The following is a 280,000-nucleotide window of genomic DNA, read 5'->3' on the forward strand; positions in this document are numbered from 1 at the left end:
AGTTGGGTAGTGCAGAGCAAACGAAGTCCCCGATCAGCTTCTTGAAGCATTTGCTCACGATGGGGGTCAGGGCTACAGGTGGCCAGTCGTTCAATGAGGAGATGGTGGAGGACTGTGTTATGATAGTTTTATAGTTCTCTGTTCATAGCGTAGCTTTCTAGTTTCCCCAGCTTTTTGGGTAGTGCTTAGAGTTTCTTGTTTTGTTTCACTATATTCATGTATTCTTCTGGGGAAAAAAGCTGCACTTTAGTTTAACCTTCCGTTTCCGAGCCCTGCATTTGGGTCCTTCATTCTGCCTGCCATACAGCAAACATCGTGACAGCGTGGGTTTTCTCCAAGTACTCCAGCTTCCTCCTGCATTCCAAAGACTTGCTGATGTTTCTAAATTGCCCATAGGTGCGAATGATTGTCTGTCCTCTGTATTAGCCCTCTCTGGATACCTGTCCAGAGTGTACCCCACCTCTCACCCTATGGTAGCTAGGATCGGCTAAAGTACCCCAACAACCCTGAATTGTGGAAGAGGATGAATGGATAATTAGCATGTGTGGCCACCCCTGATTCAGACCCTGTACATGTTTTATGCTATGGTATATACATGCATATTCACACTGTTTTTTTTAAGTGAGATTCATTGTGAATTGTCAACACCGGTGTGGCCTGTGATGATGCATTAAATGTCTATGGGGGAAAAAATTTGCAACAATTTAGCAAGAATTTAAACTGTGATTTCAAAGTGTTTGCATTTCCTCTCATCACCATCAAGTTTAATTACACATTGGCAGCTTAACACTAAATGCACGTTCTAACTTGTGTAAGTTAATCTGAATCATTTATGCTTATGCACACACCATCGCTAGAAAGTACAGGACTGGGACTAAATGAATAAACAAGTCTTCATCTATACAATACTGGTTAAAAGTTTTAGAAGTTTTTTATTAAGTTAAGTTATTTATTTCAGTTAAATTATTGGAATCGGTTCACTGCAAAAGCAGTTTGAATCAAATGAATAGCTTGAAATGGTACGAAGGTAATTGGTAAACTGCCAGAGGTTAAAAAAAGGTGGGTTATCCAAAACTGAAAAATAATGAACATTGCAGAATTGTACAAAAGGCCTTTTTCAGGAAACACAAAATGGGTTCCCTGAAAAAAAATTTTTTTTAGAGCTGTTCTGCATCAATAGAGGTTGATCAAGCCTTGAAAGCTGGTGCTACTAATTTCTACAAGTGTTTCAACTTTTCTGCATGTGCTTTTTTGCATGTGTCTTTATGAAAGTGTTGGAACCCACTGTGGTACCATCCCCTCGTCAGCATCGGTTCAACAGTATTGTACCACAGAAAGTAGTGTGTTGGTCCAAAAAAGGGTGAGAAAAAGGCAATAAACAATGGAAGAGAGACAGACCACCATAACACTTAAAAATGTAGGTCTTTCCTATGGAGAAAATACAAAGAAAGTCATGGTGTCCGTGAGTACAATTTTCTGCACCATCAAAATGCAGTCAGAAACTGGGGCAAACTCTGACAGAAAGAGGTCTGGCAGATCCAAAGCCACAACTGAGTCAAAGGACAAGTTTCTGAGCGTTAAGAGCTTCCGTGATAGGCAGCTCACAGGACACCAGCTTCAAGCACAGCTTAATAGTGGTCGAAGTAAGCAAGTCTCAGATTTGACAGGACAAGTTGCAGTAAGATAGCCATTGCTAATATATCAGAACAAGACAAAGAGGCTTCCCTGTGCCATGAAACACCACTAAAGACTAAAAGAAAGTATTATGGACTGATGAATCAAAATCTGAAATCTTCGGTTCATCACGCAGGATCCTTGTACGCCGTCGAGTAAGCAAAAGGATGGTTCCACAGTGTGTGGCATCAACTGTCAAACCTGGAGGAGGAAGTATGATGGTTTGGGGCTGTTTTGCTGGATCCAGGGCCGGTGACTGGTACAGAGTGAGAGGCACCCTGAACCAAAACGGCTACCAAAGCATTCTACAGTGTCATGCAATACCCTCTGTGATGCATCTAGTTGGTCAGGGGTTCAACCTGCAGCAAGATAATGACCCAAAAACATAAGTCCGAACTATGTGAGAACTACCTCAGGAAAAAAAGAACATAATGGTATGCTTGAAAACATGGAGTGACCAGCACTGTCTCCAGATTTAAACCCCATCAAGCTGGTTTGGGATGAACTGGACAAAATAGTGAAAGCAAAGCAACCGACAAGTGCAACACATTTATGGGAAAACTTTCTGAAGAATATTTGACTTCTATTGTAGAAAGAATGCCACGGGTGTGTTCAGCTGGTATATCTGCCAAAGGTGGCTACTTTGATGAGTCAAAAGTTTAGTATACATTTTTTTTTTACTATGCATTCATTTCAGAGTGCATTGAGATATTAAACTTCATAATTTTCAACAAAAATGTTAAAATTGAGGCATTCTAACACTTTTGACTGGTGGTGTATATATTTATCATGCATACACATGTTATAAATTCCTTTTTTTTAACTTCATCGGGTTGGTACAGTTGTTGCACTTCAAGTGTATGACAGTTAAAAGCTACACTTTAGGTATTAAGAGTGGCTCATGGTAAAAGTAGCCATTGATTTTACCTGAATCCTTGAATCTCTTTCTTCCTAATTATCTTGGTTCTAACCACATTACTTTCACCTTCCTCTCTCTTCCTCAATCTGTTGTCGAGACTGCTGTCCCTCCTCTTGCACTTTTCCACGGCTGGTGCTAGCAACAGCAACCTCCTGTGATTACAAGTGAGTGACTACAAGACTCTTGCATTTGTCATTGGTTGATTTACGAGTGAAAATGAAACCTAACAGGCAGGTTATATACAAAAAGGTTGACAGCATGGAGACATTTACTCAGAAAAAGGAAAATAATGGCATGCCAAAGCCTGCTTACACCTCCAACACATCGTTTTTACTTGTAATCCCTGTGGTGCATTTATGTTGCAGATGCCCAAAGTTGTGTTTATAATAGATAATTCTACCTAGCTCTACAAAATAAGCTATGGAGTCCCGCAAGGGACATGGGAGAAAAAAAAATTAAGACGGACTTTTGCGAGATCTTGCAAAACAAACTCGGGATCTCGCAAAAGTTTTAGCCGCATTCTTCGGAGGCCGCCAGCTCAAAGCCGACCGGGAGGTCGAGGCAAGATGTGCCGGGAGAGCGGTGTTCCCCCCGGCTGTAGTAGGTCTTGACCTTAATTTTATTTTAAATTGTAATTACAATGTTGAGAAACTCCCTGTAAAGCTTTCATCCTTCCATAAGCAGGTCCTCTTAGCGTGGACCCTCATTTATAAACACAACTTCTCACCTCACAAATACCTTATCTGGAACAACAGAGATATTTTATATAAAAATAAATCACTTTTCCTGGAAACTTGGATCCAAAATGGGATCCTATTGGTGGCTCAGCTGGTTAGTAAAGAGGGACAACTACTTACTTACGACGACTTTATTGCACTATATAATTTTCCAATCAGTGTTCAGGAATTCTCAATGGTGCTTGGTGCCATACCCTCAGGGACTTTAATGTTATATAAAAACACTGACAGCTCAATATCTACCTCAGTCACTCTCCCTGATCCAGCTGAGTCACCAATAGGAAAAATCTGCTTTTCACAGGAACTTGGTAACAGCAATAAGAGAATACGTAGTTTATTCCAAGAAGATATCGTCTCTCTCCCATATATAATATCTTATTGGAACCGCTTTGTTCCAGATATCAAGTGGAAGACAGTCTGGATGGTCCCCCATAAATATTTGATTGTAAATAAGGTGAAAGAAGTCTCATTTAAAATTCTACATAAATGTTATCCAGCCAGTCACTACATGGTAAAATTTAAAAGGGACATAAATACTAATTGTACTTTCTGTGGGGATCATCCAGAAACTGTGACACATCTTTTTTGGTACTGTTCTTTTACACAGAGATTCTGGAAGGAATTTAGCAGGTTTGTTATTGTCCATATTTTAAGGGAGTTTTCTTTACGATGGGAAAATGTTTTATTCTGTTTCTTTAAGTTCTCCAAGAAGTATGATAAATGTTTTTTTATGATAAATTTGTTAATACTTTTAGCTAAATTTTTTATCCATAAATGTAAGTTTACTAACAAAACACCATATTTCTGTCATTATTTTAAGGATGTGGAAATGTACATACAATCAATATCAGACTCCACCAACAAAAAGGCTCTCAAAACAATATATGTATGTGAATTTTTGCGTGTATTCTTATAATTGTTACCTTTTTCTTTTACCCTTGGCTTTTTGTGTTCATGTTCTGTTGTTTTGTATACTTCATCTGTTCGTATGTTGTATACTCATTGTTTGTTAAATTAAAAAAAAAAAAAAAAAAAGTAGGTCTTGACCTCCCGTCAGCTTCGAGATGGTGGGTGTCAGACATCTCCGAAAACATCGGAGCACTTTTGCAAATATGTTATGTCTTGTAAACCGAGCAGATATTTGACGTTTACACAGCTACATTCACGCCTCAAAATATCTTAAAAGTTTGTCTGTGAAGGTTCTCAGTCATCCAGGTCATCGTAGTCAAAGGAGCTTGCAAAGAAAAGCGTCTGGACTTCTTTAAGTTTACTTGAAGACGTTTCACCTCTCATCCGAGAAGCTTCTTCAGTTCTAAGGTCAAATGGTGGAGAGTCCCAGATATAAACCTAGTGGGAGTATCCCCCCACAGAGGGACAAAAGGACCCCCTGATGATCTTCTAATCGCCTGAGCCAAGGTGTGAAACTGGGTGTGGGTCCCAATCAGCCAGAGTTTCGGGTGTGTTCATTGTGAAACCTGGCCCCACCTTATCATGCGAATTCCTGAGGTCAGATGGCCCAGGATGTGAGTGGGCGTTAAGGCGTCTGGGAAGGGATCTCAAAACTGGATTATAGATGGCAGAGAGTTGGTGTCGTAAACCCCCGCCTCTGTTCAAAGATGGTCGCTCACAGTGGACATAGATGGCTTCTTTCACTCCTCTTTCAAACCATCTGTCCTCTCTGTCCAAAATGTGAACATTGGCATCCTCGAAAGAGTGTCCTTTATCCTTAAGATGCAGATGGACTGCTGAGTCTTGTCCTGTGGAGGTGGCTCTTCTGTGTTGTGCCATGCGCTTGTGAAGTGGCTGTTTGGTCTCTCCAATGTAGAGGTCTGGGCATTCCTCGCTGCACTGTACAGCATACACCACATTGTTAAGTCTGTGTTTTGGCGTTTTGTCTTTCGGGTGAACCAGTTTTTGTCTGAGCGTGTTGCTGGGTCTGAAATGCACCGGGATGTCATGCTTGGAGAAAACTCTCCTAAGTTTTTCTGATACACCGGCTACATAGGGGATGACAATGTTGTTGCGTCTGTCCTTCTTATCCTCCCTCGTTGGTGTCTGGTCTTCTTTTCTGTGCCTCTTTGCTGACTTTAAGAACGCCCATTTAGGATAGCCGCACGTTTTGAGTGCTTCCTTTACATGTGTGTGTGTTCCTTCTTTTTTCCTTCAGGCTTAGAGGGAACATGTTCTGCCCGGTGGTGTAGGGTCCTAATTACTCCAAGTTTGTGTTCCAAAGGGTGATGGGAGTCAAAGAGGAGGTACTGGTCCGTGTGTGTGGGCTTCCGGTAAACTTCGATGTTGAGTTTGCCGTTCTCTTCAATGTGCACAGCGCAGTCCAGGAAAGGCAAACAGTTGTCCTTTGTGTCTTCCCTGGTGAACTTGATGTTTTTATCCACAGCGTTAATGTGCGCAGTGAAGGATTCCACTTAAAAGTTTATTTTGTGGCCCAGAAAGAGTAATATTACAACTAAGTAGCTGCCGCCATTGTTGGAATTCAACTTTTGCGAGATCCCGAGTTTATTTTGCGAGATCTCGCAAAAGTTCATCGTAATTTTTTTCTCCCATGGCCCTTGCGGGGCTCCGTAATAAGGCGAACATAATCAGACTAACATTTTTATCTTTTCAATCTCAGCAGCTCAGCAGATTTCACCAAACATAAACGTTTAACATTTAGATAAGTAAATGTAGCTACTGTGCCTCTATTGTGTAGAGACTGAAAACGTGAAAAATAACAATAAGGTCTGACCCTGTCAGAGTAAGATGTAAGAAAGGCAGGACAAGACAGGAAGATTTTGTTTTTTTCAAAGATAACTGCACTGTATAAACTGGACAGAAATTTTCCTTAAAGTCCTATTTATTTTTTTAATCAAATATTGGAACTGTATATTATATACTGCAGAGTTTTGTTTTTGTGAAACTTCCTGCAAAACAAACTGTAGTATAATAATAATTGTGTAATAAAAAGGTTGGGGTGCACATGGTTAGTATTAGGCTGCATTAAGGGTAGCATTCATGTATTTAAGAGGATGATGCTGATAAAATTTACTTGCCAAATTTGACATTTTATACTAGCTTTATAACATGTAGGCATGAGACATCTGCTCATGTCATGTTGAATTCAGTTGGCCAAATCCACAAAGAGCAGCGTCACAGGTCAGCTGACCACAATTTGTACACATTTTAATATATAGTGGAGTTCACAATACATATTAATATGCAACTTATTTCGAAGGGATATTTTTCCCTCACATACACCTGCTATATTCTCCTTTAACCCCTACATGTAACCTTTTCATTTTCGGATTAAGAGTATTTATTCATGACCCTAAACTAAACACCAATAATACGAGGTGTAATTTCTTTTTAATTGACACTAAGATTGTCTGGATTTAGGTAAGTCAGTTTAAATAATAAATATTATATCAAGATCATAGACTCACATTCAGAATAAGTCCTACATGATATATATTATTATACCTGATATCTTTTAGATTTAGATTAATCATAATAAATAATGACAATCTCTTGCCCATGTGCTTTTTTTTTAAAGGTCAGATACAATGAACTGCTTGTTGTACCAGAGCAAATGTTAATTGTGTCAACAAAACCTTTCCCAAAAAACATGTCAAAGTAGACAATGTTTGGTTTTCGTATGTTATAGCAGCACATGCACTGTTGTCTTTGCATGGTTTAATGATAACAGAAACTCTTGGTCTGACTCAAAGCAAATAGATCAGCTGGCTTTAACTCAGAAAATTTAGTCAAGCAGAAACGTCCACACGGAAGTGCCAGAAACGCAGATCCTGGAAAGGCTGTTTGACATTGACTCCAAAGTGGAGAAACTAAATCCCACAGACTCCTATGGTGAAATGCCCACATTAACAATTAAAATGCATGTCTACAGCTTTTGAACAGTAACAACTATACGATGGGTGAATTCATTGATTTGGAAACTGTTCAAGCTTAAAGTTAGAGGCAAGGCTGCTTTGATTGCCAGGTGTAGCTGTAGCCAGTCTTGCGCACCAGGCCCCATCTCTACTAATTTCTTTCACTGAACTGGACCAGAGATGCTACAATGTGAAGACGTGGTACTGTTAGAAATCTGGGTTTAAATACTTGGGAGATTTGTGTAACAGCAAAGATGGTGAAAGGCCAAATAAAATAATAATAATAATAATAATTTTAAAAGTTTCTTTTAGTGGTTTTCATTAGATTTGACCAGTGACTTAGTTTTTATGACCCAGTGACAGTTTAAATTAAAGCCAAATAACTTCCAAATAAGTAATAAATATATGTGCCTAAAATTATACAGTGATGAGAGACCGATAAAAAGAGATGGTTACATTTTCACATTGGTGATTTAAGAATTACATTTCTTTAAATCACAAAATCATTTAAAACTTGCATTATGCATTTAGCAAGGTTGCCTTTTGCTTTAGAGGTTAGGTTTTCTTTAAAGTACTGTAGTCAAAAACAGACGTAGTAAAACATTTAAGTGCTAACACATCCCAACAGATTATCTGTTATTGATTTATTATTATTTAACATCGAGTATGAAACTCTACTGGGGGAACATTTAGGCATACATTTTACAGTATCTCGCACAGAGTTTTATCACATTACTGCTAAGTCTCTAATTTTAAACTTGTGCTGCAATCTGACACACTACCGTCTTAGTGACAGTTGAAAGCGCCAGACAGGTTTTAGAGGATGATAAAAGGTGTTGGAACTTAAATAGTAATATATCTTTGTGGATTAAGTGTGCAGCTGTCCTAGTGACCAAAACTGCTTCAGTGTAATCATTTGTCCTCCCTGAATAAACACAGTGCGTGCTGCTTTTGAGAACTTAATCTTCCTTCCTTGTTCTTACTGCCAGCTCATATTTGTCCTTGGAGGAGCTCTCACCTGAGTATTTGTTTGACAACATTCAAATTACCTTGGCATTTTCAGTTTGTACTCCAGAACCCCAGATGAAGTACTGAGTAAACAGACTTTAGCAAATACAATTCATGCTTAGTGTGGTTGGATGAGAAACCGGTTACATGAGCATCCAAAGCAGCTAGAGCCTCCAAAAATCCCCAAAACATTTACTTAACTGAGTTCTCCATTTAAACACAGGTTTGTGTGTGTGTGTGTGTGTGTGTGTGTGTGTGTGTGTGTGAACACTATTTATTAACATATTTCAGCACTTAGTTGTGTGTTTATTTTAGCTTTTCATTTAGTTATTTATACTGCATTGTGTTTAGTAGCATATTGCATATACTGAGACTGAAACTAGTTATCATTACAAATAGCTGAATGACAATAAAGCTGAGTCTGAAAATTGGCTAACATCACTGTAGTTTCCACCCAGAGTACAAAGACATGTGATTGACTGGTGATGCTAAACTGACTGTAGTTGTGAGCGTGTGAGTGTGTAGTTGTCTATTTCTGTGTTTTAGACTGGTTATGGGCTGGTGTACCCCTGGCTTTTACCCAGTTTTGGCTGGGAATGGTTTCCAGCCTGGTTGAACAAGCAGCAAAGAAAATGGACTGATGGAAGGAAAAAGAAATCTTATAGCATTTGACAGTTATTTGTGCCGTGTTCTTGTATACCCAGCAGAGGGTGTTCATTATGTACAAGTTGCTAAATGGACTGGCCTACTCTGCTGGCTCCTAATATATATGTGAAAAAAGAAAGCTGTAAAGTCTTTGCAATTGCTTCAGCTTATTCTAAAACCCCAAACAACCCTGAAGCTCCCAAACAGACACAAAACATAGGATGAACTATTCCGGAATTCAGTTTTTCTTAAGCATTCATCATTATTATTTACACAATTTGCTTATGGATTATTAAGGTATTCTGGTTGTTTTAGTAACCTATTCAAAAGTTATACTAATTTGCATTGCAGAGGTGTGTTGCTATATTTGATTGATTTACAAATTAAAGCACAAATCTTAAAGTGCTTCTTCACTTATTTTTTATGTTTACTACCTATTAAATCATTGTAACTAGTCTACAGTTTATTCACTCATCTGCATGCAGTGAAGCCGTTAAATATAAGAAGCTGAAAATATTGTGTCTTTTTTCAGATAAAAATTGTATATAAATCTAGAATACTTTCATAATAATAATTTCAAATTGATCTGATGTGATCAATAAAGGACTGAAGTGATAGAATGTTTGCATCCAAGATTTTTAAATACATTTAATTAAATTCTGAAAACAAAAAGCATTCGTGTTTCCAACTACATAAGTGGACTGGCTGTGGTAAAATAGCAAAGTTAGCCATGTCTTTGGTATGTTGTCAAAGCAGAATTCAAAGTAATAGAAACTCTGGCTCTCACATAATTCTAGCGTCTTTTTTCATGCTGTATAATTGCTTTGAAATAAACACCAACTGTATCACTGAAGCTTAACAATCTGTAACTCAATCACATCTATGTGGCCAACAATCTTCACTCACATCCAAGTAGATGAGCAACATTATTGCTGAATTCTTTTCTGTTTCATTCTTATACTTACTAATATTGTAACAGCTTGTTTCACCCCTACCACTTTTCAAATACTCCACGCGTTTAGTGATTTTGTATCTATATCTACAGTCCATAAGCACATCTCCACTCTTTCCTATTTTTACTTATTACTGCTTCACCAAGAACAGTCAAAATGCAGACTCTCCTGGTCTTTTTATTTCAAAATTTCACCCTGCCAACTTTATTGTATATTTAAAAAAACAGCTGGCTAAACTTTAATGTTATTGTGGAGAATAAGACACTACATTTAGGGTTTGTGTGATGTAAATGTAAACACAAAATAAATGTTTAGATTTTGTTTTACTAGAAAAAAAGAAGATGGAAGAGATGAGACATGAACTGAGTTGCAAGTTCTTTTTTATTTTGATTAGCAGATAAATACTCAAACTACAATAGCAATTACTTTGTAAGATATATAATGATTTTTAAGAAAATATGGGAAGAAACATTTAAATGTCACATCTGTGAAGAGACGGACTGTTTCATCACAGCAGTGTGAAGCTTCTCTTCCTGCGAACATGATGTCCAGCTGTGGTGCAGTCCGTCTTGGTACACCCACACTGTTCCACATACATGTATGTGTAGGGGACCGTGTCTCCATTCAGGCAGACCAGGTCAACAGTGCGATTGCTGAAGTTTATCTCCTTACAGCATGAGCAGGAATGCTCCACAGCTGCTGCTGCTTCAGAGTACCTAAAGATAGCAGGGGACAGGATTATTAATTTAGTCAAAGTGTAAAATAACACTTTTTGTAACTTTCCAGGGAACCATATAACATTAAGGTTATCCTTACATGGTGTAAGTGTTGCAGGATCCTTCACAATATGGCATATCTACCTCCTGGGAGGACTGACAACCGTTGAATGTAATATGGGTTTTCATGGACATTAACTTGCATCCCTTCTCCTTCTCCACACCTTTTACAAAAAAAGATGTTGAGTTAGTTTCTTTTATTTCTATTTAATGTAAATCCATCCATCCATACTGTTCCGCTTATCCAGATGTCATAGGCTGAAAGGCAGGTACATCCTGGACAGGTCGACACTCTGTCGACTCCGTCATATGGCTAACACCGACAGACAGCAATTCACAGTTAAATTCACACTTATGTGGAATTTAGAATCAACAGTTAACCTAACTCCACTAAGTGCATGTCTCTGGACTATTGGAGGAAGACACAGTACCCGGAGAGAACCCATGCAGGCATTAGGGGAACATGCAAACTCCACACAGAAAGACCCTGGCTAGCTGCTGGATTCAAAACAAGTCCCTTCCGGCTGTGAGGCAACAATATTAACCACCACGCCACTGTGCTGCCTCTGATTAAAATATTATATATCAAAATGTTATACTCACAAATTTTGCAACAGCCGTTTGCTGCAGTTTGAATTGTTTCCTAATGAGGAAAATATACAACATTAACAAAATTTGTTTCGTTTCATTTCATTTCAGACAGATACAGTCAATCAATCAAGATTATTTTTTAAAAGCATACTTACAGGTTGGCAGTTGCTCTCTTGGAAGGGTGGGCAGACAGTCTGTGAATGACTTGGTGTTAAAGTCTCACCATTCTTAACACAGGTGTAATGTTCACACTTATTCTCCGATGGTGACCAGGTTTCTCCTGGCTAGAAAGCAGTGAGACAGATGTATACACAAACCCACACAAACTTAGTAGTATTTATTTAAACACACAAATAAGCACTTATTGGTGGTTGGCTTAGATGAATTAACACATGAAGTTACAACCAGCTTACAGTCAAAAGGTGTTTGGTTCCATTAATGTTGACAACACAGTGTTTCTGTACACACTTCCCGCAGCATTCATCTGAATCACTTTCCACATATCCATATCCCTGTGAGACACCGAGAGCGACGTTAGCTTGTGAAGCCCAATCTAGCAAGTGACACACTAAAGCCACCAAAGGAAAACAAACTGGGATGTATGGTGTAAGTGAAGATGACGGCTTTATTGTCTCTTACCAGTTCACAGTGTTCTTTGCATTGTTGAAACACACAAATTATTTTTAATAGACCAGATATGGGGTCAATCTGATTGGCACAGGTACAATCCTGACATGCAATCACAGGAACTGAAGAACCAGGCTGACAAATAAAGAGAAAAGGTCATACATAATTATTCCATCATTAACCTCCTTGGACCTGGCGTCCACATATGTGGACATCACATTTTGGGTTATTTAGACCAAAATACTGAATTTTGCTCTGCAAGGGCCTGATATCCACTTACGAGGACATTATACTGCTACTGTTCTATCAAAATTTTAAACGAATATGCTCATATGTGGCTCTCATTTTTCTTAAAAACAAAAATAAGGCAAAAAAAAAAAAATCTGTTAATTCTTTGTTTTTACATTCATCAGGCCCCAATATGTCCAAATATCAAAGAGAAACTAACAATGCATGCAGTGAAAGAGTTCGGGTCTTAGGAGGTTAAAGGTACAAAGGTGAGAAATGACAAGTCATCTGCTTCTTATTTACCTGATATTCAGTTTCTCTGTGTACACAAACTCTTTTAGGTTCTAGGAAAGAGTTGGACAAAGACGAGGTGAATTGCATGAAAGTACACACACACACATATATATATATATATATATATATATATATATATAGAGAGAGAGAGAGAGAGAGAGAGATAGATAGATAGATAGATAGATAGATAGATAGATAGATAGATAGATAGATAGATTCAAACTGTTTGAATGAGATTACCACATGTATGTTCTGCACAGCATTTTCCATCAGGGACACTGACAACTGGCTTATATCCAATTGGACAATTCATATTGGTGACTGGGCAGGTGTTAGGTTGACATTCTGCAGAGATGATGGCACAGTGAGATACTACCAAAATCAAATAACATTCTGGAAAAATTTAAAGTGCTTTGATACTATATGTCTTACGGCAAACATAGGTAGAACAGCAGGGGTCTGATGGACTGGTCTGGTTGACAAGGACAAACCCAGGAGCAGAGCAGTCTGTAGTGGCTGACGGTGGAGGGCACACCTTAGGCTTGCAAGTCACAGTCTTCGTAGATTCTTCACAGATGCAGTCCTGGCATTTGTACTCAAATCTTTCATTGAACTGAAAGAATAAACCACAACTTATATTATTTTCTCCTGTAAGTAAACAATAAAGAATAGAATTTCTGAAAAAAAAAAAAAGAGGAAGAAGAAGATCACCTCACGAGGAATGCCCTCAGGATCAAGACATCCTGTTGGAAAATAAAAAAGTCACTAAAACTATATCATATACTTAGGTCAGTAGTAGTAAACTGAAAATATTACAAAAAGTAATTACCACATTTTTCAACACATATTCCAGACTCCTGGTTGAAGAGTTTCATTCCATCAGGACAAAAGCAGCCCTCAGTAGTGTAGTTCATAGTTGGTCCACTTGGACTGTAAAATAAGTTACGTTGGAACAGCAGTTAAATTCATTCAGTTAAGTTGATAGACAGTGTCACTTTTACTTATTGCCACTGTAAACATTTATATTTTGCCACATTTTGTTATTATCATAGTGCCTAGAAATGTTTTTGCATAGTTTTGCAGAAACTTACTCGTCTTGACAGGTTGGCTGTTCTGCAGGACCACAAGGCTTGTAAACTTTGCCTAATGGGCATTCACCAGCTGATGATGAAGAAAAGAACTTCATTGTTTTGTACTTTGATTTTTATATACATGCTGACAAAGTGTCACTTGTGATTCCAACCATTTCAAAACATTTACAAAATGATGAGGGGTTGCTTACTGCACAGTGTGGTGTGGTTCCTCCAGTAAATGCAAACTCCAGCCTGAGCACAGGCTGCAGCATAAGTCTGTAAACTTGTGCACTCCACTGTTGGATTTGAAACGTGACAGCTATCAAAAACACAACCTCTGTAGAAATTTTCTGGAGAGACAAATGGATGGCACTCTGCAAAGAGACTGTTTTAACAAAAGACACAAAAATTAATGTATTTTGTTTTAAGTGCAAACTGTTAATAGTACAGGAATAAACTTTTGGGACAGATCAGATCATGCTTACCTAGTTTTAAGTAGGTCACACATGGAGTCTGGTTTGCATGGAACTAAGGTAGGTGGTGGTTCAGGTGCACTGGTAGGTAGTGCGGGTGGTGTTGGGCAGTTGGGCTGGTAAAGGTCTTCAACAGGCCAATAGTCAGCCATCACTGCACAGCTTTCCACCAGCTTACCTCCAGGCAACATGCAGTCATCAGCCTGATTATTGTTGCACGTTCCTGACAATAGTAATTAAACAGTTAATATTGCAGTACAACCTCAAAGTAAGGGTTAAGAAATATGGCCATTTTAGTGAACATTCTCACCACAATGTCCCTGTGTGTTTTTGCCAAAGTACTGGAATGGAAGGGTTACACTGAAGCCAGTTATTCCAAATGTAACAACCACTTTTAGACGAGGAATCTCTAAAATCAGGTTAATGCCTGAATTCATGATCTTAACACCTTGTTGAGAATAAGGTAGGTTCAAACTTTCTCCATTTTTCAGTGCCTACAAAAGAATAATTGCACCATATGTAAAAAATATACTATGAAATAATCTATCTTGGTTATTTTGCAGAAAAATACAATAAAATATTGGCAATCATATATGCATAAATTTACCTCCAACTGTGCAGCTCCAATAAGATTATGATTAATGAGTGTGATGACTTGTGATACATATGATACTGTTATCGATCGTGGACAAGAAACATCTTCAGTTGGATCACAAAAGACATTGTCAATATAAATCTCCAGGTTATGTATCGGTAAGATCTCTTTCATCAAAACATAAGTACAGTTTCCTTGATAACTGTAGTAAAGTCCATCAAATGTGATGTAATGTGGATCTCCCCACCCTTCACATACACCTTAAAAGAAAGAAAAAAAATTTAATGGAGGGGAAAAAACATGAATGGAACAAATGTTTTTTACTCACAAAATAACTTACAGTCGCAAGTATAATATTGACAGCAGTAGTACTCGTCATATACCAGAACTGGTTTCTTTCCATTCGTGCAAGTTATGTTTTGAAGAGGTGGACATTCATATGGAATAATTTCTATTGTGTTGTTCTCTATGCATCTGGCCATGGTGCAGTTGCACAAATAGAAGGTCTCATTTTGCTTGAAGAAAATAGCACAAATAAAAATAGTAAGGGTATTTTAAGATGTTTTTTTGCCAAACACCTATGAGTTCATTAAGCTATAACCTATAAGTTAATTACTGAAAAAGTGAAAACAGTCAAAATCTCATTAAATACAAAGTTATTGAAATTTTTTTTTATGTGTAATGGGTCTTACTGAGACACCCCAATCAGGGCAGTCTGGTGGAGGAGGAGATGTAGTTGTAGTAGGAGGTGTGGCTGTAGATGTTGTAGTAGGAGGTGTAGCTGTGGTAGTTGGAGGCGTTGGTGTAGTTGTAGTAGGAGGAGTGGTTGTTGTTGGAGGAGTTGTAGTCGTAGTTGTTGTAGTAGGAGGTATAGTTGTGGTAGTTGGAGGCGTTGGTGTAGTTGTAGTAGGAGGAGTGGTTGTTGTAGTAGGAGGAGTGGTTGTTGTTGTAGGAGGTGTAGTCGTAGTTGTTGTAGTAGGAGGTGTTGGTGTAGTTGTTGTAGGAGGAGTGGTTGTTGTTGTAGGAGGTGTTGGTGTAGTTGTTGTAGGAGGAGTGGTTGTTGTTGTAGGAGGTGTAGTCGTAGTTGTTGTAGTAGGAGGTGTTGGTGTTGGTGTAGTTGTAGTAGTAGGAGTGGTTGTAGTTGTAGGAGGTGTAGTTGTAGTAGGAGGAGTGGTTGTTGTTGTAGGAGGTGTAGTCGTAGTTGTTGTAGTAGGAGGTGTTGGTGTAGTTGTAGTAGGAGGAGGAGTTGTAGTTGTAGGAGGTGTAGTTGTAGTTGTTGTAGTAGGAGAAGTAGTTGTAGGAGGTGTGGTTGTAGTTGTTGTAGTAGGAGGTGTAGTTGTGGTTGTTGTAGTAGGAGGTGTTGGTGTAGTTGTTGTAGGAGGAGTGGTTGTTGTTGTAGGAGGTGTTGGTGTAGTTGTTGTAGGAGGAGTGGTTGTTGTTGTAGGAGGAGTGGTTGTAGTTGTAGGAGGTGTAGTCGTAGTAGGAGGAGTGGTTGTTGTTGTAGGAGGTGTAGTCGTAGTTGTTGTAGTAGGAGGTGTTGGTGTAGTTGTTGTAGGAGGAGTGGTTGTTGTTGTAGGAGGTGTAGTCGTAGTTGTTGTAGTAGGAGGTGCTGGTGTTGGTGTAGTTGTAGTAGTAGGAGTGGTTGTAGTTGTAGGAGGTGTAGTTGTAGTAGGAGGAGTGGTTGTTGTTGTAGGAGGTGTAGTCGTAGTTGTTGTAGTAGGAGGTGTTGGTGTAGTTGTAGTAGGAGGAGGAGTTGTAGTTGTAGGAGGTGTAGTTGTAGTTGTTGTAGTAGGAGAAGTAGTTGTAGTTGTAGGAGGTGTGGTTGTAGTTGTTGTAGTAGGAGGTGTAGTTGTGGTTGTTGTAGTAGGAGGTGTAGTTGTGGTTGTTGTTGTAGGAGGTGTAGTCGTAGTTGTTGTAGTAGGAGGTGTTGGTGTAGTTGTAGTAGGAGGAGGAGTTGTAGTTGTAGGAGGTGTAGTTGTAGTTGTTGTAGTAGGAGAAGTAGTTGTAGTTGTAGGAGGTGTGGTTGTAGTTGTTGTAGTAGGAGGTGTAGTTGTGGTTGTTGTAGTAGGAGGTGTAGTTGTGGTTGTTGTAGTAGGAGGTGTTGGTGTAGTTGTTGTAGGAGGAGTGGTTGTTGTTGTAGGAGGTGTTGGTGTAGTTGTTGTAGGAGGAGTGGTTGTTGTTGTAGGAGGAGTAGTTGTAGTTGTAGGAGGTGTAGTCGTAGTTGTTGTAGTAGGAGGTGTAGTTGTGGTTGTTGTAGTAGGAGGCGTTGGTGTAGTTGTAGTAGGAGGAGTGGTTGTTGTAGTAGGAGGTGTAGTCGTAGTTGTGGTAGTCGGAGGTGTTGGTGTAGTTGTAGTAGGAGGAGTAGTTGTCGTAGTAGGAGGTGTAGTTGTAGTTGTTGTAGTAGGAGGAGTGGTTGTAGTTGTAGGAGGTGTAGTTGTAGTTGTAGTAGGAGAAGTAGTTGTAGTTGTAGGAGGTGTAGTTGTGGTTGTTGTAGTAGGAGGTGTTGGTGTAGTTGTTGTAGGAGGTGTTGGTGTAGTTGTTGTAGGAGGAGTGGTTGTTGTTGTAGGAGGAGTAGTTGTAGTTGTAGGAGGTGTAGTCGTAGTTGTTGTAGTAGGAGGTGTAGTTGTGGTAGTTGGAGGCGTTGGTGTAGTTGTAGTAGGAGGAGTGGTTGTTGTTGTAGGAGATGTAGTCGTAGTTGTTGTAGTAGGAGGAGTGGTTGTAGTTGTAGTAGTAGGAGTGGTTGTAGTTGTAGGAGGTGTAGTTGTAGGAGGTGTAGTTGTAGTTGTTGTAGTAGGAGAAGTAGTTGTAGTTGTAGGAGGTGTGGTTGTAGTTGTTGTAGTAGGAGGTGTAGTTGTGGTTGTTGTAGTAGGAGGTGTTGGTGTAGTTGTTGTAGGAGGAGTGGTTGTTGTTGTAGGAGGAGTAGTTGTAGTTGTAGGAGGTGTAGTCGTAGTTGTTGTAGTAGGAGTTGTAGTTGTGGTACTTGGAGGCGTTGGTGTAGTTGTAGTAGGAGGAGTGGTTGTTGTTGTAGGAGGTGTAGTCGTAGTTGTGGTAGTCGGAGGTGTTGGTGTAGTTGTAGTAGGAGGAGTAGTTGTCGTAGTAGGAGGTGTAGTTGTAGTTGTTGTAGTAGGAGGAGTGGTTGTAGTTGTAGGAGGAGTAGTTGTAGTTGTAGGAGGTGTAGTCGTAGTTGTAGTAGGAGGTGTAGTTGTGGTTGTTGTAGTAGGAGGTGTTGGTGTAGTTGTTGTAGGAGGAGTGGTTGTTGTTGTAGGAGGATTAGTTGTAGTTGTAGGAGGTGTAGTCGTAGTTGTTGTAGTAGGAGGTGTAGTTGTGGTAGTTGGAGGCGTTGGTGTAGTTGTAGTAGGAGGAGTGGTTGTTATTGTAGGAGGTGTAGTCGTAGTTGTGGTAGTCGGAGGTGTTGGTGTAGTTGTAGTAGGAGGAGTAGTTGTCGTAGTAGGAGGTGTAGTTGTAGTTGTTGTAGTAGGAGGAGTGGTTGTAGTTGTAGTAGTAGGAGTGGTTGTAGTTGTAGGAGGTGTAGTTGTAGTTGTAGGAGGTGTAGTTGTAGTTGTTGTAGTAGGAGAAGTAGTTGTAGTTGTAGGAGGTGTGGTTGTAGTTGTTGTAGTAGGAGGTGTAGTTGTGGTTGTTGTAGTAGGAGGTGTTGGTGTAGTTGTTGTAGGAGGAGTGGTTGTTGTAGTAGGAGGAGTGGTTGTTGTTGTAGGAGGTGTAGTCGTAGTTGTGGTAGTCGGAGGTGTTGGTGTAGTTGTAGTAGGAGGAGTAGTTGTCGTAGTAGGAGGAGTAGTTGTTGTAGTAGGAGGAGTGGTTGTAGTTGTAGGAGGTGTAGTTGTTGTAGTGGGAGGTGTAGTTGTGGTAGTCGGAGGTGTGGTTGTAGTTGTTGTAGGAGGAGTGGTTGTTGTTGTAGGAGGTGTAGTTGTAGTTGTAGGAGGTGTAGTCGTAGTTGTAGTAGGAGGTGTAGTTGTAGTTGTTGTAGTAGGAGGAGTGGTTATTGTTGTAGGAGGTGTAGTTGTTGTAGTGGGAGGTGTAGTTGTGGTAGTCGGAGGTGTGGTTGTAGTTGTTGTAGGAGGAGTGGTTGTTGTTGTAGGAGGCGTGGTTGTTGTTGTAGGAGGAGTAGTTGTAGTTGTAGGAGGTGTAGTCGTAGTTGTTGTAGTAGGAGGTGTAGTTGTGGTAGTTGGAGGTGTTGGTGTAGTTGTAGTAGGAGGAGTGGTTGTTGTTGTAGGAGGAGTAGTTGTAGTTGTTGTAGTAGGAGGTGTTGGTGTAGTTGTGGTAGTCGGAGGAGTGGTTGTTGTTGTAGGAGGAGGAGTTGTAGTTGTTGTAGGAGGAGTGGTTGTAGTAGTGGTAGTTGGAGGTGTGGTTGTAGTTGTAGTGGAAGTTGTAGTTGTGGTAGTCGGAGGTGTGGTTGTAGTTGTTGTAGGAGGAGTGGTTGTAGTAGTAGGAGGTGTAGTTGTGGTTGTAGGAGGTGTAGTTGTGGTTGTCGGAGGTGTGGTTGTAGTTGTAGTGGGAGGAGTGGTTGTAGTAGTAGGAGGTGTAGTTGTGGTTGTCGGAGGTGTGGTTGTAGTTGTTGTAGGAGGAGTGGTTGTAGTAGTAGGAGGTGTCGTTGTGGTTGTCGGAGGAGTGGTTGTAGTAGTAGGAGGTGTAGTTGTGGTTGTCGGAGGTGTGGTTGTAGTTGTTGTAGTAGGAGTGGTTGTAGTTGTAGGAGGTGTAGTTGTAGTTGTTGTAGGAGGAGTGGTTGTAGTAGTGGTAGTCGGAGGTGTGGTTGTAGTTGTAGGAGGTGTAGTTGTGGTTGTCGGAGGTGTGGTTGTAGTTGTTGTAGGAGGAGTGGTTGTAGTAGTAGGAGGTGTAGTTGTGGTAGTCGGAGGTGTTGATGTAGTCGTGGTACTAGGAGATGTGGTTGTTGAACATATCTTACAACAATATACCCTTATCTCATAGTCATAGCACTTTCTTGGAGGTCTGGTCTGATCCTCTACTCTACATATTAAACCAGTGTCCTGATCACAACTAACAACTTGGCCAGTTTCAGTCACAAAGTCATCAAAGGTTTTGTCCGGGTATAGTACCGCTCTACACTCAATGTCTTGAATATCTTCACATATTTGAAGACCGCTATCCGTGATGTTTTTGTATGTTTCCCAATCACTTTTGTCCGTTGGATCATCCACATCATACCAGTCTGACCACGCACATGTGGTACTTGGAATGCAAGTAGTCAATGATATTGTGGTTGTACTTGTGGTTGTTGGAGGTGTAGGTGTAGTTGTAGTAGGAGGAGTAGTTGTAGGAGGTGTAGTCGTAGTTGTCGTAGTAGGAGGTGTAGTTGTAGTTGTTGTAGTAGGAGTGGTTGTAGTTGTAGTAGTAGGAGTGGTTGTAGTAGTAGGAGTGGTTGTAGTTGTAGGAGGTGTAGTTGTAGTCGGAGGAGTAGTTGTAGTTGTAGGAGGTGTAGTTGTAGTTGTTGTAGTAGGAGAAGTAGTTGTAGTTGTAGGAGGTGTGGTTGTAGTTGTTGTAGTAGGAGGTGTAGTTGTGGTTGTTGTAGTAGGAGGCGTTGGTGTAGTTGTAGTAGGAGGAGTGGTTGTTGTTGTAGGAGGTGTAGTCGTAGTTGTGGTAGTCGGAGGTGTTGGTGTAGTTGTTGTAGTAGGAGTGGTTGTAGTTGTAGTAGTAGGAGTGGTTGTAGTTGTAGGAGTGGTTGTAGTTGTAGGAGGTGTAGTTGTAGTAGGAGGAGTAGTTGTAGGAGGTGTAGTCGTAGTTGTCGTAGTAGGAGGTGTAGTTGTAGTTGTTGTAGTAGGAGTGGTTGTAGTTGTAGTAGTAGGAGTGGTTGTAGTTGTAGGAGGTGTAGTTGTAGTAGGAGGAGTAGTTGTAGTTGTTGTAGTAGGAGAAGTAGTTGTAGTTGTAGGAGGTGTGGTTGTAGTTGTTGTAGTAGGAGGTGTAGTTGTGGTTGTTGTAGTAGGAGGCGTTGGTGTAGTTGTAGTAGGAGGAGTGGTTGTTGTTGTAGGAGGTGTAGTCGTAGTTGTGGTAGTCGGAGGTGTTGGTGTAGTTGTAGTAGGAGGAGGAGTTGTCGTAGTAGGAGGTGTAGTTGTAGTTGTTGTAGTAGGAGGAGTGGTTGTAGTTGTAGGAGGAGTAGTTGTTGTAGTGGGAGGAGTGGTTGTAGTTGTAGGAGGTGTAGTTGTTGTAGTGGGAGGTGTAGTTGTGGTAGTCGGAGGTGTAGTTGTAGTTGTTGTAGTAGGAGGAGTGGTTATTGTTGTAGGAGGTGTAGTTGTTGTAGTGGGAGGTGTAGTTGTGGTAGTCGGAGGTGTGGTTGTAGTTGTTGTAGGAGGAGTGGTTGTTGTTGTAGGAGGCGTGGTTGTTGTTGTAGGAGGAGTAGTTGTAGTAGGTGTAGTCGTAGTTGTTGTAGTAGGTGTAGTTGTGGTAGTTGGAGGTATTGTCGTAGTTGGCTCACATACATCCACACATGTTTTGTTTTTCTCATCAAATATGGGCTTATCTTCTGGGCATACAGGGTAACAGCCTGTACAAAAGGATATCGCATAATAATCGTAATTAATATTTCTGAATGGCACATTTATCTGATTCAAGGTAATACAAACTGACACGACCTCCTACCTTCCAGGGTGGGTATCGGATTCAAACATACACCTTCTGGATTCAAACAGGTCTTGTAGCACGGAGAGTGGCAAGGGTTATAGTGCCACGTGCATATAAATGGGTCGTTGTAGTAATCACAATAGACAGCTAGGAGAAAAAGATACAAATTATACCATTTACTTACATGATTAAAATGTTGACTGAAATATATGAAATTTCAATTTATAATGTGAATGCAGTTCAAACTCCACTCTCACATTAAAATTTAATAAGGTTATTGAAAATATTTTGGAATTTCTGTCTGATTGCACTAAAATAAAAAGATTGCAATGAGATTATTTATTTGATTTTGGAAATAAGTAACCCTGACTATAATATACACTGAGTTTAAATTGAAGTGAATGTGTTACATATGCAAGTGTTATAAACTGACGCAAATATTGTCTGCAGTATATTTGATGTTAGATTACATAAGTAATAAGTCTTTACTTATTACAGATGCAAAATGTGTTTCCTTTCACTTTTCCACATATTATTTTTGTTGTGATTATCGTTAATCACATTTGACCTACACTCAGTATTTAAGAATGATCCCACTACAATTGCATATCCTTTTCAATAGAGCCCAACATGTTATATTACAGGATTTTTTTAAGCTAACACAAACCAAACACAGACTCTGGAACAATCACTTTGCCACATCCATTTTCTTTTGCATTTAACACTTAGAAATGTGTTGTCCGGAGAGGGGAGCAGATTAATAATCTCAAAAACAACAAAATAATCTATTTATCAAATTTAATACATACATTTTATAAAGATACACACAGTTTACACTGTTTAATTAATGGTCTGACTATGTTTGTAAAAATGAGAAAATTCAGTTTCAGATGCTTTATAAGCTTGCAAAAGCACGTGTCCACTTTTGTCCCTATTGGTTATTGAGTGTAGCTTGATACAGAAAAGATCAAGTTTATTAATTAATAATAATAAAGTAAAAAATACAAAAAATGATGGGGTATGTTTACTGAGCAGATTGATATATAGATCTCTGTAGTTGCAAACACCAGGCTCACAAGAATTTAAAGCCCCAAAGACAAAGTCATGTGTCAGAAAAGGTGGGGGGAAAAACAAACTGTTACTCACGACAGATCTCTGGAGTTCTCCATGCAATGCAAACATCATGCTCATTGCAAGCCTGAGCGTAAGCTGCAACTGCTGTGCAGAAACATTCACAGTCTCCTCCAGTGTCGCAGGCACATGAGTCTTTTATGCAGTTTTCATAAAATGGAAAAGGGCTAACCTGAACAGTGGTGCAAATTTGATGATGATTTTATTTTAGAGCATTGTTTTAGATTTGCGTGAATGTGAACAAGTTACAAATTCTCATTACCTTTTTGTGGCATTCTTTAAATGTTTTTCCAATTATGATGCTACACATCAATTTTGCCCACTGATGTCGACCGGGTGTTACTGCGCATGGATCAATGTTCACCTCCGCATCTGGACAAGAGCTAGACACTTTCCAGCTGTTTGCAAACTCAAGTAGATTGCTCACCACCAGCTGACCCTGTGTGGTGTAGTCATTCTGTCCATCACCATCGAAATTACCACACAGGCCACACACCTCTCCCTGTGCAATTAAACAAAAGAGTCAATCGAGCAATGTGAGATCTTAATACATATAATGTAGTGATTTACATTTATCATAATTTCATTAATATATTAGGCTCCTCTAGGAATTTTCTTTCTTTTGTAGAAATGATTCTGTTAATTTTTTCAATATGAGGTATTGAAAACCAGAAGTATGTGGTCAGACAAAAAGGGTACACTGCATTAAAATAGTAAAACTTTAATGCAAGAATTTAATGTAACAGTTACTGTGACTCACGCTGTGCGTTGGTTCAAGCAGGATCCGAACAGCTGTTTTACGATCCCACAGCACTGCCATCCCGATCTCAGATTCTACAACCACATACAAGCCAACGTTCCTTATCTTGTACTCGATCTGAGGTCCATGTCCCAGATCATCCTCTTCAACTCTTCCCCTTGATAGTTTAATTTCATTTCTCTGTAATGAAGGAAAGGAAATTTCTGTTGGTTCAATTGCAATGCTGAAAATATATTTACTTAGATTTACTATTGATGGCATAAGAAAGCTTTGATATTGTTTATAAGTGATCTTACCCCCAGTTGAATTCTGACTTTTTTAGAGCAGGTGGTGCCCGTAGAGCCACAAGGTACATTTTCAGTGATAACTCCAAAGCTGTTGTGCACCGTTTTATTGCCACAGTTGTTCTGTTAAAAAAAAAGAAAAAAAAAAGGTTAAACTTTGTGTTTTTTGGGGGCTAAAGTAGACGATAACAGGAACAAGATTATGCACTTACATGTTATATATTGACTAACTGCCTTTGAATCTTTATGTAATGACTTTTGGAGACACAGTGTAGGTAATTCTTAACTGTGTCTCAAATCTTTGCACTTAGAAAAAAAGATTTTCCTTATCCCTGATCCAGATATTATTTACAATATAAGGCATTTGCTCCTTGCAATTTCACCTATGAGTTCTAAGTAAGTAATTGTATTTGGTAAACAAAATATACAGTGTGAATGGCATGTAACTTTTTTTTTTTTTTTTTTTTTTTTTTTACAAAGGAAATTAGAGTTGCATAACTGACTTTACTCCTAATTGTTCAGAGTTTATTTTTATGAGAAACTTTGGATGAGGACATGACAAGGTCAATTTAGGTGACAGTTGTGCTTTGGATGATTTTGGCATACATTATTTACCTTTACAGCAATATAGCCACACTGTCCTTGAAATGCATATGTTTTCTGATCAAATGTGGTGTAGTGACCACTTCCATAAATAATGCAAGTTCCTGGACATTTTTTCTCAGAGCATGTCCATTTTCCACTTTGGCAGGTACTAAATGTATCAAAAAAAAGTAAATACAGTACAATTTGAATACTGTGAGAAAAACATGCCATATATATCACATACTGTTTATTACTCTACAAGTATTAATTAGAAAACATGTAAAGTAAAAATTAAAAATTAGAAAACTATTAACTAAAAAATAAAATAAGATCCTACCAGGTGTTGCACTGATTAGGTATTTGTGTCCCGGAGACATAGAGATGGCCATCATGTTTGCATGGACAGTCACTTTCTTTCACACAGAAACCTTTACCATCATCAAGGAGGCCACTGGGACACCGACAACCAGATTCACACTCTGTGGCATCCTGGGAGGATAGAAAGACCACATTGATAAAAAAAAAAAAAAAAATTAAATTAAAAATAATATTTATTAGATATTGTTTTTTCAGATTTGGAGGTGTATCAAAAACAACTCACACAATCATCATTGTCCAGATTTAAACAAGTTCGAGCACACTGCACTCCAACAACTCCTGCGCTTGCAGTGGAGCAGTTGAAGTATTCTTTTGGAGAAGGACAAGCTGTAGAAACTGTAGGAAAAAAAGTACAAATTCCTTTAATATACTGTATATTGTCTTAAAAAAACTCTCTCATTGAAGAAGAAAAAAAACTGACTTGACATGCGGGTTCTCCCAGAATGGCAATGAAGAACTCCGTTGGTGCATATGCTAGAAAAAGTCACCAAAATTATAAAGATACAACACAAAAAGCCAAGTCTGTGTAAATCCATCATACTACATGTATTACGGTCCTGTTTAATCCTTAGTTTAGGATGTTTCATTTGAAATCCTGAAGTGACTCACCAGCGCTCGTTGTTGGTGCTGATGGACTTGCCTGACTTTACGTAGACTTCATTATGGTAACAGGGACACTTTGCTACTGGGACACAGATGCCGTTGTCATCTAGGTAGTGACCCTCAGCGCAGGAACAGCCATCCACAGGCAAGAAATCAGAGGTGCAGCTCTGCTGCTTTAAGCTCAATGATCTGCAAGTCAGCTGGCATCTCTGATTTTTGTAAGAGAAGGTCTGAGATGCTGGGCAGTTCTTGGTGTATTTTTCTGTTTTACAGAAAATATGATAATGATTACCTCATAGTTCTGGACTAACTAATAAAAAAGAACACGCTCATCAAACTTCATTACTGAGCTGTTTCAGATACACTTACCGCACACATTCTCTCTCCAGTCTGTCAAGAACACTCCCTTTGATGCACAAGCTCTTGTGTAGGAGGAGAAAACAGCACACAGGCAGTCCTCGCTCTTCTCACAGTTACAGCTAGCATAAGTACATCGCTGTAGAAAACAGTGAACACATTTTTATTGTATTACAGTCCCACTGTATTTAGTTAAAGAAACACAGATAGATTGTGTTGTACCTTGTTGTAAATCTCAGGATCCACAACAGAATGGCACTCTGCAAAGGTGCTATTTGGCTGTCGTAGCAAGGCGCACCAGTGATTGGCATACTTTTCTATAAGTAGATGAGTAAAAATGTCATTTCTTGCTTATATTTCTTGCTTGTTTATATATGCTGCAATTAGTGCCTGGAAAATCAGTTTCAAGCAAATGATAGCAATTAAAGAAATAAACTTCCTTCCATCCATCCATCCATTCTCTTCCACTTATCCTTGTCAGGGTCGCGGGGTGGGTGGGAGGCAGGGTACACCCTGGACACACCGTGGACACGTTGCCAGTGTGTCACAGGGCTAACACATAGAGGATAGACAACCATTCACACTCACATCCACACCTATGACCAATTTATAGTTACTAATTAATCCAAACCCACTAAACAAATAGGTGGAGTTCAGAAAAAACATAAACGTGGACAATAAAATAAGGAATAAGAAATAAACTTGATGGACAAAAACACTTTCCAGTTTACCATTTTCCACGCTGAAAGAACAAGGATCATCGAGTCTGTCTTCTCTGTCTTGGCATATATGGCTAGCCTTCCAGGAGTTACTAAAAGCTGCTGCACTTCCCTCCACAATTCCCTGACGAGTGTTCATGTCATCAGACAGGACCATGTTGTAGTTCCCACATAAACCTAAAAATTACAGATTCTTAATGAAGAAATTATCATGAAATGCAAATAAGAATGCTAAAGAAAAAAGTATATGAAACCAAATTATTTTCAATGGCTTGCTAGTTGGGTGGTATTCAGAGTGGGACAATCCTGAGATCATCCCTGGTCACATAAAACACAATTTCTCTATTATGTTCTTTGGCTACCTCAGTGTCTACTTTTCACTGAACCTTCAAGATAGCCTTTTTATTTTGGCATACCAGTTAGCTGCCCACACCATCTTAGCTGGTTCCTTTTCATCTGAAGAAGCTAACAGTCTATTACGAGCGCCCTCATTATTTTTTAAATTTCTTGCCGTAGCTCTAAGAGTGGGCGAGGCCATTTATTACAACCTTTTAGCCAAAAGGTTGTAATAAGGTTGTTAGCAGTGTTTAATTAAAAAAAAAACATATGAATCACTGAAGTCAACATAATCTGCTGGTGTTTCATTTGTTTAAGCTGCAAATGGCAAAGTTTGTTTCGAAATGCACAGATACATCAAAATCATGTAATCATCTTCAACAGACAGCATTCTTTAAGTCTTGCAATAAATAGTTACTTAATAAATGCATACTAGCCCTCGTGATATAATGCTTTAAGACTAATGTAAAACTTACCACGTGTCTTTTCTCTGTAGCTCTGCTCCAGGCTGACATAGACTTGCATGAGAGGCACATGTTGGATCTGAATTTGCAAACCAAAACTGGTCTGGAGGATGATGTGAAAGGACGAAGCGTGGAATATACTGATATCCCCTGTGAATGAAGAGATACACAAAAATCAGTTTGGCTAAGTTCTTACGTCTCAGCATAAATGAAAGTAACATCTTAAATCGAAAGTTCCTTATTTTCTGACCAACCTGAGAAGTACGGCAAACTGATGCTCTGCATATTCTGCTTTACTGCGCCATCAGCAGTGAATGTTAACACCTGAATAAAAACAGAATTGATAATTAAAATGTTGCAGCTGTCAGTATCTATTTAAAGCACGAGCCCGGTATTAAACTCACATTGTTTCTGTCATTGTTCAGCAGGATTTTGATGGTCTTCAGACAGGTGTCATACTCTTGGTGTGCACATGGTACCAGTTTGATCAGAATGGTAAACTTAGGGCTTGCATCATCCTGAAATACACATAATGTAAGCAAAAGAAAAAAATGTAGCCTAATCCAATATATTTTTACTTACATGTGCCCAACACAGTATTGTCTAAAATTAGACTGTACTGTACTAAGGCTCATTTACCTTTCTTTCCACCTTGGCCAGGGTGTAGTAACAGTCTCCGTGGAAGGTGAAGTCTTTCCCATCAAAGGTGGTTACATGTGAACCTTCTTCAACCGCACACGTAGAAGGTGTTGAAAGACTTTCACAAGCCCATCGACCCTCAAAACATGTGCTGAAAAACAAACAAATTCATTAAGATAACAAAATATGCAGACACATTGTAAAAAATTACATTCTGGTAGCATTATGAACATTACCATTCCTCTCGCTCCTGTCTGTAAACTTCACCAGATTCATAGATTTTTCCATGCTTGCACTGGCATTCAGACTGAGCAATACACCCCCTCATGGAAATGTCATCGAACACAGTTCCTGAAATGGAAGGTTGGCATATGAAGGTAACATCCCATGAAAAGAAAAGCTTTAACAGGTGTGTAGAAAGAAACTTATTTGACAAGCGCGCTAACCAGGAGGACAGAAGCAGCCGTCCATTTTGTGGTCCTCACAGAATGAGCTTGTGTCTTGATGCGTGCAGGTATCCACACAAGGGGATCCACTCTCTTCATAAACCATGTTGAATGGGCACTGTTTGGCTGTGAAGAAAGTGGGAATTTACGTAAAGTGTCTAAACATCAACTTGTTGAAGTTTTTCACTTGAGTGTAAAATCAGCAGATTTTTTTGTGCACTTATTTTACTTCTGACATTTGCCAAATTTCACCATATACTTGGCTCAGGTGATTTCAGTGTTTTGGTACTCTCTCTACTGCTTAATATATAAAATACAAAAAGAAAAAGAAAAAGAAAGAAAAAACAAAACTTTACCACAGAACTCAGAAGTCCTCCAGTTGGGAGGCTCCCCTCCTGCATGGGAACACTGTCGAGAGAACTCAGAGAGTGTGCTGCAGACACAAAAGTCATCTGAATGGTTGGTACAGCCACACATGTCCTGCACACAGGCCTGAATGTAAGGCTCGGGGTCAATCAGTTTGGTACAGGAGCTCCAGGTTTCTGCATGCAGCATCTCTTCACAGGTGTTTTGCTAAACGACAGTAAACACATGCACAATTATTTAATGCAAACAAAAAAAAAGATCAGATCTCTTTCGTTAAACCTGGCTAAAGTAGGTAACAAAACTCACAAACTCTTTGCATGACTCTGGCACATTCATAGCTTCCTGTGAGACATCTTCCTCTTCATATGGGTCCTCACAATCATCATTTGGACGATGGACTTTATGTATGTTGCCAAACTCAATGGGGCTGATTTTCCGACCTTTTGCATACAATTACATTAGTAGGGTCACGCAATAGCCAGCATATTGAAGATTTAAAAAATTAATGAATGATGAACAGCTTTTACCATCAAGGAGGAACTCGTTGTAGACTGAAACACCGTTAAAATCTCCACAAAGTCCACAAGTGCGGTTAGTGTAATCATTATCAATTTCCACCTTAAATATGGAGTAAAGGGTTAGAAAAAGTTTTAGAAACCAGACATGAGATGTTTAAGATATTAAAATATATAATATGACAAAATAAAATGAAATGAATGCATCAAAGTTGCCACATTTAAGGACTTTACATGTATGCAAGGACAATAGTAACCACTGTAACTATTGTTGTAGTGAACCAGGTAATCGGCAATTCAACTTGAGGACAATGTATTTATTTAAATGCCACACAGACCAAAATATAAAAGTATGGCTAAGTACTTCTGGAGGTTGGGCTGTTAGACATTAATAAAAGAAATGTGTTTAAAATAATGTCCTATTGGATCTGTCTATTTTAAGGATTTACCATGACTGCATCATCAAGGTTCCACATGACAATGATGCCAACTTTGGACTGGAGCTTGATGTAGACTGCATTTCTTTCCACTTGTACTCCGGCCTCGTAGTGTGGCAGTTTGACACTGAGAAGAAAGATAATATCTTTTTAACAATTATAATTCATTTATATCTATAATTAACATTTTATAAGAAGCATCTCTGTAATGAATAAAGTCTTTTGCATTATAAATCACTCTGTGAACTTCAACTGTTCACTCATATTGCCATACTTAAGAGTACTGTCTGGAAGTCTGGGTTAATGTATAAAAAGCTTAAATTCAGTCATTATCTGAACTTCAGGAAAAGCAACTACAATCATTAAATGAAGCCGGATTCAGCAACCACACTAACATTTTATTTTTGGAGTCAACAAATCTTGAAATTCATGGAACTCATAAAATATAAATCTTTAACAACAGTTCAAACTTTTTGCATTTCCATTTGTCTACTAAAATTGTGAAACAGTTTTCCAGTGGACCTACAGCAATGTTCAAGCATTTTTCAGTTCAAATAAATTTTTCGAAACCTGCTTTTGAAGAATGTGAAATTAATGAAATTGATGACTGATAATAATAATAATGATAATAATTTATACGTTATTGATCCCCATGGGGAAATTCCTATCTGCATTTAACTATTTCACTCTAATTATATTAATTTATTGTGTTTTTTATGAGTGTATACAAGTGCTGAGGGGAAGTGTGTGTAATGATGAACATGGTCAATCAATCAATCAATGAATCAGAGATTAATAAGCATGTGGATATTTCTTCCTACTCCATTTCAGACTTGATGATGATTTAGTGGTTAATTCATGTCATTAGGAATGTGTGTATGTATTGGTTTTATATATCTGAGATAAAAGATTATCATTGTCATCATAATTCTATCAGAGTTGCTTTTTTTTTTTTTTTTTTTAACTTACGGCAGGTCGTTTACAGTGACCACATCCTTGCTGAGGTGAAATGCAAAATCGGTGATGGTGACCACCACATAACTGACTGTCGGGTTTCCATCGTTTTCATTCCTCTTCATGTGCACAGAGAACTCTGGGAAGGTGTCATGGCAGTCGGAGACCAGGTTGTATTCACACATGCCAGGAAACTGGTACACATCACCATCGAATGTCTTGAAGTGCTCCCTGCCCCATGTGCTACAGATGCTGCTCACATGGTTGCGGACTGGAGAAACATTCACGTAAATAAAAGATGAATATTGGTGGAAGTATTATAAATGTTGTGTTCATATATGCATAAATGAAGAAGATACATTTATTTAAATAATTGAGGTTTAAAAGCAGACCAAAATTATTTGAGTCTTACCCAATCTGGCTTGGATCTCAGTGACATGGGCTATAGTCAAAGCAAGGAAGCACAACCCCACCGAACTCCCCCTCATTGTTGCCACTGTGGACTTGATGTTCCCTGAGTGGGTAATGCAGAGAGTGGTTCTTGACTACCTTTTATATTGAGATCAGACTTTTTTTTTTCTCACAGCTTCTTCCTGTGTAAGACGTGAAGATTTATTGCTAGTCGTGGCAAACGTGCTGGATGGCTGTCCAACACCCTTCACAAATCCCATATAACTTATTATTACATCCTTCCTCTTGATTGAACAAGTATGTTTGCACTTGAATATATCTTCATTTCAAGACAACAGAGGCAGCAATAAAACAGTTTTATTGACAAAATGCTCCTCTGTTCTAAATCTATTGTTTCATAAGGATCCAATAATTATAATTTATTAAAAACAGAAATGAAAAGGGGAAAATGAGACACTGGGATGTCAAATTTCTTACAAACCTGCCAAGGAAGTAAAGATCTCATGAGTGACTATGACCATGCAGGTATCACCTAACATAATATGAAATCTACATGAGATGCTTTAAGCAAAGCTTATGCCAACTTGTCTACCATCTGCTTTACATTTGATAAGATCATTGACAAACATCCTGCAATACTCGGGAGCTTGCTCATGTATTCATGTTCTACTCAAAAGCCATTAAGCAGCAGGATTTGATTCCTTTATTTGCTTTAACATAGCAGCTCATTTTTGAGAATGCTGCAAATTCACAAGCAGAAAGGAACTTTAAACCGAGGAAAGAAAAGTCTCAATTTGATCGGGGGTGTTTTACACATTACATACACAATTGACCAATGTATGTCTTTAACTAATTTTCATCAGTTTACTCATATATCCCTGTAGGGCTGCATTCTTAGCCCCCTACTGTATGCCCTATATATCTATGACTGAACACCAACCCAACCAATGTCATCGTTAAGTATACCAATGTCACCACCGCTATTGGGCTCATCTCTGATGAAGATGAGACAGCGTACAGGGCAGAGGTTGAGAATTGATAACCTGAAACTGAACCTCCCTCATACAAAAGAACTCAGATATTAGTACTTTAGGTTTGGGACCCATCAGAAGGCCCATCAGCGGCCACACTTCCTCTGCATCCAGAGGAAGAATAAACTCGACCTGAAGCTGCTACTGGCCTACTACCGCTCCTCAGTGGAGAGCGGGTTCTCCTACTGCCTGGATGTTTTCTATTCAGGGACCACGAAAAATCATTCACTGTACTTTTCCACCACTGAAGGGCATCGCCAGATCGTCCTGTCTCAGGAAAATCAGACCTATCACAGGTGACCCCTTGCACCCCGCCTGCTTGACCCGCTGTCCTCTGGTCGGCGCCTCAGGTCAATCAGGTCCCACACCTCCAAACGCATAAACTTCTTCCCCTGAGCCAGTGTCATGGTCCTGGGTCGTGTGACCCAGTGCTTTGAGTTTCCTTGTATTTTGATATTGATTGTGTATGTTTAGTTCTTTTGGTAGTAGCTTCCAGGTTACTTAGTTTACTTCTTTGTTTATTAGATCCCTTTATGTCATCACCCCTGTGTTAAGTATTCCCTGCTGGTTTGTGTCATGTCTATGTCTCTCCATATTTCCTGTTTTATGTTGAAATGTCTTGTGTTTCTTTGTACAATGTGTTTAGTTTTACTCTCTCCTGTGATGTCATTATGTTTCTTTCTAGTCAGCTGTTTCCTCATGTGTCTCCACTTTCTCTGATCACCTCATGTGTGTATTTAGTCTTTGTGTTGTCAATCAATCTTTGTCAGGATGTCTATTTTCCTCCATGCTCGTCACAGCATTCATAATGTCAGAGCTTTCATATTGTCTCATAGCTTCACAGTTCTGTCATAGTTATCTTGTTTTAATTTTCCTAGTTTAGCTTACAAGGTTAGTTGTCATTCCTCTTTCGCCCTTGCTTTTATTTTTTACCCCTGTCATCAGCCCTAATAAAGTCTCGCCTTTTGTTTGAATTCAACTCCGTTCTCCTGTATCTGCATTTTGGGTCCATAAGATACCGGCTGCTGACTTTTGGACTGTCAACAAACACTATCCCCCCACACCCCATCCCTGTCCACCCACCCACCAATCTAAGCCATGATCTGAGGAACCCTTATCACTCAGGCCACTCACACATGGACTATACTCAGACCAAGTCCAATGCACTACTTTCAAGCAATTTGCAACCTATCCTCTATTATGCGTTTTCCTCTTATTTGTTTATAATCCTCTTGTTTGATATTTATTCTTGCTGCAATACTATTTATAGCTTTAGTCCATGCACAGATGGTGTGGAACACCCACAATTTTATTGTGCATGTGCAATAACAATAAAAATCTATTTTATTTTATTTTGTTCTATATGTCTAAACATTACAATGTTTGAAATTCCCCTCCGCGAATCGCTACCTTGTCATGGTGGAGTGGTTTGTGTGTCCCAGGGATCCCAGGGGCTATGTTGTCCGGGGGCTTTTGCCCCCTGGTAGGGTCTCCCATGGCAAACTGGTTCTGGGTGAGGGACCAAACAAAGGGCGATTCAGAAGACCCTTATGAGAATATCACAGACGGAACAGATTTTTCGTAATATTTGAAATATATAAATTCAACTAAAATCCTACAAAACAATAAATGCTACCATAAAATCAAGACATTCTCATTTGACAATAAAATATATTTTAAAACATATCATAAAATTATATTACTTACGCAAAGTTAATATTTGGTAGTGCAGTAAGAGTGCGTAAGGCGCTGTCTAAATTGCTACTTCCTCATGAATTGCACAGGATGTGCAAATAAACTCACAGGTCTAGATCCTTGGTGACTATCATTGCCGACTTGCAGCGTCATGTTTACATGCACGAGGTCTGGTGGCATGTTAGGCTTCAAATTTTTTAACTCTCACACATAGTTTGGACAGTAGTTTTGATTTTTACTTTTAGAACATACTGAGCTACTTTCATCACCTTCTGCAAAATTCTACCAAACACCTGTATTTTGGTCACAGCTTACTAAATATTTGTATGGGATAAATCATCAACACCTTAGTGAGAGGAAAACTAAACATCAAATGCAGCTTTAAAGGTGCTTCTTCAAAACAGATTTTAAGAAATGTACATTTCAAACTGCTTTAAGTGTACAAATATGGCTCCATGTTGAGTCAATGTGAAAGTCAGAGTTCAGATTTTTGCATTTTTGTGTCACAAGTACTATATAAGATAGATAAGTTAAACCTTTATTAGTCCCACACATGAGACATTTTTTGGTTACGGCAGAAAGTGGACAGTACAAGTTAAGAGAATTAAAAGTTAATAGAATAGAGTAAGATAAAATAGAATAAGATAAAATTTAATAATATACTATACGAAAATAGAATAAAATACTTTGCTATATCAGGGAAATTGCATCTATCTATCTATAGATACAGATATAGATATATTAATTAGGTTTTTTTTTTGCTTTTTTTCCCTTTTTGCCTCTCCTTTCTGGTACAGTAGCAATCAAAATTACCCCCTCCCTGGACCCAGCTTCCCTGCTGATGCCAGTGGGCACCCCCGTTTCCCATAATCAACCAAGAGCAGGGGCCCTAGGCCCATCCAGACTGGGTCCCAGCAGCAGCACTGCCAAGACCCACAGAGCACGGGGCAGCCCACCTGACCACACCACACCAGCAAAACTACACCCACCCCAACATGTGGTGGCTCAGGTGGTAGAGCAGATCAGCTACTGATCGGAAGGTTGGTGGTTCGAACCTTGGCTTTCCCAGTCTGCCAAATATCCTTGGGCAAGATACTAACCCCAAGTTGCCCTCCGATGCGTTCATCAGAGTGTGAATGTAGTTTAGTTTGCACTTGAGTTTAGAAGTGCTTGGAATGGGTGGGTGTGAATGGGTGAATGAGGCATGTTGTATAGAGCGCTTTGAGTACTCCGGGAGAGTAGAAAAGCACTATATTAGAATAAGTCCATTTACCAACATTCAGTCAACTCCTAGAATGTTGTCTAGGAAATAACAGCTCAATGTGGTGGGTTTGTTCCATACAGTACAGATGACAGGTATTAGAGAAAGCAAATCTGTCAGGGATAAACCAAGTTTGATCCTGTCAAATTAAAGTGCCCCCAAATTTATTAAGACGTGAAGACAAGATGATTTTTTTAATTAACAGACTAATTGGTGGGGTCTCTGTCCTTCTTAGGAAGAAGACAAACATGGGCATCATACACACAATCAGAAAAAGAGTACCATGCAATGGAGCAGTTCACCATCCTGAGTAAAATTGGAGCAATTATATCAACATGGGCTTTACAAATGTCACAGTTCTGTGTCTGTGGGCTCCATGTTTTTCTGTTTGCATCAGTTATCTTTGATTTCATGATGCGTCTTTCCTAGTCTCTTGGTTTTTGATTTCTCTCTCTAGTATTCCCAGCTTAGCATTTCTTGTGTTCTAATTCTGAGGTTGTGATTCTGTGCTCCTTCTATTTAGTGAACAGTCATCCCTACCGCTGTGTTCCCTTTGTTCTCTGTCAGCTGTATCCCTTAGTCAAGTCTGCGTCTGTTATGTGTTCTGTTTTACTTTGAAAGTCATTATCGAAATAAAATTTAATTTAATTTAATTCTTTCAAATAGATGCAAGTAAAACACATCAAAAAAATAAATAAAATCAAAAATTCAGCGCCACTAATTCCTGTTGCTCATAAATATATTTTCACCTGTTTAAAAATGTGAACACTGGCATCCTTGAAAGAGTGACCTTTGTTCTTTAGATGCAGATGGACAGCCGAGTCTTGTCCCATGGAGGTGGCCATTCTATGTTGTTCCATGCGCTTTGAAGTGTCTGTTTGGTCTCTCCAATGTAGAGGTCTGGGTATTCCTCACTACACTGTACAGCATACACTACATTGTTAAGTTTGTGTTTTGAGTTTTGTCTTTGGGATGAACCCGTTTTTGTCTGAGTATGTTGCTGGGTTTTGAAGTACATCACTTTTTCGTACTGGCATCACTCTTTTGAGGATGCCAGTGTTCACATTTTGGACAGAGAAGACAGATGGTTTGAAAGAGGAGTGAAAGAAGCCATCTATGTCCACTGTGAACAACCATCTTTAAAAAGAGGTGGTGGCTTACAACACCAACTGTCTGCCATCTATAATCCAGTTCTGAGATACCTTCCCAGAGGCCTTAACGCCCACTCACATGCTGGGCCATTTGACCTCAGGAAATCACATGATCGGGTGGGGTTAGGTTTCACAATGAGCTCATCCGAAACCTGATTGCTGATTGTGATATACACCCATTTTCACACCTTGGCTCTTGTGATTAGGTAGAGAATCATTAGGAGGTCCATTGTTCCTGTTGGGGGTACATTCCCACAGGGCTTAAATCTGGGACTCTCCACAATTTAAAGAAGCTTCTCCTTACAATACAAAGGACTGGCATAAGAGCAGTAAAAACTGAGTTAACAACAACAAAATTGAACCATACCCAGAAAAAAAGAAAGGCCACAAAAAGAACAAGAAATGTGATATATTTTTATACATATTGATTGATTGATTGATATTGATTGATATACCTTTATTAGTCCCACAAGGGGAAATTTCATAAGGCTGCCGACCTATTGCACGCAATGGCGGCGCCATCTTACCCTCCCACCATACATACATTACACAAAACATCACATGGGGAAGACAGGTCAGAGAGGTATAACAATGGAAAATGCACCACATGAGGAAAGATAAGGAGAAAAAAAATAACTCCCCCCAGACTGAGCTCCAACAGGGAGATCAGTTTGAGAACAGAAAAAAACACCTCTGCACATAGCACATGAAAAAAACTCTTAATACACCAAAGAAACACATGACAAGCAACAGTGGTGGGCAAAGGGTGAGAGACAGCCGAATTAGTACATCCGGGCCTGCGTGCGCTGGTCTCCTTGATCCCCGTCAGCATCGGAAGGGAATAAGCGTCGAAGGCGTTTGGAAAGGGAGGGGAGATGAGTGTGTGCATATCAGTGTATATGTATGTGTGTGCGTGTCCAGAGTTCAGCTGAGACAGTGTCCTTTGCCCCTGCTAAGGCTAAGTAAACAGTCTTCCAGCCAACCCAGGTGGCCTTGCATGGAATGGGAAGGAACAGACTAAACACAGTCGTTATCAGGGTGTTGTTGGTCAGCTCCAGCCTTGCAGCTGGCGCCAAAGGGGTATCCACATAAGTGATGGTGGTTTTTACTTTAGTCCGAACAGCTCATATGAATTTCAAAGCAGTTCTACAGTCCAACACTGGTCTCTCAATCTCCCGTTGGAGAGCCGGGAGCTTCGCCATACTTGCGTTCTGTGATGTTGTCATTTCTTGTGCTCAAGGAGCCGATTTCTGAGAACTCACGGCAGTGTGCCTCCCCGAGATGTCATCCAATTTGCGCCCAGAGATGTTATTCTGGGCTAGCCCTTCCAAGATGTATCCAGTCTGCAGTCAGAGATCTTATTCTGAGTATTCACAGCAGCCGTAGCCTTTCCAAGATCTTATCCGTGCTGCACTCAATGAGCCCATTTTGAGAAACTCACGCCTCTCCCATCGTTCCAATCCCAGCGGGCAGCCTTGTGGGGGGTTTGAACAGCCGGTTCCGCTTTCTTAATTCTTCGACAAGTCAGGGCCAAGCCAGCTCCGATCCGCCAGAACCCTGTTACCATGGTTCCGAATAGGTAGATATCTTCAGCAGTCAGGCTCACCCGAGCCCAAACTTCTCGTTGAGAAAGGGGTGTCAATTGCATTTAGGGACCAGTTGATCCAATCCATAATTCCTCTTTTAGGTTTTAGAGAACAGACTGTGAGAGAGTGTTCCAGGGAAAAGTAATACAAAAAACACGAGACTAGACAAGGACATAAGAGGCTAAGCAGGGAAGCTAAGGGAGAGGAGGAATAGAGGAGAAAAGTGCGACCGCCTTCGTCAAGAGCAAGAGCAGGATAATATTGTCTAAAGGACAGCAAAACAGTCCATTATCAAAACAATTTCTCGCAGATATTTCATAGTTCAGATTTTACAGGGCTAAGCTGACTGACAGATCCACTTACCATTTTGCAATCCAGTCTTTAAGTCTAACGTCATGAGCTGTTTCCAGGTCCAAACTCCACTTCCGGTCACGAAGTAAAATGAACACTGCTACATTACTGAGTGTTACAAACTCTGTTTGAGAGAGCTGCAGATTATTTCAAGGTAAACATTAATATGGATATTGGACAATAGCTGGTGGGAAATACAGGGTCTTTGCCTGGTTTTAGCAGGAGACTAAAAATGTCACGCCAGGATGGCGCTGAGGATGGCAGCCTCAGTACTGCGCTCTCTTGCAGTTTTCCCTGTTTTTGTTAATTTTCTGCGCGTTTGGTCACTCATACCAAATTCAGTTTGTGTGGTTGGTTCAGCAGTTGATCTCTGGAGAGATCTGCAGTCATCTCAAAATAGTTCTTATCTTTTTTTCATAAACTCTGAAAGTTTTTCTAACATTTTAGTCAGTTAGTCCACCACCCTTTGTTTAGCTCTCAGGGAAAACAAAGGGTGGTGGAGTCTGCTTCTACATTAATGAAGGTTGGTGTACTGATGTCACAGTGTTACAGAAATACTGCAGCCCAAACCTGGAAACTTTTTTCAGCAACTGCAAACTGTTTTATTCACCGCGGGAGTTTTCTTCCTTCATGCTGGTTGGAGTTTATATCCCTACTCAGGCCAATGCAAACAAGGTGAGTTGGCTGACCACCCTGGAAAGAAAATTCCCAGATTCCTTTACAGTTGTCCTTGTGGGTTTTAATAGTGTAAATCTAAACTACGAACTTGATTAATATAGACAGCATATAGACTGCCCCACCAGGGACAACATCACACTGGACCACTGTTACGCCACTTTAAAAAGTGTCTATCGCTCTTTTCCCGGGCAGCTTTGGGACATTCTGATCACTGCCTGGTCTAGCTTATTCCAGGTAATAGGCAAAAACTCAAACTTGCAAAGCCTGTTGTCAAAACTGTGAAGTAGTGGACTAACGTAGCAAAGCAGGAACTGCAGGACTGTTTTGACTGTACTGATTGGACTGTTTTTGAAGCTACATCTGGATGGACTGACGGAAACTGTGGCATCATATATTTTGTGAAGATGTGTGTGTGCCAACCAAGACCTTTTGCACATACAACAACAATAAACCATGGTTCACTCCTAAACTCCAACATCTTCGTAAGGCCAAGGAGGACGCCTACAGAAGCGGTAACATTTTTTAAAATGATGATTCCAGACTAGCTTTGGCTTTTTAATGTTGGTTAAACAAAACTGAAAAAAATAAATAAATAAATAGTGACTTTTTGAACTCTTGGAACTTCTGATAGACATAAACATTCTGTTTTGGTTACTGAATTTATCTGAAGCTGATTTTATCAGCTGGATATTAAATTCTCTGTACCCACCTGTCCCATTGATGAAGAGCAAGTTCATTCAAATGCTGTTTTGGCAACACTCACCACTTCTGTAAGGATGATATGCGTTTTTGAAGTACAAGACAAACTGTGAAGTGTAATCAATTCCCTTTTTTTCTGACTATGTAGTACAGACAACAAAACTGCAAATGACAGAAAAGCATAGCGACAATATCTGTGTATGGACTGCCTGTGTTCCCAAGCACTTTGATTTCAGAGAAGGGTAGGCAGTAGAAATGCATAATCTGTAAAAAAAAAAAAAAAAAAAAAAAAAATGTAGCAATGCTTTCTAATTAACTACATATGTTATTAAATCCAGTGTGAAATCCTGGGCTACAATCTTGATTATTCAAGAAAATTTGAAATCTGATAACAAGTTTAAACAGATCAGATGTAGATCATCTGTATGTTACATTATGGCAAGGTCCTTTGAAAAAAGATAACTTGTGAAAAGAACAACTAGTAAACCTTTTGGAAGCTAATCAAGCAGACTAGGACTTATTGTTACAAGATGATTTTTATAGGCCATGTTTCACACATCAGCTTATAGAATTAGTAAACAGGATCTTATCATTAACTTTCAATCACTGTTTTCTCAACCATACAAACATTAATGGACCTTTCACCCTAAAATCAAATTTACGCATTTTTCTTCTCGCCAGGTGAACTATTCATTAATCCAGATTGTTTTAGTGTGAGTTGCCTAATTTTAGAGATATTGACCGTAGAAGCCTACCTTTCTGTTGATTCCAATGGAACTTAATGCTTAGTAGCAATGTATTTATGTATTTTTGGACAGTGGAGAAGGAAATGTGATGTGAGGGGCCTGACAGTGTGATTGGATATAAAATTACTGGTGTCCCCATCAGCTGACCTGTTTTTCATGGGTTCCTTAGCTGTTATACCACAAGGCAAGCACCATCCAGTTTCATTATATTTATAAGAAAGAAAGACATCTCTACAGCTAATATCTCCCCAAACTGGGCAACTCACACCAAAATAATCTTGATGGATAAACAGCAGGCCAAAGGAAAATGTGTGTCACGGCGGGGTACGCCGGTGTGTTGAGAGAACATACCCAAAAGCAGACAATGAGAGAGAGGACGCTGAACTTTAAACAAAAGCGAGCCTTTATTCGGGCTGATGGCAGGAGTAAAAGCATAAGCTAAGGCAAAAACAATGACAATGTGTACAGCTGATTTCAATGTGAGCTGTCCCTTTAACACTAACCTCAAACCTGGTTTCAACAGAAGTGAAATATGCAGTCATTTTCAAAGTATTTTAAACAATAAACATTCCTTTTGAAATCTGAGGTAACATACAACTAAGCCATCAGAAAATTAAATTGACGACTGCTCACTGAATGAATGCATCAAATGCTTCAATGACAAATTTTTAAAAAAGCCAGAATTTATGAACGCAAGTATAATAATACATGTAACAATTTCAGCTGTAACAATTACTACACCCATCAAGTTCAAATGATGTCCATTTCAAAGTAATTGCTGGAAAGGACATTGTCGAACTCGGTGCGAAATTCAGGATAAGAACTGTAAGTGCATGATACTTCAAGGGTGGCTCCACAGGTATGAGCAACAGGCCTTCTGTTGAGCCCAGTTTCAGCATTAAAGCAAACCAAAATTTTGTCAACACAGATGACAAAAGATCCAGTGCAGAAGCGCAGGATTTCTTCAGGGTTTTTTTCATCATCGTTTTTTACATAGCGTTGAAGACTACTGTGACTACTCTTTGGAACTCTACTGGTCAGATCAACTACTCTTTTGCCTGTGGCCTTCTTTGTCTCATACAGAAACAACACACTTTCCTTGTCTGACAGTTTCAGCTGCAGACATATGCCATGGGTGTGGAGAAGCAATCCATTATATACTTTGACTCTTGGAGAATGGCCTTATGAGCCATTGTTTCAATGGCAGGCTGCATGTTGTTCTTAGGTGGTAGGAAGTGAGAACCCATCCTTGTAAAAAGGTCAAGCAGGTCTTCTTCATCATTTTCATCCATTGTGCCCTGGAGAGCCTTCTCAACAGCCGATCTCTCAACAGGAGGGAGATAGTTGAGAAACGACGTCAAGGTTATTATCGTTAACGAAAACTAACGAAATAACGAAAACTAGAAGTGAAAAAACATTTTCATTAACTGAAATAAAAACAAAAAAAGGAAAACTAACTAAAACTGTAATGAGTGTTCACAAAACTAACTAAAATTAACTGAATTTATAGCAAAAATGTGTTTAGTTTTCATTGATGTGTGCGTGTCATACAATAGTCAAGGGTGAAAATGAAGTTTAGTTTCCAGATTTTTTTTCTTGCTGTGTCTCATTATGCCAGCAGGTGGCAAGTACGTTAGTCGAGTCGTCTGTGTTGTAGTGATGGGATTTCCGGCTCTTTTTAGAGATCCGGCTCTTTCGGTTCGGCTCACTAAAAAGAGCCGGCTCACTAAAAAGAGCCGGCTCTTTCGGCTCCGAACCGGCTCTTCAGGTTGTTTTGTTGCTTTAATTAATTTATTATTAACAATAATATAAAATTATGCACAAAAGGAATTACTAATGTAAAAAAAAGTGGTTTTATTTATATATGTTTATATATAAATATATGCGGTGGCCCCTAGAGACAAAACACGTACAAACTTCAAAACACATTTCTAGCATGAACTGAACTTCCAAAGCAGTGCTACTAGATCACTTAAATTACACAATTGAAAGCATGTGTGTATTGTTTGTGTATTTATACACAGGCACTCATATATATTCAAATAATTAAAAAAAAAAAGTTCATTTACCTGTTACTACCACACACCAAATCCGGTCGTTGGTACTTGCTGGCTTGTGTAGCCACAAGATAACAAAAGCTCAACACTGCGCCATAGCATCCTGGAGCACTTCTGTTGTCTTTTGTACGTGTTTTGAGTTTTTATGTGCTTCTGAGTTTTTATGTGCTTCGGAGTTTGTACGTGTTTTTACGTGTTTTGGAGTTTTTACGTGTTTTGGAGTTTGTACGTGTTTTTACGTGTTTTGGAGTTTGTACATGCTTCAGAGTTCGTATGTGATTTGAAGTTTGTATGTGCTTTGTCTCTAGGGGCCACCGTAAATATACTTTTATTTATTCACTCCACATAAAATGTAATAAATAAATCATATAATACAAAAATCAACTATTCACATTTCAACTTTTAACTATTTGAATTTTCAGCTTTTTCCTTTTACAAATTTAAAGTGAAAACAACACAAAACACTGCAAACCACAACACAATTAAATATAAATTAAAATATGAAAACAAAAAGAACATGCATATTCTCTGTCATATGGACCTGCATGAATAAACTTTCTGAATCCTTTATCATCTGCAACCGAAAATAGTTGTGGATGATTACTATACCTTTCTAATGTGACGTTGTTGCCCCTGGCTCTCTTTCTCTCTCTGGCTCTGTTCCTGTGCTACTGAGTGTAACTACCGCCCCTCCCCCCCTCTGCCCAGCGTAAAGCACAAGACTGGCGTGCAGAGTGAAGCGGAAAAAAAGTGCGAGAGAGAGGGTGAGAGAAAGAAAAAAAAAAAAACCCCACATGACGGCTCGCGTCGTTCACGTCAAAGAGTCGGCTCTAAGAGCCATTTCGTTCGCGAACGACCCATCACTACTGTGTTGCTGCTCCGTCCACGCGCAGAATCATGTCAGGAAAGGTCGGGAGAAAGCGCCAGAGTCCAATTTGGGATTACTTTGAATATGACTGTGTTTTGGATAAAGCAAGTGTCTTGTAGTGGAAAGAGACAAATTATGAGGGACATTTCTAAAGGAAAAAAAAATCCCACAAACCTTAAAGTGCACTTGAAAAGCTCACACAAGAAGGCTAACCTAGCTTACCTTGAGAAGGTAAGGGAGCACACTCAACCCTCATCCCCAGAAACAGACGCTAACCCCAGGCAAGGCAGCGTGATGCATCCCGAGACAACAGGACGGGGATATCTACATAACTGTGTGAGTCAATTGCCTTCAAAAAGTTTATCAATTCACTTGAACCAAAATTACGAACACCCGGTGCTGCAAGAGTTAATAGTCTCATTGGGGCCAAGATATACATTTTATAGTTGCCTGATATCAATGGTTGTTCATCTGCCTTTATTTATTTATTTATTTATTTAAAGAACCCATAGGTGGGAATGTGAGTTGTCTGTTTCTGCGTGTTAGCCCTGCGACAGACAGGCGACCTGTCCAGGGTGCAGGGTATGGTAGCTGGAATAGCAACATACCCAAGGATAAGCAGAAGAGAATGACTGATATGATGAAACTGGGATTTTGTTACACTTAATTTTTGCAAACACAACTAAAACTATAACTGAAACTAATCAAAACTAAACTGAAACTAAGGATTTTCAAAAAAATAAAAACTAAACTAGCAAACAATTGGTAAAAACTAATTAAAACTGATATAAAATTGAAAATCTGAAGTCAAAACTAAATAAAAATAAAAACTAATGAAAATTGCAAAACTATTAAAACCCTGAACGACGTAATCATGATGTCTACATCAACTGAGTCCATTCCATGGATGCAAGCTAAAATGAAAGCCTTTGGCAGCCTCACTGGAAAGACACCATGGTCTAGTAAGCCTTTCACCTGTATCTGCCCAACTGCTTGCCATTCAGCATCACAAAAGGTTGGCCTCAGCCTTGGAACTCGTTCGGTTTCACCTTCACGCTGTTCCAAAATTTGCTCCCAAAATGCAGTGTAAACCTCCCTTGACACTCCAGCATCATCAACAGCATTTTCATTTACAAAGTTCATCTTTAAAGTCACATTCGTTATGCTACTGTCCATAAATACAGCCAAAAGATCATCAACAACCTTTGTCCTGTGAATTGACACACGGGGCTCTGTGAACTTCCTGAAGTCGATGGGGAAAGATGGTTGCTTTAATCAAAAGGCAAACCTTGTGCGATGAAATTCAGTCCATGGTCCTGGGTACAAGACAAAACATGCACATTCCATAAGAAATGTAAATACATTATATAGATTCCAAAATATCAATGTTCTGAATATGTTTGAAATTTATTTGTCTAATTTTAGTTGTCTCTCCATTCCCAAACCATGGTTTCACTAACAATTTATATATAACATTACCGTTTTGGCCTGATGGAGTTCCTCCTATGCCTCACAGAAAATTATACAAGTGTTCTTTACATGCTGAGTATGAGAAGACTCACTTCTGTGCAAAACAGGTAGAGAACACAATAGTGACACCAAAATAATGTGTCAGTACTGTGTTATGTAAATAATTTGATTTCAAGACTAAATTTCCTGTTTAATCTTATCTTAATTTTAAACACCAGAATTGTCTCTCAACTGAAAATATCCTTTTAATTCAAATGGACCCACAAACTGCCATATTCTCAGAAAATGGCGTGCAAATTTGGCATCTCTACAGTATGTAAAGATAGGTGTTCATGGTTGCCTGAATTGATCCATCTTACCTGTGCAATCTGGGGTTCTTCCTCGTGTATGGACTGCATATGTGGTGTGAGCAAGCCATTAGCTGAAGACAATGGGAGCAGAAAACCATCCATAGGTAATCCATTTAGGTCAGCATTCTGAAGGAGGAAGTACTGCATTAATTGACAGCAGACACCTTAAACCTTCAAGTTTATGAGACTCTTCTTCAATCTTCTACCTTAGCCTATTCAAAATCATGAATGTTCTTAAAAAGTCTGCAAAATATGTCAGTAGATTTTAAGAAATTATTTTGAGCCTACATGTCTCACTTATAAGTGTAAAAGGACGTATTACAGTGGAATTCCACAGGTTTTTATCAGATCTTGTTTTGCTTCTTACTACTTAAAATGTTTTATTATTGCTGCAACAAAATCAAGCTTAAAAAAACCCCCAAGAGATTAATTCTGATTAATAGAACAGTACTGTAGGTTATTTCATTTGAGATTCCAAAGAGTAATAGTACAGAAAATATCAGTCATGGTTAAATTTTGTCAAAGCAGGAATGCATGATCAACTTTTTTAAAATCAGAACTATGCAAGTTATTGAATTTGTCATGTTTTCAGCTGTGTGGCAGGCAGGAATTGGACCCAAACGCAAACTCACAGGGGATAAACTCAAAAAGCACAGCTTTATTGCTGGAAAAACAGCTCACAAGTTATAGAAAACTAAACTGGGAAAAACTAAATATAAAGCTCACCAGAAAACACAGGGAGAATCACACACAGTCATGAGGGAGAACGCGACACAGAACTGAGGGAGACACCGACGTAAATCCACAGAGGGTTAACGAGGGAAGTGGGAGCACACGGGGAACACAGCTGACACAGATAATCGTAACGAGACAGGGCAGGAGTGAACACAACATGCCCAACATACTGACGAGAGACTGTCAAAGTAATACAGGAAGTACACAGAGGTTCAGACAGGAGGAGAGAGAGAGAGAGCACAGACATAACGGGCTGGGGAAAACATTGAATGAAACACAAGGAGGGGAGACGAGGGCTCGCAGATACAGAGGGGCACACAGGGGGTAAAAGTCACAAGGGGAAATCAAAATAAGGAACAACTTAACAGAGCAACCCAGGAACCGTGGCCTAAATGAAGAACAAAATACAAGAATACATGAAAACTAAGAATGCTGGGCCAACATGGCCCAGGATCATGACAGAATTTGAGTATAAATACATTTCCATATTTTGTAACACTTACATAAGTATCTAAACCACCTCACCCACAACTGTCCATGGTCTTACCTGTGTGAGATCCTCACTGTTGACATAATTCAGGGTTATCACGACTGTGTCATCACCATCTGCTCTGACGAGGTCCTCTTCAGGATTCCATGTAACTGTATCATCTATGTCTGGAAGACGAACTTCTAAATCTTCTGGAAGTTTGTGCTGGGATTCTAGTTGGGAGGATTCCTTAGGAACTCTACTGGTCAGATCAATAATTTCAGAGCAGTGGTCAGGGAAATCATGATCACTTGAGTCAGTCTGCTGCCGCTGTCCCATGACAGTGTTTTTAATGTCTGTTGGGGTTGAATGCATATGATGTGATTTTCCCGGACTTTGTGTTGTCACTGCCTCACAGAGTGATTTCAGTTTTTTTGGTTTAGTTCTTGTTTTAGCAGCCAATCATTTACCATATGTTAATGAATACAAAGCTGTAAGTCTTTCACAGATGTATTAAACGTACCTTACCACACAAGTCAACAACAAATTCCTGGAATAATTTCATCCTACAGAAGTGCAAGTGATGTAGATGTAAATAAAGCACTTGGATAAGACAACTCTTTCTTGCCGTTCCACAGTCATACCTAGTACAATAGCACAACGAAATTAGAACATGTCCCACTTCACAAATGAAATTAGGATTCGGGGTTTGGAACCCTTTTTTTGCTGTAGAGATGTGATTACTGCACCCCTGTGCATTTTCAGAGCAGTTATTCTAAATATTTGCAAGGCTGCCAAACACATTGCTTTATATAACTATTGATAGAAAATAGTTATAAAAATAATAATCTTCCAGGTGTGTCAGAGTAGTACGGAGCCCTGCAAGGGACATGGGAGAAAAAAAAAATAAGATGAACTTTTGCGAGATCTCTCAAAAGATCCCGCCACTTTTTGAAAACTAGAAACTCGATTTCATTAATAGCATCTTTGTGTTTTCTTGTTGTTTCTGTTCCATGAGTAGGTTTCCTCCCGGTGCTCCAAAAGCATGCATGGTAAATAAATGGTGATTGTAAATTGGCCTTGGAATCTTTCCAAATGTACACTGGGACAGAGTCCAGCCCTGCATAATACTGAATTCAACACTTGCTGTCACGGCAAGGTGTGTTTAACTACAGGACCCAGAAGAGGTACTGCGGTTTTCTGCAAAAAAAAAAAACAAAAAAAAACGAGCCATTATTTGGACTGATGGCAGCAACAAACATGAAAACTATTAAAAAAAAACTGTGACAACTATAGTGAGCATGACAGATGACCTGACAATGGACAAGGAAGATAGAGGACTTAAATACACACACACACAGGAGGTGACCAGGGGAAGTGGGAACGCATGGGGAAATAGCTGACTGAAATAAACATAATGATGCCACGGGGAAAGTGAGACTCAACACAATGACAAGAACACACCAGACTCTTTCAAAATAAACCGGAAATATGGAGACAGACCTAAAACACATGACAGACTAGACAAGAAACAAAAACAGAGAAACCAAGGAAACAGGTGACAAATAATGAAAAACCTAAACTCAAATCCTAAAACATGAACTTATAACCAAAAACCTAACATAAGAGACTCAAAAATACAAAATAAAACTCAAAACGCTGGTACAGAGACCCAGCCTGTGACACTTGGTTAAAAAATGGCTGGATGGACGCCCATTAGGCCTTCAAACACAACTCCCACTCTGAGAGCTTAATCTTTAACTTTCCCTGTTTATAACATATTCATCTAATAATACGAATGCTAATAAAAAATGAACTTGAGATTAATTTAATAAACTATGCTCTAGTTCAGTGAAATGAGCTGTTAACAATGCAGTATAACATACAGGCTAGAGCTTACTTAGAACGAGCCCCAGACAGAGTTATTGCTTCCTTGGTCTTGCATGTTATATTTGAATTATCATATATTTGAATTATCATATTATAACTTTTAAATGTATTTCAAGTCTTCTGTTGTACTTTATTTCAATCCAACATGGAAAAGAAAAAAATAAAGTGAATAAAACAAAAATAAAAAAATCATCTCTGCAAAGAAAATTGTGGGACAGTGATCATATCTTGATATCCAGAATTGCGAATGAAATTATAATATGTTCAACCACACAGCTCCAGTGAAGATTTTTTGTTTTCGCAATATTTAAAATATCTAAATCCAACTAAACTCCTACAAAACAATAAATGCTACCATAAAATCAAGACATTCTCATTTGACAATAAAATAGATTTTAAAACATATCATAAAATTATATTACTTACTTAAAGTTAATATTTGGTAGTGCAGTAAGAGTGTGTAAGGCACTATCTAAATTGCTTGTGGCTCATGAATTGCACAGGATGTGCAAATAAACTGACTGGTCTACATCCTTGGTGACCACCATTGCCGACGTGTTGTATCACGTTTGCATGATACTGTATGAGCTCTGGTGGCCTCTTAAGCTGCAAATTTTTCAACTCTCACACACAGTCTGGACAGTAGGTTTGTGTTTGCTTTTAGAACACATTCGGCTACGTTTAACACCTTCTACCAAATTCTACCAAACATCTGGCTTTTGGGCCCAGCTTACCAAATAATTGTATGGGATAAAAGATCAGTAGCTTGGTGAGAGAAAAACTAAAGATGGGCAGCTTCAGAGATGCCCAAAGAATGATTATGATGATTTACGTTCACTATTAAATTTCTACTGTCCAAAAATCACAGATGTCCTGTGATGTATTTTGTTTCTTCTTAACAACAAATTTCAAGAAATGTGCATTTTTACAAACTGCTTTAAATTTACAAATTTGCCTACATGCAAAAGTCAAAGAGTTTTTGAGCATTGTGCGTCACAAGTACAAGTATAAGCAGTTGTATAGTCATCAATTACTGAAGCTGGTGCAGTCATTCCTCTGGTGAGCAGGGATGTAACCAGGCTATCTGTGATTAGATGTATCTACAGATAAACAAGTTTAATCAAATGTTATTTTGCACGCAAAGCTCTTCTTAGTGCAAACAGGGCTTTGAACCACTCCCAAGTGAGGACAGCTGCATGATGAGAAGTCTTTTGCTATTCCTGTCTAAGAGTATACATTGTGCTGATTCAGGGAGGACAGTACACGCATCAAATTATTCCAAGACAATTTTGATTAGAGGTGGGTCCCTGTTGACATAATACTATTTAACATTAGATACTTGTTTCAACACTGCTTAAACCAATAAAATAAAGTCCTTAAGCAACTTAAGCACGCTCTTAAGATATGAGTCAAATTTTGTAATATATTTGAGATTATAAAGATACATTTATAGATTAAAACATTTTTTAATCTATAAATTATACATTTGTATTGCTTATATAGTTTGGTGTACTATGGAAAAAATAAAAAATATAGTATTAAAAACTTTTTTTTTAAAGTTTCCATTGTAATGCATGTGGAGCTTCGCTTCTCTCACATGTGGACACGTAGTTCCGTCTGCGCACTGCAGATGGCGTTATTTATTTGCGGGTGGCAGGAAGCTTGGTCCTGGTTTCACGCATGCGCAGATACCCACTAGTACTAAATGGAGGCTGTTTGAAACAACCGAGCGGCTTGCTGTGGTGGAAAAGTTAAAAGCATCCGATGATATTGCCTTTAATTACCTGCTAATAACGGTAGTCAAGAGCGGTCAGTATGGGTGAGTTAAAAAGTGTGCGTCTGCCCGCGAAAGTTAGATAGAAATCCACCATTAATAACTAATTATAGCTGTTAGCTTAACCAATGAACGTGAAATGGACAACATTTAGTATTTATAAGCACCACCTTTACCTTTTACTGGGTGTGCCTTTGTTGTTTCTTGATATTTAGCGTTTCAATATTTAGCATGACACTGAAATGATACAACAAGATTTACTGTAATCTGTTTAAGCTTTGTGTGGTGAACTATAAACTGTATTCAAACCCTGCCACGGTATATTTAACGTTACGTTAACGACAAAGTGCCAGGAGGGATGGCTGCCTTTTCCTTGTCCGGATAAATACCTGTAAAATTAAGGTATGCCGTCATTCTAATGCTCCGAGCATGTCAAGCGCAGTGGCTGTCGCGTATGTGGCACACTTTAAAACAACAACTCATAAAAACAAGTTCAAGTTAAAATGCGATTCATTGCAAACGTCTAATGTAAAAGGCAAACGTAAACAAAAGCACGATTATAACGAAAAGGAAAGGTAAAGTAAACAAGTGAAATAAAAACCTAAAACTTAAAAGAGTAAATAAGAAAAACCTTGACTGTGCACTTGGGGGAAAAAAAATCTATGAGGCTTGACAACACAACAGTCAAGCAGGCTATAACAGAGAAATCCCAGCCACTTTGGGTTTTTAGGTGTGGTTTGGGAGCTGAATATGAGGACATATATGGAGATAATCGATCTCTAATATATCATCCAGCTGATCCTTAAAGGGCTCTCAAAAATTATTAAAATGTATTGGTTACCAAATTCTTGAGCCATCCTGGCCATATTTTGCTTCCAAGGAGAAAGGGTTTAGTCCAGTCTTTGTACCTGACTATTTTCTGAGAAATATTTTCCTTGTTTGTTTCTTTGTTTGTTAAGTCACTTAACACTTGACCTATCAATCACCCAAACAACAACAAAAAAAGATAACTGACTCAAAATCCAGCAATGGCCTGAAACAGACCTGAGAGATGCGGCTATTACAACTTACATCTATAAATATATTGTTTCATGCATTGTTCAAAACACTAGACTTAAGGAGCACGACGCCCAGCCGAAGACACTTCAAACAAGTTGAGTTGTTGCGTTCACATTATGAGTGTTGGGCCGAAGTTTTGGAGGAAATCTGCAATGTAGCATGCTGCACTGCAACAACAAGCCGAACAACGCATCTCTGTATGAGCTTAATGGCACACTTGATCCGAGACTGGACACTCTGTAGTCAATATTTGCAGACAAGCTAGTTTTCTAACAATCATAAAGGAGCAGTAATGATAGCTGAGGAAGCTCTTGCGTGACTGGGGTCAGCTAATGTGTGTCACAACGGGATAATGCCATGTAAGGCCCATATTTAATTCATTTTTAATTATTTAATTTAAATGTAAAAATATAAATAGTAGTTTCGATGTGGTGATAATATAAACTATTCCCTCATTTTTACGGAAAATGCACTATATTGTTATATGCATTGCTATCGGGATAAGAAATGATTTGTATCAGGATTTTTAACATTTTGTTTGTGTCACACAGTCTTATTGCAATCAAGAATGACTGGAATTGGATTAACGTGTGTACAGGGAATTATAGTATTTTATATAAGAGGTAATACAAGCATGGATAATTATTTATAAGTTTTTTGTAGCTGGTAAATGCAAGGAAGTAGCTATTAAAACACCAAGCTTTTTAACTACAGTTGTACATATGCGGATAGAGGATCAAGTGCTTTTGTTAGGGTATTAACAGAAGTAAGGGGTAAAATGACTTAGATTTTGCTGCCATTTATTGATGTAAAATGTTTCAATCTGAAGAGATCTGAATAATCACTGAGCCTTCACATCAAGTGCTACGGAGAAGTTTGTAGAAATCAGAAACACCAAAATATTGGCTGATAATCTCCTTCATCATTCCTGTAATGCGTTCCTTGGTTTATTTCCTCAGATGGTGGCGCTGATGGTGCTGGGCAAGTGGAGAAAGAGAGCTCATCCCCTCCAGCTGAAACACAGTCTCCTATCATGGACCGTAACCCATCACCACCCCCAGACGCAGCAGATGGAGCGGAGGACGAAGATGTGGATGCCATTGGAGACACTGTTTACAGCAAGCACTGGCTTTTTAGCACCCTGACTCATCTCATCCATGTAGGCAGGCTGCTGGTGTAAACTGAAGTGATAAATATTGCACGTTTCATTCAGCACTTAAGTCATGCATCGGTTTGTTGGTTTGGTAGGTGAAAGTGTGCAGTGTTACAGCAGCATTTGCTGATGTCTGTAAAATTGTCTTGCAGATGGTCACAGAGCATTCAGAAGAGCGCTGTGAAGGTCCAATGCAGCTATCTGATGATGAGGAGGAAGACTTGTGCAGAGTGTGGGATATGGCGATGGATAAGGTAGACTTTCTCTTCTGTGTTCCAAAGACCACACACTGTTTGTTTTCCTTGTTAAAGGAGAATAGTTTCATTTGAACAAGTGGCATTGAGGTAAGTATACTGCCCAGTAGAACAGAGAAATCAATCACTCGTTAAAGAAAAATTGAAAAATAACAATAGAATTTGCATTTCTGCAGGTAAACTTCCCAAATACCAAATGATGTTAAAGCTTAAAATATTGCTCTGTCACACATGATGCATACAGCTTGTGTCCTGTTCAATGGCGATCGTGGCTCAAGAGTTGGCAGTTCGTCTTGTAATCGGAAGGTTGCCGGTTGGAGCCCCGGCTCCGACAGTCTCGGTCGTTGTGTCCTTGGGCAAGACACTTCACCGGTTGCCTACTGGTGGTGGTCAGAGGGCCCGGTGGCACCAGTGTCTGGCAGCCTCGCCTCTGTCAGTGCGCCCCAGGGCAGCTGTGGCTACAATGTAGCTTGCCATCACCAGTGTGTGAATGGGTAAATGACAGAATGTAGTGTAAAGCGCTTTGGGGTCCTTAGGGACTAAGTAAAGCGCTATACAAATACAGGCCATGTTACCATGATTATATTGATCACAATCATGGAAGGAGTGGCTCCCACATTATGAAGGTGTGGCTGGGGACTTCCTGTAACCATTATGCTAACATCAGTTATATTACGATGATGTTTTCACAGTTTTCATACTTTTTATTGTCAATGGTTATTATGTGACCTGTGAATTGTGACAGATCGTAAGGAAGATCCACTAATACGTCTTTGCTGTTCTGGTTATCATTTCAAGATGTTTACTTTTAGTTTTTATTTGTGTCAATGCTAGCTTTACTAATTATTATATGGAGGGTGTGTGTAAGGGTGAGATATGAGAATGGGTTTTACAATAAAATAAAATACTTTGAGAAGGCAGCTGACTTGTAGTCATGTCAGTGTATAGTACTGTGCAAAAGTCTTGAGCCAACCCTCATTTTTTTTATATTTTGCTTGGAAAATGAGAAATAGGTGCACAGATTAAGTGAAACAACTGCAAATATACACAGAAATGGACTATAAAAGGCAAAAACAGATTTTGTATAATTCTGAAAGCCAACCATCTGGGATAACTGCCTTTATTTTTCAACATAGTCTGAACTCTCTTAGGCAGCTTTTTTGTCGTTTCTATAATTAGGCTTCAGGAATAGTTCTCCAGACAATCAAAGCACAAATTTTTGATGTCTGTTTCCTGTTAGTCCATGACTGAAAGTGTTCCATTGTGTCTTTATCTACCTAGGTATAATTTCACTGCACTGGTGATGGTATTTCATGGTGGCTTTAAGTCTGATGGTTACTTTTCTGTGTTTATAATTCCATCAGTTTTGACAAGATCCTCAGCACCACTGGCTGAAGTGCAGCACCAAACGATGACAGAAGCTACACTTGATGAAAAATCAGCTAATGTTCAAATAAAAACTTTGAAAACCAGAAAGTCTGGAGAATTGTTGCTCAACACCACTTAAAACAATTACAAGAAGGTTGGCTTGCTGGAAGCAAAACATAACAAAATGAGGGTTGATTCAAGACTTTTGCACAGTGTAGTATGAATCTCAGGAAACAGGCAGGTTATATTGACATATCTACAAAGACTAAAACTACAGACATGTCATTTGTATTTTTTACTGCAAGTAGTTTTGTCAACAAACTCAAGTTGGTTTTATCACACCTTGTTTTGGTATGAGTTATTACAACCAAGTTTATAATAGCTATCTTTTTTGCATTTAAAGAATTTAATTACAAAGCAGTGCAAATAAAGCTGGTTTCTACCTGCCTGGCTTTCACATGGTCTGCAGTTAAAAGTGATTAATTAAATGTTTATATATTTACTAACTGAATATTTATTTACCACCTGTTTGTAGGATGTGGCTGGTTTTCTGCAGGAATTTAAAGCTGCAGATATTCTTCTAGGAGTGATTGCCAAATCACGTTGTCCACGACTTACAGTGAGTGAAATCCTTTTTTTACGCATACTTTCTCTACCAGAATAAATCCTGAAAAATAAATTTTTTTTCTAATACATTTCTGATACAATGCTTTCTTTTTTTTCCTCTAGGAAATTAGTGTGGGAATCCTTGGGAATATTTCGTGTTTTCCTGAAACTTGTATGACTTTGAGCCAAAATGAGGACTTGGGGTGGGTAAAAAAAAAAAAAAAAAAAAAAAAAGTTCTTTGATAGATGTTGTGCATCAGGGGTGGGGAACTCCAGGCCTCAAGGGCCAGTGTCCTTCAAGTTTTAGGTGTGTCTTTTATCCAACACAGCGGATTCAAATGTTTAAATTATCTCCTCAACAAGTTCTCCAGATGTCTGGTAATGACCTAATGGTTTGATTCCGGTTTGTTGACCCAGGGTGATATCCAAAACCTGCAGGACACTGGCCCTTGAGGCCCAGAGCTCCCTACCTATCTTGTACATGAATGGGTTTCAATCTACTCTTTGTGTCCACAGGTCTGTGCTGCTGCTGCTTCTGGGAGATACAGATCCTCCAACACTGCTGGAAACAAGCAGGTGAGATTTGCATTTTATGTAGACGTGTGAAATAGAGAAACGGAACGAGAAATATTCATATTTCCTCATGATGTTTGCAGATTGCTGCTGACCTGTCTTTCTCAGAAAGATGTCTGTTCACTGTGGCTTCAGCGAATACGACAGCACACATCTGTGCGCTCCAGTCTCTGTTTCATCATGTGCAGCTCCACCAATAGTATTTATTTTTATTCTGTTTAATTCCAGTTTTAGTCCATTTCTCCAGTAATAACCTGGTTACTTGTATTGTTTGACACTGCAAGTCCCTGTGACGCTTATAATTATTGTTGACATGAGTGTGTTGTAAACTTACCATTATAAGTATATACTGAATGTGTTTACAGCGGATCTGCTTGAGAAGGTGGGAGAACTAGTTGACAAATTGTTTGACCTTGATGAAGAGTTAATGAAGAGTTGGATCACAGCTCAGCCTGATGAGGAGCAGGGGGATGATGGTGAAAGCCATCTGGAGATGACCTCATGTCTTCTTGAAGCAGCCAAGCAGCTCAGGTGGGAATCTGAATCTGTTTTATGAAGTATTTGTATTACTGTTTTTGATGACATATATCATTTAACCAGGCTCTTACTGCAGAGTTAAACTAAATACAATGTACTTGTGAAATTAAAGGTGAGGTTGATTGTCAAGAATCCACAGTATTAAATTGTTTTCACAGATCAGAGAGTCCGAATGGCCTAGAGGTTTACCTTCATATCCTCCAGTTACTTACCACTATAGATGAGGGGATTCAGGTTTTTGGTGAGGCATTTCAGTACTGAAAGGTCTTTATTGAAATGTTGTACTTAAACCATTATCAGATAACAATAGAGAAGCGGTTGCCTTTTAAAATTAGACTTTGTGTATTTCTTCTAGCTGCTTCTGATGGACCGGGGAAATCTGTGTGGGAGTTTGTCTGTGATGTCATGTGTGAGGACCTCTGCCAGCCAAATGATCTTCCAGTTGTACTGCATGAACAGAAAAGCATTCTGGTCCAAGCACTTGCTGTGCTGCAGGCTCTTTATAAATGTCACGATGAGTGGTGCAGCAAAAGTGACACAAGTAAGTTTTCATAAAGCTACACTGATGTTTAGCTGCACAGAGAATGTTGCAGATAATAATAAGTCCTCTTGATAGCCATACAGGAAGTGAAGAAAGCAGATTTTGTGGTCACCCCATTGTTTGAATAATTAGTTTAAACGAATGTTGCTGTATATCACGGTATGATTTTTAGTGCCATCCTAAAATTTGACTTGTCTGTCTGTTAAGCTGTTGTCATATTGAGGCCTAAAACACCACCAGAGGTCACCAGTGTTCCCAAACATTCAGCTGAGCTCATTAAGCTGTGAACAGGACTGCAAACAGTAAACAAAGACTAAACTGTGTGGAAGTGTTTGGGCTTTAGTCTCTTTGAAAAGGATGACCCATCTGTGCAGTTTCAGTTTTTTGGGTGATGAATGAATATAAACATTATTTTGTTTTTTTAATTTGCTGCGTTTTTGGTTGAATACCTCTAGGTTTGCCTCTCATTGGGAGCATCTTGCGGGTATGCCAGTACCAAAATGAGTGCAAAGACGGCAGTGCAAACAAAGAAGATGAAAAAGATGAGCACCTCGAGACCGTTGCAGAGATCACAGCAGAGTTTTTGGCTGACCTCTTCATTCACATTCAGAAGGTAATATTTAAGGAATTTATTTTGCTCACTTTTGTGGGCCAGATCATTTTAATCAGCAGCCAGTAAAAACCAAGGTTTGGATATGGATTTTTTTCCCCCCATTTTAGGACACAGTTGCAGATTTGGTGAAGAAAGTTTACCTCACAGAGAAAACCTGCCTCGCAGCTGCTGCCACTTTACTTCCCAAGTTTAAGAATTCAGTAAGTGCTCCTTCTAAATGGTTCATTTACAATGAGACACGTACATGTGAACAGATACCGTTCAAAGGAGTTTAGGCCGTGTTAAGTTAACTGAGGTTTCATTTGCACAAACACAACAAACTGTTTGTTGTTTTGTCAGAAATAGCAGGACAATTTGTTAAATATTTTAACACAGACTTATTGCTTTTACTTGAGAAGGACAAACTCATGTTACAGAGTTACAGTCAGATTTTTAAGACCTGGAGTCCTTGTAGGTATGTTACAGTGAGTCACAGTTCATCATGAAATCCTAAAACCTTCCGATTAAAATTCAAATTTATATTATTTTGAAAAGATTTACTGAGAAAAAAGATTGATTCATAGCAAAATGAACAATGACATTCTTCACTGGGTATAAAAAGCAAATGCTCAGAATTTCTAATACTTTAACACCTTTGGGGGGTTTTCAAGATAGAATACTACTATACTATTTAAAAAACATCACATAATACTTGTCCAGATGTTGCAATACATGTAAACTGTAGGCAGAAATTGTTGACCTGTAATGCTATTAATACAGCAAAAGACTTATTTTAGAGGTCGTGTCAGATCAGGATGTGTGATGGACTGCTGCCATACTCCCACAGCTCCTGTGGAAAATAAACATTATGTTTCCACCCTGCCCTTCCTCCTCTTGTGCAGTTTCAGCACCTGCAGACCGTGTTGTCAGAGGCTGATCCCCAGTTGGCAGATGTGATAAGGACACAGTGTCCCGTCTGAAGCACCCTGCAGATCAGTGTTCAGCACTCATTCAGACTCTCACCTCTGCTTTTTATAGCAGCCAGTATTTCCTCTCCAAAGATCCTGCTTCAAAACGAGCTATTTGCATTTCCACTGGAAGGACAACATCACGAATGGCAAACTGTCATGTATTTGAATATTATAAGCTACTTTTAAGCTAAGTCTGGAAAATTAAAGTTGTTTTTTTTAAGCCTTTTTTAAGAATACTATTTTTGTATTTAATTACAGACAGTGTTTAATTAAAAGTAATTTGTCTTTAAGCCTTTTTTAGTTCTTTTCATGTAGAAATTGCAAAAAAACAGCTGAATAATCTGCAATGAGGAATTCAAGTCATTATTAATACTACGTTCTGATTCCAGACTCTTTAGGAATAAAGTATTTTTCTTAACATTCAACTTCAGTCAACACAATTTAGAGCTTTTAAGACAGCCAACTGGCACTAAAATTTAATAATGTCAAACCACAATTTTAAGTGTTTTTTTATATAAGGTAGTAGTTATATATTTGGTTATAAGTAAATGAACTCACTTTGGTTATTTAAATGCTTCTGACTGTTTCTTTTTTCTTTCCTTGTGTCTGTCAGGCACACACACAGGAGAAAATATCTTCTCACAGGCTGAGACAAGAAATTTCTAACCAAACATTAACAAAGCTGTATGCTTACTTCTAAAATACTTCAAAATGCACTCTTAAATACTCTAAAAGTATGTATATTTGATTAAATCTAGATTTTTATCTAATTAAATTTAAAAAATATATAAATATTTATTTAAGATAAAACTGAGCTAAGTATATGGGCTCACCTTTTTAAGCATATGAGTAATGATGCTAATGCTGATGACAACATCAAGTGTTTACCAGAGGGTGACAGTCACTCTTGTAAGGACAATAAAATTAGATGAAAGGCTTGAGCCTGGCAACAATGAACTCATTTGGTTTCCAAATACCCCATTTCGCCCACTCATGGAGAAGAGCAGGAAACCTGCGCATTTCCAGCAAAGCTCAGGAAGGCTCTGTGAATATAGCAGCTTTTTAATTAAAGCTTGGATTGATGTGAACGCTCTTTCTAATGGAAATCCCGAGTGTACGTGAGACAGATCGCCCTGTGAGGGGGAGAAAAAACAGAACAAAACATGTGTTTGAGCGTCAGCTACACCCATGATCCACGTAGGTTGAGGTAACCAGTGTCTTGATCTAGACGTCATGACCTGTTTGTGCTGTAAATGGCTAGAGTGTAATCGCGCTTGGCCTGTCAAGCTTGCTTGTAGCCATTGACTTGCACTGTGCTCGCTACTCTGTCTCGGAGCCTCGCTTCCAGGCGTGTCATGTCACTGAGATCAGGGTGAAGCCCAGATGTTTCCTGCTGCCCTGCCAAACCTTATTGTCGGTCTGCCAGTCCTTCATGTAGAGTTGATATGATCTGACTCCGTGAACACAACACAGCAGGCTGTTCGCTGCGTGGATGGCATATTATACACATCACTGGCACTGAGGCATGTCAGATTTGTCTGAGCCTGATGTTGGATGTCAGTGATTTCTTTGTTTTTTGCCCACAAATGTGTTGGTCTTTTAAATGACATAACATTTTCCCTCACACTGAATTTTGGATTAACCTTAAGGTCACATCCTGTGAAAGGGCTTTTATAAAGCACTGACATAAAACACTGACATGGAAATGTTCTCTTTGAGAGACTGAGGAGTTAATAAAAGTCTCTTCTACACCAAGAAACAGACATTAAACTTTAAATTGAGGGACCGCATCAATGAAATTAGAAGACTATTTAAGATTAAAAGGAATTTGTCAAAATCAGCAGACGTTTAATTTTTATGATTTTGTGACTTGATCTTTCAATGTGCTTTAAGTGCATTTTCTAAAGCCAGGGTTATCATAATTGAGCTGTCACAAGTGTGCAGAATGGCCCCAACACTGTTCTAGCGGTTGTTGCTGGGGGAGGATGAGCGATAATGAAGGGATGAAGAATGCGTGTGCAGTGTCACGTCCCCATCCTTTGATTCCAAGGCCCGTCCTATTCAGATCCGCCTGGTTAAGGCGTGTTAATAAAGACGCGTGATGCTAGTGGGTGCAATCAAAGCCCCCTTCAGTTCATTTCCTGAGTTCCCTGGCTTTCTATCTCTTGTCAACAGATTGACAATGAGAATGTTCCCCTCACGTTATCCCTGGATATCAAAGCCTCTGACCTTTCCTGCTCGCAAAAAAGTGATGTGGCTACGACGATATTTGCGTTTGCCTTAACTGCCTTTTGTGCTTCTTTAATAAAGTTATCAAGGAAGGATATTGTAATGATAAAATACACAGCATGGGCGCTACTTAGCAGCTCAATCTCTTACAGAGAGGTGGAAAGGTTGTGAATCACCAAATAAATTAATTCAATTATAATGATATAATAATTATAAATTAAGAATAATGAATTAATCTGTGTTTCATATTAGTTTGACATCAGCCTATGAGAGTTATATTTGCTTGCCTTGATCTGGACGTCATCATTAGAGTGTAATCACACTCGGCTTATATGAAGGCAAATGATTTCATAAAATAAATTAGTATCACATAAGTAAATTAATTCATATATTTTTGTTTTTTCAAGAAGTGCTGTGTTAAAAAAAAAAAACCAACTTTATATTTTTCCTTGAATTATGTTTTAAGCTGCTTGTATTGGTGAATCTGTTACATTGAGGGATGCAATACTGCCATTGCCATCACTTTAACTAATTGTATTTTTTACATGATCTGATATGACACCAGAATAAACAGAACATGCGGAACATGTTCAGTGATGCTCTATCATTTTTTTGCATCACGTCCAACTCGTCTGTTTTGAATGCAGCAGGTGTTTATGGGTGCAGCTCTAGCCGGTTCTTGTGTACACTGACGCCTCTCACCAAGTGGCATATGTTGCTGTTTGTTCTGCATTGAAAGAAATGGAGCTAATTAAAGAGAAGCAGCCCTGTCACAGGAAGTGTACGCAAGCTGACCATTCACTGCTCTGATTAGTTAGTTGTTGAAACAGACCTCAGGATTAGGTGAAAGACTGGAATTCTATTGATGAAGTGCTATTAGAAGACCTTGGATATTTGGAAATTCAAACACTGGTCTTATAATCAGCTGCTGGGAAGGGAGCACAGATATCCCATCCCACTGGTAACGTTCATCTTCCTACAATATGAAAAGAAACATTCACTCAAATGATTTCATTTATACCCACTCGTGTATCTGAGCTTTCCTATGAAATGCAAGTCCTCACTATTGATATACCATTAAAAGAAATTTGGTGTGGCTGAGTTTGTTCAATAAAACACATTAAACGAATTCCAATAATGTCTTTATTAATAACTTTTATTATTGAGGAAGAATAATCAGTACTTTACTTGAACTGAAGCCTGTCAAATTACAAAATTGCTAAATAAATGAATAAATACATACATATAAATACAAATCACTCGATTCATTAATAAATAAAGTTTAAAAAAAATACAAAATCACACAATTAACTAATCAAATTACTGTGATATTAAATAAAAGCCTTAATTGTAAGGGCAAATTCCCCTTCTTTTTTTCTAACTCTACAAAATCTGTACGTGTCCAGTGTGAATGGTTACATATGTATTTATAATTTATAATTACATCGTATATAACACAGCATAGCAGGCAGTTGATATAATCTTTATATCAGCATATAAATGCTAGCACATAATAGCACACCAAAATAGTTACATTCAGTCTGTATTTAAGCTCCTTATTAGATCTTGATTAATCATGATCTTTTATGATAAATAAGTGTTTCTTATCTCCAAAAGTTGATTCTGTTCATCTGGATGTAGCGTTATGAGTTTCTCCCACAAAACGCTACGTCCAGATGAACAGAATCAACTTTTGGAGAATTACTTTCCTGGATGATTGAGAATGCATCAAGAAGTGTTTCTTATCTTTCTTATTGCATCCCAAACAAACAGGCATGTTTGATCATGTTTTTTTCAGCCTTTACTTCTTTACTGTGTAGTTTTTGCTGTGCTGCGTATGTGCAGCTGTTGTTGGTGTATACTGATCATGTGAGTGAAAATGTAAACCTTGTATTTCTAAACTAGGGAAGGACTCAGTGCATCAAAAGGTGGCATCTGCCCTGCTGAAGTATCATTGAGCAAAACCTCCTGCACTGTGACCCCTGACCTCTCCTTGGAGAGTGCACCATGAATGCTCATTGTTATTGTAGTGAGTTAGTGTTGTTCTTTTTCCAAACACTCTGTGAGATATAGTAAGTTCTAATACACATAATGCGCGTGTTAGCCATAGCCATGGGTGAGATTAGCCAGAGAGATCTCTTGCAGCTTGATGCTCAGACGCTGTGAATAAATCCCTCTGATTAAAGGGAACAGAACTGGGACAGACTGGCTACCATGCAGCTTTAACGCGCTCAGTCACGTCTGTCACAAACCACAGGAATAAGAGTGTGTACAGTGACTTATGTGCTGCGTTTTCCTTTGAAACTTAAAAAAACAACTGTGCTTGCCCGATGAGCCTAACAGGCCTTTTAGAGAATCCCATGGCTGGTTTCTTCTAAAGTAGGTTATGTTTCTGTAATCGGATGTGTTAATGTGTTGAGTAGTCTCATTATCTTACTCTAGAAGAGCATGAAAAGCCTCATCAAAAGCTGGAAGAAATCTGTTTTGAGTCTAAGAGTATTTGAGTTCAAGAAAAAACGAGTATAAGTAGATGTATTTCTGTAACTATACCAAAAATTGCACATTTAACTTGAAACTTTAGAAGGTTTGTGTGATGAGTGTGTTCACAAAAGAGGTTTTGCACAATTTTCATGATATAATTTCCAATAATATAACTATTATACTTCAGCTGGACAACAGGGTTTCAGATTGATGTTTATTATTAGCTATATTGTTGCACTGTAGCATTTCATCTTAATTATCAAGAGACTACTGTTCACATAAGAGAGGTGAGTCATCAGGCGAACGAACTAGAATGAGCCATCTTATTCATGCTGCACTCGCTGACCCTTGTTGGCTTAAAGCATCTCAGTGCATCTTGAGTCAATTCCCCTCTGAGTGGTAAAGCAGAAACGGCACGAGCCACTTGTCATTGTTAATAAGAGTTTAGATTTTTGTTTAAACGTGATTTAAAAGAAAATTATATTCCCAGCATAAGACAGGAGGGGACAGATAAACCGATGCTTTTTAAACTGGATCCAACATGAACTCTAATAGCCTCTGACACGCATTAAACAAAGGGGAGCTGGTCCTGGAGCTGTCAAGATGCAAGGACATCAAAGACATAGACAGGGCCTGTGCAGCATAAAAGTGAGATCTGTGGAAATTATATTATGAGGGAATTTGGATGTGCTCTGTGTGCAACACCGTCTTACTTGATTCTTGAAAGGTACCGTTCGTTAGAGAGCCCTGAACAATACTGACACACTGTTCATTAGGCTGCTTTCCTCTCCTCGTGCTCAAGAGGCAAGACACAATACTTTGCAGAGGAAAAAAAATGTTCCATCTATTAACATTTCTCTAGTGGCCACAATACCTGCCAGAGCACTCTTTATTGCTTTACACAGCAACAGTCTTCTTAATAACCTTCAACATATTGTGGTGTAAATAAAGAGCCTCTGGATTACAAAGACTTTTATCAGAGGTCTAAACTGCATCATATGGAGACTGATTTATTCTTAAAAAATGATCTGCGCTGATTCCTTCATATTTGATGACATGTTGGATCAGTTTAGTTTTTTTCTAGCAGTCCACCAAACTGACAAAATGTAAAAAAGAACAGACAAACACAGACATATACAAATATATATAGTGTGTTTTTTTAGGTTTTGTTTTTTCTTCCTATTGCTAATAAGTACTATTATTATGTTCTTAAAATTAGGATTGAGGAAATTGGAAAATTTAACTTCTAACTTATCACAAATCCTTAGGTTTAAAAAGCTGGGTATCTGGACTTAAACGGTTAACTGACATTTTTATTTCATCTCCCTAAATAAACAACAGAGTTCCTGTTTCAGTGCTTCTTACCATTATGTAATTTAATAAAATTCTGATTTGTTTATGTTCAGCCTGTGTTTTGTTACCCAGGCTGTGCATATTGTGTTTGCACAGTGAAGCAGAAATGTTCACCTTCTACATGGAAGCAATAAGGAGCTTAAGCTAACAGTAAGGTAAACATGTTTACGCGTTCTTTGCTACAAACTTTATGGCCACATCACATCAGTGCAAGTCTTAAGAGGCTGTCAGGTGAAGACTTCTAGCTCCAGCTCTATCTTACACAACATCTGAGGAGGAAGTTCCCTTCATTGCCCGCTTGGGTTGTGTAAAGCATCTGTCCATGTCACGAGTGACACAGCCCAGGACCACCTGAGACAAACAGCATGTGCATTAGCCACATGGATCATCACATTAGATCAGCGAGCAGCTAAAAGAGCTTGCTAAGAGCCAGAGACATTTCACCCGTCCTATGTGTAAGGTGACTAAAGCTTAAGAGTAAGCAGTGGTGTTATCTGTTTAAAGTAATGAGGTCTCTCGCATCCAGCGCCGCTTCACCTTGATTCTGTCTGTAGAGGCCTCTGAAGCTCTCTCTGCTTTGCTGTCTTGATCCCATTTAAAAAGGTGCATTGTGTTAAAGAATGGAAAACATGCAGATTATGTCTGTTATGTGCCAGAACTTAGAGGAGCTTATGGTGCGGGATTTCGAAGGGGGGGCATGTTTGGATCACTGGAAGGAAGGCTGGTGGGCTACTTAAATCTTAAACCTCAATCTTTTCTTTGTCTCAGGGTGTCAGCAAGCAATAAGAATGACCTCTGTGTACCAATCTAACATGAGTTCACATTTAACATATTTAGTAATAGCTAAATAATTCAAACATTAAAAGAGAGAGAGAGCAAAGCTTCCTAATAGGCGTGAAACGTGATTGGTATTCTCCTGGTAAAATCTGATTTCGTGACTGATCGGGCCTTTAGGTGAATTAAAAAGACACCCCTTTCCCCTAATGATGTGGGCGGTGCTGCTGCTCCTTTTCCATTTGCTGCTTTGGGTGAGCTTATTGCCTCCTCCCTATTTCTCAATGCGGTTAAATAGCACGGCGCGCCACTCCACTGGGTAGACACCCCACTTTGCAAAGAGGAAAGCCAACTAAATAAAAAGGCCTGAAAGGAAGAAAAAAACAAAACAATAACAGCAGCACTTTAACATGTACTCAAACAAAATCGAAGGACCACGTAGAGGAAGATCATTTGACTCTATGAACCTCGGCTTCGAAGAAAAACTGCTGAACAATGAGGTAAGAACTTCACAGAAAGAGAAGAAGAAGGAAGGTTTTATTATTCTATCTTAAAGAAACCCCTTTATCTTCGATCAAATCAATAGAAACAAACAAGATGAAGAACTTTTGCTTTGTTTTGTTTTTAAGTGACTTTTTGGACAGTGGTGGGGAGATCGGTGCGGGTCATCTTATCGAATAAGCTTTCACTTTGTCGTCAGCGCAGATTAATTTAAGCCGTTTTGTTATACCGTAATTTACGTCAAAGAGTTAAGAGGGTTAAAGAAAGAGAGACATCTGAATTTGGTATGATAAAAGACACTTCAGTGCTCATGCTGAGCACCATTCGCAGACAGAGGAGATAAAAGATAAACCGATCAACCTGCAGTATGTGATGTCTCCAAGCACATGCAAGGGGAAAATAGAAAACGCTGACAGGTACTCCAGGACAATATCGCAGCTGCTTTAGACATGGAGATAAAACGAAAAACACACATGTTTAAACTGGAGTAAAAAAAAAATCAACGACGTTTAAGGCAGATTTTACAGCGGAACACGTTACTAAATCCTATTAAAGTAAAAGCTGGACAAATTATACCCCCATGCATGCAAATGTGATCACACCTGTTTTAAAAAAAATCTAACATTTTTTATGTTTCTCGTTTATACCCCTGGATTAAAAAAAAAAATCGTATTTATTTCACAACTATAAAAAGTAAAGTATTTGATGAGGGGAAGCGATGTTCTCCCACTTAACGGCCTAAAAAACGTGCGCGCTGTAGTGATTAAGCGCTTCCCTAACGTGTGGCGAGATTTCAGAGTGGAGGGGAGCTAATAATAGGCTTCCCCGCTCTCCAAATGAGATTGCTGTAAGGCGATTCTTTGAGACAGAGACAAGTTCATCTTCGTTAAACCGAGACGCAAGACGTTGACCTCGGGCAGCGTCCTGATCCAGACTCCATGCACTAATGCTTTCAGGGATACTACCGGCAAGGGCTCACCGAAAACTGGTGTGCCGCGCGGTCTACACCATGTATGAAGGGCGAAATGTGGTAGGAAATAATTTAACTGAATTTAATTGTCTCACGTGAGGGGCGTGATCCTTTTAATCCCGTCTAAACGTTGGACTTTGGCATTATGTGTCTATTGTTTGATGACAGATTCTAAAGTTTTTTGGGGGGAGCGGGGGTTAAGTGTTTTTTTTTTTTTTAAATGTCTCAATAAGCAGTATCCTACAGGTAGAGTAAAGGAGAAGACTTTGGAGTCAATCAAAACAGATTAGTTATTCTGTGCTGTTGGCATCTTAACAGCCTCGCTGCTAAAATCTGAGGCAGGATTAAAATAATTTTCCCCTGGCGTGTGCAGCGCGCACAGGCACGCGTCAACGTGAGAGCGCTATCCGAGGTGCTGAACTGGACAAAGAAGTTGGTCAGCCTTAATCTGAGCGCTGCCTGTGCGCATGCACTGCACTTCCATTACTCATTTTTTACACCAGCGATGTCAAGAAAAAGCCAATGATTCCCTTTAGAGTAACAAATATACCTGCCAGTGTATGTTTTAAAGACTGACTGACTGTCTGCAACTCTTTATATTTATAGGATTATTATTGTTGTTATTTAGGATGGTTTTATAGTCTTAAGTAATTAGAAGCTCTGCATCAATTCTGTGGATAAGTGCAATATGTAGACTTAATTATTATTTTAAAGCCAATTTAGATTGGCTAGCAAAAGTTCATTTGCTCCACTGTTTGTTCTCCCTATTATACACAACTGAATCTCTGTCTTTGTTGATCATTTTCAGATAAACAAGTCAACCTTCACCAAAATTGAAGAAAACAACGAAAAGAAGAATTCATCAGAGAAAGGGAGAGCGACAATCATCTTTTCCTTGAAGAATGAAGTTGGAGGGCTTGTAAAGGCACTCAAACTCTTCCAGGTACATCTCCCAAACCCTGCTCCTTTTTACAGAATGACTTGATTGCGACACATTTTTAGCTTTGAAATGAATAAAGAATTCTTTTGTTCTATTCTCGCAGGAAAACCACGTGAACCTTGTACACATTGAGTCCAGGAAATCCAAAAGACGCAACTCTGAGTTTGAAATTTTTGTGGACTGTGACAGCAACCACGAGCAACTGAATGAAATCATCCAGCTGCTGCGGAAGCATGTGAATGTGGTGGATATGGAGCCTCCAGATAACTCCTGTCTACGCGAGGAAGGTGAGAAAGTAGTGAGTGAATACACTCCAGATGCTGAATTAAAGGTACAACATTAAATTTGAACACCTTTTTTCTTCTGTTCTCAGATATGTATGAAGTACCCTGGTTCCCAAAGAAGATTTCAGACTTGGATAAGTGTGCTAACCGAGTCCTGATGTATGGATCTGAACTGGATGCTGACCATCCGGTACATTATCAACCCGCTGCCTCACTTCAGCAAACAAAACCAAACTCTCTTAAAATGAAGAATTTTTATATTTTTACGTTTCTCTTTATCAGGGTTTCAAGGACAATGTCTATCGGAAAAGGCGAAAGTATTTTGCAGATCTTGCCATGGCCTACAAACAGTAAGTTTTGATCTATTTAAATGTCTATTGTATTTTTAAAAAATCATGATTCTTATGGAGTTTTTTCTGTCTTTTTCCAGTGGAGATCCCATTCCTCGTATTGAGTTTACACAGGAGGAAGTGAAGACTTGGGGTGTTGTGTACAGGGAGCTCAACAAGCTGTACCCCACCCACGCCTGCCGGGAATACTTGAAGAACTTGCCACTGCTGTCCAAATATTGTGAATGTCGGGAGGACAACATCCCTCAGCTGGAAGATGTGTCACGCTTCCTCAGGGGTAAATTATCAATTTTGATTAAAATATTCCTTTGATTTAAATCATTTTGTTCACTTTTAACGGTGCAATCACTCAATGCAATATATTTTCACTATCTTTCTAGAACGTACTGGATTTACCATCAGGCCTGTGGCAGGTTACCTGTCCCCCCGTGACTTTCTTGCTGGTTTGGCATTCCGCGTTTTCCACTGCACCCAGTACGTGCGGCACAGCTCCGACCCCTTGTACACCCCTGAACCGTGAGTACTAGCCAACACTATATCTAAATATGTAATCTAAATGTTAATTCTGGTTTTAATATTTGGTTTTCTTTTATTATTAAGGGACACATGCCATGAGCTGCTGGGCCACGTCCCGCTGCTGGCAGAGCCCAGCTTTGCTCAGTTTTCTCAGGAGATTGGTCTCGCTTCACTTGGAGCCTCCGATGATTCAGTTCAAAAACTGGCCACTGTAAGAGTCACTGCTGCAATCTAATTTTCAAACAATATTTATGAAGATATTTCTTTTTCAAAATCCAACAAGGTCGTCCTAATTGCTTGTGTTCTTCTGGGTTGCAGTGCTATTTCTTCACTGTGGAGTTTGGTCTATGCAAACAAGAGGGGCAGCTGCGAGCTTATGGAGCTGGACTTCTGTCATCTATCAGTGAGCTCAAGGTAAAGACATCCAAACAGGATGGTAGGATGGTACAGTGGGCACCTTTACCCAAAGAGCTTTAAAAACACAGACAGAATAGTCTTTTTACGTTACAAACTTGATCATATTCCACCTTAGGACACATAATAAATAATCTTTTTTTGTTGAGAAAATATAGATGCACATTTATTAAATGATCAAGTTGTGTTTTCAACATCTCCACTGTGTCTCTCTCTGACAGCATGCGCTCTCTGGTAATGCAAGGATAATGCCTTTCGACCCCAAAATTACATCCAAGCAGGAATGCATCATCACAACGTTTCAGGATGTCTACTTTGTGTCAGACAGCTTTGAGGAGGCCAAAGTCAAAATGAGGTGAGCTTAATTGTAAAGACTGTGTTGTAAAGACTACAACACTCAGCATTTAACTTATACATTATAATATATAGGTCGACCCAGCAAGAATAGCTGTAAGCTTTTTAAGCTAAACTGCTGATAGCATATTATTTAATACTATGTTCATTTCAGGGAGTTTGCCAAGACCATCAAGCGTCCCTTCACGGTTCGATACAACCCCTACACCCAGAGTGTGGACGTGCTAAAAGACACTCCCAGCATCAACAGTGTGGTGGAGGAGCTGCGACACGAGCTTGACATCGTCGGTGACGCACTCAGCCGGCTGAACAAACACCTGGGTGTCTGACTGCACACAGTTCACATGGAGTTACACTGACAGTCTGTCATCCCCGGCACTGCTGTAGAGACGTTGCTTGTGTGTTGTCCTTTGCCAGTAACATGAATGTGCATCGTTTTTTTTGCAAAAATGTTCTGTCGTCTCCACTGCATGGTTTATATAGCTTACACAATTTACAGGTGCACTAGGTATGTTTAGACACTAACTTTAAGATATTTGACAAACCCAAAGAGCTGCTTAATCTGAGGTACTATTTGGCTTCTATATTCCAAACAGTTTATGTGCTTTGATGGTACTTCAGTTCACTTTTGAAACACTTCCAGCTGTTACAGACACCTCCAATTGTTATTTCTGCTTTTGTATATGATTGTGTGAGTTTTCTTTTCTTTTTTTGTAAATCATTTCATTCTTCTTCTTCATGTTTAATACTCCTCTCTTCAGTGAAATGTTTAAAATGTACCTTCTTTGTATTTGTCTTTTGGTGTGTGTGTGTGTAATATTCCTTTTTTGCGTGCTGTTGAGGGAAATTATGAAAGTGACACCTTTAACTAACTGTTCTTATAAGAATGCTCTTGTGATTGATTATGATCGATTTGACCCATGTCAGCAATTACTTTACAGTGATGATTTTTAATACTTCCTCTTGAATTGAATTGAATTGTAGAACTCCAGAAATCAAGACATTATTTTTCTACTGTAAAGAAATATAGAAATTAGAACTAGGTTATGAATCAAACAAAAAAAAATTGAATAAAAAAGTCATCTGTGTGTTTATAGCATGCCAAAACAGTTGTTTAATTGTTGATTTATTACTTTTATTAGTCCTTGTGGATGTAACTTTGTTATTGAACCCTGAGGATGCTGCTGCTGTTGATGATAGAGATGCAAGATGATGGCAGCGAAGACTCTGAAAGTGATTATAACAATTATTTTGAGGCTGGAGTTTGCAAAATCTCAATAAAGTGTTGTAGAAAAAAATATGCCTTTGATCTGAGAGCCAGGACGCTTATTGCCTAATGAAAAAGTCCAACTGGGAACAGAACTTTCCAAGATAGGTAGCAGAAAAATCCATAATGACTCTTAAACGCATTTCGTGGACACGTAAATGGCGTCATACAATTTCATTTTTATTATGTTGTTATTATTATATTATATTTATATTATTTATTTATACTTTGAGGATCTGATGAATGAAGAAAATGAGAAAGAGAGTTAGTGAATCTGGAAGTACAAAGGATTATTAAGGAGAAAGAGGATGAAGACTGGAAAGGTGCTAGGTCCAGATGATAAACGTGGAGATAAAGCACATGCCAGGGTGCAAATAGAGGAACCGCACCAGAGAAATATGTGAGGGTGGTGCAGGACATCTATGAGGACAGCAAGACAGTGGTGAGGTGGGGGTGGGATAACATCAGAGACTAGCCCTTGTTGTTTTCAGTGGTTGGTGGGCAGACTGACAGAGGTCAGGCAGGAGTCTCTGTGGACAATGATGTTTGCAGACAGCAGTATGATTTGTAGTGAGAGTAGAGCAGGTGGAAGAGAGCCTGGAGAGATGGAGGTATGCTCTGGGGAGAAGAGGAATTAAAGTCACTAGAAGGAAGACAGAATAAATATGTGTGAACAGTGAAGATGCCAGGAGGAGAGGCAGCAAAGGTGGATGAGTTTGAATATCTGAGGTCAGTAATCCAACAGACAGCAGAAAACTTACTTTACTGCCCAGCTTAAGAAATTGGTCTGATTTAACACATCAAAACTATAGCTTCAAGAAATTACACACATAATGGTAGCTTATATTTAAAAGGTGAATAAAATTAAAACTTAGGCAGCAGCATAATAGTGCTGCCCAGATTATTCTAAATTTGTCACCTGAAGAATTTGATCATTTAGCATTGAAGTCGTTTTTTTCTGAAGCTGTAGTCTCTTCTGCAGTGGCGTTACAATCGATACTGAAATATCGATTCCTCCGATACCAGACATTTATAATCTAGAATTGATTCTGATATTAAAATATCAACATTTTAGTAATTTGAGGTAAATTTGTAGTTTATGATTAACAAGAACACATTGGAGCGTAACTGTATTATTGGGATCCTAGGAACTACTTCCACTACTTCCACCTCCTGTCGTGGTGATATTTGAAATACGGCTGTATAAATGCATCAGGGATTATGTGTGTTTACTCTCTCAGTCAGTGATAATGGGTGATAGTAAGGCGAGTCACGTGTGGAACTATTTCAGCTCCACAAACAGCCGAAACGTGGTTTGGCAAAACCACAAACCTTGTCAAACACAAACAAGTTAATCATAACACAGAATATGATGATGAGTTTATGTTGAGGTGAATAAAAAAATCCACCCATTATTTTACCAGATATTATGTATCTGTATGTTAGATATTGTTAGATATTACATTTCTACAAAGTCATAATTTAGTTTGTAACTTTTGCCACTCATATATCCATTTCAAGCGCCTTCGCGACAGTGTCGCAAAGCATACTTGAGTGTTTAGCCCAGATACTCCATGGAAACACACGCACGGTTGGAGTTTTGTTTACATTCTTGGGTAAGTTTGTTATATTGAACAGTACACTGTAAAAGTCGCGTATATCTGGTTGTGTAATTCCTTTATTTAAATGCAAGGAACAAAGTGACTCTTCAATTGGAAACGCAGAAGACGTAGCACTTTTGCTAACGTTAGCTTAACTAGCGTCCAAACTTACTGTCTTTACAGGTGAGGCGACAAAAAACAGATGTTAACATCTGGTTCACGGTCACCTGAGCACTGATAGTAGTTTTCTGTCTGTCATATACTTTTACTAAGCTGTGCTGTTATTGTCAGGGAGCCAACAGTTACGGGCAACTGAGCCAGGGACATGTGGAGGACCAGGCTTCGCCCCGGCTCTCTAACATTGCTGCCCTACAAAACAGGCCAGTCCGGGCTGTCAGCGGCGGTGGGGGACACTCCGTAGTTATTACCGGTACGTATCCTTTCGTCCTATATTAAACACAAACTTCAGCCCACCAGCGAATGATGTTTGTAGTCTGTTGTGGTATTGTGAGCAAGACCTTCATAGGTCATGTGGCTCCTCCTTCTGGCCAGTGAAATTAATTGTTTGTTTGTTTTTATATTGATAATCTGTTAATGCAAAAAATATGAATGATCTAACAGCAAACGGTAGAAGCAAACTTTCACTCAGTTCAGTCTCGTCTGTTTAAGTAAATGTCTACAGTGAGTGTACAGGTGTAACTGTCCTAAAAATAACACATCTAAGTAAAATCTTTGATTGTTTCCATGTTTCTGTGCTGGACAGAGAGTGGCCAGGTGTTTGTGTGTGGACAGAATAACAGAGGCCAGCTGGGACTTGGCCACAGTGCAGACATCACAACTCTTCAGCACTGCCCCATCCTGAATCAGAGAGTCACAGACATCGCCTGTGGTTGGGATTTTACTCTTCTTCTCACTGGTGAGCAGTCAGCACCGTTTCCTACCAGGAATTTATCCTCATTTCTAGTTGTACTTGGTTTAAGGGTGATATTGCTAGCCAAAACACAGGTGTTTCTTTTGGGCAGGGATAATAGATCTTTTATGGCAATGTTAGTTTTTATTCTAATATAACATTTTATTATATTTGAATAATACAATAGATGAATTGTATATAAAACAAAATAATATAGCTGTGTTATATTAGAAATTTCATTATATTAGATCTAATTTTCCTGAAAGTGCAGATACAGGGGCTTGCAAAAGTATTTGGCCCCCTTGAACTTTTCCACATTTTGTCACATTACAGCCACAAACATGAATCAATTTTATTGGAATTCCACGTGAGAGACCAATACAAAGTAGTGTACACTTAAGTGGAACGAAAATCACACATGATTCCAAACATTTTTTACAAATAAATAACTGAAAAGTGGGATTTGCGTTATTATTCAGCCCTGTTTGGTCTGAGTGCAGTCAGTTGCCCACAGACATTGCCTGATGAGTGCTAATGACTAAATAGAGTGCACCTGTGTGTAATCTAATGTCAGTACAAATACAGCTGCTCTATGACAGCCTCAGAGGTTGTCTAAGAGAATATTGGGAGCAACAACACCATGAAGTCCAAAGAACACACCACACTTTTCAGGTTTTTTTTAACAAATAAATAACTGCAAAGTGGGGTGTGCGTAATTATTCAGCCCCCTGAGTCAATACTTTGTAGTACCACCTTTTGCTGCGATTACAGCTGCCAGTCTTTTAGGGTATGTCTCTACCAGCTTTGCACATCTAGAGACTGAAATCCTTGCCCATTCTTCTTTGAAAAACAGCTCCAGCGCAGTCAGATTAGGTGGACAGCGTTTGTGAACAGCAGTTTTCAGATCCTCGATTGGATTTAGATCTGGACTTTGACTGGGCCATTCTAACACATGGATAGGTTTTGTTTTAAACAGTTCCATTGTTGCCCTGGCTTTATGTTTAGGGTCGTTGTGCTGCTGGAAGGTGAACCTCCGCCCCAGTCTCAAGTCTTTTGCAGACTCCAAGAGGTTTTCTTCCAAGATTGCCCTGTATTTGGCTCCATCCATCTTCCCATCAACTCTGACCAGCTTCCCTGTCCCTGCTGAAGAGAAGCACCCCCAGTGCATGATGCTGCCACCACCATATTTGACAGTGGGGATGGTGTGTTCAGAGTGATGTGCAGTGTTAGTTTTCCGCCACACATAGCGTTTTGCATTTTGGCCAAAAAGTTCCATTTTGGTCTCATCTGACCAGAGCACCTTCTTCCACATGTTTGCTGTGTCCCCCACATGGCTTGTGGCAAACTGCAAACGGGACTTCTTATGGTTTTCTTTTAACAATGGCTTTCTTTTTGCCACTTTTCCATAAAGGCCAACTTTATAGTTGTCCTATGGACAGATTCCCCCACCGGGAGCTGTAGATCTCTGCAGCTCGTCCAGAGTCACCATGGGCCTCTTGGCTGCATTTCTGATCAGCGCTTTCCTTGTTCGGCCTGTGAGTTTAGGTGGACGGCCTTGTCTTGGTAGGTTTACAGTTGTGCCATACTCCTTCCATTTCTGACTGATCGCTTGAACAGTGCTCCGTGGGATGTTCAAGGCTTGGGAAATCTTTTTGTAGCCTAAGCCTGCTTTAAATTTCTCAATAACTTTATCCCTGACCTGTCTGGTGTGTTCTTTGGACTTCATGGTGTTGTTGCTCCCAATAGTCTCTTAGACAACCTCTGAGGCCGTCACAGAGCAGCTGTATTTGTAGTGACATTAGATTACACACAGGTGCACTCTGTTTAGTCATTAGCACTCATCAGGCAATGTCTATGGGCAACTGACTGCACTCAGACCAAACGGGGCTGAATAATAACGCAAATCCCACTTTTCAGTTATTTATTTGTAAAAAAAATGTTTGGAATCATGTATGATTTTTTGTTCCACTTCTCACGTGTACACCACTTTGTATTGGTCTTTCAGGTGGAATTCCAATAAAATTGATTCATGTTTGTGGCTGTAATGTGACAAAATGTGGGAAAGTTCAAGGGGGCCAAATACTTTTGCAAGCCACTGTATATTATCCTTAGACCATTATGATACATGTGTTTCTAGAAAAGGGGGGGGGGAAATAACTCACATTTATTGCTATATTGTAAAAATAAAACAAAAAAAACCCTACATATTTAACAGAATGGGAATAACGGAGGACACCTTAACTACTTTCCACTCATCCAAAAGCGTAATTTTTCAGTGTGTCTTAGTTAAAGGCATATTTCTTTTCTTGTTATGGCACACTCTCAGACGGTGGGCAACTATTAGCATGTGGTTCCAATGCATTTGGGCAACTGGGTGTTGGACAGACTGTGACACACTCTGCAGATCTACTGGTTGTTGAGGTGAGAACACGATGGGGGTGCAGTTTTTATAAAGTAAAGTTTTTAATTTATTTTTTTAAAATATCCATTCAATACATCTTGAGTGATCTACATTAGTATAAATTATCTTTACTTACCTGCCATCTTAATCACTTTCATTAAGGCAGATGTCATTGTGCTGTTTGTTGACAGAATCTGAAGGAGCCAGTAGTTAGTGTAGCAGCAGGACTCCGACACTCACTTGCTGTTACTGGTAAGGTAGCGTTGTGAACGGCCCTCGTTTTTTAACATCTGCCAAAGTGGTTACATGATTGTTTTTTTGCCTGTCTTTATGTTAATTTGTCTTTATGTATCTTAGCTGTATTTATAATATATCTATCTATATCTATATCTATCTATCTATATCTGTCTATCTATATATACATATATATACATATATGTATATACATGAAAACTTTATCAGACTTGGGAATTAGAATGGATTACATTTCTGGACTCAATCCAAATCTGGATCCTGAAAAATGGGATATCTTCCCAAATGCATATCAAATTTAAACTTTGGCTTGATGTTCTCAAGAAAATACCATAAACCAGTCTGCAACCAGATATCTTTCATCTCATAGGACTTAGTGCATGCATGGTGTGAAGGGAATTTTCAGTCTTGGTGGAGGTATGCACTCTGACTGCTCCTGTTTTTCATGTGAAGCTATAAATCCTGTAATTCTGTTTGACTTTCAGGCTCAGGCTGTGTTTATCAGTGGGGAACTGGTCTTTTCAGTTATGCTAAGAGAGCACTCAGTCCACATGCTGTCCCATCTCACTTTAACTCTAAGGTGCCCTGTCTGGTACCAGGTAACGTAAGCTGTACTGAACATAAATAATTATTAATTTATTCTATTATTGGTGATTTGTAGATGTGACAGATATTTATGACCTTGTTGCAGGTCTGGATCAAAGAATGTCACACCGGGTAACTGCAGGGTCAGCACACTGTGTGTGCCTTACAGGTAGGATGGTAGTGAGTTGCTTCAATATCTTCTGCAATAATAAGCTATGTATTTTGCACTGCTCATTCATAGGGACAATTTACACACATAAGCACACTTCTTTATCATACATCAAGTCTGCCCTCTCTGATGTCCTGTAATTAGTTCACCAGAGCATCTCAATTGCTGTTCTGCTTTTTTGCTGCTGCTTGTGCTGAATGAAGAGTAATGCTGTCGCTGTCATGTGTGCAGGAGATGGCGATTTGTTTCTGTGGGGAAGCAACAAGCATGGTCAGCTGACCACCACAGAGCCCTTCCTGTCTTCTCCCACTCTTCTGAAGCGATCTCTGCTGGATGGAGAAAAAGTGATAAATGTGTGGAGCGGCTGGACTCATAATGTTGCTCAGACAGGTACTTGGGTCTGTGATGTTCAGTAGTTTTTACAGGATTTAGAGGACAGTTGCCCAAACTGAAAAAACAATCCCATTATCTGTTTCAGAGAGCGGGAGAGTGTTCACATGGGGAAGGGGAAATTATGGACAGCTGGGCCGCCAAATGTCAGCCAGTGAGGACACAGAGCAGCAGCTAGCTGGCCCTGCGGCACAAGGTGGCACCCAGGAGGTTGGACTCCCTGCAGAGGTTGAAAACCTTTGTGGAGCAACACAGGTAGGAGTGTTTAGCACTTCGCCAGATGGCAGAACCTATAGCTTTGCTGCAATCAGTAACAATTAAATGTTTCCTTGACTTGTGTTTGGATTGTTGGTCTTGAGGTTAGTGCTGTGTTGAAAATGCCAGTAGACGTCCAGCAGGAGGCAGCAGACAGTTACAGTTAAAGTAGCTGTTGATTGTTTAGTATAAGGCGAAGCATGTTTCCCCTGAACAGAAGGTACTTAATGATTTGCATAATTATCTCTTATGTACAAAGCATACTCGCACTGTCATTATAGTTCAGCAGGGGAAAAAAACGACTTGTGTTTATCAGTGAAGGCAGTTTTCTCTACTCCCGTAAGGACAACTACATGTGAATGGGATTGTAGCAACTAACCTGTAGTCTAAATAGTGACAATATGGTCATTGCCAATGAAGCGAATGTCAGGGACAAACAATGACAAGCGCTCCTTTCATCTTTCCAATGCGCACAGATCATTGCAACAACACATAAGGTTTTGTGTTGAGCGTGAAGTAAGATGAATTGGCTGAGTGGGATATGAATCACTCAGGCCACCCTACTTTATTAAAGCACTGTACATATACACTGACTGGCCACTTTTTAGGTACATCTACCAACAGCCAATCATATGACACCAACTCAGTGCATTTAGGTATGAAGACGTGGTCAGGACGATGTGCTAAGGTTCAAACTGAACATCTGAATGTGAAAGAAAGGTGATGTAAGTGACTTTGAATGTGACATGGCTGTTAGTGCCAGGAGGGAGTCATGTGAGCATTACTGATGGACAAATTTCAACCCGTCAGTGGTTCATGATCAGTAGGTCAGTTTCTGTTAATCACTTGTTTTCTTTGTCAAATAAAGTGCTACATGCAGTACAATGCAAAAGTCTATATTTTGCTACAAAAATGGGAATTCTGTACACTTATTTATTGGTTAAAGTGCAAACATACATGTAAATACAGTGAATAAGGAAAAAACTGCGTTTGCACCTTTCTAACGAAGCTTAAAGTTGATATTTGTTATGGCTGCCTTTATTCTTTAACACTGCCTGAACTCTCTTAGGGAAGCTTTGTTGTAATTTCTGCAAGTAATCTTCAGGAACAGTTCTCCAGGACCTTTGAAGGACCTTCAGACTAACTGTCATTCTGTTCTGTTCCCACACTGCTTCAATAATGTTGAGGTCTGGGCAGAGGGGAGGCCAATCCATGACTGATAGTGTCCCTGTACATGAGCTCAGTTAATCACATGCCCATCTCTTGCATGTTTTTCTATCCATCTATGCTTTTACTGTTTTCAGGATCGTTGTCATTGTGAAAACTAAAGCTGTTGCTAATTAGATGCGTTCCAGATAGTTCTGCATGACAAATCAAAATTTGACAGTACTTTCCATCAATTTTGACAAGAGCCACTGGCTAATGTGCACACCCAAGCCATGACACAACCTCCACTTTTGTTTTCTTTTTTTTACAGATGGCTGCAAACACTCACTGTTGTACCTCTATCCTGACCTCCTCCATGCAAATTGACAGTTATTTGAACTTTGAAAGACCTTCAAAAAACCTGGAGAACTATTGCTCATGACTGCTTGCAAGACAGATTGCAAGAAAGTCTGGCTCTTTGGAAACAAAATATAAAGAAATGAGGGGTGGCTCAAGACAGTACTGTAAATGCATTTAACAGCCATGCAGTGGACTGTGTCTCATATCCAGGATTCAATTAGCATTTAAGCATGTCCACGCAATTCCTGTCATACTTGTGAAGGGGGAAGCAGGAGAAAAGGCCATTAAAATCTAAAAGGTTTCGGTCAACAAAGGGCAAGACTGTATAAGCATCCTCAAATGGCTGCATTAACTCCTCCAGCAAGCCCAGCAGTGGCTTTTAAGAGTTATGAATCAGTTGGGTCTCTGCTATAGTTTCAATTTACATTATGCGCTAAAGGGAATCGTATGCTGGAGTACCAAACGTATGTAAAGATGTGAAAAAAAAATCATTATTAAATTATCAAATTTTAAAATTAAATCTAAGTGGCGTTATCTTGTCATTTTATTTAATTTGTAAGGGAGAATGCGATTAATTCAATTGTCAGTATCATATGTCATTGAATATCAGAGTCTTAAAATTGCACATTTGCTTTTCAACATGTATTTAAAAGTTATTTTCTCCACAGATTTGCTGTGGATCAGAACATAACCTTGCTACTGTAGGTGAGTGTGTTCTCTCAAAAATGTCCTTGCAGTTTCTTCACTTTTCTCCTAACTTATTATTCACATAATGCACAAGTGCACTCAACATTTCCATAGGAAACAAAAGCCTTTTATGAAAAATTAAAAGCAAAGTTTGAACTTACTGGGTTCTTTAAGTTCTCATGGCTGAAATAAGAGACATCCTCAATGGCCTGAGGTGACTCTGGCTGTGTTTGCGTAAAGTAATGTAGAAGACACATCGGTGAGGCTAAACTATTTCAAGCTGTCCTCACCCCTACTAAAAAGTTAGTAAGGAAGCTGTCTAATGCATTACAGTGTTAACAATTAATCCTTGTAAAGCTGCAGAGCATTTCTGAGGTCAGCTCATTGCTCAGTGGCTATTGCATGAGGATGTAATTACAGTGTGGATAGATGGATATCATTGACAGAAGCAATTACCCGAACAGGCCTGTAAAGGGGATGAATTAACCAGATGCCCATTTACAGGCAAGTTTTTCCAGTCATATGTTTGTAGAACGATCTCCCTTTGTCTGCTTAACCGCTGAACAGACCCCGCACGCTCACATGCATCCCTCAAAGAGAACTGAACAAAGATAGACTAGATAGATGTCTGACTGCTTGTTTGCGATCGCTCATTAGATTAAATGTGCTTTTATTCTTGCCAGGCCTGCCAAAAGTCTCCTGCTTTTCTATAGTAACCAGCTAGGCATGTAAAAGAGTTTTTGGAAGTAAAATCTATCACATAAATTTTTGAACACTGACCCAGTTTTTTTTACATGAGCACGAATATAAATATCACAGATGATCACTGAAATACAGGCGCGTGCCTCCATAAGAGAGGAAACTGTGAACATCGGTGGCGTTTCTGCAAGCATCCATGCCATTCACTGGTGTTAATCTCACTAATTGATAGCGATAATGAATGTGCGATTCTAATTTGAATATGTGGAAATTGTCCATCATCCATAGTTCTCGAGAAGCACTTTGAAAAAGTTGAGTTATGGCCCGTGAAGGCAGAACTAGCAAATAGAGGTCTCATCTGAACCTCCAGCATCTCAATCTTCTGCCACGCTCACCTCTCTTCCTCCTCCTGTCTGACGTGTGGTGGCAGGAGCAATGAAATAGCAAAACAGGATTGGAAGCGCAGACCTGAGTGCTGCTATTTCGGGTGCTGAAGTAGGTCAGGCGGAAAGGAACGGAGAGCATTGCATGCTGCTTATGATATCTGTTGCCTGCTCATCCTTTGCTCATCTGAGCAAGTTCTCCTGGTGTGTGAAAATCATCAGCGGTGGTCAGAGGTAGGGAGATGGGTCAAAGACTCTGTGGCCACAGCTCATCCAATCTGAGGAAAGATTTTTGGTTCATGTGAACATTTTTCCACTTAATGGGATTGTAGAAGCACGAACACCTTAAATTAGAGCTGTATCTGTAGAATGATGCAAGTCACACTAAAAAAAAGGCGACCTCCGCAGACTGTGTCACTGTGGCGTTGTTATTTGGGTGTGAAATTTTAAACTGACAAATTTCAAAAACAAATAACAGCATATGTTTACATGCACAAATGGCCTTTTGGTTTGAGATACCTTATTTTTTTTTATTATCCTTTTGTCGTGCAGAATATTATGCAGACACTTTGTTGCCATGGAAACACTGATGTACTATACTCCAGTCAGTGAGCCCATGAATTAAGCACAGCACCAAAATAAAGATTTTTTTCTTGCCAATGAACCAAATGTTTCAACACATTTAGTCCAATAATACTTTCTGTACACTAAATCAAAGAAAAGGTGTCAGTTCAGTCGTAAATACATGCACTGTCTTTAAGACGGGCACTACATGCATGTTTGTAACGCATAAGCGGTTTCTGGCAAACTGTCACATTGGCATGAGCTGCTTGGCATGGCATCAAGGTCTGTGAACTGGTGAAAACATATGCGTCTTTCTGGCAAGCGCTGCGGCTTTTCGGGGACGAGCTGAAAACGCAGACAAAGACAAAGACATCCTCGCGATGAAACAAATGAAAAGATGACACGAAAGGCACACGACTGCAGTACAGGGAGAGCTTGAAGATGTGTTACCCTTGAGAAAGCAAGCTCGCTTCTGTTGTCATGGCAATGGAGCCTGTTAGGTAACTGTGTTGCCATGGCACGTGTCTCCTCGGTGATGCAGACCTGACCACACCCACCGATAGGCTCTCCAGCTGTGAAGAGCAGCGAGGCTTTGTTATTGACCAAGTGTCAGGGTGGGGAACAGGAGCTGTGTGTGTTTTCTTTTGCACCCTGTTTTTTTGTAATCCAGGATGCTGATTTTAGCCTACATTGTACACACTGTACTACAGCCCCCTCATTCTCTCTCCTGTCAGTTACACTGACCCATGATCCTTCTCCCTTTCAGGGGGAAGTCTCTTCTCGTGGGGCTGGAATGAACATGGAATGTGCGGAGACGGCTCGCAGGCCGACGTCTTTCATCCACAGCTCGTTCCTGGACTAAGACCTGCTGTCATTGGCTGCGGAGCCGGACACTCCATGGCAGTTTGCGCTGCAACGACCGGCACAGAAAAAAATTCTGCACCACTCGAGTAACGCTGGAGCAGGGACATTTATTCTGCATGACAATCAGAGGCTATAAAAAGCGAATGCTTTGGGGAGTTAACACATTTCTGTTTTAGTGGTTTATCGGTGCCCTGTGAAACCCACGTGCGATCATTTTAAGTGCCCTTGACTCAACACTAACTTTCACATGTTAAAAGGCTACCTGAGCTACTTGAAGGGGTCACACTTTAATCTGCAGTTTGTCATAAATATCCTTGTATGGTTCTGTGATTTATGTTTCATGTGGCCATAATTTGTCTGTGATGGACACGATGGGGTCAATGGCTTTGCAGGGTATGGCCACGCCTGTAGCTGTAACTCCACCTGACGTGTTTGCCTTCCTCAATGAAGCTGTTACAGATCATATGAGGGATGGGCTAGACTAGTGTTACAGCTCCATCTTCTCATGTCAGGGGTTTTATTGCTGTGATCTTGAATGTCAGGAGGCAGTCAATCTCAGCAATCCATGGTGAAAATTTCTCTGTCATCTTGTGATGTACCACTCGCACATACAGACAAACAGCATTTTATTTCCCATTTTTCTACTGGTCTATCAATTATTTATGCCTTTGCCCATCTGTGTCATATTCTTTGATTTTCTGTTTGTCTGATTTGCACCACTTTCATGCTTCATTAATCTTGGAAGAAACTCATCCACTGGACATGACCCAACCTACATATTTATAAGGAGTAGACCGCCGCAGTGCAGCACCTGGATACCAACTGCAGTTGTTAAGGCAGTGCCTTTGGGAAAGGCAGTGAAGGTACCCAGAAAAGCTGATGCCTACTTTTCCGTGACTTTCTTTTATATGAAAATTTTTACTTTAAATGTTCATATAAGTTAAATGTGGAAACATTAAAAAATGTTAAAGTGCTTTTACCAGGATTATGTTCGGGACGGGAAAATAAATGGACACTCACTGAAAAGTGATCATTTCTGTGGTTCTTTTTTATTTATCACTATTGTACAAGTCTGAACTGTATTGGTCAAAAAAGACACAAAAATCCCTAAACAACAAACCAATCAGAACGACCACTGAACACCTTATTGAGATAACTAACCACAAAATGCACGGTGTTCAAAACACACACTCTGAAATCGCACCAAATGCCACAAATTAGTTGCCTCTAAGTTGTGTAATTGATTCTGTTTCATGATAATAGCTTTCTTTCTTGCTTTCTGTCTTACATATATGTATTATACCTTGACCAGCACACAGTCCCCCCAGCTCTATTGACATATTCAGATCTGCTGTACCAGACTGCACTCAGATCTCAGCAAGTGGTTGGCAGTGTGTTTGCAGTTGTTTGGTAAAAAGTTGGTCCCTTCTCACTAACTTTGTCCACACAAACAGTGGATCAGGACTCTGTAACTTTAATTAGGTTATGCTCGTTGCTTGCCTTTAGAAGCTGATCAGCACTGGGGTCGATGCTGCGTACACGTGCTTTCAAGTACTGAGCTGATGCTTGTTTTCAATGTGCTGGTGACTGATGGTTAATTTAAAAGAAAATGCATATTATTTCATCGTCGTGTTGGTTAAGCTGTAATCCTGAATGGTAAGAAGAATTTACATAACAGAGGCACTTGTCCAGTATGATGAGGATAATGGTTTGGTATTAGTTAGTATTACATACCAATGTAGCAATTTGGATGTGTCCAAAAAAATGACGAAGAGGTATAATCCAATTATACGTGATTGTCAATTAAACAATTATTTAAATGCCTGTGCTTTGATATGAGAATGCATGTTATATAGGAGCTGTCTTTGATAATCAAAGTACAACTACATACCATCATTCAGTAAATAAAAATCTGTCATTTCGTTCCTACCCTGCAAAAACAAGATTTGCATCACAAACTATTATTATTGTAACAGCACAACTTGCCATTTTAATGCCTCTTTAATACAAGGTAAGAGTGGTGTGTTTTTTAGTTTTTTAAAGTTTTTTTTTAAAGCATGACATTATTATTACTATATTTTTTGTGGACATTATCTTTGATGCATGAAAACATATCAAAGGAATGTTAAAAGTTCACTGGTGCAAAACAGTGCAAAAGTCTACAAAGGTGTGACGATGACAGTGCAAAGTTAATGACTTGTTTTCAACGGTTTAGTCTGGCTGACGCGACGCGTGACAGGTTTTTGCTGAAGGGGGTTTGCGGTTTAAAATCGGAGCAACATTTCTTTTTGTTCACTTTTGGACAGAAGAAGCACACAAATATTTGATGATCACTCAAAAAACATTGGTACACACAACTTCAGCACACAAAAAGCATATTTACAGCACTGGCACACACCAAAAATAGGCACACAAATTACAGCACATTAACCAGTCACAGATACTGAGCTACATAAGGCTTGACAACAAAACGTCCTCTGTGCTACATCTATGCTGAGTTTTGTGATGTACAGGTTGTCACTGTCACACCCATTTAAAAATACTAATACACACAACAATGCTACAGCACTATCAGGTGGGTGATGGGCCGTTATGGGTCATACACATAGTGGTTGGTACACCATGGTTCATAACACAAACTGACTCTGTTGGTTGTCTGCTCCGGTGCTGTCGTTGGGTTTCTATAAACATATAAAAAAACAACAATAACAAAAATAAATTATTACACAAATTATGTATAATGGTGGAAATGATGGCGATGATGGCTACCTCTGCAGGTGCAGGGAGAGGTGAAATGACACTGTCTTGGAGAGTAAAGAAAATGTGCTCCGTTAGTTCTTCATGGTAAACATGGGTTTACCATGTTTTGGGTTTTTTGTTCCCCATGCTTAGCGGAAGGCGTCAGACACCAATGTACTGTCTGTGTGCAGAGGTTGGACTCTGAGTCGGTTAATAAACATGCCCAATCATGCTGCGTTTGACAGGTTTATGTACAGTAGTTCAGTCATTGTCATGCGTTTTTTTATACTTTGCATCATGCTCTCGCAGTCACCTCTTTTTTTTTCTTCTCTTTTTTTTTTAAAGCTCTCTTTGACCTGGACAGGGTCAAACAGCAGTTGGTAACACTAGCCAGACGCTAGTAGGAAAGGAAAGATGTATGTAGATGCATGTGCTGTTGAATAAAAACGGAGTCTAAACGCTCATTGTGTATAAAATTTATTTCATGCAAGGACTTATATTTACATATTTTTATTTGAATACTTTTCTTTTGCATAAATGTAAAATACATGCATTTACCTTTCCCCAAGTAAACCCACAGCCCATGCTATGTCTCACTGTACTTTTTTTTTCCTTCCCACCGCTCCACTTGAATTGCATGAGCATATAATTCACCTGCATCTCTTCACATCAAATTTTAACAAGTTGTTGTTGTTGTTTTTTTTTTTTTAAATATATAACATCACTTAAATACCACAAGAGACATGACTCAAAAAATGTAAAACTCTGCTCATTCAGAATAAAAACAAAAACTAGTTGCTATAATTTGCCTATCTTCTTCTAGAAATGAACATTTCTGATTGGTCAACAAAACAAAATAAAAGAGGAAAAAAAAAAAGAAGAAATTTGTTAAAGTGCCCTGAAAAATTTGTGCATAATTATTGGGACAGTATCAATACATGTAACCGTAACAGTATTGATGTTTTAAATCAAGAGACACACTTACTGCACGAGTCATCGTGACATCTCCCACTGATCCTAACTCAATATATTTTTGCTCTGTGGAGTTGCCTGGTCCCCTTTACTTATATTTTGTGCTTTATTATACAAAAGACGTGGGGACTAATAAGTGATTTTTTAAGGTTTTCTTTTTTTAGTGCTTCTTTTTTTTTTTTTTTCCCCTTGGTGCTATGTATCCCTACTAAAGGTTCAGTCCTAGTATGTGTTCAGTGGTGTAACAACAATAACCAAGAGGGCTATTTTTTTTTTTTAAACTGTGATTAAGGGAACGAGGGTGGTGCAAAAGGTACAAGGTTCACCTTATAAATAAAGCTTTTGTTACACTGTTATGAGCATGGAATAAAGTGTAATGATGCTACACTGGGAGCACTTATGTTAATATCATGTCAATTTATTACTCGCTTTTACTTTGCCTCTCCAAGTATGAAGGCACCGTTGTTTCGTAATTCATGAGTCCTGCCTTAATTTAGCAGCACAGCGGTATAGACGTGGTGGCAGTCTACTGATACCCTTTAAAAACTCGTAACTACCAGTAAATATATTTGTATAAAAACTATTTATGCTCATAACAGCATTAGTTGACTTTATGACAGATTGTTCAAGTTAAATCACGCTATTTTTTTTTTTCTGTTGGAGGCCCCAGTCAAATAAATACAAGAAAATAAATATATGAATTTGGGGAAAGGCAAAGAATGGTGGCTACATAAAAACCTCTGCTATGACTGAGTCTCTTGTAAAGCTGTTTCAAAATGCATAAAAATGACAAAGCTTATGAAGCTTTTGAAAGAAAAACTTTTTTTTTCTCCTTACAGGTAATTGCGATACAGTTAGCTTCTTGTTGAACATAATTTCTCATGCAGTTCATGCAAATGAACAGTTTTAGTTCTGTTGACATTAGATCTATTCATCACTGGCATCATAGGAATTGTCATCATCTCCATATTGCATCGGACATCATGAACAGTATGTTCATTTTTTTTTTTCTAATGGCCGCTCGGGTAACATTATCTGGACTGCACTTTCAGAATGACGTCTCTACTTTGCAACGTACAAAGCACTTAAGAGAAGTTCCCTTAACAGCTTTTGGATATGTTTTAAAAGCCTTGTATAATTAATGTCCAGCATATTATTGGCAGGGTTACATCTTATGAAAATTTATTTCACAAAAAAAGTTGTTGAAAAACAAAAAACCAAAACCAAAAAAGCAAATGAGATAAGTTATTGGCAGAAGAGAATGAGAGATCAAAAGCAACAGAGCAACAGGCAATGATGTAAACACAAGGAAAAGAGTGTGGTTAGCCTGTGGTAAGAAGTAGAACGGTGCTTTGTCTGCAACTGAGGTGACCCATGCAGAGTGGCATGTGCCAATGTTTTCTAGTCTATGATATGATGACACACCCAAGGAGAACACTTGGGAAGCTTGAGTATAAGCACAGTTAAGATACAATTTTCCAGAAAAATAAACATAAAATAATAATAATTTTAAAAGAAAAAGAAACAAAAGCAGGTGTGAAGGCAAATGTGAAAGCAAAATCTGACAGGAAATATAAGAAGTGTGGACTGGCCTTCCAATGGCATTGTATCTGCTACTCAACCATGCTACATAATGGATGGGATGGGAGAATGTGAGTGCTGCATTAGACAGGGTGGGCTGCAGGGCAGGGCGGACACTGAGGACACTCCAGAGGCATCCCCGCTCATGCCAGACATGCTGTTAAGGCTCCAAGGCTTTTCATAACCTTCAGTTGAAAAACAGAGAACGTTCTGAGTACACTGCAGCACTGAATCCACGACAAAGTGTTTTGGTGTTCCTCACTGGTTATACTACACCTGTTGCTTTCTTGTTTTTGACTCCAAAGAAACAGGTCAACACAGACGTGAGACACATTATTATTCTCCATGCATTGAGTGCATTAGGAGTACAACAGCATGCACCGGGTGGTACTGGAATGGTTTGGAGTATAACACTTAAAAAGTCAAGAAAGGTAGGCACCTCAGGCAGGGAATGTTTTGTCAGCTACAGGTAGAATATCACACTGTATGCCGTTTTCTGCACACAGCTGGAGACTTACAGGACGTTCTTAGAGGAATGTTTTGATTTATCATTTATATAAAATTTAAAAGCAAAACAAAAACGAAGGGGCGATCCCCGTTATTAAAGTATAGAAATCTGTAAATTTCAATTTTGTCTCGTCTTCTTAATAATTACATCTGATATTAGCTGTCATCCATCTGTGTTGTGCTCCTTCACCATACTGATAGCACCCATCAGCAAGACACTTCATGCACCGTTATGATCAAGAGCAATGTTCTCAAAAGTCAGGATTCCGCATGATATTTATCATTAAAACACATATACATACATGGTACACGCGTAACACGTAAATACTTTCTTAGGCAGATAAGACAACACATTCTAGATCATATAAATCTCGAAAATAGTTTTCTTACTTGTAAATAAATAGGGGTATTACATTATGCACGTATCAAAAAATATAGTGTGTAGATGTGGACAATTACTCTGGACATTTGTGGTGATTGTGCTTGGTCTTAACATGTTTTAGTGAATCGGAATATATACAAATCCCAGCAGGATGACTGAGGAGAAGCAGCTGCTGTGAACGTGTATGATAGCTGTAATAAAGAGGTTTGTTGTTGTGTGCATGTGTGTGCGTGACTGTTCCTGTGTCTCTGTGAGTGTGTGTGTATGTGTGTGTGTGAGAGAGAGAGCCTGTGTAAAAACTGAGGTGTAACTCTCAGCAAAGAGGCAAAAAAGGGGGCTTGTCCTGCCTATATGGTCTACAGGGTGTCAGTGTCTCAGGGGGGCCTGTGATTGGCTGTTACTGTACGTACCCCTCCTCACTCTGCCCCCTGTGTGGTTGGGGCGTTCAGTAGTAGTGGTGACCAGGAAGCAGGGTCGCTCTCTCTCACTGGGGCTGAAGATTTCCTCCGGAGATATGGCCTGGTCTATATGAGGGCAATCTTCATTGGCCAGAGCTGCGTTAGCTGCCTCACCGTTCAGTTTAGAATCTTAAAAGAAACCAAAAATTAAAACAAACAAACAAACAATCAGATTTTTCTGTACAGGCTGTTTATTTAATTCAAGCACTACATATTTGAATATGTAGTTGTGTTTTGATGTTCTGCTACCTTAATTCGCACTGGGATAAACTCGTTCAATAATGCTGTCTGCATAACTGCTGTTTACCTTCCACTCCTTTGTGGAAGCTCTGTTTGAAGCTTTGTTATTGAAGTTTGGAGATTTATGAGCGCAAACTGAATCAAAGGTCAACATATCTTCGCTGTAACGACACCAAGGGTGGGGTGGGGGACATCAAACTACTTACACTTTTCTTAATCTTACAAATACATGCATCCGGTTAGTTTTAAGAGAGAGGAGGAGTGAATCACTGCATTAAGGAGTGCAAAATCAATAGCAAGATTACTCACAGTCTGCTGAATCTCTCTATTCGCCTATCCAGTCAAATATGCTTTTCATTACATATTTTATTGATTTGTTATGAGCGGAGAACTCGTTTTGTTTAATCTCGTGCCTGAATCATAAGCTGATTGAAGTGTGGGAACAGACGAACAGTGAAACAGCACAATAGAAATAGGATGAATAGAAATGAGACAACTCATTTATCAGAAAGTATGTCACGCTCGTTTCTTACCTTGAAACTTTATCTCGAAAACATCGTCATTGGCAATGGGGCTCTGATGCTGGGAGCTGATGCTTGTTTTGCAGAAGTTAGGAGAGCCTGGTTGGGGTGCCCGAGGGATATGCCTGTTTTTTTTCTTTGGTAGTTTCTGTTTTGCCATCGCCAGCGAGTAATACATTCCAAAGTTGTTGACAATCACGGGGACGGGCATGGCAATGGTCAGCACACCTGCCAAGGCGCACAGAGCTCCAACCAGCATACCGGAGGTCGTCTGAGGGTACATGTCTCCATAGCCGAGGGTCGTCATGGTCACTACAGCCCACCAGAATCCAATCGGGATGTTCTTGAAGTGCGTGTGCTCGCTGGCTCTTGGGTCGTTGGGATTAGCTCCAATCCGTTCAGCGTAGTAGATCATAGTGGCAAAGATGAGGACACCGAGAGCGAGGAAGATGATGAGGAGCAGGAACTCATTGGTGCTGGCTCTCAGCGTGTGGCCCAGCACCCTCAGCCCAACAAAGTGACGGGTCAGCTTGAAGATACGCAGGATCCGCACAAAGCGGACCACTCTCAGGAAACCCAGCACATCCTTAGCTGCTTTGGAGGAGAGGCCACTTAGGCCCACCTCCAGGTAGAAGGGAAGGATGGCCACAAAGTCGATGATGTTCAGCGCATTTCGAATGAAGTCAAATTTGTTTGGGCAGAAAGTTATTCGCATTAGAAATTCAAACGTGAACCACACCACACAGACACCTTCGATGTAGGTGAGATAGATGGCGGTCTCAGTCTCCTGGTAGGTGTTCATCACTGTCTCATTGTCCACCACGTCCCATTCCGTGCGGTTGATGATGGGATTGAAGGCTTCGTGGGTCTCCAAACAGAAGGTGGTGATGGACACCAGAATAAAGAACAGCGAAGCCAGAGCCACCCACTGAGCAGGAAATATTTAGGGGGCAGAAAAACAAAGGAAAGAAGGAAGAGGAGAAGGACAGAAAGGAGAATGAGCACACTAATACATGCAGTGTAATCAAGCTTGACGGCCTAGCAGCCATTCTTAGTAAGACACAATGCAATTTAATCTTCTATCTCAGACAGTGGCATCTAGTTTGACAGTGGCAATGACACCCCAGCTGCAGTCCTCTCTGATGTGTGTCTTGAATCTGAAGCGCCGCTGCTACAGGGACAATTAATGCAAGCTTGCTGTTCTTCCTTCTCATCCATCTGCTGTATATCAAGGTCGTGGCATTTTCAAGGGTATGCTACATATATAATTATTAAGCGCCTGTAGCAGCAGTAGCAGCAGACAGGACACTAGTGTCAACCCCCTGGACTAAATTTAGCTGGGGCTCTTCCCTTCAGCTCCATCACCACAGCAGGTCTTCCCTTACACAAGGTCATACTGTCCACATCATCAAGCTCTTGGGAATGACGGTGAGCTGAGAGGCTCACTGAGCTGAGGACAGACTTTTATGTGAAGCCATAATTTCCCTTAATGGGGAAAAAAAGTACTTCACCCCCTAGGATTGATTAGCTGATCAAATTTCTTCACATTTAGGTTCTGTTATTCTTCCATACTACATGGGTATAACAGATACAGTGCTGTCCCCTGGGTATCGATCCCAGACCTGTCCTCATGACCTACTGGTTTACAGCATTTGTTATTGTTCATGCTTTTTACTGTAGGGGGGAAAACAACAACAGTAAACAGTAATCTAAGTTCAATCAGAGGAGAAAAGATGGACAGAGAAGTGCACAGGAAGAGCAAATATCTGCTTAATGATCCTATGAATTGCAAATGTTGGATCAATAGCAATCGACTCATGCATAAAACCTTCCTTAAATGAGGCCCTGCTGTACCTTTAAACTAATGCACAGTCTTGTTAAGTAGCAGGGAGGAATAATGAATGACTAAGTTGGAAAAGGGCCGGTCTGGGCATGAAGTCCTCTGAGAGAGGGGAATGATCTGTACTTGTCAGTTGGTCTCATTCAAAGTGGGCCACTAAGACAGGCGATGCAGCACAATATAATAATAAGAAGAAGATGGAAAACAGGCCTTCATCATCATGTCTCATCAGTGGCAATTCATTGCCCCGTGCTGAGGAAATCACTGCTCCTTATGAATGCCTGCCTTCCTTCCATCTTAGCATGATGGTCCAGAAGGAAGCTGTGTTGACTGCAGAAGCACCAACTCCTGTCAGCAGAGCTGTCCTCTTTGTTCAGAGAGACAACATCACAGTTCACAATGTGGATCTACACGCTGTTATGTAACACAAATTTGGCGTAAAATGTTTAGCATTTATGCATTCAAAAGGAACGTGGAGCACTTAGCATTCGCAGACAATCGAATAGTGAGGCGACTTTAATAAACACGCAGTGGTTGAGATAATAGCGTTCAGCTTTTGCAGATATGATGTAAGAGGAGTTTTTTGCCAAGTTTCAAGGCGTTAATAAGTGGTGGTGTTTTATCAAATTGCATAATGTTGTTGTTTTTGTCCACCCCCTCTCCACTATGTGCCGCACGAAAAAAGAAACAAGTACTCCTTAGACAGTAATAGAGCACAGTACCACCACGCTGCAAAACAATGACTTCAACCAACTGCACACGTTGGAGTCATAATTGACACCTGCTGGCTTGCTGTGTTTTAGGCGACTGTAATCTAAATGTCATTGTGATTTGAATTTTTGGGAGTTGCACTAACCATATTTTTTTTTTTCTCTACTTTGACACAGAAAATTAAAAACAATTATGAAAACAATCCTTATTTGAGGCAAGTCACCACTGCTGCCACTACCATACAAACTCCAGTGCAATAAAGCCTCATAATTTGAGCTGCTTTGCCCCTGATGCCTCCTAACAAGCAGGCTCGCTCAGCCCTCTGAACATCCCACCCTTCGAACTGTTAAACAAACGCTGTGTCTCATCAGACTGCCTCCTAAATTATGTGTCTGTGTGACAGTTAGGAACAGTGTGGCCTGGAGGAAGGGCAACAAGTGACGATTGTTTGCTCCTTATTGGCTAATTCTCACTGTTGCCAGAAAACCATGGGTCTACTGTGCTGTGCAGTGGCAAGGGTTTTTCCACTGATGTATCTACTGTGAATAGAGTCAGTAATTAACTCTGAGGCTCACTTCTAATTAATCTTTCTGCCTGTCTTTGTGGAGTCGATCCCTGCTCTGCTTTTGTCATGCTTGTTGTTAAATGTAGGACACAGCTGAGCTTCTGCTGGGGGAATCTTTCCTGTGTGAAGAAAATCAAATTTGGAAGTGTGTATGTGACGGGTGGGGGGGGGGGGTGGCACTGATTCCATAATGCTTTCTGGAAGAGTGAGAACAAGTCAATGCAGTTTACTGTGTCTGGATTGGTGCCTGATAACTAATTACTACAGCTACAACAGCAGCTGTTAAAGCAGCGTGCAGCACAGCAGTCATTTTAGGGGCTCATGGTCCAAAAAAAATTACAAATATATTTTTTTTAAAAAAAAGTGTAAAGTTGTCCTTGTCACCAATGGCAAGTGTTACACCCTGATGGAAAAGTGCCCATGACAAAGACTAAAAATGTCACCCCTAACAGCAACCTAATTTTGTCTGGAGGTCTGCCACAGAAAAAAAATGTGGTGATGCCAAAGATCTGGTTTCCTAATGTGCAGCTGACCTATTTAACCAAAAAAGCCAGCCTGCCCTGGGATCCCCGTGTTGTGGAAATATCTATCTAAAGACCTGTGAGATTCAAAATGAGTTTCTTCATCTTCTCCAGCAAGATAAGAGGAGGACAGAAGTGATGATTTTCATGCAAATGGTTCTTCTACATGAAGTTCTACATTTCCCCCCTCTCCTCCTCTTTCTCCCTCGTGCACTCTCATCGACCTGCTGTGGGGACCCTCAGAAGAGCAATTTCAAGGTCATCAAAAGCCCTTTCTACAAAAGCCCACCACCAAATGCCTTTGTTTCACCATCAAGGAGCAGAAGAGGACCAATTAACAAGTGTATTACTTTTAATGCATCATGACAACAACACCAGAACATTTTTAGCATTTTTGCATAACATACATAATATATACAATGACACAAGGACATTTTTAAAAGTGACTCACCCTTGCATATTTAGAGGAGTAAGGGTCCTCAAACAGAGCCCAAACCCGTTTCTGCCACCGACTCCACAGGCTCCCATTCCTGGTATCAGGAGAGTCTCCCTGAGCCAGCCTTCTCGTCATTTCATCCACATCATCCTCAGCATGCTCCTGGTCTGGCTCCTGATCATCATTCCCCAGGTCTAACAGGCCCCCCCCGCTGAAACTATCAAGGGCCTCTTCTGCCTCCCGGTGCTGGCGATAGGTCATCCAGCAGCATGGCTCCACGTCTGTTTCATCAATCCCCCAGAAGGCCAGTTCCTCCTCATAGAGCGGCCCGCAGACATCGGCCGGGCAGTGCAGTTTACCTGTCCTGTAGTAATTAAGGATATGTGCAAAAACGCCAGGGTGGCGGTCGAAGAAAAATTCCTCGATCTTGGCATCATAGTCAAAGTGGTTGGGCGCATCAGGCTCGGCCAGCCAGGACAAGCGAGTGCCAGGTAGAGTGCGCAGGGTGCTGCGGTATGTCTGATGTCTGATCCCTCCCACGTTTATCACAATGCGATCCTTGTCGTCGCTCAGGCCCATCGCGTCCCTTAGGCATTTCTCCAATAAGTTCCCTTCATCGCAAAGGTAAGTCTAGGCGCACAGTGCAGACCATGCACAGGAGTGATCAGGGTGACGGAAACAATTACATAAGGAAAGCAGCTCACAAAGCAACCAGTCCTTTTCTCAGCAGCTGTGAAAGAAATCGGGGCAGTCTGACACGCATCCCCCTCTAAACCCTGAATTTTCTGCAAGCATCCATTCATTCATTCATTCAGCTGGAGGATCAGAAACGCTCAGGGCTGCCAAGCTCGCTGGAAGGTAGAGAAACCGAATCCAAAACCCAATGTAGCCAATGGCATCACATTAAGAATGGACGTCACATCATCGATAAATCCAAGATGTCGAGAGAGATATATAAAGAGAGGGAAAACGCCGACAGAATAAATCCAGCTCTTTAAACTCACTAGGATGCGACAGTTGATGAGATCAGCCCTGAGGAAGGTTTATGACTTTCACAGCAAGGTGACTGCGGTGATGATGATGGTAGTGGTACTGGGTGGAAAGCTCCTGATGGAGCTGCTCAGTCCTTCTGTTGCTGCCTACAGACTCACCTCCTTCACACTCCCGCTCCCTTCCTGAATTTAACGACACGCCGCCACTAAGCAGCAGGTCTTTGTCTCAGCGCTGAGATGCTTCCTCGCTCACAGACTTCACTGCCGTTCATGCATCGCTGAGAAGAACACATCCCTCGCTCTTTTTGATGGGAGGACCACCCCGTTCCCTGCACTGCTGATAAAGAAAATCAAAGATGAGAGGGCGACAAACCTCCCCCAAGAAGAAGAAAAAAGAAGAAAAAACGCCCAAACTGCCAGTTATTCTCACCGAGCACAGCTCTTCTCTCAGCACAGATGGAGCATGCCCAGAGGAGAGCCCTGCGTTTATTAAAAACACGCTGTCAAATCCCCCAATTACTGTAAGGATGCTCAAATAATCATCCTTGCTCAGTTTTACTTGTCCTCCTCCTCCTGCTGCTCGCTGAACGTCGTCGCCCGGAGGGTAAATGCTGGGTTAGCGCCTCTAACAGTCCGGATGCTGCCAGGGAAGGTCTTCATCATCTTCACGCACAGCTGGCTGGAGAAGGTGTGACCCTGAAGCCATGAACGCGCACGTCTGCTCGTAGCATAAAAACACTATTAGAAGACGGTAAAGCTTCGTGGTTTGCAGACAAGTTCAGACAAGAGCTGAGAGCTCAGATATGAACACAAAGAGCGGAGAAGATTCAAGATTTGCACAAGTCTGCGTGCTGCACAGCGCGCCTAAATAATTAGTCGATGAGGATCGTGTTTAATTCGCCAGCAGAGGGCGCGACTGCTCAAAGCAAGGAAATTTTATGGTCCGAATCATTTCAAACATTAAAAAACATAATAATTAAAGTTGGCAGAATTGCTCCATAATCTAACTAAAAAAGTAAGTAACAAAACAAAAACAAACAATGAGATATTTCTAAAAATGCCAATTTTATAGCTTTATAGTGTTTTTTAAAGCTGTTTTGAATATGTGATTTAAGATGTGCGAATTTTAAAAATGTAAAGATGCTTTGAAAACTGTTCTTTCGTTCGTTCGTTCTTTCTTAAATCTGGAATACTCCCTAGTGTGTTCACATTTTATGAAATCATTGGGTTTTTTACTTGCTCGCTCGGGTAGATGGGCGACTTGTTATTCACTCGGCCACCTCCTGTCCACTTCACTTGGTGGGCAGTCCTCCCGTCTCGGTTTTCACTCTTGATTATAAAGGAGGAGTTTGCTGTATGAGTCCTTCCAGCCCAGCTGGCCGAACAAACTGAGCCCCCCCTCCCCCCTGCAGTGACTGTGTGATCCTGGGAAGTAGACTCCTCTCACTCTCACAACTTGTTTGATTTGGGCGTAAGGACGAGCTGACAAGACCTGGAAACATGGCTGTTACGGGCTGTACGAAATGCATTAAATATATGTTATTCTTCTTTAATTTTATTTTCTGGGTGAGTCGACCATATTTTTTGTTCTCCTACGTTAGTTCTAAATTTATTTGAGTAACGTAGACTTCCTCTGCTTCTTCTTCTTTTGTTTCTCTCGTTTTCTGTTTAACTGATTTAACAGCTGCATTTTTACACATCTGTGAAGACCATAGCTTAAAATCATTTCAAAAAGATAAGCACAGAGGAGTTTCCCTCCTGAACTGCTCTACAAATTAAGCTGCTCCCTCTTAGGGAGAAGGGCAGCATCCATCCATCCACACAGGCACAGCGCACAAACTCTTGGCAGGAGCTAAAAATGCTCTCCCAACCTTCATCAACTTCTTTTCAGCCTGACTGAGCAAACGGGGAAAAGTGAGTGAAAGAGCCGGGAGGTAAAAGCCCTCCAGGCTGGCTAGTGTCTCTTCCCCCCCTCCCAGTCTTTTTTACCGGGATTGTACTCTTTTTTTTTTTTTTTTTGCCTCTGCCTGTCACTCATCATCTGTACTTCAGGTCCACCGTTGATTTAACTAGTGCTCACCTTAACTGTGAACTCCAGACAAAAAAAAAAAAAAAAAGATTTCAGTTTAAAAAAAGACTGAAAAACTTTTAGGTGACGGGAATAGGTGATTCCCTCCGACTGTTTCCTTTTCCTAGAGTAATTCCCAAATTCCTTAATTCCTAAACATAGTGTTCAGACTGCACTGTGTGAAATTTCACATCCAAATGATCATTTTAGTACATTCACCCTGTAAACTGAGCTCTTCTCAAGGCAGTCCCTTTTCTCCTTGCTTCAGTAATATGGGACAAGCCACAGTAGTTAAATAGCCTAATGTGGGTACATCAGTACATCACTGCAAACTATAGATATCCATTTTAAGTGCAGAATCGACCATTTGCGTGGGGTGTTTTTAGATTTCCATTTGGTTTGCCTGTTTAGAGTGTGTTTTTGTTTTTAGGACGAACAGAATGCCCATATCCTGGACATGCTGCGCTTGATTGAGTGTTTCCTCTGCTGGCCTCACTGCTGTGCCTATTGTAAAAGCGCTTCTTCCTCATTTTGCTATTTTTCACGCTGAGGATTCCGTTTCCTGTTTGCTGAGAACAATGGATTTCAGCCATGGCCAAAAAAAACAAAAAAGAAACAAAAAGAAAAGTGCAGATATAAACACGGGCATGTGAACAATAACAGGAGCTACATGCACTTTAGCTGTTCTATGATGACACTTGTCAAGATATTTTTGCTTCATCAGATACATAATTTAGAAGAGAGATCAGGGAGTTGAAGTTGAGTCGATTTTAAACAATGCTGCGTGGACATGTCTGTGTCGTGGGTCACTGAGGTGTCAGGATGTCCTTTCTTTTCTTAAATGACAGGGGGACAGGTCACACACACACACACACATACACAGATATTAGCAGAAAGGCTTTGGTGTGGATTTGATCTCCCGAAAGTCAGGTTTCATGTTGTCTTAGATGTCACGGTGCTGTCATATGTAAAACATGCTGATGGGTCTTTTCTAAAAAGTCTTTAAAATTTAAAAACTACAGGATGATTTTAATATTCATGCTTCCTTTTCACTTTCATTTCAGACACTTAGGTGGGTCTGATCCTCATAAAGGATTCATCAAAGTGACCAAAAAATATGGAACAAAACAATTAAAAACCTTTTTTTGTTTCTTTCTGGGACAGCTGGCCGGAGGTGTGATCTTAGGAGTGGCTCTGTGGCTACGCCACGACAGTCAGACCAGCAACCTCCTCATTCTTCAGTTTGATGATCAGCAGGCACCGGGCACCTTCTATATCAGTGAGTATACACCAATAATTTGAATAATAGTGAACTGGTCCTCAGGACTGTGTGTAGTGGGGCAAGGAGAGCTGCTTGAGGAGAGGTGTGGACAACCAGGAGAAAATGTGAAAAAAAAGAAAGAAAAATATGTGTAATTATGTTTTTAAAGGGGAAGAAATTAAAAAAATGTGAACTTTATTGTTAAGGAGTATTAAAAAAAATTGGGCAGGTGTTGGGGATAAATTTTTTTTGGGTGGGACCAGAAAACATTTGAGAGCCACCAACTGTACTGAAATACACCCCTCCCTAACACACACAGAGCTCATGGAAATCATAGTTTTGAGTTGGTCTTCAAAACTTTTACCACAAGTAGATTATTCTTAGACCAGTTTTGAGGTGGCTTTAACACCACAGGGAGATTGTGCCCAGATTTAATGTTGGGAAAGCTGTTAATATTTTATGTTTCAAAGCTAAATATTCACAGAGTGAAGTGGCCTCATTTTGGCATCTACGGATTCTTACATTATAGCTCATACCACCCTCTCATTCAGAGTCAGGTTTCTATTTTAAGGATACTTTACTTCATATTTGTTGTTCTTTTATCCAGCTCCTGTAAGGTGAGGAGTCCCTAAGGAAACTGCTCTGCCCTAGTTTTTCATCCTTATCATGATGGAAAGTTTACATTTAACAAAGTGATCAAATTTAACTCACGTGCTTCATGGTGAGCTGTGAGTGACATCCAGATATTTTGGAAATAGTAGGCGTGACACGACCTCTAAGAAGACCAGGAAACAGGACTTGCGTACATCCGCAGCATGAATTAAAAGCGGCAGGGCCAGGAGCTACACCTCAGTCCATATGCTGTAAGGCACATGCAGGAGAACATCTCTGATTCAGTTTATGGAAAAAGTCCCAGCCTTGATGTTCTTTCAAGAGAGAGGCCAGATGCTTCAGACAGATGTTTAAACACATGCTGGCTTTGAGAAAGTGGTCCAAGAGCGCAGCTGAAGCGATCATGAGCCTTCTGTTGTTCACACTTTAAAGTATTTGATCCTCAGGAAAATTCAGGAGTTCTGCACTACTGAACCGCAGCTCCATCTCTGTAACTGCACATGTTTTGCATTTTTTAACCTTTGTGTTGTGTCATGCCCACGACATGAACTAAGGTTATGGGTTGCAAGCACGTCTCCTTCACTGCCCTCAGAAGTCCTAAGGTTGGCCATGAAACCTACAATACATGATACAATTTAAAAATTTCAACGGTCCATGATCTTGGTTTGTTGTGGTGGTGAACTCTAGTGAGCCCATTAATTTACATTTGGGCCCCTGCTGCGCTCCCATACTTACTCCTCAGTAAGTATACGGAGCAAAGGCGGGCCGTGCTTTTTATAGAGGCGAGACACACTCGTGATTTTAAAGGCAGGGCGGCAAGTGGGGCCCACCCAGGCAAGATCAAGAGACTGCTTCTTCTTTTTTCCTCCCCTGTCCCTTAGACATACGCCCTTACATAATTCAAAAAAACCTTGTACATCTGCACATTATCCCTCAAATTAGAGTTTGGAATGGATGTTTTTAGCATGCTGGCACACCAAAGTGGTATTTATGTAAGACTGAAAATACACACCATCCTGCCTCTTCACCAGAGCTTGAACCCATTACTTGTGGCAGCTGACAGTAGTCTGGTCTGGGTAGTGTTACAACTCCTCGTACTGTACATTTCTACAAAACATGCTTAATGAGGCTCTTAGAGGCAGATAAGAATTAATTCCCCCTCTCATGTCTGTATGTAAACATGAGATTACAGCCAGGACTGGAAAACAAGGGATAAAAGCTTATAAGGCTAGCCAAGAGCTGACTAAACCCAGAAGGTTTACACAATGTTGTGAACTCTAAAAGTGCCAGTTGTCTTTATACATGCCCCCACGTTCAGCTTCATAATAAATCACCATATTTGACAGTACAATCACAATGAGAGAGGAGCCAACCAATTAGACCACTATTTTCAGTGGCAGAAAGTAGATACATTTCCTTGTATTTTTAACTGCACTATTCTCACCTCTGTAGCCCAGTGATTCAAACCCCCAAACTGCCCCTGATATATCAGCATGCTGTATAAAAGCTCTTTGGGTGGTCCACTTTTATATTTTAAATGGGATCTGTTATGTTCATTTGCAACTCCCCCTTTTCTTGGACTTTTTAGAGTAGCTTGCGTGATTTCAATGTTCAAAATAATCCTTATTTATCTTACACTTAGGTCCTGATGCAGGCTTTCGGTTCAACCTCTGATTCAAACAAGCCGCTTCGGTCAGAAAAATGGAAAAAGTCCTTGTGTGTCTCTTTTCTCTGCCCTTTTTGTTTTAAAGTCTTTGAAATAACAAGAAAAAAGCCAAATAGATCTTTTTTTAAACAACTAACCCTCCTCACATAATTTATCCACTGACATACTGTATAACAGGCTTCGTCTCCGTTGTCTTGCTCCTGACTTTTCCCTTTTTAAATACTGGATGAGACGAGCAAGTGGGGCTTTTAGCTGGCACCCACCCCACCACCACCACTTGGGGAGATTACACTCCGAGACAAGAAATAAATGAACTACCCCGGGGGTTTAAAATCGCCTGTCTCCCTTAAAGTCTCAATAGCCTTCAAGCTTCAAAAGGTGTTGTCATAGTAATGGAAGGCAGTGGAAATAATGCCTGCTTTGCCGCATTGCCGGGTTACTGGCCCTGGTAGCCGTTTCACAGCGCGACAAAAGAGAACGAAAAAGGAGGGGTAGTGAGTCGACACAGAGAGAGCGCAGATCTAAGGATGGGAGATAGTTCTGCGTGATAAATGAGGTACAGTGTGAGGTGTTGAAGACCTGCAGATGCAACAGAGTCAGAGTCACTTACTGTCTGTCCCCTTTTTAGACTGCTCTGTCAGGCCACATTAGAGGATCGGTGTGCTTTGTTTTTTTATGCACACAAGAATAGAAAAGCCAGAAACAGACTGTTCCCGAACCATTTCCCACTAAAAGCACCGCTAAAAGACCCCCTTCACATCTTATGTAAAAGTAGCGGTACACTGCACGCTGCTGGTTTAGTCCAGCAGCTCTAACTTTAGCAGCTGCCCTCTGAAGTTTGTAAATGTAGGATAGAAAGGGCTGTGACTGATTTTCATATTCCTAGTTTGAATTTTTTCCCTTTATATGGAGTCTTTTATGCTTTGTGAATTACATAGTTGAAGATATCTTTTCACTCCCCTCTAACATGGTTCAGGAGTCTAGTCTTTGGACATCACCTCGTAATATGAGATCTTCTGTACTCTTGGGGATTTAAAAGGTGATATTAGTGAGGTGTGCAAGTCCAAAACTTTAGGAAGTACTGGTCTAGTTCTGCCACCTTACAGCAAGAAAGTCATGGGAGTGAATCCAGGCTGGAACTTTTCTGCATGTGCCTTCCCACAGTCCAAACACATGCCTGTCTCTGTGTTAACACTGCAACATACTGGCAACCTGCCCAGGGCCTAACCCCACCGCTCACCCTGTGAGAGCTGGGATAGGCTCCCTGAATAAAATAAGTGAAAGAAAATGAATGAATGGTTTAGTATCATGAGAATTTCTTGCTTATTGTGCCTACAATGTTGTATTATCCAATATCATGTTCTGAAATCTAAACCTGAGCTACAGAAGAAATAAGAAAACTATAAAATAGCAGAAAATCTCTAAAAGGATTCTTAAAGTTAGAGCTCGTTGGATGGATATCATGATATTATTCTCAAACAAATTGCAGTTTGTCAGGAATGTTATATCTTCTAGCTTTTTATTCATGCTGATGATTTGTTTTCATTAAGATTTTTTTTGTGTGTTTGAGCAGTGTCCACCCGCACCCTTCTCATGATGCCTCTGGAGAAAACTGATAGCAGTTATTATTTTTTTGTTTGTGTGTTTCTTTTGCGTGGGCAAATTTCCTGGTGTAACACAAATATGCTGCCATTTAATAGGAGATCTCCACAAAAGTGGTAGAAAGCGAGTACGTACAGTGCTTACAGCACAGCTTTCATGCTGGGTGTAGTTAAATGCAACGCCTGCTAGGAGACAATTCCACATGACTGATGCTGCACATGAAATTTTTTCCTACAACGCAAATGCTGAATCTATAAAACACAGTCAATTTCCTTTAGAGACTCTAACAGTAAATAAAGCAATTACACTTGGCTTCATGTGAGGCAACCGACGTCAAATTACTGGTTTCATATTATCACCAATAAGTAAAGCAACTCATGTATACACGAGAAGAGATTAGAGGGCACAGTAATTCTGAAGGAGACTTTATTGCATTTCAAGTAATTTTACTTTTTATATAATCCTACACCGATAATGCAAAACAGATTTTTAGCACCCACACAGTGTTTTTTCCTTTAAGCTGCAGAAAACACAAACTGGGCCTCTGCTGTAACTGGAGCTTTATTACCATCCATTGACTTTTTGCTAGTGTGGAGTGCCTCCATTATGGCTATCTGCCATTTACATTTAAAATATATATTTTTACACAAAATGCCAGTTCAAATTGCAATTTAAAAAATGTGTGTACATTTGTGGGTGGGTGTCAGTGAGTGTCTGTCCTTCTGTTTCCTGGGGAAGTATAATGGTCCAGGTCAGAGGTCAGTACGGAGGGGGGTTGAGGGTGTCTCAAGGGAATTTCCTCCCCTAAGGGAAGCACACAGTCATCTCTGCCTCTCTTAGTCAAGATCTGGAATCTTACCTTCAGGATGTCAACAGTTTCATTCTACAGAGTCATCAGGAAGTCAAAACCCAAACAATGAGCAGTGGACTAGCGAGCAGTGGGAACTTGCAGGTCTAACACTGCTGCCCTCTAGTGGTGCTGATGATGCGCTGTCGCTATGATAAACCAAATGTCTTTAAGCCGTTGATGGACAGTTTCCTGCTCACTGTGCGTTTACAGGTGTGTACATACTGATAGCTGTGGGAGCTGTTATGATGCTTGTGGGCTTCCTTGGATGTTATGGTGCCATTCAGGAATCTCAGTGCCTTCTGGGCACAGTGAGTATACCGTTTTATCCACAAGTCACACTTTTTTTCCAAATAAAGTATTTTAATCTTTGGAGTCATTGAAGTTAAAATAAATATCTTTGATTTGTAGTTCTTCTTCTTTTTGGTGATCCTATTTGCCTGTGAAGTGGCTGCAGCAATCTGGGGTTTCATGAACAGGGACACTGTAAGCACACACACACACACACAGTCACGGTTCACAGCATGTTTGATGTCTGCGTTGATGTTCCTTCTCTGCACCTCTAGTGAATCGTCTCCGTTTGTTGCTGTGTCTTTTAAACACCCCATCCCCACTTCTGATTATTCACAGATCTCCAAAGAACTGATCAATTTCTACGACTCTGCGTACATCAAGGCTATGGATGTGTCTGGGTCTGCCAGTAAAGACAGCGCCATCAAGGTGTTGGATGTCTTCCACAAAACGGTACGAAATGATGGGGGGAAAAAATCATCGCTTTATTTTTTTTTGGCCCTGCTGCTTTGTTTTTGACAGGGTACAGAAATATTGTCGACTTCATGTTCCTGTGTTTTCTTTCTTGTTCAGCTCGACTGCTGCGGTAAAGGAGACGACACGGCTCTCTTTTTACAACTTGCCACCACCTTATGTCCTACAAAGTCTCCAGAGGATTTTCAGTTGAGATCTCAGGTATGCACAAATCTTTTGTTGTCTTCCCACTCCTTTTCAATATGTAACTAAAAACAGGTGAAACAATATTGAAATGTATTAGCTTTATTTTGTAAAGCATTTTTTTTCTTCTTTTCTTTGCTTAATGAACTTTGTATATTGTTTCCATGATCGAAATAAATTAACACACAGGTATTAGTAGTAATAATTAATAATAATAACAACAACATTAATACTAATGTAAGCTTGTTTATTATATTTTTGTAAAATTAAAAAAAAATCACTGTAAAGTATTACTAAGGAACTGGGTTGCTACATGTCCCAAATGTAATATGTTCAAGTACATTTAAAATACATTTAGTCCCGTGAAGGCCACAGTAAATGAATCACATGTGTGCACACATCATTCAGTAATTCCTTACTCATCATGGACTGTCACTCTGGAGAGACCACTCCCTTTAGGATTTGTCTTAATTTGCAGTGACATCTCCCTAAGGGACAGCTGGACTGAAACCAAGCAAGTGTTGCAGAGCTGATTAGCTCTCATTACTATGTAGGATTCACGTTTTTTTTCCTGTAGTTTTGTAGATTTGCAGGTATTTTGTTGGTTTTTCAGTGACTGTAGTGCGGTCGCGTTAGACAGAAAATGTTAATGTTAAGAAATTTCAGGTATAACAAGTTTGCAATTTTCTTAAGACACCTCTTAGGCTCAAGGAACAAACCAGTGTTATAGCTACACATAACAGACAACTTAGCAAAGAATCAATATTGAATTGCCTCTTTAGCCACTGTTGCTGTCAGTCTGTCATAAAAATACAAAGTTGTTCCCATTTCTTTCGTTAAATTTACAAAAAACACAGTTTGACAGGCATAAAGTTGCACTTTTGCAACATTTTTTTTGACTTAAAAAATGTTTGTTAAAAACTTAGCATATTTCAGCACTGTGTGCTGTGTGTCCTTAAAGATTTGAGGAGAGTGAACAATTGGAGAACAAAAGAAGTGACAGGCCAAGAAAAAGTTGTTTATCTATAGCAGATAAACAGTATCTGAGCCACGACCTTAAGAAACAGGAAAAAACATTCAGCAAAGACTAGATGCATCTGGCTCTTCAGTTGACCCATGCACTGTTCCCTGAATCGTCATCAGAGATGGTCTGAGTGGAAGGATGGCTGTCAAGAGGCCATTCTTAGCCAATTCTTCCTGTTTTGCCTAAGGAAGTGAAAGAGCGAGCAAAGGCTGAGGTATGCCAAAATACACACGAACTGGACTGGAAATCAGTGGCAACAGGTCTAATGAAGTGATGAATGAAAACATTTGAAACTGGCTTAAAATCAGCGTCAGTGAGTGTCTACAACCAATCGATAAAACACAGTGGAGGCATCATTTCAGTTAGTGGTGTTGGAAATCTTGAATTGCTGAAATTCCGAACACAGAAAAGTAGAATCAGACTTTAATATCTTATGGGAAAACGTCTGATTGGCAAGGGCTTCATTTTTCAGCATGGCAATGATCCCATACACAGTGCCGGTGCAGTGAAAGTATACACAGATGCACGAATAGAAAAACACAGTAAATTAAGGCTAAAATGTCAGATTTTTATTCTTTGACAATTACTTGTCATCGTGATTTTAAAAAGAGTTTGGGGATTCTGACATGACACATGCAAGGATACACCTCATCATATTTAGTAAATGACCAAACTTGGTGATACCATTAACAATGACTTGTATCCTCTTATAACTGTTAATATGAACTGTTATGATGATTTCTGATATGAGGTTCAGTTCTACGGTGGTGATCGCAGGGTGTGCACAGGTCAAGTGCCACTATGACCCTCCAGAAAATAACGAGGACAGGGGATGATCGTTCAGCTCTTTAATGGCAGATTTAGCGTGGGTGTGGGTATGTGTGTGGGTGTGTGTGTGGTTCTACAAACAGAATGGAAAACAGAACACAAATTACAATCAAATTATAGACAACAATAATCACCATATAACATATTACAGCCACATACTTGTCTTATAGGCCCTACTACTAAGCTGGCGGCCTTTACTTATAGTCTGAACCATATTTGGCAACAAAGAAAATAAACATCTTCCCATCACTTAACTCTTGTGCCCCACCCACTTATGATGCCAACTAAAGAAGGCAAATACACATAATAAATCACCAACTCAAACCGAACTCAGTATGGCCTAGGCGTACTTAGCTTAGCTTAGCCCGCTTAGCTTAGCGATAACTTAGCTTATAGAAATGTACAAACAGAGGATGTCCAGAGCGATAAAACATACAGGCTATCCTTCTTACACAAGAAATATCCTGTAACTCACCAGTCTTATGGACGCACACTCTCATTCAACCCACATAAACTGCTCCCGAGCATAACTTGTGATTCACACTGCCTCCATGAACACCATTTTTCATCCCAGTCAAAACATTACTCACAAAACGGCCGCGCCCTCTAGTGGCGAGGCAGAAAACTGCATCACAGTCCTGCCTTCAGAACATGAACATTGCTATCAGAAATCATTTAATTCACCATTCAGAAAACTGGTCAGAACAAGCGGATATTCTGCACCTTGTTTTGACTGCAGGCTCTGCTCGCAGTTATTAGTGAACCGTAACAGTATGTGTGCAGAGTGAAGGGCATTCTCATTCATTACTGTAGCGTGGTCAGCATTCCTTATTTTCCCTCTTTCTCCCTGTCAGAGCTGTCATTATAAACTGATCGAGCTCTTCTCTGAGAAGCTCTACGTCATCGGTCTGGCCGCCTTGGTCGTTGCTGTCATCATGGTGGGTATTAGATTGAAAATGCATTTGTCTAAATCTCTGCTTTCATCAGCTGTGATAACATTGCAGGTACTGGAATACTCCCTTTGAATTAAACTGCTTTCATCTTTCACATTTAGATCTTTGAGATGATCTTCACCATGGTGCTCTGCTGCGGGATCCGCAATAGCCCCGGAGTATACTAGCAGTCCAACAGGCAGCAAGAGCCGCGCCATCCTGTATTGGAATCATTTTGTTGTGTGTTTCTGTGCATCGGCTCCACTTCTTCATGCTTAAGTCACAAGATGGATATTTCTGCATTTGTTTTATTTTCTAGAGAATTGAAAGCTGTTTTTAAGATCTGTCTTCACTAACTATTTAGACAGTATCGTAGTTTCTAGCAGTGAGATTTTCCTTATTTATCATGGAAAATGTCTTCATTATAAATCTTTTATACATACAATTTGTTGTGAAATATTTATCTGTCAGTCATTAATTCTGTTTTTATGGATGTATAAATTGTACATATACTTCTCATATGTTCATGACAGGAGTTACTGTATTCCCTGATTGATTGTTGCATCTTGCTTCAGTGTGATAGTAATTTAAGTGGCAGGCTTTCAATAGTTGAAGGAAATATTCTGTTTTGCTCAAATAACAAAAAAAGAATCGGCGAGTATGTTTTCAGTCCGCTGTGTGTTTCTTCCTACCTGAACTTGCTAAACACCTTTCTTTAAAAAAAATAGGATAAAACATCAATATCTTCGCTCATAACCGGTTTTAATAACTCTAATAAATTATGCTAACTCTCTTGTACCGTTGATTCGTCTTCATCTTTGTCTTTTTTTCTTTTCTTTTTTCGTTTTTGACTACTCCCTTTAGGTGTTGTCACAGAGGATTAACTTTCTTATTCACATATTTGACTTGGCAAAGATTTATGGCTTACCTGACGCGATCCTCCTCACTTACCCAGGCTCGGGCTGGCAGTGGGAGTGCACTGGCTTTTGGCCCTCAGGGGCTGGCTTTCTTGCATCGTTGCTTGTGATCTATAGGTTGAAGTGCTTTCTTATGTCTTAGGGATTTTCTCACATTGCTTCCCATTAGTTAAATTAAAAACAAAAATAACAACATTTAACAAAAGAGAAACACATCTGTCGTTTCTGTCTTTTGTTCTATCTCCCTCCCGTCACGCCCAACCGGTCATGGCAGATAGCTGCCACTCCGTGTGACTGGTTGTGCTAATCTCAGTGATAGCACGCACTTCCAAAATAGTTTGTATGAGCAAGTCTCATAAAAGATGTAGTATTTAAGTCACTTTAGCCTCTGGAAGCCACTTGGCAACCCAGCTCCTCCTTACTATATTGTGTCTGAATCCTTGTCGAGCTCTCCCTTTCTAAGGATTTGCTAATGCTTGTGGAATAAGGAGGAAGGTCCCAGAACAGAGCCACACTTCCAAATTTAAATCACAGCAGGTCAAAAACCATCTTCTTTTAACTAAAGTTAATCTTATTACTCTCATTTGGTAATATCTCAGTTCTTATTTCCTACCAGGAAGCCACTACATGCATCACTGCTGCATCACTGTTGGCTTCCTGTTGAATTTAGAGTACATTTTAAGATCCTGGTCTTGACATTCAGAGGCTTGCATGGACTGGCACCACCCTACATCTCCGATCTGCTACAGCCCTATGTCCCTAGCAAGTCCCTGAGGTCATCTGATCAGGGCTCACTTGCTATAAAACAGACTAAGATAAGAACTAAGGGTGACAGAGCTTTTGCCACTGTGGCCCTGAGACTCTGGAACTCTCTCCCTCATAAATTAAGAACCGTGGACTCGGTAGTTGTTTTTAAAAAACAACTCAAAACTCACCTTTTTAAAACTGTTTTTGGTTAATTTTTGCCTGTTTTATATTGTCTGTTTTACCTTTTTATTATTTGTTATCTTATGTGCAGCACTTTCTGAGTCTGTCTCGAAAGATGCTATATAAATAAAATTTTATTATTCTTTTTTATTATTAATAATTATCCAGGAGGAAAAATATGCAACTCTGACATTTTTTAAACAGTTTCCATCTTTGAGCCATGTCCAGGTTGTCCATGTGAATCCACATCTTCAAAAAAAACATCCAGTTTCTACACTGTGAGCTTTTCAGTATAGAACATGCCGTGCGTGAGCTCTCTGTTCAACATTAAGGAGTCCGCTCTGTTGAACCATCTCGCTCTTTAAGTTTCTTCTTGATTGCCGCCTTGTTTCAAACCTGCTCACAGGCCTGCCGTTTTTGATGCGAGTCACCACCAGGTGGCACTGTTAGCTTCTTGCTCACTCAGCACCCCCCCACCACCACCACCACCCTCACCAGCAGCAGCAGAGTCACTTCAGTTAAAAAGTGAACTGACTTGTCTTTCTGGCCCTTTGGCAGACACACCCGGTACACGTTTGCTCTGGCTGCTTTCTCATCAGGGAACGCAGCATTTGTGCTCATCTCATGTGTTTTTAAACCTACATTTTGCTGGTTAACAATCTCTGGCATGTTGTTCTTTGATTTCTGTTATCATATCATCGTGTGTTGTTATGTGCAAGCCCACACATTTGGCCTGACTTTGGTCTGTTGCTTGAGGGCGTGTACTTTGGTTCCAAGTTGAAAGAAAAACCTAATGCAATAATATTTAGATAACAGCACGTTACAGTCAGAGTGGAGGATACAATATGTGGAAGCTGCATTTCCTGTTAAAAAAAATAAAAAATCAAACTTTGATCTCATTAATGATCTTGTGGCTGATTGAAAACTGCTTCCTGACGCTTGCACCCAAAATTTCATGGAAAGCCAGAGGAGTGGAAGCTGTGACAGAAGCACAGCAATGCCCATGGGTTTGCTCTGGGATGTTCAGTTACCACACATGGGTGTAATCAGCGGCCATTATTCACATTTTGGCTGGATGTTTGAATCAGCACTGAGGTTTGGCAAGCAAATTAGATTAACTTTCACCTGGAGAAAAATAATCCACGCCTACAACCTTCACACCTCCTTGCGTCACTCAGGTTTAAATGCTCCAGCAGACCCTGGGCTCTCTTTAAATGGACAGTTTGAGTGTGTGTGTGTGTGTGTGTGTGTGTCTTAAAGGATGTTGAAAGTTTTTACTTTTTAGTGAGGTGACCAATTATTGTCAGGGTACGGCTGAGAGGCATGATGTGAACTAGAACGCTGGACTCAGGAGACGGAACATAAACTCAAAAAAGCACTTTTAATGTTGAACTCTTGAACAAAAATACAAAGTGCAGTCAAACAGGAGCAAGTACTCTGAAAACTAGGAATATCTGGGGGGAAAACAGAACAAGGAAACACCCAACCATGCAGGTTGATGCAACGAAGAACAAGGGAAGACTCAGACAATGTATGCACACGCATGCCAGCTAATGAGGAGATAGGAAATAGGTGGGAGGACAGTTGAAGCTAATCATGAAAATTAGATGGACACAAATGAAAGGGGAGTAACTTCCCACATGAGCAACTTCACACAGGAAGCACAGAAAGACAAAACCCCCCCACAAAAGTGGATAAACTAAATACTACTTAACCAAGGTACACAAAGACAATTGGAAGATAAAGGTAAAATATAAACAAGACAACCCGTTATACAAAAGGAGCAAACACAACACAAATGATCCTTCAAACTAAAATGTATCACAATTCATCACAGAAACTCAAAAACCTGGGCATTTGTGACAGATCTCACAGATAAAGCTAACACTTTATAATACGGCCTGCAACCAAGGGTGTAATCCAACTTTAATTGAAAGGCAATTTTAGTGTGTTTTATTTGAAACAGATACACTAGAATAAGGGAGTAAACAAATCAATTTTTCATAGGAAAAAATAAATAATTATACTGTAAGTACATTTAAGTACAGCCTAATTTCCTGGTAATTTTGCAGAAAAACAATCAAACCTTTCCCCTTCATACATCAGAAGTACACTGCATGTTTTGGGACATAAGACATATTATGGAGTGTGTTAGCATGCCTTTTTATGTCTTTAATTTTTTTACAGCATTCTTTTAATGTTGTTATGTTAATAATAAATAAATAAATAAATAAATAAAATAAAATAATAATAATAATAATAATAATAATAATAATAATAATAATAATAATAATACATTTTATTTAAGAAAGCGCCTTTCAAAACACTCAAAGACACTGTACACAAGCAATAACAACAACAAACAAAAATTTACAAAATAATAAGGATGCAACGTTTAGCAAATAAATAAAATATTTCAAAGTAGCAGGATGGAAAAATGTATGCAGAACAGGCTAATGTGCAGTGTTGGGAAGGTTACTTTTAAAATGTATTCCACTACAGATTACAGAATACATGCCCCAAAATGTATTTTGTAACGTATTCCGTTACGTTACTCAATGAGAGTAACGTATTCTGAATACTTTGGATTACTTAATATATTATCATGCTGTTTACAACTACATGAATGTGATTTATTACTATTACTGAAGGTCCGCGGCTCATAGCCGAAAACTAGCTTTACTTTGTTGTCTGGGTCAGGTTTGCTAGCGAGAGACAGAGAAAGGCTGCTCCAACGGAACTTATTGTTTCAGAGGAAAACACGAACATAGTGTACAGTGGAGTCTTAATAGCTTACTTACAACTGGGCTCATCAGGCACTCTTTTTGGCTGGAGTGGTTATTATTATATTTACATGCTTCCAGCTCCCGTTTCTGCTCGGTGACAGCTCGTACTTTTCCTTTTTGTCCCTCCTCGCGCTCACAGACACACAACGGGTATGGCAGTCCATTCTCCCTGCAGCACAGACTACACTGCCCATGAGGCTACATTCTGTAGCTTAGCATAACAACAACAACAAAAAGGCGCTCTCTCACCCAGGAAACACACAGTCGCAGAGAGAGCGCGACACCCTGTAACCATGGCAACCGTAACGCTGCCGCCTGGAACAAAAGAACATAGCTGTCAAACAAAACCTAAACAGTCCTGACCCGTGACAATATGAATCAGGCAAATACCGCCGTGTAATCCATTTATTTCAACAAAGTAACTGTATTCTGAATACCACCTTTTTAAACGGTAACTGTAACTGAATACAGTTACTCATATTTTGTATTTTAAATACGTAACGGCGGTACATGTATTCCGTTACTCCCCAACACTGCTAATGTGAATAGGTGAGTTTTGAGTCTGGACTTAAAAAGAGGGAGGGAAGTGATGTTTCTTATCTCAGGAGAAAGGGAGTTCCAAAGACGAGGGGCAGAGCAACAGAAAGCCCTGCGCCCCATGGTGGCTAGCCGGGGGACAGGGACGGGAAGAGAAAGAGAGAAGGAGGATCTGAGACACCAAGAAGGAATGGTGACTTGAACCAGGTCAGAAAGGTATGAAGGCGAGAGATGATGGATAGCCTTGAAGGTGTACAAAAGTATCTTGAAATTGATGCGGTATTTAACCAGTGAAGCTGCTGCAGGGCAGGGGTGATGTGGTGCATAGAGGGGGTTCTGGTGATAATACGAGCGGCAGAGTTCTGGACACGTTGAAGCTTATGGATAGATTTTTGACTAAGACCAAAAAGAAGAGGGTTGCAGTAATCGATCCGGGAAGTGACCACACTATAATTATTTCTTTGTTTCCTGTAAAAATCTGACTTGTTACTTTTGTTTGTTTCTGGATAATAGATTATAATAGATTATTTTCTCTCTCTCTTTAGTTTGATCCTCAGCAGGTCAGCTGCAGATGAAACTGAAATCTGGTGCTTAACCGAGCCAGTTGAGAATATTGCTGCAATGGGGCGATCGTGGCTCAAGAGTTGGAAGTTCGCCTTGTAATCGGAAGGTTGTCCAAGCCCCGGCTTGGACAGTCTTGTTCGTTGTGTCCTTGGGCAAGACACTTCACCCGTTGCCTACTGGTGGTGGTCAGAGGGCCCGGTGGCGCCAGTGTTTGGCAGCCTCGCCTCTGCCAGTGCGCCCCAGGGTGGCTGTGGCTATAATGTAGCTTGCCATCACCAGTGTGTGAATGTGTGGATGACTGGATGTGTAAAGCACTTTGGGGTCCTTAGGGACTAGTAAAGCGCTATACAAATACAAGCCATTTACCATTCATCTAGAAAACTCTCTAGTGGCTTTGGCACTGTAAGCTTTGATAAATTTGTGATGTCAGCTGTAATCTGGGCTTTTAGTTTTTTTTAGGTTGTTTCTCTCTCAGGTTGTGATGCTGAAGTCTTCCCATGCGGACATCCTGGATCCGAAAGAGAATTATCGATCACAGTCAACCGTGTCATCAGTCAGTTTTCCTTTATCTAATATGTACATGTCAGTTTTCAGGTGGCATGGTGGGGTGATTGTTGCACTGTCAACTCACAGCAAGAAGGTTCTGGGTTAAAATTTACACCCTCCAGTTTTCTCCCACAGTCCAAAGACTTGGGGTTGGGTTAACACGTGATTCTAAATTGAGCAAAGATGTTAATGGTTATCTGTCTATCAATGTTAGCCGTGCTATAGATAAGTGACCTGTCCAGTGTGTGCCCTGGGACAGCTGTGATATTTTTTCCACTGAAGCTTTGGGTGTTTAAAAGACTATGTCTCACCTACAGGTATCACCTCACCTATCTCACCTGTGAATAGTGATGTAAACCGACTCAAATTAAAATTGAGACATCAGTCTAGTGTCAGTTTATTCATTTCACATTAAATATGCACAGACCCTGGCAGAATTGAACTGCAGTAGCAGAGCTGTCCAAACACTTGAGGTCAAAACTTTATAATGAAGAAATAATAGATTATAATTGTTGGAAAGGCTGTCAGCTGTGTGGGGGAGCCCCCTTGTGGCGAGAGAGCACAGTTGCACTATTGAGCACATGTTCCAGTGATCAGAGTTGGAGCTAACACATAGCAAGAGCCACCTGGCAGACTGACTCAGCAGGGGATGTCTACACACGGTGTGAGTTGTGTGCGTCGTAGGTGGAGGGCAAACCCAGCTTCTCAGCAAATGGCTGACCTGCCGCCTGCCCGCCTCAGGCTGTTCACACCTGCCTGCTATTCGACTGGCATGGACTGCTTTGGTCCTTTCTGGATCAAGATAGGCAGACGCAGGGAGAAGCGATGGGGCATTTTGTTTAAGTGCCTCACTACTCGGGCCGTCCATATAGACCTCCTGACATCCATCGACACTGACTCCTTTTTGATGGCCTTCCGAAGGTTCATTGCGAGAAGAGGGAAACCGGCAAAAGTTTACTCGGATCAGGGGACAAACTTCAAAGGAGGGGAAAAGGAGCTCCAGCAGGCGTTCTCCATCATGAGTCCAGACCTCCAGCAGAAACTGGCTAAGCAGCAGGTTCGTTTCCGCTTCAACCCACCTGCAGCACCCCACTTTGGAGGCACTTGGGAAAGAGAAATCCGCTCTATCAAAAACGCCTTATACACCTCTGTTGGCTCTCAAACAGTGAGTGAGGAAGTACTCAGGACCGTTCTTACAGAAATCGAGGGTATCCTGAATGCCAAACCCCTAGGTTATGTTTCTGTGGATGTGGCTGACATCGATCCAGTGACCCCTAACTACTTGCTCATGGGGCGGCCTGACAGCTCCCTACCTCAGGTAGTGTATCCCGAAGAAGAAGCGCTAGGGAGGCGAAGATGGAGACATTCGCAAATCCTGGTGGACAGATTCTGGTCATCTTTCATCAGACACTATTTGCCTAATCTTCAAACTCGCATGAAGTGGCAGGGACCCATGGAGGACATAACAGAGGGAGCGGTTGTTCTGCTGGTGGATCCACAGCTACCCAGAGCATCATGGCAGATTGGGAGAGTGACAAAGATTCTTACTGGTTCTGATGGCCACACCCGAACAGCAGAGGTGAAGATACGTGACAAAACATACACCCGGCCTATAGTACGTCTGATTGTGCTTCCGGCGATCAAGGATGAGGATGACCAGGTGGGGGAGCCCTCGTCTGTATAAACAGCCTTTCCATGGGGCCAATTTGCACCGCAAATTGGGGGGCGGCTATGTTGGAAAGGCTGTCAGCTGTGTGGGGGAGCCCCCTTGTGGCGAGAGAGCACAGTTGCACTATTGAGCACATGTTCCAGTGATCAGAGTTGGAGCTAACACATAGCAAGAGCCACCTGGCAGACTGACTCAGCAGGGGATGTCTACACACGGTGTGAGTTGTGTGCGTCGCTAAAGAACTGTGAGTAGACGTGGAGCCATGCCTGGAAAGGACAGTTTTAGTCTTTTATGCCAATTAGACATTTAGTGGATGTAGAAGTGCAATGTGTATCGACCTGTTCGCTATGTGGCTAGTTCATGCTACTAATGCTACCTGTTATGCTACATACCTGCTAGCTGTAAGCTAAACGATTTGGTGTTTGTGATATATTGTTGTTGGGTGTATTGGCAATCAATGTCATGTACTGTAAGGGTTTGGGAGTAGTGTATGAAACTCGTGCATGTAGATGTTCATATAGGAATTCCCATTTGTAGTTCTGGTTAGATTCGAAGAACGCTAATGCAACATAATTCATGACTTAGATGTTTATTACATTCAGTATTCTGTATATGTTCTGTTCACAGACCACACACCCACAACCCTCACCACTCTGTAAGCCTGCGGTTGCATTACTGTGTTGCTGTACTTTGCTGTTAAGCTGAGGAATCACAGTAAAGACGGTATAACCTTTATCTGTGCGTCCTGTGTGTTCTGACCGACACCCCAAGGTGAACACCACTGCTATTCAGCCAACGCCTATACAGTCCTGGGTTCAACTCAAATTAACATTGGTCCTTCGAGCCGGATGGTGCTTTCCTTGGATCCTAAAGATGCAGCCTAGTTTCTTCTCCAGTGAAGATGTCTCAGAATAAACTCGCCCAAGGCGCCAAGTACAACCTCCCCCCTACCTTGCAGACTATGAGGTGAGCTTGGTGGGCCACCAACGAGACATGACATCCTACCGTCACTCGTACACAGCACAGTATGCACCCGGGCTAGAAGAGCGAAAGCAGTACGTGCCATCGGCGGTGTCTGTACAGACCTCCCGCTCGTCTAGCCCAACAAGTCAGCCTGGATGGGAACACACCGTGGATGAATGGACCGCTTCTCCGAATGATCTGCAGGATATGCGGCAGCATGTGTCCTGTAGGGATAGCCTGAACCATCAGCCTCCTTCTCCTTTCCATCGACCATGGGAAATGTCTGCGGTTTCGGGTTCGCAGTATGGTATGAATGGCAGACCTCAGCCTTACGCCCAAACACGTGAACCAGACAGAGGTGGTTACCTGTCAGAGCAACGGGACCAGAGACCACCCCCTCTGTCTTCCTCCCAACGTATGCAGCCCATCAGTGTCCCCACAATTAGTTCCCATACACATAGAATAGATGCACGAACGAGTCCATGGCCGCAGCATGACAATAGGCAGGACATCCATGCTCAACAAGAATACCAAAGGCCATACTTTCGCCCACCTCAGAGTATTCCACCCAAGGATACTACAATGATTGATACATTGGATAGGATGATGGGTGAACTACAGCTGTTAAAGGAGCAGACACTGACAGCTAGTCAGCCAACCCCGCCATTCCCCAACAGTGCACCTTCCTTCCAGTTTGAACATCCACCTATCATTCAGCAACATTTGAAGCCTCCTTGGCGGGAGCAGTTTTCTGCTAGGGCTTATCCCAGTTTCCAGAGTCAAGCCCCCACCAACATCTGGAGCCAGCAGCCCGTCGCCGAGGTACCAACACCTATCACAACATCATTGCAATATAAACCTCATCTATCCCCAGCCTACCAGCCACCACATGTAATGGCACAAGAGAAAACATACAGGGGTCCAACTCCAAGTATTCCTGATCTCATTAAGAAGGACCCAAGCGAGTTTGCCCAGTTAAAGATCGCACTTGACAATCTGTTGCCACCGGATGGGACAGAGCTTTTCAAGTTTCAGATACTGATGGATCATTTGAAACTAGATGAAGCCCGTCTCATAGCTGATGCATATCTCAATTCTCCATCCCCCTATACTGACACTATGGCAGCCCTATCGGAAAAGTTCGGTCAGCCCCACCAGTTAGCCCTCAGGAAGATTGCCGGTGTTATGGATGCACCTGACATTCGTCGCGGGGATGTGGAGGCTTTTGAAAGATTCGCACTGCAGATTCGGGCTCTGGTTGGTATGCTGAAGACTCTTGGTCCGGATGGCGAAGTGGAACTAAAATGTGGCTTTCACGTGGCACGGCTCCTCAGTAAGCTGCCAGCTGAAATGAGGTCTGAGTTCCGGAGACACATGTGTCGCCATCCAGGGGTAGTATACAACCTAACAGACTTTTCGGACTGGTTGCAGCTGGAAACATGGTGCCAAGATAGCAGTACCCAGCTTGGGGCTACAGGGCAGAAGGAGAGGGCCATCCAGAAACCAGAGCGCCTGAGAGAGGCGAAGTCAGTAAAGCACATGGCCACTATCTTGCATGGCTCCGAGAATCTGCCGACGAAGCAGCCTGTCGAGTCGGTGAGCAGCAAACCAGCTGCCCATAGCAAGAAGAAAGGCCCGCTGAAAGCTTACTGCCCCTACTGTGATACGGAGGACCATTATCTGAGTCAGTGCCCCATATTCCAGTCTTTTGATAAGGCTCAAATCATAGACTGGATTAAGACAAACCAGCGTTGTTGGCGATGTGGCAGATCACATCAAGCAGCACAGTGCAATCTAAAGAAAACTTGCAGCCTATGTCAAGGCAAACACCTTCAGATCCTGCATGAGGTCAACGTCAAGAGTGTGAAGGAAGGTACTTGCCTGGTGAGCTCTGCAACTGAAATACTCCACCTAGATAAACCTTCAGATTCTACCCGTGTTCTGCTTAAAGTGATTAGAGTTCTCCTGAGAAATGGTGACAAAACTCTGGACACTTATGCCATCCTGGATGATGGCTCTGACCGCACCATGCTGCTCTCCTCTGCAGCTCAGCAACTGGGCCTAACAGGCACACCTGAAGACCTCGCCTTGAGAACTATCCGTCAGGATATCCAAACGTTACATGGGGCCTGCGTTTCATTCACACTGTCCCCTATCATGCAGCCCCAGAAATCCTTCCACATAGCTAATGCCTTCACTGCTCAGCGGCTTGGCTTAGCTGAGCATTCATATCCAGTTACCATGCTCAAGAGAAGGTACAGACATCTGAAGGACTTGCCCCTACAAACCTTCAGCAGAGTTTCGTCCCTGTTGCTAATTGGGGCTGATCACCCACATCTCATAAACCCTATAGAGCCCGTGCGCTTTGGATCACCAGGAGGGCCAGCTGCGATGCGAACTCGACTGGGATGGACTCTGCAAGGGCCTGCAAAGTCGCTTGAGTCACAGTTAGAGTCTCAACAGTGTCTGTATACCTCCTGCAGCCCCCTATCTGTTGAACTCCAGAGGAATGTGGAGAAGCTGTGGCAAGTGGACGTTCTACCATATAAAAGTGAAAAGGAGGTGACAAGGTCGAGGGAGGATCATGAAGCCCTTCAGATATTGGAGGCCAGAACAAGGTGCGTGGATGTTAAGGGAGTGCTCCGGTATGCCACACCCTTATTGAGGAGGAAGGATGCACCACTTTTTCAGGCCACCCAAGAAGCGACACTGCCCAGCCTGAGGAGTATGGAGAGACGTCTGAGCAAAGACCCGGTTAGGGCTGCTGCATATATGGACGAGATTGAAAGGTTGGTGACCTCTGGGTTTGTAGCCAAACTGCAACCGGAGGCTGCCTCTCAGAGCCAAGAGAGTTGGTACATACCTCATCACATGGTTCAGCACAATGGCAAGAATAGAGTGGTCTTTAATTGCTCTTTTCGACACAAGGGACTTAACCTGAACGAGTCCCTATTGCCTGGCCCTGTCCTGAGCCCTTCTCTGGTTGGAGTGCTCCTGCGCTTCAGAGAACACAGCATTGCCATCAGTGGTGACATAAAAGGGATGTTTCACCAGGTGTGCCTACTCCCGGAAGACAAACCGCTCCTGAGGTTTCTTTGGCGCAATATGAATCGGGATGAGCCCCCTCACAGCTATGAAAGGCAAGTCCTTCCCTTTGGGACAACATGTAGTCCCTGCTGTGCCTCCTTTGCGCTACAGCGGCATGTCCTCCTGCATAGTGAACCAGGAGAGGAGGTGAGGTTCTCCATCGAACGGTGCTTCTATGTGGACAACTGTCTACAGAGTGTTTCATCGATTGAAGAAGCCCAGCAGTTGGTCAAGAAACTACGGCAGCTTCTGGCTTCCGGGGGCTTTGAAATTCGGCAGTGGGCTAGTAATAGGCCAGAAGTGATTAGTCATCTGCCATCCGAGGCACGGTCAGACAAACTGGAACTCTGGCTGTCACAGGACCGACAAGAAGCGCATGAATCAACCCTGGGACTGAACTGGAACTGTGAGACGGACACCCTCAGCCTCAAGCACCGACACATTGACTATGGAGAGCCCACTATGAGAAACATATATCGAACCCTGGCTAGTCAGTACGACCCACTTGGGTTCATCATTCCCTTCACCACCAGGGCCAAGATTATTGTACAGCAACTCTGGGACAAGCATCCAGATTGGGATGACCCCCAGTTACCTCATGATTTGCTGCACCAGTGGAAGACATGGAAGGGGGAGTTGGTGCATTTATCAGAGTTAACATTGCCACGATGTTACACACTGCCGCGCATGGATCAGTCTGACATTGCAAGAGAGGTGCACATCTTTTGCGATGCATCAGAGCGAGCCTATGGCTCTGTGGCTTACCTGAGATCAGAAGATCATTATGGTAATGCGCAGCTGTCATTCCTCATGGCCAGATCACGGGTTGCTCCAAGGAAGCAGATATCTATTCCCAGACTCGAACTCTGCGCTGCACTCACTGGAGCCCAGCTCGCAAAGCTACTTCAGACAGAGCTAACGTTCAAGGTGACCACATGTACACTGTGGTCTGATTCAACCACTGTCCTCAACTGGTTGCATTCCACATCCTGCCATTTCAAGGTGTTTGTTGGCACCAGGATTACAGAAATTCAAGAGCTTACTAACCCCGAAGACTGGCGATATGTGGATTCTACAAGAAACCCAGCTGATGACATCACAAGGGGCAAAAGTCTCACTGAACTGGCCAGCCCAAATAGGTGGACTCAAGGACCAGATTTCCTCCTCCTACCTCCTGACCAGTGGCCCTCCTGCCCATCGTTGGGTACATCAGACCCAGAGGATGGCACCGAGCTAAAACGCTCTGCCATATGTCATATGGCTAACACGACCCCGGGTAATCAAACCCCAGAGGCCCAGCGGTTCAACACATGGGCAGAATTAGTAGAAGCCACAGCTAAGGAGATTCAAAATGCACCCATGTGTATACCAGACTACTTATTCAAGATGTGGATGCACGTCTCGGTCATCCTGGCCCAGAGAGAGTATTCGCTGAGCTTCGGCGGACTGTATGGATCCTGCGAGGTAGAGAGGCCGTTAAGCGGCACCAACATAGTTGCATGGATTGCCGTAGGTGGAGGGCAAACCCAGCTTCTCAGCAAATGGCTGACCTGCCGCCTGCCCGCCTCAGGCTGTTCACACCTGCCTTCTATTCGACTGGCATGGACTGCTTTGGTCCTTTCTGGATCAAGATAGGCAGACGCAGGGAGAAGCGATGGGGCATTTTGTTTAAGTGCCTCACTACTCGGGCCGTCCATATAGACCTCCTGACATCCATCGACACTGACTCCTTTTTGATGGCCTTCCGAAGGTTCATTGCGAGAAGAGGGAAACCGGCAAAAGTTTACTCGGATCAGGGGACAAACTTCAAAGGAGGGGAAAAGGAGCTCCAGCAGGCGTTCTCCATCATGAGTCCAGACCTCCAGCAGAAACTGGCTAAGCAGCAGGTTCGTTTCCGCTTCAACCCACCTGCAGCACCCCACTTTGGAGGCACTTGGGAAAGAGAAATCCGCTCTATCAAAAACGCCTTATACACCTCTGTTGGCTCTCAAACAGTGAGTGAGGAAGTACTCAGGACCGTTCTTACAGAAATCGAGGGTATCCTGAATGCCAAACCCCTAGGTTATGTTTCTGTGGATGTGGCTGACATCGATCCAGTGACCCCTAACTACTTGCTCATGGGGCGGCCTGACAGCTCCCTACCTCAGGTAGTGTATCCCGAAGAAGAAGCGCTAGGGAGGTGAAGATGGAGACATTCGCAAATCCTGGTGGACAGATTCTGGTCATCTTTCATCAGACACTATTTGCCTAATCTTCAAACTCGCATGAAGTGGCAGGGACCCATGGAGGACATAACAGAGGGAGCGGTTGTTCTGCTGGTGGATCCACAGCTACCCAGAGCATCATGGCAGATTGGGAGAGTGACAAAGATTCTTACTGGTTCTGATGGCCACACCCGAACAGCAGAGGTGAAGATACGTGACAAAACATACACCCGGCCTATAGTACGTCTGATTGTGCTTCCGGCGATCAAGGATGAGGATGACCAGGTGGGGGAGCCCTCGTCTGTATAAACAGCCTTTCCATGGGGCCAATTTGCACCGCAAATTGGGGGGCGGCTATGTTGGAAAGGCTGTCAGCTGTGTGGGGGAGCCCCCTTGTGGCGAGAGAGCACAGTTGCACTATTGAGCACATGTTCCAGTGATCAGAGTTGGAGCTAACACATAGCAAGAGCCACCTGGCAGACTGACTCAGCAGGGGATGTCTACACACGGTGTGAGTTGTGTGCGTCGCTAAAGAACTGTGAGTAGACGTTGAGCCATGCCTGGAAAGGACAGTTTTAGTCTTTTATGCCAATTAGACATTTAGTAGATGTAGAAGTGCAATGTGTATCGACCTGTTCGCTATGTGGCTAGTTCATGCTACTAATGCTACCTGTTATGCTACATACCTGCTAGCTGTAAGCTAAACGATTTGGTGTTTGTGATATATTGTTGTTGGGTGTATTGGCAATCAATGTCATGTACTGTAAGGGTTTGGGAGTAGTGTATGAAACTCGTGCATGTAGATGTTCATATAGGAATTCCCATTTGTAGTTCTGGTTAGATTCGAAGAACGCTAATGCAACATAATTCATGACTTAGATGTTTATTACATTCAGTATTCTGTATATGTTCTGTTCACAGACCACACACCCACAACCCTCACCACTCTGTAAGCCTGCGGTTGCATTACTGTGTTGCTGTACTTTGCTGTTAAGCTGAGGAATCACAGTAAAGACGGTATAACCTTTATCTGTGCGTCCTGTGTGTTCTGACCGACACCCCAAGGTGAACACCACTGCTATTCAGCCAACGCTTATACAGTCCTGGGTTCAACTCAAATTAACAATAATAGATTATTTTCTTGGTCAATCAATAAACTGACTTTTCTTGAGTTTACAATCTTTACAAATAAAATTCACAAATGAAATAAAATTTGACCTGTAGTTTGCTCCGACCTGAAAAATACCAACAAAAGAGACGACCACAGCAGAAATGATGCAGCCATGACAACCGATATGTGCATCTTCATGTCTGAATGTCTGGTTTCTATTTTTTTTTTTTTCTTTCTATGCTTTCCTAATGTCTGGGTGTCTTCATTCTTCTAGTCATAGGTTTCAGGGATTACCACAAACAAACAGATGGTTTCTAATACATGAGGCAGCACGCAGAGCAAGGGTGTCTTCTTGCTCTTACCATCAGCTTCTCTGACGCACACATGCAGACATGCACTGCCCTGAGTCAGTACCCTCTATGTAGACTTCTGTCACTCAGCACCTCTGGTCTGTGCTGAGAATTCAGTGTAACAGTTGCTCCAATGCTTTAATTACTGACTGACTCATCAATGAATTGTTGCAACATCCTAAAATAAATTCTAAAAAAATTCCACTAACATCGAGCCGTAAAGCAACATAAACAGAGATATTTAAAAGCAATTTACATTACAAAACCTGCTCTGTGTTCTCAGGGAGCCTCAGAAGCAGAGGCAAAAGTTCAGTTTAAAAAAAAAGTCTCTTCCTCGGAATCACTGACAACTGTCTATTTTTTTCACGCCCCACAATGTCTTACTCCCATTTGACTCACCTCTTTGTTTTCTGTACCTCTGCATTTGGAATTAGAATTTTCTGGGCGGTGACAGTAGATATAACTTATACTTTCTAATTGCCCCCAGATCAGGTCAGAACAGGTAAACGTTTGCAGAGAGAGAACCTCCACACTCAACTCCACTTCAGTGGTAATGGTAAGTCAGAACTTATGAACAGACTTTTATACTCAGTGCATTATGTTTCCTGCTGTTTGGACCATGAAGTAATATTCTTTTGAATTTCATTAGCTGTGGAACTGAAAGATTTGCAGCATCACTCGGAGCTTCATTTATCTCCTACATGTGAAGCGGCCAACCGTTTCTGCTTATAAATGTGCTTTGACTATAGAGGGGAAGTCAGAGAGAACGGGTTTGCAGAGTGTGTGAGGAAATATGTAAAAGGTGATTTTTCAGTTACTAATCTGAGGAAGGAGGTCATGTTTCCATAGATCACCTGCTGCATGTGTTTCAGTGTAAACGCACTGAGATTGATTTGCTTTTGGATAAATGAAATCTTTAACATTATTAGCTAGATGAAATCGCATAATCACGGGAAAATGAGTGAAAAAATAAGCTTTAGATGGATGAAGTGTAATATTTCTCTTTTTCTTATATGTCCAAATGCATTCACACAATAGGAGGAAGCAGACAAAGCAATAAGAGTTGTAATGTCTTTGTACAGTTTGATCCAGTCAGATAGAAACCATTACTGTGTTTATCCTGTGTTTTTCTTTTCCCCTAATCTTATCACATTTAGCTAGGTAGATGGTGCCGACATGCAGATAACGCGTCTTACTATCACGCTCTATATCACTTCTGTTTTGGATACAGTGACTCATAGTTGCTAAGAGCTGGAATAAAGCAAACTAGATAAAACTGGGGTGTGGCTCAGCTTAATAACAGAGTGTGACTGTGCCACACCTTGTAACAGTCCTGCATTCATACATGACGTCATTTGCGAGACTCAGCTTAATATCGTGCCAATTTGTGAAATCACAGAGAACAAAGCTCTACGTAAATCTACCCAGTGTATTTAAAAAAATACAACGAAGTAATACTATAATTATTACAAGCATACAAATAGGATTATTTAGAATATATAAGGATATGTTGACAAATCTGCATAATAATTGACAAAAACACAAGAAAAAGAAACAGGTGAAAGACGTGTTTGCTGCACGGACATTTTTCTGTCCCACCATCTGACATACACACTGTCACATTATCTTCTGACATCATGTTTAAGAATAACTTTATTTTAATGGTTTAAATGTTAAATAGCAGTATTCCTCAAGGGTCATTATACTGAAGCATTCCAGATCAGCAATACTCAATTTACAACCCACAGGACGTCTGGTGCTGGCTGACCCACCAATCATTTTCGAATTCACTAAATAGAACTGACTGAAGAGGTTTAATGTGTGAACGCTTTCAAATGTAACAAAAAAATCGGTCGGTGTTTATAGCGTGTCTGCAGTTTCGTGTGCTTAGCTGATTACGGGAAAGTGATGCATGGTTTTAAAAATCTAAACTTACAAGCCAATCAGAAAAGTAGAGAGAGCACAGACTGAGAAAGTTGGTGCATAAATATGGCAGAAGGGGCTGGCCGGGATTCAGATTGCACTGGTTAGCTCCACCTACCAGGCAGCTAAAGGAACACAAAGGGAACACACACACTCAACAGGCCTGGACAAAGCTGGGTCATTACAAGTGTCAGCTTTCGAATGCAAAATAATAAATTATTTGTCTCTCAAATGAACATCAGTGAGTGTCAGTTCTTGTATACGGCTAATGTAACTAACATGTTAGTTCAATTATAAATAATTCATTTTGAAGGAATATTTGTTAAAAAAAAGTTGAAAAATGTCACTGTTATTTATTCATATTTATCTGATCCATGTATTTTATTGTGTGTTAAATACCCCTGACCTAAACCTAGTCTTACACTGAGGCTTATATTTATACTGGCACTAGTTTTCAAAAGTCAGCAGATATTTTTCTAAAATCCAGTGACTCTCATCACGAGTCTCGTTAACAGATCACCGTGTTTTTCTGCCTTTGCTATATGCTCAAGGTGGAACATTGTGAGTCACCACAAAGTCACAGATTGGATTTTTGTGGATGGTTATCACAACTACAGTGTGAGCCTCACAAACCTGTAGCAAAATGATGCATGCCTCACACTGAAAGCCAAACGCTAGACAAAATATAGGTATAAGGTAGTTGAAATAACAAAATTTTTAAAAGTTATTGGGATAAAAAAAAAGAATACATGACAGGAGACTATCACGGCAGGGGAAAAAAGAACTTTTATGCTCACGGTATTTATTTAGTGAGGTAGTTGAGAACAGTGGATCTACATGCCAAATGCCTCAAGCTATTAGTAACATTTCCAACACAAACAATTTTTTTCCCACATTTAGGTTGTTGCAATTTGTTTGCCCTCACTGACATAAAACAATGCTCTTAATATATCACATCTCCCTCTATGTAAAGCTTTTGGCAGCAGAATCCACATAATATTTTTTTATTTGATTAAATTTGATTTGATTACATTTTTTTTTTTAACATTTTCAACAATTTTCAGTCAGTCCCAGTACCTGACCATGATTTATAATTTGCTGAGCCACTTAACACTGACCTATGAAACATTTAAAAAATGCACCTAACTCAAGGGATGAGCACATAACAGACAACTTAGCAAAGAACCTAATTTAAATTGTATTGTCAGACACTTTGCTACAAGCATCCTTACAAACCCCCTAATTTGTCCCAGTTTCTTTAGCTGGATGAAGAAAAATGCCAAAGATAACACAGTTATCAGGCATAAAATCCTATTTTTACACTAGCAAGATGACCCATTAGCCAAAAACTTCATGGCTTGGAAGAAACTCGACCAGTGGAGGACAAAAGAAAAAATGGAAGGCCTAAAACATAATGCAGATACAATATGTTCTTAAGAAACAGGAAAATATCCAGCAAAGATCTGACGAAGGTAGAGATGCAAGAGAACTGACCCCTCAGCTGAGCCATCTACTGTTCAGATGGGGGGGAGGGGGTCAAATAATCACCTATTTGTATGAAACCAGTCAGGAGACAGGGACAGCAGTGAGTGTCTACAGTCATCTGTAAACAGTGGAGGCTCTGTTATGGTTTGGGGCTGCAATTTAGCCAAAGGTCTTGGGTGGTATGTCAAAATTGATAGAATTATGAATACAGATAGACTTGGATCCACCATGCTTTACCATCTGGCGAGTGTCTTATTTGCAAACATACTGCCAGTACAGTAAAAATAAACCTGGATAGAAAAACACACAGTAGAACACTGTCAGTCATGGAGTCCAGAGCCTGGACCTCAACACTACTGAAGCTGTGTGGCATCATCTTCACAGAGAACAGAAGAAAAGGCAGCAAACATCCAAAGAAGAGCTTTAAATGTCCTTCAAGAAGCCTTGAGAACTATTTCTAAAGACTACTTTAGAAAGCGAGTTCAGACTGTGTTCAGACTGTGTTAAAAAGAATAAAGGTGGTCACACCAAATCTGGACTTTCAAGCTCGCCAGAACTCCACAGACTGTTTTTGCCTTTATATACTGTATTTGCATTTCATTTTGCAGATATTTCAATACATCACTGCAGCTATTTCACATTTTTCTACCAAAATTTGAAAAATGAAAGTTGGCTTAAAAATTCTGCTCGATTACTGTTACATGCATCGCTCGCTATATTTTGTGTGTGAACTCTTGACGCTAAAAAGTGTCAATTTGAAAGTCATCTTACCACTTAAAATAGAAATACTCGAATACAATATTCAGCTTTATAGTATTTGGATAAATCTTCTTAATTTATTTACTCTATTTAAAAAATCGTTACTACAAAAAATTGAGTCAATTTAAAAACAAAACCAAAAAAAAATCAACAACTTAACAACGAAACAAAAACAGAAGCTGACGTTTCCACAACCGTTTTAAAGAGTTGTTTCCATATTTGTCCCGGTTTCTGGTATTTTCCAGTGAAGTAGGGAAAAAATGCAATCAACTTCGCATGACTGTTTTGAAAAACCTTCAAATGGCTGCCTGAGTCAGCGAGAATTTGGATTCTTCTCCATCTTATCGGACTCTTATCTAAAGGGGGAGCCGCTCACCTGTGAATCAGGTAGTAAGTGTGACTCGTCTCTGAGGCTCCACCTCCGGCTGCAGAGCTCGGCTCTTTCGGTGCGTCTGACCACAGACAGTTTGAGCTGCCACGACGCAGAGCGCAGGCACCCTGTCCGCGGCAGTGTGTGTGACCTATTTTTGCTTTCTTTTAACTTTTCACCATGAGTACAGTCGGCTCAGAGCACGTGTTTTTGACTGCTTTACAGCCCAACACTTCAGTCTCAACTTACGCCCTCCCGTCTGAGATCAAAGTCGGGAATGGGGGCTCCGTGTCTGACGACTCTGCGAAAGCGCGACGCGTCCAGCAGCAGATCCAGATGAGACTGGCGGAAAAGTCCACACTTCCGCGTCAGAATGGATCCACCTCACACTACGCCATGTCAGGTAAACATCAACGAGTTTTTAAGTCACTTTCACATGGAGTTACACCTACACTCTAACTGCTCTGCATTTCCGATTGAGAGCTGCTGTGTGAGGTGGTCTGTGTTCTGTGCGGACAAGTGGCGGAATTAAGTGTGACAATCCAAGTTTCCAGCCTGGCGCTGCGGGCACAGGTGCTCAGCAGTGCTGAGTGATACAGATGAGTTGTTAATCAGACCACTCAGTCCTGTGACCATGTTTCCTTTGGTCTTATTTGACGACATTATGATCTGTCACACTGACTCAGGTAGTAAACATGCCAGGTAATAAAAGCATGATCTTTATATGTCCAGACATATCAAACTCCAGCCAAGAAAGGCTTGGTTTGAGTTTTGAAACAAGACATATTCGTAGAGCTCACGCTGAGCTATAAAAGGATTCATCTAAAGAGTCCAACACCCATAGGAAGCTTAAAATGCTGACATTTAAGAGGCTGCATTCATTTTCTTTTACACTTTTTACTGTGAAAATTACCCAGATGATTAATCCCATCAATACAGCTTGAAAGAGAAACTACTTCCCTGTTGCTTCACCACTTGTTTATTTGTCTAATAAATAGAAACCTAATGATAAAATTAATCTTTTTCTTTTAATTCGCTTTTTTCCTAAACTCTTTTCAGACCTCTGAGTCTGACTCCGAGCCAATAGTTTCAAATGCAAGAGTGACACTCAACTGATATGGCCAGGGGCCTGGGGGGGTGTTCTGCATGCTTGTCTGAATTCCTGTGGACTCATTTTTCTCGTCAGCTCTTGGAGGAATTTGTGTTTTGTTCTGAGATGAGCTCCAGCAGCAGCAGCCATTTTACTCAATGTCATGTCTCTGCAGAGGAGAAACGGTTAATGTGTAACAAGCCCGAACAAGTGCTCCTTTCATGAACTTCGCTGATAGCAGACTAAGGTGAAAACCTCTCCCCCCTCTCCCCACCCGTGGGATTAGGTTTCAGGTAGTGCTTGGCTTAAAGGTAGGTGGGTTCAAGAGATACCAGAGGGGCTCGTGCAGCCCGTTCACAGTTGTTACATTATCATAACTGGTCCGTCGGAGGCATGTTGACACGCAGTCAAAGTCAAGGTGGGACTGTTATGTAAGCAGTGACAACACTCCCACAAGGGGAATGAAAGGCAATACTGAAGCGCTGGGAATTAGTATGATCAGTAGTTACATCAAATTTCATGATAAGACTTCAGTGAAAGAGCTGAGCTACTCATGCTCACAGTCTTGTCATGGCCTGTGTCTGCTCTTAAACCTCATGACTGCACACGTGACTGATGCATGAAGCTACATGCCAGTGGCATTTGAGGCCAAAGCAAATCTCGCCCAAAGTGACCATAAAGTATATCATCCCGTGCATACCTTTGCACTCCATAATTTTCTGTGTGCGACCAAACTGCGAGGAGACGGCAGAGGAGCTTGACAGCTTGGGTCGTTGTTTACCTGAGCCTTTACTTGCCTGCTTCAGCGGAGAGAACATGACGTTCATGCTGTGTTCAGCTGCAGAAACATACATGTCGGATAAATATGTCACTGCCTGCGTTTCTGTGTGCCATTCTTTGCCCTGGGTTTAGCTTGGAGAAAAACTTATTGTCATTAACTGTGACTCCATATTAATCATCTTCTGAAAGCATCTACAAGAGGCACATTCCTTACCACACAACAGGGAATGCTGCTGTTTCAGTGGTTTGCGGTTTTAGAAAAGTTCATTATGAATGCGTAAGTGTTTGCACATGGTTTCTGGTTCATGGATTCTGCAAGGAATGTTTTTTCTACTTCGTCCCAATTCTAAAAACTGCTGCAGCTATGCATTTATGACAGTGAGTGAACAGTGTTCAAGCTGTATGTGGACAAGTCTCAGCAGAAAGCGAGGGTGAAAAAGGAAATATTTACAAGGAGTCCTGGCTTGATGATCAAAGTACATTTTTTTGAGTGGCAGCAGAGGAAGGGAAAAAAAGTTTCTTCGCTGAAGGACTTCTCAGGGGGTGTGTTGTAACGGCTGTTGCTCTCAGGTGTGTTGGGCGTAGTCAAGGTAGAACAGGGGTCAGGCCCGAGAATGTGTCAGTCTGGTTTTTATACCTGTGGTATGCAATAAAGTAGCATAAAGGGCGGTCCAGCCCACCTTACTCTACATATATGGTAGGTGTAAAACCGCTCAGGTTCAGCAGAAACATGCATGTAAAGTACACTAAGATACAATGCATGGCAACAAAAACACACAAACCTGATTTTGTTTCCTCCTCTGTGAAAAAGAAGCTGTTCTTATTACTCAGTGTTTTCAGGTGCAGTTTGTCAGCATTAAGCTTTTTGGTAAGCATGAGAAAAAGTAATGTCTACAAGCCAGAAGCTCAGGTTTTGTACAGTTTTTTTGCTCTTGGATCAGTATGATGTCATAAAGAACGGATATACCTTATATAGATGAGACATCTCTGACTGTGAACAGTGCAGCCGCACCCACCTGCATTTCACATCATTTGTCTTTGATGTGGGAAGTAATGAAAATACATCTTTACTGTACTTAAGTAGACTTTTCAGGTACGTGACTTGAGTCTGTATTTCTCTGACAACATTTTACTTTTACTGCCTTAATTTAAACACAAACATCTCTACTTTCTACTCCTAACATTTTGCTAAATGAGATTGTTTTTTTTTTCAGTTTAAGACATTTTAGGGGAGTTATAGTTTCATGTCACCACACGCCTTTAAACATCAAACCAAACAAAAATGAACCTAAATAGAGCTAACAATAGCACATAAAAGGCAGTCCTATTGGTGTGTCCATCACCTGTGCTTCTGACACTCAAAGAGATTAAAGAGGCAAAAAACAAACTTATAATTTATATCTTATGTATTGTACTAATTTTCTTTTAGTTCTCTTGTTCTCTGCATAACAGATGTTCAAGATGAGTCCATTCATTAGAATTTAAGTTGTAATAAAATTTGTAGTACCGTGTGTTAATATTATTTTATTATGATATTAACATTAAAATGAGATTCATTTAGCAGGCAAAAAGAGTTGGTAGAAATCCCTTCTAAAGAGCTCCCCTTTGCCTTTATAGCACAACATTTCCGTCTGTACTTTTATTTGTATTTGTACTTCTGCTTACATGAACGATCTCTGCACGTTTACCACCTCATTGTATGAAGTGCAGCCAGGCGGAAATAAATAGTGTTATGGGAGAGGCGTTAAAACTACTCTGGGTCATAATGAGTGGGTTTAATACAAATCATTAGCTTGAACCTCATTTTAGATCATTCAAAAGGTGAGTTGAAGACATCACAGTTTGAAAACTGGCAGCTAGTTACTGTTTTATGACATGTTAGTAGTCCAGCCTGTAAACAAGTTCATAGACTGTTACATAATATTAATAAATGTCCCTCTGCCACTACCTCAGTTTTGAAATTTTGATCCCAATCAAGTGTAATAAACACATAAATATCCCTTAAATTACATTTTCCCTACAGCCACCAGAAGGTCAACATTTATGACCAAATCCTTGCAAAACTAATGATTCTCCAATAAGTCATGGCTCTATTTTGTGTTTCTGTAAATGACAGGCTGCAGAATTAATTTCTTGGGAAGGGATTCTAAATCACATAAACATAATTACACCCATAGATGCTACTTTATAATTAACATAGTTTTGTCACTGACATATTCCCCTCTCAGCTCAGATATGTGGGTCGACAAACTGTTGCTCAAGCCTGCTTACACTGTAAATAGCTTGCTCCATGGCTGCTATCAGAGTCACCACTTGCCGTTTGAGTCTGGACGGAGAGCAAAAAAACATTCGCATACTCTGTGTTTGCTGACAGAAACCTGCAAATGTCTTTGTATGTAGGACAGGTAACCGGAGACATCGGCCCTGCTGACTGGTCAGGTCCTGCTGCAACACACCGTGTGAAATCAAACCTTTGGGCTTCGGCGCAACACGACACCGGCTATTTAGACAGAAATGTCTTTCATGTAAAACATTGTTGTAAATTAAAGAGGCACACCTTAATGTGGGATTTTCGTCTGTGATTGATCCCACCCTAAAAGTGCCTTTTTTATGACATGCAATATCTTCTTTGAACTTCTCTGCAATGCTGTTTTGTTGTTGTTGTTTTTTGGTTTGTTTTTTTTTTGCAATGACACCATTACAGGTTAAATCAAATTTGAAAAACAAAAATGTTTTGTAGCTTTTGTTATAAAAGTCACATTTGCCGTCTTTTTTAATCACACTTGGCCTCTTAGAAGTTGCAAGAATACAGTCAGCAGTTGATTCAACTTTCAGAATGAAAGTACTGTATAAATAAACTTCCCTTTTTTGAAAAATGGGAGTGTTTCTTAAGAAAAAAAGGGAACTTTTTCAACTATTTTTGTAGTCCAATCATTTCCTGCTGTCATTGTTCCATTTTTGTCCAGACCTGTTTAGAAGGTATTTTCTTTGACACTAGTAGCAGTAGGATTAGGCTAAAGATGAGCTGTTAAGTCATAAATCACTCAAATCACTGATTCCTTACCCGACTTAGTGGAACAGCAGTTTAACAGAGACGTTAGTCACGAAGAAATCGCTTACGTTTCTGTATAAAACAGAATGATTATTATTTATTATTATAAAGGTTCTATAAAACATTTTTGTGACTGTAGCTCAGGGGGTAGAGGACGTTGGTGGAATAGAAAAAGCTTTTAGAAACAAGTGGTTGTGTGAATGAGACGTGTTGTATAAAGAGTGCTCCAAAACACCATAATTATATACAGCAGTTGTAATGTGTATAAATATATTTTAATATGTTGTAATTATGTGTTATTCACTGACAAATGGTGGATTACATTTTTTTTTTGCTTCTTTTCAGATTACGGTGGTTCATCGTCAGTGAAATATAACACCCATAACCCAAGTTTCAGCTCTAAATCATCCTTCATGTACTCTGGTTCCAGAACAATCGTGAGTGGAGTGTTTCTCACTTTTTCAGCCCAATATTCACACACACACACAAATGATTAAACTGAGTCTTTAATCTAACACCAGACGTTATATTAGCTGGAAGCTCCCATCTTAAAAAAGCTGATGGCTTTGCTGACATGTCACGTAGGACACAGCGTGTGTGGTATTTCACAGTAGGCTGTGATTAGATCAGCTCTGAGTTTTCTTGTCCACTCACTAGATTCCTCAATCTTAGTGATTAAATTCGAAAGACGCTGGCTGATTAATGCACGTCAGTGTCCTCGCCTTTGTTTCTATAACAGTCCCCTGAATAGATTTAGAAATATTTTTGATTCATCCAAACTTACAGTTCAGTGAAATATATTGAGTAACTCTCTTTACACATCTGTTTGTAACAGTAACTCCTCTCTCCACCCTCAGGGTCCGCAACTGTCTCAAAGGTCAGGCTTCAGCAGCCATTCTGCCGCCCCAGACATGGCTGGGTTTCAGAGGATGAGTATGAGGAGTGGAGGTCCAGGTTATGCTGCTGGTGGGGGTGGTGGGGGTTTTTATCAAGAAGATATGCGCATGGGGACCATGAAACGAATGGACCCAGAAATCTCTACGCATTCAATGCAGCCAATACCAATGCAAATGAGGGGCTGGGGTGTCGACAACAGCGATGCTGGCAGTTTAGTCTCCGAACGTGACGCCACCTATGGTCGCTCGTATGCTCAGAGCGCGGTCAATGGCTACACCAGCCAGATGATGCAAGGAGGAGGCAGCTCGGGCTTTCAGTCAACCATGCGCCGATCTCTAAGCGGCACTCTTTCCCGTGGCGGAGGGGTGCCAGCAGGTGGGACAGAGATTGTCCAACAGCAGTCCTTCAAAGGCCCGGCCCACCGCACCATCAGCAGGATTACAAACCGTAACCGGATGAGCATGGGCTCCATGTCTGGAACCATGCAGCAGACATCAGGTGGGAGCATCTACGGGGGAGGTGGAGACACTGTGGATGGAGGGTTCATGATGTCCACGATGTCTGGCTCCCAGGGGAACCTAAGGATGCAGCGTCAAGGCACCATGTCCCGTGCCATGTCGGTGAAGAGCATGCAGAGTGTGGGCAGGGGCATGGACATCTACGACGTGCAGATGGAGTTGGGAGCCAGCATGGGCAACCTGAGCGGGTGAGAAGCTTTTCACATTCATAGGATCAGTGTTTTCATTGGTAGCACTGATTTTCCTGTACTGTACTGAAGTTTGTGATAACTGTATGATGTGGTGCAGGTCAGTGTCTGGAAAAATGCCCATATTTACATTTGATAGGTCAGGTTTTATCAGTCATCAACATCATCAACCTCAACAACCAACGATGTTGGGTAAGAGGAATTCTAGAATCCTAGAAAAACAGAACAGTGATTGGTCTTTCTAAGAATTCAGTGTAGTTTAGTGTGTACTGTATACAGGTCTTCAGCTTCAGCCCATCGTTTTTTTCTGTGTCAAAGAGAAAACAGAAAGCAAAGAAAGCAACGCTAGCATGAAGAAAACTGGCATGAGTGTGATGTCACACAACTTTTAGAAAAAAAAACATTTAAGTGCTGATGAAAGGAATTGATGAGCTCAGAGGCGTATTGATCAATTTGGAAGCAGTCCTTTAACAGAGGTGGTTCTCCACTCCTCTCTCTAGTCATCCTCATGACTCAGTTTGTTGTATTTGTCACTAACGTTCTTAGTGAAGGTGATGAACCAATGTGCCGTAAATTTCATGTGTCACTAAGTTCACAAGGGGAGTGTGCAATGTGAAAAGTGAGTTTCCTAAGAGCTGTGGATTGGGAGGTGGCTCCATAGTGGCAGGACTGGTTTCGGGTGTGGCAGCTCAGTGTCAAGCTTCACATTTCACACATCCCACAGCGTGTGGTTAGGGCGAGCTGATTTGCAGCACACTGTGCGATTTGGAAGAAGTTCAACAACACAATTTTGCACACAAGTAACAAACCGCCTGCGAATAGCTGTCTCTTTGTGTGCTACCAAACATAACAGCAGGGAAGTTATGTAATAAAGTGTTTTTTTGAGTTCCTGTGTTGAATTTGTTTATTTGCTTCTTTGTCAGGTTGGACATGCAAACAGCAGTGCAGTACCTGACAGAGGAAGATCCCAGCCTGCAGGCCCTGGGTGCCGCATACATCCAGCATCAGTGTTACAATGACAAAGACTCTAAAATCCTGGTACTTTGCACTGATTAAACTCATGGTTACAATTCCTTCAGTTCTTTCCTCTGTGCTATTAAGAAACTCATTCATGAAAGTTGTTTTCCTTCAAGTGCCAGCATCCACTGATAGATGTTTCTCCTCTTCTGGTGACTTTATATAAGCTGGGGCTTTGGTTCTGGTGTGTCCTAGTTCTTCTTCTACTTTTTCTTCTTCTTCTCCATTTCTTAACTTGAGATAGTACAACAATCTCTTGTCGGCAGATTTAACTTCTCCAAAAAGAATTTTTAAAGGGAATTTTCTGACTTTTTCAAGAATTAAATGACCCTTTCACATTGTTTCACATTGAAGCAACTCTCAGTTTTTATAATTTCATTTAGGTCCCTGTCCCAGTCCTACAGTCCTAGAGATTGTATAAATACCTGAAAATGCCCGACTGTTTTTTCCTTCCCTCTTTAGGTGCGTCAACTGGGTGGCATTGGTGATTTGGTGCAGCTGTTCAACAGCCAAGACCCAGAAGTACGGCGCTACGCCACTGGTGCCACACGCAACATCATCTACGAGAACATGGAAAACAAGACGGCCCTGATCGAAAAGGATGGCATCCAAGAGCTCGTCAAGGCGCTTGAGGAGAACGATGATGAGCTCCGCAAAAACATCACAGGTATTGCAACGCATGCACCAGAGAAGCACCTAGAATATTGTTTTGGAGCTTTCCCACAAGAGGAAGTGGCTACAGATTGGTTCAAGTCAGTGTGTGGATTTAAAGTGATCAGATTGTCAAAAAGAGCAGTCTTTGAAATTGATATTGTTCAAACAAACGAGAGCACACCGTGGAGATTTGCAAGGCATGGGGCATGTCTGAATACACAGAGAGTTAGATGGGGAACTGCTGTCATGTCTATAGATTGTGTAGGTGAGGATGGGAGCTGTGTGGGCCTGTGAAGCAGCAGTATGTCAGCCGCCCCCTTTGATGAGACAAGACCTTGTCACTTTTTTCCTTTAAGCCACAACACAGAGTGCTAAGTGAAACGCCTTGGCATAGGGAATAACTTTTACCTGTACTTATTAATATCAGTGGGCTTCCAAGTGTGACAGCAGATGACAGGTTTTTGATTCATGGAGCACAATGTAATCCTCAAATGGATATTTTATTTTAATGGCATGTGTTTTTTGGGGGGGATATTTCTGCTAAGCTATGGTAGGTTAAATAATTACTGTGAAATCATTTTAAATTGGTTAATGTTCATTTAACTCACTGCTGGCCTGAAAAAACATAGTTTTCCCCCAATTTTTTGGTTAACTGTTGCCATACTTCTTGAACTCAATCAATAAAAACATCCTGAAATCATATTTGAGAAAAGCTGATGACAAAAAAAAGAAGCAATAGTATGCCTAAATGCCAGTTTTTATTTGTCCGTATTCGTGCAGGTATCTTGTGGAACCTTTCATCCAAAGAAAACCTTAAGGAGAAACTAGCCAAAGCGACACTTCCTACACTTACTCAAAAGATCCTCATCCCCCTCTCGAAAAACGAGATGGGTCGGACTGCGCATACCGATTCAGACACAGAAATCCCTCCTGAGTCCCCTTCCGAGACAGAAATCTTCTGCAACGCCACGGGATGCCTCAGGTGCACCTCATTTATGTGTCTTGCGTCTGCAGCTGCTACATGATTGATTAAAATGTATGCGTATGCTTTTCCTTTCCCATGACTGCATTTGCATTTGGCAAGCTTGTTTTTTCACACCCAGCGCTTTTTTGCTGATGTTTGCAAGAGCCGGCATTACACCACGCCTCCAGTTACCTTTGACTCTATTCTGTTAATGCATTGGTGCCAGGAGTCCTGTAATCTATATGTGCACAACACTCAATCTGACCTGAAGAAGTTCTCTGAAATCACTTGCTTATTTTCTGTGTTCTTAGGAATTTGAGCTCCGTGAACGAAAAGACCCGCCGGTCGATGAGAGAAACAAATGGACTTGTGGAGTCTTTGGTGAACTACATCAAGGCCTGCCTCAAAACAAACAGAGCCGATGACAAGGTGGGAGAATAGCTAAAAAATAAGGAGAAATCCAGAGAAGGCAAAAAATAAAATACAAATTTTTTAAATAAGCCCCTCCTACCAGAGGAGGCGAGGCACTGCCACATGCTTCAATAGCACTAAAAGTAAGTCAGTGTTGACGTTGGCGTTCATGTGGGATTCAAACCCTGGTCCTCCCGGTGAAACCCTTCTCTTTATCTCTTTTCTAAAATATATATAGTGCTCAAGTTGGTTTGATAAATGACCTCTTACAGGCTTGTTTTTGTTGTTGTTGTTTTTAACGCCTACAGTCTAGTTTCCCCTAAGACAACTTGAGTTGCAGTATATTATATATGTTGTTTTTTTGTTTTGTTTTTTTGTCTGTTTTTGTTTTTTTGTTTTTGTTTTTTTTGTCCAAAATGATACATAGGCCTAATTTCCTTTGAGTACTTATTTGTCTGGATGTGTGTATGTCTGGTCTAGGGGGTGGAGAATTCGGTGTGTATCTTGAGGAACCTCTCCTACCAGCTCTACGGCGAACTTCCATCTTCTGTTTTAGCCCGCATTGAACCAAACAGAGATCAGGACAATGGGCTGGGCGAATCCATCGGCTGCTTTACACCTCAGAGCCGAAAAACCAAAACTGTAAGCACGTGTGAGAATCGCTCCATTAGCAAGTGCACATAGACCATCCTGCACATCTTAATTCTGCCTTCTCCTGTATTTCTTTGACTGACAGAAAAAGAAGCAGTTTCAAATTTTAAATCAAGTTGCCAAAGTGCCAAATGGTATGGAGTGGCTCTGGCATCCTGATATTTTGAAGGTGTACCATGAATTGCTGAAAAAATGCGAAATCAACTGTAACACCCGCGAAGCAGCTGCTGGAGCACTGCAGAACATCACAGCTGGAGACAAAAGGGTGAGCAGCAAATTCATCAGGGATTCAAATGTAGTAACCATACACTGTATATAAAAGATGTAAACAGCTACAGTGGCATCACCCAGCATCCCAGAGTGGTGGGAATGCAAGTTGCATTAATAAAGAGTTTGTTGTGTTTAATGCAATAAAGACGTTCAGAGATCAAAGACAAATGGAGTACATCTCATCTTAATAAGGGCCAATTACCTAAAAGAAAAGTAAAACAGTCGAATTTCACTCACCAAAATGAAATAAAAAGTTTTCTTGGATGCACTGTAACACAGAGAAAGCCAAAACTGCTTTTTCCACTAATTCCATTAAAAATATTTCCAAAGGAGTCGCTGGTACATACAAGGCCAAACTCTCCGGATAAGGGACTAATGTCAGCCGTAGTTACATTTTTTTGTCTTGTGCCCGCTGTCGGGGAAATACAACTACAACTGAAAAAAAGACATCACAGTTACGGACATTACACATATTACAAGAAAGTGCTGAGTAACACAGTGATAACATCATCACAAATCAAAGCACAAGCAACACAGAGATGCAGGACAGGTATAAAAGATCTCTAACAATGCAAAGTTTACAAAGGTTGTTTGATAATTAGCTATAATTAGTCCATCTCATACATTAATTGCTCTGTCTCTTTAACTTGTAGTGGCCTGCGGTGCTGAGCGATATGGCTTTGGACAAAGAACGCATGCTGCCAACCATCCTAGACATAGTACCTCGTTCTGCCAAAGATGCAGAGCTGCGTTCGCTCACAGGTTTCCTACGAAACCTTTCCCGCCATACCGACGATAAAGACGAAATGGGTCAGTCTTTTTTTTTTTTCTCTTCCCCTTCTGTAGAAATGTTGATGTCTCTAAGACACAGAATATAAAACCCTAAACCGTTGTCTTTGCAAAATTTTAAGAATTAGTTGATTGTCAAAATTGATTTTCACATTTCTTTTTATAAGATGCTAATTTGTATCGGTTTATTTAGCCAAAAAGGCTGTGAACACACTGGTGGATAAACTGCCTATGGATGGAAATCAGAAGTTTCCCTCCAGCGACTCGGTGGTCAACATCTGCGGTGTTTTCAATAACCTGGTGACTGGCAGCATGAGTGCAGCCAGAGACATCGCCCAATTTGAGGGCCTGCCAAAACTGATGGGCATCTACGACTCACGAGGCAGCAGGTTGGAACATTTTTCCAGACTCCTGATGTTCAATTTTAATGTTGCTATTCAAAATTTTGTGTGTGAAGTCATTTGTATCATTTAATAACCTTGGATGAAATATTTTTCTAGCCTTGAAAACAATAAGGCATCCACAGCAGCAGCCACAGTTCTGTCCAACATGTATCATTACAAGAAGCTGCACAGACAGTACCAATCGGTAAGAGATGGCTTTGAGCTCTGCACTTCTAATCATGACATGCAAGAAAAAATCAATAATATATCAAAGATAGAGCATCTAATTTCCTTCTATTCCTCATATATTTAGACAAACACCAATCTTTCCATTTTCAGTTTACTATTTTTTTCCAAGCATTTGACACTTAAAAAAAATCCTTTTAAAGAGTTTCCTGACCTCTGATTTGAGCAAGAACAAGGAGTTAGGTCCACACAAAAGTGAATATTCATTGAAAACAGTTTCTTTTCTCGCCGCCCCACCCTCATTCTTATCAGCTTGTGTGCATTTGTGTGTACATGCACATTATGTCTGAGTGTGAAAGAGTGAGAGTGACGGGAATTCTATGACGAACTCTGTTCTTTCTCTGCAAAACTCTCTCAGTTAGATGACACGTTTAACACCTCACACTGCTACTCTTTAAACACACATGCACGCGCACACACACACACACACACACACACACACACACACACACGCGCGAACATATCCAGTCAGGCAGGTTCAGGGCTTGAGAAGGATAAGGTAATTTTACTGCCTTCTGCAGATCGCAGCTTGTCCCACCCAAAGGTGTGGCGTACAGCTTGTTTCTTCATGAACTTGTTCACACAACAGGAAACATGATTTAATGTTGGCTTTGATTAGAGTTTTCATTTTATTAATCAGATATGCACTCCATTGCATTACTGTACAATTTGCATAATACTGTAAGTACAAGAGCACAGATTAAACATGATCTTAAGATCACGGCAGGTTGTTTTTCTGTGTTTTGAAGTATATTTAATATCATAACATCTTGTTTGTACCTTTGTGCTACAGAGAGGATTCACAAAACAGTATCAATCAACGCTATCGATCTAAAGCTGAGGTAACTTGGGACAAATTCAATTCTACAACAGCAAACAATCCTGAAGTCTACCAGCACTCAGTGGCAGAAATCTATACCACAGTAACATCTGCTCTGTCTTCACCTGCAATCATTTATGTTATGGATATCAATACACAAGTAACAGAGGATCCATCCAAAGGAAATGTCAGTGGCATCAATGCAGTGCAAGAATTTATGGATTCTAATACACATATTTGCACCTTAAGCATTTACTCTCTTTGTTAGATCACTGTATGCGTTTTATGTATAATCAGGGATTTATTTTCTGTCACAGAGGTTTTAAAGCAGTTGATGGACAATCTGATGGACACTTGTGCCTTAGGTTTTAACAAAACTCCCTGTTTTGTCTCTCTCGTTTACGGTTCAGATGCAAGATAGCCTTGTTTTTGTAAATATTGCTTTTTCTTTTGCATAGAAATGACATGTGTTTGTTTTATAGACAGCAGTCCTTTGTACTCGTAGTTTTCAGATAGATGATGTCTGTTATATTTGAATGTAAACCATAGATTTATAGAAATTTGGATGTAAATAAATTAGCTTAAGGGGGGGGGGGGGTGTCATTCAGTGTGGAATTTTGTTTATACATATTTCTATTCTTATGCAATGTTGTTATAGTAATCACTGTTTTTCTGGTGTAATTAATGGTGTGTGCTTAATGCTGGGGTGGCTTGATTACTTGCTGCAGGACAGATAAAACCAAGTATTTGTCATTTTAGCTATTAGCTGTGGCAAATTGTAGATGTAAATGTCTTTCAAACCTGGATCCACTGTGCAGTAAATCTATTTTGCAAAGTCTATTGTATAAAAATTAAATCCCTGAACTGCAGCAGTTGCTGCTCAGTGGCATAAATGGTAACCTTGTGTTTCTGTGTGGGCAGTAGAAGACACTTTGTTTGATGCTTTTTGCAGAGGTGTCATCTGCATATTTAACATCTAATAAAGAGAAACATTTGGAAATGAAATGACATTTTGTTCGCGTTTCTTTAGCGTGTGTGCACAGCACCATTTGCTGCCGAAACAGACTGACACCAACACTGTAAAATGCCAGCCACACCCTGTTTGCATATTTGTTCCTGCTCAGACAGGAACAATACCAGACCTTCCCTGCTGCACCCTTATTTAGGCTCTTACCTCAGTGCAGGACCTCCATGAGGAGAGAGAACATCAACGTTTACAAAGGAAGAAAACCTTGTGATTGATTTCCAGTACGTGCAAAGCTTCCAGCTAAACAATCCTATTGTGTGGGAATCCCATTCCTTCACCTGACTAGGAAAAAAAGCATATTCCCTGGATTCTCTGGACTGATATCTGATCTGTCATGTGTATGTTTTTATGTCTTTGCCAACTATTTGTTTACTGCCAACTATAAAAGGAAGATCGAGTGCTTATAAATTAAAAAAGAAAATCCTTAAGACACCGTCATTACACTGTCTTCTGTTGGAGACTAAAATAAAGATCAACAGGGTAAATTGGCAATCAATAAAATATTTATTGTACACACACTCTTAATTACACTTACTTCCCTGAAATACTTCAGACAATTTCTCACAAAGTATGTTACACATCAGTATGAAATGTAAAAATGCTAAAACTCATCTATGGCATGTAGAAACAGAAAGCAACACACTGATTTTAATAACACACTGTACAGAATGGAAACAGTTGGCTACACGATGCAGAAAACAAAAAAAAGACGTGCCGACAGCGATCTCTACAGAGCGTCGAGTTTTAGAAAGGAGTGTGAATCAGATGTCCTCAGCGACCAGGCAGTAGAAGTCTGAGCGTGCTGCGTAGTTGCGTGATCCCAGGTCCGAGATGTCGATGTCAGAGGGTTTTGGCTCAGCTGCTGAGCTGGTTGCAGCGGGGAGAACTGGAGCTTTGCAGGACAAAGCTTTGTAGACAGGGAGGCGAAGACCTGTGACACAGAGAGAAGGAGAGCGATGCAAAATGTCACTTTCCCCTTCTTTGGTTTGTATTGATTAAATTGTGTGGTGATTTTTTCTGTATGAGTGTACAAATAAAATAATTTTTTTTACATTTTTACTGCAAAGTAAAAGGAAACTATTGCTTTGATTTTTTATAAATAAAGACTTAAAATGGGTGCTGTCTGCCGGGCTCTGTCCAAAATTACCATCACTTGAAAAGCTCACCAGCACCAAAGCTTCAACATGAGCAATTGTATGCTCAGCTCTTTGTGGCTAAGTGTAGCGGCTTTTTGAAAACTCATAAATCCAGACCTAGGATGAGTGTGTTTATTACTCTTTACCTTTGGACAGACCCAGCCAAGTTGTTTATGCCATCACAAAGTTAAACTAACCTAAGCCAAGCCAAGCCCACCATCATTTGACTGCAGCGCTTTGTAAATAGTTTTAATTCTTGCATCTAACTTCCTGGAAGAAAACAAACTAATGAACAGTTTTTAACTCTTAAGAACGAAATGACAGCATTCTCATCAATAGCGAAATGAAAAGTAAATATGTGAAAGACCATTGTGATATGATGCCTTAGTTATGAAGTTAAGTATTAACTATAGCTTAGTCAGTATTTGTTTATTCAAATTGGGAACTAACTAAGTGAAATGAAGAGGGTTTCGACTCTGACGTGTTTTTTTTCTTCTTTTTAAGTCTTTCAGGTTGAGACTTGTATGAAGGCTGGAACATTTTATGTTGCACTCTTGTGACAACAAGTACAAGAACTGCTGAATAGTTGATGATTTGCATTACTGGATCAAAGTCATTAACAGGTGCTTGTTAAACATGTGCATGCTTGCCTCAGTATTTTTTCCAGATATTAAAATTTAAACATTTTCGTGTGTGTTTCTCACACAAAATTTAGACTGCACCTCTTACCCAGATCACCGGCAGGGTCCGTATCTGAACGGCAGTCCAGGTAGTCCGGCTGAAGGGTCAGCATCGGGTCTTTGTCATCCTCTAGCAACGTCTGAGGGTCACCGGCAGACTCCTTGTGGAAGACAACACTGCGAGGCATTGCTAAAGCTAGCTCTTTCCAGAAGACAGATGAAGGCGTCTGTGCAAACACAAGCACAAAGACACCAAATAACATTCATCCCAGCAAGCTGCTACAAAGTCAAGCGAACCTTCTAAAGTGCAATGCTATAGTTTTAATTTCATTTTGAATTGATAAAGCTGCTCATTTTTTCCATCAATAATGCATGATAGCAAAGTGAAAACAAAGATGTTTCAACTTTTATGAAAGACTGAGAAAAATATGTGAAAATGCATGATTGTGGCAGTCACTTTTACAAACTAACTTAGTGATAATTCAGATCTTCTTGAGGGGGGGTTTCCTCAAAACTTCTGTAAAATAAACACTAGTTTTATCAGTATTATTATTCTAGCCTTGAACCTTCCAATAAACTTTTGAGAACGTAGAAGAACACAAAAATCTTCTGACTTGTAACTGACAGATTTCTATCTGCACTGTTACTCTCTGTTATTGTCTCCTCTTCCTGGTTTTCCCTGGTTTGAAGTGGGTGGTGCTACGTTTGAAAATGTAATGGCATGTACAAATGCAAACCAATCATTAAAATTCCCCACATTTTAAACCTAAACATAATGACAACCAATCAAATCTACCACACCCACAGTGTCCCTCGGATAATGTCAGTCGAAACTATCCATCATATTAGCAAGGAAACAACATATGGCTGGAGTATTACCACAGAGTTGTGTCTCCAGGTAAGTATGGTGAGGCAGTGCTGGTGCTCACTAAGCTGCTGTTTGACCTCTGGCCTCATGCGCTTATACTGACCATCCAACAAGATGAAGATGGGCTGCTGACACAACTCCAACAAGTGCAGGAGGCCTTGTCTAAAAAATACACAGAGCTCCAGTTAAAAATAGGACACTGCATATTGGAGCAATTCTGCCCTCAAGTGGTACGATGTAATAATACACAAATTATTACATTTGCTTTCACACTTTCATAACTTGGCTGTTTGCTATATAAATACAATATCATTTTTATTTATAAAGCAAAGTTTAAATAGTGATATTTCTGTGTATTCCGTCCTACCTGAAGTTACTGGAACACCAGTCCTGTTCAAGGTAAGCAAAAGAGAGCAGCACGATGAGGCGCCGAGAGCGACTCATGTTCATTAGGAGCTCTGCAGAAGGATCTGAAAACAGTTGGTGCAATTAAAAAGGCAAAAATTAATGTTTTTTACACGTCTCAGTGCAGAACATTAAGAACACTCTTACTGTTTCCATAAACATTAGGAGGGTAAGTAGCAGCCATGTGCTGCTACCTCTAAAAAAGTAGAAGAGCTCCATCTCAGACTTTGCAGGCCTCAGTCAGCATATTAAAGGTTAAAGTTACAACAGTACAAATAGAAAAAGACTGACAAAGTGTGGCTTGTTTGGAATGTTTGAAAAGTTGCATCTTAGCAAACCACAAGACTTCTGGAACAATGATCTGTGGACGGCCAAGACCAAAGTGGAAATGTTTGGCCATCACGCAAAGCACCAAATATAGTGAATACCAAACATAGCATATTAGCACAAACACCTCATACCAACTGTGAAGCACGGTGGTGGCGGGGTGTGATTTGCGCTTGTTTTGCAGCCACAGAACCTGGGCACCTTGTGGTCTCTGAGTTGACCAATGGTGCTGGAGTTTAGTGACTAAGAGGCTGGCAAGGCTAGCACAGAGAGCTGACCAGTGGATTTGAACTCATAACCCTTTTCTGTTTCACTTCTAACATTTCTAACTATTGTAACACTGTATGGCCTGAGTGTAGTTAACCTCCTAAGACCCGAACTCTTCCATGGCATGCATTTGTAATTTCTCTTTGATATTTGGACATATTGGGACCTGATGAATGTAAAAACAAAGAATTGCCAGGTTTTTTTTGTTTTACCTGATTTTTGCTCCTGACAAAAATGAGATGCACATATGAGGATATTATGAGGGTGTTTGTTTAAAATTTCAATAGAACAGTGGCAGTATAATGTCCTCATAAGTGGATATCAGGCCCTTGTAGAGCAAAATTTAGTATTTTGGTCTAGACAACCCAAAACGTGATGTCCACATATGTGGACACCAGGTCCTAGGAGGTTAAAGATGAATTTGACTTCTTCAATTTCACACATTCCTGAAAGATGTGAACTCAGACAGTCAAAGACAGCTGTTATACATTAACTATCACTCTGTCTACAGGTGTGACAGGCAATCTGACAGAGAGTGAGACCTATATTTTTGGTCTTTTTCTGACAGGGACAACTATCTGACTGATTTTCTACGGTTTATACAGAGTGCTGGCTTTCAGCACTTTAACCATATCTAGTCACATATGGGGCAATCTGTCTGAAAGCTAAAGCCTGGTGTGAAATTGGGTCATGCAACAGGCACAGCGGTAAATATACAAGAGAAAGCTTGAAAAAGAAAAGAATAAAGGTGCTGCAATGCCCCAGCTGTGCATAGACGAATACTCACAAACTTCAATGAACTAAAGCAACAAAGAGTGAGACGAAACTCTTGCACAACAATGTGAGAGACTGATAAACTCGTGAAGAAGTTATTGCTCTGATGTGGTTCTGAAAATTACTGATTCAGAGTGTCCTATAAAAATTATGTTTTTCATGATTGTACATTTCAGTGGGTTACTTAAAATTATATATGCTGATCATGAAGCAGGCATGAATGAGGTAAGCAACACAGAAGCAATAGTAGCGCTGCAGTGTGGGAATATAATCATACCTGCACCAGGTAGCATATCGTTGTCATTGAGGTGCACTTTGTACCCATTTATATTTTCCAGGTGAGGTTTGAGTACGAAGTTGACAAACTTCCTGTCATAGTCATTATTCACATATGAGATATAGGCATCATATAATTTCCCATCTGAAAAGGTTCAGACACAAACATCCAGGTGTTGTTAATACAAAAATATCAGTGCGGCAAGTTAATTTAAATTCAAGAGAGGTCTCACCATTGAGTTCATAGTCTCCATACGAGTTCTTGTACCAGAGTTTGATGTTCAGGTGGCACCTCGAGTAAATGACAGCGGCTAAAGCCAGAAACAGGAGGAGGATGACGGCTGCAATCACAGCACCTGTGTGACTGGGGCTGCCTGGACATAGATACCAGAAAAAAAGGAAAATCAATGGAGAATATAAAAGTAATACTCCAATTAAAAGCTTTTATATTATACAACATATATTGTGGCACAATTTTTAATATACAGTATATTTGAGACTGCAAGTAAACTTTTGGAGGAAAATCCAAGATAAAAAAATGCACAGTTTTTTCAATTTAAATGATTAAAGATGTATGATATATAATTATTCAACCCCGGAAAAAGAACAGCTCAAAGAATTAAAAGCACAAAATTACCATTATATTTATAGAGTATATGTGAATGTCTGACCACAACTGCACAGAAATAGTTTCTTTCCCAGTCTTTGTTTTTTTTAAATAACAATAATGTATACTTTATTGATCCCCGTGGGGAAATTCCTCTCTGCATTTAATCCATTCACCCAGTGAAGCAATGGGCAGCCATTGGGCACCCGGGGAGCAGCGTGTAGGGACGGTACCTTGCTCAGGGGTACCTCAGGGTAGCGTTCAGTGGATTCAAACCCCTGACCTTCTAATCATGGGGCCACCACTCTACCTACTGAGCTATCCCTGCCCCATTTTATTTTATTTTATTCTTACCATGTAAAAAAAAGTAGTTACTGCTCACGTAATATATGACTATAGTGCTTTAAAGCATCAGTCTGGACCTGAACTAACTCATTATCAAAAATTAATCAATCAAGACAGAGCTACACAAGCATATCAAGTCAGATTCCTGTGTTTGTTGAGTTTGATGGTCCTGTGTAAGCACTTTAGTTAGTCTTTAATATTTAAGTTTGCAGGGAAAGGGCTGAAAATATAGTGTACGCTTAAACTAACTTCTTTTAGCTGCCGACTGTGTCCAGAGCAGTACATGCAAAGCCTAATGCCATCCACTGGAAGTAACCCACTGACTGTGGATCAAAATTTCAAAGAACCCCATTTAAAAGAAAACAAACTACCCTTAGCTGAGTACATGGAATTTCTCCGTTAAATAGTTAGTATTTAAAGAATATGTTTAAATATGGAAAATAGACCCATTATGTATCCTGAATAGCCTCAACTTCTATTTGAGAAACTTATTTGTTTTTTTTATTTTTACCTAGATTCTTCAGACTGAAGTCAGCAGAAATGTTCCTCACTGTGCAGCTGTACAGCCCAAAATCTTCCAGCTCTCTGAAGGTGATCACTAGGAAGCTATTTACCATCAGCTGGTTGGCACCGGGAGACCTGATATAGTTAGACAGAAGATTAAGCACAGGTCTAAACACAGGTACATTATTAACTTTCGCCAAGCTAATATTCAACGGCTTCAAATCACCATGATGATGTGTTCAGCGAGGAAAGTGTGTGGTTATTGAGGGGATGACCATCTTTACTCCACTGCAACGTGGTGTCACATTGCTTCTCTGCTGGGTCCCAGAAAAGGAGAGCAGTGCAGTTCAGTTTCACAGTGGATCTCACATTTTCCCAGAGTGCCGTCGAGCCCCCATTAGGTTTAAATTCTGGAGCCTTGGAGCACTGAGACTCTGTGTAAAGACACACAGCTGTTATCCATGTTCACTGCAAGATCCATCAGACAATAGAGGCCTTCATGCCAGGTAGCACCTGAGCCTGTTACTAGAAGGCATGCTGAAACAAAATACCTGTTTGCAGGTGTATCCATTCAATTAACCCCTTTAAATCCACACACAAACTCTACAGCAGCTTATTGATTTCGAAATAACTTCATTACTCTAGCACACTGAAACATTACTTTACCTTTAACTAGGAGACGCACAGTAAATGTGACCGTGCTGTTGCTCTGTTGCTTACAGGTGTAATTTCCTTGGTCTTCCAAACTTAGGCTGTTAAAGTCCAGGTAGATTTTGCTCTCATTTGTAGGGAGCTGCACGCAGTCCTTTTGCCAGGTCAGCTGTGTTTGAGATGTGCTCTGAACAATCTTCAGAGGGCACTGTAGTTGATATGGATGCCCAACAAATGCCGCCTGTTCTTTAAACCTACTCTCATCCACGCAAGTTTGACCTTCGTAGAGAAGAAATACAGAGGTTTACTTAGGACAGAGTATTCAGTCCGTGTCAGGGCATTCATATCCCTAAGATAAAATCTGTAGGCTACACCTCAAAGTATTGAAAGACTTAATATTTATATTTACATCTAGATTCAATTAATTTTATGAATCCCCAAAAGGGCAGTTTGTTTGCATCTTACCCACACAACCTATTTAACAGTCAAATTCACACAGCCTACACTCTTTAAACACTACTCACAAACATTGTTCCAGTAGAAGACACAGATCAACAAACAATGAAGTTAAATAAAAAATATAAATAAAATAAATTAATAGATTAACAAGGAGAAGTGTTTAAAAACTAGCAATCATAGAAAAATTAATCTAAATGATCCTGTCAGGGTTAAGTGATCAAATAGCCGAGGGAATTGAGGATCCATTTGTTCTACACTGGACATAGCAGTGACTTGAGAGCAACTTCCTGAAATGAGACCACAAAGCATACAAAACATGATCAGGATGGTCAATACTGTTTTTTTCCTCCTTTATCCCCTGTTTTTTCCTGATCCGGTATCATGTTATGTAAGGTAACATGACACCACGCACTGTTGGGTCACTAAAAAGTGAATCAGATGCCCAACAATCTAGTATGAATGGGATTTATGTTACTTTGGCCCATAAACAAACCACAAAGTAATAAGGCTACAGTATTAGCACAAATCTACCCCTGATGCATGCTGTATGATCAAATGGATGCAGGCCAAAATCCCCTGAAACTGGCTTTACTTCCTTTTAAAGAAACATTTTGCATACAGTCTGTGCATACAAGCAGCTTGCACAGACTCTGTGGAGCGACACGACACTGTGTAGTTTTTAGGGCCTGGAGTAAGAGGTTAATGATGTATGAAGGTGAAGTTGTTTACACTTTCACCCATGAAGACGATGAGCAAAGGAGTGTTTCCCTGACTTAGATTAAAAATAATAGATTCAAATAATAATAATAATAATAATCAAGAAAAACACCAGCGTATTCAGTGTAAACAAATGAGCCCTACCAAATTAAACACATCGGATAAACTAATGTCAGCTGCTGCTCTATTAAATCCTAACCTGTCGGTCAAGTTGGTCAGCGCATGCGCACATTGTGACGTTAAGGAAAAACCAACAAATATTCGCTCCTCCTTTTGACTTTTCCTCCTTTTCTTCTCTTTTTTTCTTTCAACCCGTCCGGGTCTAAAGTCCGTTTCTGGTCTTGTTGCCGGGCAACAGCATGTGACTGCGTGACAGTGACATGCGTGCACGCAATGACCACATGTGCATTGACCTGGTTGTTTAGCATACTCATCAGCATCTATGACCGCGACAAATAGTTTATAATAAAAACGCATCCACAATGAATACATTGAACACAGCCACAGCTCCCAGCTGTGGAGCTGTTAAGCAGGTGCTCCAAGCAAACTCTAAACTTGCCCTTAAAAAGTGATAAGTAAATAACACCCTTACCGACTGCGAGTAAACCTCTGTCCCATAACCCGGAGCACATCAAAGTGAAAGCCACTAAAATCACAGCCATGAGCGGGCAGCTGTTTCCCTCTTCCTCCGTCCTCAGGTGAACACTGAACCGAGTGCAGAGTTTTCTGTTTAACTACATCACTAAACCACAACTTTCCTGGCTTATTATATGGTTACAAACAGAGTCGAGGCGGATATGCAAACGACAGCCTTGCTGTTCACTAACTGCACCTGGAAAAACCTGAAGCTCTCCTGCCGATTGGCTGGACCTTGGTCATGTGACGCACACACCGACTTTTACCTGCCTTGCACTTTAACTTCCTGTACAGGAAGAAAACTGGCTTAAAAGGGATGTATGTTAATACTGTAACAGAGAGAACAGTAACCAAAATGGTTTATTGTCAACTTTTTATTTTAGTATTGCTGTTTAGATGTATGACACCTAATATACAGGCGCCATCTGGGCCCGAGAAGCTCTGGCAATAGAGATTATGACTCTCTAGATTTTGAATGCCTGGTAAAATAGAAATTAATAAACACCTACATAATATTAGTTGTTTATTAACAAAGGGTTTGTAAAAGGTGCGTTGAATTACTTTGTCACAACCTAGTAAATGTAATACCTGAAGCTTTAAAATAACTTTTTATTACAAATAAAATTTACAGTATTTGACCCCTTCACAATTTCCTTTTTCTTTTTTTTTTTTTTGTGCATATTTTTCAGACTTCTATTATTCAGACCAATGACTGTAGAAAAACAGTCATTGATTCCGACCGTAAAGCAAGACAAAGACAATCGATCGTGGCTCAAGAGTTGGGAGTTCGCCTTGTAATCGGAAGGTTGCCGGTTCGAGCCCCGGCTCCGACAGTCTCGGTCGTTGTGTCCTTGGGCAAGACACTTCACCCGCTGTCTACTGGTGGTGGTCAGAGGGCCCGGTGGCGCCAGTGTCCGGCAGCCTCGCCTCTGTCAGTGCGCCCCAGGGTGGCTGTGGCTACAATGTAGCTTGCCATCACCAGTGTGTAAATGTGTGCGTGAATGGGTGGATGACAGGTTGTGTAAAGCGCTTTGGGGTCCTTAGGGACTAGAAAAGCGCTATACAAATACAGGCCATTTATCATTTACAATACAAGCAAGTATTTGTAATAACTGGTGATTACTTTGTCATAGTGCTGTGAAGGCATTTTGGCCCACTCCTCTTTGTGAATTTGTTTTAATTCAGCCACACAGGATGGTTTTCAAGTATGGATAGTCTGTTTAAGGTCATGCCAAAGCATCTCAATCGAATTTAACTTTGGACAGCTACTCATCCACTCCAGGTGTACTTGAGCTTCAGGACATGAACTGATGGCCGGATGTTTTTCTTCAGGATTTTCTGGCAGAGAGCAGAATTCATGGTTTAATTTCAGCAAGTCTTCCTGAAACAGCAAAGCAGCCTCAGACCATCACTTTACCACCACCACATTTGCTGTTGGAATGATGTTCTTGTGTTATTTTTGGTCAGCAGTAGTTTTCTCCTTGAACTCCCCTGGATGCTATTTTTGCCCAGTCTCTTTCTTATTGTTGGATCAAGAACTTTGACATTAACTGAGCCAAATGAGGTCTGCAGTTCTTTTGATTGCGTTTGCATTCTTTTGTGACCTTACCACAAGTCTAAATGTCATAAATAAAGTCATTAGTAACTAAGTAAAATTTTATTTTTATAGCACTTGCGGCTGAATTTACAGCGAGGAAGACCAAGACAAGGTATGTTGGAAGCAAGAGGCATTTATTTGCCCATTTAGCTCTGGCTATGACAGTTACTCACATGTCAAGCCTTCTCACAGCACAAACAATCACACTCATCTGATGACAACTGGCAGCCTTAAATACTCGCAGCTCTTAAGTTCTAAACCAGTTTTTTACTGTCAGGTAAAATTGAGGTTGAGGTTTTTCAAATTCTAACCGTCCATCAACATTCTACAATACACAATTTTATTAAATAAATATATACATACATTTTACAACTTACATGTTTTGTTTTGTTTTTTTAAAAAAAACATGTTTTGCAACAAAATGCTAGAAACACAAGGTTACCTTAATGCAGCTGCCCTTTATCACATGACTTCAGGGGCATGCTAGGGAAAACTTCTGTGACAGAGCTGCAGGTTGTTCAGGACACTTCCACGAGGCTTCAGACTAATTCTTCACATGTCACACAGTTGCTGACTCAGTTGCACTGGCTCCCCATTAACTTATAAGTCCACTTTCAGATTCTGATTTCTACTTTTAGAGGTCTGCATGAAGCAGCAACATCATACATCAGTGAACTTTTAAGGGAAGAAAACAATGAATTACAGTAATCCAGGCGTTCATTAGAGGAATTCATTAAGGAATGTTTTAAATCAACAGCCCTTATTATATTGGTAGTACAAATCCTATTTTGTTTTATGCACACAAAATGTAAACTGCAAATGTATAATATTTACAATATCTTTGTGATTAAGCTACTGCTTTAAAACCTTTTGTTTTAAAATGTATTTTTCTTGAAAATCAAACTTGAAGACAAAAGACGTGTGGCTTTTTTGCCACTGAATCGAGATTGCTTCTACTCCTATTCGTGGCTTTGCAAATTCAAAAATGCTCACATGTTAAATTAATAGACAATCACAAGGACAGATGTTTTCTCTTTTGTATTTAATGATATAAAATGTTATAAAGCAAAACATTCTTGCATCTGAGTTACAAAATACACAATTGGATTCTGCCTGTAGTATAGCAACAATCATCACAGCGCTTTTTGTGTAAAACAGTATACATTAAGGCATAACACAGTCAACACCCCGTTTACAGTATCAGTATAAATTATCTTTAGTCTTTCAATACAAAACACAGGCTCGTATATATGGAGTTTCTACAGCAAGCAAGTGGTGGATTCTCAATACAGAATAAGAATAATCTCGTGAAAGTTGCGGTCAGTAACATCAGCTGCTGTACACTGGTTTTCTCCAAGACAAATTGCCTTTACAGTCCTTTTAATGGATGACAATCCAGCCACAGGCCTCCATCTGAGCTCCTCAGAGAGATGATTAAGAACCTTGAAGTTGACGCAACACTGCAGTAGTCTGGAGACTTTAATGCACAAGTCAACACTGGGTTTGTGTTGTTCGGGTAACATGTATCCCGTTTACACCGTCATGCTTCAAATGATCTGCAAGAAATAAAAACAAACACATTTTATAAGTCATCATGTATCAACAATACTGTTAAACATTTCAAATTAGAGTACTGTTGAATTTGTGTAGAAAACTATTTTAAACAGATATCACGTGGCAATCGCTAAGGAAGTCAGGCTGTCTACATGAAAAATGTTGAGAAAAACCAAATTTAAATACACCCTTTTTAATATAGGCATGTTTAAATAAATCTTAATTAGTTTTTTAGTAGCACTACTATCAATATTATTAGTTCTGCAGGCAGAATAAAGGTTTAGATTTTAAATAGATCTTAAACAACAAAACTGTGTTAAGGAAGATGGATCTGTTAAAGCAACTCAATTATGCTTATTGACCAAATACTTGACAAAGAAGCCCTTTGTCCGACTTGTCCGAATCTGTGTAAACAGGGCAGGATGGTTAAACTTGAAAGTTTCAGCTGAAAATCAGAGACTTAGGGAAAGTGTACAGTTTAACTTTGGGGCAATAAATGAGCCACCTTTTCACTGCTCATATCAGCTCATGATATTACTGTAATTGAAAGAAAGTAATGTGTAGTAACAAAGCATTTTGATAACACTGACATATTTAGTGTGTCATGTCATGACTTAATAGAGCTAATAGTGATTCAGACACATTCTGAAACCTTTGGGGACACAAGCATTACTTACAGGTACATTTCAGAAGATACATGACATGTCACACTATTGCACAACAGTTTTGGGGGGGTTTCTTGCATTAAGCAGTCACACGTAAGCATGTATTATCAAAGACTCACTGGAGTTCCTCTTTTAGCCTCTTGAGTTTATCTGAGAGCCTACAGTTCTTCACTTCCATGGGAGCACTCGGTATAAACCAGGCTGCAATGAACTTGCATATGACAACAACATGCTGCAAGCAGAGGGTACATGGTTAGGAAGTGGATCTCATTTTATAAACAAACAAACAAACTAACTAAAAAAAATACTTAATTTATTAATTGATTAAAAAAGGAGGTAATGGGTTATTTCATACACCTTGGTTTTGTTACAGCCCGACTCTAAGCTCTGAAAACTTTTTCAAAGCTGTCAAAGTTAGAAAATCATTGTGTTGAATACATTGTAGTTAGGAAGAAGTAGCATCCCAATGCAAACTCAAAGACAGACTTGAAACTTGCAACAACCTTTAATTTAAGGTGTATAATAATCCATAGAAGATGGGAACTTACACAGGGAGCACAGCTGAAGCAAATCATAGATAGAAAACCAAAGTACAACACACTGGGTAACAGACTATCACAATAAAACAGGAAATGTTGTCAACACTATGACATACAGACTTGATAGAGGGGCAGCAGATACACATTGTAACAAACACAGAGAGCTCACAAATATGGGTGACTAACTGGGGGAACAAAGGGATGAAGAAAGATAGTAAGTAAGAATTATAAAACCAAGAATAAAAATCAGAATGTAACAGAAAATGCAAAAGATATTTATCACTCAAATAAATATACAAAGAGAGGCCAACAAAAGTATAAAATTCTCCCAAACTTAAAGAATGACAAAACCCAAAAACCTTAATAATTAATAGTTACAAGTACCAAATCCTGGACCCAAAACCCAGAGATTGTAACAGAATGCTAAAAAACTGCTCAGGAAAGAGGTGAATGTGTGAATGTAGTGCCGTGCTTTGTAAAAGTCCAAAGGTCTTACCTCAAACAAGATGACGAATGCAAAGCGCGCAGCTAAAATGATCCAGAACTGATGGGTATGACTGTAGTCATCTTCGCTCCTGTAGTCCTTATATCTGTCAAAAGGAACATACTAGATTTTGATCAGATGTTTTTTTTATTTATTTATTTTTAACTCAAAAACTTAATCTGTAAGAGAAAACTAAAGGAAAACAAACCTGCAGAAGAAAGGCTCTTCGCCAGGAGGGATGTTCTCGCTGTATTTATATGAATCATTCACACGAAAAATTGGGGCAATGGAGAGAGTGTTGTTGATGTAACCCACCATACAACTTGAACATGAGAAAAAGAAAAACGTAAAAGAAAGCCATATAACCATATAAGCCATGCAGCCAATTGCAAAATGTATAGAATTTCGAGAGGAATGCACTTCTCACTCAGTATCTGGTGCAGCTGTGCCTTGGGCACACGGGCCGTAGTGATAACGGTACACAAGTCGGGGGATGAAGTCCGAGGATACACCAATGACCAGCCCATTGACAATGACTGCTAAGACACCAATAGCCTCTAGTATATCTAGCCACACACCTAAGGAGAAGCAGCAGTGTTACTAATGCTCAACATGCTAACAAGACCCACAGTGTCCTGCCTTTTCACAACAGTTCTCACCAATATTGTTGGTTTTCTTGGGAACCATCCTCCGCTCGAGAGTGACCATCTTAATGGCATCCAGACGTATCTCTATGACATTATTGATGAAGGCCAACAGAGGAGCGAGAGGAAAGGCTGCCACAAACAGGGTGGTAAAGCTGAACTGGATCACTGAGAACAGAAAGTAAAGATCAATTTTATTTTTTTCCCAATATTAGTTTATCCTTTACTGTTGCTGTTGAAGCATGTCACTGAGCACATACCCATTTCCAAAAACTCTCTGAACAGGCTAAATGAGTCAACATCATTTAGGCGGTAGTTGCTTAGCCAGTCTCGGAGCTTGCAGTTTTCACAAAGTTCATCCCCATCTTTAGTGTCTGAGTCATCTTTCAGATAGCAGTGAGCGCATTTCCTCTGTAGTTTCTGGGTTCTTTTTCCTTTCCACAACCGGCATAACCAGCTAATTCAAACAAACCGCTTATGTCAGCACAGATACAAGGTTGAGGCATATGTACAAGTTTGTATGAGATTACAAAGCTCTTTTATACTTACGGTCCAGTGAACTCAAAGACATTGCTGATGGTTTGCTTTAGTACCATGATAATGGTCATTTGGATAAACAGGTCGGTCAGACAACCAGTAGGGTGACACTGCACGAAAAAGTTTAAAATAAAGTCAGAAAGTTTATGTAAAACATCACATAAATAATAATACATTTGTTTTTCTAAGTGTGGACAGAGCCATACTCACTTCCTCAAGTCTCCAACGGCCTGCAATTTTTACATAATTCCCAGGGCGGCCATTTATCCTGTAAATATATATGTATCATTAAAATGTGAATTATTAGTCAGATAAGTCCAAATGATCAAAGACACACAGCATGTTTGTAAAGGTAGGACAATGAGATTTATAGAGAACTGAGCAAAAATCTTGAGCCATCCCTCAATTCTTTGAAGAATTTGATAGAAAAATGGGGATTTAATGAAACATCTGGAAACGCATAGAGTTTGTACCACTCTAACAAGCTTTAAAGTCAATATCTGGTATGACCACTTTTATTCTTTATTTATTCTTTACTTTTATTCTTTACTTTTATTCTTTACTTTTATTCTTGTTATTTCTTTAAATAGTCTTCAGGAATAGTTCTCCAGGCTTCTTGGCTGCCTTTTGTTTCATTCTCTGTCAAGATGATCCCACACTGCTTCAATAATGTTGAGGTCCAGGCTCTGAGGAAGACTAAAAAATGAAGATGCTGCAAATCAGTACAACCATAAATTTTGAAAGGCATTCAGACAGCAGTTCTTACCTGCCAAGAATGAAGGCCGCATAAAACAGTGAGGTGAAATAGGTGAAGAACTGGAAGGTGAACATTTTGACTGTGAAGCTCTTTTCAGTGGAAGCAAACGACCTTATCTCCTCTGGTGAAGACAGAAGTCGTGTTAGTGTACGTCAGCATGCATGCATCTCATTGTTTGGCCAATAGATGGCACAATCACACATCCTACAAAAGAGCCACATCAATTTTCTCTGATTGTATCTACTTGCTGCAACAGCGTGGCTGGTAATGTTTGATCCTTGCGTGCCTGTGTGTACATGCACATGTGTGTGCATTTGTGAGCCTCATCACACCAAAACAAGGGCAGCTGCAGAAACACTATCGCAAAAGTGTTTCGATTTCTTGGGATGTGGCTTCTCTTGGTGTGCAGATTTTATCAACATCACCAGGTAGTGCATCAGATAGCTGAAACAATCTTTCCTTCAAAAATGGAAACAAGAATGGGAAAGAATTATATGCTTCTGGAGTTATTCATTTAAAAAAAAATCCCCTTAGCCACTTGAATTTCAAAATTTTCCGATAGGACCTTCATTTCCATGTTAGAAAAACGTTGTTTTACTGCAGAATTTCAACCATTGGTTAACTGTCAGAGATTTACTTTTAATGTATGTGCTTTTGTAAAGAAGCACAAGTACTTAAAAGAGCTTAATTGATTCAAGTAAAACAAGAATACTGCAAAGACACATTACCTTTTAGATACTGTGACACATACAACTAGGTTCATACAGTTAACATTCATCTACTGTCAATTTATTCCTGTGCAAGTCAGTGAAATTCATGTATTCACTGCAAAGACTCCACTACCCTTGGCTCAGCTTTTCTATGCCCACACCCTGTCATCAGTTTATTACGGTGATGATGATGATAATGATAATGATGATGATCATTATTAGTAGTAGTAGTAGTATTTAACAGGCCATCACACAGAGACACATAACCATTCACCATCACACCAGCAGACAATTCAAACTCAAGCCTTCTTGCTGCAAGGCAACCAATGCATCATTCTGCTGCCAAGCTGTTTGTTATATTGCCTAACTCATGTAACTAAATTAACAGCACTGTAAAGCTATAATATTTCTAAGGTCAGCCAGAGTTTTTTGTGTTCTGCTCTCTCCAAATTCAGCCCATGGCAAATAAACAGCAATTTATGCAGTGCTTTTTTGCACTCAGATATTACTGAAAGCACTTCTTATGCTCCAAGCTCCATCTGCAGACACATTTTAATGCTCTCTCCCTCTCTCTCTCTCTCACACACACACACACACACGCACACACACACACACACACACACACACCTAGATGGATGCACAAGTTATTTCCCAAGGACACAAAAAAACGACGACCATTCCAGAGAGCATCCTTGTATTATATTTGTTAGGTCTAGCATTTTTGCAATGTGTATCTACTTTTGTAGATCTTATTTTAGTGTCTTGGGTGTCCTAATTTTTGACAATTTTTGACCATTTCAAAGAGATCAATGCATCATAAATATTTTATAAATATTATAAATATGTGTATAAGTCTTTGTAAAAATCAGTTTTAGGAAAATTTATTGATGAAAGCTCTGTCTGAAAGTTATCTGTCTATTACCTGTGTTATCTGCTTCCTATCTGACTACTTTCCTTCCTGCCTCCTCCTGAAGCTGTTACCTGACAGAAACTCTTTAAAGTTTGGGGGGGGGGGGGGGAAGAAAATTAGGTGCATTAAACATACCCATGTCACAGAGCTTCCTGGCCACAATCCAATTTACCTGCAAAGGCAAAAGTATGATAATGATCACAGATAGCATTATTAAACACATAAAGAGATGTACTTTAAGACATCTGTGTACCCGTGTCATGACAGTGATGATGAAGTAATGGAGGAAACCCCCGAGCACCATCACAGATATGTTGGAGTGGTTGCCTAAAGATGTCAATTTGTACTTTGTACTTTGTACTGCCAAAAAATCTGCTGCAATCACCCTGAACACCACCACAGCACTCGTTAGGCTGATGATCACTAATATCTGTAGAAACACAAAGACACTAAGTTGGGTCACCATACTTTTCCGATTAACATCATTTTTCTTTCCAAAACGCTCAAACCAGCCTGACTCTTATTTTAAGCAGTACATTATTAAATCATTATTAATCATTATTAAATGCATTTACATAAAGAGAAGAAAAGGTATCCTACCATAATTGTTACACAGATAAAAATCAGACTGCTGGTCCAATAGGAGTGCTTAAATTTTTTTGGTTCACAGTTGACATCATTCACAAGTTCCAGGATCAGTTCCTCCTGTAGTTTGATTTGAAAAGCAAAAAAACACATCCTTACACATACATCCATGAAAAGTAATAAACACTGTCTTTGTGTGACAAACTGGATTCAGTGGATAATACTGTCAAATACCTCTTCCTCACTCCAATCAGACACTTTCCATTCACACACATAGGTAGCACGATGTCTCTTCCAGAACTCCAAAAACAGTGTTGCTGTGAAAAACAGGAGTTTCTGTGAGATTTATAGAGTATTTTCTGCACCAAATAGTTGCACTAATTAACAGTGACTGTTCTTGATCACCACATGTTAATAACCTCTGCCACCTTTGGGACTATTTAAGGTGTTTGTCTGTTTTAAATATAACTTTGAGTGGAAAATATGTCAGTGTTGGCCTGCTTTTAATTTGAGGTTGAAAAGCTTATTATTATTTCTTATTTGACCTCTGCCAGCTGTCTGTGACATAGTATTTGTGAAATGGTTTCTGTAGTAATCCTTAGTTTTTGCTGTTGTTGTTTTTCGTTTCCATGTCCCTCCTGGGTTTCCCCTGTCTGTGTTTTTGTTTGTCTGTTTGAGTTTAACTTTCAATTCTTTCTTCTTTTTGAAGGCTGTTCAAGTAGTTTCGGTGTATTTACTGGCCCGCTTTGTTCCTTTTCGCACTCTCTTTATTCTTTTCCTGATTGAGCTGCCCCATGCCACATTATCCCTCACCCAGTGTGTGTGTCTGTTTATGTGTGTCGGCTCTATTAAGCATGATTCTTACTTATCCAGCTAAGCCTAATAAAGGTGTCAGTATTACAAAGACAGCTCACGTGGTAGAGAGCAGGTTATGTTTGAGATTCGAGATCAACAGGTTTGAACAAAGCACGTGACCAGTCAGCTCTCTGCAAAATAGCAACAGATCTTAGCATTCATGTCAGATCTGTGGCTCCCTCTGTGAGTAAGATGGTCAAAACTTTTTTAATGGCATCTGTCAATAAAAAGCATCAGTAAGAACGATAAAATCTCAGAAGTAATTACTTCAATTTCCTTTTCCCAGTGACTGCAAAGTTATTGACACTTTCAGTGGTCTATACAGAGGGTCTATAAAGAGGGTACTAAAACAATTTATACTTGTGAACCTTTGATCAAATATTCACATAGATTTAACCTACTTTGAATTCTGTTTTTATATTTAATCTTTACTCTCCGACAATAAAACTACCTTAAAGACATTTAAACATTAACTGGAGGGAAGAACAACTCTAATCCATCAGATTTTTCTATCTCTGTTAAGTTACTCAGTATGCATTTTTGCCAACTTTCCTTCCAAGCTTCAAATAAGCTAAACATTATAATATAGTAGGTCTTTTCCAGTTTTCCTGGCCACACTTAAAGTGCACACACATTCACTTTTATTTTCCATTAAACTCATAACAGAGTTCTCCATGTTTGTGATTGGCCAGATACTACCAACACCAGCAATTAATTCAGTGTTAAGCTATCAAGTTGCTAATTACCTTTGTGTGACTATACAGCCTGATTAAAGATGTTAGTTTAAGTGAAGCCAGATAATGGAAAGGTGTGTTGAACTTGCTTCACAGTGCAATACACACTGTGTGTAGCTCACTGGAAGTATTTTTTGTTGTTGTTTTTATTGGATTATTCTGCCTCTTCCTATATGCAGGGCCTTTTATTTGATTGTGAGTGTGAATTAAAGTCTTCTTTTATGAACAATTCTTTTGAACACTTAGACACGAGTCTCAGCTTTTGTGTTAGTAGCTGAGTCCACCTTAACAACTTTTACATAAACAGGACAGTTTCAAGGTTGAACTAACTTGAACGTGAACAACTACTGTTGAAAGAGGTTTAGTTTACAAAATCTTTACTTAAAAATAAAAAGAATGTCAGAAAACTCTAGCTATTCTCTATGTCAGTTGTCTTATGATAAACTCCTTATATCTACCTATAAACTGTCATAGTCTATTATTTCAGCTTTTGAAGTGTTTTTCAATGAAAAATGGTGCATTACTTTTCTTTGATTTAGTTTTGGATTGTGTGTGAAAAGTGACCTTCATTCAGCATAATCCAAATAATATCATGTCTGACTTCCTTTTGCCCTTTCCCACCCCTCCCTACAAACCAGTTCTAGCTCATTCTCTTCAAACCCTGTGCTACTTAACACCTCTGAAGCATGATCGGATAAATCCTTAGCTTAAACATTAGAATTTAATATTAGATGAAGTGTGATTACAGACTCTAAGCATCTATAAAACCATATAGATACTAAAAGCAGAACAGTGAAAAGCATTTATATGTTCTTATAGATGAATGCTCGACCACCCCCATGGCCAGATGGCCTGCGCTGATTAAGATATGAGTAGCCAGGACGAGTAGGTTCAGTGATGTGGCATCTCTTGGCAGTGCATGTCTGAGCAATCATAAAAAGACTGGCATTTGAATGAAATAGATCTGAGGCTGATCAAAGACTTGTCTGTACAAAATGTCCTGTATGTTCAAGCAAATTAAAACAAAACATAATTGCATTCTTATTTTCTATTATTAAAAGATCCTATTGCATGATTGCGTCTATCTCAAATATGGATGTGAATATTGACAAACTCACCCCATATTGCCATGAACATCGCAAAGAACACTGTCCCTTCGTTGTCAAACAGTAAGGTCACCTGTAAATAGAAAAAAAGCCATAGTAAGCGGTGAATGTACAATCACATTGTTAATCTATTTCACAATAAATGTAATGATGTAAAATGATTTACCTTGGTATAAATGCAGGTGTCATTGAGCTGCCACTCTTTGCAACCCTTGTCACAAAGTGGACACATGGTTGTGTTGGAGTTGCAAACCTCATTTCTAAAAGATTTAAAGTTTAAGTCATTACAAAGGAAAGATGTACTGTATGAAGATACAGACAGAAACTTACAGGAGGGGTGAGTGTTTGTAGTAGGAGATGCCATAGAGGAAGATAATGATCCCGATGATAGCAGGTGGGATTAGGAGAAATGTGTACCAGCCCAGCCACAGAAAGTACAAGGCCACTTTTTCTCCAAAGTAGTTCCTGACACAATAAAACACAGACAGATAGAAAAAGAACTACATTTATGTCTTGATGCATGCTCAATCATCCAGGTAAGTAAATCCCAAAAAGCTGATTCTGTTCGTCTGGACATAGCATTTTCAATGGGAGAAGCGTTTCTCACTCATCCAAGTGACTTCTTCAGTCTCAGCTGACCGCAGGTTTGCCCAACCTTATAAACAGTATATTTTGCACAATGACTGAAAATAGCCCAGTGAATAAACAATGGACTGTGAGGTCAGTTCCTTATTATTAATATGCAAATTGTCATGACAATTGATCAACATGTCACGGACCCGGTTCCAGGGACTCGGGGTCCGCAGTGTGGACTATTATTATTATTATCATTATTATCATTATTATTATTATTATTATTATTATTATTATTATTATTATTATTATTATTATTATTATTATTATTATATGGGTGTGCTCTGTTCTGCTGCTTTTCCTGCGCTCCATGTTTGTGTTTTGGAAGGTGTGTGTGTGTGTGTGTGTTTGTGGGCGCGGTCGTGACAGGCACCTTCAGGCCTGGTGGGTGTGGCCCTGCCAGTTGACCGGTCACACCCGAGGATCTCCACACACACCTGGCGCCGATCGAGCCTCGTCAGAGGAGCTACAAAACAGTGTGGCTGAGAGCTCCTCGACACTGGATCGTTGAGTGACTACCCGTCAGTGTTCCCAGCAAAATCAGTGAGTTCTAGTCTGTCACTTCGTAGTTGTGTGTTAACGGCTGCCTCTGTGGATTTTCCAGCAGGAGTGCGGGAACGGGAGAGCAGCGAGCACAAGTTTCACGAGAGCGGAGACACGGAGCACGAGCACTGGGAAGGAGACGCGTCACAGGAGTTGGAAACGCACGGGGATTCATTATTGTGTACTATTTACTTCACTGTAAATAAACGCACTGTTTGCACCGCAGAGTCCTGCATCTTGGGTCCTCCTTCCCCACACACCCACGGTCTGCCACACAGACCGTGACACAAAAACCACTGATCAAAGCCAATGGGTGTACCATGGGTTCCCCAGTTTCACCCATCATCGCCAACTTGTACATGAAGGAAGTGGAAAAGAGGGCCTTGTTATCCTACCTAGGAACACATTGGTTCAGATATGTGGATGACACCTAGGTGAAAATCAAATCTCAGGACGTACCACAATTCATGGATCACAGTAACTCAGTGGACCAACACTTAAAATTCACCAGGGAGGATATGAAAAGTAGCAAGTTAGCCTTCTTAGACTGTGAGATTTCCATCAGTAATGGGGGACATCTAAAAGCTGATGTGTACCCCAAATCTATGCATACGGATCAGTATTTAAGGTTTGACTCTCATCATCCACTGGAGCATAAACTGGGTGTCATCAGGACGCTACAACACAGAGCGAACACCATCTCCACAGACACAGCGGCCAGGGAAGCAGAAGACCATCACATTAAGAAGGCTCTGAGTAAATGTGGTTATCCCAGCTGGACATTTATCAAAGCTGGGAAGGCACCTAAAGAAATCTCCAGCCTAACCAGGAGAGAAGGACAACTGCTGCCTAAGCAAAAACCCTTAGTGATCCCCCTATGTGTCAGGACTATCAGAACTGTTGAGATGCATTTTTTCTAAACACAGAGTCTGTGTGGCTTATAAACCCCTAAACACACCAATATTGAACTATTGGATCAGGTCCCCGGACACAAATAGACTAACATAGTGTACGCTGTTAAGTGCCAGGAGGATTGCCAGGATTTATACATCAGGGAAACCAAACAACCTCTGGCGAAGCGGATGGCACAAAACAGAAGAGCAACCTTGTCAGGCCAGGACTCCGCAGTCTATTTACACCTACAGGCCAGTGGACACTCTTTCAATGATGAGGATGTACACATCCTGGACAGGGAGGAATGGTGGTTTGAGCGGGGAGTCAGACTAGCTGGGCAGCAGACTGATTTACGTGAAAAGGGAACGACCATCTCTGAATCGAAGAGGGGGCCTAAGGGCACATCTTTCACCATCTTACAATGCTGTCATTGCGGACATTCCCCAACTCTCTGTGAATGGTACTCGTGGCCATTGATCAGTGGTTGTTGATCAATGGTCATGACAATTTGCACACTAATGATCAAGGAACTGACCTCCCAGCCCATTGTTCATTAAGTGGGCTAGTTTCAGTTATTGTGCAAATGTACTGTTTATAAGGTTGGGCAAACCTGCGGTCAGCAGACTGAAGAAGTCACTTGGATGAGTGAGAAACGTTTCTCCCATCAAAAACGCTATGTCCAGAAGAACAGAATCAACATTTTGGAATATACATTTATCATTTCTTCTGATACAAATGTGGATAAAAATGTTCACTTCACAGTAACACATTTCTTAACAATTTTATGCATTACTGATATAGGACAGACTTTCTTTATAATAACTCCTCACTGTATTTATCTACTTTACTGGCAAACTTTATGTCAGTGTACAGTTTATGCTATGCATAACATAACACGATATAACATGCACTGTGTATAGTTCTGATAATACACAGTGGTAAGAATAGTCAGCATGACATATTTTTACTGCAAGGAAGACATAATTCACTTTTGCACCACAGCTGAACTCCACTGACATTAGCGGTCCCTTTATGTCACCAACAGGTCAAAGCTTTAGTGATTCTAGCGCTTTGTTTTATAGCCAAATATCTACTTAACTAATAGCATTTCCAATTACTTCCAGTGTTTTGTGTGTGTGTGTGTGTGTGTGTGTGTGTGTGTGTGTGTGTGTGTGTGTGTGTGTGTGTGTGTGTGTGTGTGTGTTTATTAGAAAATACACTGAACTCCAACACCTTAGTAAACCTTGAACCAGGTAAACTGCAGGATGCTAGCAACAACTCGCTGAGATTAGCATCCTTGCCATGCAGCTAAGCCTCACTTAGTTAATGAAGTGGCTGTAGATTCTTTAAGTGTAGAGTCCTGTCTTCATATCCATGTGTTCTTGCCAAGTGGCATTTAAAATAATTACAGTCCTGAGAGAAACAAGTACTGCAGTGATGTTCTGTCTCAGAGGTTAGCTGATTAGCTTATAGTGCAGCACATAAGTGAAAAACTCTTTGAAAAGCAGATACAAGCATCAAAACGTGCACGTTTGTAACTTTAGAGCTATTCATTTGGAAAAATCACATGACCAATTTTAGGCTCAAATTACCGATTTACCACAGAATTTCAACCACTGGTGAATTGTCAGATGTTTTACTGTTAATGTATATGCTTCTGAGCAGGTAAAGAAGTAAGTTAAAGTTATTTTCAGAATTTTTCTTTGTTTCAAACAAAACAAAAGAACTGAAGTGCCACATAATATGTTATAAGTTAAAGGATAATCCTTTAACTCTTGTAGTACTTTAATGCAACTCGCTTCAGGCAGACCATTCTCATTCCAGACGTTGGTTCAGGCATTCAATATTCATCAGGTGCTAAATTATTCTCATGCAATTTCATAAAATTCATGTATTGCGTGCATAAAGTCTCCTTGATTCTTGGCTCAGTTCTCCCATTCCCGCACCCTACCATCAATTTTTTTAAAATTATTAACAAGCTAACATAGAAAGACAGATAACCATTTACCGTTGCACCAACAGACACCTTAGTGACCAGTTAATCTGATTAGCAGGTATCTGGACAGTGCCAGAACCACTGCACAAATGAATTGTAATTTATAGAGGCACTTTTTACACTTTTTGCAAGCTGCATCCACAGATACTTTTTTAATACTCTTGCTCACACACACACACACAAACCCAGATGGATCCATAAGGGGCTAGCCCAGGTTTAGTATCTTTCCCAAGGACACTTCAACATGCAGATGAAAGAGCTGGGGATCAAACAACCGACCATCAAAAACAACAAGATTTTAGGGGGGTCATTTTAGGGGTTGAGAACTGAGTAACCAGTGAGAAGAATAAGAGGTCCATCCATAATATTGGACTGAAACAGTATTACTTCTGCTACTACACCCCATATCATACTGCACCCACATGGATGAACATTAGGATCATTCAAAAAGGCACATATTATGGTGCACCCATCAACTATTTCCCTGTAATATTAACTTATCTGTTGCACTATTATTATAAGAGCTAAATAAATTCTGAAATTGTATCTGTAATACCAACTGACAAAGAAGCTAAAAATGTTTACTAAGGGTTGTTAAATGTATAAAAGATATATAGACAAAACTGCTGCTGTGACACGTGGTTTATGTTTTAGATACACCTGAATCTAAAGACAGAGACATCTTTGCTCTCTTCTAACTCAAAACTCCATGAATTACTGTACATTATTTTAAAATCATGGCTCCAAACAACAGATTCATCATGTTCATGACATGTTTGCTGTTGTCTTGTTTGGAAACCAATTATGCTGCAATAACTGGAACAGTATAGAGTGCAGAATAATAAATAGGCTGTTGTGCTGCAGTCCAAACCTGACAGCAGTTATGGGTTGCCCTTGGAGACAGGCTGTCCACCGTGCCCATCCCGCCTTCAGTTCTCTCTGTTTCTTTTTCTGAAAGCAGAAACACACAAAATCAAAGCAAATCAGCAACATGTAGAAAATCTTTCTGCAAGCTGCTTAACAAAACACACAGTTACACTGAGAACAGAAGCTTTCTTGTGTGAATATGTAATCTGCTGGCTTTTTAAAAAACAGATTTCAACAATTAAGGGCTTCTAAAACCAACTCGACCTTACAAGTTCAAAGCTGAGACTGTAAGATACTTCATTCAACATACATGTGCTTGTAAAGGCGACACAACAGACTGTGGCTCATGTCCCTGCTTACACAGTAACATGTAGTATTCATCAGCAATCATGTACACGCACATACCCAATTATTCTCGGTATTAGATGACTCACAGCATTAACATGACTCGCAGTGTCTCTGCGAACAAATACTTTTTTTTGGCACCACTATTCTGTTTTGAGAGGCCATTGCCAAGTTTCAGTTCATTAAGCTTTCGAGAAAACCTCAACACCTAAGCAGCCATGTGAAAGGCAGTGGTTTAACAGTTTTTAGTGTCACTATCTTAAGCGTAGGAATGTGTGGACCCACATAGAGAAAACAATGGCAAATACTGATTTATGTGATCATTCTTATCTGACTTCATATCATTGTTACTCCTACGGTGACTGTTTTTATTCTTGGCTATCATTATCACTCTCCATGGATGTGATTTCTGAAGCAGAAGAAGACCATTTCTTTTCTTTCTTTTTTATACTGTAAAGCAATCAGCAGCCCTCATTCTTCCCATGTCTATACTGATCATGTCACTTTTGTCAGGTACTTCATATACAAGGATAAGACTTAAAACCCAGAATTAAAAACAAACAAACAAAACATTTCACCTCATGTAGACAGAACTTGGTCTCAAAAACCTTCATCTTTATGAGCTCCCGTAGATTTTCTGTGCAGATTAAAAGGTAAAGAGAATAATAACAAAAATATTCAGGGTCTGGTTAAATGCAAAGGATCTGGGTTGTAAATAATTCTGTCTCACCTCCTGAACGAATTTTGGTGTGACCTAAGATGAAGTGCACAATCCGTATCCTGAAACAAGGACAAGAATCACTCATGCAGCTGATCATAAAGTACAAATGTCATTAGATTAGTGCATCTTTATTGATTCCTTAAAAAATGCATTTTAAAGAGACAACTAGGCATTCCACTTTCATAAAAACACAAAGACGAAGACCTAATCTAAATACCACATGGTTAGAAAAAATTGGAAATAAATTGCTTGAGAACAAGTCCTTTGTAATGATAACACAACACAGTGCAAATAAACACTGGGATGCTTTAAGTGTCAGAAAACAGCAGCAAGGAATGTTTAAAATGCCAAAAATAGTTTCAGTGGCCTTGTTTACCTCGTACTGAGAGACACTGCGCTCTGATCTGAGCTCCAGTTGCAGGCATCGGACACCTTGAGCAGATACCTGTACTTCTCAAAGATTTCCTTGGGCGCTTGAATCCCATAGAAGACGAGATTATCATCTATGATTTTCTAACAGAAGGAAATTAAGATGAATGACTGTATGGATGAAATGTATATTTTATAGCAGAAATGTTAAGTGTACTATTAAACACCCACCGTGACTTTGAAGTTCTTTTTTTTTAGCTCTTCGATGTACTCAGTTTGCTTCTTGAAAGACTCTCTCTCCTGGTTATTAATCGTTTTGGCAACCAGGACGTAGTCATAAGAGAGTGGAGTTTGCTGAGTGACAAAAAACAATACGCCAAAATCAGACATTATATGCTATAATATGCATTAACATGGCCAGGACTGGAATTATAATTATATTAAACTATAACTGTGGACAATGGCTTACCACAGGCGGAAATGATTGCTGTTCATTGCCATTTTCTTTTACCACTCCCAGCAGCTCCAGCATCTCAATACTGGACTGAAGCATCAAAAACAATGAACAATGTTACATTATGAAATCACCCATGCTGATGTAAATACATTAAGTCGTGGTTTTAAAAATGGCATGAAAAGTATGTGGTAAAGACTTTTGTCACAACAGATGAGTTTCATGAGGCCACTGTTTTGTGATACTGTGCTTGTGAAAGTAAGCAGGAAGGTTATCACCTTCAAAAGAATCCTGTCTAACGATAACACGGGGGCGTGACAATGAATGCCACTGCGCTGAGAAAGCAAAGCACAGAGCTAATCTAACCTGAATGAAAAACATGGCGTGCTCATATAGTCTAGCAGTCAGTCCAAATCCACGCTTTCTTTAAGTCCTCAGGGGATTCTCTCACTGACACACGTACATCCACAAACAGTGAAGTCATGGCAGAGGCAGTAGCACCTGAACATCCTGATTCATGCGCAGGCCAGATTAAAGCGTGAATATGTTCTGACCTCATCTGACTAACTTGATTTAAGTGAATCTGTAGTGGGTTTGATGTAATGACTGCTTGATGAAGCTATGTGCAGTCATGATAAACAGCAGGGCCGCTGATAACATAAAATCTGTTAAAGTGTGAGGCGGCCTCAGAGCATCTTCACTACGTAACGATTAAAAAAAAACAGAAGCATCATTATTATTCATGAATCGGATCACCTACCTGTCTGTTGTGGAGAGGCATGATGAGTCGGTGCTGAATGAAGCAGTGACTTTCCGGTTACAATAAAGCTTCGATCACCATTCAGTGACACCAAAGCCTCAGCTCAGCGATTTCTCCAGCTATAAAATGATATGATGTCTCTTCAACAAGCAGTAGGCAACTTCCGGATTGCATCTAAGATCAACTGCGGCGTTGTTTCACCAGCAGAGGTATGTATAAAAACCGACTCTACCTGTTGCTGATGTCACGCCATCTATCTTTACAGCCTCCACCTTCTTCTGTGATCACTCAGTCCAGGGGGAAATCCAACAAAAGACAAGACAGAAAAAACACAGTGTGATACAGAATAACCCCAGAGACAAAGAACATACAGCCAGCCAGTTGAACTACCTCCTTTTGACTTGACAGGTACGATGGAATGGCTTTCCTTCTTCTTCTTCTTTTTTTTTTGTTATGCCTCCTCCTTCTCTCCTATGAGCAAAGTACCATTTATCCACCGCTAGATGGAAGCAAACACACTGGCTGAAACCGCCTGTTAAACCCCCTGACTTGGCTGTGACTAAATCGTCCTACACACCATTGTCAGCACTGACTGTGACATTTACAAAATAAATAAATAAATAAAAATCTTACAAAATTTAAAAGCATTTTGGAGTCTATAATGGAAGGACTAAGCAGGTTCGCTAACATTTACTAAGAAGGCAATACGGAAAAATAAAACAATAGGGGGAAGCACCTTCATTCTAAATATTAGGACAAATAATTAAGAATGAGATCATTATATCTATGCACATGTGTTAAGCGGCACATTGTAATGGGCATCTTGTTTTGTTTGCTGGATATAATTGAATCTATTCCACCTATTTACAACAACCTGTCATCTTTACAGGTAGTATTAAAAGGCTTCAATGATTAGTATAGTCAATGTTCTGGTGCTTTTCATTGTGCTGGGGGTTTGAGATTCTCTGAATATACAGTCCTGTGCAAAAGACTTGAGGCACATTTTATTTTATTTTATTTTGGGAGGAAAAACAAGAAATGTGTGTGACCATTTATTGAAATGTGCAAATATAACTGGGTAACTACACCATGTATAAGGCATAAACAGTTTATACAATTGTAACAAGCTTTGGTGCGACAACCTTTATTCTTCAACACAGCCTGAACTCTGTTAGGCAGCTTTCTTATCGTTTCTTTAAGCAGTCTTCGGGAATAGTTCTCTGGGCTTCTTGAAACGTGTTCAAAGCTCTTTTTGGATACTGGGAACCTTTTGTTCCTTCCTCTGTGATCCCACACTGCTTCAGTGGTGTTGAGGTCTAGGGAGGCTGCTCTGCGTTTTTCTGTCCAGGCATGCTTTTACTGCATTGGGATCATTATGATGCTGTAAAATTAAACCATTGTCAGTCAGAAACATCCCAGATGGTACAACATGGTGAATCAAAATACGATTGTACTTTTCTAAATTTACAATTCCATAAATTTTGACAGGATCCCCAACACAGCTGGCTGAAATGGAGCCCCAGACTTCCACTGTGTTTTATAGATAGCTGTAGACACTCACCATTGTAACTCTCTCCTGAAATATTAATGATGACTTGAACTAAAACTTTCAAATTTGGATTCATGAGCCCATAAGATCTGTTAGCACTTCTTTTCAGTCCAGTTTAATTTATGTAATTTGGCATATATCTGCCTTTACTCCATGTTTGCTTTCCTTAAGAATGACTTCTTAACAGCCATTGAGAGCATCTGTGATGAAGCTTCAGGGAACAATAAATGGACCAACCAGAGGGCCAGATCCACATCCCAGGTCCCGTGTAGGGTGTTGGCTGGATTTTTGTCCTGGTTATTGAGAGCATGACTTTCAGATACTGTTTGTTTGCTGATAGCTTTTGTTTTAGGTCTAGTTCTTCTGCCTATTTTATGCTTGAATATGTCATAAGTCAATATTAAGTAACTTAACAAATGAACAAACAATAGGAACTCCTCTAAAAATGATCAGGTTAAAGGAGTGAACTGCAAATATGTGTGAATACAGCCAATGTCCAAAGAAAAAAAATCTTTAGAAAGACTGAAGAACGACTGCACAAGACCACTTCAAAAATTCTTCAATTAAGCATTGTATTTGTGTGGTTTCTGATTTCTGTATTGATTTGGTTATATTATGTAGTGAACTTGATTTTAGATTTCTGGCTTACTTACTACCATTGTGTGGGACCTATTTTCAATGTTTATGAAAAAAAGTGATTATTTCAATCTCAGATTCCTTGCCTTTGGCTCATGTTCTGTGAAGAATATATCAAATAGCACATTTTCATTGACTTCACACCTCTAATTACTGTGTTTCACCTCTATGTACTTGCTATTCCTGCACAAGATTCCAACATTGTTATATTTAAAGTACCTGCACGTATTTGCTCCAGCATTCCTACACATGTTACCCTCTGTTTTACAGCAACCATTATCTATCTTCTCACACTCTATCCTAGCTGTAAATCAGGCATCAGACATAACAAATAAAATTGTTTTGTGGCTCCTTACCAATCAAGATTGTGAAAAAGAGTCTCTGCTCAAAAAACCTCAGAGATTTTAGTTCAGAAAGAAGATTTGGAAAATCACAAAGAAAGAGTTTCCAGAATAGAGTCCTTTTACCATTATTGGATGGGGCAGTGCAGACAGTAGAGAGAAAGGTGGAATGACACAAAGGAAATGGTCTGGGGTAGACTGAAACCCAGCCCCCTTCAGTAAGAGCTCTTACCTTCGGTTCATGGCTCACCTGCTCAACCAGGTGAGCAATATAAGCCCTGTCTAGTCAGAGTCTGACGGTGAGTTTAACGATGAGAATGAGACACGCCATCAGTTAAAAAACACAAACTGAATGGTCTGCTCGCAAAGAAATGAGTCATGTATGACTGCTGATGTGGTGCAATCAGAGACAAAATAAAAGGGTGATTCCTCTTATCAAATCTCAGATAAGCTGGCACAAACTGGCTCTTTGTTCAGTGCGGCTGATACAGTTATATAGGTGGACGCAAACCTGTTCACCTGTGATGTTTTATTAGATAGTAAACATACTTGTTCAAGATTAACATGTTTTTTATTATGATTATGATTATTTTTTTCAAAATTTTACCTTAAACATGATAGACCTTTTATTCATAAATGGGCAACAACAGGGGTCAATATCAATCATGTGGTCTGCATCACTTAGAACTGAAATAAAGCTGGTTTTATGGTTCTATTGATTTAAAAACTCAATAATCCACCCAATCCCCCTCCAATATACAGACACACAGTCACAGATACACACACACACATGGCTGTTGGTTCTCACAAGTATAGTAGAATGCAGATTTCTGTCCTCACAAAGAAAGCTAGACACAAACACACACACACACACACACACACACACACACACACACACACACACACACACACACACACACACACACACACAACATCCAGTGGCTGCTTTTTCCCTCCAGCACAACTATTTTGATGAGCACTTCCTTTACTGTTGTTCTTGCAGAGACACATTTTTACAGCACAATCACCTACTGAAATCATTTTTAAGTCTCTATCAACAATTTATGTACACACTATTTTATATTTGTCACGTATGGAGGGTCATGTCACATAAAAACCTTATTAAAGCCAGTATGAGATTAAATCAACAGGATAGCCACGACTAAGCATACAATAAAATTGAATGACTAAACATTTGGCCTATCATAATTTGACTAATGTATGTATCTGATACTACAATTAGATTCTGTGTCACCTCAATGTATTTAAACCTGCCTGGTGTCATTACAGCTATACTTTATTGAGCTATGTTTTCATTCTGTTTTAATGATTTTGTGAGATGATGTGGTTATGATTCCAGCTGCGCAGTCTGGATCTATTTCTGTGGCCCTCTTCTTAAACTTTAACTAAAGAAAAGGCAAAGTAACATGTCAAATGGGTGGTCCTCCGTGCCTTGTTATTAAGGAGGATTTTCATCATTAGTCTTGGAATCCTGGAAAGGCAACGCTCACCCAGGAAAACCCACATCTCAAGGAAGATAGGCGATATGAGGGCGGAGAAAAAGTGGTTGCGAAAATAAGCTGCTGTATTTCTGTACTCCACCACACCCCTAAGAGGAGGACATCATAATTACACCCACACAGGATTGTAGAACCACTTCAAGGGTGATGGAGGGGGTGGGGGCACTGCTACTAAATTTGACCCCAGTGTAAGAAGACTGGCTGGGGTGGATAGGAGGTGGAGTGAAAATGCTGCAGATAGTCTCTTTCCTGAACTCCACGCCAGAGAGGAAAAGACGTGCCAAACAAAGTCCTGCTCTAAACAAATCTAAGCAAATATATACAAACATCCACTGCTGAGGGGATTAGTTCCAGGAAATGTCTGCTCAACAAAGAAGTGAAAGTCTTATATTTCATATATATATATATATAATCAAATTCAAATTTTATTTGTCACACACGCACAACCATACACAGTATGACATGGGGGTGAAATGCTTGTAGCTGTACAATGCCCGACCATTAAATGACAGAAAAAAAGTTTTACAGTATTTACAATTTACAGGTTACTACAAAATTTACAAATTAACTTAGGAATTTACAGTAAAAAATGTGGAAACAGCAGTATGAGATTATAAAGATTATAAATTATAGGAAATGTGTGGTGGTGCATGTGGTGATGTGATGTGTGTGAGAGTCCAGTCTTATAGTGATGTGTGTGGGAGAGTCCAGTCCTACACCTGGCTCAGGGCCCGAATAGCCTGGGGGAAGAAGCTCCTCCTCATTCTCTCTGTTTTGGCCTTAAGGGAGCGGAAGCGCTTCCCAGACCTCAACAGTGAGAAGAGTCCATTGTTGGGATGGGAGGGGGCCATCATAACCTTCCTAGCTTTGGACTTGCACCGCTTGGTGTAGATGGACAGCAGGTCAGGGAGCTCTGATTGAATGATGCGTTCGGCCGAGTGCACCACTCTTTGCAGATCTCGTCTGTCCTGCTTGGTGCTGTTCCCAAACCAGGTGCAGATGTTTGCCGTCAGGACGCTCTCGATGGTGCAGGAGTAGAAGTTCTTGAGCACCTTCAGTGGCAGATGGAAGTCTCTGAGTCTTCTGAGGAAGAAGAGACGTTGACGGGCTTTCTTAACCAGGGTGTTGATGTGACAGGACCATGACAGGTCCTGAGTGATGTGGACACCCAGGTATTGGAAACTGTCCACTCTCTCCACTGGCGTGCCACTGATGATGAGGGGTTTGTAATTCCTTGCCTGCTTTGTAGTGAAGTCCACGATCAGCTCCTTAGTCTTGCTGATGTTTAGGAGGAGGTTATTCTCCTGGCACCAGGTCTCCAGGTTCCTAATCTCCTCCAGGTAGGCCGTCTCAATGTTGTCGGAGATCAGGCCTACAACAACAGTGTCGTCAGCAAACTTGACAATGGAGGTGGTGTCTGATGTGGCTACACAGTCATAAGTGTACAGTGAGTACAGCAGGGGGCTTAAAACACAGCCCTGAGGCGCTCCAGTGCTGAGTGAGATGGAGGGGGAGACTTGTTTTCCCACTCTCACTGATTGGGGTCTGTCTGTGAGGAAGTTGAGGATCCACTGACACAGTGATGAGCTGAGTCCTAGATCCGTCAACTTGGTGAAAAGCTTAGAGGGAATTATTGTGTTGAATGCTGAACTGTAGTCCACGAACAGCATCCTAACATAATTCCCTCTGCCAGTGTCCATGTGACTCAGGGATGTGTGGAGCAGGTGAGATATGGCATCGTCTGTGGAACGATTAGTCCGGTAAGAAAACTGAAGTGAGTCGATGGTGGAAGGAAGTGAAGAAGTGATGTGATCTCTCATCAGTCTTTCAAAACACTTCATCACAATTGAAGTCAGTGCTACTGGACGGTAGTCATTGTGGCAAGCGGGCTGTTGTTTCTTTGGAACAGGAACAATAATGGACTGTTTGAAGCACGTGGGAACCACTGCTTGGGCCAGGGAGAGGTTGAAGATCTCCGTGAACACCGGTGCTAGCTGGTCAGCGCAGGCTCTCAGGACCCGGCCAGGGATTGCATCTGGTCCTGCTGCCTTCCTGGTGTTCACCCTCCTGAAGGTGTTCCTCACGGCATGCTCTGTGATGATGAATGCATTTTCTTCACTGGTGCACTCCGAGCGCGCGCAGCCGTTTGTTGTTTTAATTGCTGCGGCGTCGAAGCGAGCATAAAACATGTTCAGCTCATCAGCCAGTGAAGCATCGGCATTCATCATTGGAGAAGGTGGTCGTTTATCATTTTATCACCTCATGGCCCATGAGGTGATAAAATGGGGTCACCGTGTACCCATTTAACTACCTGAACACCCTCTTATGTGAAAGACAGAGTAGCTTGTGGGATCCTACACATACTGGGAAATGTGTTGTGTCTGTTCACATGAGTGTTTGTGTGAGAAAGAGACAGTGCCTTCCCAAAGTTAACCCTGGACATTTTGCTAAACAAATTACACAAATGAAGTTTTACAAGACATCACTGACTAAAAAAGGAAACAAAATCCTTGTGACCATGTGACCTCTGTTTTGGTTTAAAGTAGCAGCATTTTCATTGTGAATTGACAGATCTTATCACAAGGGCTGGGTTGTTGCTATGGGGTATTTTTTCTTCTTCTTCTTTTTTTTATTTTTTTATTTTTAGCTTTTTCATTGGTTTAACCTCCCAGTGTGTGAATAAGTGAACCAATGATTAGGAGAAAAGTTGGGATAGAGCCATGTTTACCGCTGTGTAGCATTCCCTCTTCTTTAGACAACACTCTGTAAATATCTTTCAGCGCCTGTGGTGCCTTTTCCGATCTATAAACTTCCAGTTCTATGTATAATGGGTCAGAGATGCAGCCACTGAATGCAAGTCAGATGTTTCATCTCATCTTTAGTCTGTAAAAAGTGTCCATCTCTTTGCAATTTTTATGTTGAGGAACAGTAATGTTGTAAATGTAGGTTTTTGCAGACTGGTGATTCTCTGTCCATCCTCACTTCTGAGAATCTCTGCCTCTCTAAGGTCCTCTATCTATGCATATTCATGTTACTGACCTGTTGTCAGTTAACCTCAAAAGGAAAGCTAATGTTCCCTCCTGGTCAATGTTCCCTCTAAGCTGCGCACGTGCGCAATTGCGCACTGCTGGCATGGTCTCTGCGCACAGAAAATCTGCGTTGCACCAAAAAAAATCTAACCTGAATTGAAATTAAAATTAATACTTTAACAATTCTGTTTTGCAGTGTTAGTCAGTAAGTGACTGGCTGCTCCCGTATGGGATTACAACGATGCCACTTTATCCCATAGTCCAGCCAATGATGCGATTCACATTCGTATATACGCAGCCAATCAACGTCGTTGACAGGCTATGACAGCGTCCTTATGTGCCAACACCGGTGTTTTAGCTAGCAAAGCGGTGTGGCTGATGTGGAGTGAAGTCACGTTAATGACAACGTGCACAACCATTGGAGATGTGAGCAGGACAGACGGAACAATTGACGGGAAAAGTGTGGACTTTATAACAGTTTTTAAATTGTGTTGATAGGCCACGTAAAACCAGAGTTATGATAAAAATATATGCAATGTTTGGTTTTCTTCCTGAATACTATCGTCGTTTATATTTACTGCGGGAAGAAACGGTAAAAACTGCGTTTTATAAGAAAAAAAGCTTGAAAGCCCTCTCCACCTGTGAGCAAAAACAACCCCGCCCCCTCTCCCCCGCTGCCCCTTTTCTATTCGTCCAAAAAAGTACCATGTCGACCAATCAAAAAATGATATGGCAACTTGGCATCTAGTTGTTAAGAAACGGGGGGAAGTTTTAGGAGTGACGGCGGTGTTTTGAGATGTGAGAGATTTGAGACGTTTAGCGCAAATCTTGTGTAGTTAGTGTGTAGTGTAGTTTTGTTGTGTGTGTCAGAACAATGAGGCGACTGCTGAATGTTACAGGTGTTACAGCAGTGATACATCTCCTGTTGTCAGGCCTGCAGGTATCAGGCTGTTGTTCTCCTTTATCTCATAGTGGACATAAATTATTTTTTGGAGCGGCACAAATAATTTGTGTGGCATCAAATTTGATGCAGAACAGCTGATTGTTCTGTAAATAGTTTGAAATGTTTAGTTAAAAACGCCTTGGCTGCATTTAAAAAATAGCTGCAAAAAACGTTGTTTGCTAAACTCAGTTACTTTTTTTGAAGAAGTAACTATATAATTAATTGCCCAACATTGGTCATTATATACTGTATTTTGCAGACAGAGAGTTACAGGACTCTCTCCCAGACCACAGACTCATACTCATAATACAAGTCAGAGCTTTATAAAAAGAAAAAAGAAAGAAAGTTGTGTTTTCGAAATTGGAGTTCAAGTTATTTTTACTTCCAATAGTCTTAACATGTCAATGACTAGATTTTTTTTTACATTTTCATTGTAAGTGGGCTAAAGTAGTTAATTAAAGGTAGTCTAACATAAATGTAAATGCTGTAATTTGATTTGATTTTAATAAACCATGTAACTTGGATGGATTCGATGCTGGCATCACCACAGTGCACACGTCTGATGTCGCTCACAGTGGTCCCAGGGATCGCTCAGGGAGTTTGTGTGCTTGCTCAGACACATGAAAAATTAGAGGGAACATTGCTCCTGGTACAACTTAACTTTTTGAGACTTGTAGCTGGCTCAAATTTAAAAAGAGATCATATTTTTCTATGAAAAAGTAAAATGTCTCAGCTATTTGTTGTTTTTTTTTTAATCATCTGTTTATCATAAAAGCTGAGAAAGCGACCAGCATAGTATGGAAACTTCTAAAAATTTAAAATGCATCAAAGGATCATACATATCATATAAACATAGAAATAGTGTATAAAAGAAAACAAGCACAGACTTCTCCAGATAAACATTTCTTTGTAAATTTTAATTACTGACTGGCTTTTAATAGTTGATACACATTTTAGAGACTTTGAGAAACATAAACATAATTCTGCACTGCATATACATACAAGGTCTTGAAAAATTGGGTCCCATCTTATCTTAAGAACCTCCTTGTACCATACCACCACAATAGAGCACTTTGCTCTCAGATTGCTGGTTTACATGTGGTTCCTGGAATATTTAAAAATAGAATGGGAGTCAGAGCCTTCAGCTTTTAGGTCTCTCTTCTGTGGAGACAGCTCCCAGTTTGTATTTAGGGAACAGAAACCATTTCTACTTTTAAGATCAGACTTAAAACTTTGCATTTTAAGGAAGCTTATAGTTAGGGCTGGATCAGGTGACTCCTCCCTTATTTGGCTGCCCCTCCCTGAGCCTGATTCTGCTGGATGTTTCTTCCCCTTAAATGGGAGTTTTTACTTCCTATTGCCGCTAAAATGGTTGATCACAGGGGTTTCTATGATTGATGATTGTTGATCTACCTTGCAGCATAAAGTGCCTGTAGGTAACTCTCCGTGTGACTTGGCACTATATAAATAAAACTGAACTGAATTACATAATATATCTAATAAAACAACCAGGTTAGTAATATTATGTAACTATTTTCCATACAGTCAAAATAGGTGCTTCCACAGAGTTATACGCTTTTGCTGCTCAGTCCTGGAAAAATTAAATTTACCAACAACTTTTAGCAATTTTGACATGGGTCCCATGTTTGGGGGGAAATAGCATGAACAAACAAACAAGTGCAAATAATTTTATTAGAAAAATACAAAGAAACCAGTCAAGGTCATATTGCGCAAAGTTCAGGTTAAATACATAGAGATACGTTTAACACATACATACAATTCAATCTAACACTATCTACCAAGAACAATGGTAAGATTCAGGCTATTAACACAAAAACTGAATGTAAATGTGTTAAATTACCATTAGTTTGTTTCTTTGTTTTTGTGTTTTATCTACGGTAAGCGTAATATTGTCACCTGGACTATCTTCTTGAATTAGTTCAGCGTACATAGCACGTGGACACTTGGGTGCAGTGTCTGTTCACCGTCGGGCGAAGACTATTGGCTAGTAGCGTGGAGGCACTTCCCTCATGGGCCTCCCTTGAGGCTGTGGTGATGCGCCAGTGAGCGGTCAGTGGGTGAAGGAGGGCATCCTGGCGAGTGAGTCAGCCGTTTGGCTTCGCGAAGGGGGATCGACTGTGAAGCAGAGCGGTTCGGGCGAGACAGAACACGCCTGGCTCGGAATATATTAGTCCAGACCAGAGCGGATTAGAACGGCTTGGCTTCGCGAGGGTCTCAAAATGCACAGATTAACAGGGAAAACGGGAGAAGACAGCTTAATTGAGATGAGCCCGACAGACTCTTTGAGCGGTAAGTAGCTGAGAGCCAGCGCTGGTCGGCCATGTAAAAAAAACAACGTTTAAAATGTAGCTGAGAGATTTTCAGCCTGCCGAGAAGTTACTGGAGTGAGCTAAGTATTCTCAAGTCTGTACGCCAGACTTTCACAAGCTTGCTAAAATTGAACTACAGCTATAATATGAGACCTTTAATATTTTAACAATATAAATGAAACATTCCAGAATGGTTTTTTCCAGCATTTTTTAAGTAACCTTTAAGTCAGCTGACAAATACAATTCTTCTTTGGTTAGCTCTCTCACCGTCAGTTATACAGAGGGTATATTAAAACTTAATTATGTAGCCGGTGCTTCACTGTTGTAAAGCGTTTCCACCCTGGTTATTTCCCCTTTAAGGCTCCAGCCAGCTCACAGTCTGCCTTTCTCTTCATGGAAGTCACAGTAACTTATGTGCAGCTGGGCTCTGGCAGCTGGCCTGTTCACTGGAAATACTGTGTCACTTGCAGACAACCACGTTATCCACCAGCAACAACCCCCAAACCCATCTCTGTTCCCCGCCTATGTAAATTTTAAACCAGTGGCTGGACACGGATTTTATTTACTTAAATTTTTTGCCATTTAGGGATATATTTTTAAAAAAAAGTGTGTTGATGATTAAAAGGTGAATCATCCTGAATGCAGAAAACCTTATCAACAATATTAAAATGAAGTGTGTCATTCAAACAGTCTGAAATGAAAGTGATAACCACAGGGCCATCCTCTGTCAGTTTGGTGTTGTGTGCTTATGGTTTGTTGAGATAATGTTGTAACAGAAGCAAAACATATCTCACAGTAATCACAGATGACTTGGTTATTACAATATAGAAGTACAGATTATGTCTTTTATAGTTTGTATGTAAAAATCACAGAGCTGTTCATGATTGTGGGTTTCACACGAACATGCGTTACTGCTTTGTAGCAGCATTGTCTTAAGATGTAAGCTACGTTGTGTAAAGTAGGTGTATGTGTGCATCTGAAACCAACCCCTCTGCAACATGGCAGGTGACTACTGGTTTCCTGTGCGTGTGAGGAAACCAAACAAACTCATCTACTTTCACTATGGGCAAAATGTAGCAGTCTGAGTTGAGGCTAAAACTGTTCATTTAGTCTAGAAAAACAGCTTTAAAATATGGCCTCCACCTGAGTTCAGCTATACCAGTTCTAAGAAGCTAGATCAGTCAAATGAAAGTTGTTTACAATTGATTTGGCGGGAGTTGTTGCCTGACCATATTTGTCGCCGATGTTGCAGTTCATTTGCCATTTATTGTCAGCATGCGATGTGTTTCAAAGTAGCTTTTGTGTAAATAATCAACGTATACAGTTTTTGACCCCATGAGCCTTTATGGTTGTGCGGCTAACAGAGCAAGAAAGAGGGAGGGAAGCAGCCTTGTGGCATTTCCACTGATCAGCCGCTCACACTTGAACAAAGCCTCAACTGTAGAGGATATTTAGTGGGAAACGACTCTTGGCATGAATGAACTGGCTAATATTGCACACATTCTTGCGCCCAACTGTGCAAAGAATATCCTCAGCTGTTTGAGAGGCGTTGTCATATGTTGCAAAAGAAATCTATCCAAATGAAAGTCACTTACTATCTTCTCTCTTTGTGAGAAGCTGAAAGGCTTTAAAGCTGTTGTTCAGAAGCTGAGAAATGAGTTTGTATTTCACTTTTGAAGTGTGTCTTTTATAATAAATGTTTGTAATTTCAGTTTTGCACCACCAAGTTTTACTTTGTTAACTTGGCGTTTAATAATGTAGACAAAGGTCTGTGTAGACACTCTTCCTGTGCTGAACCCAGACTAAATATAACCGGAGAGAGAGAGAAACTATCAATTAGAACATTTTCTATTTTAAAACACAGACACAGAGCCCGAGACCTTTCGCTTTATATTTCTTTAGCTGTAGTGGTGCAAGCAGGGCTCCATGTTTGTCTTGCTTTTTCATCTGTCTTTCCATTTGTTTATGTAACTCTTTTCTCAGAATGATCTGGAAAGTTGTAATTACATGCCAAGCAGAGAGCAGTAGGTAAAGTACAACTCAGTTTCAGTTTTATTGTGTAGCCAACGTTCATTTAAAAAAAAAAAAAAGACTTGTAGGGGGGCTTTCCAGACTTTTCGGGCATGTTTCCTGCAGTCACTTCTGAAATGGGTGCATATTCATCTCAGTAGCGTCGTTCACTGTTAAGTCACCCTGTTTGCCCCACAAGACCACAAAATGCTGTACACATATAGACCACAACATGGGCCAAAGTCATTATTCAGGCAGTTGTTTCTGCATTATCCTGGCTGTCTGAGATAACTTTTTTTTTGTTGATTCTTATTATTCTTTTACACTGGTAAGAGAGCCGTCTCTTAACTGCTAACTGTGTTTTTAATTTTGTGTTTTATCTTTTTGTCTTGCAGATGATGTAAATGGCTATCACCATCATGCATCATCCAGCACAGGTTCACCGGAGCAGGGACGATTGGAGGTAAAAACCAAACTCACAGCATGCCCTCAGTCACACAGACAATTCTACAAAGCAAGAACTCCATCACTGACAGTCTTTTCACAACAATTCTAAGTAGGATTTTTTATTGTTATTATTGGTACCTTATATTTTGCATTTTTTATGATTGTAGGTGCTTTAGTTGTTTTGCAGTACCTGCTATTTAAAATTATGAAAAAAAAGCCTTTTGCAGGCAGATTTATGGAGCAGAAGGTCCAAGCTTCACATTCAGCTCCCTGCCTATAATCGTGGTTGCAGGAAGCATATTGTGTATAATTACAAAGATTAATCAAGATTTCCTTCCTGCTCTTTATCCACTTCTTTTTTTTTTTTACCTACCCACCAAAGCAGTTTATTTTGCGTGTATAATACTCCAGATAACTGTACTGAGTTTACTTCCATCTTTTCAGTCCATTCATGCTGTTGTTTCACAACATACAAATGGCAGAAGAGAGTTAGGTATAACTCTAATACTCATGTATTCTCCTTTCATACTCTAATTAAAGTTTGCTTTAACGCCCGATGTGCGTGTAGAGAGCTGTGAGTCTCTCAACAACAGCCTGGCCTCGCTGGCTCCCTCTGACCACAGCGACAGTCCACAGTTTGAGCCTCAGACCATAGAGCAAATCAATGCTTTAACTGGGGTAAGACACCAGTCAGGGGCACAGATCGCTGTTGCTTGTGTCTGTGTCTTCATGTCTCTGTCGTGTCTCATATCTCTGAGCCTCAAACATCTAACTGACTGTGATTGTGCCTGAATCTTCATGTATGAAGTGTTTTTGGACATAATCTGTAAATGTATGTAGATGTAATGTAAGCGTGAAGTGCCTGTTCCCCTCTAAAAGGGTGCCGCTTCTGTTTTAGCGGTATGCTGTTGAATTTTGTTTTGAATCGTTTTGTCAGGCTTTCTCTCACTGTGCACTCGGTTCCTCCACAGTTTTCGAGAAAACGGGCCCTATTCCTGAAGTTTCGTTCCAGGGTATGGCATGGTAAAACAGGCTTGTGTTATGATGCAGAATTGTACGTTATATGTGTGACTACCAGCCACCCATTATCTCCTACCTGCTGCTCAGAGTGTATGCTCATGGTCGAGTTTCTCTAGCAGTATTGGACATTCAGGCTATTAAACCTGGACATCGGACAAATCAATAAGCATTTCTTGGTAGAGAGCTGATGTTGGCTTTTTGAAGGCATGTTTTGTTTTGCCTGCTGCGAGAAATGGAAACATGCTGTTGTGCGTGTTGATGTATCGTGAGAGTTCATTAAAGGTGAAAAAGGCCTTTTCTCTTGCTTTGTTCTCACCTGTGATTATTGTTGGCCTCACTAAGAGAGCAACAACCCAACCATGTGCCACAGCATAATAGAAGCTGCACATGCAGATTTCCACCTGCCTAACTCTTTTGTGTGTGTGTGTGGTACAGAACTGTATATGCTGTAATCATGGCCCTACCCTTTGCTCATGACAGGACTGCACTGTGGTGTAGCTAACCATATACTGTACTGAAGGCTTCTGCCTTTGAATCCTCTTCAATATGGCCTTGTTTAAACACTGTGCAACCCATGTTAATGAAAAGTGTGACCTTTTATTCAGAGCAGCCAATCTGCAGGGTAAAAAAGAACATTACATTCTAGGACTACAATTTAGCTGAGCATAAGGTCACATCAAGGAGTTTTAAAGGCAGCACATGTATAAACTGGCTCTGTAGTCATTACAGGGATAGAAATCTTGTTTCACTGCAGACAACACGGTTTAAACTACATGTAACTCTTCAAGAGGATTGGTTTATGTGCATACTTGTATTATGCCGCTAAACCAGATGTAATTTTCTGCAAATCTGGAGATCCAGCTGGACATCTAGCTCTGCACAAAAGTGCATGTTTCAGAACAAACATGCAGATTGCGATGCTTTATTGCAAGCAGAGAAGCCATTGCAGTGATACAGCAGTCACCATCTACATTCTCCTGTGAAAAAAGGGGCACCTAAAGTACTTTAAACAATATAGCTAATACACCGCCTGGATGTTAGATTGAGTGGTACTAAAATCAAAGTGCATTAGAGAAGGTGGATTAAAAACACAGACTGAGGATAGACGGGGGCGTGTTCTTTGTCAGATGAGTCATCATTGAAGTTGATATACACCATAACCTAAAACATACTTTGGTTTGGACAGCATAGGAGTAACATTCTCTGCTGGTCTCCTACTTCCTCTTAATGTTTCAAATAACTTAATAAAGAAATAAAAAGTAAAAATAACACAATTACGTTTCAATATCAACTAAAGTATGTTCAGCAACTCCTGTGTATTGAAAATTTCCACTTACTTTTCTACCCCCTGAAATTGGAAGACTTCTTGTGTTACACCATATTCTACATTTACCCTTCACCATTAAGATAAAAGGGACACGTCGAAACGCCCAGTAGTTAGGGGTTAGTTCATAAATGTATAGAAGTCTGTGGCTCTGAGCAGGGGCACGTCCCAGCTGATGCGCCGATTCCATATGGCTGATCTGTAATTACTGTAAATTAGAGAGTTTCTGTAGCAACATCCCAGTTACAGAAAGTACCACCCTGCATTGGTCAGCACGTTCCAGTCCAGGCTGGGAGGCAGTGTAGACCAGCAGTTTGAACGTATGCATAATTTGGAATAAGAGACTGTGACAGTGTTGGAAACGACAAGCTGTACACGTTGAACACGTAGTTCAGTGGCCAGACAGGGTGGTAGAGACAGCTGTGGAGCTGAAGCATTTAAAGTATATTTTTGTAGCTGAATTGTGCAAGTTGTCTGAGGCTGTTGACCCAAGGCTACACAGTAGCTACCAGTTTTGGTTTTCTTTATCTCCCCCTTATCACCCTTTGTAGAAAAGATTTCTTCATGTAACTGTTTGACTTTTGCACCAAGAAAACTTGAGATGATGTAATTTGAGGGACAGATATACAGTTCAGTCACATAACCTCCCCCCTTTCCTGATGCTGTGCTCTGATTAGATTAGCTAGCTGGCGGAAGCTATGCTACCCCTCTGCTGATGTCATCTCTAGGACTGTGCTGTGTTTCTCTCCCAGTATCCCTCCTCTTGCTTTTATGGATGACTGAGCAAGAAGTGAGGGATTGTCCTGGGAGGTGAGTGGACTGGTTGGCTCCTGTTTGGATGGGGATCAGTGGAGTGAGGGTGAGAAAGGCAGTGCTTGCTGGCCTGGACTCTACTCCCAGGAGTAAAGCAGTTTAGCTCTATCAGGCAGCCGGCCTGTTTGTTGCTGCATCGTAACGGTAAAGGGAGTGGACCATGAAGGTAAAGTGCACTTCCTTTCCTCCCTTCCTCCAGAGTGTTGCCGTGATGGGACGGGGCAAAGACATTAGTCAAATATGTGGCTGAAATGGATATTACAGTTTTCATTTTGCTTAATGGTTCTGTGTATTGCCTGCAGTCCTACTGCTGCTGTAATGTGGCAGAGGGAAACACATTGTACATAGTTATTTTTAGCTTTCTGAACAGCTGAAGCAGCAACCAGTCATGGGTCCTCTCCTTAAGCACTCCTTTGCGGTCCAGTTTTTGTAGCTTGCTAAGCAACTGCCTCTGTGGGGCTGATACACATACTTGGAATTTCTTTGGAGGTCAGTGCTGATTACAGAAAAACAGATTATTAAATTGCAGCAATGTTGGAGCCTTTAAGTCAGTATGGCTAGTTTTGATCTTCGATATCTGTTTTAGTTTCGCCCTATGATATAACAGATTTATCGTCTTGTTCAGTATGACTTAAAAACAGACAATAAACATCAAAGAAGCTACCCTCCATTTGGCATGTTGTTTGTGTTTTGAGTGATAATTATCAGTATTTCGCATTTTTTGCATTAGCTACTAGATGCAAAGCTTGACTTTCTGGTCTGCTGTGGTGACTGCAAAATATCAGTCCCTGTCTATTTATGTGTGTTTAAAGTCTCACCTCCTTTGTGTTGTCTCGTTCTAGATTGACAAGCAAAAATACAGTAAGGACTCCGTGTTCTTCCGTGATGGAGTGCGCAGGATCGATTTTGTTCTGTCCTATATTGACGATAAAGATGATCAAAGGAAACAGGTAAGACATTTTCAATCGCATTTTTTTTTTCAGTTATCACTAACTGGACTAACTTCTTTTTTTCATGTTTTGCGTATACAATGCTGTTACAGTTGTATGTACAACTGAAAAGAGTCCCATACAATTGCACTCAATATATCTTAGCGCAGTTTAAATGTTGAGGTTATTTCCACTGTTAGATTTTAACAGTCCGAGGTGGCTCATACAGGACATCCTGTGGGTTCCTGTGACTCCACAGCATACCATAAATACCACAAAACAGACAAAGCTAGGAAGACTTTTGCTGTCAGCTGTTAATAATCCTGTCAAGGTATTTTCTAATAAGGTGACTTTGACATGTAAATCCATTCTCAAGTCTTTTTTTTTTAATAAAAATAAGTTGTTTTTAAAGTAAGTCCATATGGTTAATGGCCTGTTTTATTTATTTATTTTGTGGTTTTTGTCTGTGGCCTGTCTCTCTCTTCCCTCACAGATAGCCAGTCCAGTTAAATGGCGGCCCCTCTCTGACCCAGGTTCTGCTGGAGGTTTCTTCCTGTTAAAAGGGAGTTCTTCCTTCCTACTTCTTACAATATAAAGTGCTTTGAGGCAACTTTTGTTGTATTTTGGTGTAAATAAAACTGTATTTAATTTAATTTAATTTAATTGGTTTTGTCTCCAGGATTATTATAGTTAACTAAAACTGAAATCAAAATAAATATTTACCTGCAAAACATCTTAACAAAAAAAATATATGCAGGAAATATCTTTACATTTATTTTTTTAGTCCGTGTGGTTGAAATTTGTCAGCATAACTAGTCTGAGGCAGTGTTGCTTCATAGGGTTATTGAGACTGGGATGTCACATTTATTTTTAACACTTTTTCATATATCTTGCATCTGTCAAATACAATAATGTTTTTAATGTAAAACCAAAGCTAACACTGAAATTCATAAATATTAAAACATTTCCTGCACTAAAAACTAAATTGAAAGGAGCAGGCCCACTGTGCAGGCTAACTGAAACTAAACTGAATTAATGATGTACAAATAAACAGAAATTAAAAATTCAAAGATATAATAACTCTGCTTTGTCACCTGTTGAGTGCTGAAAGGCTTTCATTGTTTCACACTGAGCTGCTAGCTTTACGTGTGAGTGTCAACACTCCACAGCTGACTCCCAGTTTTGCTTACGGCCTCAGTCGGTGAGTCAACAGTTAACCCTCCTGCCTGGTCAGGAAACCACTAATTTTTTCCACTGTATGAGGAAGGGTAAACCGGAGGCCAGTTCCTGTGTGTTATCCACATGCATTGTTAAACGTGACTCTAAAATTCAGCTCTAACAAGGTGGATTTATTTATTCAATTTTTGTCAGTTTTTTCTGCAGTGATTCAGATAGTTATTTTCTACAAGAGGATTTCTGATACATTAAACCTAAGTGTCATATACTGTGAAAGTTTTTGTCATGTTACTGTTAGCTTATTTTCACTACCTGTTCTTTCTGGTAACTGATACTTCCTTGTCCTCCATGGTTTATATATCACTTTTGTAGCTGTTTTGTAGCACTTGTGTCTTTTTTACTTACCATGTTTCCATGATTTTCCTCTTAATGTTGCACATATGAGCCCCCTTCTCTCATTATTATTTTATAATGTATTATTTTCTGCTTATATTTTGCTTTTGGCTCAACATACTTAAATTATTCGGCTTTTGTTATTTCACTTGTTATGTAGATGAGGTCATATTTTATCATTACTTCTAATAGTATACAAATATTCCCTACACTGGCTTTGTGGTAATATTTTGTCCATGTGTATTGCTGTTTTCTTCTTCTACTGCTTTAGGAAAGGAGGAGGGTGTATGAATCCAACTTGCAGAAAGTCGGCCTGGAGCTGGAGACAGAAGATAAAACTGTAAGCTACCTACTTTCGGCTGCGCTCTTATTCACAAGGGGTCACCACAGTGGGTAGCTCCGCATTAATGAGTTGTCAGAGTGTGTACACCTTGCACAACCCAAAGGGGATTTGTGTCTGCTCCAGGGATTCTTCCAGGGATCTTTTGCTTATACGGCGAATGTGCTGATAAACACAATCCAATTGTGTGTTGTTCACGGTGTGATCAAAAAGCTCTGTCCACGCGTCCATAAAAATCAATAACTTCACCTGATGTAAATATGGCCATTTCCTGTTCAAGATCATCTCTTTGCCCTGTCCAAACTCCGTCCAGCATGGCTCACTGGAAGTCCCATTATGACCAACTGCACTGTGCAGGCTACGATAAACATGCACAGAGGACAGACATAAACTTGTGCATCAAATACACCCAAATTTATTGTAGACGGTTATAAACTGTGAGAGCTGGGTCTTTGTCTATAACCAGCTGTTTTCAATCAAGATGTCCAAAGCTTACAAGCTTGAAAGCAGCATATTAAGTGAAAAGTAGGATCAGGTATTTGCTCATCATTCAGGGGGCTTTGAACCTTGAGTTTGTCCAGAGAGTGCGATTATGAACATACTACCAGGGACAGCATTCAGGGAAACCACCTGAAGTGTGGTGTGTACCAGTGTGTGCTAAGTTCACGCTGAGTTTTTTCACTTAAAATGTCGGCTGCTCCCCACATTTGGTTCACTGCAATCTCATCCACTTTTTGAAAATGAGAATCAAGTTCACACGCTACAAAAGAGGCAGAATGACTTTAAAGGGATGAGTTTGAGGGGACTTGTACAGAGTGATCTAAAAACACACACTTGCACTGAAAACCATTTAGACATGCCTGAAAAGATGATCTCTACAACAAAAGTTGTTTTGTTTTGGGCAGATTCCCAGATTGTTTTGCTTTTTGATCACTCCTCACGATATGTCATAAGACCTTAATGCTATTTAGTGAACAAACTAAGAGCTATAGATATAAAACCTGTCCTTTTTTTTTTTTTTTTTTTTTTACACTCATTATACTGTAATATACATTTCTATACACCACAAACACAGTGCTAATATTACTTACTGTCATTATTATCAGGAGTCAGAGGATGGAAAGACTTATTTTGTCAAGATCCATGCTCCGTGGGAAGTACTGGCCACATACGCAGACGTGCTGAAAATCAAGGTTCCTTTCAAGGTCAACGATATCCCAGACAACAGCGAGATCCCCATGAACTGGCTGTCGACGCCTTTCCGTCTGCCAGGGCACATCATGAACCCTGAGCCAGACTATTTCACAGCTCCATTCAACAAGAGCAAGTCTGACTTCTTCCTTATCGAAGACAAAGAGACGTTCTTCCCTCCTTCTACTCGCAACAGGATCGTAAGCACGCTTATCTTGTTTGTCACCTTGAAGTTCTAAAAATACTCTGGCATTCAGAACTGAATTAGGTTCAAAAATGCAACAATAACATTTTTACAACAGAGTTATTTAAGTAACTAACCTTCCAGCATAGAAGGTTATGTTTTATAAGACCAGTTTATTTTGTTTCTGTCTTCATGAACAGGTCTACTATATTCTGGCACGCTGTCCATACTTTAAGGATGAATGTGGGGATAGAGACAAGAAGGGAATCAAGAGGTTGCTCAACAATGGGACCTACACTGCTGCCTTTCCTCTGCATGATGTGAGTTTTTTCTACTCCAGTTTAGACATGTCTTAATCGGTTTTTAGTGGAATATACGCCTATTGTTCTTGAATAGTAACATCTATTCATACAATGAATGACAGTGATCTGTGTCTTCTGTGTGTCTTCAGTCAAGGTACTGGACAAAGTCAAAGGATCTGCACTGTGAAAGTGAAAGATTCAGTCTCTACAAATACTGGGCCAAATTCTTTTGTTTCTTCAAGGAGCAGCCCCTCAATCTTGTGAGGTAAGCCCTCAACACAAAGTACTTGTCTTTGCTTTCTTAAAATATCTGGTTTAATATGTTCAAAAAATTAATTCACAGTAAAGTAGGGAATACACAAACAAAAAGGAAGCAAGCAAAAAATGTGCCTATTATTGATAATTTAATGCACAGCCAAACAACTCTTATTTCTTTTTAAAAAGAGTGCAGGTGTTGGGAATTTTGTGCATTCAAAACCCATAAAAGCTGCACAGAAACATTAAACACTATGTGGGTTAAAATAAGCAATAATTGAGACCAGCTTTCTGTTTGATTGGTTGTTTACAAAGTTAAAAGGGTCTCCAAACCCTTCTTAAATATTTCTTATCTTTCAGTACGTTTTAAATTTTTTTCCAGCTACAGATTAACCTCATTTGTTTTATCATTTGTTCAATGAGTTTTTTCCAAAAACAGTGTTTTCTTTGGATACACACTAAGCAGAAAATACTCATTATCCAATCTGACATCAGAATGAATGCAATAATTACTGTTTTTCAACTTTCAACAGGAAATATTATGGAGAAAAGATAGGTATTTATTTTGCGTGGCTGGGTTTCTACACTGAGATGCTGTTCTTCGCTGCTGTAGTTGGGACAATTTGTTTCGTTTATGGATTCCTGACATACGATGACAATGAATGGAGGTGAGTTTTTATCATCAGACAGATTCAATTACATCATTAGTTTTTTTATGTTAATAATATAATCATCTCTTTCATTTAAAATATCCTTTGTTTCCTCTACAGTAAAGAAATATGTAGTGAGGAAATCGGAGGCAATATTGTCATGTGTCCACTTTGCGACCAAAAGTGTACCTACTGGAGACTCAACATAACATGCAACTCCTCGTGGGTGAGTAATTGTTGTAGTTATCATGATTCATCTTCTACCCACAATATGTGACATTTAAAGAGCGAATGCAGCTTAATGTCATCAAATCATTTCTCAGTTACCTCACTTTTTCTTTAACATGTTCTCTTTCAGCAATCACACCTATTTGACAATGTGGCAACTGTGTTTTTTGCCATATTCATGGGGATTTGGGGTGAGTAAATGTGTCACTTCTCTGCTTTTAGCATTTTTAAGTCCAGTGCTCCACCTAGTGGGATTATCAGCCGTTCAGAATAATTGTTTAATATTTACATGCTTGGACTGCAGCCCTAAACTTTTTAGCTAGTGTAGTTGTATGTGAGAACACAAAGCTGGGTGATGTGCAGCTGTGCTCACGTGAGAATAAAGCAGGTAACTGTCCAGAGACTTCACAGTGAGTTCATGCATGTCATCATGTCCTGCCTTCTGTGTGCTCCACCTGGGCGGCAAGCAGCTAAAACCATGTGGGGTATTTTCAGTGAGGAAGAACTTGTCTCCTGTTACATGCCACTTGTCAATGTCTGGACTTGTTTATTGTTCATTGCCCTGGCTTCATGAATGAAAATAGCTGCTAACTGCTAACTTTTCTGAATTTAAAGGACGTGTCAAAAAACTTTTAGTCAGAATTTTTAGGTCTAAAATGAGCAGTTTTACACCACATGTAATGAGTTGTCAAAGCAGTAAGCAAAACTTAAAAAAAATTGCCTTTGTAAGCCAGGCAATATTCTTAGTTGATTCAATTAATTTGAAATAAGTTTGTGTGACGTTGGTACGTCTCTGCAGTGACGCTGTTTCTGGAGTTCTGGAAGAGGCGGCAGGCGCGTCTGGAGTACGAGTGGGATCTGGTTGACTTTGAGGAGGAGCAACAACAGCTGCAGCTTCGGCCAGAGTATGAGACCAAGTGCACCAACCGCAAGCTGAACCGCATCACTCAGGTGTTTGTGTGCTCATGAAACACTAATATCCTGTATAATCCTGTTGTAATATAAAGCCACACAAGGTTTTGCCAGGCAAAGTATCCTGAATGGTAGGACTTGATGACACATTTCAAACCCCCTTGTATTAATTGTTTATAAACTGGTTGCACTCGTTTATGAGGTGCTTTCATGGCTTAAATCAAAACTTTGAGAACATAGTTATTTAGCTAAATTATTAGCGGCTGTGACACAGAATTTACGAGAGTTCTATAATTTGCCATGACCACATCCTGCTCGTCTTTAGGAATCAGAGTGGGTTCTTGAAAGGACTGCTACAGATGTAATGGGAAAATTGTTTCTGTGCTGGGCCAGCGTGATCCTCTGGGTAAGGGGGGGGAGGGGTACTCAACGTGAAATGCCAGCTTGATGAGGAGAAGGCTTTGGTGTGATGTAGTTTGAAGATAACAGATATTTCTGGAAAGACTCAGAGGCACGGGTTTCCTTCTCCACCACATTTACTGATTGTCTGCTGGTGGATTATTCTGTTGGAGGTTTTTGAGAGCAGAAAATCACTCAATGAAAGAATTGGACTCAGGCTAATACAATTACAATTACTGGCTCTGCTTTACTAGTGAGGGTTCAGGTAATTCAAGGAACGTGGCCTTTTAGAGCTCCTTTTCAGGATATAACAAAGGGTGACTGACCTCTGTGTCCGTGCTTTGCTTGCTTATAATTTAGGAAATGGAGCCTTACTTACCCATAACAAGCAAGTGTGCACGCATATGCCTGTCTGGAGCTACCGTCCTGTTGTGGGTGAGCATAGTATCTTTGGTACAATTTATCTTTTTCCATCTTTCCATCTGTGCATCAACCTGATGTCATTTGTCCTTACTAAGAAACTGTTCATTATAATCATTAATATGTTATTACCAAGGCTAGTATGTATAAAATGAGCCCTAAAGACAAGTTGGGAGCTCAGGCTGTTACAGTTTCACTTTGTTTGTGCTTGGCACTTGTGCATGGTCTGATTTTAAGAATACTGGCAAAATTATATGAATGTTTGAACTGTGAGCCATTGAAAGTTTATACATACTGGTCCAAACCTCATTACTGTTGTATTTTTGTTTGTAAAGCCCTGTAACATGTCACTGAGCTAATGAGAAGAATATGGCCTGACTTTTTTCCAAGAGGCATGTGTGCACACTTCAAGTTTGACATTTAATACTAACATGTCCCGCTTCGTGGAAAAACGAGCTCTCGCTCTTTGCAAAGATGTCTGCATGATTCGTTTGGTGTTCTCACTCCAGTTCTGTCTTTTGATTTTCCTGTATCATGTTGTAGTTGTCTTTCATTTTGCTTTCATGTTTTCTCTGTCCTGAAGATCTCATTGATCATTGCCTGCATCATTGGGGTCATAGCATACCGCTTGGCGGTATACGCATCCTTTGCTAGCATCATGAAGAACAATACCGCCACCAACCTGGACGTGGTTGCCCCCTACGTCACCCCACAGCTGGCCACTTCTGTCACTGCCTCTTGCATCAACTTTGTTATCATCATGATCCTCAACCTCTTGTATGAGAGAGTGGCTATTAAGATCACTGACATGGGTGAGGGGCCACAGCAGGTTTTCTGTGTCTATATGTCCACACGTCAGTTTACATCATCAAAGTTTTTGACTGATAAAATGTGGAAGTGTATTAAAAACAAATGTTTACTGTTTTATAGAAATTCCGAAGACCCACGTGGAGTATGAGAACAAACTGACAGTGAAGATGTTCCTCTTCCAGTTTGTCAACTATTACTCTTCCTGCTTCTACGTGGCCTTCTTTAAGGGAAAGTTTGTTGGCTATCCTGGAAATTATACCTATATGTTTGGAAGCAGCAAACTGAGGAATGAAGAGGTACCAGATATATCTACGTTATATAGAATCATACTGGTTTTTGAGCTTCGGCCTGAATTTTTGTCAATGTTTGCTCTTTTCCATCTCTTTTCTACCTCGACCTGTGGGCACTCAGTGTGAACCTGGTGGCTGTCTGATTGAGCTGACCACCCAGCTGGTGATAGTGATGACTGGTAAACAGGTGTGGGGCAACATCCAAGAAGCTCTCGTTCCGTAAGTACAAACAAATACATGGAGGGTTAGATCGTTCCACATTTTCAGCACCACAACTGCAAATGCCTGATCCCCTCTATGAACCATTCTAGACTTGTGTAAGGTAAGGAGCAAATGACCACTTGATCGAAGGGCTGTAGAGGGTGTATAAAGCTGCAAAAGGTCAGACAAATAGTCTGGTGCTTGGCCATTTAGCACTTTATAAGTCAAAAGTAAGATTTTAAATTTAATTCTAAAATGCACTGGAAGCCAGTGAAGAGAGGCAAGCACCGGGGTAATATGTTGGGGTCTGTTCATACGGGTCAAAAGGCGGGCTGCAGCATTTTGTACGAGTTGGAGCCATGCCAGACTGGACTGACTGACACCAACGTATAGCGAATTACAGCAGTCCAGTGGAGGACTACATGGATTGATCGTTCCAGGTTTTTAAAGGATAAAAATGATCTCGCCTTGGATAAGTTTAAAAAAGGACCTCTGAACAACTGAATTAATTTGTTTCTCAAATGTAAGTTTGTTATCCAAGAAAACCCCCAGGTTTTTTACGTGTGTTTTTAATAAGTTACAAAAATCTAAATCTGGGCCGTTAAAGTTACAGCTTAGTCCAAAAATAATTACTTCAGTTTTGTCCTCATTAAAGGTAAGAAAATTTGAGACCATCCGGGTTTTAACTTCGTCAAGGCATTTGAATAAAGATTCCATGAGAGTGGAGGTGTTTCTATTGAGCGGAAGATAAATCTGGGTGTTGTCAGCATAAGAGTGGTCTGATTTGCTTGAAATTCTGTAGGTTAAATTTTATAATGCTGGACAAGTTTTTACCATGATGTTTAAATGTTATTGTAGAGTCCAAAGTGAGCTCAGGATATTAAAACGTATTTACAACCTCAGCTCCTTGCAGTGTAATCATATGTGTACTGTATGAAACTTCGAGAAATATAGTTCTCTCCTCACCACCATTGTTTGTGGTTCAATACAACCTCCAATTTGGCTGTGTGAAAGGGATTACTTTTTCCTAATAGCACTCTATCGCCCCCTTGTGTCGCATAGGTGGCTGATGAACTGGTGGGGCAGCAGGAAGGCACGAAGTCACCCGGAGAGTCTGTACAGCCGCTGGGAGCAGGACTACGACCTGCAGGGCTTTGGGCAACTAGGCCTCTTCTATGAATACCTGGAAATGGGTAAAGATCCAGTACACAGTCAGACTATTACACACATTACTAATGACAGATTATTGAGAAATATTACTATTATACCAGTGATGTGTTAGTATTGACCTCAACAAGAAGCTGAGCTCTACAAAATATATATTCACCTTCAGTAAAAGAATAGGGTGGATGTATGGATTGATTGGTGGACTGGAGTGATCCACGTCATCCTGCAGATGGTGCTGTTTCATTTGTGTCTCTTACCATTTTCATTCCTCTCTGTGTCTCAGTGATCCAGTTTGGTTTCATCACACTGTTCGTTGCCTCCTTTCCCTTGGCACCCCTGCTGGCACTTATCAACAACATCATTGAGGTTAGAGTGGATGCCTGGAAGCTCACGACGCAGTTCAGACGCCCTGTAGCAGCCAAGGCCCACAGCATAGGAGCCTGGGAGGAAATCCTTGGTGGGATGGCCGTACTCTCTGTAGTCACAAATGTGAGTGCTGGTCTTACTTCAAAATATTTTGGCAGACACATTATGTTTATTTAGCTAAACAGACTAACATAATTTCTTTCCTTGTTATAGGCATTCATCGTGGCCTTCACCTCTGATATGATCCCACGGCTAGTGTACATGTATGCCTACCGTACACACGATGAGCTGAATATGAAAGGCTACATAAACAACAGCCTGTCAGTGTTTAACATCTCTCAGTTCTCCCTAGAAGAAAGGCCTGAGGAATATCCATCCTGGTTCAACAACAGTATCACAACATGCAGGTGTGTGTAATTACGAGATGGAGAGAGCAGGACTGTGGCTATATTGTCTTTTGACTTTTGTGTAATCTATATATTCAAATATTACAATTATTTTACTAAAATTAAAGTTGAGTCACATTGCAGAAATATTACCAATATACCTGTGATATGTTAGTATTGACTGTATTTAGACAGTAATACAAGACACCTGCTGGTATGCAGGGCCTTTAATTCTTGAAAATGCGTAATGTGATCTGCTTCTTTGTACCATAATATTATTTAATTCTTCTTTTTTTCTTATTTTTCTTATATCTATCTATATCTATATATAGATATAGATATATGGTGGGACAATAATGTTAATAACATTAGTGACGTTTAAGATGGCCAAATATTGAGTTGAGTTTATATACAAGTAACTCCTGTGAGCAAAAAGTCAGATGTTATGCTGCTCTAAACACCAGGCTTGGAAAGGTTTTTTTCTACTCCTGACTCTGTAATTTCATAGACGGCAGATATCATTTATATGGTCATCTACAGTGCAGCACTCTGGCAGCCAGTCAGATCAAAGTTGGCCTAAAGAGAATGTGGTTTTTAAGGTAAAGAAGCTAAAACAATGTGTTTTAATCAGTAAATGAACTAAAGTGCTGCACAAAAAGCTTTTTTTTTGAGAGTTAAAGTATAACAATATAAAGCTGGAGGTTAGAGTGACAATTCTCCTTTGTGAATAACAATAAATAATCTTGAATTGGGAATCACAGTATCGAAATACGTGATGTGTTGCTGCTCTGCAGGTATCGCGATTACCGCTATCCTCCTGACGATAAGAAGAGGTACGAACACAACATGCAGTTCTGGCATATTTTGGCTGCCAAGCTGGCTTTCATCATCATCATGGAGGTAACACCAGCATTTAATGACCTTTTAAGCTTCACATTTTTAAGCTTCTTCTTGACCTGGTCTTATTTCACTGATCGTGTCCTCTTCCTCTGCAGCATGTTGTGTTTATGGTCAAGTTCTTTGTGGCCTGGATGATTCCTGATGTTCCATCTGACGTGAGGGCTCGAGTAAAGAGAGAGCGCTACCTGGTCCAGGAGTACCTCCACAACTATGAAGTGGAGAAATTGAAGATCCAGCTCAGCCAGAACAGCAACAATGAGTGCACCTGCACACCCATGATCTACCCATCTTTATCCAAACATGAGGTGCTATCAGAGTGCCTCTAGCCCAGCAAGCTGCTGGTCAGTCAGTCCAACACAGTGACAAAGATTTCCCTGCTTGTGTTTTCTGATACTGACCACCAGTTTGCTGCAATGCCATGACACTTGCTAAAGTGCTAGACCTCTTGTTCTTTACTCGCAGCCATCCCTCTTCTGCTAATCAAGCAATGGTAGAAGATCACACAGGTGAAAGACCAAGTCTCCATGCATGCTGAAAGTTTGAGACACTTGACTTTAAACGTCTGTCGCATATTTATGATTTCTCACTCTCTGTGTTCTAATCGTGGTGTTGAGGATGATCACAAATTTGGTTTAAGGAAAGACAAAATCTTATACACTGTGTGTCAACCAGAGAGCTTTCTTATGTTCTAAATACAAGCCTATTTATTGTTAAGTGCCACTATGAGTAACCAAAGATTCGATGCCTTAATGTGTAAAGCATATGTTGTCATTGGTGTGTCAGTCAAATGATAACTAATGTAGTTTTAAGGCAGAGTTTGCTTATTCTTGAATATTTTTTACTGTATGTGCAGCTTTGTAGAGCCACACAATAGAAAATCATGTTCAGCTCTATTGTTTGTTTGTTTTTGTTTTTACTGTGAGCATTGTTTATTTCTCTGCATCAAGGTCGCAGCACAACTTTAACAAAACCTTTCCTGTTCTTCACTCCACTGGCAGTTAGGAGGCCCAGGCACATTTTTTTGCTATATGCTCACATTGGCCTCGACAGTTTCTGCAGGCCCAAACCTGACATGTGAAGTAGCTACTTTGTATTTTTTCTTTAAATGAACGGAACTCTGTGCTGCTGTTACTGCTGTGGCGAAGGACAGATTTTGTCCTGCAGTGGCCAGTTTTTCAGCCACAGAAGCAGCAGCTGGTGCATGTTGAATGTTGACAGTCCGCCCCATTCTTGGAGATGGGAGTGAAGAGATCCCTTTTTAATGTGCCTATGTTTACCAACACAGAGCTAATGAAAGCCGGCCCTCACCTACTGAACTATGTTTGCTCCATTACACAAAGCACATCAGCCATCACCGCCTTCTTGTGCTTCTGGCTTCCTCAGCAGTGTCTTTGTAGAGAAGGAAAGACACACATTTTGTTTTTTTTGTTTTTTTGCACAAAGCACTTAATGAAACATGACTACCGAGATATAAACATGTCAATGTAATTCTTGTCATGACACTACAGATTCATGAGCAGTGTTTTGAAGTGTGTGCGAGTAACTGTTCCTTTAAATGGAACAGGAGTCGTGCTGTAGGTAAGGTGTTCAATGTTCTTTTAAATGTTAACAAGAAGATAAGATGTCGTTTTTGATTAGAGATGATATGAAGGACATTTCACATTATGTGGTTATATAGAGACATGAGAAATATCTGTTACTGAAGTATTTGAATTTAAGTAGCTGACTGGTTGTGCTGTAGACTCTGTTTGAGGTGTATTTACCTGTGACCACCTTACTGTTACATTTTGCCTTACTTATTATGTCTTCCTAGTTGAACCAGTGCCTGTTAATGCCTTAATGCATCTAGTACTTTCCCTTTTGTGTGTAATTTCCCTTTATCTTTTATGCTCACTTTCTTCCCTCCTGTATTCCATTTGTTTTGCTATAATAGTTCAAATGTCCACGCTTACAGAAAAAGGTGAAGGAGTTTACTGTTTCCTTATAGTTTAAATTTGTTTTTTCTATTTTCTTATGTCATTTTTGTAAACCAGTCCTATATCCAAAATGTGTAATGTACCAAAAAAAATAAAGAAAGTACTAATTAAACTTGAGCATTTGTTTGACACGTTTGGACCGACGCTGCCGACCAGCAGCTCTTGTGCCGAGGACATCAACGTTGCTTCTCACAGAACAGATGGCCGGAGAGAGCACTGATAACTATTCAGTGTTTGCTCGCACTGGTGGGTGTGTTTTACACCAAAATATGTTGGCAGGGTTGTTTCACTTGGCACTGTGCAGATCCTACTGTAACAAAGACATGGGGAACAGTCCGGTTCAGGTAGGTTGTAAAGACTCAATGTGATTTTAAATGTGTATCAATTAAAGATGAAACTGTGAATCAACTGAAATATTTTTCAGCTCTGTGATTACGCCTTATATGACTATCATGTTGTTCGATGAGGATGAATACTTCTAGTGTAGCCTAGATTCTGTATATGAGCCCAGTAAACAAATCTGATTGATGGTTTAGATGATGATGTATTTAAATGCCAATGAGCTGGACACTGTGCTTGTGGTCATCCAGACTCCAAAGGAAGACCTTTGTGATCTGGACACCCATCATGGTTTAACTGTGGTCGAGCTCTACATTATGCCCGCCTCCTTCCTGACTGTGCTTATCCTCGGGCTTCCCCTCAACCTGCTCTCCCTGTGGGTTTTCGCCCTGCGGCTGCAGCGATGGACCCGCAGCACGGTGTTCCTCTTCAACCTGACCTTAGCTGACACCTCCTGGCTCCTGGCCTTGCCTTTCCTCATCCATTACCATCTGAACCACATGTACTGGAACCAGGGGCTGCCGCTCTGCATTGCTGTGAGGATGTTTTACCACAACTACTTCTACCTCAGCATCTTCTTCGTCACCTGCATCAGTGTGGACCGATACCTGGCCATCGTACACCCACTGCGCTCTCTGGTGCTGCTCGATCGGCGGAAGGCCTGTCTGCTGTGCGCGGCCGTGTGGACGGCCACGCTGCTCCTAAGCATACCTGTTGCCCGGATGACTCTGATCCAGACTTGCCCCGGAAGCAACCGCACCGTGTGCACCCTGTACGTACTGCTACGTGAAACAGGGGAGAGCCTCCCTTATTCCCTCATATGCTCCATTATCGGCTTCCTCTTCCCGCTGCTCGCCATCTGCTACTGCGGCCTGCGCAGCATCAGAGAGCTTCGCCGTCGACCTCTCCACCCCGATCACCTCAACAAGAAGCTGCGGCTCAGGCGGCTGCTGGGCGCAGTGCTAGTCATATTTTCCTCGTTTTACCTGCCCTATCACCTGAGCCGCAACGCTGCCGTCGTGATACGGGCGATCTACCCCGACAGCCCCGCCTCCTGGCGACCCGCAGACACGGCCTTCGTCCTGGAGATGTGTATTTGCGGCCTCATTACCTGCGTTAACCCCTTGTTCAGCTGCCTTATAGGACGCCAGTTTAGGAATGAGTTTTACGGCACGATTGCTGACATGTTTCCACGTTGTCCACGCATGCAGGCAACATCTAAAGGGACCCAGATGAACCTTAGGAAAAGGCAGGAGGTGTCCAGTGTTGCATCTGTGCGCGCACTGCCTGCACCTAGACCTTAATGAGGAATTTGATTAAATGTTTTTCTTTTTTTGTGTAAATGTGTCAGAGATCACAAACTGCCGTGAGCCCTCCCCTCCCTTTCTTAAGTGGCAATATCGGATACATACACTGCAAAGAACAATGGTTTCTGGTCTCCTTTATCTTGTCTGTTATCTGTGAAGGTTGCTCTGCTTCTTACACAACACTGCCTCTGCGTGGTTGACTGCGTGCTGTACTTTCTTCTGGTTCTGCGTGCGTGAATAGCAAATCTTTTAAATAAACAAATGAATTAAAATACAAATAGTGAGCTGATATCTTTGTTGGATTTTAGCAAAAGCAAGGCTTTCAGCATGTTTTGTTTTTCACAAACTATCTCAGCCTCAGATTTAAGCCGACGAAGACCAGCCCAGTGCTCGAGAGCTTGCCCTTTTATAAATTGTCTGGAATCATCTTGAAACCATCTTCTCCTGAATTAGAAAATAGGGAAGGGTGGGGAACGATTATGCAGTTGACAGCCGTAGCTGTTAACAGATCTGAAGTTGTAATTGAATTAGAGGAGACGAGCGGTGGGAGCGGAGGGAGGAGGGGCATTGCGCGGAGCTGCTGACAGGTAGATGAGCTGTGCGCTGTCCGCGGTGCTGAAACCTCCTCCAGCTGCACCCACACCGGAGATTCCCCCACCTCAGGTTAGACCTGAGCTCCGATCATCTCCGCCGGCTCAAGCTCTCCACAATCCCACCTCAGTTTCTCAAATAATAGAACAATAAAAAAGGAGAAAAATAGAATCCAAGTTGTGATCTTCGGTGGTGCCTTTTTCTTATCGCGGGCTGGATCTTAAGATGGCACTGCACGGATTAACATTGCGCAAGGCAAAAGCGGACTTATTTGACTGCTGTTTTGTGACTGTGAAAGCAACCCTTTCAAACTGAACGCCTCTCTCGTCTTTCTCCATTTTTTTTCTGGCGCATCTATTTTATTTTTTAGTTTGTTTCTACTGGACACATGCTTTTCGCTGAAGAGAAATAGGCGCCTTATTTCTGGATTAATATCTTAACAATATGCTTTTTAATGCTGCACTTATATTTGTTATAGTATTGTAGAAATTGTTTTCAGAAGATAATTTGGATATGGAGCCAGGAAAGGAGAAAGCTCTCCCCACCAGTAAAGAGGGGATGAAACAAATGGCAGGAAAGGCCCTCGGGGCTCTGTACAGGTAAGAAATTGTACATCTCTTTTAATCGCAGAATTAGTTTTGGAAGGATCAATTAAAATAGAAAATACGTCCAAATGATTAGATGACACAGACAAAGAAAACGTGCACTGGCTTTGAATGTGCTTATTACTGCATTACAATTATTACATTTTTTTTTTTTAAGAAAAAAGGTAAATCTCATCTTTATGAGGTGAATCACGAACAGGGTCGTGTGGCCCGAATATTTAAGGATCAGATATTTCCCTGGAGGACGGTCTCCCTCCACCAGCAGCTGTGGGTGTTTTTAATAATTAATGAAACAGAACGAGTCGTGACACAAGGTCGGAGGATATCTATTACCTCACGTATTCATCTGTATTACTTCAAGATAGATGAACTTCATATCAACTGACTTCCTATATTCTTTAACGGCCACGAAGAGCTGCATGAAACGTGGCTCGGGTGAAACTGATGGCTGACTACAAAGGAAACAACACCCGTTTAGATTTGGAGCAGGGAAGCAGGATGTGGTGGAATAGAAGCGAATTATTATTTATTTATTTTTTCTTTTTAATTCTCATTGGGAATGCACATAAATTATATTATGGCAGAAAAAACAAATCTTCGACAAATATTCCAAAAGAAATACGAAGATTTTAATCTGGGTCTGCATATGTTTGGAACCCTTTTGAGCCTTATTCGTTTATTTAAAATGATTCTTAGAAGCTGTAGCACAGAAAAAAAAAACGTGACTCAAATCTGTTTGATTTAAGCTGTAGCTAGGCCAGTCATTTCACCGGATGAGGCCTTCGCATGTCAGGGTTTTTAAATCCACCTTAAATTTCGGTGAAAATTCCCGAATTGGAGCCAAAGCGAAATCCCTACACCGGATTTATGGCAGCTAATTAAATATTTAATAAAAAACATATATAGGGCGAAATTTAACTGCAAACAGCGCTGATGCAGATAATACTGCAATGCGGTATGAAGGTCATCTTTTTCTCCTCGATTCCATTCATCCTTTCCTTTCAACAAGTCAAGAAAAAATTTTAACAGGATATTTCCCCCCTCATGAAGAGTGTGCAGGCGTTTGGAGGCCTGTGTCAGATTAAAGAATAAATTAGAGCCACTGACAGGGCCTGGAGTTGAAATGAAATTCTCATTCATAAACGCGAAGAAGCAGTGTTGGGTATTTCCAGGGGAATTATTTCTGCTGATCTGGCTTAAAAATCCATTTAAAAAAAAAAAAAAAAATATATATATATATATATATATACATATATATATATTTTTTTTTAAATACTGTTTTCTTTCTTTAAACACAGTATCTGGCTGGTACTTTGTTATCATCCCTTCACGCCGGCTTTGAACATATGAATCACCTAAAAAAAATGAGTATTATATAATCGAAATGCAGGAGACTCGAAAAGCGGCAGCAAACAGGTGAAGCGATCGAGCTGACGGAGGATGGGAGACCGCGAGCGGACGAGGAGCGGAAGACGCCCCTGTGTGACTGCACGTGCTTCGGGCTGCCGCGCAGATACATCATCGCTATGCTGAGCGGGCTCGGCTTCTGCATCTCCTTCGGTATCCGGTGTAACTTGGGTGTGGCCATCGTCAGCATGGTCAATAACAGCACAATCCACCAAAACGGGAAGATAATCATCAAAGAGGTGCCTGTAAACCCCGCCTCTTCATTCACCAGGAACCCCATCCTACACCCCACCCTACCCCACCCTCTTATGTGTGATAGGTGGTGAGATAGAACTGAGTCTGGTGTCCCTTTCAAGTGCCTTTCATGTGTTAACAGAGTAATTAGCAAAATGAGTATAGTTTGCGCTTTTTTGTTGTAAATTTATTGGAAATTGTGATTTTTTTTAAATCAATTTAGATAATCACAGAGGTCAATTTCACTGCGAAGCATTACATTTTATATGCATCTTCCTGCAGATATTTCTCTCCTGTAACACTTACCACTTAGGGAAAAAAACGAAAAAGTGATCTCACTGCGACACAAACTACAGCGAATTAAAAGAGACGTAATTTTGTTTTTATTCTTATGTGCCTGAAAGAAAGCGAAATTCAACTGGGACCCGGAGACTGTGGGGATGATTCACGGTTCCTTCTTCTGGGGCTACATAGTTACTCAGATTCCAGGAGGGTACATCTCCTCCAGGCTGGCTGCAAACAGGTAAAACTATACACATTTTTTGAGTTAGGTCTTGGAGGAGATTATATTTAGGAAATATCGGTTTCCTACTGATTTCCCATTGTATCTACGAACAAAAAAGGTATAATTTAGTGCGCAGACTTGTTGGCAAACCAGTAGGTTTGGAGAAACCTGCAGATAAACTGGGGATTTGGCTGATGCCCGCCAGGCGTGCCTCCTCATGTTAATGAGCTCCCACGGGACCACCGTGTCTAATCCTTTATGTTCAGAGGCATGGCAACCACACCGGCCAAAGCCATGTGTGCGAAGTGCTTCTAAGCAAAGATTGTAGCGTGATTTCAACCACCGCGTCCCACTTCTATACCTTATTATTTCATTATTTCATTAGCGGCTGACTGGCTGAAATATAGATAAATATACAAAACGATCATTCTTTAAAAAAAACTAACAGTTAAACTGTCGATCAATATTAGAGCGCAGTGTAGACAGATACTGCAGAAAGAAGGAGATGCAAGGAAAAATAAAGTGCGCTAAGCTCGCAGCATGGGTCCTTATTACATTAACATTACAGGATTGTTAAAACTGAATCTAAATGAATCTTTGAAGAGCTTCATCATACCAAGTCAGCTGAGCCCTCTGACGCCTTCTGCTGCAAACACCTCCTGTCCTCACTCCCCTGGAAACCGAATAACAGCCTGTTGTGTGCGCGCTTGTGTGTGTGGCACCCAATTAGGACTGGTTTGTCTTGATTATGAGTGTTTATTCTTCCACTATATTATAAAAATTTAAAATATAGGATTCAGTCTACTGTTTACTGATATTTGCAGTTGATCAAAAAGATGCAGACCCCCCTTTTCTTTTCCTTGAGTCACATACAGATTTCATTTTGATACAAATTTGACAAATAATCTTGTAATTCTGTTTATCCAGAGTTTTTGGTGCTGCCATCGTGCTGACATCTACCCTGAACATGTTCATTCCCTCTGCCGCCCGGGTCCACTACGGATGTGTCATCTTTGTGAGGATATTACAAGGGTTGGTGGAGGTACTGATGCACAATTTGGTTTTGACCTTTAAAACACTCAAGGATGATGCCTCATTATCAAACCAGGAGCTGAGTTTGACCCCTTCCTAATGAAATTGTCCTGACATTCTGTTTTCAGCCAGGTTTTACAGCAATCTTCTGTTTCTATTCAAGCCTGCTGCTCTCTATTTGGATTTCTGCTGGAAAAAAAGGAAGCTCTATTCATTATACTGTACACATATTAGTACACAATCGTCAAACAAAGTAAAACCCTGAATAGCAGGGCTTATGTGTACTGGCTTGCCTGGCTTAGAGAGCTCCATGTTCACATAGAAACACAATGAACAAAAGAGATAAAAACCACTTGATGCGGGCGGCTCCTGCAGCTCAAGAAGGGGAATGATTTCAGAGGGAGAGACGCTATTATTAGTTTGAAGGTCATCTTCTTTTGTTGTTTTGTTTAGCTCCAAACTGTAGTTTCAGTTGCTGCTCATGACCATTCAGAGAGGGAGCTGCCTGCATTCAGCGCCATGGCTTATTACTACAAATTAAACATTAGCATTTCAGGGTGTCTCCCACTGCAAGCCTCAGCAATTTGTGTCTATCAATAGTTGATTGTATGCCACTTAGTGTGTAATGAAGATTTAATGGGAACAATCCAGGGCTTCTTTTTTTTTTTTCATGAAGTGGGCAGTCAGCTTGAATTTGCACTGACTCACACCTAAGCCATTAGTCTCTATTAGAAAGATCAGCTACAGTGCATGCCAGTTTGTTTGTTATTAACTGCAATTTGACTTGTAAGTCTCTGGCAAAAAAGAAGAGACGGCGTCAATCAAGCAGAATATATTTTCATTAAGTGTGAAAACAGCTACAGTGTTGATGAAATTAGCAAATTAAGCATGTTGTGCTTTTACGCTGTCAAAACAAGTATGTTAAAGCTGGTGGGAAACAATCGCTGTCTGATCTTACTGTTGCTGTAATGTTGTGTTTTTCATTCACCATACAGGGAGTGACTTACCCGGCCTGCCACGGGATCTGGAGTAAATGGGCTCCGCCGCTGGAAAGAAGTCGCCTGGCAACCATCTCATTTTGTGGTACAAAACAGACACACAAAAACAAGATTGGCTCATTATTATCATGCATCATCACGTTACTTTATACACTTGAGTGCAGGTTTAGGGTTACATACCACCGTGCCTAAAAGGTGTGCAAACAAGAAGTGAACACCTTTGTAACTAAACACAAGCACAGATCGCTTTCTGCTCAGTCATGACAATTTGTCCTCTTCAGGATCATACGCCGGCGCAGTGATCGCCATGCCTCTGGCTGGGATCCTGGTCCAGTATACTGGATGGTCCTCTGTCTTCTATGTGTATGGTAAGTACTGCTTTATCTGACTGACTTCACCTTAAAAGGACACTCTGTTCCATGTAAAGGTAGAAATAATGTAACATTTGGGTTTTTTCGTAGCCATAAATGACATACAGTTCAATTCTGTGCATTTTTCTTGTGCTGCTACAGTCTCATGTGGGCTTATTAGATAAAGTTAGCAAAGTCTACAAAGTCAATGTTATATAACTGACACCGGTGAGTCAGTTCACTGCCTCTCCCATGTCTGTCTATGCATGCAACTATCTAACTAATATATACTCTCTAAACTTCTGAAATAAGCCCAAGCATTATTATAACTAACCCATTAAATCAGATAGTGTATATGTTTGTTTTCCATTATTTTGTACAGAATTAACCAAACTTCAGACTTTTGTATTCTGATTTTGACAGCAGCTAAATCTCCGCTTGAATTTTACGTTCTGTTGATCTGAATCATCTGAAGTTTTTTTTAAATGACTGATGTGTTTGATTTGTTCAGGATCCTTTGGGATATTTTGGTACATGTTCTGGATTTTGGTGTCCTATGAAAGCCCGGCAGAACATCCAACAATCACCGAGGAGGAGCGCCGTTACATCGAGGAGAGCATTGGCGAAAGTGCCCAGCTCATGGGCGCGATGGAGGTGGGTGCTCAGTCTGTATCTTCTGATTTCTGATGCCACACCAAACACTGCTCAGGCTGATTTAGCATTTGTCACGTTGTTTCAACAGAAATTCAAGACTCCCTGGAGGAAATTCTTCTCTTCTATGCCTGTCTATGCAATCATTGTGGCCAACTTCTGCAGAAGCTGGACCTTTTATCTGCTTCTCATCAGTCAGCCTGCATACTTTGAAGAAGTTTTTGGCTTTGAGATCAGCAAGGTGAGTAAATTTATGCTTTATAAAGTCTATTATTAGGCCTAAAATGTCTCATCTGATCTCACCATCAAATTTCCAAAAAACACGATGCTATAATTGCTTCTAAAAAAGGCATAACAGGTCCATTTTGTTGTTATGCCAGCCATCTAATGTCATGTATTTATTCTTAAAGACTAAATGTTTTCATTTTCTAGCTGAACAAAGGTATCCCAACTCCGGAAACCAAAAAGAGGGTTCACCATGCAGCCACTGCAGTGACCCTATGCCTCACCAGTGGGGCTCAACCCATGATTTCAGAACCACTGGGATAAACATACCAAATTGGCCATAACTGAAATTTGTTAGACTAACATAACTGGATGAAAATATTAAAACAGTGTGACAATAATAAAGATTTTGTTTATACTTAGAAACCTACAGAGAATTTTTGGCTTCCTTTAGCTTTTCACCCACAAAGCTGTGGGCTTAAAATTTCACCCACAGCTTTTACTATTTTAGTTCACTCTCATTATAGTTTTCAGTCACAGAGGGGCAAAGGTGTTTAAAGCAGCCATAAAGTACTTAAAACTTTTTATACCCTACTTGGCACATCAACCTCTTTGATTAGATTTCAGCCGCTAACGACTCCCTTTGGCAGCTAAGTAAATAATAACTCAGTTTAAAAGAAGCATCCTAGGAAGAAAGTTTGGGTCTAAATGGCATAAATGTAATTAAAGCCATGCGGTTTTATTCATATAGCATCAAATCACAACAAAAGTTGCCTCAAGGTGCAACATTTGTTCCTGGTTTCTTTTAAGTACTATTGCATTTTAGATTGTATTAATAATTGTCACCCCAGGGTTAAATTAGGCTGGAATGGAAGACTTACGTGTATAATTGTACGTTTAGCTGAAGAACAATATCAAACAAAATATATTTTGTTTTTATATTTAAAAAAAGAACATTTAGAACATTAAACAATGATTTTGAAGCTTAATGGATATTTACATTTGCAATTTTGGGACAACTTGCTTTAGAAAATGCTGTGATTTGCTGTTTTTACCTGTCCTCATGTGTCATACATGTAAAAAGAAAGCAGCCAGTCTCAAATTACCCCAGTCCTCTGAGCTCCAGCGAGAGTGTAAAGCATCACTCAGGCTGCTCTGACAGATGCAATTCAGGCTGAGGATGAGTTTCTGTTATTACTGTGGTGAATTATTGCTGACATGTGATAGAGGAGCCAAGAGGTTAAAGCAGAGGCTGAGATTTGCTCTGAGACTGAGAGAATCCCCTTCTTGTTGTGACAGCTGCTCTACTGCTGTTGGAGCTGCTTCAGAAAAGTATTTGATGCTTTCCCAGGTTGGAATCCTGTCAGCTCTCCCTCACTTGGTCATGACCATCATCGTGCCTTTAGGAGGTCAGCTAGCAGACTACCTGCGAACCCACAACATCATGTCCACCACTACGGTCCGCAAAATCATGAACTGTGGAGGTGAGGCCTTAATCGTGAGATTTTTGTCAGTTCTTTGAAGTACTCCTCATCAGTTCATGTCTTAACTGTTTTCCTGGTGTTTTCAGGCTTTGGCATGGAGGCTACTCTTTTACTAGTGGTTGGTTATTCCCACAGTAAGGGGGTGGCCATCTCTTTCTTAGTTCTGGCGGTGGGATTTAGCGGTTTTGCAATATCAGGTGAGTCCTAAAACAATGATGCATTGTTCATATTTGATCCCACCTCAATGTGAATCAGCAGCAGACTCAGGAAGTCTCCTTGTTTCGTTTGGTTGCAGGTTTCAACGTGAACCATCTAGACATCGCCCCTCGCTATGCCAGCATCCTCATGGGCATTTCCAATGGCGTGGGAACACTGTCAGGGATGGTCTGCCCTCTTATAGTGGGAGCAATGACAAAAAACAAGGTGAGTCGTAATCAGGCAACAACAAACATATTTTTGTTTGAGGTTTTAAAGCCCACAGCCATCTCCTGATCCTAGTCTACTGTTTAATAGTGTAATCATTTAAACCTGGATCACAGAGCTTTCCTTACTGTAGCAAACCCTCTCATTTTGCCCAAAATATGACCAATCCCCTCTGTGCCTGATCCTTACCCTCATATTTTTATTTACTTAAATGCAAACCACTGGTGCAGTTGTGGCGTATTTGTTCTGCCTAATCTGAGCAAGTTAGAAGAGCACATCTGTTCTATGATATAACCTAAAACTTTACAAAGGGACTCAGCCTGGCTCCAACCTTTGTCCATTTCCCAGACTCGTGAAGAGTGGCAGTATGTCTTCCTCATTGCTTCTCTCGTGCATTACGGAGGCGTGATATTTTACGGGCTCTTCGCATCGGGGGAGAAACAGCCATGGGCTGACCCTGAAGAAACCAGCGAAGAGAAGTGCGGTTTTATAGATGAGGACGAGCTGGCAGAGGAGACGGGCGACATCACCCAGGGATACGGTGCGATGGGAGGTCCGGCTAAAAGCTACGGGGCCACGGGGCAGCTGAACGGAGGCTGGGTGCAGGACTGGGATAAAACGGAGGAATACGTACAGGAGCCAGCGGGAAAGATGTACACCCAGCGCGGCTACTCTTAAACCAGACAGTTGTGGTGAGTCTGCCCACGAAAACAGACTCATCATCACCAGTTGCACAAGCATTATATTAGATGTTTAAATCCATTCTGTATGCTAAAGTAAAAGAAGATTCAAAAGCCACTGTAAAGAAGTAGTTAATTGCAATGCAGAACAATCCTCATTAGAGCCTCATGTTTCTCATCACATGTACCTACAGTAGGGCTTCACTATACAGACAGCAGTCGTACTATTTAGGACCCAAAGCTCATCAATCTACTTGAACAAGACAAGCCAGACGAAACTGCAGTCGACCATCATGTAGGGTCTTTCTCTGAAATACTACTCTGATTGCACTGAAACTATGAAAGTATTCTAAAAACAAGATTCTGTTTCTCAAATATGTTTTATGTACTGTATATACCTGCATACTGTTTCTGTGAGACTATTGTGAATTTTGGGTCGTTGATCTGTGTGAACATTAATATAAAAGGCCATATTTTTCATGGACAGTACCTCTTCAGGGAGACGTCTGCTTGCAAAAAAGGTCTTCTTCTTCTCGAGTGAGGCCTGTAACACAATATAAGACAAAAATAGCGTGAGTGAAGTTGAACCGTAGAGTTTTAGTGTGTGTTTGTTGCATGACTTTTGCTCAGATCAATGTTTCAGACGCGGCCGCCTCACAGCCACCGATAGTCCTCATTCAGCCTACTGCTTTGTTCTTAGATTCAAGCGTCTCCTGCCATTATAAATAATAAGAGGAATTTTCATAATCAGGTTCCGGTCGTGACGTGAGACAAATCAAAAAAGTTGTGAAGGCAACTGCTGCTCAGAAAACATTGACTATTGATGTTTGGTGTGCACTGCAATAAATTCTGTGTACCAGCTGCCACCCATTACATTCTGTTTTGTAACGTGACACTGGCTTGCTGTATCTTAACTGTAATTGTTTTTGGAGTCATGTGATGATCAACATTAAGGTGTGTGTTTTAACAAATTACAATTAGTGTCTGGAGACCCCAGCTTTAGTGCTCATGACGCAGGAGGAATGCACTGCTGTGTATGAACAACCACGTTTTGTGATCCCCTGGTGTCCCTTGGTTATTGTCATTGTCACCAAAAAGTACTTTATTGACACATTGATATCGTCGCATATGAGTGGACCACATGGATTAATAGATGGCTCTTCCACCTGACTTTATTTGCTGTTTAAACACTTTGATTCATTTTGTTGTATGAAAAATCTGCAAGGATGTTTAAAATATATGAATATTTAAGAATGTTTATGATGACCAAAAGATGCTATTACGGCTTTGTGCCTAAAGATTATGTAAACAGATAAATGTGATTTTATGGCTTCTAATATTGTGTTTAATGAAGAGGTATGTTGATGTCAAAAGGTGTTATAAAAAAATACTCATATCATTTTATATAAAAAAAAAAAAAGTAATCAAAAAGGTAATTTTTTGTCATTTTTATCTCGTGTGTAAATGGGATGATACATTAGTCCTCATTGACTGGAGACAGACTGTCAAATCGGTTAACCACCAATTCTCCAATCACTGCCAAGCATCTCCTGTTCTCTCCAAGTTTCTCATTAGTAAATCAATGGCACAGGTCTCTGGGGTCTAGGGGAGAGCACTGGACCCTGTAGCCTGGTAATTGGTAAGAGGCAAGAGATACAGCATTACTAAACTGTTTCATCCATGCACACCACCACCATTTAACGGACAACGAACTTTGCAGAGACTTCTGATTTTAATAAGCTGATGTGGAGTCAGGTTGGGTCTGTTTCAGAGGAAAAAAGATCAGGAAAAAACAAAAAAAGGAAAGGAAAGGTGATGACACTTTAATGTTTGTAATGTGCGGTCTCAGACACACCCATTTCCTTCTCTGCACATTTGAGCTCAACACTGTTCTCTGTAGCACATTAAGGTATTGACCCAGCTCCTTCATTATGTCCAATCACAAGACGAATCAATATTGTTTAGCTCTAGAATTCATTAGCATTTTAAGATAAAAAATGCTCCTGTTTAAAAGATTTAAACAGGAGAACGCACTGATGATTCGCCTTTGTAGTTATTAATGCATTTTTGTTAGAATAAAAAAACATATATATACAGAGCAATAGTAGTCGTAGTCACTGTTTGCAGCTTTAAGGTTGAAAAATATTTATATTGTTGTCACAACATTTACCTGATAAAACTCAATAAAATAAGTAGCTCTGGTAGGGAAAATTAAAGCATAAAAACATAAAGGAATAAAAATGTACACTGACATTAGAACAAGTGACATATTGATATCTATGGAGATAATCTGTGTAGAGTTGCTGAAAAAAATGCAGATTAGAGCAATCAACTCGTACTAAGAAAAATGCTCTAAAGATCAACAGAGCCAACTTTTTAAAACTATAAACACTGACTCATCTTCTCTTTCTCTTAAGATAAACTGAACAGTAACAGATTTTTTCTTTTAACTGTTTGCTAAGTAAAGCAAGCATTCTTGATAACTGTGGTAAATAATTCATGTATGTCTCCAGCTTATTGGTGTATAAGACTATGAAAAGCACAAAATAAAAGGAATGACTGACTCCATCATCAGAAGTCTGATCAGCTTCTTGAAGAATGGCAGTGTCTGAATTTCCATTGTCCTGTTACTGCAGCACAAGGTGAAAATGTCCTGGGAAAACCTCTGCAGCCTCGTGCACGTGAAACCTTTGGAGCGCTCCTCTTACCCAAAGGGAACGTTCGAAAGGCGTGACGTCTGAAGGGTTGTGTCAAGCACTGGTTTCCTGCCCGTGATGGACATTCAGAGTACAGTAGCCTTTCACCGCCTTAATTGATGGTTGGATCACAGGAAGCAGCTTCATGTCTAAATCATCCCAACTGTCAGGAGGGGGAGCAATTACAATAAATCTCAGTTTCTCCCCTGATTATTCACCCAGCCGAGGAGGGAAACCATTAACCCTCACGCCTGCTTGGCGCACGTTAATTTGACAGAAAACACAATTGTGTCACCATTCACGTGGAACATGTTTTCTCATGCCTAACCAGCCGGAGTCGTCATGGCTGTTACACCAGTGACGTGCCCGTTAGGATGCACAGTAATTGGGCAAAAAGCTTCTGTCAGCATTTCTTTCACAGGTGGAAAGTCTGTCAGCCTTCACCTGCCTGCATCACTGACTCTTTATATTTCTGCAGCATCTCCGGCTCGGTCACTGTGATGTTCGTCTGGTTGTGTAATCCGGAGGGTGAGTGGAGGGGGATTGAGTAGTTGTCAGTCTGTGGGGCAGGTGCACTTTGGCTCCTGGGGGACTGTAATGGGATGAGGCCCAGCCACAATGAGTGTTTGATGACGGGGTTGCACGCCTCCTGTGGGACTCTCCCTGCATGTAATTATCCTCCTGCTCCATCCTCCCCTGTCTAGTCTGCAGCTCAGACAATTTCTTTTTCCACACTGCATTCTCAATATTTTTTTTAGTCCTAACGTATAATTCACATTCCTCATACCCCAAAACATCAGGTATTAATTAAGGCCTAAATTTCAAGGCAGGATTGGAGTAATTACTGTTTTACAACACCCCCCGACATGACAATACACATCCCCGGGGCAAGTGGTTTTTCCACACACCTTCCTCTCTCTTGTTAATTGCTTTATTAATGGAGATCTTGCTGGCTCAAATTGGATTTGCACAAAATAACATGTTATATATCACTACTTTGCACCCACTACAAACCATATGTAATTTGAACATACACACACACACACACAAAAAGACTGGTGTGTTTCCACCATGACTCCTAAACGTTTAGATATTATATTAAAAAAAACGATTTTAAATGAAACCCTCTGCAAAACGGCTTTACAACGGTGTGCTATCATCTCTGCTGTACTTTCCAGTTGTATCCATTAGCATTACATTTGATAGCATTTGCTCTAATGAGTCAGAGAAACGGGGATGCAAAGGTGAGAATTTTCCAGGATGAGAGGAGTAGACGGAGACTGCTACATTTAATTTGTCTTTTGTTTTTCACCTTCCACGGAAGTGCAGTCACATTTGAAGCAATCCATCACAGGTCCATCCACTTCCCTACCCCCCACCCCTCCATATCGGATTACACTGACAGCTTCATACATGCTGATATAGTATCAGAAGCAGACAAAGGAAGATAAGATCCAATACGATACTTGACGTGTTTTCACAAAGCACCGTCAGCTCTGGAAGAAATCTTAATAAGAGAGTGGAAGAATTTGCAGGTGATGAGACAAAATATTTTGCAGGGTTTATTTTCACTTTGCTTTTCTGCACATAATTTTTCTTTATTTATATAATCCATCATGCCGCTCAAAGAAATAAATTTGTTGCCACTTTCTTTGTTCAACCTTCAGAGATGTTTAGTTTAAGATGTTATGATGATAATCGCTGCTTCACTTCACCAAACCCATTTAAGCAGCGTGCCTGCTGACGGTGGTCGCTGATCGTCGTCATCCTCTGAGTGGGACACAGGTGTGCAGAGGGGTTTCTCCTGCCTCTGTGATCCATCGCTGAAAACACAAAAGGGGCCAGACTGGAGCGGCTTAGGCACGTGCCGAGGGAGGGCTCTACCCTCCTGCGCCCACCCCCTCAGAGGACTCCCTATTCACACCACCAGATGGTGGCTGGATCTGAGTTTTAATGAATGTTATCCTTCATGACCCTCCAGGAGCTGCAGGACAGCAGTCGCTCTCAGCACATCTCACTGCAGTTTGTTACCCCCACGCTGCTGGAGAACAAACATGACGCTGGACGGATGGAATGTAAAATAAGGAAGGATAAGACAATCATCCAGCTCTTTGCTTAGAGCATGTGCTTTATAACAGACAGAACTGATACACATGTATGAAATTATAAGTTTTCTCATTTGTCCTTTTGAATTAATAAAGCGCATGACACATTTAAATTAAATAAGCTGGATGTAAGCGGCTGACCTCGGCTCTCAGTCTGTTCTAATAAAGGCTTACTAGGTTGCTGCAAACAGCTGGAGGTCAAATATAAAATAAGCAGTTCAGAAGATAGATGGATAGGTGGATGTTTAATAGCTAAATAGTGTTACAGACTGCCAAAAGAAGCAGTTTCTTCTTACTGGTTTCCAGACATGTGGGTATGATTTAGTCTGTTATAAATAACGGGTAAAACATGGTTTTATTAAATATTAGATTGGCATAGGCATAGTACTAAAAATGCTGCTTTTCTTGTAGGCTTATTGGAGTCAGATGGTAACACATCTGAATCATCACCATGGCAGCTCTCTCACCCTGCCAGTAAAGTGTAAGGCTGTGAATCAGAGTGAGAACTACAAAATCTACACAAGAAAATAACTCTGTGGGTGGAAGCACCCGATGGCTACATGCTAAAAGAGTAGAGGTGGATAATTCTCGTTAGTTTGTGGAATGGTGCTCTGAAACTGCATTTTTGTAGATTTTGTAAATTAAACAGACTCCCAACAAATTCATAATTATTTTTGCATGCATTTATAACACAAGAGCAGGTTATATCTCTGCAGTCGTTGCTGGTTGGCATATGTTCTTCACTGGCTGGAAATAACCTGGTTGTGTATGCGCTGCCCTTTACTCAGTGACCCTCGTCCGTCTCTACGAGAATTGCTTTCACGGTGTGTTAAATGAGCCGTGGCTGTGTTGGTGTTTCCCTCCGCACGGTGGCCCGGGCTCTAATTCGCTGACAGGGTTATGTCACACACCAGCCATTGTGCAGAGTTTGATTGAAGACGCCTGATCTGACTAATTGATCCCTCGCTGCACAAGCGCCCAGACACATGGGCAAGGTCTGAGATGTGTAAATTGGCAGTCAGGTCACATGACTGGAATTAAGCCAATCCAAATGTATAGGGTTAGATCAAGCACTGCTGGAGGCTTTTACTGACAGATGGTGTGAAAGAAAGTGAAAATCATTTGAGGTGTGTAGAGTTAGGAAAGGGTACGTGGTTGCGCAGCGCTTTTGCTGGCTTTGCTTATTGCCATTTCCTTATAGCCCCGAGCTTATTATCAAACCCATCTCTCTCCACAGATCTGCATAATGTGGAATTAAACTTTAATTTCTTTTTAGGTCCTCATAAATCAGCCGCTGCAGAATAATTTTAAACAACGCAGCTCCTAATAGCTTGGTATTAGGATCAAATTTATGAGTCTGAATGAAACCTTGAGCTTCCAAAGACCCATGGCATCTGTTTACTGTCTCACAAGTACGTTCAGTTTAAGTGAGTCGGATCGTGTGCTGACACGGTTTACAAAGCAGCACAAAAACTATAATGTGTCCAAACAAGTAAGTTCAACAGTTCAACAAACAGCCAACTGGACTGACTAAAATACACACACACACACACACACACATTAAAAACAATACATCCAGAGATAGAGATTAACTCCTGAAGCATCATGAGCAGGATCTCATTTGCCATTGTTCTTGTATCATGTGCCCCACCCTGTTCTTCCTCCTGCCTCTTTTTCCACTTTTCTAGATTAAAATCTCATATAATAAGCAATCTGGCCCATTTCACCAACAGTGAAGTCATCACAAATATTCTAATTATCACAATATTTCATTTAAAAAAAAAATTACATTTCAACAAGAATTACTATATTGCAACAAATTTTCAGTCTGAGAGGAGCCACCACAGTGACCATTTTTATTATATCTTTCTACTGCATCTGTAATCAGCAGTTATGCGTTTGTCTAGATACATGAACTGAGGAAAAGTGCAACATGAGTCAAATATTGTACTGAAACACACATTTCTGTAAACAAAGGTGGAAAACATTCAAGAAGAACCTAGAAAAACCTAAAACTTTTTGCTCTGCTAGAACAATTCTTCTCATCACCAGCCTAAATTCTCACATGTTAAATATTTCATAAACCCACAGTCATGCTCACACTTTGGTAAAATTAAACAAAACTGACAGAAATATCATTACAATTGTTAGAACAACGTGACCATTAAGAAAAAAAAACTGATGTCAGCTGTTTAATATGCTTTTTCTGATACCGAAAAACATAGACAATATCAAGATATAAAAATGAATTTGGCCACAATTTGATCATCTTTCAAGCTCCAAGACCATCAGTCACATGTTTAAAGCTGACAGCAGGTCTCCCCACACACTCAGCCCTGTGACATCAAAGTCTCCATCAGAAATCTTCAAAGCATTTAGTTCTTTTTCTACATCCCCCCTCAGAGACGGACTGGCATCGAATAAAGCCAGAAAGAGCTCAGTAAGTTTCTTGAAGGACACTACGGGGCCCGTGGTGGTTAGAACCCATTCGCCATCACTTAAGCTGTATTCCATTTCCGAGGCCCACTTTTTCAGTACATTACAAGATGCATCTCTGAGTTTCTGATGTTCTTTTGCCAGGTCTTTCAAAAGTGTAGGAGACAGTAGAGAACACATGTACTGCAGCAGACTGTGTTTCTTTTGCAACCAGTCTAAGAGAAAATCATGTGCAGCAGTTTGTGCAGTACAGTTTTTGGATGTCAGCAGAGCTGCAGCGATGACTAGACAGAATTGTTGCAATGCCCCTTCGCATCCCTGGAGGACAGAGCCTAAAAATTGCTCTGCCCTGCAGGTTTCACTGCCTTGGTTCAGCAGAGCCTCCAGCCTCTCCATCAGCATCTCCCCCTGCACCTCAGCATCAGCACCAAGGGCTGACATATCAGCTAGGGGGCTCAGGACCTTATAAACTGATTTGCATTGAACTATGTGACTGCAGAAACCTGTGACGTCCTCATAGTCTCCGTGCATCGTCTTGACAGGACGCGTTGTGTCAAAGAGGATCTTCATGAGAGAACTGGGAAGTTCTGGGTTGTTCAACAACCTGACGAGCAACAAGTGCTGGCACCGGGGGAGGTCCGAGAAGGAGACTTCGGTGTATCCGGGGATGGTATCTCGCAGAGTTTGGTTTGTGAGCTGCAGCTGTTTCTCCATGATCCTCCTAATAGCGGCGTTATTATGGAACCTGGAGAAGACGTGCTCGCAGTACCGGGCCCAGTGAAACGCCCTGGACAGAGTTTGTTTATCCCAGTGATTCACCGCATCACTCTGCGCCGCCACCGCCAGCATCTCCACCGTGCTAGCTAAGTTTTTCAGCACCGCCTCCATGTGGCGCTCTCAGCATTCAGAGTTCAGCCTTCAGTCCGGCTTCGGAAACCCACTGAGGAGAAAGGTTACAGCCTGAACCCGAATCATCTGAATTTCGCCATGCTGCTGAAAAACTGCTATAGCATTAGAGATGTAGCGGTTTAGCTACATGTTAGCTAAGAAGTCAACATACTAGCATGGCAAAACAGGACTTCCGGTGCCGCACTTCAATAAATAATTCCTCTTGAGTAACGTGGGTTTCAATAACAGCTGACGTTACAATAAAAAATGAATATGACAGCACGGAGAAAGTTAAAGAAACTCACATATCTGTTGCCGGTTTCTACTGCTTGATTTTCCGGTTGAATATACCGCTCGTTAGTGCGCAAGCGTGCCAATATAATTTCATCCCCTTCAAAATAAAAGCGCATCAAGTGACCTTAGCGCCACAAAATGAGTTAATGAGTTCGGTACACACAAACTCGGAATTTTTGTGCTTACGTGTATTTATTATATGGATTACACACATATTTACATTAAAACGCATCATAAGGGTGTTCTGACTAGGAAGACTACACCTGAAACACGTAATTAATGTATTAATAATGATCGTCATTCATTATTTCAATTTATTCTCAAATGCAAGATAGTGTCATTAAAATTACGCCTAAATGAACCAGTCTTGATGTAATAACAATGTGACTAGATGGATCAAACAGCACAGTTGCACACACAGACAAAAACTTTACATCAATGCGTTTGGAAGAATAGAAATTCAGGCCAGAAAAAAAAATGTTACAGAGGGAACACAAAGAAGAGGCAGTGCCAACACGACCAAACTTTCCTCCCATCATCATAATCAGCAGCAGCAGCGTAGCCTGCTGTGAGTGAATATATGTGTGCGCGCGTATGCGTGTGCTTGTGCAGTCAGATCTTGCGCAGCGAGAAAGATCACCCCGGTCTACACTGGTTTGTGATTTTGGAGGCTAACCTGTGGGTCGGTGCACCACTGTGAAAAGCATGAAAATTGGGAACCAGCATCTCACAGGACGAGTGAGAGGAAGGAGCGCACCAGCGAGCTGAACCCTCAGGGTGAGCACACACGAGAAGCTTTTCATTCAGGACATTTTTCGCTACTTTTTCACTGTTGCTGTATGACTGTCAGACTATTCATACTTGCATTTCTGTTTTAGGTTTAGATCATTTTTAGAAAGTACCCTTTGCAATCTCTTCCTTTTGTGTGCTTTGCAGAACAATACCATCTAATGAAACTCATTTAACAGTTGAGGGGGGCTTGGTTGAATCTTACTTCTTGACAGTTGACAGGAAGGTGCTTGCCTTTTTACTCCTTTCAGAGTTAACACCAGACATCTGTAATTAAACGGAATATCATATATTTTGTGTACTAGCTGCTCTCAGTCACTTCATTGGTTTTAATTAGCAGGCGCTCTGCTGGATTTGAGTCATAACTCATCAAGCGTCCTCCCTTGGACCTATTTCAAGAGTGGTAAATTGTCTGTTGTGGGCGCTTTATTCGTGACAGCTGTAAAGAAGGAGACAACCTAAAAAGCCTTATTGCAGTTGTAAATGAAGTGAGAGGCCAATACAGCTCTACCCAAAACCAAGCCCTGGCACCAAATTCAGAGAAACTATAAAAATAGCTCATTTTATCTGTTTTCTTGACATACAGTCAGCCTGAACTTTGGTTTGTTGACAGTTCAAATGTTTCCTTAATCGAAGGTCTGGGGTTGCATATTCCATTATGAAATCATTTCATTTGTAAGACTTAAGTGCAGATTCCCATACAGACAGTGTGCTTCATTGACTGTAGCACCTCAAGCAATCTGATACCTGAACACAACAGATTACTTGTCAGCAGTAGAAACATGCTGAGTGTCCTTATTTAGATGGACAAATCAACCTCCAGATCGGCTAACTGTTGTAGTGGAGGAGGGCACGCAGGGCAAAGAGGGTTACGAGGACAGAGCCACTCTTGTACTTTCTAATGTGATTCATCAGTCAAAATTCCCATCCATATGCCTTTCCCGAAGCAATCTGCAGCCAACCGTGGCACATTAACATGGCTTTAGTGAAGTCACGAGATGACTCAGGATGAATGTAAATTTTGTATTTCTATTTTTTTTTTTTTTTAATGTTTTGGGTTGAAAAGTGGGATCTCTTTGTGAATGCACAAAGCCTAGCATTCGATCATGAACCAGATTCTTAAAATACACGCAGTTTAGCAGAGTGCAGGCTGCTGAAGCTAAACATGTCAGGAAACAGTATGGTGAGAGGAACCAGGTATGTTTTACAACAGCTGGCCGGGGCTATTTCCTTGGGGAAAAAATGGTGAAAATTGAGCTCGATGTTTGTTTACGATCTTGTCAAGAACAGTAAAACTGAACCGAGGTTGACATGAAGATTTATTGAACAGAGACTAGTATGTGCGAATTCAAACAAATCAAGAAAATTGTAGTGCATTTTAAGTTAATTTAAAGTGACATGTGAGAAGACACGTAGGAATCTTTCAGAAAGTTTTTATACCATACAGCTTTAATAAGGAAAATGTACAATAACAATAAGTAAAATAGCAGCTTGATGCATTGCCCACTGACGCATGCACAGGGAATGAGCTTGTTAAGCTCTTGCACTGGGAGACATGAGACATCCTAGTGCCCTTGTTCTGTCTGTCAGCCTTCACCAGTGGACATGGGAATGTAGCACCTGTGTGTGAGCGCCGAGCTCCAGACTTTTGTGTGTGTATGCAAGCGAGTAGAAGTTGCTTCTCAAAGATCTGACAGCCTTGGTCGGACATCAAGGTCCCGATGTCCAGTTTTGCATCACGGTGCCATTTAGTTGGAGCCAACTCCAGACGGACCTTGAAATGTTACACAGCTTTAAAGGTCAGATTCCTCATATCGTGCTGCACTCACTCAGTATTCACAGGAAATTTTCATCCACCGCGTGCTTTGAACTACTTGTTCGTGGCAGCTTCCTTGTTTAAATAAGCTCTTCTTGCAATTTGCATCCGATATCCTGTTTTTATTTGCGTGCCAGAGGGTATGTGAAATGTTCCTGCTTGGAGGAAGCGGTGGAGGCAAAACCTTTAAAATGCAACAACAAGATTTCAAGAATGTGAATTCTCTTCAAGTAACTTTCTGTTTCTTTAAAGAACCCCGGACAAAGAACTTTACCAGAAAAAAGGAGAACAAAGTCACTTCATCATTGGCTGTTAGGTAAGCTGTAATGATACCAGACTTAAGATGTCTGTTCTGTATGTAACAGAGAAAAGACATTTTGCTCATATCTTATTTGTTATTTTAAAATAGAAACTCTTGAGTACTTTGGGAGCCTTTAAATCCCCGTTATGCCACTACCTCTATGCTCTAAGGGTTGGGGTGTCTCCTTTCTGTCTGCATTGCATTGTTTTTCTATGTCAGAGTACTTTAGAGAATAGATTGACGCTTGCAGTGCTGCTGATGTGCCCTGTTACACAGCTCAAGTCTTGCATCTGGTGCCCAGTTGTTTTGTCAGGCACTCACTCTTCTCCACCGCAAATCCGTTAATGGAGTGACACTGGACTGATATCTGAAAGATTTTCATATTGCACCTAATGCGGTGCACCCTTGGCGCACTGTAGCCTGGTATTGGAAAAGACTGGGCCAAATGCTAATTTACTCAGTGACTTCACTTTCAAGGAAATAAGCAGCAATTAAATATTGTTCCAAGTACTGATGTCAAATACAATCTGTCCATCAACCTGTAACGCAAGACCTGCTGCACTGTTGACTGTGATGGGCTGATATGCACCGCTGGATAGACTGCTTAATAGATGGCAGAGTAATTTGAAGGAGCTCTTTGTTGGTTGAATAAAAGTCCTACTGTACCAGTCTGGCTGGTATAAAAGTGTCTCTTGTCCAAAGAAGGGGTGGAAAGAAATGGTGCTCTCTAATGTCATCAGGTTTATTGTAATCCATACCAGGATTTTGACCAGGAGAACAAAGCTACTCTCCTTTCCTGTTTCAGCTTGCTCCTCCTCTGCCCCTTTTGTGAATATGCAACATGAATGATAGCGAATACTGAAGAATTTTATTGTGAGGATCTGTTTAGATCACGAGTATAAAACACACACATGTTCAGAGGTTCCTTCTGTTATCGTGACATATCATGACCGCTGTAACCAACTTTGTTTAAGCTTTCAAAAGAGCTGCACAATATTTGGAGGATGCTAACTAGAGCTGAAATGACGGATTAGTATATTTCCAGAAAATGTGTAACTACTTTGAAGATAAATGGACCTCTGGTTTAAGGTTATCACATATGAGAATTCTCCGATTCACTCTGTTTTGCATCACTGTCAACTGAATGGGTATAACACTGGGAATTTCTCTTTTTGTTTTTTTTTCCTTTTTGATATCAAATGAATTGAAGAAGCCCTTTCCTAGAGTGTACCCCAGCTCTTGCCCTGTGACAGCTGAGATAGGTTCCAGCCCACCTCCTGGCAACTCTAAATTGAATTAAGTGATGCATTGCATCACCTAATTATTCCCTGGAGAGAGTAATTCCTCGCAGTACTTGTTACATTACTTTAGCATTACTCAGAAACATTGCCTGAGATGAATTGTCCCATTTACCAGTTAATAGTATCAACCTTGAACTACAGTGCCACACACTGGCACGAATCCCTATCCTAGTGAGGACACAGGATCTTTCTTTTATTGTTTAAGTATTAACACAAAGCTAACAGCAAAGTTGAAAATCAGCTCATTGTGCAGATAACTGAAGAACCTTTGTAATCTAAGTAATGCTGACTGTGTAGTGTGCAGGAGTGGGTCTGCGTTACAGTGTGATCAGGGGACTTGGTTGGAGCGAATGTCTTGGACTCTTTGTCATGTTCTTTGAGCCATTCCTGAGCAGTTTTTGCCATTTGATGAGGTACATCGTCCCGCTGGGGGAGGCTGCTGCTGATGTCTGGCAGAGTTTTTCCAGTTCTTTCCAGCTGAACGCTGCATTTTAACAATATGATCAATGTTTTTTTCACTTCACCACTTAATAGTTTTAATGTTGGGGCTCATGTATGTATATACATACATACATACATGGGTGCATACTCAAACATATGCATGTATAGAGAAGAACATGATGGTTTTGTTGCCTGCTACAACAGCAAAGCATTTATTAGCAGGACTTAGATGGAGTCGAATTAATATGCTGAGGTATCTGGATAATATGTACCTCCTTTATTAATGTTTTGAAGATCTGCTATACCGCACACTGGAGCTGCACATTGTGTCTGCTTGCATAATATTACAGATATCTTACATGTTTATGAATTCTATATCATTGGACTGTCTTAACCTTCTCCTGCTGATGAATAGGGAACCATGTGCAGTTCCCTGAGCCCCAAACAGCCCAGCGGGCCCGGCCTGACAGACATGCAGCAGTACCAACAGTGGCTTTCCAGTCGACATGAGGCCAGCCTGCTGCCTATGAAGGAAGACCTGGCCCTGTGGCTCACTAATATTCTTGGTAAGTCACACTAACGAGCAAGAAACATATGCTATTAACAGTGAGAATTTATTACCACGAGTTATAGTTTATGACATGGTTTAATTCGCTAAGCAAAGCGAATTTAATTCAGTTATATTTATATAGGGCCAAATCATAACAACAATCGCCTTGAGGGGTAGTAATACTGTTACATATATAAAGTTACAGTTATATTCCTGAACTGTGGTTAAAATGTGTTTTAAATCATTCATTTCTCAGATGTTTTGCTAGCTTTGCTAAATAAAATAAATTTAAAAAATCAGGGTGTGGTTTGTAGATTCATTGGATACACAGGCTTAGAAATAGCTTGGCTTTGAAAAAATCCTGCACATTTCATTGCTTTGTGTCTAAAATTAACTCAACTGGTCTTTGCTGATGTAAACATCTCTGCAGGGGACTGTGATCAATCCGCACCTCATTACAAACTATTTTAAAGTCCCCAGATTGTATGGACCTGTTCCAGTTGCAACGCTCTTTCATAGATTTACTTTAAATGAATAATGGACACCATTAACTGTTCTTAAATAATGCACAGTGGGTGGGAGCATCAGCTCTGTGCAAGGATGTGGTTGCATAATAAACGATTCTCTGCGCTGTACTTCGTTAACAGCGCAGCCACAAAACAAAAGCACAGTGCACTTTGATCTGATTTGAATGGGTGTGTATGAATGAGTTTTGTATGGTTTTTTGTTGTTGTTTCTTTTTGTTTGTTCCTAGAGCCAGGGAAAAATTTGTATTAAACATGGATATCATTAGTGAAATACCTTAGAGAAACACCTACAGTCATTTCCATGATGTTTTCTTAAGCATTCTTGCACCAATGACTCACCAGAGTCAGCTCATAAATATTCTTACAAAGGCTGCCACCAGAGTAAGAATTATGTATTTGTTAGTTGGGTTTCAGAGATGTAAACTGTCTGTTAACCAGTGTTTCATCAGAATTTTAAATTTGTTAGAGTCGAGTGCTAATGAGGAAGCCAGTGTATGAGTGAACACACAAAAATACACACATGCAGCACGTTTACTCTAGCTTTTGTCATAAGTATGTTGGTTTGTGTTTGTAATTATCATGTTTGTACTGCTTTTAGGTTATTAACAAGGTCGCACCTACGCCAGTGTTAGAATAGATAAGTATGAACTGCTTTATTGTTTCTTGTTACACAAAACCAAGGGCCTCTGCTGGCCCTGGCGCTAAACGCTTCATAGACTGTGCTTTTTGTTTAAAATATGCTTAAGAACTACTGTATGTGTTATGACTGGGAGTTACTCCTGGATGCATATAACAGACACTTTTCAAACCAACTATAAGGTTCCTGAGACTCTCTCATGTCTGTGTGTAAACAACTTAAAACAACTTCAGTGTCTTCCGTGTTATCTCTGGCTGTGTGTGTGTTTGCACTGGAACCAGCTGAGCCAGAAAGCCATGGAAGTAAAGGGTTCGTAAGCAGGAGCATGCAAGTGTTTCCAGTGCATAAACACTACAGAATTAATTTGTTGGTTTAGGCCAAGTTCTGTATTTGCTCAGTATTTTTTTTTTTTATTCTGTGAAACAAGATGCTGACATCCTTGATTACAGTTTCAGGTGAGACCTGCCGTGTGGCCCGCTGCCGTGTGGGAGGCATATGTTTGGTTATACTGATGAGTCATTGTTGTCAAAGCGGCAACAGCTTGGCTCGTATTGTTTTCACTTCCCGAGTCTGTCTTTTTGTCTGTCGTCATGGCAAAATGTGCTCCTCAAGACACTTACTTAAGCAGGAACTACCACAAAGGTGTTTTAAAGCACTTGGCAGGTGTTTATGTTTGTCTTTGTGCATTTGTCTGTGGACAGTTGTTCAGTTGTTTAGCACTGCAAATGGGCAAGAAACACCCAAGAAACTTAACAGGTGTTTAATTGTAGTTTAAATGCAAGGAGAAGGCTGAGTTTGCAAACGGTCAGAGCTCACTGATGCTAATATATTCCCAGTGTAAGATGATCTCAAGTCAGATTGAAGGAACTGGGCAACTCGTATGATTAAATATTTAATTTTAATATACTTCTATTGGAGCCCGGTGAAATATATTTTCCTCTCACAGCATGGAACGAGGGTCGTCTGAGTAGAGTATAAGACTCACTGAGTGTTTCTCAAGATTTCAATCTCTCTTTTCTGGGCTCAATTGCAACATTTGGAACTCATTAAACATTGAACCCCTAAACCCCTCCTCCAATAAGAAAGAGAAAAGGGATAAAAAAAAATATCTCCAGTTTCTTTCCACAGACACCCCCCTGCCACCACCTCCTATTTCACGATGATCTAACTAAGAAAGAATGGTCCTCTGGAAGTCAGTCAACTGGACACCACATGTTGATCACCAACGTAGCTCTGCAACTGCACAGGATAATGAGGCATTACTGTGTACAAACAGATGCCACGTTTTTTTGGATTTTTTTATGCATCCCCGTAGTTGCCATCTCACGGTGTGTGACCAGGAAATCCCCCAGATCCTCTCAAATCATGTTGTACTATTTCAGCTTTTGGCTCCTCCAGAGCCGCCACAAACCCGGCAGCAAAAGCGACTCTCGGTCATTAAAACTGTTTTAGGAATCAACAGCACTGCGTCAGGTTTGACCGCAACTCGGAGTGAAGTGGAGATTAAATTTTATTTCCTTATGCTATATGTATATTTTTTAAACTTGTGGCGCTGCTCTTTCTTTATGTGTCTCCTGCTCAGGTCTGGAAATCACTGCTGAGAGCTTCATGGACCGCTTAGACAATGGCTTCCTGTTGTGCCAGCTGGCTGAGACACTGCAGGAGAAGTTCAGGCAGAGTAATGGAGATCTGCCTACCCTTGGCAACAGCAAGGTACAGAGAGACTGCAATAGTCCTGTGTGATACAGGTTACAGTGAAAACACTAATCTGAAAGTTAAATCTTGGCTGAAAATCTTCCCAGACTAACTTTCAGCTTGAACGATTTCACAGAGCATTGTTCCTGAGTATGAAAACATCATCTGAGCAGACACTTATTAGGTCAGATTGACTGACAGTCACTGTTTAAAACCACTTCCACATGTAATGGTCTTTTTCACATCTAAATACAAAAGGATATCCCAACACAACATTTGGAAAGTAACACAGAGGCAGAAAGACGCTCTTGATGACTGTGCCCATGAATTCCTACTTTGTAAAGAACTCCACAATTTTAGAAAGAAGTGCACATAAAGTGGGATGGGGGGATGGGGGCCTCCTGCCTTCAACAGGGCAAAAAAGAGAAAAAATAAGGCTAGCAAGGACACGTTAACTGATGGGGCCCCACATCCCCTATGAGATTTGGGAGAACAGCATTAAACGTTCTTTTCTTGTGAGCCTTGACTGAGGATTTAATGAATTTCATTAAAAGGGGTGCCTTGAGAGTGGTTACCTGTAATTTAACCCAATCAGTCTGTCCAGATGTATATTTATGGGGTTGGTGACTAAAAAACACAAAAACAACTAGGCAAAAGAAAAATGTTTCTATTTATGCCCCATATATTATAAAAACCCCATGGATACATCCTCAAAAGTTCAAAAATATATGTTAAAAGATGGATATTTACCTTCAGTATCTGTTTATTACAGATATTTAAATGCTGAAGTGACAGCTGGTCTCAGTGGCATGCAGCAAAAACTGTGATTGGGTCATGTTCGTGCCTCTGTTCGGAAGGCAAGAAGTAAAAGATGTTTGTTGGTCCTTCAGTGAGAGTTGTTGATGTTTGCACTGAAGCATTACTGTGCTGATGTCAGTGGGTCTCCTGATCTCAGTGTGAGCGCAGCAGCACAGATGTGAGGAAATACTTGAGGTCAATGACCGTGAGACAGCAGAGGAGCTGCTGAAATAGAGGAGTCTATTGATTATGAATGCCAACAGAGGGAGAGAGAGAGTCCTTGGATAGGCTTTAAAATGAAACAAAGCTGCATTATGATATTGTGCAGCGAGCGTGATTTGATTCTGTTTGTCTGAATTAAGGGTTTTCATTAAAAGATTAACCGTGTTATTCATGTCTGATACACAGTATGTCATCCAATGAGTCTTTATGCTTGTCGTGGCATTTGATCAGCTCTAGTTGTTTGCTATCAGATTTCACCACTTAAAAGAGGACATCCATCTGTGTTCAAGCCCTGTTATAAGTCGATGTGGTGTGTGAAGTGGGCCTGTGACTACAGCACAGGGGTACCATCAATCACACTTTGCAGATGCTGTGCTCCAGACGTCTTCCCATGTGTTTATATCAATCAGTATTAAGTCCAGATGAGCAAAGGTTGTTTTCGTTCTTGTCATAACACTTTGACAGGCTGATTTTTGTACAGTCATTTCAATAACTGTGGGAACTTATTGCTATAGCACTGAAATTTTAAGCAAAAGTACAATGTTCAAGACTTGGTTTCGGCAGGAGAGTGAGATGAGAAGATCAAACATCGTAAATAAGTAGCATTGACCAAAAGGGATTTTTTTTACAGGGAAAGGAAGGGCCATGAAGCTAGACGCAGCTGCTGGTTATCTCAGCTGAAAGGCTTGGAGAGGAAAAAGTAGCCCGGCTCTGTACAAAGTTCATGAAATCTGTCCGCTTGCACCCATAAAGCTCACCACATATTTGCTTAACCAGTGCAAAAACAGAGATGTCAGTCGAAGACAGTTCAACCTCCAACTAACAGATATGATAATAGCACAATCTTCTCATCTACCTCTTAAAGTAAGAAAGTAAATGTATTTTTAAAGTGTCAAACTGCTCATCTCGTGTGTGCATGTTGAGGTATTTAAATTCTTTGAATGAAATAATTTGATTTTAGCTGTCGTTGCTCATTTCAAGCATAGCAGTTCCTTTTCCTTATTATTATTCCCATATGTTTAAAGATAATCTTTTCCAGAAGTCCCCTACCTCCTGTGCAATCATTAGACATTCAAAAGTGCAGATCATTTGGCAGTCAAGGCAGAAATAATAATACATTCATCTGATTGTTAGATGAAAAAAAAAAAAAACAACCTTGGCAAAGTTGAATATTTATCCGGGAATGCAAAGTCATTTAACACAAAAGATCCCCTAAAAAAAGTCAAAAGGAGAGTCTGGAATGAAAAGAAAAATACCCACAAAAGCTTGCATATTTCCAGCATGAGCTCATTCCACCTTTCTCAAAGCACAGACACACATATCCTGTATAAAACCACAGCAAAGCGCATAAATCTCCCCGAACAGACCGTGTGGGGGCTGAAACCCATAAGCATGTCATTTGAGCCCAAATCATAGACAGCCTGGTAAAGTAGCACAGGTTTTCAAACCCGTCATTTCTCATATTGATCTCAATGGGAAGGGTTCTTGATCCTGGGCTGAAATCAGAGCCTCAGCAGACATCAGTGTAGATGTAGAGAATGTGGCTCTGTGTTTCGGTGGAGCTCTGGGTATTGGTTCGAACAAGTCACTCTGGAGGACTTTTGTCCTTTCTTTGTTAAACTGCAGAATAAGATGTTTAAATCCGATCTTGTTTAAGTGAAAGTAAGGGGGTTCTTCTCTGTGTCTGTGACAGAGAATTCCCAATCGGAGGATACCGTGTCGGCGGAGCGCTCCATCCGGCTCCTTCTTTGCACGGGACAACACAGCCAACTTCCTGGCCTGGTGTCGTGAGGTCGGAGTTGGAGAAACATGTCTGTTTGAGTCAGAGGGTTTAGGTGAGTCTGTTTTTATTTCTCACCCTGCGAAAATGTCAAGATGTAGGACAGACCGGGTACATAAACAGGCATCACTTTCCTCACAAAGACTCAGTTCTGTCAGGCTTTGGTTATCCCTGGCACTGCTGGGGCAGTGGGCTCAGATTTCTATCTCCTGTGAATGGCCTGATTGTACAGGTACAGTGACACGCAGGTTGGCCTGCTTCCCTCTCCTCCCCTCTGAGGATTAGAAGCCTCACATCACCAGACCGAGCCTCACCTTCTTTGACGTGCTCAAAAAGCTCACAGCCCGGGTAGCACAGTGATGGGAGCAGCTCTACCTGACAATAAGGCAATCTCAGACAATGCACTCATGCACAAAACATCTAAAGTAAAACTACAGGAGTGTGGACATAAAGGTGTGAGATGGTGAGAAAGTAGGCCAACAGTATGCAAATGTTTTCCTCAGCTCACAGTAGGGATATTTTTCTCTCTTCCTCATTCGCTCTCTCAGTGTTTCTGTGTCTTTCTGATCTTTCGCAGACCTTTCTTGCATGTTATTTCACCGCAGTGTCCTTGCAGCAAAGATATGCCCGGACTGAAATATTTCCCTCATAATCAGATTTGCCCCTGACAAGAGCACAAATATGCAGAATAGTCATAAATTCTTGCCATATTTTTGACTAAAAGGTTGATCAGCCATTGCTAAAAATATTCAAGCTATGTAAATCATTTCTGGATTCCAGGATATACACACACGCAGTGAGCTAGCTGCAGTGAACTATAATCGCCTTCGAATCCAGTGGACATGTGATTGTAATAAAATGCTTCAGTGAACAATCCAGCTGACGAATGTCTCTTTTTTTCTTTCTTTCCTTCCCTCTTACTTTCTCTGGATGGATTTGTCAGTTCAGCAGTAGGTGTAACAACATCAGGTTTGCTATCACGCAGTGGATATATTCTTTCTATATTGCATGGTGTGGTGTGTCACATTATTCATGCTTTGTGTGTCCACAGTCTGGTTTGATCTATTATTTGCCGTGGTTACCGTTACCCTCTGAAGTGGTTAAAATGAACATGTGAGCAGTATTCTTTCCATTTGGTTTGGGATGAACAGGATTAGAGAGGACCATGTGATTGCATGAAGTTCATAAGCTTGTTTTTATGTCCATTTCACCGTCACACAGCCACTCATTCTCATTCATCACCTTCATCCAGATACAGTACAGTATTTTAATCACCAAATCCTAAAAGGTGATCTCTTTTTGCAGTTCTTCATAAGCAGCCACGAGAAGTCTGCCTTTGTCTTTTAGAGCTGGGCCGGATAGCATCACGGTATGCTCTTGGTTTTTACATTTTCCTCCTTGATTGTCTAGATTTTCCTGTGTATGTCTTTGGACTGTTTTGCAAATCCTTCCTTAATTTCCGTGTCTCTTTTATTCCTCATCTAGGTACAATGTGGAGCCTCCTGGCCTTATAAAACTGGAGAAAGAGATTGAGCAAGAAGAGAAAGCGCCTCTACCTCCTCCGTCACCTGTATCTCCAGCTCAGCCTGTCCCTCCATCACCCTCTTCATCTCCTTCCCCATCCTCTTCCCCATCCCCAACTCCTACCAAAGTGACTTCTATCAAAAAAAGCACAGGGAAGCTTTTGGATGATGCCGTAAGTTAGCAAGTGTTCACCTCTGTTTGCTGGTTCCACTTATGTTATCAGAGGAAAAGCATCAATGTTTGTTTTTGTCAAAACAGGTAAGACATATCGCCAATGATCCACCTTGCAGATGTGCAAATAAGTTCTGTGTAGAGAGACAGTCGCAGGGTCGATATCGTGTTGGGGAGAAGATGCTCTTTATTCGGGTGAGTGTGTTACAGTATTGTACAAAAGTCCTCGTTTCTTTGTATTTTGCTTCCAAGGAGCCAGACTTTCTTGGATTTTTTAAAAGCAATCTTGAGGAATAATTCTCCAGGCTTTTTGCAAGTCTTTCCAAGTTTTTCTTTGGATATTGGCTGTTTTTTCCCTCATTTTGAGTCCAGTCCTTGTACCCGACCAGTTTCAGGAGAATGTTTTTTTGGTTTGTTATGCCACTTAACACTAACCTATGACTCATTGAAGCATAAAAAACGCACATAACTCAAAAGATGGCCCAGTCTTGTGTCTGCACGCAACAGAGACCTTAGCAAATCGTCTATCTTTAGGCACCTTGTTATTAGCAGTCTGTCACAAAAACATAATTTGTCCCCATTTCTTTCGTTGCATCCAGGAAAATGTCACCATTTTACATGAATAAAATAGTATTTTTGCAACAACAAAGTGATTCCCAAAGAGCTATTAGCCAAAAACCTGCCATGTGGTGTGCAATATGTCCTTACAAAATTTGAGGAAAATGGACAAATAGAGGAGAAATTAAGTTGCAGGCCTAAGAAAATATCTACAGCATATGAACAGTTTCTGAAAGTCCCGTCCTTAAGAAATGGGGGGAAAAAAATCCACCAAAGACCTGACGCAGGACCTGAGCTGATTCATCCACTGTTCACTGCAGCCGCATCAGAGATACTCTCAGCGGAAGGGTGGCTGATAAGAAACAATTCTTAAGAATAGAATAGAATGCCTTTATTGTCACTATACAGTTGTACAATGAGATACAGAGGAAGGGAATCGGAAAAATGGCTGTGGTATGCCACAAAACTGGACTGAAAATCAAAATCATCAATATGTATGGGGCAGGTCACAAGAGAGATACAACTACAGCAATCTTAAAAACACAGTGATTGCTCGGGGGTGCATTTCAGCCAGTGGTGTTGGGGATCTTGTTAAAGTGGATGGAATTATGAACACAAAAAAGTACTGTCAGATTTTGATCTACCATGCAATACCACCTGGAAAGCATTTGACTGACAGTTTCAGTTTCATTTTTCAGCATAACAATGATCCCAAATAAACTGCCAGTGCAGTAAAAGGATGCAATCAGTCAAGGATTGGCCTTGCCAGAGCTCGGCCTCAACATTATTCAGGCAGCTTGGGATCATCTTGACAGAGAATCCAAGAAACGGTGGCCAATATCCAGATAAAATCTTTGGATGTCCTTCAAGAAGACTGCTTAAATAAATTTATAAAAAGCTTCCCTAAGAGAGTTTAGGCTGTGTTGTAGTATAAACGTAGTCATACCAAATACTGACCTTCAATCATGTTAGACTTGTACAAACTCTGTTTTTGCGTTATATATTCTATTTTCAATGTTTCCTATTTTCCTTGCAAAATATAAGGAAATGAGTGATGGCTCAAGATTTTTGCACAGTACTGTATATAATAATTAACATAATCATTTTTTCACTTGTATCACTTTCATATGAGGTTATCAAATTATCCGGTTTTGGATATTAGCATAAAACTGTTCAGTGGAAAAAGTCTATTGTTGGGGAAGGCCCCAACGGACATAGTTCTTTACTGGTGAGCTTATCCTTAAGCTTAGTTTTCAGGTCACTGTTCTGAATGTTTTACATTCAGTTTGCTATTATTACACTGTTATGCACTACTATAAAGTCTCAGTCCAAATAATAATGAAGACATTAGTCCCATCACTGAAACTTCAGAGGCAAATATTACACATTATACAATAATGACTCTATGAAATCATTATTCAAATAAAGTAAATCATACATTACATTGTAACCTTCTTTTACAAACTGGCAAAAAGGGGAAATAGTCTATTTCTAGCAGTGGAAAATGACAGTAACCGTTTTCTTATTTTTTAATTATTCCATTCATTTTATTTTCATTCCACTTTGCGGTTTGTAACAATAACGTCTCACATTGCAAAGCAAACTCTTTTTCCAGTCGTATAGCAGATATGTGGGGCTGGTTTTGGCATGAAGGTCATCCATTGTGTCTACAAATGGCCTTTGCCTTGACAATGTTTACTTTCATTTGCTGTAAAGAGAAAGCAACATCCACACATTCACCTATGATCTCACAACCAACTTACCACTTGGAATATGTCTGACCCAGAACTGGCTGTTGTACTAACATAATCACACAGAATCAGTCTTTAAGCTTAGGAAATGTTACTCAGCTTTCTCAGAGTGGAGAGATAAAGGCGATTCGTGAAAGATAAATGGAGAATAACAGATCGGAGAAGTAGCATCTCTCCCCTTGGGATCCTGGTTACTTGGCAACCCACAACCAGGATTTACACCTCCAAAGATGTGATTCATGCTGGCGGTATGTGTAGATTAGCAAAAGGGAGTTTACTCTTGGATGTCCTCTGCTGTTTGTCCATTGTATTGCAACTACTAATAGTTAGTAGTTGGTTTTTAAAAAACAAACCAAAAAGTCTTAAACAAAAATGGGAAAAAAGCTTCAGGACAAGCAGCAGAGGATGAATATATACAGTATAGTATATAAATGGGCAACCATACTGAAAAACAGCTAAATTATAACAACATTATTAGACATCCGTTACCATGTGTCATCATGGATACTAGTCACACCTTCAGTATGTGCGATACTGCTTAGGATGACAAACAAAGCAAGTGTTAAGCCTCTGTTCCTCTGTCTCCCAGCCAGCACTCTTCATGCTGAACATGCTTTAATTAAAATTCCTCACATGGCTTTTCCCCCCCAGCAGCTGGGTCGACTGAAAAGGCATGAATACAGTAAGCCCAGTCACTGTCTGTAGGCAGCTGGGAGCAAGGACAGCAGTGACGTGCAGCAGATCTCACTTCACAATAATCTGGGCCGCTGGAGAGGCTGACCTTCTGCTGGAATAAATGAGCTAGTTGTAGCTTGAATGAGAGAGCAGAAAAACACCAGAGTGGTTTTGTGAGAAGTGCTGTCCCAGCTCAGCCCCGGGCCTCTGCCCTTCTCTGGCCTACTGAGAAGGGTTTGGAGTCCAGCAAGGGTCTCGTCCCAAAGCAGCGTGATTGAAAACCCCTCTGCATCACACAGGTCCATTAAATCCACAATCACAAAGCCTGAGGCCTGGTGCTGATGATTGGATCTACTGCCCTGCTCCTGCCCTCACGATTGATTCATTTAAGAGGCCTATAAATGTTGTATGTTATGCTGCTGCAGGGCAAGAAGCGTCATATCTGGCCAAACGGAGGTGACAATTGCATGATGTAATTTGCCCTTTTTAACTATGTAGTGTTTTCCTATTTGTCTGAATCATTTTTGAGTTGAGTAAATAATCTTTATAATAACTTGTTTTGGATTTACGCTTCTTCAGATAGGGCCATTCAGCAAACAAGCTTGTTTCCTCAGAGGTGTAATGGTGTGTTAATGAGGTAGAGGGGCAAAAAGCCTCCATAGCAAGGCAGACATGTTTTATGTGCGCAGCCTCTGGGGAATGCAGGCTTCTGATCATCGAATATACCAGCGCCTTTTATTTCGTCTCTTTATTATAACCGGTGACGTTGCCATGGTAGCCAACCTTGGGAATGTGCCCTGATGTGGCAGGTGGCATTGTTTTGAAGCAAATGTTGTAGAAAAGGGAAAGGAAAAAAAACACTGCATGTGTCTGTTTAACCAGACATATAATTTAAGGTTTTATGCTTTTTAGTGATGAAATCACCTGAATATTTATTAGCTATCCTAGTAGGTTGGGAAGTTGATCTTCCAGCTTGTCAACTCAGACCCATAAAATGTTCAGTGTTACCAGAAGATATCCCATTAACACTGCAGATTGTATGCAAATTCATGTGTATGAATGATCAGTCAACAAAATGGTATGATTAAATTGGGGGTGGCTGTGGTTAAGGAGTTAGAGTGGGCAGCTATTGAAAGATTGGTGCTTCTCTGGCTGCTGGCAACATGCTGAACACACAGTTGGTCCAAATGTGTTCATCACAGTGTGGTAAATAGAAAGCATTTAGACGTAGAAAAATGTGCTTGCACGGATGTGTATGTGTAGGAAACATGTTAAATAAAGTGCCGTGAGTGCTCCAGTAGAGTAGAAAAGGGATGTATAAGAACCAGTCCATTTACCATATAAAAGTGGACATCTGTAAATTTTTGGTAATGCTGATGTTTGTTTAGAGTCAATGATGTAAATGTGTCAGATTTAGCCACATAGGCTAGTTTTCCTTAGCATTCCTTGGCAGGTTGATTATATTTACAGACATGCTTCAACTTAACTTCCACCTCAACCCTGCTGTACAATCATTAAGTGGGTAATTAGCTAAAAAACAAAACAAAAAACAGCCTGTAAAAGTGTCTGCTTCTGCTCTGAAGTTGTAAATTGTAACATGGGTGTCAAAGAACACTAACTTGTTTTGGAGCCAGCATTAAGCACCCATTCAAATTCAACAAACTGCCCAATAACAACAGAAGTTAGAACTGGAAGACCTTGCCTATTAGCTAATGCTGGCAAGCTTGGTTTGCTTGGTACATATACTCTAGGGGGACAACACACAGACACATCTTAATTAGTGCACAATTAGCAGAATGAACAGTAACAGAACAAACAAAAATTCCCACTTGACAAACATCAGTGCTCTCTTGACTTTTATTCTACCACCAACAGCTATTTGTCATTGCATTTTTTGCATGACAATATATATGACCCAGTAGACAATCCTCAGACTTTAGTGTTCCCCTGACTACATCACTAAATAGCATTTGATATTTTGAGGGAATGTCTCATTAACTAATAATTTCTCATACAGACCATAAGGTCCCACTTAGAAGGAATTTTAATAACCTAGTCCTTTGATGTTTCCTGTAGCACCATCATCATCATCATCAAAAACTGGAAATTTTAATGGGCCTAGTTTATCATCAAATACCTGCTACTAACAAAAGCATTTGTGTTTAGGGCTACTTTTATTTTTATATCAGCATAAGGTCAAAGCAGGGCTGCATCTGCACACAGTCTCATCACTGTTAGAGTTAAGAAATAAGAGTTTCTTAGTAATCAGTTCACCTAGACGTTAGGGCAGCAGGGTTGATAAAGAATCCCTCCAGGGATACCAACCACTTCTGGGACACCCACATCAATCAACAAGCTTTGACATCAAAGCCGCGCTTACATGTTCGTTCAGCTAAAACCCAAAGCTTCAATCAGGATAATGACATTAATCCTATAGAAGGGTTCACCCACATCTATTAAAGCACCCCTTCTGACACACCAGCATCACAACATAATCCTATTTTCTTCCGCAGATGCTGCACAATAAGCACGTGATGGTGCGAGTCGGTGGAGGCTGGGAGACCTTTGAGAGCTACCTGCTGAAACATGACCCATGCCGCATGCTCCAGATTTCCAGGGTGGAGGGCAAGATATCCCCTATCAGCAGCAAGTCCCCTAATATCAAGGACCTCAGCCCTGACAGCTACCTGGTGGTGGCAGCGCACTACCGCAGCAAAAAGTGAAGACACGAGACTGAAAAAAATTCCATTAATAAAACTTTGTGCTGTTTTTTACTGTGTAGAGAAGGGGGCGTAGCTATGCAACATATCCCTGTTCTCATGAAGTAAATATTAAAGCTGTAGTGCAACACCATTCACAGAAAGCACATTTTTGTCATAGTGATGATTTTGTTTTGTTGGTTAAAGATCATTCTTGGGTGTTTTCATTTGATTGGGCCTGGACACATGTTAGTAGGCCTCTGGGTGTTATTTACTTTTACATAACAGCAAACAGCTTTGAAAAACATGCTCATTATTATCGTCACAGTATAATTGGTTTCATAATTAGTGCAAGGGAAGGTGTAGATTTTCTTGAGATTTGAGATTTTCCTGTTTTTATTGCATCTGAAGCAATATCACATATGGTAGGTAGAACACTTTCATCTTTTAGCTCCTCATATAAATATCTGTATTTGTACAAAGTAAAAACACAAGTTGTTTTTTTACATGAAATGAAATGGGTGCTGGAGATGTTGGCAATTTTATGAAGCCAGTATTCCTTGGTACCTTGATGTGGATTCTATTGATTTGTCTGTGCTAGTGTTGTTTTCCCAATTTTTTTCATTTCCCATCAAACTGATCTTCTTATCTAATTTTTTAATAATACACAGACCCTATCGGGCTGTGGCTCAAATGGGATTTTATCTCCCACATTAGAAGAATTATTTAAACCCAATGAAGTTTAAATGCTTTACTTTATACATTTAAATTCTTGTAAAAACTCTCATAAAACCTAAATTTATTCACAAAATGTTATAGCTTTTTCTTTGTGCATTTCTTAGTAGGCTAAAAAAATAAAGCAATGCTCATATTGTTTACATTTTGCATAACTGTTCTATGCAGTACATTTATATATTAGCATTTTGATTGTATTATGCATTACTAGAATAGATCCCGTGTGTAATAATGTCTTCATCCGACAATCACATGTTCGAATCAGTTTCACTAGCTTGTGATTTATAAATAGATTTACTCATTTAAGGTCTCACGTTCTTCACTGTGTCGTATTACTGACCCCTACAGGTGGTGCAGTGATTTAAATACGATTATTATTGATTACTTTTGGGGGGTTCTTACAATGGAGAAATATCAATCACTGCATAATAACTCATGTTATATTAATTTGTTTTTATTCCTGGAGAATAAATATGTCGGTTTGGTATTATATTCACTGGTTGTGCAAAGCAACTTTCAAGCCTAATTTTAGTTGTAAATTTCCAATAAATGCTGAAAAGTTTAAACTTCTCATTTTGATATGTGCACGTTGTATTTTAAATTGTTAATGAAATACTAGTTTGCTTATCACTTTAAGAGTAGGCTTCTTTGGGGAGGGGGTGGGGGGTGGGGGGGGTCCATATGTATAAAACCAAAATGTATGTACGCGTTTATCTGATCACCCGATCATCCTACAGTTATGTCCAAAAGACCCGAGCCGCCCGTCATGTGCACAGATTCGGTGAAATGTGCAAAAATAAGTGGAAATAGAGTCCATCAGGTAAAAACAGAGTTTATGCTGTTCTAATGAGACGAGGTTTTGGTTTTGTTCATTAATACTGTTTCTTTTATTTTGTGGACATCGTGTCCGGTAGGAACTGGAACTGATGTTACAGGCAGTTTGTGAGTGTCAGCCAAGAACACTGTGTGATTTTCAGTCCCCTCAGTAATTCATCTCCGGTTAATACTGCATTAAAATCTGGCGTTAATAAGAGGTTGCTGAAGGGCATGCCTTTTTTTAAAAAAATGAAGTGTTACTGTTAAGTCTGGAGAGATACAGAAACACGTTGCTGTTTGCACATATGTTATAATGAGGTCTGCACAGAAGCTGAAGAAGAGTCCAGGATAATATTCATAATAAAAGCACAGTAACGATGATGTTGGTTTGTGAATGGGCAGGGCAGACGACTTTGCTTATGTCTGAACATACTTATTTCAGTATACTCTGGGAGACAGAGCTAATGTTTCAATACGACACTGACCTGTAACGTTCAGGATATTTTAGTGTAGGTAGACGAAAAGAAAATTGTGAAAATATGTCTCCTTCGAGCCGGATTTGAACCAGCGACCTAAGGATTTCAGCTGTGACGTCTACAGTCCTCCGCTCTACCAACTGAGCTATCGAAGGGACGCTGCCAGCCAGCGTATCCATGTGTGTGGATGAGCTAACGAACACCCTGCTTACGCGTGAATTATACTTCTGCGTCAGTCTACGTCATTAGTTACGCCTTAAGGCAGCGAGATTGTGAAGCGCATGCGGTTTGGGTAGATGACGTATGTGATATTCGAAGCCACGCGAGCCGGTGTTGTGGCAAAACTTGATCATCTGTTTAAATAAAAAATTCATTTAAATAGTCTTTTTCAAGAGCGATCAGACCAGGAGTGCAGGATACACTGCAACATCTATAACACAAGTTATATATTTTTAAGCGTCCAAACGGCCCCGGATTGATTACAAAGTAGAAGACAGTCGTAATTACACTTAGAAAACAGGTTATTTCTTTATTTGTATAACGAGTTTTAATCCTGTTGTCTGCAGACTATTTATCAAAAGGATATTAGACACCCGTGGTGTGTCAAAAAGTAATCATCTGACCAAAAGTGATTTCCGGTATTTGCCAAAAAGTGATTATCCGTATTTAAACTGCTGTAAATGATTTGTTGGCCAATAATATATGAAACTATGTCAAATGCATCCCTCATGAATGATATCAAGTCATTTTGAGCCACAAACAACATTCCTGTGACAAAGGAGAAGATACTATCAGTCTATTTAGCAAAGATACATTTAAAAAAAGAGGCACAGACAACATTAAAAAAAATCCTTAAATATAAAGAAATCGGGGGTGGCTCAAGACTTTTGCACATCTCTGGCTACACCTGAACAACTCTAGACACGTCAGAAACTGTAAATATTAATATTTACTTACATTTTTGTCAACTATATTAACAGTGAAACTCTACCACTAGGTATTACCTCTAAAACTGTGATTCTACACATGAAATTGACACAAGGGTAGCAGAAATGTGATTTATTGTAGCAAATAACATTGGCTAGATTTCTTCTACAAAATGACAAGAGCACCAGAAGCATTTAAGGAAGGCTGTAAGACACGCACTCAGCCAAGTAAGTCAAAGAAAATATCTCAAAACATCTGTTTTCTCCTTCATATTCCTTCAGTCTCGTTTCCATTGTAGTGGACTTGAACCTTCGAACGAAAGTGAGCATATTGGCTGATGGTGTGCAAATAAGTGTGTAACAAAAGCTTCAGTTGTAGTATGGCAATTCACAAACATTTCTCATTTAGATTAAGCAGCCATTCCATCCGTGTTTGCATACACTACAATTCAATGCAACAAACTCAAAAACTGTGCATGATAAACAAAGTAATTAAAAAAAGGGCTCTATTAAAGTAGGGCAAAGACTAGTGCGAAGAACTAGGGCATTCTTACTGGCTGGAGAGTGCTCTACAGTTGCTCTACATCAGGGGTGTCGAACTCCAGGCCTCGAGGGCCGGTGTCCTGCAGGTTTTAGATCTCACCCTGGGTCAACACACCTGAATCAAATGATTAGTTCATTACCAGGCCACTGGAGAACTTCAAGACATGTTGAGGAGGTCATTTAGCCATTTAAATCAGCTGTGTTGGATCTAAACCTGCAGGACACCGGCCCTTGAGGCCTGGAGTTCGACACCTGTGCTCTACATTATTCAGCAGTATTTATTAGCTGCTGCAGTTTTTGTCAAGTATAAAGTTTGTGCTTACCAAGGAATCGCCGCATTAGATGCGCCACATAGAGTCCACCTACATTCTCAGCACAAAACACCCATTTTTCCCCCCAATACAAACGCACAAAATAAATAATGACCCCAATGTGGTCTGTGTCACTGACTCGCCTCGGTGATGAGCAAGGAGCCCATTATGAGTTGGGTAAAGATAGTCAAGTTTGCACTGTTTGCACTAGTCTTTCAGTTGCCAAATAACAGAGCCCATCACAAAGTGAGTTCATGCTAAAAAGGTACATCCAACTGTTAATGGATATATGTGGAATACTCTGACTAGGAAAACCAAACACAGTGAGGGAAGCTCTGTCTTAATGTACAACTGCATATTATAGCGATGTTCTTCCATGTTACCTAATGGGAGTCACTGTACTGCAACACTGTATCTAATCAATCTTCACACAAATCTCACATAATTGTGTTTGCTTGCACATTACTGTGTCACCCCTGACTCGTCCAAAGGTACAAACTGGTTTGTATAACTTGGCAAATTCTGCTGTCTTTTGTGTGGAATAACTTAACTGTTTTGCACCTGACAGCTGTAGACTCATAACATGACACAGATACATAACAAGCAAAGAAAAGAAAAAAAAAGAAAAAGAAAAGAAAAAGTAAAAACGGACAGCAGTTCCAACATCTTTCAAGTCATCTTGCAGCAATACGTTATATATTTAGACATCCGAGTTCAGACTTTACCATCAGGATTTTCAGCCCACCTGCCACTACAGGAAAAAAGAAAAACACAGCACAACAAATTACAACAATGTTTATCATTCACAATGATAAATAGCAATCATTGCCATCGTGATATGAAATTATCCTCTAGGATAACCAATCACTTCAAAATACAGTCACATTTTAATTAGCTTCAAAACTATTATAAAAGTTCTTTTGCAAATGTCAAAGATTTTTCTAGTTTAATTTATTTTTTTTTTAAAAAAAAGCTGACTGGTAAAGTTCAGGCCAGAAAAAAGAACACAAACACAGACATGCTGTGTGACAGTGGTGTTTAATGATTTCTAACCCATCTTATGGGTAACTACATGCTGTGCAGCTGTGTTCAGCTTTTGCGTTTCTGCTTTATTACTTGAAGTAAAACAATGGAAACTATGCTGGTGCTTAATGTTTCTTCAGACAGGCCGGGATATAAACACCCCTATTATCTTCTTCACTGCTGTGGTTTGGATTGACACAAACTCCATGTCAATCCAAAGTTCATATTATAAATTCCAAATAACTCCCTGCTGTGTTTCAGACATTTTGTGCATGAATTTAATTATGTTAAAACAATAAAAATAAATAAAAACATTCTGCAGCCTAGTGTCCCATTCCTTTTTACCCCTTATTGAAGTTGGGCACCATGTGTGAATATTTTTTATGATGTTACTTGAAGATAAAGTGCATAAGCACACAGTCTAAAGAACAAAAATATATGCAAATACATAATTCAGAACTGTGTTTGATAGTGTGTTGGTCCTGGTGTTATGTCGGCTTGGTTGTGCCACTTTGTGTTTGTAGCTTTTCTGGCCTTGTGTTTTCATATCTCAGTGTTGATTAAAAAGGGCAACTTGTTCTTTTTTTAATCATATGATGTTTCAATTATTAAAGATGAAAAAAAAAAACTTTTTTAATGAGTTAATGAATTCAATTTAATGTAGCTCTAAAAATAAGACATGCCATAAGGACTTTTACACCTGAGATGATAAAATACAGGTGTAGCTCATCTATAAGATTTATGATGCACTCAAGACAAACTTTTAAATGAGGCTCTGAAGGCAGGATGTCTCATTTCCTATAATTTCCCATAATTTATAATCTTTATAATCTCTTTCTGCTATTTGCACATTTTTTACTGTAAATTTCTAAGTTAATTTGTAAATTTTGTAGTAACCTGTAAATTGTAAATACTGAAAAACTTTTTTCTGTCATTTAATGGTTGGGCATTGCACAGCTACAAGCATTTCACCCCCATGTCATACTGTGTATGGTTGTGTGTGTGTGTGACAAATAAAATTTGAATTTGAATTTGTTGAAATATCTTTACTGAGGAGAGGGGTCAAGGAGAGGTATCGAGCATGTGCAATCCTGTGTCTCTCAGTATAACCAAAGCGTTTTTTTGATTGCTTTGATTCCCTCTGAGTCATGAGTTTATGTCCCACCACTGCCACTATCTACAACAGATAGTTCTGTTTTTAACCCACTAAGTTTGAGGATAAACACACAACTGACCTTCAGCCCGCCACCACCACCTGACACAGAGGTGCTCATCGCTTGTTTCTCAGCTTCTTCCTGTTTTTTCCTTTTCCTTTCGACTGCTTCTGGATTTTTAACACCCCTGTACGCCGTCTGGAAAAAAGTGTGGGGTATAATCAAGTGCCAAGATGCAACAGCTTGATAATAAGTGTTTTGTTTTGTCTATATTTTCAACATATACAAACAGTCTCAAAAGCATGCATGTGGGTTTTAATAAATTATTTTACCACAACCTTTCAGGTGCACACAAGGCCTGTTCAACCACAACCAGCGAGGGGGCATTCAACTGCCAAATAAGGCAGTTCAGCTGGAGGTTGAAGCAGCTACTTTCAGCAGTGCTGTGCTGCTCAACTGAGACGACTGTGGGTTGTTAGAGACCAGTGCTTTGACCTGCATCAGAGTGTGAACTGTCACGGTGTTGGAAGATTTAAGGATGAAAACGGTGACTGGGAGCACAAGGTTGTGGTAGTTAAGCCAATCCAGAAGACTCACCTGGCCAGGTAGAGTTTTCACCCTGGTCCAGGACTACTTACCTTGAGAGAACTCTAGTGCGTCTCTTTTTCAAGTGGGTTTTCTGTGCGATAAAAAATACTCACCACACTGTAAACTAACTCCACCTTTAATACTGCACTCAGTTACCAGATTACTGGGTACTATGTGGCGCCAAAGACACAGTCCAATACATAAATAAATAATACATTTTGTGAAGTTCAGTTTTTGGTGAAACTTTTGTTTGTTTGTTTTTTTACAGAGCTCACTTTAAGGATGGTGACTTTTATTCATATTTTAATTCTACTACCAAAAATGCACTTCCAGTGATGTTATAAACGAGCTAAAACAAAAAAACAACACAATTCAACTTCACTGCTGATTTCAATGAGTGATGGCAGAGTTCATGTTTGTACTTGTACTGAATAACACACCTCTGCTATAGCGAGCTGCACCCAATAACCTGGTAAATGTACTACACACGTGTAACAATGTTTTAGTACTTGAAAAATGGACAATAAGACGCGACTCGTCGTAACTTACCTCTTTTTGTCTCTTTTCGGCGGCTTCAGCTAACTGTTGTCTCCTGGTCTCCTGTTGGAAACATGGGAAACTTGTGAGCTAAAGCTGTCCTCTCTGAGCTAAGCATGTTGGGCCTGAAGCATACTTAACATGCCGCTGTTCACATACAGTCAACGCCTCCTCTGCGTTACCTACCAGGGCCCATTGGTGTCCTAATGGTGATTAATCAAATTCACGTGGGCTCAGCTAATTCCTATATCAATTCGTACTCATTACTAGTATACAGCTGACCGAATTATTGTTAAAGCTGTGTAATAACAATCATAGTAACTTAACTTACAGGATCTGGAGTGACCACAACGTCGTCCGCTGCTCCACCAAGGCACGGTAAGCACATCCCCATACTTCAGTTTTTAATTTAGGCAGTAAAAGGCAACGCTGAAAATTAGTTTTCTCTGTTTTCGTGGTGCCTAACTACCAAACTAACTAGATGGCAGGCCCGTTTATAATGCTGGGCGAGAGTTCAGGCAAATAAAATAGGAGCAGCAGCAGCAGCTTCTATTCCCAACTACTACTACTGCTGTTGGGTCATCTGGCATAACGTTACCGTTAGCTACGGAACATTAGCATTCTAGCTAGCGGCTACCACTACAAGCCCAGCTGCGTCTCCAAGCCGCATGATAAATTACTCCTCCTCGCACCTCTTGTTTAATCGCCGCGACATTTGGAAAACAGCAGTGTGGAAGTCAGACGCCTCAGTCAAATGCTTTTTTTCCTCCTTTGAGTTTGTTTTGGTCCGAGATCAACTGGCTGACGAGTCAGCCAAAGTATGTTCACTAGCGATAGGTTAGTAAACACTCTTTTACTGTTCGCCTCCAGTAAAAACAAGAGTAACCATACTGCAATACCACCATGAAAAACACAAAAAATTTACTACTGTTTTTAACAGTTGACAGTACAGTAAGTAGTTGTAGTCTTATTTAGTTTTTACTCTCTGAATAACAATTAGGTGTAGCGGGACTTTGAACATAACTAGCTGACAAGGGGCGGATACTTCGCTTGTAGATAGCTCAGTAGCACCACCTTGTGGCGAAGAGTGGAACGAATCGAATGAGAATGAGAATGAATGAGAAATACTTTATATTCTTTTGTTACAACGACAATAGTAATGATAATGATAATAATAATAATAATAATAATAATAATAATAAACCTAATAACTAATATTAACTAGCAGGTATATTTCTGCTAGACATATAAACTGTTTTATTCAAGTGATAGCAGGTGGGAGTGGAGTTGAATATGTTACAGAAGGTGCTCTGCTCCTTGTCCAGTAAGGGGTGCCGAGGGCAGTTAGGATTTTCCCTGATGGATAACAGACCTACTCTCCACCACGACTTCAAAAGTGTCCAGTTTGCAGCCAGTCATAGACCCAACCTTCCTAATCGGTTTATGTAGTATGCTGGTGTCACCAGCTCCCCAGCAGACCACTGCAAAGTACACTGTGCTCACCACAGCTGAGTGACAGAAAATATCCATGATTTTGCTGCACACTTTGAAGAATCTCAGGAAATTAGATCTTGCTCATCCCCTTTTTGTATATGGCATCTGTGCTGATCTTCCACTTCAGCCTGATGTAAATGTGGATGCGCATAATCAAAATAATAACAAAATATAAGACAAAAGTTCTTTCAGATCTACAAACAAGCCTCGTTACTTAGCAGAAATTTTAAAATGTCTTTGGTCACTTATTTTGGTAGTTATTGTCAGTCAGAATGAGAATCAGAATACTTTATTAATCCCTGGGGAAATTATGTAAATTAGTTATCTAACTTGTGAAATCCAATTGTCATCTGGGCATCCGCATGGAGTCCAGTGAAATCTGATAAAGGTTTACTGACTTACACTCAAAAAAGGTATTACAAGCTCTTGTTTCCCTCTGGTAGTTATGCATTTAACATCATCTTTGCTCTTTTGAGAATTTTTACCACAGACTGTAATTCTCTCTGGTAACAAGTGTTTTTACTGGATATACTCCCCTGTAATAAGATATTATAATAGCAGGATATTATATCCTTTTATTCTCATTCCCACAATGACTCTCGTGGTGTACACATAACTACCTTGCAAGCAGAATTCACCTCCTATAACCTGCACAGTAAATGTTGAAATGATCAGATCAACAAAAATGTAAACAAATGTTTAGGGTTCATCATTCCCTATAAATCTTGTTTTGAAGCAAAAATGAATTTAACACAACAAAACGCTAAAAAGTTTTTATTTAAAAAAAAATTACCCTTAAAGGAGTGGATAGATTCACAGTATGTTCTCTTGATACACTTACACTCTAACTTACACAATCTCCCGAGAAACCTTTGTGTGTGAAATGAGTAATGTTCCATAAAGCACTCAATATGCTACAGTCAATAGTCTGAGAGTTTAATGTTGTACCCCTCTTTGTCTGACCAAACCTCAAACTCCACCCATTCATCCCTGCTGCAGCGTCTGCGCTATTTCACAGCTATAAGTGCTGCACTGTGGGACTGACAGGTCCATGAGGCTGCACAGTGTTTGCAGTTTGTGCAAGTTATCATTCAGAAACTTATTGATGGGGGAATTATACTGAAGGTGGGAGCAAATGCAATGGAAGTTAAGGCGTCACAAGCTCTAGGCACCTCCTCAGGTAGGTTCAGCTCACTTCTGAGCAGCTAGCTGTAAAACTAAAGGGCTTAATATTAGCTGACTTGATAGACTTGATATGATCTGTTATACAACGTTATCTTATTTCACCCAGCTTGCTTATTTAATGTCTTTGCCTCTGGTAACAAACCTGTTTGCTGGATATACTCTCATGTATATGCTGTTCAATATTCAGCTGTTTTCCCGCTCTTTTTTGTGTGGAATAAACAAACGCTAATATTATGCAGTCATTCAATAACATTGCATGCTGTAGCAGTGCATGCTTTTCATAGTGCTTGCAACATGAGCATCTGATGAGAGCATGAATCTTTCATATGTATGAAACATGCTGGTAATCCTCCTGATGAACGCTGATACTGGTGGGTTAATTTATTAATGAAGCATGATGTTAAATGAATAGCACTTGGAAGTGAAGTTTCATCATGGTCAATAATAATTTTCCTTGGAGAGGTGGGTGTTCTTCATGTCATTTTCTATAAGTTAGGAATAGAGGAAGTGGCCCTGCTTGTACTTGACTAGAACTGATGCGCCTTCCTGGAGCATGCTAACTTATCAGTGTCATGTCTGCACAGCACTCAGGAAAGCTCATTGTAATCTTGTACTGAAAACCTCAGTGGTAAGCCACAGACTGGTAAAAGTAAAGAAACGTATTTTCTTTTTTTCCTAGCGAAATCCAACAAACATGTCCTGTGTCATTCAGTTCAATGAGGCGGCTAACTAACGCACAAGTGGAGTGGCTTTTATTAGCTGCTCTAAATCACCTCTGCCACAGGCAATCGGGAAAATGGTAAATGCTGTGGTTATCCCATCTGTGCTGAGTGGGCGATGTATGAACAGGGGACAGGCGCTCTTGAGCGGAGGGGGGAGGGCGCGGGGGCCAAATCGTGACGTGGTGGCGCCGCAGGAAGTGTCATGAAGTGGTCGCAAGTCATCAGGAGTTCAAAGCTGTGAGTGTATTCTGGTCCATTTGGGTCACTTCTCCCTGTGACTGCCTCACATGAAGCAGAGATGTCACAGAAACAGTTTCTGATAGAGAGCGACCCGGGACGTGACCAAGTAACTGTGCCCACGATGCTTATTTTGTAAATGTCAGGTTTTAAAATCCCAGTTAGTTCACGCTCCGAGAGTCGCTGCAAAATGTTATCTCTTGCTGAAAACAATGACATGTAACGAAAACAATACTGCAGAATGACAGAGTGAAGCTGGATGACTTTAACCTGAAACTTCTGTATGAAAAACGAGGCCATAGCTTAAAGTGACAAGAGTGTTCAGGTGAATATGCAACATTTTTTTTCCTTTTTTGCTGACAATTTGTATTTTTTTCAACTTTCCAGCACTGGACACCCGATTCCTTGCTGACTTTTGTAACATATATCAATCAATTTATATAAAGAAAAACACAAAAATCAGGAACAAACTGATGACCCAACATAGGCAGGTGTTTTCTGAAATCCTCTTCTTCTCTCTTTTTTTTAAAGTAAGGATAATAAAGGCAACAGGAGGTTTCCCTTGTGCCCTCCTGTTACACGGGGTTCTTTTTGTTCTTTTTGTTATGGTGTTGACAGGCCATGCATACAGACCTGCTGCTTCATAATGCATTTTTTAATAAATCTGAAGAAGGCCAGTATATTGTTCACTCACTTTGGATTAGAGAAAGAAGCACGCATGTTACAACCATTTATGTGGCCTAAAGTGATTCACACAGACTAATGTAACCTGTCCAGGCTCATAACAGCTTGGAGTGGCCATCATGTAATGCAAATACCACACAGTAAATTTCCCATACGCAGACATGCACCTCCCTTTAGCTTACATGTGTTAAAATGATAAACACTTAGGCCCTTTTTTATTGAATTAACAGCAGGGGAAGATGTGCACCTGACTACACTTATCACGAAAAATTACATTATCAGCTGCTGACGTTGACAAGTTTTAGCTGGCTTGAGTGCGAGCACATTAAGCAGTTAAAAGTCCAGTATGTGTTTCTGGGATTTGTTGTGTTCGGTCATGCTTGTGAGTCCAGCCCTGAGGAAAGTTTGGCTGCCGTGTAAAACGAAAATAAAACAAAACACTTAAAAAAAAATCCAAAATGAGCCAGACATTCAAATTGTTTTTTTAAACAGAGCTGTGAGCTTTTAATGGAGTCACTTTTTCCTCGACAGCTCATCGCAGATTCGCGTCTGTTTGAGACGGGGATTTAGTCAGCTTTGAAACGCACTTGTTTAAATAAATAATCAATCTTCCAGGAAGTTTGAGTAGGAAGTTCCCTGCTCATCAATCGATCTACCTAATGTCTCTATAGTTTTTGAAACCTTCAGGACAGCATACTGCTGCACTTAGCACGCACATCTTTAATGGACACAAGCACATTTTGGCAATGTTTCTCCCTACTAGTTTTCCAGAGCTTTGATGACCTGGATGTTGCAGTTTCTTTGATCATCCCCTCAAAGTGTTATGATCTCTTTAATGGCAGAAAGTTTAACATTTGGCATTTCAGTCACAAACTGCACTCAACATGTCTGCTTACCAAAGTTTACTTTTCTTGTGGGCTTCATTAAAATGAGACATTAAATCTGTGAAGAGTCATTTCTGACATGAAAACTCTTAATGTTACTGAGTCATGTTGTTTGGACTGTGAGCTTCCTGTTGGTCTTAATGAGGCTAAATATACACATCTCCCTTCATTACACACACACACACACACAACCCCGTTCAGCTATCTTAGTGAGGACCTTCACTGACATAATGCTTTCCCTAGCCCCTTATCCTAACCCTAACCATTAAAAATGAATGCCTAACCCTAATCCTTACCCTAAACCTAACCATAACCTAATTGTAACCCTGACACTAAAACAACATTTTGAGCCTCAAAAAGGCCTTCAAACTTGTGAGGACCGACGAGTGTGTCCTCACAAGTGACTGTTGGTTCTCACATGTATAGTAGAATGCAGATTTCGGTCCTCACAAAGATAGCTAGACAGGAACACACACACACAGAGAGAGAGAGAGAGAGAGAGAGTTGTTATTTTCCTTTTTACAATTAAAATGTGGTTAACCTTGGTGTGACCTGTTTAAGACTATGAATCGTAGCCTCTACATTAACTGATTACAGCAATTATTTCAGTTTAACTTGTTTAAATAGAATAAATAATAATAAACTGGTTAAATATAGTGTAATGTTTAAGAGGCCTTAAGCCGTTTCGCCTTGGTATTGTGTTCATTATTTCAATTCAACACATTCACACGAAGAAGAGCAAACACTGAGCATAAAGAATTCTAATCAATTAAATTAAGTTAAAAAGAAATTATCATACACTAAAAAGTCACTTATTGTGCTTTTTCTTATCTGCTATATTCAGATATTCAGTATATACTTTCACTATAGTGAACTATGTTTTATTTACTGCTTCTAAAAGCCACATATTTTTTTAAAAAATAGATAAAATAAAAAAATACAAATAAAGATAAATAGTACTCTAACTCTATGCAAGTCTTCTTCTTTTTTCTTTCTTTCTTTTTCTTTTTAGAAAGAGCAAATTTCTGTTAATATTATATCCGCAAATTTTCTTTGTGTTCTCTCCCATTTTTCCCATTTTAAGGATGCTCAAATCAAACGTGGTCAAAGTTTCAAATATAGAGGTCAGTGCAGTGTGGACATGAAATAATTCCAGTGAGTCAAAAGTTCAGACTTCGTGGTGCTCTAACAGCTCTGTTTCATATAAGATCAGTCAGAGCACGCATCCTTACTGTGGTCATCTCGGTTACACAGCTGAGGGTGGGAACAGTTCCACCACCTGCTGTTCAAATGTAATGCTGGCAGGAAGAAGAATAAAACTGACTTCAAGGGAGAAATACCTGTAGATTTCATGAACTAAGGCCCATAATGCACTGTGTATCATGCATAGCTACTCTGGGGTGGCTTTAGCTCAGGCGGTAGAGCAGGTCATCTACTGATCGGAAGGTTGGTGGTTCAGTTCCTGCATGCCAAATATCCTTGGGCAAGATATTAACCCCAAATTGCTCTCCGATGCATCCATCGGAGTATGTGTGTGTGACTGTTACTTAGAAGGCACCTAGAAAAAATGTGCTGGTGTGAATGCTTTGAGTGCACAGAAGAGTAGAAAAGCGCTATATAAGAACCAGTCCATTTACCAGAGTAGTAAGTAAGAGGAGTCAAGGGTACAAAGAGAGAGGCCGCCCTCACGCATCTCTCCCGAGTCCTGCTTCAAAGTTTTGGTGTTAAGGTTTCTAATACAGTCCCACTTAGTTTCCAGATGGGTGGGTTCACAAGAAGAATAGAGGTGTTTGACAATATAAGTGATGTCCTCATTTATACTGTTGAACTCTAGTAGAGGCTAAGATTAAAAATGAGGTGCTAGAAAGGAGAAGAGTCCCTCTAAGAATCAGTTCTAGCGAGTTGGGGAATGGACACGTCGTCTCTGGAGCTGCTTTTGGCAGAAATCATGTTGGCTTGGCGGTTGGATGAGGTTACAATGTTTTGCTGTGTCAAAAGGAAGCTCCAGCTAAATGCCAGATGAAAATGCATGACAGATGTCGTTTGTTTTGCCAGCCAGTGGATTTAATAATGCTGCTCGTGTATATTTGTGAAAATCCACATTATTTAAAATGCGAGCAGATGAAAAGGTAACTTTACATAACGGTGTAGGCCAAACCATCAGTGTCTTCCAGTTATTTTAGTTTGGCTAAAATCTGGTTTTCCAAAGCTGGTTTGAGTGAAAATGATCCCTTAACAAAGCCTTGATATTAAACATCTGGACTTGTCTGTTAGTTTAACTGTCCCACAGTTGAGTTTTGAAAACCAGAGTGTTTAGTGGTTCCCATTAGTGTCAAGTATCAGAAGACAAAAAGGAATATCACAGACTCATTAATAATGCATGAGTGTAGTCACTTGAGAAGGATAAGTAGAGAGCTGGGCTTCTCTGATCATCAACAAAATTAACTGATGTGGACATGCAAGCTTCATTTTCCTGTGGACAACTTACACAAGTGATATTATTGTTTGAGCTGGAAAAAGCCTTCGGGATGCTACCACTCACTGATTTATGATATTTTCTTTGTTTCACAGGATCATGTCATCAGGAAAACTCTGTGTACCTCCCCCTGCTGGAGAGTCAGGTCTCCAGCTCCTCCAGTGGCATCAGACACCATGCTACTATCAGTCCCACCATCAGCCCATCCTGGAGCAGTTCCCGCTCTGGAGGCACAGACACCGACCAGCAGTCTGGTGAGCCTGCCAGCAGGTCTTGGAAAGCCAAATGTTTACAAACAATCCAAGCACTGCCTCCTGTCGATAAGCATATTTTTCCACATCTAAATTGTGTGTATAAATTTGGGGTTCATGAAATTTGAATTTTTTATAATATGTTACTGAAAGATCAGTTACTATAATATTTATTTCAATTCAGTTTTATTTTATTTATATAGTTCCCAATGACAACAACAGTCACTTCAAGCTGCTTAATATTAGGTAAGGTAAAGACCCTATAATAATACAGAGAAACCCCAGATGACGCCCTATGAGCAAGCACTTTGGCGACAGAGGGAAAGAAAAACTCCCCTTTAACAGGAAGAAACCTCCAGCAGAACCAGGCACATGGAGGGGTGGCCATCTGCCACGACTGGTTGGGGGTGAGCTGAGGGAGAAAGGACAAAAGACATGCTGTGGAAGACAACTAGAGATTAATATTAACTAATAATTAAATGTAGAGTGGTGTATAAAAACATGGTGAGTGAAAAGGTTGAGAGAAGGAGAAATGTTAAGTGCATCATGGGAATCCTCCAGCACCCTATTGCAGCATAACTAAGGGTGGATTCAGGGTCACCCAATCCAGCCCTAACTATAAGCTTTCTCAAAAAGGAAAGTCTAAAGCCTAAAGATTAATCAATGAGAATTAAAAAGCATTTGTTGTTCAGGCACACATTGGGAGTGGTTGGCTTTACTTCGGTCCAGAGAGGAAAAGTTTTGAGCTTCAAATGAACTTTTAAACTGACTTAATCAGCAGATCTCTCAGTTGCTAAGCCTTACAACAAAACCATCATAGTTAATTTAGCTGAAAGTGTTGATGCCAGAGGCCTTCACTATTCAGGAGCCTCTCAAGCAGCTTCTTTGATTCTCCGAATGGCACGCTAATGCAGAGCCTCCCTGAGGGGCAAGTAATGTGTTGAATATTAGGTAGCTTTGATGGTTTCTGAGTGGCTGTTTCTCACGTTTTCTCTGAGTTGAGTATCTGTTATTCTATATTATGCCACTGCTATACAGGCTGAATAATGGTCTAACTACAAATCACAGCTCAATAAAAATGTATTGATGTGCTGACTACTGTTACTAACAGATTTTTCATTATGGCTTTATTGGCATTTCCTCTTTATTATCCACATTTTCTGGCCATTTACATACATTTTTATGTAATTGGCCAGAAACCAACACTCAGTCACCCAACTGATTATTCCAGGCAATTTAGTTATGACACATATTACTTAAAAATAAAAACTGCAAATAAAAACTTTTCATTCCAGGATTTCTAGAGGCCCGGGGTACACAGTTCCACTTTTGCCCGCACTATGATGCACCTGCTTTTTTTTAAAAAGTAAACATTTCATGCAGCTGGCCATTTAATTTCACGGATTCAAGGGTATCATTCTTTTTGTGTGTATTTGCGCACATGAGCTGAGGTTAATAACAGATAGCCACACTTTCCACACGGTGGCAGTATATCATTTGTCTAAAATCATCCCTTTGCAGCGCTCCCATCTGACCTACATCCTCTAACTAACAGGCAGGAATGGAAAAGATAGAATTTAAAGTGGGGCTGACCCACTGATAAGAGCTGCAGTTTTATTTATTAATCACCCCAGTAGAAGAAATGCATTAGCTTGCTAGTTCAATGTCGCGTCGCTGGGGTTGGCACACAATGCCCTGATACCAGTCTTTAATAAACATCAGAACAGTGGGAGGAGTAAAAGCATGCCGAGCTGCAAGAAAACAGATGGTATTTGCATCTATGACAGATGCCAGGCTTCTTTTCTCAGTAACCCCACAGACGTAGATTGATATACAAAACTAAGGCCAAAGACCAAGATAAAGATTGTGTTATTGTTCCCGAGGCAAACAGTCACCAGATAGCAGCATTCAGTTCAGTGTCTGCTTGCACAGAAACAGCATGAAACACCCATAAGAGAGCTTTCCCTCTCATGATCCAGATTAGTGGTCTGCTGCTGTAACTCTCTGGGGATGACATTGAAATAAGACCAGTGACCTTGCAGATAAACCTCGATGAACTGGCAGCTTAGTTAATACTATAAAACTGGAGACTTAAAAAGAATTTATTTTCTATCCCATAAACTACCTGTATGTTTTACTAATCACCGTGATAATCACGATCCACATTAAATGTGTCATATCTGACATGTTAGGTGATTCATATACACTGAATTTTGCTATACTTCATGGTTAAAATACATAGGATTGCATCATTACTCAAATTTTATTATTACTATATCAACTGAATCTATCGTACAGTCTCACTTTTAACAACCTGATTGTAAATAATAAAAATAATCTCCTGATTTGTTCCATTATTATTACTATTATTGTGTGACTCTGACTACAACTGCTAAAGAGACTGAGGAAGTAACATTTCACAAAAGAATGCCAAAAGAAGAAGGTGGCACCTGTGATAAAAAGGTAACACATGCAGTCTTTGATTAAATGTACAAAAAATTTTTTTAAATATCATTATCGTGTTTGCCAGTATATAATGTCATCAAGTTATATTAAAAAAACATGTGTGGTCTTAGTTTAAAGGTTCGGTCCTAAGTCCTTAGAAGGTCTTACAATTCTGTAAATACAATCTCAACACATGACAACAAAGCCAAAATGCAGAAGCAGTGTGTGGAAAAACTAAGCACACCTCATGATTTAGTAGCTTGCAGAAACATCGCCTACTTCAATTATTTGAAGTTATTTTCTGTATGACTTTGTATGTCTTGCAAATCACAGAGGAGGAGTTTTGTCCCACACTTCTTTAAACTTCTTCTTCTTTGACGTTTTTGTGCATTTCTTTATGCACAGCTCTCTTAGGGTCCCACCACAGTGTTTCAGTCAGCTTGAGGACTTTGACTGGGCAATTGCAACACTGTGATTCTTTTCTTTGTTGGCCATTCTGTTGTAGATTTATTACTGCGTTTGGCATCAATGTCCTGTTGCATGAACTGGTTTAGGCCAAGCTTTAGCTGTCAGACAGATGGTCTCACCTTTGCCTCTAGAATTCTTTGGTATACAGAGGGCATCATGGTCAACTGAAGGACTCCTTAATGTGCTTAATGTGGCACATCATGGCCAAACATCTCCACGGTGGTGTCATCTCTCCAAAACACCTCCAGAATTTTTCTGGTTTGTTCAAAAGCAACTTTGCAAACTCAACTATCAAAGCATCTGCTTAGATAGAGGTACTCACACTTTACTGTTTGACTTTCTGTCAATTAACAGTTGCATTTGAATAGTAGTAGTTGGCTGTTACTTACCCTCTTAATTCCTAAAAATACAGGAACTGCATTTTGCTTTAGTGTTTGTTAAAGAAATAATGGCACAATGTAATATCTCAAGTATTATTGTTAATCTAATTTTGTATTCACCTTATTTTAAGACCTGCTAAGGACCCAATGAATTTTTAAATTATACTAAATATGATCGTAATATCCTAGAAATTAGTGCGGTTGCACTTTTTATTTTCCACATAACTGTAATATAACTGTTTAACACTGTCAAAAGCAGTGCAGGTGAAAACAAAAATGTTAACGTGCAGAAGCAGAAAATGATTTCCTGATCAAATATACACTGTTGTGTATTTCACTGCCCAAATCTGCAATAAACAACAAATCTCTCATTTAAGTGGATTTCTGTTTGTGCAGTGCACGACTATTAGTCCTCCAGTTTTAATAGTCTACAATCAAAGTGCACTGCAGCTACATGGTGCCCTGTTCAGCTTTAGTTTTCATGACTGATGAAACATTTACTGTCATGCAAGGGGTCCCCTGCCTCTGCAGCCTGGGCTCTGTGAGGCCTGTGTGAGCTGAGATATTGACTTTACAGACCTTTTGCTTTTGCCGTTAGTTATTTTTTATTATTATTATTTATTTTAGTGTTAAAAATTTGAATTGAAGCCTGACTGTAGATGAGTGCAGCTTCCTCTAACAATAATAATGGATTGGATTTATATAGCGCTTTTCAAGGCATCCAAAGCGCTTTACAATGCCACTATTCATTCACATTCACACTGGTGGAGGCAGCTACAGTTGTAGCCACAGCTGCCCTGGGACAGACTGACAGAAGCGAGGCTGCCATATCGCGCCATCGGCCCCTCACCAGTAGGCGGTAGGGTAAAGTGTCTTGCCCAAGGACACAACGACCAGGACAGGGAGCCCGGGGATCGAACCGGCGACCTTCCGGTTACAGATGCGCTTCCCAACCCCCCTGAGCCACGGTCGCCCCCCTAACAACAGCTTTAAACCATCATTGGTCTTGGATTTTTACGATCATGTGTCCCATGGCTTGAGAAAATTAGAGAGGGAAAGAAAGTATTTTTACATTTTCGTATTTTTCGTTTTGTTATAAAAAGGCTGATTGCAGTGTCTCAAATGTGAATTCAACTTAAAAAAGAACAAACAACAACGTCCCCATGATTACATATTTTTATCTGTGATATTTGGGAAGCAGTAGCCTGTACTGCATTATATTTAACTTGATACTGGGTCCACGGCTGTGGGTTTTTTTCTGTTTGGATAAGTGCAGCTTTCAGCAGGAGGATAACTGGAGAGCAAATCAAATTTGTCGACGGTCCATTTGCAATTTGCTGTCCGTGGTAATTTCCCGCAGCTTTAGTAAATCAGCACGGAGGAGGACAGGAGGTGGACGCGTCCATCTCAGGACCTCCCCTACCTCCCGTCGCCATGACAACAGCCGTGGATGGTGGCGATAGGGGAGCGGAGGGGGGTGTTGGGGTAGAGGGGTGGGAGCTTGCATAGAGGAGACAGGTGTTGCTGGCGTTTGCGCATCGCCAGTGAGCTCGTTTGGCAGGATGGGAGCTGAGGGAACACCTACACAACCCCGCCACAGTTTCCCATGTTTTCCGCAGTTTTGCTTTTTTAAATACGGAATTTGATTTGCGCTGGGAACCAACTGAACGCCGCCATGGTGCACCACTCGGGCTCAATCCAGTCCTTCAAGCAGCAGAAAGGTTTGTGGATAACGTCAGGGGAGATTCAAGGTGTCAAGATGTGATTTTCTTTTTAGACGAGTGTGGCTACTTTTTTTCTCTTGTTGAACAGTTTGTGTGTGAAGTGGTGCTCGGAGGTAATGGTCTCTCCACATGCTGTTAGTGTGACGCAGAGTTGGAAGCTTTGCAGCCTCGTCCTCCTGGGAAGAAGCCTGTTTCTGAAACCTGCACTTTTGGTATTTTGTCCGCTACTTGACGTTGTACCGACAGTCTTACCCACGTTTTTATTATAAAGGTCCAGCCTAGTTAAATAAAACCGTACAGGTCAAAATGTTCAGTAATGTAAAACAATTTGAAAGATCAACAACTTGAAACTTGAAGCACGTTTGGTAGATTTAAGTGGAAAGCTGCGGGTTCTCAGAGAAAACACATTTCTGCGCAGTTCATACAAAAAATAGCCCAGTTTCTAAACTTGTGTTCATATCCATGCTCATATGAATGAGTAGGACAAGAAGGTAATAACCAAACTTAATATCCAGTTGTGCTTTGAAGGGGAAAAATAAATAAAAACCATTCTGTTCAGATCTGTTCAGAAGCATGCCAGATAGTTTGTGACAAAGTGATATGTTTGTGCCCTGAAACCTGCGAGGAATAGCTTTCTTCGGCGTTTTCTGACAGTCGTTTTTTTTAATGAAGCTGTTAAAAGTTCCCGTAATGCAGTCAAAATGGAGGGAAAAACAGTTAGATTTAATTTCTCCATGTTGAGGTGCTGTTGGTTGTTTTGCATTTTGGACAGGTACTCTTTTTACACACAGGACAAACTGTTCTGTAAAAGAAAGCTACTTCGTGTCTGCACACTGCTGCAAATCTGTGAGGAAAAAAACCCCAAAAAACAGTGCCACATACAACTGCTTCTAAGTGCAGCTTGATTACACTGCTGGGCCAGTATTGATTTTACACCCTAAGTAGGGTTCCTTGGGGGAAATTAGTGCTTCTTCAATGCTTTGCGGTTCTTGCTGTCTAAATTTAGAAAAACGGTGAAGAAAGATCTTGTTTTTCATGCTGAGCCAGGCTAATAAATGGGGAACAGTTACCTCTTTTGTTATGCGTACCCAGCTGAAGATGGGAAGGTGCATCCCCTGGCTTCTGATGAGACATTGCTGAGCACCTCGACCTCATGAGTGGGGGATGCCCTGCTGGGAAAGGCTGCTCTTGTTCACCTCTCTGGGTTTATTTTGGATTCTTTGTTTAATCGTGCAAATTGTTCGTCTGTTCAGTTATTATTTCCTTCTGTATTAATGCATCAGAGAAAATCCTACATTATAAAATTTTATAAGCTCAGAATAATGACCTCGTGACTTCAGTCAGCGCTCCAGAGGACTATATCAGATTTATGTTAAAGTTTGTAACCCAGAGGACCCACTCAATATTTCAGTGGCTGTTAAGTGCACCATTAAAATAAATGCGAAGGTGGTGAATTTTGGCTCACAAAGACCTGCTAAAGCAAAACTCAGCGATTATATTGCACTTCCTGGAACACAATCAATTGCATCATATGCATTAAAAGGCTTGGAGCTGGAAATGCTGTTTCACCATATGAATCCTTTGAAAAGCTTTAGTAGGGTTCCTGCAGCAAAAAATTTAAATTTAACAGAAGAGATGTCTTTTTTATCTTGCCTTCAAAAATATCTCACTCGGGTGATATGAACAGCAAAAAAAAGCACAGCTACAGTTAGTCTTTGGCAAAAATGACTCATCTGATTTGTGCTTTCAAGGATTTGAGTGAATTTCAAATGCTCTTTGGCAGACTGATCATGAAGTCAGATTTGTCTGCAGCATGCTGGTGGATCACGTTGAAATCCTGAACACTCTGCAGAAAGTTTTTCTTCTTTTTTTTGCTTTAAGCGTATAAAAATTTAAAGGTAACCTGGTTCTTCAATCAAAGATTTAAGTCTAAGCTCCATGCTTCTACATAGCGTTGTGCACTTTGGTGAGAGGTGTGTAGTCCTTCCAGCCGGCTTCTATTATAGTTGGTGTTCTATATCAAATGATATTCTGCTCATCTTCATCATGGGTGTTGCTTTTTTATTTATTTATTTATTTTAGCCCAGAAGCCCTCATTAGCTTAAAAGGGAGTAACTTTGATGTTTGTGAGTGCTTGTCAGTGGTAGATGGCATCTGTAGGACTGAGGTTGTGCTCTCTTTGCAGTTTTCTACAGTAAATGTTGAAGTTTTTGTGTATTTGTTTTTGTGGTGTGTGCATGCCCACGTGCATAAACCTTTGCTTGCACAGTCCAGGGCTGACCACCTGTCCTCTTATGCAAGCAGGCAGATGAGTTTATAGCCACAGACACTAATATCAGAACAGATAATATTATCTGTCTATTATATATTTAAACAGGCTACTGTAGGATAGTAGGCAGACATCAGTTTTATGTACGATGACTTATTCAGCATGCTTGGCTGAAACTAACAAAATAACAAAAACAAGTCTTGTCTTCTATGTGTGTGCGCACATGTGTGTGTTGTCTGGCAGTTAGTGGCTTTAACACTTTCACAGTCCTTAAATAGTCGGCGCTTGTTTGGTTGCTAGGTTATAAGAACAATGCAGGCAGAAGTTCTGCTGGAGCCCAAAACATATTTAATCACATCCACAAACCCCCGCAGAGTCTGAGCATTTGGGCATTTTAAACCAAACCAAACCTCTGTACAATATAGGCTTGATGTTGCATATTGTATCCTGTAGCTTGTATCCATTCCCTCCTCAGGTGTGTATGCAGAAATGCAACAGAGGCTTTGCAGAAAATCCTGTCATGTAGTGGAATCAGAAGCAATCGGAGGCATAAGTGGATAGTGTGACGTTAAAGCAATGAGGACGCAGATTGGAAGAGAAAGAGGATGTTTAATCTCCTATAATGATGCAACCCAGAGGTCATGCCAGGCTTGTATAATAGGATCCTGAATTGTGTAAACAGTGGGTAAAAATGTGCCATCTGTGCAGAGGTACGTTTACGGTCAGGCTGTCCGGCTCAACTGCACGTGACTGACAGACGTGTCCGTGGAGCTAATTATAAATGTTATAAACCATTCATTCATGTATTTCAAAGTGTTTTGCTGTTGGCATTTAAAAGTTTAATCGAAGCAGTGACCGTGCTATGTTGTTCTTTGAAACCAGACTGATTAGAGACCAAGTATTTTTTTAATTGGTCATTCACCAGTTTCTCAAGCACTTTAGCTGGGATGCAAACTTCAGAAATGGGTCGATAGTTATTTAATAAAGTGGGATCACCACCTTTTGGTAAAGGTAACACAAAAGTTCTTCTCCAAATATCAGGAACAGTATAAGAACATTTGACACTGTTTGGGCTATAATACCAGCAGTGAGGTGCAAGAAATATGGAGGGAGGTTATGAAGACCTGCCGATTTTTTAGGATTGAGGCCTTTTATAGTCTTTAAACTTCACTGACAGAAAATACAGAAATAGAAAAAATTTGATAATTGAGAATTTTTAGCCCTTATTTGAGCCTTTATTTTGCAAATAGTAATTGTTTTGTGATGGACTCGCAGGCCTAGGCCCCTGCAGCCTTTCAGCATATGGGTCGCTTGCTCAAACAGATGACATATAGTTTTAGCTCCATTGCCTGTTTTTTAAATGCTTTTAAAGCTATTGTAGCCTAATGCCACTGTTTAACCACACGGTTCATTACACAAAAAAAGTGTGAGTGCTGAATCAATTATTAGTGCACAACAGAGTCGCCAAAATGGCAATTTTATGACAGCTGAATAAATGCACTGAATACTGCTGCGTGTTAAATCAAGCTTAGGGATGCGTTATTGCACTCTGCTGTGGATCTATCACTTGGCAGGTGTGCACTGAAAACAATCCGCCACCCTTTGCCATCTAATGGCTTTTAAGATCGTTCAAGGAAGCTGTTTGCACCAAAATTCTCATATGACTCATATCATTAGAATAGCCTTCACACCATGTTTTACTGGCTAGGCCTGATAAGGGACGGATGAATGGGAAAAGTGCCCTTGCTCTATGTGTTACGTCTCTTGTTCAGGTCCTTCTAATTAAATGAACTTTCCAAGAGGTGATACATCTTCAATGCCTGATGAAGCATTAAGCTTTAGAAGCTTAGAGTTAAGGCAATCTTAAATACTGTGAAGAAAAACAAGACTCGGAGACTCTCCGGACTTTACTCAGCAATGTTTTAAGACTTAATTTCTCATCATCTGGAAGTGGGGAGTCATTACTGTGTATGAAAAAGAAATGTGGTAATCTGTGTGTCTTCAGTCAGTGTTAGCAGGTCTTTAAACTTAAAAAGTATTGGTTTATTAAAGATGGCATCATTTTGTGCTTCAAACCAGTGTGCCATTCTCCCAGTAACTTAAATGTGTGTCTGTGGTCGTAGTGTCATTGTGTTCCTGAGGTCTGGGCAATCTTTTCCACAGTGTGATCATCATATCGCCCCCCTGTGTGATCAGCAGTAACTGTCGCCATCATCCCTGGGGGTGTATCACAAAAAAACGCAAACAACACTCTCTCACCAGAACTGCTGACACACACACATTTTGGAGTTTATTTCCCACTCACAGCATGATAACAAAGAATAGAGGCTATACCAGCGGGAAAGCCTCCTTCGCATACAGTGGTGAATGATTTAATTTACTGTTGTGGATGGATACATCGGCCGGACAGCTAAAACACTGTGAAGTCATAACATTTGCTCGGTTCTTTATTTTTCTTTGTGCCTGCATGTCTTCCTCTCGGTTTTCATATCTGTAAAATGAGCAATCCCCACACACAGCAGACTCTTTGACAGATGCCTAGTTTTTTTTAAAAAAAAAAGGTGAAGACGGAGGATGAACGTGTGTTTCTGCAAAGGCTCAAATGCAATAAGCTTCAAATCAAGCCAGCAGACACAAACTGCACTCCTGCTGTTGTCCTGATGATGATGGATCAGTGTAACTCCTCTCCAGACGCACATTCATCTCAAAGAGGAGAGACGTGAGCTTGAACTTCTGCGTGGGTGCCCAGACAGGTTTCTGTAGCAAGTGTCAGTTATTTATACGCAAGGATGCTGACATGAAACTATAGCAGGTTAAATATAATATGAACCTTATAATGATGATAATAATAGCTGAGTACAGTAATAGGGCTGCATGCAGAAATTTGCAGTGATTTGAAAGCTGTTACCAGTCACTCCACCCATCATCCACCCTAAAGCAGAGAGCTTCAACCCATTGTGTTCCAGTGTTCACAAGCAAAACGGCTTTTTGTAGATCTGTGTCCTTCAACTTTAGCAGGCAGTTAGGTGACTACAGTATCGACAGTGTCTTACTCACCAAAAACACTCTGACATTGCACTCAGGATCATTTCCAGTTGATAGGAGGATGGAGGCAGCTGGGCAAGGTAGTGCTTCAAATGATTTCAGAATATATTCTACTGTGGCCAGGCTTCATGTCAAGTATTGTTCAAGTAAGCTTTTACCTGACACCAGGGGGAAACTGTGGACTTTCATGTGGACTTGTACAGGATATTACAGACACTGAGCAAGTCCTCTCACCGGATGTGGATGAACAAGAACCAGTTGGATAATGAACATATGTGATTTCCCTTCACAGCTCACCCTGAAAGGCTCTTTGAACCTCATGAAGTCTTTAAAACAAGACAGAGGCCCCATCGTGCACTTGGCTGGAGTATTGGAGTATTCTGTCTGCGCACAGGCCCGTACTTGATGTGAGCCTGCAGATTTTCGGACCTCGATCATATTTGTTTTTTACATACTTTATGCTCCTTAGAGGAGGTGCATTTGTTCATTCCCATGTGCTGTTGCCTCGGCGTTTTACTGCAAATGTCAAGTCTGATGGTGCTTGATCCTGCAAACCTATGCATGAGTAGGTTTGAGTCATCTAGAATCGTACTGTTTAATTTGTGAGGTGTTTGGAGGAAAAGCTAATTGTGTTGGTCACAAACGTTAATCCAGGCCACAGTGGTGGTGAGGGAGAGGCCATAGTTGTTATTTCAGGGCCATTTTATTATGGTAATAAAAAAAACTCTGTTTGTCATCAGTCATAAATGCAATTAGTTTCTAAAAAATGAAACTGATGAATGGTTTACTACATGAGCTTTTCTCGTTGCTGCCCCACTTCCGTATGTCTGTTTTAGTGGAGGGATTCTATTCTTGAAGTTAAACCAAGCTAAACGCTACAGTTAAGAATCACGTGGGCTTTGAAACACGCTGCCAAACTCTCGAGAGACAACATCAGTCACATTAACACAGACTTCTAAACAAGTCTGTCCCAGCAGCTAGCAGAGAGAGCACTCAGGTCACATTATTATCATCTGAACTGATTCTGTCAAGATTTTATTATATAAGAAAAACATGAAGTATTACACACCCAGAAAGTACAGTAAAATATAACATTAATGGTGATGATGATAACAAGAAACACTCCGAGAGACACACCCCCGGGCAGCTCACTCTCTGGGTATTGTTTACTTTTAAGGGAATATTTGTTTTCTTTGTAGTAGTGCAGGAAAATAATGTATTTTGAAAGAAACGCAGATGTGAAATGTGAAAGTGAGGTCAGAGGTCAAATGTGTATAAAATGCATCCTTGAATGTGATATTTAGAAACACCATATACCAACATCATTTTCTAAATGTTCCCAAACAAGCAAAGGCAGCAGAATTTCAAGCACAGCTTTAAAGATAAAAGACATTTTATGAAGATTTGAATTTATTTGACCTTGAAGAAAAGGTCAGAGGTCCAAAGTAATGTGATATTAAGAATGCTGTCGAAAGGCAGTAAGAAACTTAGTTTTGAAAAGCTGTATATAGCAGTATTATCACTTTGACCATCACATCAATCTAGTGGCCTCAGATGAAAAGTCAAAGGTCAAATGTGACATGATAGTTTTGCTTTTAGAGATGAAATAAAAGAAGTGCCTTCGGGTGAAGTGTATTTTCCTTTTGAGATACTCCTGCTGTTTTTTCATCGGAGGCCACATATAGCACTTAACCAAAGTGATTGTGTGTCAAATGTGAATAGAAAAAAATAATAATGAAAAACTCAATTCACCATAAACCATGTGTCTTGAAAAAATATATATTAATTAAACATCATGAAGAAAATAATGGTGATCCAGCATGGAGGAGTGACTCGCTTTGATAATGTAAAAAGTGTTATCTTAGGATGCAATGAAAATGTAAACTAATCAATATTAAAAAAAAATCTAATTTTTAAATGTAATTTGGTCTGATTAATATTTTTCCTTTGTAATCTGATGACACAATCCAAGTGATGTTTAATCCTTAAGTACCTAACCCCAGCATTGTTTGAAAAGGCCTTGATGCAGTGTTCCTAATTTGAAAGCTGTGACAGCGAAAGTGTTATAAGCTGAACAAGGATGAATAATTCAAAGGGTAAAGCAAGGAAACTTAGAGGCATGATGGGAAACAGCCCACTGACCTGAATTCTCTTTGTGCAACATCCTTTCACATAAAGCCTCAATGCCTCATAGCCCTTTTCAGTGATAGCGGACAAAAGTGACTCAAAGTGACATCCCGCAGAACTTTACGTCTGTTTCACCGCACTGTTTTTAATATCTCACTGCTTGTACCTGATCATCAAATCCTTGCTGTTTTTCAAATCAACCGCTTGCTCTTCCAGCTGGCTCAGAGTAGAATCGCTGCATTCACACCTAGACACAGTGCTGTGAAGCTGTCAGGCGTATGCCAGACTTATCATATTATGACAGAATTAATCAAGAGGAGCATAACGATCTGATAATCATCCTCCTTTCTTGGCTTTAGCATTTGTCACTAACATTTGGAGGCAGTAATAGAGTACACAGTATACAATCAAACAGGCACATGTATACGGTATCATACCCACACACACGGACAGACCTGAAATCCTTTTAATCTCACATTAATCTCACATTAAAAGACCGTCATGGACAAGCTGCACAGGAGAGATCCAAATCCCAGATCACGACCCTCCCTGAAGCTCGTCCAGCTTCACGTCAGATGAGCCTGAGTGGGTGTTTGCGAGAGTGCACAGAAACTGTCTTAGAGACTTTGTTGTATGCTGATGCAGAGAGAATTTGGAGGTGTTTTTTTAACCTTATCACCTCACAGCGAGCGTCTTTTTCTCTGAATAGTGGGCGAGTCCCGTACAAAACTCGGACGTGCACACATGCACGCACAGTCCGAGCATGCACACGGGATTAACTTTCTCCTCACAAACCAGTTTAAGCCAGAACACAGCGAGATTAAGCATTACTAGATGAACCCCTTTTATATTTATGTCTTACACAGTGCACCGTCTTCAGATGCTCTGACAGCAGAGTACATAGATTCATCCTGCATGACAAAATTGGGCCAATATTATTGATCAGGCCAGTGATTGTCAGAGAACTATTATTATATCCCTAATAGCCACAGAGTCTGATTTGAATGGTGCTTTTATCATCTCTAAATCATCTCAATTTCCACAGAAGCAATTTCACACAACACCAACTCCAATTTGTGGGTCTATTTTAAACTTTGAGGACCCATCGAGACCACCAAGCAGTGCCCCCGCAGACCAATTAGCTCACTTTGCTCTGACGTATCATCTCAGACATGTTGAGTCTTGCTGCTGTCTTTTAAAATAATCGGGACATTGTTTGACTTTTTTAACCTTTATGCATAAACATAAGAGATTCAACACAGAGTCAGCTTATTGGACAGTTACATTGTATAAGGATACAGCCACTCTTTAATCTAATCCACTGTGACCAGTACACTTTAGGCCTCTAGCCACTTAAGCTCTCAATGATTTACTCCAGTCATAAAGCAAAACGCGCCGCTGAGCCTTTTTGCTAACCGGACCGTAAAAGCTCTGTTTTCTTTTTAAATGTTAGTGCAGATATAATTGTCACAATAAGTCTCCCTACAGAACAAGTGCTTGACAACCTACAGCTCTGAGTTGATTAGAAATATCGAAAGTCCTTCCAGAAACAAGTCTTGTCACTAGTCTTGCCATCTTGAAATGCCTCTGGGAACTTAGTTGCTCAGTTATTTTGAAGCATTGCCTTTTAGTGGCCACTGGGACAACTTGTATAGGATCACCAGTCATATCTGACACTTAAAAAGTTTGAAAACTTTTCCCCAAAATAATGTTTTAAAACTTGGAAGTTGTGCCTCTACAACTGTCTTTTGAATTGATTTATCCCACGGATTTCAGTCTCTGCATGTAATGACTCTCTGATAATGCCTCTGATGAAACTGACTGAAACGTTAAGCGTGCTAAGGAGGAACCTTTGTGATCCCATGTTGTTATGAGCCTGAGGACAAATTACATGATGAAAACAAAATAATAATTTCCAGCCCCCATGTCGTGTTTTTGCTGACCATTCAGAGTTATTTTTAAATCCACGCTCTTGAATGGAGTGGATTTTAAGCTGTAAGCACAATTTTGCTTTAATGCATTGAAGTTTTTCACTTTAATAATTCATTGTAGATGTTAGCTAGAGCTTACGACTTTCATTCATTTCATATCTGCGGGGTTATTGGGGGAACGAACACCATGATTGGCCGACAAGCTTGCATATTAAACTGGCTTTATTCTCACTCAGTGCTGAAAAATCCCGTGATGGTTGGCTGAATGTTAAAAGCATCAGGGGTCATTAAGTTGTTTCCGATTCGAAGCTTGCATTTTTGTTTTATTTCCCCTTTGTCTTTGGAGCTGGGGATTAATGCTGCACATTTACAGTTAAATTCATTAACTGTAAAAAATGAAGAGCAACAGGATGCTTTAAACTTTAAAAGGAGAAACTATAACATGCAACTTTGCACCGGGCTATAACCTTTTAAAGTTGGGCCCTTGGCAGAGCAGCCACTGTGGCCTGATTTGCCAAAATGACCCTTGTTTATATAAAGCAGTCTGCTGCCTTAGCCTACGGGGCAAAGGCAAATTTTTCAGACTCCAGTGTTGCCAGCATATCTCCAGATAGTTAAAAAATGGATGTCTGGCTCAAGACATCCTGCCGCGTGCATTAGTCATTGTTTACAAATGCAGATGATTTCAAAAATCTTATAAGAGGCGAAACTGTTGTCATGCAGCAGCAAATGAATTTCAGATTGTATATCAGCAAATTCAGTCCCTCTTTTGCTTTCTACATAACTCGCTTCAGTCCAAACTCTGAATAATCCATTCAAACTTTTTATTTTTTACACTCCTACATTTTTCTATTTCATCCATAAAAACTACAAGTAAATCCTTCTTAAACCTCATCACTGATTTAAATTTAGTCTACAAGCAGACTCTAAACAGAAACCAGGTCTGATACCAAGCATCTTGTAAATTCTGCATATTCGCATGTAAATATCTGTTTATTAAGATTGTGCAGACCAGCCCAGTCCAGAAGAAAAAAAGAATCAATTAACTTAAAGCGGTGCTCTTTCATTACCAGACTATATTTAAACAATACTAAGCATGCTAATAGTGGAAACTTGGTCTCCAGCTGCTTCCAAGCTTTCCTCCTCGTTATGTCATCAAGGAAAGCCCACACCACATAGGGGTCAGTTTGGTCCTTCCTGCTTTTAAACCAGAGAAAGTGCGACCTAGAAGACAGGTGAGAAACACGAAAATGAATTAAAATTTTCTTCAAGATCTCATATATGACCCTGTGTTCAGCATAACACTCACAGGTTTAAATGCTTAACCTGCAGCACGATGGAAGGATAAGGATGACTGCGGTCGACGAACACTGCGTGCCACGTCCTCTTTAATTTACAGGGCCTCCCCATGACAATCCCATTCAGCTCAATGTCATGAAAATGAATTATTGAACAGCTTGCAGCTCAGGCCCTCACTGTACAGAGAGTAAATAATCAATTCATGTTTCACTTGAATGTTTCAGGAAGGTCAGTGAGTGAATTCATCACTGGATGTGAAAAGAAGTCACGTTCCCATCTAAAGGCAACGCCTTAATTTTGTTAATAAATAAGTCAGGAGCTGCAGAGCTGAGGCTGAAGGTCATTTACAGTGTTCTGTTTCAACTGATGGTCGTTCATTATTCTCATTAACTTCTCTCTTTACAGTTCATCGTCACAGTGATGAATATTCTGTTAGCGCAAAGCTAATTGGGGTGTAGAACAAGTTAATGTTATTAAATGTTTATTTGTTCAGGCGGTTGGAGTGCTAAGGCACTGCTGGTCTCGAGGTACTGGAGTGTGTCATTTGATGGAAATGAGGGAGTGCTGATGGTTTTAATGCACTATGAAGGACAGACATTATCAGTGGAGCCCATAAAAAAGTGGACCTTTTGACAGAGATTTCTCCCTTCCTTTGTTTTTTTTTTTCATCCCCTCTCATGATTTCAGGGCACTCAGGTTTTTTTTATGTTTTGTTGTTATTATTACTGGTCATATATGCTGTTTTGTAAGATACAAGCAAATAGAAAAATGGTGAATGCAAAGCAGATACAAGCAAGGAAGTAAAATGATAAGATGAATATTTTATATAAACTTGTAGCAGGTTGACTAACTCTCGTGTTGCCTCAGTGATGATTCATGATCTGCTTTCCATGGGGAGTTTGCATGTTTGTGTTGGTGTTGCTTTTCTATGGGTGCTCTGGTTTCCTCCCACAGTCCAGAGACAAACACTTTAATTAAATGTTGATTCTGAATTGGGCTGTTAGTCATGTGATGTAGCTGTTAAAGGTGTAACCTTACATCTTGCCTAATGTCAGCTGGGATAGATTTCAGCCCCACTGTGACCCTGGTTCGATAAATGATTAAGAAAATGGATGGAAGCCTGATAGGAAACAGCGGAAAGAAACTCATTAATGCTATAATTGATGTACAGCATGTCAAGTTCTTCTTACTTTAACATCTTACCAGGGGTGTTATTTTACTGTTTATTGACTTCAGCTGCTTTATTAAAGAGATAATCCAGTCATGCGGTGTTTATTATATTATATAAAACTGGCTGACCCAGAAGAGCTGGATATATTAAAGAATTATCCAAACTGATGCAACATCAAATGTCCAAACTGAAATGCCATCATTGTGGTGATTTCCACAATGTTGTACAAGCATTGAAATTGGAGAACAGCATTACATGACTGTTGTCCACTTAGCCATAACAAGTAAGCTTACTTTCTGTTGAGCGGTGCTCCTTTCATATTTTCTTATCACTTTCTCATTCATTAGCTACTATGCTACCAGCTGTCAACATGTAATCTAACGGTGTGAGTTGTGATCAGACCTCTTCCCTGATTATTTTCAGAGACTTTCGTGGTAATACATGTAACCACCACATACCACACGGACTTTAGAGTACCACTTTTGTAGTATTGTTGACTTATAATGAAGTGCTGATGTAGTGGTGAGTAGTTCTCTCTGCATAATTTTTGTTTTTTTGATGCCTCTTTGAGAGCTTCATCAACGAGCGCAGCCAAAGCCAATCCATCCTTTAATGCAAGTGCATCTGATTAAAACATATTTGTATTGTTCTGTTTGCCGTATATAGAAATATAAATTTAACAGTGGATGTGTGTATAAATTGTACAATATGACATAAAACTAAGTGTATAAAACACTTTCTTTTTCTCCATGAGCTAATCTGAAAAACTCATGCATGGAATTTTTTCAGGCTTGGGAGATTTCCGACTGCTCTTCTTTCTTTTAAGCAACTATTGACATGAACTTTTCCTCCGTTTCTTTTTCCTCAGGCATGCACACAAGCATCAGCGAGATCCTGAAGGAGAAGAGTCTAAAGCCGTCTCGCCGCAGTCTGCCCTGCCTGGCCCAAAGTCAGACTCATCCAATCAACCTCAACCACTTCCTGTCTGTGCCTCTGAGCCCGGAGCCTAAACCAGAGGTTGAGGGTCTGAGTCAGAGCATCAGCACTTCCTGCAGCCTCCTCCCCCCACAGACAGGTCAGTCCACTGTCAGTAACTCACACGTTTTCTATACCCATTAGTGGACGAGATGCTTCAGTTATTAGAGAGCGCCTACATCAATTTAAATTGATCTTGCAAGATATTGAAGCTCACCATGAAAGTATGTGCACACTTTAACATTACAATATCATACAACTGTAGGTTTAATCACCGTGTCTTGTTTGCTTTTAATTTGTGACTTCTGCTCTTCTTTGCTGGCCAAAAACAAATAAATTAAAAAAAAATTCTTGTTTTTGTTGACGAAGCTTTGTTTATTTATTTATTTATTTTAAAGATCCACAGCGATCATGGTCTACAGGGCCTCCTAATAAATATACAGTGGAGGAAATAATTTCTTGATCCGGTTAATGTGCTTCTTCTTTAGTCACTCGTTTGTTTTTTGGTGGTATGATTGCATGTTTTGGATCACTGTCATGCTAGAAGACCAACAGTTCTGGCTGAGGGTAGGAGGTTCTCTTCCAGGATTTTATGGTACATGGCCCCGTCTAATGGCCCCACAGTGACGTACAGTTATCACGTACTCTAGCACAAGAACAGCCCAAAAACATAACGTTTACATCTCCATGCTTGATGGGGATAGTGTTCTTTGGGTTTATACTCAGCATTCATCTTCCTAAAGAATTATTCCCCCCAGTGTAAGTTTTTTCTGTGAAGTAATTCTGTTGTATCACAGGTTGTACAATATTTCCAAAAAAACAAAAGCCTCTTAAATGTTTTCACCATTATTGCCTTTCATGGTCTGAATGGCATGTTTAATTTTCTCTGTACTGTGGACTGATTGTATTGAACATTAGGTTCAACAGGAATTGAGCTGGTCACTACACAGATTTTTATATTGATGGTGGTATTTAAGGCTTGTGTGTAATATTGATGGAACAGATTGTGTTAATGCTGCAGGAGATTTAGAAAACACTGCGCAAAGTCGCAGCTGCTTGGAGCACGTTCCGAGGGAATGCGATAGCGTGGGAAAATGCTGGTAATATAAATACAGTATATTATTGTTATGGGCCAGTACCACGGATGTGCCTGCTGGAGAAGAAAATTACTCGGTCTCATTAACAGCTTCAAGAATATTTAGAGGCCACAGACAGTGAGAGTGCTATTTTTGTCACAGCATGAAAACTAGTGCATGCAGCACTTCAGCATATTGGTATTTTCCTGACCTTGAAATGCCCTTTCTCTGCATACTTGTTATTTTGGTGCGGAGTGCAGTGTGCAAAAGTGGGACTTGATATAAGAATTTCACGCTGTCTGCACGAGGTGTTTCTATTTTGGTGTAAACCGTCTCTTTGACACTGTGCTGGAAATAGTCGTGTGAGGAGCAGGTCTGAATTTTTTTTTTTCCTTTTTGGCTCAGAGTGCAGACAGAAGGAGAGAGTGTAGACAGAGCAAAAAGCAGGAGCTGGTAAACAAGGAAGATCATCCATCAACAGTTTCCCACCTGTGGAAAGTGACAGATGTTTTTCAGTGGTTCTCAAGCTGGAAGACAAACTGCTAGAGAACTGAAAATGTGCAGCGGGTTATATTTTACTGCTATTGTTATCATTTTATCGCACCTTGAAACAGGAACTACAGGCAGAAAAATCCACACAATTTTTATTTGAATGAGAACTTGAACAGTGGCCACATTATATAAAGACAATTAGATCGCACTTCACCTTAAAGGGACACATTCTGCTCATTATCCCACCTCCTTACGTGTACAGAATGGTGACAACTGCACGCTCAAGAAACCCTGCAGCACCTGTGGTGAGCCACTTTGGTCCTTCGAGCCGTATATGCCGCACCTGCATGACATGGCTGCCTCCAGAGATCAGGATGATGCACGAAGTCCCCGTCCTAGCAGGATCCATCGAATCCCTGGACATCTGGGACTATGAGTTGTCCTACCATATCCGTGGGCCAAGGCTGTCACCCAATCTAACAGAGGAGGTTATGGCACCGTCAGACTCCCACTACACAAGGAGGCCGGATGTGGAGGAGATAAGATGGCGAAGAATGGAGGATTGTCTGATTAATATCCAGCATCAGATGCGATCTCTGCAAGTGACTGTAGCAGAATCCCGCGACCTTAACAAACGTGTGCAGGGACTTGAGCAGCTCACCTCTCCAGTGCCAAAGGGGACATTAATGGAGGTGGAACCAATGGCTTCAGCTGTCTCTACACCAAATCCTACAGCCAGGGAGCCCGAATCAATTCAGGAGGGGGAGAGAATTACAGAGCCCGTGTGATGTCAGCTCCTTTAGCCCCAGTCCCTGGCACTTCCACTGCACATGTTGTGCCACCCACAGTGCTCTCTATGGCTAGATCAGCGTCTGCCCCGAGATTCACTTCACCATGTCCTGACTATCTTCTCATACCAGTGCATCCAGCAACTCCTGCTCCACCTGCTGTAGCCAGCACTGTAGCTCCACTGGCAATACAGATGTCTGGGCCTCCTGTGCTATCGCAGACACCTCAACCAGACCCTCCCTTAGTGGCTCAGCCGGCCACTATGCAACCTTCTACTGCAAAGGAGGATTTCACTCGGGGTTTCCAGCCATGGATCCCCCCACTTCGCCCTCTGCCTCAACAGCGTCGATATGCTTCATTCCAACCTGTGCTATCTGCACAGGAGCTTAGACCTCAGTCAGGTATGCCCCCAGCAGCAAACCACACAAGTTCAGAACCCAGTATGTTGGAAATGTTGATTGCATCCTCCTATGGCCTCCCTAAGCCCAAGCTCACTGTTTTCAGTTCTGGGAAGGAGAGTGACTTTGCCTTACTGAAGAAAGGACTGGATAGTGTTCTTGGGCCTCACAAGCACTTGTCCGAGGATTATAAGTATCAGATCTTGCTAGATCACTTAAAGTTCCCAAGTGCATTCCAAGTGACTAAACGCTACATCCATGACCCAACTCCATACACTAGTGCAATGAGGGCTCTTGAGCAGAAGTATGGTCAGCCAAGACAACTGGTACAGAGTGAACTCAGCGCCATCCTGTGCACACCACACATAAAACCAGGTGACTCACAAGCCTTTGAAGCTTTTTCCCTGTCAGTTGCCAGTCTAGTGGGGATGCTTACCACGATGGACGGGGTGGCAGAGAGTGAACTCCACTGTGGATCCCACGTAGACCGATTACTCACCAAACTCCCTCTGAGTTATCAGGATAACTTTGCAGAGTACTGCCTTAACCGAGGGATCCTGCGGCCTGGATCAAATCGCAGTTGTACCCTCTACGATCTAGCCGAGTGGTTGGAGTGCAAGACCCAAGCAATGCAGGTCTCCCGACGGGCCACAGAGCTGTATGCCTCAGAGAAGCCCTGGTCAGTAGGCACTTGGAAACAAAACACAAACCCAAGTTGGCCTCTGTTTATTATGGACCTGAAACCACAGCCACCAAACCACCTGCTGTGGCCCATCCAGGTCCAAAGGCTGTTGCGATGCAGAAGAAAAGAGAACGTTTCAAGCCTTACTACCCTTTCTGTGAAGGGACAGAGCATTACTGGAGTGGATGTAATGAGTTCTCCCGGCTGGATGTGGCTGCGGTTGTGGACTGGATCAGAGATAAGAATAAATGTTGGAGGTGTGGCCGGAACCATTCTGCTGACAACTGCACGCTCAAGAAACCCTGCAGCACCTGTGGTGAGCAACACCTCCTTGTATTACATAGCCTCGCCAAGGCTAAAGAGCAGAACCCCAGTATCCTGACCATGTGCACAGCATCCAGTGTCATCTATGTTGACCATCCCAGTCACTCTGGGAGAGTGATGTTGAAGGTGGTAAGAGTTCAACTCCACAATGGCAAGAAAACCATGGACACCTATGCTGTGCTGGATGACGGTTCAGAGAGAACCATAATATTGCCTGCTGCTGTGAAGTTCCTCGGCCTAGCCCTGACAGACGAGGCTCTGGCCCTCCGAACCATCAGACAAGATGTCCTGCAGCTGCATGTGGGAAGCATATCATTGGAGGGTCCACTAAAGCTAAGCCGAAGGTGAGGCATCAAATACTAAATGCATTCACAGCAGAACAACTGGCTCTGGCAGAGCAATCTTGCCCAGTGGAAACACTCAAAAGGAAGTACAGTCACCTACAAAGACTTCCCCTCACAGGTTTCAGCAAGGTGAAACCTATGATCCTGATTGGATCAGATCACCCGCACCTTATCACTCCGGTATGCCCGGTGATTTGTGGACCACCTGGAGGGCCAGTAGCAGTCTGCACGGAGCTGGGGTGGACGCTGCAGGGACCTGCAAAGAGTCTTCCACATCCAGCGGCTGGACAGGCATGCTTGCACTCATCATTCATCCCACAGACTTCAGAGCTCTCCAAAGATGTTGAGAGGCTATGGCAGCTTGACGTCCTCCCGTTTAGGAATGAAAAGGAGGTCACCAGGTCAAAGGAGGACCAGCAGGCAATCGACATTCTTGAATCAAGGACAGTCCGCGTACAGGTAGAGGGAGTCCACCGATATGCTACTCCCTTGCTTCGCCGCACGGAGTTTCCTCAGGTGAAGGCACCTCAAGAAGCTGTCACTGACACTCACAGAAAGAAGCTATTTTACCTCTCTTCCCCCTGTAACAGTACACCTGACAGAAAACAGGGAGAAACATAACCGGTCCCCCTTAAAGATAAAAAGGATTTGACAGTTAACATCACATTAAGTAGCAAGTATTTCTGCTCATCTGTATTATAATGATATTTTCTCCAGATGTGAAATAAAATGGATAAATCCGCTCGCTTTTTACTTCTGAGCCTCTTCATGAATCAGCGCAACTGATCAGCTTCAAATATTCATATTAGTTTCACAGTGTGATTGGACATCTCGTCTCCTTTCGGATTTGTTTTACCACCAAATATTAGCCAGACTTCAGTCATTTTTCAACACAATACTTTTATTTCTAAATGATAAAAAAAACTACAAATATTAACTTTAATTGTGGGGAAACTTTAAACTAGCTGCTTTGTTAGGTACATCTTACAAAGTACTGAGTGTGGACCCCCTTTTCCCTTCAGAGCTTCCTTAATTCATTATTGCGTATATTCATAAAGGTGCTGGAAACATCCAACACATCCCCAAGGTGATCTATTAGATTGAGATCTGGTGATTGTGGGGGCGTTTTGAGCACAGTGAACTTGTTGTACCAGTTTGAGGTTATTTGAGTTTTGTGACATGATGTGTTGTCCTTCTGGAAGCATCCATCAGAAGATTTATCCACTGTGGTCATAAAGGGCAGGCTGTGGTGGTTAAACAATGCTCAGTCGGTACTAAGGGAGCCTAAAGTGTGCCACAAAATTATGCCACCATGAGCACGAACTACTGATTTAAGGCAGAATGGATCCATGCTTTCATGTTGTTTATGATAGATTCAGAGCCTACCTTCCCAACACTCCTGCAGAAATTGAAACTCATCAAATCAAGCAATGTCGTTCGAGTCTTCTCTTGTGCACATTTGGTGAGGCTGTGCAAACTATATCCTTGGTTCCCTGTTGTTAGCTGACAGCAGTGACTTTCTGTGTTGTCCATCTGCTTCTCTGTGTTCAGAGATGTTCTTCTGCATACATTGATTGTAACGAGTGGCTATGTCAGGTATTGTTGCCTTCCTGTTAGCTCAAAACAGTCTGGCTATTCTCTTCTGTCATCACCACCCAGAGAACTGCTGCTCACTGAATATTTTCTCTCTTTCGGTCCATTTTCTGTAAACCCTGGAGACAACTGTATGTGAAAATCCCATTAGATCAGCTTTTTGTGAAATACTCAACCCACCTTGTCTGGCACCAACAACCATGCCACATTCAAATCACCTTTCCTCCCTCTGTTATTTGGTTTGAACTTCAGCAGAAGGCACACTCTACACCTGCCCCACTTCATTAACAAGCAGTTGAGCGGGTGTACCTAACAAAGTGAGTATAAATAGAGAATTAAAACAAACTGTATACAAACTGTGTACACCAGTAGGTGTAAAGAAGGTAGTCAATTTAGCTCCTCTTTCTGGACTAGATTTGTAGACTTGGGAAGAAATGCTTTAATACTATTAATGTTTCATCCTGTTTGTGCTGGGGAACAGATATTTCCTTCCATAACCTTCCTGCATTCGACATCTGACACATGTGAAGGCGAGCTGAAAACATGTGGAGGTTGTTAGCCACAGCAGGTATAAATGAACCCTATGCTGCTTTTTTTTTCCAAACACTGAAGCTTTGGCTCATTCTAATCGCTCTAGAAATCCAGACGAAAGCTCCAGGTCACAGGAGCAAGGTTAGCTACAGAAAAAGAAGTAGAACCCATACAGCAGCATTGCTTCTCTTAATATGGATTTCTTATACTTGGTTTCTGCACATCAGTATCAAACAATACACTACACTGATAAGGAGGTAAAGATACAGCTGCCTGAAGAAATTAGCTAATGAGCTGTCACATGTACCTGAGAAAGTATAACTTGTGCTGTGCTGTGAAATGCTTCATCTCCCATATCACGCAATTAGAGCTTGTATTATGAAGTTTAGATTGTGTCATAACAACCCACACAACAAGTATTTTTTGAGACTAATAAATCATTTTGTTTTGCACAGCAAACACATTTGCCCTCATAAAATGGTGAGCTGAAAAGCTAACACACATTTTGCTGCAGAGGAATAATCAGCAAGGCAAAAAAAAAGCAATGCTGGGACATTTAGAAAATGAATTTATGGCACAATATTTACTGTTTATATTGTGTGGGCTGGACAAAATGTTATTTGGTTTGCACATATCAAGGCAGGAAATAAGATTGGGGCTTTTTAAACGTCGGTGCTCGGATCTGTTAAATTGCATCAAGGTGCCGTTTTCAACCTGACACCCACGTTTAAATAAGTTAGATTTTTATTTCGCTCAGAGCTAATGTCAGCGTTGGCAGCCAGATTAGGGAGAATATTGACTTTAGCAAGAACAAAGAGCTATTGCACTTCAGGTACTCTTAGTTGTTTCTTACCAGTTCAGTAGTGTTTTTATTGGTCCTGCTGTGACTTGTGTGCAGCAGAGGATGGCAAGGATCACTTTGTGGAGGAGTCTGAAGTGAGTACGTGTGAAACGAGGGCAGACGAGTCATTTCTGCTGCAAAAGCCTGTCACCCGTGCTAAATTAGAGGCCCGCACAGATTCAGTTCAGGTAACACACTCTCACTGATCCACCTGAATCATCACAAAATGTAAACTGATGATGTTCCAAGTTATTTTGGCATTAGCACACTGAGAAGCAGTCCTTTGTTTTGGATAAAACTTTGTTGTTCCAGGGAAAGAAACCAACGGATTCATCCGGGCTCTTTTTCCGAGATGGTAAAAAGCGCATCGACTACATCCTGGTTTATAAGAAGTCGAGTCCACAGGTGGAGAAGAGGTGCACGTTTGAGAAGAATTTACGAGCTGAAGGTCTGATGCTGGAGAAAGAGGTAAATATACCAGGGAGACTTTTAGTTGCTTTATTATTTACTTAAATCTCCCTTGTTCTCAGTTCCCTGCACTCCTTTTTTGTTTCGAAAGCCTTCCTTGACGAACAACGACATCATGTTTGTGAAGATCCATGCTACCTGGGATACGCTTTGCAAGTACGCTGAGCAGATGAATATCCGAATGCCTTTCAGGTAAATAAAGAATGAACCTTTTAACTCTGAAAAAACATAAAAGTGGATGTTTTTGTTGTTGTTTTTTAAGCCACAAGCAACTTTACACAGTCTTTCTAACCTATATTCTTGTCTGTTATTAAAGAAAAAAATGCTACTTTACAGACTGGAAGAGCAAAACCTTGGGCAGGTAAGTCGATTTAAGGAATAATTTACTCTGAATACACCTGTGTCTCTAATCAAATCCATAGGCATAGGTGTGTCTGGGGGATTCAGTAGTAAGTTGGATGATGGACTGAATTTTTGAGTCTGTGAGGAACAGAGACAGTGGAAGATTGAGTAAGCCTGTTTTTGTCCTTTTGCAGCCCTCATAGTGATAAAGTATGTGAAAGTTGAGTGTACTGTACATATAGAGCATTTATAAACATTGGAATTTTAAAGTTGGAAGGTATGCGGTAAAGATGAGTTGCAATAAATAATTGAAAATGAAAGCTTTTAACAATAATTAACAATATCAACTACTATTCTTAACTGATTAAGTGCGGTACTTAATTTTTCAGGGTTTTCCAAATACATGCCCTTTTTTATTTATTTAAAAATAATGAGTTTACGATACAGCACGTTTTTAAAGGTCCAGTAAAGCAGCTCACCCAGTTCTGACTGCTTTTCTATAAAATACTCTTCATAAAAGATAAAATGGAGCCCCACAGACTTATTTGCATCCTATTTTTAGAGAGCCGCATTTGCGCTTTGATGTGGTGTTCAAGTGTTGTCCAAGTTCTGTGAAGAACTCCAAATTTCCATTTCCTCTTCTCACTGGAAAGCAGACAGAAATAACCAGAAACTGAAAGAAACTGTGGTAGAACACTGTTTTAAAAAACACCATACTAAAAATCAAAACACCTGGTTCTTAGATTTTTGTACACCAAACTTATTTTCCCAGTCATATAAAGGTGGCATCAAATTGCTGGATGGATCATCAGTATGTGGTTAATCACTCGTGAGTGAGTCGTGCACAGCCATAGTTTTCATTAAATGCAAATGATTCTCAACTGATGGTCAAATATATTGATTTACAATATTTCCTTTAAAATATATACTCACTCATGCAGCAAAATGTTTGATAACTTTAGTCATGGCTTATTTGTTATAATTATTTAACATTATAGAGAAATGCATAAAATTTGAAAGCTATTTTTTCAATGGCTTTACTCACTTGATGAGAAAGAACTAAAATGATACTTGAGCAACAGCAAAGTGAACACTTAATGTCTGAGCTATGAAAGGGCCTTTGTTAAGCTCTGTAAAGGTAACATTTAGTGAAGTGTGATACTGCTGGTGGTGGAGGACTGTTCGCTTCAATCCATTAAACTATGAACATGCTGGGAGTGTTGTCGTTGCTGTTGTTTTGCTGTTTTGAACACAGCTTATTAGCATAGCTGAACAAGGCTCAGTGGACCTGACACACTAACTGCAGTATAAGTGCCCGCTTTAGTGTTTTATTCTACTTAAATGCCGACTGCATTGTAGCCATAAACTAACACAATGACATATGATAGACAGACTGTAGTCAGTAGAAAATTAAAGAGGTTGACCGTACTCTGATAACTGCAGGCTTGTTTTGTTACGCTTTCACATACTGTGTATACACACTAACCGCACGCACAAAAATCAGACAATATCACACGGACAGACAAGAATCACTCGCCCACCTGTCCAACTGAGAACAAAGCACTTCAGGGAACTAAATTAAATCTTGTGTGAGAGCGATCTTAGTCATTGTGAAGAATGAGGATCATTATGTTTTCCTCAGCGCTCCTGCAGGCTTTCGCTAAGCTGTTGTTCTTAAAAGAAAAATCTACCCGAGCAGTAAATGAGCTTTATGTGTTAACTAATGGTTTGTCTCTAACTCACATTACTGTAAAGCTGAACAAATGGGCTGTGGCGACTGCTTGTTGGTTTGATATCAGTATCTTTACATACAGTACCTGGAGCCTTCATAACAACACATTAAATACTATCTGTCAGCAAGTACGTTTTGCAGCAGAATTGCTATTTGTATTTATTTAATGCATACAAGTACAGCAGCCTCACAAATTACTGGAGGCCTCTCCAACAAATCTGGAGAAGGATGCATTGCCAAGCGAGCAGATTTTTAGCTGCATAGCAGAGTCACTGAAAGAGTGTCTGTCTGAAGGCTGATCAAACACTTGTCCAGACTGAAGGATTGTCAGGACTTTTTGTACAGAAACTGATGGCTGCCTGAGGATAATTCCTGCTGGGACTGATATTAAAGTCAGATACATTTTATTAATAAAGCCCGGTATCAAAAACTGTGATGTCCTCTCTACTCTTAGATCCTTACATCTGTTTCTTTTTGCAGCTTCTTACTACTTATGTCATCACCATTAGGTTTCAATTTATTAGATTTTAACTTAAATTTCTTTATAATTGTGAGTCGACTACAGTTAAATTTTATATGCAAATTTTTACATTTATACTGACCAAGGCATCGGCAGCAGCTCTGAGATTTTCACCTTTTTATACTTTGAAATATCTTGAAATGTACTCTTTGCATTGATGAAAATGATAATTCAGTTAACTTGTTATTGACTAAATATCTGAAAATTAATGTTTCAGCTCCACTGTATTTTTTTTTATGACAAGTTAATGTCCTAAAATTAGATAGTGTGCAATGTAAAACTCAGACAGGATATAAAAGATGTCCAACAGTATCACCCAGTTTGTTAAATTCTGTTTTAAACTCTCTTTTTTTGGGCGCCACAAATGACCATACTTGGAACTGGGTTCAGTGCTAACGTAATACTATACATTTGGTTATTCCTGAATGGTGAATATATGTATATATGGCACAGTCATACAGATAAATGGCACATTTAAATGGCCTGTATTTGTATATGGTAAATGGCCTGTATTTGTATAGCGCTTTTACTAGTCCCCCCTAGGGACCCCAAAGCACTTTACACACCCATTCACACACTGGTGGAGGCAAGCTACAGTTGTAGCCGCAGCTGCCAGACTGACAGAAGCGAGGCTGCCATCGGCCCTTCTGGCCAACAGTAGGCGGTAGGTGAAGTGTCTCGCCCAAGGACACAACGACCGAGACTGTCCGAGCCGGGGCTCGAACCGGCAACCTTCCGATTACAAGGCGAACTCCCAACTCTTGAGCCACGATCGCCCAACTCTTGAGCCACGATCGCCCAACTCTTGAGCCACGATCGCCCTACTACTTACTACTTCTATAGGAATTCAGAGGCTAAGTTGGTGCCAGATGTCTGCAATTAGATACCCAGGAAAACCTCATCTCTCTGACAGCCCAGCTTAGATTTGCAGTGTCCTTTGGACCACATTGGAGATGTTTGGCATAATACACAGTGGAACATTTGGTGAAAACCAAATACAGTGTATCAGCAAAACCACCAACTGGTGTGTTGATTTGGGCTTGTTTTGCAGCCACAGGACCTGGGCAACTTAGTCATTTAGTCGAGTATGAGCTCCGCTGTATATCAGTGTATTATAGAGTCAAATGTTAGGCCATCTGCCCAACAGCTAAAGCTTGGCCTGAAACTGGGTCATACACCAAGACAATGATGCCAAGCACAGCAGCAAATCTACAACAGAATTGCTGAAAAAGAAAACAATCAAGGAGATGCAATGACCCAAAGTTCAGAGCTCAACCAAACTGAAATACTTTAGCTGCATGCAAACCTCAATGAAGTAAAGTAACGTTTTAAAGAAGAGTGGGTTAAAATTCTTCCATAATGATGTGAGACACTTATAAAGTCATATAGAAAATGATCGCTTCACGTTATTGCTGCTAAAGTGGGTTGTGGACGCTGTAAAATGTAATGGCCTACACCTTTCACCAAATGAAAACATTTGGCATGAAATAAACAATAAATAAAATTAGTTTGAGTGTATAGAGACCGCATGGAGTTCAACGAAAACGTTCCTTTTTCAATTGACTGTAAATAACTTGGGTAGATGTGTTTGTTAGCATAAGCAAAAATATAGTGATGCTATGATTTGGATTAAGCTAGCTGTTATGCTGGATCAGTCTCTCTCGGGCTCACGGGTCATGGAAATGAGAATGAAAAAAGATAATCAGACGTGCTGTCCAGCAATGCATGTACATGTGTGTGCAAACATGCTTTTTTGTGCTAGCGCGAAGTCGTCATGGTAGGTCAGGAGAAAAGGGTCAGTACCTCCGTCTCACACCAAAGTAAACAATCTTAATTTAATCTGTGCTGTTAATCTCGTTTCTCTGCGTGCGCCTGTGCAGCAGGTTTCATCTGAGATGTCGCCAAATCAAAAGCTGGCTTCCCAGAAATCCCATGAAGCTGGACAAAGAGGCCTTGCCTGACCTGGAGGAAACCGACTGCTACACAGCTCCCTTCAGCAGAGCACGCATGCATCAGTAAGGAGGATGTATACACACTCGTGCATGCCAGGACTCACAAACAGGATCACAGTGTTTTTACAGGACACCAGCATTCCTAGCCCCCCCACCCCTCTTTTTAACCATCACTTCCACTCACGTCCTGAAGTCTTAATGTGGAATTTAGAAACCACGCGATGAAGTTTGCACTTTAAAGTCTTGTATATTTTATAGTTTTGCATCTGAACTTGGGAGCCATGATGATAAAGACAAGTTGATCATAAATAAGAAATTGAAATACGGCAGCAGATGTGCGTGAAATAACTTGCTTGCTGTTCCATATTTTCAACACTTCCCTGTGATGAAAGGCATCATCTAATCTCGTCTGTCAGTGAATCATTTCCACTATCCCTTAGCTTGTCAGCCTGGGCCGCTTTTTTAAGGGGGAAGGGGATAATAATGTTGGGATGAATACAAGCTTTGCACCATAAATTGTGTTTTAATAACCTCCCATCGTTATCGACTCAGCTCTCATTAAAGGGCTCTGCTGAGTGATATTGATACACTGTTGCTTTATGAATAACTGAAGGAGTGTGCCGTTATTTCCTCCCAGCTTCACGATCAACAACAGAGAGACCTTCTTCTCCAATTCTACCAGAAGCAGAATAGTCCATCATGTCCTGCAGCGCACCAAGTATGAAGACGGAAAATCAAAGATGGGTAAATCACCGTGCTTTCTCCTCACGTTCAGAACAATGTTTCCCGCAGCATCGCACAAATGCCATTCCGTATAACCATCTTAATGATCCATTTAGGACAATTTATCCACTGAGAAAGGAACGGAGCCTACATTTATTTTACAAGGGAAAACGTCGGTTTCTGTTAATTTGATTTCAGAGTGATAGTGGGAGCTGCCGATGCAAAAGTGGTACAGTCTAATTTGTGTCTGATCTCTTCTCCTTCTGGGCAATTGGTTTTCTTTTTTTCTTTTTATCTCAGCATCTTCTCAGTCTACTGCCAACATTATTTGCTGATTAAAGTTTGGCCTCAGCATCTTGGAATGGGTTTCACGTTAATATTTTAATAGCTTTGACCACTTTACTTTCCAAGAAATCAGATCAGCTCAGTCACAAGAATCAAATCCAAACTCCACCTTATCGCACTGTCTGGTGTTTCAGTAAATGGATGACAATAATTGCGCTTTTGTCCTGCAGAAATAACGGTTTTAATGAGCCACTCTGCGGATTTGTCTCTCAATTACAAGTGGGTTTAAATTTTTAATGTGGTGTCCTTGTTCTTTATTCCACTGTAGGAATCAACCGGCTATTGGGCAACAATACGTATGAGGCTGCATTTCCTCC

At 40.4% G+C, this 280,000-nt stretch overlaps 16 protein-coding genes, 1 long non-coding RNA gene, 1 other non-coding gene and 1 pseudogene across 31 annotated transcripts in view; 10 read left to right on the forward strand and 9 right to left on the reverse strand.

Annotated features, from left to right (window-relative positions):
- Positions 1–10,328: 10,328 nt before the first annotated feature.
- Positions 10,329–30,527, reverse strand: muc2.1 (mucin 2.1). Its single transcript, XM_084936758.1, has 43 exons — positions 30,452–30,527; positions 30,055–30,310; positions 29,098–29,212; positions 28,661–28,751; positions 28,440–28,573; positions 28,124–28,340; positions 27,768–27,893; positions 27,558–27,672; positions 27,322–27,472; positions 27,087–27,200; positions 26,937–27,006; positions 26,695–26,832; positions 25,895–26,059; positions 25,386–25,480; positions 25,176–25,302; positions 24,813–25,068; positions 24,625–24,677; positions 24,427–24,530; positions 24,163–24,314; positions 23,856–23,994; positions 23,253–23,363; positions 22,957–23,136; positions 22,459–22,698; positions 22,212–22,368; positions 21,084–21,212; positions 15,170–20,988; positions 14,818–14,992; positions 14,490–14,737; positions 14,193–14,376; positions 13,895–14,105; positions 13,619–13,794; positions 13,428–13,497; positions 13,166–13,266; positions 13,048–13,079; positions 12,769–12,949; positions 12,577–12,681; positions 12,346–12,386; positions 11,827–11,949; positions 11,601–11,699; positions 11,343–11,471; positions 11,200–11,239; positions 10,637–10,760; positions 10,329–10,536 (listed from the first exon to the last, which is right to left on the reverse strand). The coding sequence occupies exons 1-43, from the start codon at positions 30,525–30,527 to the stop codon at positions 10,329–10,331; spliced, it is 11,577 nt and encodes a 3,858-aa protein (XP_084792884.1).
- A 9,871-nt stretch (positions 30,528–40,398) lies between these two features.
- On the reverse strand, positions 40,399–45,972 carry LOC146382743 (uncharacterized; annotated as a pseudogene).
- A 3,183-nt stretch (positions 45,973–49,155) lies between these two features.
- On the forward strand, positions 49,156–60,273 carry saal1 (serum amyloid A-like 1). Its single transcript, XM_084933643.1, has 13 exons — positions 49,156–49,306; positions 51,280–51,479; positions 51,626–51,727; positions 53,631–53,714; positions 53,825–53,904; positions 54,218–54,277; positions 54,358–54,473; positions 54,640–54,805; positions 54,970–55,052; positions 55,167–55,352; positions 55,808–55,965; positions 56,073–56,165; positions 56,847–60,273. The coding sequence occupies exons 1-13, from the start codon at positions 49,303–49,305 to the stop codon at positions 56,922–56,924; spliced, it is 1,410 nt and encodes a 469-aa protein (XP_084789769.1). The 5' UTR covers positions 49,156–49,302; the 3' UTR covers positions 56,925–60,273.
- A 2,542-nt stretch (positions 60,274–62,815) lies between these two features.
- Positions 62,816–69,406, forward strand: tph1a (tryptophan hydroxylase 1 (tryptophan 5-monooxygenase) a). Of its 2 annotated transcripts, none has more exons than XM_084933641.1 (11): positions 62,816–64,252; positions 66,032–66,166; positions 66,267–66,450; positions 66,537–66,637; positions 66,730–66,797; positions 66,878–67,074; positions 67,178–67,313; positions 67,398–67,524; positions 67,632–67,727; positions 67,949–68,082; positions 68,236–69,401. In XM_084933641.1, the coding sequence occupies exons 1-11, from the start codon at positions 64,163–64,165 to the stop codon at positions 68,408–68,410; spliced, it is 1,443 nt and encodes a 480-aa protein (XP_084789767.1). In that variant the 5' UTR covers positions 62,816–64,162; the 3' UTR covers positions 68,411–69,401. The 2 variants fall into 2 exon arrangements, with proteins under 2 accessions (XP_084789767.1, XP_084789768.1); XM_084933642.1 differs by lacking the exon at positions 62,816–64,252 and adding an exon at positions 64,277–65,283 and having other exon boundaries at positions 68,236–69,406.
- A 1,470-nt stretch (positions 69,407–70,876) lies between these two features.
- sergef (secretion regulating guanine nucleotide exchange factor) lies at positions 70,877–81,640 on the forward strand. The gene is made up of 11 exons (XM_084933651.1): positions 70,877–70,964; positions 71,241–71,379; positions 71,713–71,865; positions 74,186–74,280; positions 74,452–74,512; positions 74,998–75,111; positions 75,204–75,266; positions 75,498–75,656; positions 75,745–75,911; positions 78,086–78,122; positions 80,517–81,640. The coding sequence occupies exons 1-11, from the start codon at positions 70,923–70,925 to the stop codon at positions 80,702–80,704; spliced, it is 1,218 nt and encodes a 405-aa protein (XP_084789777.1). The 5' UTR covers positions 70,877–70,922; the 3' UTR covers positions 80,705–81,640.
- Positions 81,641–81,644: 4 nt separating this feature from the next.
- On the reverse strand, positions 81,645–92,666 carry kcnc1b (potassium voltage-gated channel, Shaw-related subfamily, member 1b). Of its 2 annotated transcripts, none has more exons than XM_084933634.1 (4): positions 92,103–92,666; positions 88,027–88,942; positions 87,206–87,382; positions 81,645–83,295 (listed from the first exon to the last, which is right to left on the reverse strand). In XM_084933634.1, exons 1-4 carry the CDS (start codon positions 92,664–92,666, stop codon positions 83,186–83,188), a joined length of 1,767 nt encoding a protein of 588 aa, XP_084789760.1. In that variant the 3' UTR covers positions 81,645–83,185. The 2 variants fall into 2 exon arrangements, with proteins under 2 accessions (XP_084789760.1, XP_084789759.1); XM_084933633.1 differs by lacking the exon at positions 81,645–83,295 and adding an exon at positions 83,814–86,091.
- A 1,003-nt stretch (positions 92,667–93,669) lies between these two features.
- Positions 93,670–105,670, forward strand: LOC146382748 (CD81 antigen-like). 2 transcript variants are annotated; one of them, XM_084933669.1, is made up of 8 exons: positions 93,670–93,767; positions 96,312–96,426; positions 101,349–101,446; positions 101,547–101,621; positions 101,766–101,879; positions 102,000–102,101; positions 104,790–104,873; positions 104,990–105,670. In XM_084933669.1, exons 1-8 carry the CDS (start codon positions 93,717–93,719, stop codon positions 105,053–105,055), a joined length of 705 nt encoding a protein of 234 aa, XP_084789795.1. In that variant the 5' UTR covers positions 93,670–93,716; the 3' UTR covers positions 105,056–105,670. The 2 variants fall into 2 exon arrangements, with proteins under 2 accessions (XP_084789795.1, XP_084789794.1); XM_084933668.1 differs by lacking the exon at positions 93,670–93,767 and adding an exon at positions 94,445–94,645.
- Positions 102,314–104,570, reverse strand: LOC146382749 (uncharacterized). Its single transcript, XR_014800670.1, has 2 exons — positions 104,411–104,570; positions 102,314–103,289 (listed from the first exon to the last, which is right to left on the reverse strand). It is a non-coding gene; the product is annotated as an uncharacterized LOC146382749 (long non-coding RNA).
- A 15,300-nt stretch (positions 105,671–120,970) lies between the features above and the next one.
- pkp3a (plakophilin 3a) lies at positions 120,971–138,800 on the forward strand. Of its 2 annotated transcripts, XM_084933624.1 has the most exons (14): positions 120,971–121,084; positions 125,291–125,468; positions 130,333–130,424; positions 130,845–131,590; positions 132,514–132,628; positions 133,070–133,274; positions 134,042–134,243; positions 134,537–134,654; positions 135,117–135,278; positions 135,373–135,552; positions 136,211–136,367; positions 136,540–136,735; positions 136,847–136,934; positions 137,769–138,800. In XM_084933624.1, the coding sequence occupies exons 1-14, from the start codon at positions 121,082–121,084 to the stop codon at positions 137,808–137,810; spliced, it is 2,484 nt and encodes an 827-aa protein (XP_084789750.1). In that variant the 5' UTR covers positions 120,971–121,081; the 3' UTR covers positions 137,811–138,800. The 2 variants fall into 2 exon arrangements, with proteins under 2 accessions (XP_084789750.1, XP_084789749.1); XM_084933623.1 differs by lacking the exon at positions 120,971–121,084 and having other exon boundaries at positions 124,745–125,468.
- A 503-nt stretch (positions 138,801–139,303) lies between these two features.
- Positions 139,304–147,650, reverse strand: sigirr (single immunoglobulin and toll-interleukin 1 receptor (TIR) domain). Its single transcript, XM_084933637.1, has 10 exons — positions 147,431–147,650; positions 145,678–145,941; positions 145,238–145,445; positions 145,019–145,146; positions 143,789–143,929; positions 143,557–143,700; positions 141,874–141,976; positions 141,518–141,668; positions 140,688–140,865; positions 139,304–139,753 (listed from the first exon to the last, which is right to left on the reverse strand). The coding sequence occupies exons 1-10, from the start codon at positions 147,498–147,500 to the stop codon at positions 139,584–139,586; spliced, it is 1,557 nt and encodes a 518-aa protein (XP_084789763.1). The 5' UTR covers positions 147,501–147,650; the 3' UTR covers positions 139,304–139,583.
- Positions 147,651–150,094: 2,444 nt separating this feature from the next.
- Positions 150,095–167,208, reverse strand: LOC146382752 (anoctamin-9). Of its 2 annotated transcripts, XM_084933626.1 has the most exons (26): positions 167,124–167,208; positions 166,966–167,011; positions 166,734–166,852; positions 165,989–166,063; positions 165,751–165,873; positions 165,527–165,663; positions 165,160–165,209; positions 165,008–165,066; positions 164,089–164,168; positions 159,482–159,616; positions 159,318–159,411; positions 159,164–159,224; positions 156,691–156,773; positions 156,472–156,576; positions 156,125–156,301; positions 156,007–156,043; positions 154,261–154,372; positions 153,705–153,762; positions 153,507–153,604; positions 153,218–153,414; positions 152,973–153,125; positions 152,741–152,891; positions 152,522–152,635; positions 152,326–152,419; positions 151,410–151,522; positions 150,095–150,627 (listed from the first exon to the last, which is right to left on the reverse strand). In XM_084933626.1, the coding sequence occupies exons 3-26, from the start codon at positions 166,752–166,754 to the stop codon at positions 150,612–150,614; spliced, it is 2,343 nt and encodes a 780-aa protein (XP_084789752.1). In that variant the 5' UTR covers positions 166,755–166,852; positions 166,966–167,011; positions 167,124–167,208; the 3' UTR covers positions 150,095–150,611. The 2 variants fall into 2 exon arrangements, with proteins under 2 accessions (XP_084789752.1, XP_084789751.1); XM_084933625.1 differs by having other exon boundaries at positions 166,966–167,184.
- A 9,577-nt stretch (positions 167,209–176,785) lies between these two features.
- ano5a (anoctamin 5a) lies at positions 176,786–196,287 on the forward strand. 4 transcript variants are annotated; one of them, XM_084933621.1, is made up of 22 exons: positions 176,786–177,061; positions 179,487–179,554; positions 180,079–180,216; positions 180,510–180,551; positions 183,538–183,645; positions 185,465–185,533; positions 186,640–186,924; positions 187,109–187,228; positions 187,360–187,475; positions 187,999–188,133; positions 188,236–188,341; positions 188,474–188,534; positions 189,143–189,294; positions 189,581–189,661; positions 190,658–190,886; positions 191,005–191,180; positions 191,296–191,393; positions 192,438–192,568; positions 192,826–193,031; positions 193,122–193,315; positions 194,089–194,194; positions 194,290–196,287. In XM_084933621.1, the coding sequence occupies exons 1-22, from the start codon at positions 176,992–176,994 to the stop codon at positions 194,518–194,520; spliced, it is 2,922 nt and encodes a 973-aa protein (XP_084789747.1). In that variant the 5' UTR covers positions 176,786–176,991; the 3' UTR covers positions 194,521–196,287. The 4 variants fall into 4 exon arrangements, with proteins under 4 accessions (XP_084789747.1, XP_084789744.1, XP_084789745.1 ...); XM_084933618.1 differs by lacking the exons at positions 180,079–180,216; positions 180,510–180,551 and having other exon boundaries at positions 176,788–177,061; XM_084933619.1 differs by lacking the exons at positions 180,079–180,216; positions 180,510–180,551; positions 189,581–189,661 and adding an exon at positions 190,015–190,089 and having other exon boundaries at positions 176,789–177,061.
- A 42-nt stretch (positions 196,288–196,329) lies between these two features.
- On the forward strand, positions 196,330–197,940 carry LOC146382754 (succinate receptor 1-like). The gene is made up of 2 exons (XM_084933652.1): positions 196,330–196,514; positions 196,761–197,940. The coding sequence occupies exons 1-2, from the start codon at positions 196,371–196,373 to the stop codon at positions 197,811–197,813; spliced, it is 1,197 nt and encodes a 398-aa protein (XP_084789778.1). The 5' UTR covers positions 196,330–196,370; the 3' UTR covers positions 197,814–197,940.
- A 470-nt stretch (positions 197,941–198,410) lies between these two features.
- LOC146382755 (vesicular glutamate transporter 2.1-like) lies at positions 198,411–209,572 on the forward strand. Its single transcript, XM_084933635.1, has 12 exons — positions 198,411–199,006; positions 200,403–200,658; positions 201,058–201,176; positions 202,086–202,200; positions 203,186–203,273; positions 203,470–203,556; positions 204,050–204,192; positions 204,281–204,430; positions 205,766–205,898; positions 205,985–206,095; positions 206,194–206,321; positions 206,670–209,572. Exons 1-12 carry the CDS (start codon positions 198,921–198,923, stop codon positions 206,997–206,999), a joined length of 1,746 nt encoding a protein of 581 aa, XP_084789761.1. The 5' UTR covers positions 198,411–198,920; the 3' UTR covers positions 207,000–209,572.
- A 4,072-nt stretch (positions 209,573–213,644) lies between these two features.
- On the reverse strand, positions 213,645–215,480 carry fancf (FA complementation group F). The gene is made up of 2 exons (XM_084933661.1): positions 215,432–215,480; positions 213,645–215,178 (listed from the first exon to the last, which is right to left on the reverse strand). The coding sequence occupies exon 2, from the start codon at positions 215,124–215,126 to the stop codon at positions 214,095–214,097; it is 1,032 nt and encodes a 343-aa protein (XP_084789787.1). The 5' UTR covers positions 215,127–215,178; positions 215,432–215,480; the 3' UTR covers positions 213,645–214,094.
- gas2a (growth arrest-specific 2a) lies at positions 215,175–234,471 on the forward strand. Of its 4 annotated transcripts, XM_084933657.1 has the most exons (10): positions 215,175–216,197; positions 218,278–218,341; positions 220,484–220,634; positions 223,365–223,495; positions 226,191–226,332; positions 227,226–227,246; positions 227,583–227,646; positions 227,763–227,973; positions 228,060–228,167; positions 233,470–234,471. In XM_084933657.1, exons 3-10 carry the CDS (start codon positions 220,490–220,492, stop codon positions 233,677–233,679), a joined length of 1,032 nt encoding a protein of 343 aa, XP_084789783.1. In that variant the 5' UTR covers positions 215,175–216,197; positions 218,278–218,341; positions 220,484–220,489; the 3' UTR covers positions 233,680–234,471. The 4 variants fall into 4 exon arrangements, with proteins under 4 accessions (XP_084789783.1, XP_084789786.1, XP_084789785.1 ...); XM_084933660.1 differs by lacking the exon at positions 227,226–227,246; XM_084933659.1 differs by lacking the exon at positions 218,278–218,341.
- Positions 234,472–235,750: 1,279 nt separating this feature from the next.
- On the reverse strand, positions 235,751–235,837 carry trnay-gua (transfer RNA tyrosine (anticodon GUA)). The gene is given in 2 exon segments: positions 235,751–235,786; positions 235,801–235,837. It is a non-coding gene; the product is annotated as a tRNA-Tyr (tRNA).
- Positions 235,838–236,726: 889 nt separating this feature from the next.
- svip (small VCP interacting protein) lies at positions 236,727–241,665 on the reverse strand. Its single transcript, XM_084933678.1, has 4 exons — positions 241,096–241,665; positions 240,777–240,827; positions 239,721–239,837; positions 236,727–238,213 (listed from the first exon to the last, which is right to left on the reverse strand). The coding sequence occupies exons 1-4, from the start codon at positions 241,156–241,158 to the stop codon at positions 238,199–238,201; spliced, it is 246 nt and encodes an 81-aa protein (XP_084789804.1). The 5' UTR covers positions 241,159–241,665; the 3' UTR covers positions 236,727–238,198.
- An 11,797-nt stretch (positions 241,666–253,462) lies between these two features.
- Positions 253,463–280,000, forward strand: part of ano3 (anoctamin 3) — a 50,038-nt gene continuing 23,500 nt past the window's right edge. Inside the window, exons 1-9 of one of the 3 annotated variants that reach the window (XM_084933612.1) lie at positions 253,463–253,711; positions 266,425–266,631; positions 273,659–273,789; positions 273,914–274,069; positions 274,161–274,261; positions 274,386–274,430; positions 278,544–278,678; positions 279,253–279,359; positions 279,952–280,000. The exon at positions 279,952–280,000 is cut by the window's right edge and continues 7 nt beyond it. In XM_084933612.1, coding sequence (XP_084789738.1) covers positions 253,666–253,711; positions 266,425–266,631; positions 273,659–273,789; positions 273,914–274,069; positions 274,161–274,261; positions 274,386–274,430; positions 278,544–278,678; positions 279,253–279,359; positions 279,952–280,000 — 977 coding nt within the window. In that variant the 5' untranslated portion in view covers positions 253,463–253,665. The remainder of the gene's footprint in view (positions 253,712–266,424; positions 266,632–273,658; positions 273,790–273,913; positions 274,070–274,160; positions 274,262–274,385; positions 274,431–278,543; positions 278,679–279,252; positions 279,360–279,951) is intronic. The other 2 variants (XM_084933614.1, XM_084933613.1) reach the window with 2 other exon arrangements.

The sequence above is a fragment of the Perissodus microlepis genome, chromosome 7 (assembly GCF_051167445.1).
Source record: "Perissodus microlepis isolate ML-2025 ecotype Zambia chromosome 7, ASM5116744v1, whole genome shotgun sequence".
NCBI classification, from domain to species: Eukaryota; Metazoa; Chordata; class Actinopteri; order Cichliformes; family Cichlidae; genus Perissodus; species Perissodus microlepis.

Bases quoted from the DNA above. Each gene is read 5' to 3' on its own strand.
- muc2.1 (XM_084936758.1), bottom strand. From the start codon at position 30,527: ATGAGGGGGAGTTCGGTGGGGTTGTGCTTCCTTGCTTTGACTATAGCC. The intron at 25,069-25,175 runs GTAAGTGTATCT...TCTGTAAAACAG, and splicing joins CTGGAGAGAGAATGTGTGCG to AAAAATACACCAAGAACTGC. The intron at 22,369-22,458 runs GTAATGAGAATT...ACCACTGTTCAG, and splicing joins TTAAAGAATGCCACAAAAAG to GTTAGCCCTTTTCCATTTTA.
- saal1 (XM_084933643.1), top strand. The intron at 53,905-54,217 runs GTGGGTAAAAAA...TTGTGTCCACAG, and splicing joins AGCCAAAATGAGGACTTGGG to GTCTGTGCTGCTGCTGCTTC. The intron at 55,053-55,166 runs GTGAGGCATTTC...TATTTCTTCTAG, and splicing joins TGAGGGGATTCAGGTTTTTG to CTGCTTCTGATGGACCGGGG.
- tph1a (XM_084933641.1), top strand. From the start codon at position 64,163: ATGTACTCAAACAAAATCGAAGGACCACGTAGAGGAAGATCATTTGAC. The intron at 67,075-67,177 runs GTAAATTATCAA...CTATCTTTCTAG, and splicing joins TGTGTCACGCTTCCTCAGGG to AACGTACTGGATTTACCATC. The intron at 67,728-67,948 runs GTAAAGACATCC...TCTCTCTGACAG, and splicing joins CATCTATCAGTGAGCTCAAG to CATGCGCTCTCTGGTAATGC.
- sergef (XM_084933651.1), top strand. From the start codon at position 70,923: ATGGAAACACACGCACGGTTGGAGTTTTGTTTACATTCTTGG. The intron at 74,513-74,997 runs GTAAGGTAGCGT...TTTGACTTTCAG, and splicing joins ACACTCACTTGCTGTTACTG to GCTCAGGCTGTGTTTATCAG. The intron at 75,912-78,085 runs GTAGGAGTGTTT...TTTTCTCCACAG, and splicing joins ACCTTTGTGGAGCAACACAG to ATTTGCTGTGGATCAGAACA.
- kcnc1b (XM_084933633.1), bottom strand. From the start codon at position 92,666: ATGGGCCTGAGCGACGACAAGGATCGCATTGTGATAAACGTGGGAGGG. The intron at 88,943-92,102 runs GTGAGTCACTTT...TTTCCTGCTCAG, and splicing joins ACTCCTCTAAATATGCAAGG to TGGGTGGCTCTGGCTTCGCT. The intron at 87,383-88,026 runs GTAAGAAACGAG...GTTTCTTTTAAG, and splicing joins TTTCGAGATAAAGTTTCAAG to ATTCTAAACTGAACGGTGAG.
- LOC146382748 (XM_084933668.1), top strand. From the start codon at position 94,580: ATGGCTGTTACGGGCTGTACGAAATGCATTAAATATATGTTATTCTTC. The intron at 96,427-101,348 runs GTGAGTATACAC...GTGCGTTTACAG, and splicing joins ACCGGGCACCTTCTATATCA to GTGTGTACATACTGATAGCT. The intron at 101,622-101,765 runs GTAAGCACACAC...GATTATTCACAG, and splicing joins GTTTCATGAACAGGGACACT to ATCTCCAAAGAACTGATCAA.
- pkp3a (XM_084933623.1), top strand. From the start codon at position 125,246: ATGAGTACAGTCGGCTCAGAGCACGTGTTTTTGACTGCTTTACAGCCC. The intron at 134,244-134,536 runs GTGCACCTCATT...CTGTGTTCTTAG, and splicing joins AACGCCACGGGATGCCTCAG to GAATTTGAGCTCCGTGAACG. The intron at 134,655-135,116 runs GTGGGAGAATAG...TGTCTGGTCTAG, and splicing joins CAAACAGAGCCGATGACAAG to GGGGTGGAGAATTCGGTGTG.
- sigirr (XM_084933637.1), bottom strand. From the start codon at position 147,500: ATGGCTGTGATTTTAGTGGCTTTCACTTTGATGTGCTCCGGGTTATGG. The intron at 145,147-145,237 runs GTGATTTGAAGC...TAACTATATCAG, and splicing joins TCGCTGAACACATCATCATG to GTCTCCCGGTGCCAACCAGC. The intron at 139,754-140,687 runs GTAAGAGGTGCA...TCTGTGTCACAG, and splicing joins GGACCCTGCCGGTGATCTGG to GTCTTCGCCTCCCTGTCTAC.
- LOC146382752 (XM_084933626.1), bottom strand. From the start codon at position 166,754: ATGCCTCTCCACAACAGACAG. The intron at 156,302-156,471 runs GTAGGATACCTT...GTGTTTCTACAG, and splicing joins TTATCTGTGTAACAATTATG to ATATTAGTGATCATCAGCCT. The intron at 156,044-156,124 runs GTACACAGATGT...TTGCCTTTGCAG, and splicing joins TCATCACTGTCATGACACGG to GTAAATTGGATTGTGGCCAG.
- ano5a (XM_084933621.1), top strand. From the start codon at position 176,992: ATGCACAGATTAACAGGGAAAACGGGAGAAGACAGCTTAATTGAGATG. The intron at 177,062-179,486 runs GTAAGTAGCTGA...TTTGTCTTGCAG, and splicing joins CCCGACAGACTCTTTGAGCG to ATGATGTAAATGGCTATCAC. The intron at 193,316-194,088 runs GTGTGTGTAATT...GCTGCTCTGCAG, and splicing joins AACAGTATCACAACATGCAG to GTATCGCGATTACCGCTATC.
- LOC146382754 (XM_084933652.1), top strand. From the start codon at position 196,371: ATGGCCGGAGAGAGCACTGATAACTATTCAGTGTTTGCTCGCACTGGT. The intron at 196,515-196,760 runs GTAGGTTGTAAA...GTGGTCATCCAG, and splicing joins TGGGGAACAGTCCGGTTCAG to ACTCCAAAGGAAGACCTTTG.
- LOC146382755 (XM_084933635.1), top strand. From the start codon at position 198,921: ATGGAGCCAGGAAAGGAGAAAGCTCTCCCCACCAGTAAAGAGGGGATG. The intron at 200,659-201,057 runs GTGCCTGTAAAC...TGTGCCTGAAAG, and splicing joins GGAAGATAATCATCAAAGAG to AAAGCGAAATTCAACTGGGA. The intron at 205,899-205,984 runs GTGAGGCCTTAA...TGGTGTTTTCAG, and splicing joins CAAAATCATGAACTGTGGAG to GCTTTGGCATGGAGGCTACT.
- fancf (XM_084933661.1), bottom strand. From the start codon at position 215,126: ATGGAGGCGGTGCTGAAAAACTTAGCTAGCACGGTGGAGATGCTGGCG.
- gas2a (XM_084933657.1), top strand. From the start codon at position 220,490: ATGTGCAGTTCCCTGAGCCCCAAACAGCCCAGCGGGCCCGGCCTGACA. The intron at 220,635-223,364 runs GTAAGTCACACT...TCTCCTGCTCAG, and splicing joins GTGGCTCACTAATATTCTTG to GTCTGGAAATCACTGCTGAG. The intron at 227,647-227,762 runs GTATGCTCTTGG...TTCCTCATCTAG, and splicing joins CTGGGCCGGATAGCATCACG to GTACAATGTGGAGCCTCCTG.
- svip (XM_084933678.1), bottom strand. From the start codon at position 241,158: ATGGGGATGTGCTTACCGTGCCTTGGTGGAGCAGCGGACGACGTTGTG. The intron at 240,828-241,095 runs GTAAGTTAAGTT...TGTTTCCAACAG, and splicing joins TTGTGGTCACTCCAGATCCT to GAGACCAGGAGACAACAGTT. The intron at 239,838-240,776 runs GTAAGTTACGAC...ACTTTTTTCCAG, and splicing joins CCGAAAAGAGACAAAAAGAG to ACGGCGTACAGGGGTGTTAA.